The sequence below is a fragment of the Panthera leo genome, chromosome A1 (genome assembly GCF_018350215.1).
Source record: "Panthera leo isolate Ple1 chromosome A1, P.leo_Ple1_pat1.1, whole genome shotgun sequence".
NCBI lineage: Eukaryota > Metazoa > Chordata > Mammalia > Carnivora > Felidae > Panthera > Panthera leo.
This window is the reverse complement of record NC_056679.1, coordinates 155,311,020-155,599,377: the sequence shown is the minus strand read 5'-3', so window position 1 is coordinate 155,599,377 and position 288,358 is coordinate 155,311,020. Positions and strand designations below refer to the sequence as shown.

General features: G+C 38.0%; 2 protein-coding genes, 2 long non-coding RNA genes and 1 pseudogene across 4 annotated transcripts in view; 3 read left to right on the top strand and 2 right to left on the bottom strand.

Moving 5' to 3' along the window:
• The window catches only part of FAM172A (family with sequence similarity 172 member A), a 389,831-nt gene extending 303,232 nt beyond the window's left edge, over positions 1–86,599 (top strand). The window contains exon 11 of the mRNA XM_042943485.1: positions 80,479–86,599. Within this exon, the coding sequence (XP_042799419.1) occupies positions 80,479–80,621 (143 nt within the window). The 3' untranslated portion in view covers positions 80,622–86,599. The remainder of the gene's footprint in view (positions 1–80,478) is intronic.
• Positions 28,109–37,626, bottom strand: LOC122222828. Its single transcript, XR_006203896.1, has 3 exons — positions 37,216–37,626; positions 30,272–30,361; positions 28,109–28,795 (listed from the first exon to the last, which is right to left on the bottom strand). It is a non-coding gene; the product is annotated as an uncharacterized LOC122222828 (long non-coding RNA).
• Positions 86,600–107,341: 20,742 nt separating the features above from the next.
• On the bottom strand, positions 107,342–116,642 carry NR2F1 (nuclear receptor subfamily 2 group F member 1). Its single transcript, XM_042906903.1, has 3 exons — positions 116,144–116,642; positions 113,183–113,710; positions 107,342–108,100 (listed from the first exon to the last, which is right to left on the bottom strand). The coding sequence occupies exons 1-3, from the start codon at positions 116,604–116,606 to the stop codon at positions 107,820–107,822; spliced, it is 1,272 nt and encodes a 423-aa protein (XP_042762837.1). The 5' UTR covers positions 116,607–116,642; the 3' UTR covers positions 107,342–107,819.
• Positions 116,643–131,644: 15,002 nt separating this feature from the next.
• Positions 131,645–272,919, top strand: LOC122222753. The gene is made up of 6 exons (XR_006203852.1): positions 131,645–131,751; positions 147,354–147,475; positions 148,454–148,556; positions 209,041–209,172; positions 218,588–218,723; positions 271,259–272,919. It is a non-coding gene; the product is annotated as an uncharacterized LOC122222753 (long non-coding RNA).
• On the top strand, positions 157,576–158,118 carry LOC122222746 (annotated as a pseudogene).
• Positions 272,920–288,358: the final 15,439 nt, after the last annotated feature.

Genomic DNA, 288,358 nt, shown 5'->3' with positions numbered 1-288,358 from the left:
GTGAGATCATGACCTGAGCGGAAGTCGTGGGCTTAACCGACTGAGCCACCCAGGCGCCCCTGGACATTTCATATAAGTAGAACCATACAGTAAGTAGCTTCTCATGTCTGGATTTGTGCATTTAGCATAATGTTTTCAAGGTTCACCCATGTTGTAGCATGTATCACTTCTTCATTCCTTCTTATTGCCCATTAATACTCTGTTGTATAAGTATACCACATTTTGTCTATCCGTTTGTTGATTAATGGACATTTGATTTGTTTCTACTTTTTAGTCATTATGAATAATGCTGAAATGAATATTCATGTACAAGTTTTTGTTTGAACACCTGTTTTCAATCCTCTTGACTATATACCTAGGAGAACTGCTGGGTCATGTAGTAATTGTATGTTTTTAACTTTTTGAAGAATTACCAAACTGTTTTTCTGGCCATATTTTTTTAACATAGACTTTTAAGGCCAGTCTGTGAGGAAGAGAACCTTATAAAGTGAGAATTTCCAAAATCCCCCCCCCCCAAAATTGAGCAATAATGTCAATTACAGAGTAATTTGGGTTGAGGTCTCTCTTTTGACATTAGTAAGCATTCCTCTACCAGCTTACTTGAGTATTCACTGGAGGGCTTTTATTCTGTGCTCTCTGACCAATAGTTGTGTAATTGAAAAATGTGTGGATGGCAGTAGGGGTGTAACTAGAGTTGGAGCTTTTGAAATATTTTTTTCCCTAAAGTTTGTCTTCAGTTAAAGAGGACAGATGCTTTACCTTTCAGTTTAGAAGCATTACTTATATCTGGAAGTTTCAGACCTTAATCAGATATACTTTAAAATAGTTTTAAATTAAAAAAAAAAAAGTTTTAAATTAGGGTAGTGTCTTCTTAGTGCTCAGTAACTGTTTTAAATTTCCTAGTGTGTCCCAGAAAAAAAAAAATCAACACATCTCCATTAGAATCCATGCCAGAATATTTCTCAGCAACTGCTAGCCTTCTATATTTCAAATGGTTGCATTACTGAAATTTCTGAGAAGTTTGAGAATTTCTTGAGAAACTAAAATATTGGACCTTTTAAAAAACTAAACGGTTCACATATATGTTTTGAGGTTTTGGCCTAGGGTTAGCTTCCCCATGGAGCTGGAATATTTTATACTTGGTATTAAGCCAAATCTCTGGCTTGCACGCATTCAGCTTATGTTGCATTCATCCAAGTCCTGGCATTTGAATGGTCTTTTTCCTTCATCTGAATATTTTCTAACTTGAAGAAAAACAACACTTTCTATTTAAGACTTGACTGCCTCCTCTCCTTGCCCTCTTCACCCACAAGCAAATGTCTTCATACTATGTACCTGCAATGCTGTGAGGAGAGAGAGCATCTTGGTATTTTCCGACTCAGAAGGATTACCCTGAAATACCTCTGACTTGGGGATCCATGGAAGAGCTGCAGGGAATTCCATAACCCTTTGAAGTTCTGTGCTGAATCGGAGTTATGGAGAGGAGAATCCTAGCTTTTGTCATATTTCCAAAGTGATATGTGAGCCCCAAAATGTGAAGATCCAGTAGCCCTAGCAGTGCCTGAAAGCAAAGGGACACACTTCCTGGGGCACCATGACACATTGGATGGTGTGTGACTGAATCAGGAGTATTTTTCTGTCGGGCTTTCGACTGCAGAGTCAACGTAATAGCAGTGCTAAGTGGCAAAGAATCGGTAATGCTCGGTTTGTTAGGTCGCACTGCAAGTCACACTGCTTACTTGGGCAGAAATAATCCCTTTTGCATACTGGCTTTTCCCATCATCTCATACTTACAGAACTTGTCATTTTTTAGCAAAAAAAACAGACCTTTGAGAAAACTCATCCTTCTCTTTAATACTTTGTTAATCTTCAACTATATGCATGTTCCTTAGCAGGGGTCCTGCACCTTCCTTAAAGCTATTTTGTGGGCGTCAGTATAATCAGATGCTCCTGAAAGTGGAGGAATAGCTCAGTTTATTGCTTCTGGGCCTTGGATAGCCCTAGGAGATCTCATCCAAAGCTCACCAGCATTATAACCTTAAAGCTACTGATAGACCTCAGGGGTTTCGACAGATAATCCACTGCAGTGCTGATAGCTGTTTTCAAGGATGTATCAAGGGCAAATGCTTATGCTGCAGAAGGTGATTTCTAGGAATGGATGGAGGCAGGTGGGAATAGTAGGGCACTGACTACTTACAGAGATGGCATAGCCAGAGGTAAGGGCAAGTGGAAGAGTGTAATGCTATTACCCTGCTCAGAATGTGACATCAGCTTCTACCCTGAGGCTTCTAGTACTTGTACAGAGTATCTTCTCCAGCCAGCAAAGTATTTCTTTTGACTATTTGATCCCCTTGGTCAGTTCCTTGAAATGGTTTTACCTTCCACCTACCCCTTATTGGTATCCAAAAACCAACTTGTGGTCCCACATAAATATCACTTTTTCAGATTTAGTTTCTGCACTGTGGTCCTTATACACAAATTCCAGTCCTGTGAACCAATGTACAGAAGTGAGAGTCTTAAAGAAAAAAAAAGTAGTAAGATATAGGAAGGACTGTTAGCTGGTTTTTGTTTAACTGATGTGTGAAGAGAAGAAGAAAACTAACCTTGTTTGCATACCTGCTGTGTGCCACTCACTTTCTGTGTATCGTCTCGTTTACCCCTCGTGGTACATCTTTGTAGTGAGTGTTAGATATTTCTTACAGATGAAGAAACCAAAGTTCACACAGTTTATAAGTTGAGAAAGTTGGAATTCTAGCCCAGATCTGATAGTTGTGACCCGCACTGTTTCCCCTACACCCACCAGAGAACAGCAGCTGCAAAGGAGGTTCCTGAGGACTTGTGGGGGCAGCAGCCTCAGGGAAGAGGGCCAGTGGACTTGTTCCTGAGCGGCATTGTGTATTTACAAACCTATTGTGTATATTTCGGATAATTTGGAGGGTGGAAGCTAATCAAATTTGTAAGGATGCTTAAGTCCTTGCACATTTGCAAGCTTGTCCTTGGTGCTTCCCCTGAAGAACTCTATGGGAGTGATTAGAATGGAAATGAAACAAGCAGCTAATAAATGGGTAATTTTTAATTTCTAGTTTTTGCTTAAATTATTAATATTTTTCTTTATTCCAGTGAAATGTTGCAAATAAAAATTCAGGGAATTTATTCCAATTTTAACATAGTGGAAGGTAGAGTAAACAAATGGTGAAAAAAATTCAGGGGAAGGATTAATAATTAAATAATGAAAAGGTTAAAATAAACTTGAAAATATCCTTGAACTTTGACAAAAACATGTATAATAGATATGGATCCAGATACCCTTTGATGCTTACATCTGGGAATCCCAAGAAATAAAAGAAGCATATTAAGAAGGAAACCTTAGAGTGCCACTGGATTGAAAGTTAATAGAATGAAGTCTTCCCCCTACTCCACTCCTACCCAACCCAACTTCATTCCACTAGCAGTTCTGACTCATTCCTTCCCTCATTCAGAAAATATTTACTGAGACCTCCTATATGCCCTACTATTCTAGATGCTAGAGATTTGGCAGTGATAAGGGTAAACAATATTCCTATTGCATCAAGCTTAACTTTTAGAAGAGAAAATAGATAATAGGTAGCAGATTATGTGTGTGTGTGTGTGTGTGTGTGTGTGTGTGTGTGTGTGTATGTGTGTATTTATATACATATACTCTGCTATATTCTATAGAATGTTATACATAATGTGTGTGTGTGTGTGTGTGTGTGTTGTAATGCATTTAAAATGTTTTAGGTAGTGGTGTCAGGATAAAAATAAAGTAGGTTAAAGGGTGAGAGAGTGCAGATGGGGGTGCACAGGTATACTTTAAATGGGGTGGTCAGGAATGGCCTTATCACTGAACTTTTTGGGGCCTAAGTATCTTTGTATATAAAATGAGAGCATTGCTAGGTTATCACTAAATGGCTGCAAACTCCTGTGCTTTCTGCAAAGGATGCATCTTTGGGTCAAATAATCTTTTATATGTATAAATTATGGTCTTTGTTGTCCATTGATCTAAAAAATAATAAGAATGTTCATTGATTCACAAGGTTAATTCCATTTTACATTTGGGGAATTTAAACTGAGAGTTAAATGCCTTCCCAAAGGTTGCATAATGGTAAAAGAAGGATTAGAGCTCTCAATTCCTGCCATTCTCAGTCTGAAATTCCACCATAGTATACGATATAATAAGAAGTGGAATTGAAATGTCAGGGAAGTTCAAAGTACATAAAGATGTGTAAGCTATGATAGACTAAAATATTTACAAATAAGGAATTGGATAAGTATATCCCACCACATTCATTTATAGCAGGCAAGTAAGCCATGTGGTATGCTTTGAACCAGTAAAATAGCAAATCCCCCCCCAAGAAAATCTATAATTTTAATCAAAAGTTTGTTTCAGTCATTGAAATTCTGTTATTGCTGCTTACAAACATTAAAGTCAATCAAAACATCAGTAGCTTTGCAAGATCAATATTTTTAATATGTTTGCATTGCAGTACTGCAGATTTTTGGCTAATAGATCGCACCCATATTGATTTCCATGGGAAATGTTAGTCTGATACTGAAATAATTAAAAAAAACACACACACAGGGATTATTGGTTTGGAATTTTGAAGGAGATAGAAGTATAAAAATTGGTTATTGACTAAATTGCTTGGGGTGAGTGAACCTTGGGCACTTGCAATAAACTTGTAGCACTCCGTCATTACTGAATACTACCTTAGTCCCTTAAACTGAAAATCAATCAATAACTTATTATAACGATGCAAATTGTGGTGAAATAACAGACTAGGCATGTAAGAATCACATTTTATCAAAACAGATAATGCATAAACATATGTATGGGTATATTGAAAACGTCTACTGAAACTTAGTGACTGTTTATGACTTTCAGATTCCAGCAGATGATAGTTTGGGTAGCATTTTTAAAGAGATAAACTGCCACAAAACAACAGTAAAAAGAAGTATACAATTATTCTATGAGCAATAATGAAAGTGCAAACACTACAACATGTCAACTGACAGATTCTGTTATTTTGATTCAGAGCAACATTACAATTGTTACTCTGTTCTCACAGCATTGGAATAATGTATGCAAGCATTAGATTAGATATAAACACATTCTGCACAATAAGAATGTAATGCACATTACATTTCCCTTGTTTTTTAGCCTTTAGTTAGGAAAGTCATATTTTCATCTAGAAAGTTTACTCTATTTTTTTCATTTGGTTACCATTATAAATTTATGAATTCTTAATCTCTCAGAGGCAATCTAGTGTTTTAAAAAGAACATTTCTTTAATGTTTCAATATAGGTTCAGACAGGAATAATAGTACTTAAAAGTAGCATTTACATATTTTATTGCATATTTTTATTTAATATTTTTAATTGTGTTATTTCTATCTTATAGAACCATTTATTTGCCTTGAGAAGATTATAGGATTAAAAGATAAAACTGAAAATTAGTTATCACAACTGTTGATCTTCACTGTAAGCCTAGTCAATATTTTTCTTTGAGAATAAGTTTAGCTCTCTTTATAAATAGAAGATTGATCATGATTCCTTTCACTGCATGACATGGTAACAATTGTATAATGTGATGGTCAGTCCATTTCATTTTAGCGTTAATCTTTGATGACTATTTTTGCCAAATTTCTTTCATCCTATTCTGACTTCTGTTTATCTTTTATCATTGTAAGTAGCATTATACCCAAAGTCTGTGATAAAATCTATTTTCTTCCTATTCTGTTTGAAATTTCTACCTGACTGTGACTTTTCTTAATCTGTGTCTCTCTCATCAGTTAGCTATTATTAGGATATTGTGTTATGATGGATCCAGCCTTCAGAATGATTTAAGAGACATAAAGCTTCACTATTATCTAATGTCGTATATATCATACCTGAAAATAATCAAGTTATCAAAAGATATTTACATATAAGCTGTATACATATTCATACAGTTTTCCCTAAATCATTGAATGGCTTTCTGCTATGCCATAACTGGAAAATTATCATATCCATGGTCTTTAAAATAATACAATTCCATTTCCCTAGCCTGCCATTTCCTTATTTTCATATACAATTGCTCTTTCTATTGTTTATGCCTTTCTAAGAATTCCAGTCGGAATTTGTATCACTTATCATTATCAGAGAATGTTATTTCTTCAACAGATAGAATTTGTGCAATCCCCAGTTAGACTCTCCAGTTGTCTAACTAGTCAGGGAGCTGGGCATGATGAAAGTGGGAAATCAGCTGTTAGAAATCAAGCAGAGCAAATAGTATTTCTGCAAGGTTCCACAGCCCACTCTCACATCCACATGGATGTCTGCCCAGAGCCCTTCTGGATTTTTCATTTAGGTCACTAGTGCAACCTCTGCTCAGGATGGTTACTATCTGACAGCTCTCTGCTAACCTGGAATAAGTCATGTAATTTGTGATTTGGTCCAGAATGTCTGATTTCTCTCTGTGAAGGTAGTATCTAAGAGCAGGGCTGTGTCTGTAGAGGGCAGATATTTAACGTGTATTTGTGGACCCTCATCATTTGACAAAATCTGTTGCACCCAGTAGACAATACTCAGAGTAAAAGAGGTTATCCTCCCTTTATTTAGAATGTCAAAAGACAGGAGGAAAAAGGATTCCCAAGAGCTGCTCCTAACGCAAACTTTTTATACTAATGGGCTAGTGAATACCAGTGTCAGAAGTTCATACCACAGTATGAACAAGATGTTTTGATTTTAATCTTTAGACAAAGCAGAATTTCTTCATTCTAGATCATGCTGATAAAAACTCATTCTATAATCAAACTATAGACAGTCCATACCACGCCATACCTATAGCTGGAAAATACCCAAAGGTCTTTATTCATGAACTATTTTACAGGCATGCTGCTCAGAGAATGTGCAAGATAGAGTAGTTAAGAGCACAGACTCTGGAGCCATCCTGCCAAAGTCCTTTCTCTGCCACTTTCTATCTCTGTGACCTTGGACAAGTTGCCTAACCTCTGGTTTAAAAAAAATTTTTTAACGTTTATTTATTTTTGAGACAGAGAGAGACAGAGCATGAACAGGGGAGGGGCAGAGAGAGAGGGAGACACAGAATCTGAAACGGGCTCCAGGCTCTGAGCTGTCAGCACAGAGCCCGACGCAGGGCTTGAACTCATGAACCGTGAGATCATGCACCGTTCAAGTGAAGGATTTTCATTCCTTCACTTATAAAATGACAATGATAGGGCATCCTCATACAGTGTTGTGAGGATTAAATACATGTGAAGCATTTATTACTTGATTCTATATACAATGTGTTCTGATGTCTGTGCTGTTGGGACAGAAATGAAAGACTTTAATCTCTGATAGCTTTCTCTCTAAAGTCCCATTCCTGTAGTCTGAGAGAGGCACTCCTATCTTCTGTCCCCATGGCTCCCTGTACCACCCCTACCATATGTATATTACCTGTATAGTATCTATTAACTTGTCTCTCCAACCTCCATTAAAGTGTAAGCTTCATGAAGGGCACCTGGGTGGCTTAGTCGGTTAAGCGTCCGACTTTTACTCAGGTCATGATCTCACAGCTCGTGGGTTTGAGCACCGCATCCGGCTCTGTGCTGACAGCTCAGAGCCCGGAGCCTGCTTCCGATTCTGTGTCGCCTCTCTCTGCCCCTCTTCCATTTGCACTGTGTCTCTCTCTTTCTCTCAAAAATAAATAAAACATTAAAAAAAAATTAAAGTGTACACTTCATGAGGACAAAAACCATGTCTGTCTTTTCATCGTTATTGCTTCGATGCCCAGCACATAGTTTGTAGTCTGTAAATAATTATGAGATTAATGTTTAATAGAATATAATAAAAGAAGTTTGACAAATATTATTCATCCACAGAGTTTTGCTTTAACAATGTTATCATCCTGGTTTCAGCAGAGACTGAAAGGCAATGAATGATTGATTTCAACTTCTTTGTATTGGCCTCTGCCTAGAATGTTCCACCCTTATATATCCACAGAGCTCACCCCATCATCTCCTTCAGGTCTTTATGATGTTACTTCAATTCCTGTCCTGACTATATCATTTAAAATTGCATCCCTGTCGCTTCTCTGTTCTGTGTTTCTGTACCATTTATGACAGTCCAACCCTCTATGTATTGAATGATTTGTTATGTTGATAATTTGTTATTGGCCTCCCCTGCACCTCCCCCCCACCGCCCCCCACTGGAATGTAAGCTTTGTTGGTTCTGTTCAGATATATATCAAAGCATCTGGAATGGTGCCTGGCACAAAGTAGGCAGGCACTTTTAAAATACCTGTTTAATTTATTAACAACTTCAGTGCATTGGTGCTACCAACTTAGAAATAAGTGAAAGCAAATTTACTATTGAAGGATAATGAACAAATAATTAATGGGGCACCTGGGTGGCTCAGTCGGTTAAACATCCGACTTCGGCTTAGGTCATGATCTCACAGTTCAGGAGTTCAAGCCCCATGTTGGGCTCTGTGCAGACAGTGCAGAATCTGCTTAGAATTCTCTTTCTCCCTCTCTCTCTGCCCCTCCCCCACTGGAGCGCACATGCGCTCGCTCGCTCTCTCTGTCTCACACACACACACACACACAAAATGAATAAACTTAAAAAAAAAAAACCCAAAGAATTTGAAATAAGAAACCTTGAGTTCCATTTTGAGCTCAATCATATGTGCTTTTGAGTGTGCTAAATGTATATACTTCACCTCCTTGAGCCCTTTAACCCATCTTCCAAATTCTGAAAATCATCCTTACCCAACTATTCCTCCAAGGGCCATTCTGAGGAATGTATTTCAGGTTATTTCATAAAATAATATTCATCTGAGATTATGTCTTTAAATTAATATGGGATTATAGTGTCAGAGGCATTCTTTTTTTTTTTTTTTTTTTTTTTTTTTTTTTTAGTTCATTTACTTATTTTGAGAGAGACTGAGAGAGAAAGGGTGTGCACATGCCCGCAGGGAAAGGGGCAGAAAGAGTCTGTTAGTGCAGAGCCTGACATGAGCCTCAAACCCATGACCAGAGCCAACGTCCAGAGTCAGAGGCTGTCAGCTGGGCCACCCAGGCACCCCTAGAGGCATTGTTTTAAGTGATTAAGCCCTAAAGGCAACTGCTTCTTTAAATATGTGAATATGAACATTCTATAGAACATGAATGAGAATCTCTGCAAGATTTTAATTAAGAGTAATTAAAATATCTATATTAAAATATGTTTCATTCTACCAGCTTAGTAGGGGTTTTATTTTCATAAAAAGTTTATTTTTTACATGTTACAGCATAAAATGGTACATTGCACCAGTATCAGCAGGGAAAAGGTAGTGTGCTGAAGGAATATGAAATAATATGAATTACAAATTAAGTCCTTGCATTATTTTTGTTAATTTTTTTTTTCATTAAGATTAAACTTTCACTTGGATGTTTAATTGAATTCATTATGAAGATATCACAAGAACACAAACTGAGCAAGAAAATTATGTAGGAAGCAGAAAGGACTTGTGTATGAAACACATATTAAAAGATATAAAGGCTCTGGGACACCTGGGTGGCTCATTTGGTGAAGTGTCCAACTTCAACTCAGGTCATGATCTTGCAGTTTGTGAATTTGAGCCTGCATCAAGCTCTACACTGACAGCATGGAGCCTACTTGGGATTTTCTCTCTCCTGCTCTCTCTGCCCCTCTCCCCCCTCAAAATAAATAAACAAACCTTAAAAAATGTATAAAGAAAAAGCTAGAGAGGGAGGGAGGCAAACCATAAGAGACTCTTAAAAACTGAGAATAAACTGAGGGTTGATGGGGGTGGGAGGGAGGGGAGGGTGGGTGATAGTCATTGAGGAGGGCACCTGTTGGGATGAGTACTGGGTGTTGTATGGAATCCAATTTGACAATAAATTTCATATTTAAAAGTGTATATATATATATATATATATATATATATATATATATATATAAAGGCTCTCTGTGTCATGCATGAGGTAAGATTTTCATTCGGCTTGCTGTTTATAGGATTATTTGCCTACTTGAATAATCTTATTGATATTATAAGTGATTTAGGTAAGCTTACATTAATAAGAAGGAAAGTTTTGGGGTGCCTGGGTGGCTCAGTCGGTTAGGCATCCAGCTTCAGCTCAGGTCATGATCTCACAGTTTGTGAGTTCGAGCCCCACATCGGGCTCTGTGCTGACAGCTCAGAGCCTGGAGCCTGCTTTGGATTCTGTGTCTCCCTCTCTCTCTGCCCCTCCCCTGCTCATGCTGTGTGTGTCTCTCTCTCAAAAATAAATAAACATTAATAAGAAGGAAAGTTTTGAAATATTTTAAAACAACAAGTGATTGGTTCCTTGCATGGGCAGGAAAGCCAGGTACTATATACCAAAACAAGGCAATTCCCAAGTGTTTATAAAGGGGAGAGATACACAGAAAATATTAAAACCCAAAAGCAAGAGCAAACAAATGAGAGAACCAGCAGCTATTAGGATAGATGAGATGAAGCTATCTCAGAGTATAAGATTTGAAAGAGAATGCATATAAATAAATATAAATACATATAAATAAATGAACAAAAACTAAATGTGAAAATAAAGAGATGGATGATCCTTTTCCTCAACATTGACAGGAATATCTAACCAAACTTGTCTTTTTAAATGAGTGACATGTGGGACACCTGGGTGGCTCAATTGGTTAGGTGTCCAACTTTGACTCTGGTTGTGATCTCGTGGTTCATGGGTTCGGGCCCTGCATCAGGCTCCGTGCTGACAACTCAGAGCCTGGAGCCTTCTTCGGAATCTGTGTCTCTGTCTCTCTCTCTGCCCCTCCCCTGCTCAGGCTCTGTCTCTCTCTGTCTCTCAAAAATGAATAAACGTTAAAAAAAAAATGAAGAGAGGAGAGCCATGGGTGTGGCAGGCATTGTAGTATTTTTTATTCAGATTTTTCCATCAAAAGAAAAAAAAAAAAAAAAACTTCTCCCTTCTCTCACCACTGCTTTCCCCATATTAGTCTCTCTGTGGCCAGTGGTAAGATGTAAATATCATCTAGAATGAGTAACATATTGAAATAATAACACCCTCATCCATGCAACAGTATTTATTGAGCACTATTACATATGCAATGTATTCTGTTAATAGGATAAAAGACAGTAGGTGGGAGATAAAAATTCATAAATGTAATAACTGAAGGAGAAAGGAATAAGATCACAAGGGAGATACTGGTAAAAGTAATGGAGAAATTTGGAAGATGGTGTGATTCTATCTGGTCACAAGGTCCAACAGGACATTCAAGGATGGAGGACGGGAAATTCATTAAGTTGTACCTTGAGAGAGGGGTAGGGTTTAAAGAGTTCTAGAAGGGAAGAATATTTCAACTAGGATTGCCAACTTGAGCAAGGGAGTAGAAGTACAGAATATGTTGCATAAGCATTGTCAGTGGCAAGAAGGGAGTTTCATAGGTGCATGATGGGTGGAAATGAAGAATAAGAAAAATAAAGTTATAGGTAGTAATGAGATGACAGAGAACATTAAAAGATAGGCTAAGGAGGGGTTTTGTGAGTATGCATATATGTATATGTGTGTGTCTTTAAGCCCTGGAGATTAAAGGGGTTTGGGGGAGGAAATAAACTATCAGCACAATAGTTCAGAAAGATGCATCTAGCAGCTAGAGTAAAATATATTAAGAAGGAAAGGCTGAAGATAGGGAAAATACAGTTCAAAGTCCATTATTATAGTCCTGCAAAAGGATATTAGGCCTAAATGCCAGTGATGAGAGTGAAAGGAAAGAGAGGGGATAGGATCCAAAGACATACAGACATAGAATCCATATGACTTGGCCACGAGAGTCATCTTCAAGATTTTTCTTCAAATGGGTCAATTAGTTGTGTAATAGAATCATGGAAAGAATGGGACACAGGACAGGGAGGTTTTAATGGAAGCTCAGGAAAGACTTCATGCATGGAGATGCTTACAAGTCAAGATATTGCAGTTGGTAGACCAAGAGCCGCTTTGAGACACAGGGCATTGGAGAGGTTGATAAAGAATGAATGGAAATTGAGACTTGAAATTAAGCTACTTGAATTCAAACTTTATATGTTTTTAAGTGATTTCAGAATTCAGATGATCTTGTTCTCCTCTAAGATTACTAAACCTTTAGGATACTTTCCTGTGGAAGCAAATTATTGGTTCTACAGGTCAAAGGAAGTGACCCAGACTGAGTGAAGGTCAAATGGGAATAATCTAATTTTGATGGGGAATGTGTGGAGTAGGTATAAATCTAGGTCTTGACACCTTCTTCTGATTAGATACCACAATGAATACATTCCAACTGTGTCCATTTAGTAATAAGTATTGCCAGTTGCAATCTATGCATTAATATACAATAATCAGTCTGATATGTTTGTACTTACTTTCTGACTCTATGTTCAGTTCCAACTTATCCTTTCTTAGAAGGTTAAGCATAACTTAGTCTATTTGTTGTTTACATAGTACTTTTATGTCTTCTTCTACCCAGAAGTAAGCACATTTGAAAGAAGAATAGGCTTTTGAAAAGCCCCCTCAAGCATTCAACTTTTTTTTTTATGATGATTTTGAAACTTAAAAGAAAAAAAGAAAGCATTAAATTGAGAACAAAGTTAAGACTATTTCTTTGGCTTGTGAGAGGCATTGTTTTTTAGTAGCCCAAACCACTTCCAAGTAATGCTCATAAAATCCTCACAACATTATGCATACTTGGATTTGTATCAGTTTTAGTGTTTCTGATGATCTATCTCTGCATAACAAACCATCCAAAAACTTAGTGGCCTAAAACAGCCATGTATTATCTTTCATTGTTCCATAGGTTGACTGAGCTTAGCTGGGAGGTTCTCACCCGGGGTCTCTCATATGGTTACAATCAGATTCAAAGTGGGGCTGGTCTCATCTGAAAGGTCACTGAGCTGACACCTCAAGTGGCTCATTCACATGGCTGGCAGTCGATGCTAGCTATAGGCTGGAAATTCAACTTGGGCTGAGCACTACACATGACCTCTCCGTATATTGGGCTTTCTCCAGCATGTGCTGAGCTCTAAGAGGGAGCATCTGAAGAACAAGTAAATACGTCAAGAATCCCAGACAGTAACTGCAAAACTTATGCCTTAGCCTCAAAAGACAGGTAGCATCAGTTCCACCATATTCTGTGTTCAAAAAAAACCTCATGAAGCCAACCCACATTCAGGTGGAAGAGGCTATTCAAGAGTATTAATACCATGAAGCATGGCCTAAGATGGGGATGAACAGGTGAAGGCGAGAGAAAGATGCTCTAACCAAAAGACCGCAGGTACATAGAGGATATAGAAGTTTATTTCTCTCACACATAACAGTCCAAGGTGGGCACTCCAGTGGGCACATGGCTCTGCCCCACACAGCCATGTTCACGGACCAGGTCCCTTCCATTCTGTTTCTCTGCCATCACCTAGGGAGTAAGGTTACCTGCATGGTCACAGCTTGGCTGCAGGTTCATCAGTATTCTGGATCACAGAAAGAGGGGGATAAGAATGGACCCATTTCCTTAAGGAACTGGCCAGAAATGACACCAATGACAGTGATTGGTCTTTGCTTTTGTCTTTGTTTTACTTTATTTTGTTAAAGACTCAGTCAATAGACCACACCTAACTGCAAGGAAAGGTGGTAAATGCAATGTATTGAGAATTTATGTGCTTGGTTACAATTGTGTAAGCAATGGTTTTCATGAACAGTTAGCAGTCTCCCCAAAAACATGTTAATAAATTATTACAGAACAATGTGAGAAGTGTTACACTAGAAAAACATACAAAGTGCTATGAATGCGCAACAGGGAGTTACCAGCTTACCTGGAGTGTTTAGAGATGGTTTTCACAGGAAGTAAAATCTGAACTGTTTCCAGAAGTAATGACTTGAGAGAGTCATTTTTTGTATTCTGTGCAGAAAAATAAGATCATATACCCAGGTACAGAATATAGAACAGTGTGACAGGTTCAGGGAATGGCAGAGATTTACTGTGGCTGAGCACAAGAGCCAATGAGATGAGGAGTTCTAGCAAATGAGGTCCTCAAAATAGAGGGCTTTATGCTAAGGAGTAGCTTGGATTTTATCCTCTTAGGATATGGGGAGCCATCAGAAGTTTGTAAGTTTGGGACAGCATAGTCAGATTGATGGTGATGGTGTGAGGATATACTGGAGGAGAGAAGATTGAACAAGAGGAGACCAGTTAGGAGTAAATTCAGGGGTATGTGTGGAGAATGAAATCAAAGTGGTTATTATGGAGACGAAGGAGGAAGGAATAAATTGCTAGGCAACAGAGACCATCACTTCCTTGCTGCTTGGATAGGAGGGTTGAGAAAGAGAAATGAGTGCTTTCTACTTCTTTAAGGTGGAGGATTGGTGATGCCATTAACCAGTTAACAAGTCCGAGAGGTGAAAAGTTCCCTAGGGAAAGATTTTTCCTTAATTTTTAGACATAAGGAATTTTGGGTATCTACCAGATATCTACACTTCTGACCTATTTTTGCTGGGTTTAACAGTAAGGGAAAGAACAGACAGACATCTGGGAGAATACTATGTCTTAGCAATATGGGGAACCATTTTGGTCTAGACTAGTCTGTGATAGTAAGACTTTTAATCATCACCCCTTTCACAGTGCTACTGCAAAGCACCCAGTGCTGTGGCTTTTGACACAGTATTCATTCACTTATATGCAGCCACTCTGCACCCCCCATGTGCCAGATTCTGTACTAAGGGCTAAGGATACAACTCAAAAAGAACAAATACAATCTCTATTCTCAGAAGGCTAAGGCCTGAAAAATGTAAGAGTTAGCCATTTCTGGTTGGGGAGGGTAGAATTACATGTAAGGGGAAAGGGTGGAGGGCACGTAAAATAGTTTTCCGGGTTCTAGACAGAGATGCAAAGAGATACAAAGGCAAGAGATATATGGTACATTTGAAGACTGAAGAAAGTCCAGTGTTGCTGGAGAGTAGAGTAGTAAATAAAAAGTCATCAGGCTGAAAAGATAAGCAAGAGCCAGATTATGGAGAGCTTTCTCAACCTCATAAAAGAGCTTGGAAAGAAGGGTTCTAAAAAAGAGAATACAATATTATTCAATTTGCATTTTCAGTGAATATTCTAGCTGTGTGATGCGGACAATATATTAGAAATGACAAGACTAAAGCAAGACTAGTTAGTTTATGATGACCTGAGTGAGGCAGTGGAAATGGAAGAAATATTTTGATGTGAGAAGAGTCAGCAGGACCTGAATTGATGGGTGATAGGATAGAAAGCATCAAGGTTGACGGCCAGGTTTTTGGTTTGGGTAATTGTATGGATGTTCTATCATCAACAGAGAAAATGAAGACAGGAGAGGAGCACGTCTGCTGTGGGGATGATAAGTTCAGTTTTGACATGCTGAGTTTGTGGTGTCTGTAAGACTTCCAAGTAGAAATGAACAATAAGCTATTAGATATATTGACCAAAGCTCAAAAGGAAGAGATTTGCAAGTAATAGGGCTGATGAAGTCACCTCAGGAGAACACGTTCAGTGAAAAGCACAGCAAGATCCCTGAGGAGCTGCAAAGACGGAGGCACCAGAGAACTAAGGGAAAAATCAGAGAAATGAAAGCCAAGGGAAGAGAATGCTCTGGGTCAGAGGGATGGTCAACAGTGTCAAATGCTCCTAAAAGTCTAAAGGATAATAAAAAGGAAAAGTGTGATTCATTATTTTGATCATTGCTAATCTACAAAAAAAAAAAAAAACAATTAAATTTGTGTTTATTTGATAAGCAGGAAAGTTGCACATATTTTTATATAAAATTGGCCATTTACATTTATCTTATAAATTACCAGATATTTTTTCTATTGAGTCTTTGTCATTTCCCTATTAATTTGTAGTTCTTTACAAATGACGGATAATAATCCTTGTTATATGTGATTTATTTTTGCCCAGTTTGCCTTCTGTCTGTTCATTTTGCTTATGGAGTGGGTTTTGGTTTGTGTGTGTGTGTGTGTGTGTGTGTGTGTGTGTGTGTGTGTGTGTGTGTTTTGTTTTTATCCATACAGAAGTTTTTAATCCTTTTGGAGGCAAAAATGTCAATCATTTTTTTCTGTAGTGTCTGGTCTTATTGTTGTGCCTCAAGTCCGACTCCACAATTATACACAAATTCTCTTTCATTTTCTTTTAGTGCCTTTATGATTTTTTTAACCTTTAAATCGTAACATCTGGAAAGTTGTCTAGGATTACATAGTACGTGGCTGAATGTTGTGAAGGGCCCAGTTGTGGCTGATGATGATTTGTTTATAGGGGTAACAATCTGTTAGAGAGAAGCCAGTCATCTGGGTTCACCCAACATTGGAGTTTTCCAGGCAACTGCATTAAATGGACAATGAGTCAGGGCAGTTTAGAAAAAATACATTGAAATGGACTGTGGACTATAAGCCATTAAGGAGACAAGTCAAAATAGAAAAAGGCTAGTAAGGAAAAAAGGAGAATCAATGGACTAGAAGCCCTATAAGATATTTTTTGCAGTTGGAAAAAGGGGTTATTTGAGTAAGATGGTTTAAAAAGATAGGAGGTTGTGGTCAAACTAGGGGAATATCTAAATTACTATTTCGAAGAATGCCGTAATGACCAGAGTTAAATATTAAGAATGGTTCGTCAAACTGAGGGTTGATGGGGGGTGGGAGGGAGGGGAGGGTGGGTGATGGGTATTGAGGAGGGCACCTTTTGGGATGAGCACTGGGTGTTGTATGGAAACCAATCTGACAATAAATTTCATATATTGGAAAAAAAACCAAAAGAGTGGTTCGTCGAAGTGGAGTAGAAGAGGTCATTGAAGACCAAGAAATAGAGAGGTCAGAGTATTGGATAGGTTTTTCATGTCAGTGTTGGAGTCTCCCCTCTTGAGTGAAGTTGGGTGAGAGTAGCGTGCAGAAAATCATCCTTTGAACATCAGGGTCTTGTCTCACCAGCACCTTTGGCAGTCTTCATTTACCTTTGAGAGTCCTGAAGTTGCTAAAGAAATAAAAACTCAGATTTTATTGAAAGTCAGTATCAAAGTCAGAATCAGAACTATCTGTATTCATGTTTGGAGGTTTTTTGGTATGGAGAAGCAAGTGATAATGTATGTAAAGCACTTAGCTCAGTGCCTAACATATATTAGTACTCAATTTGTTACAGCAATTATAATGATATTAGAGGGAGATGATTTACATGTGTTTTAAAATTGGTGTTTGTTTGGTATTCCTTTCAGGTTTAAGGTCTGGAATTTCAGCAACCCTGATCTAGTGTAAAAAAGACTAAGTAGCTTCAGCATGAGCTTGTTTTCGGAATCCCAAGAGGGTTGGGAATGTATCTGCGAACCCTCTAGAGCTCCATATTTGAGCCCAGGGAATGTAAAAAGAGGCAAAGAAGGAAAAGAAGCAACTAGAGGGAAGTTTTTAGATTTTTAGATAGAAAAACAAGTATTGGTTAGTATTCTTTGCTTTCACCTTCGCACCTTTGCTCTGATTCCTGAGCCGCACCCTGAGAGAGCAGAAGTAAATTCCAGGTGAGGCTCAAGAATCTACATTTTTAACAAGTACTCCTGGTTTGTCTGCAGTTCTTGTTTCAGTACATTTGTGGGAGATAGTGTGATGAAGAGGATAAAGGCTTTTGGGTATTTTATAAGTGTTTTAAATTTTATTTTCAATCTGGAAAATAGAGTGGAAATAAAATAATTGCACAAAGAATGCACACAAAGGGAAGAATTCAAGGGCAACTGTTGCGTAGGTCTGCTATCCTTCTTTTCTTCACCCACTTAAAATACTCACTATTGATCTTGCCTTAATAAAAAATAAATAAATAAACTCTTTGCTGCTGAAGTTTATATTCATTTTTATATATTAAAACATACTAATAATAGCCTTACATATAACAAGGCTGCTCTGTAATCTGTTATAGCACCTTTCCATAGTGAAGCTCAAAATAAATTAGAAAACTTTTCAATACTATTTAGTGTATTTCTGGTGAGAAATATTATGAATATAAGATCTAAAATGATTTAAGTCAACGACAAAATAAATATTTCAAAGCCACAGAACCTGAGACTGACTTTGTTGTCCACTCACAATGAGGTAGTTCACAGAAATATAACTCTAGTTGCTATTTATACAATTTTTACTTTAGGTTTAGGTTAGAGAGTGTAGAAGTAATGATTTTCACTATGACACTTAAGTATGTAGCAACATTGCAAGAAATATAAATGCTGCAAACTGGATTTGTTAAGGTAATGTAGTTAAATATTATGAGAATTCTAGCATCTACCCATTCTATAATCTGTGTTCATTTGTTTTCAAATTTTACCTTATGTGACTTTGTTGCTAAATAGGATCTGGGGGTTCCTTTTAGTATAAATGAAACAAACCTCTGTGCTAGGCACTAAAAGAAGTTCCAAAAGGAAATAAAAGAACACCTATTCTATAAAGACTGCAGAATGATGAGGACTTTGGGACTAGATCTCCAAACACCTGGTTCAAATAAGAGTAATTCAGTCATACAAACTCATAGAGTCATTTTTGTTTAATTGCTGTCTCGTTCTTGCCTAAAAGGATACTAAGGGTAGTCAAGCCTATTTGTATATACAGATACAGCTGCATTTCACGGATTCATTTCTTCACTTAACAAATATTTACTGAGCATAGACTACATGCTTGGGACAGGAGGTAAGTGGAGAGTGAGACAAATGAAGAAGGTAATGATGATGTTGATGATGATAATAACAGCTAACAGGTATAGAGTGTTCCCAATGTGCAAATATTTGTGTGAATTAATCCTCACAATAACTGTATGAGGCAGATTCTATTACTATTCCATTTTGCAGGTGAGGAAGGAAGTTTAGGGAGATCTCAGATTTCTGTGCAACCAGAATTCACACACTACATATCTGAATACAAGAGCCAGATTTCTAACAAATAAACCATCAAATATCTATTCCTTTTTCTCATGGAGCATATATTCTTGCAATTCATTTACTTAACAAATATTTGTCATCTGTTATGTGCCAGGTGCCATCCTAGTCCCGAGGCACAGTGATGAAGAGACAATGGGATCATTGCTGTCATGGCTTGAATCTTCTAAATCCTCTAATAAGTGTTTAAAAAGGAAGAAAGTAGATACATCCTAACACAATAGACATAACTAATGAATTACATTTATAAGAATTACAAAACTATTCAATATAATGCAGTATGTTAATAAATGCTGTACATTCGGGGCGCCTGGGTGGCTCAGTCAGTTAAGCGTCCAACTTTGGCTCAGGTCATGATCTCGCAGTCTGTGAGTTCGAGCCCTGTGTCAGGCTCTGTGCTGACAGCTCAGAGCCTAGAGCCTGTTTCAGATTCTGTGTCTCCGTCTCTCTCTGACCCTCCCCCGTTCATGCTCTGTCTCTGTCTGTCTCAAAAATACATAAACATTAAAAAAAAATTTTTTTTAATGCTGTACATTCATACATTCAGTAAGGGCAATGTTATTTTCATACTTTAATAGTTCATTTTAAGCCTGCTTATCTTACTTAAAAAGAAAAAAAAACTCTGTTTAATCAAAACTTATTCAAGAGATGTTCCTTTCAGTTACTAAAAGGGGAAATTTTTTATCTAAAAATACAAATGTTTCATGAGGTGAGAAGTCACTAAGTTCACTTGAGGTTAAATTTTATCCAAATTTCAGAATAATTTATAATTGCAATACCAAATATTACTGTACAACATTAATTTTTTCAATGGGCAAGACCAAATGAATTGTGAAGAATGTTTGTAAAAAAAGTTTCAATATAGTCCAAAACTAAAAACTGGTAATTAGTTTGTAGTTGTTTCTAATTTATTAGTTACAATTGATGACCTTTTAAAATACTTGTTACTGGAGCACACTTCTTATTTAAAATGACTTCATTGGGGTAGAAATATTTTTTGGAAATAAAGCTATTCCTTCTAAAGCTATTTAAGAGTATTTAACTTAAGAAAGTTAAGAAACTTAAGAAAACTAAGAAAGTAAGACCAGGGGCACCTGGGTGGCTCAGTTGGTTAAGCATCCAACTCTTGATTTCGGCAAAGGTCATAATCTTACAGTTCCCGGGATCCAGAGCTCTACGCTAACAGTGTGGAGCCTGCTTGGGATCCTCCCTCTCTCTTTCTCTCTGCCCTTCCCCCCCCCAAAAAAAAATAAATAAATAAGAAAGACTAGTGTTGTAATATTAGGCAGGAATTTAATATTTAATAAATATTTCAATTATATCATACATTTAGGATATGTCAACAAAGTTGAAAACTCTTGCCTGAGCAGTCATGAGTTGACATTTGGAAAACGTGGTTAATATTTGTGTAAAACACTATATATGTAGTTTGTAAGTGAACATTCAAGCCCCGGGTTTATTTTTAGGTCCTTCTCTTACTTATTACTACTTTTAATAATCCCACCATTACCATCATTTTAAATGCTATTAGGTACAAGAGAATGTGCTAAAATCTGGCATGCAAAGCCTTTACCTGGCCTCAATGAGCTTACCCAATGTAGCCAAAACAGGCATAGAATATACACATAAATGATAAATATCAATAAAAAGAGAAGATAATGACAGTTTTATATAAAGCAATTCCAATAACAAGGTCAGAGGTGGCATACTTTCTTCACTGATGGAGACAACAGAGCCTGAACTGGATTTTGTCAGAGAAGTTGTTGGTAATTTTGTGAAGAGGAAAAGGCATTCTAGGCAAAGGAAAGTGGTGGGATCCAAGACAGAAAGAGCTTGGTAAATTCCGTGATATTTTGCCTGGAGTTTGTTCAAAGAAATTGTGAGAGAATAAGTCGAAGCAGAATGTACAAGCGGCATCTAGAAGATCTGAAGAGTTTGAACTTAAATTTATAGACCACAAAGAGTCACTGCAAGTTTTTGAACAGGGAAATATGACGAAAGCAGCATTTTAGGAGGATTAACTAGCCAGTGCACATGTAAGATGGGTTGGTAGAGAAAACCAGTTAAGATGATATCACCAGAATCCAGGGGCAGTGTTACCCAAACTTTGCTTCTTGGAATACTAATTTTGAGATATAGAGATAGTAATAAAAGCCTCTGTTGGAGGGATTTTTTTCTTAATGAAATAAAGGAAACATTGCATATTAAATTTTCCTCTTAGAATTACAATGGCCATTAATACATTAAAGGCCTATAAAAAAGAAAGCCATAATTTCACAAACTTTTTTGCACATAAAAGGCTTGTTATCTAGGGGCGCCTGAATGGCTCAGTTAGTTAAGCATCCGACTTCCGCACAGGTCATGATCTCATGGTCTGTGAGTTTGAGTCTTGCGTTTAGCTCTATGCTGACAGCTCAGATTCTGGAGCCTGGTTCGGATTCTGTGTCTCCCTCTCTCTTTGCCCCTCCCTTGTGCACGCTCTCTCTCTCTCTTTCTCTCTCTCTCTCTCAAAATTAAATATTTAAAAAAAATTTTTAGAGGCTTGTTATCTATTCATAAACATATCACTGTCTTCCACTGAAATCACTTTCAATATTTAGAAATTTTGGTCTTATCAAATACCTACTTTTTAAGAAGTCCACCTAAGAAATAAGAGTTGAGGGAAAAAATGAAATTTAGCTATTTTTTAGAATGGAACTTTGACATCAGTTATTCCAGACCCTGTCTTTAATCTTGGCAATCAGAAACTAAAGTTCACCTTTGATTTTGATGCCTTTCTAGTCAAATCAAGTATTCCCTTAATGATATTTGTATGCCACTCCTCTCTCCCTGCATAAGTCATAAGATGTCAAAGAATAAGATTAACCTGTGTCTTATCATCTTTGTAATCTCTACATCTGACTCATAGTAGGTGGTGGAAAAATACCTGTTGACAGTTGAAAGTGATGAGAAAGCCAGAGAGTAGGTGATTTGCCTGTGGTCACACAAGTGGTAGCTGGATACATTGAAAATAATGAATTTCAAGAATTATAAAATGTTAGCTGTAAAGAGTAGGAAAGAAACTTGGAAATGAGAGACCTAGTAGATCTCAAATAAAACTCTAATACTAACTAGCAGTATGATCTTGATCAAGTCACTCAACCTCTCTGGGCCTCTATTTCCTCGTCTAAGATCCAGCTCCAAAATATTGAGAGATCTCCATTTTTTAATACTATAAATAGCCAAAAATTAACTGGATGTTGTGATTTCTTCTACAGTGGAAATATATTCTTATGAGGGACCATGTTTAAATGCAGAAGACCTTTTAAGTATTTACTTCTTTATATTTATACTTCTGTAATATTCCTGAATTCATAACTTTCTGTTTTCTTATTTTCCTCTTCTTTCAAACTTTACCAAAGATCATGGAATCTCTAAAAGTGTACCAGTGTGTGTGCTTATGTAATATTAGGACTGAAAATTTTAAATCTTAAAATGTGAAAGCTCCAGTTGTCAGAAGATCATAAAGTCTCTACTTTTAAGGACTGTTAAAAATCACCTTCTGTGAGATCTCAGCTTTGGGATTTTTTCTGACATTTCAAGACTTAAATTTGAAAGTGTAGAATCTCTATAAATACAACATTACCACAAGCCCAAAAAAGTCAAGAAATGCAAAAGGTTAGATTCTTACTAACTCCTCTCCCACATTATGCTCTAAATTGAGTTATGCATCTTAGAGTTAAATACGTAATCAGGAATACTTGATGTGAAATACAATTTAAATTATGACATATTAAGCTTTTCTCTTTGAATTTGGGGGAATAAAATTGCATATGTAAATCATACAATATCACATTTTTTGTATGTGCCCTTAAGGCTTTTTTATGTTTTCTTCACATAGTCCCCTCATTTACAACTTTATCTTGCTGTGGACTAACCATATGGGAAATCCACTATTTTAAACTTATGCTATTTTTGTGGTGTTACTGCATAAGAAAATGCCTTTAGAGTAGAAAAATTATATTTTTTTACCAGATTATATAAATAAAAATTAATTTTTTTCTAGTGGTCATTTTTTGGTTCAATTCAAAGTATATAATTTTTAAGCCCTAAAAATCTCTAGTAAGTCCCCGTTGCCATGGCCAAGTGAAATGGAAGATAATAAAGGAGAAGTGTCATGAGACCTGGCCATTTTCAACGTGTTGAAGATTTAAAATTATGTGTAATTTACATGAGACATATAAATGAAAGGATAGACTTCACTACGATTTTTTTTTTTTTGCTTTAAAAATAGGGTATTTCTCTCTTGCAGCAGCATCTCACATCTCATACATATGTGCATATTTAGTTTTCTGTGTAGCTTTCGGTCCCAAGAACACTAATTATAATTTTAAATTATCAATAAGATATAGGCTTAAAGTACAGTAGATGTTAAATTTCATATATCTTATAAGATTCCCTATGTAAAAGCAACTACTTTTTGCCTTTATTTTCATTTTTAAGATATTCTTGTGAACTTTCAGTCACTTATATTTTGCCTTTTAAAAGTTAAGAACACTCTGAATTTGTGGCATGTAAATACTATATCGCTTTTACGGCTAGAAAGATATTACTGATGATAATTCGTCTGTGCAGCAGGGATACAAGTGAAAAACCAACACATGGCCCTCAGTTCACATTAGACCACCTAAAAGTGTTTCTTTGAAGCCTCTGTTGGAAATATTTACAAAATGGTTTACCATTGATTTGTTGGTATGCCTGTTACTATTGTTTACCAAAGAGCCTTGATTACAGTGCACTTAGGTTTTTGGTGGTTTGTTTGTTGTCTTTGAAGCAGTTCTGCCCACCGTAATTATGGTTGCCCCAAAGTGTGCCAAACGGTAGTTCCCTAGAAGTCCTGCTATTGTCCCCTGAAACCTCCATCCTCATTTTTATATTTTTCTTCTTTTCAAAGGTTAACTGCATTCTGCAATTTTGTTGTCTTTCTTAAATATGAAAACACCATCAAACCCAGACAATCATGTTGAACCTTCTCAGGAACTAAAATGTTATTTCTATAGCAGGTTCAGTTGTGGGAACCATATACAAAAGTTAACACTTCCCTGTAAAATGTCATTGTCTGGGGTTTAGGGCCATATTAGAGCCACCTATAGCAGCCAGCTTCCCAAAGAATATTCTGCTCTTTTGGCATAATGGGATTATTTTTGGAAATGTCTCTCTTGGCCCAAGACGTGCTACCATCTCAAATAATATTTGGGCCCTTTAAGCATCTTCAGTGTGCTTTGCAATCATTTTCATCCATTATGCACGCAGTTGTTTCATCGTTATTCTCTGATACACATTGACATTCGGCTACACAGTAGGTAAGAGGTAGAGGTAGGACTGAAAACCCCAGGACAGGGAACAAGGCCCAGTTTGGTCTCTTCTTGGCTAAATTCCATTTTGGACAGCTCTTTGTTTTTCTTTGATGTGTGGTGTTTAATTGCTTATCTCTAAACATAAGGCTCAATTGGTGGGAGCTTGTGTGAGGAGAGCCATTTGCCCTTTCCTGAATTAAAAAACTGAACATCATTAACAGTTTATTTTCCACAGAGAACCATGCTGTAAGCATGTACCAAAAAAATGTTATTTCTGACTGCCCAGTTTTGCCCAGGCTAGTCCCTGATTTATGTCATGACCTCACAATAGCCTCTCGTGCCGCCTGGCCACAAAGCTTGATTATTTTGTAATTTGATCTTCGTGGGGATTCCAGCCGTGCTTCCCCGCTTGCTCGTGGGCAGCAGAATGTGGCAGCATGCCTGCTCACTTGCCTGAACTGCTATGATCAGATTACGCCTTCTCAGCGTTTCTTGCATTGGCTGCCTGTGAAGTTCAGAGAAGCCTAGAGTGGAGATAGAATAGCAACTATTAAAGAGCTCATGGCATCTTGGTAGCACATGTGTCTACTGTTAACAGAATCAGAGAGTCACTCCACGCTGAGTATCTCTATTTGTAAAAAATTTTTAAGTGAACTTTTTTTGCTGTGCAATTTCCAAAAACCATTCTTCCAACTTTAATGTTATTTTTAGAGCTTTCAGTTGGGTTTTAGCTTTCAGCTTTTAGAAATTTCCATAACATGTTAAGGATCTTCATAAAAGGCAGAAAAAATCTTTTTGTTATTTGTTGTTAACAACAAATCATGATAGGACATCGTAATTAGCAAAGCACTCTTCTCTCTGTATTATTCTTTCATCCAAATATTTATAGAATGATGGTATTTGTCAACATCTTTATGAGATAGCGTGACTGCATCCTGTTGAGGTTATAGGAGAACAGAGTGTACAACCTGGCACTGTAACATGACATGGAAAATTCAGAACTGATTCTCCTTCCATTTTTAATCAAGCACCAAGGATGTGCAGTCTCTCCCCGATGCACCGAGATGCAGTGGTGATCTAGATACATAGTCCCTGCCCTCCTGAGCTTACGATTTAGTCTTAGAAATAAAAGCTCAGATGTAGTAGACACATTTGGATGCTTTTCAAAATTATATCGGAATAATTTTAAATTTTGTAAAATGTGAAGCAAGCACAGAAACTGAGAGTTGGAAAGGACATTGGAGTTCATTTGTTAGAGCCTCCTTCCTCACGCAGTGCGGATTCCTCTCCATGGTATTTGCTCATAGGAGTGAACAAAATGTGCAATTCATGTTTCATTGTTCAGAAATGAAGAAGTCATGATTATAGGTTAAGATATAATCTAAACTCCACTCAAAGCTCGATTAAAACAGTTTTGTTTTCTGACACTATCATTCATACGTTCAGTGGACCAGCAAGAAAGCTTGGAAAATGAAGCATAAACAATGTGATGCCCGTTTGCTTTAAAATCCCTAATATATGTTTTGTAAACAAAGCTTATAAAACTTAGGACTCTACTAATTAAATAACAAGAAAGATTTTATGAATACATGAAAAGCCAGAATCTGAAATGCCTTCAGGGGAACAGGTGCTGCAATGACATCACTGTGTGTCACACAGCTTTTTTTTTTTTTTTGATACTTACATTTGGTCATAATGGAAAGAAATTGATTCCAAATGTGTTTTCTTGACCTCCTTCTCCATTCATGTTAGTGCCTAACCTTAAATGATGTTTCTACAATCTCGGTTGTATTTACAGTAATTATATGCATAATGTAGCATATTATTGTCCGGACTTCCTGTTTAATCAGTACAGAGCTTCTCACAAGTGCAGCTGAAAAGGGCAAACAAAATTAAAGCTTTATATACCAAAACAAGTTTGATTTGCTAAGCTCCCAGCATTCCAAAGTACACAAATTTGTTCCACTAAGTTTTCCGATGGCTTGCAGATGGGCAATGATTAATCAGAGAGCTAACTGTGAAGTAGTTTGCAATTAAACTGGAAAGCTCTGAAGCATGCTAATTGAATCAGAAAATTAGAGACACTGAACAGTAATTGGCTATTTCTCATGCAGCAGGTGCCAGGCCACTCATCTGTGGAACAAGGTATTTAAGGCACATTAGCACTAGTAAAAATACTTCTTGATATGGAACAGTTAGATTTTCTGCTCATTTTCACCATGGATGTCAAAACATACAGCTGTGCTATCTGGTACTTGTAATTCATGTTTGAAGAATTTAAGTTAGGTAAACATATGGGAGAGGAGTGCTGGGCAACCTCTAAGTGCACAGGAAACAGTTTAGAAGTGAAACCTAAAATGAGGGGCTGAGGTTTTGTTTTTTCAACTCAATCACTTTTGCTCTCTTATGGTACAAATTTAGAAGTTGAATTTTCTGTTTAGTGTTAGTTTAAAGCAACAACAATATAAATCTAGTACTGCTGTGAGCTTACTAGATACATAAAGCCGATTCATATCATGTCTCAGCATGAGTTTATATCTTCTAATTAGTACCACCATTTTATAGAGTGAGCACATGCTATGAAAGTTTGTTTGCCGTGCCAACAGGGACTGGGACATGTAGTTTTTCTTCAGTGGAACGATCTGCCGTAGGATCGTGAACAACTGTAACCTAACCAGTGGGTAACCAGGCAAGAATGGGATTTAATAAGTTCGGTTGTAGAGATTTTTTTAATAGTAATCATTTTCATATTATCAAGGATGGGGCATATGACTTCTGTTTCCCTTTGCTTTAATTAGAGTTTAGTGTTATTATTAAAAGTGAAAAATATAAAGGAAAACAAAAATAGACTAATTTATACTGTGTTGGGAAGCAGAATAGTACAATATTCACATGCTAATCATATTACTTAGCAGATGACTGCAGAAAATAGTGAGTTTGAACCAAGAGACATAAATTATAAATTGCAAATAGTGCATAGGGGATATGTTATAACTGTGTCTCATTTAAATTGAGACAGGGAGTTTTCTCTGCACAAATAATGTTCCTTCATTAAGTTTTAAAGTCTGTTTCATAATGTTTTGTTAAGAACATTTGGCAACATGTTACCAAAAAAAGGTTTTTAAGCGGAATACACAGGTTTTTTAAAAGTACAACACACTACATACAAACATACGTTCTATGTCTTTAAGTTACAGATTTTTTTTTTTTTAAGTTAAAGCAAAAGCTCCTCTTTGGTAGGCCTCCTTCCCCACCCCCAATAAGCCATGTACATTTTACATTCTTCAGTTGGAAAGCAGTTCTGAAACATTTACATGATCAATGTCTTTTGCTTGAGGGATAAAGTTTGCTCTTCCATGGACAAGTGAGAACATATTGATCATTTTATTCTATTTGCTATTTCTAAATTCAATATACCTCTTGAGTCGATAAGCGAGATCGAGAGCATATTCTTTTTTGTGTGTGCCTGGTTGTAGCTTGTTCTCAAGATCCAAGATACATTTTTGATTAATCACGAATGCTCTGAGGTCATGGAGAGCAAATGTGTTTGTGGAGTGTCAGCTGATGCTGTCAGATAAATGTCTTAAGCTTAGCCAGGGTTCATGCCCCAGCTTTAGGCTGTGCCAAATGTCTCCCCTTGTTGAGGCAGATAACAGCTACACTGGAGGCGACTGAGCTGTTTGTTCACTGAAAGGGCTGACCTTGCCATATGGGGCTACAATCAGGTGGAAGAAAGAGTGTAGATGTTTTAATTGAAACTTTACAAATTTAAACTTTTCATTTGATCAGAAGATCTTGGTATCCACTAATTTACATTCTAGCCCTTAAATCTTGTCTGATTATAACTACGTTTCTTCAGTATTTCCGATTAGTTTCCCTAGGATGAATAATTTCTCCAATATTGTTCTTAGTGTATTCTGTGACTATTTTGGCATTATCAGTGTATTATTAAAATACTGCAAAAGCATGAAAATGCTTATTAGGATAAAAGGATATATTTTTCCTTGGCTATATGTAGTAGAAATTATTCTTGCTCTGTAGTGGTTTTTTTTCTTTTTTTTTCCAATCTACAAAATAAAAATATGGTCTGGGCAAAGGGAGGTCACTTGTGTTAATGACCCTTGTCCATGTACCCTCTTATCTTCAGAGGACTCATTTAATCACATTTACCCCCACTTACAGTAATTTGTCTTCTTTTACTAGACAGAGTCTATAAATAGGAAATAATGACAAACCTAAACTAACACCTGGAGAATGCTTTGTACTGAGGCTTTCTCTGTTTGAGACTAAAGGCAATCAGATTGATCATATGGTGATGCATAAATAAATGAACTCTCTGTGGGCTGTTAGTGGGCATTTGCTGCAAAATACCTTTAAAAAAAAAAAAGTGCCTTTCTTCCATCTTACCCAGTCTGTTTTTTTCTCCAAAGAAGCTGGTCTACTTTTCTTTCCTCTCAATAAGTTCATACTGCCATGGGTAAATCATCAGTGCTAATTAGACAAAATAATGCTGTTTAAAAAAAAGAGAGATAGAAATAACACATCTGTCATGAACTCCCACCAGATCTCTTGGAAATGAGACATTTTAAATATTTTATGCTGAACACAAAATATCTTGGGGAAATGGTTTTATAATCTGTATCCCAAAACAAAACCATCAGTGTCAGAGACTAGTGCTACTTAAAAACATCCCATTTTAAATTATTTTCTTTAAAGTTCCCTCACACTTAAAATGTGATTCCTACTGGCTGTGTATACCCAGATGGTAAAGTAGAAAAACTTAATGGAACTAGAAGAAAATGAAAGATACTCTTTTAATTTTGGAAACCTTCTCTTTATCAGATAATACTAGAAAAGTATTACATTTCAGTATCTGGAGACAAATACGTTTCATGTGTATTGATATTAGTGAACAAAATGAATTTTGATTTGATTTGGTTTGGTTTCTGCAGTGGCTAAAATGACAGATAGACTGAGTAGAAATGAAAAAGACTGAGGATAACTTCTATAGTCACACATTAAGCTTCTGGTAATGTGATTAAAAGAGTCAAATCAGATTGTGATTTTCTAGAGTTTTCTTAATTGTTTAAAGATTAATAACAGCTACTGCCCAGATCATACTTGCAATTCCTAGTTTAGGCACAAATAAGGAGATTTTTTAAATTCTCTTTTCTTCAAATTTAAGCGCAGTTTAATTCTGCACTAAATTTTGTGGTCATTATGTTTTTTAAAGTATTCCTTACCCATTATCCTTGCTTTTTCTTCTTTTCCTCATTATCTTAAGAAATGCTTTACATGCACTAGAATATCATTGATGCATACAACAATGTTTTTGTCACTGCTTTTTCTGAAACCACTGCCTAAAAATGCAGTTAACCCTTTGTTGGTTCATATTGCTCTAGTCGCATCATTTTAAAAATAGTCAACGTTGTCATGCCCAAGCCCGATCCAGGAAGGGACGTGGAATGGTTTGGTTTTTCATATATAAATAGATTGTGTTATTTAGAAGACCAACAATTGATAATGACATAATAAAATATTTATTTAAGATTTAGAGGTAATTCTCATTATGACTTAGACCCATCTGTGGAATAGTAAAATAAACTGATTCTGAGCAAGACTCACTTGGCTCTCTCAAAATTGTTGTCTCTATAGCCATTGTTTGCTACTGTGCCTATGTACTTACCAGATCTTTCCACTGAAATAATGAGCTTATTATATCTCTAACATTTCTTTTTTTTTAATAATTTTTTTAACATTTATTTATTTCTGAGAGACAGAAAACAAGCAGGGGAGGGACAGAGAGAAAGGAAACACAGAATCTGAAGAGCTCCAGGCTCTAAGCTGTTCAGCACAGAGCCGACGCGGGGCTTGAACCCACGAACCGTGAGATCATGACCTAAGGCGAAGTCAGTTGCTTAACCGACTGAACCACCCAGGCACCCCTATCTCTAACATTTCTATTTTTCTTTATACTACCTCATACCTTGATTCTTTTCCAAGCTAGTTCTTCTCTTTCCTCTCATTTAAAATTGCAGTTTAAATGATCACTTATTTCAGCTACCAACCGGTAAGTCTGAAAATTTAAAAAGAGTTCATACATATTAAAGAGGTATTTTTCCTCAGCTTTAGTCTCTTCTTCTGTATAGGCTTGTTTGAAAAATTGCAAAGTCACCTCAAAACTTATGGAAAGAAACACCTGCTGTTTCCAAAAATTGTTTCTGTAAACGAAAATTTGCTTTACTTTTTAATACTATATAAAGTCTGATTGTATTTTCAGTTTCTGATTAGTTACAAATCCTACTTTTTATTAATCATATTCAAGGATGGTTTCCATTACACAAATGTTTTGGGTTTTTTTTTTAATGTTTGTTTATTTTGAAAGAGAGAGAGAAAGAGAGCATGAGCAGGGGAGGGACAGAGAGGGAGGGAGGGAAGGAGGGAGGGAGGGAGGGAGGGAGAGAGAGAGAGAGAGAGAGAGAGAGAGAGAGAGAGAGAGAGAATCCCAAGCAGGTTCCATGCTCACTATGAGATCATGACCTGAGCTAAAATCACGAGTCAGATGCTTAACCGACTGAGCCACCCAGAAGCCCGTATACATAAAGGTTTTTATGGAGATGAGTCCTTTTAAGGAGAAGAGCTCTTATTATTTGCCATTCAGAACAGTTTCTCAATTAACATTGTAATTCTCCTTTAGTTTACTTTATCATCCAAAATTACTTTTTTGCATTTGAATTTTTATCTTTATTCTTTACTTAACAAAACACTAATGCTAGGGTTTCTATTTCTCTATTATGATTCTTTATATTCTGTGCTTTTTAGTTGAATACAAAACTAATAGTAAAATCATTATTGACAATTATTACCCAGTAACAACTGACATAACAGTAATAATGACAGTCCATATTTATTTCCTTAGACTCATTTGGCTTCTTCAAGATTCTGGAGGGTTTGAAATTACTAATGTCCTGTCAGATAAAATCTATGCAAAATGCCTTGTTTTAAGGGTTTATAATGCTTCCCATACTAACGAGTAAAACAATTCATCATTTTCAAATGTATAATCAGTGTCAGCATTTTGTGTATCACAATGAAAGTCTTCAAGCAGTGGCATTCCGGATGTTCCTGTGAGGAGCCAAAGAAAATTACTTTCCTCTTGTAAAGCACTTTTACAAAACGCCAAGGAAGAAAAAAAAAATAGTACAATTTTTAGTACAGTTATTTTATTTTATTTTTTAAAAAATTTTTTTAAGGTTTGTTTATTTCTGAGACAGAGAGAGATACAGCATGAACGGGGGAGGGTCAGAGAGAGAGGGAGACACAGAATCTGAAGCAGGCTTCAGGCTCTGAGCTGTCAGCACAGAGCCTGACGCGGGGCCTGAACTCACGGACCATGAGATCATGACCTGAGCCGAAGTCGGACGCTTAACCGACTGAGCCACCCAGGCGCCCCTAGTATAGTTATTTTAAATAGTACAACTGTAAATGAAAGTAATGTGGAACTTCTCAGCATTGTAAAGTGTATAATCATAATTTCATTCTTATATATAAACAGAAGACTGTAGTCCTTGAGGAAGTCTGTCCCTTGCAAAACTCATAATTTTTACACATGTAGAAATGTATGTAAGACATCTTATGTTTATAATCTTGTATCACTCATTATACATAACTAATTACAACAAATAAAGAATGAAATGGTACTTTAAGTTATTCCTGTGTGGATACTCATTTTGTGGGGTTCAAAATCATCTGTTTTTTTCCCTATACTTAATGACACTGAGGGCATTTCTAAGTACAACTAACAGACGTGGTGTGTGGCCCTGAATTATGCTAAGTATATTTCCTTGACCCTCAGGAAATTCATGTAAATGTATCGTGATGTAAATTTATCAGCCTTGAAATCCACAGATTTACTCTACACAGACCACGGGAACAGAAAGGAACAGAAAAGAAGGCGAGTGTTCCTGAAGCATGTAGAACAAGGAGGGGATAAAGGCAAGGGCCATTTGTTCAGGAACTTGTAGACCTGGAGTCTGAATTTCTTTCTTATTCAGAGTATAGCAGAATGCCATCCAAGGTTCTCGAGTTGGAGAGCGATAGGATCTAGCTTATAGAGGGAAAATGGATTGTTAGGGGAGCAAGAATGTAAGCAGCTGATTACTTAGGAAGCTATTGCGGTAGCCTAGGCAGGAGATTATGGTAGCTTGAATGATGGTAGTAGTAGAGATAGGAAGACGTGTCCAGCACGTCTTAATCCTTTAGATATGGGAAGTGAAGCGATAGAAAGGATGAAGGATGATTCCTAGATTTTTGGCTTGAACATCTGGGCAGTGTCATTTACTGAGAGTAGGAAGTTCTAGGAGAGGAATAAGTTTGGGAAGAAAAATTGCAAGTAAAATTTTGGCATTTAACCATGCTCTGTTTTTATCTTTAAACATTTATTTAAGGAAGTATTCTAGAAGTCAGAGAGAGGTTTCATGACAGGAAAGAAAAACAGCAAATGCTTGTGACTTTAAAATTTTTCTTTCACCAGCACATGAGATTCATAATATGAACTAGAAGTTATTTGACTAGAATGTAAGGATCTATAAAACTCATCACTGACTAACATAGGTTGCTGTATACCCTCAAACTTAGCTGCTTCTAAACAATGCAGATTTCATGGGATGGGTGGAGATCCACTGTTGGCCACTGTGATGGGCACTTTTTCAATAGCCCCAACGTAAACGTGTAACTCCAAAACCAAGTTCTCTTTTCCTTGACTTCCCTATTAAGGGATTGTAATGACATTTTATTAAGAACATACAGTTCAGGGGCACCTGGGTGGCTGAGTCGGTTGAGCATCCAACTTTTGATCTCAGCTCAGGTCATGATTCCAGGGTTGTGGGGTCGAGCCCCACATCAGGCTTTGCACTGAGCATGAGGCCTGCTTAAGATCCTCTCTCTCTCTCCCATTGCCCCTCTCTCCCATTTGTGCACGCTCTCTCTCTTTCTCTCTCTCTAATGAATGGACGGATGGATAGATAGATACATACATAGATAGATAGATACATACATACATACATACATACATACATAGATACATACATACATACATACATACATACATACATACATACATAGAGATAGATAGATAGAATTCACAGCTTAATGTTGCCTGACAAATGCAGAACGCCTGTTTCATACCTTCTTTTCCCAGTGTCTAAGTAACCCTTTGCAAAAAGTTTTTTTTTTCTACTCACCCCATTCAGACTTTGAAAAAAGAGCCTCTCATATGATTTGGCAGTCAAATATGAAGAAGAGATGTTCCCGGATCCTAACTAGTTCTTCCCACTTCCACAACTGTCATTTCACCACTTTAATATTATGGTACAGTTGTCCGGAAACCATATCATCCTTCACTTAGGAGTTTTATCACCTTTTGATAGGTAACTTTTGTGTGTGCTTGGTATTTTGTTCATGTGTTCACATTCTAAGCAGCAAGGTTATTTGCTTTGAGGGAGTCGATTTTAGTTTCATTGTTTACATTCGTAGCGCAGCAATAAGGAAAACCAGAATGGGAAAGGACAAATTTGGTGCTTTACTTCAAACATGCAAATTAGGATGACTTTTAAAGTTACAGTCCCATCAAGTTAATTTAGATACTTCAGAAAGTACTGATGTTATCCAAAATCATTATTGAAACATTTGAGGATCACAAATTTCTCTGCAATTATCAGCTCACTTTTGCGAACATCAAATTATAGACCAATCCAGTTTCCCCCATGGCAGATCGACAGACCTGGTAGATTGAGTAGATGCTATGTCTGCTTTATATATTGACCCTAGTAAAGCTAACCATTGTCTCTTTCATCGTCTGACAATCAATAAGGAGAGAACAAGATGAATGATAAGACAAGGAGAGAAGACTTTGATAAGAAGCTGGTCTTACCAAATGTAATGATACTGAAGAACAAAATACATAATGAGATGCAGTTAGGGGATATTCCTAGGCTTACACACATGCTGTCTCCTGTTACTAAACCTAAAACAACAACAACAACAAACTATTAAATAGCACCTTAAATGCATTGAATTAAGTTGATTCAAATTTACACTTTCTTTTCTGTCCGGCTTTGTTTTGTACTTTGGAAAGTTCCTGATTTCTTCCCCCGTGTTGCTTTTGAAAAGTTTCTGCCAGCCAGCATCCTATTCTTGTTCTCTTGTCATCTTTATATATGGGGAGATGTATTTGCTTTGCATTTACAGATCATAGTCCTTTATGCCTTACAAATAAAAGAACATCAAGTCAACACAATATTTTTGTATCACTTTTTAAATTAGGGTAACTTTTTCATAACAAAAAAAAAAAGCAAAAATAAACCTACTTGTGAAAAAACATTAATAGAAAGAGAAATTTAGTAATTGAGGTTATTCCCCAAAGGTTTCATAAAATTGAGGAAACAATCATGACCATTCTGATTTAGTCTTTCTTTGCTCCTCCTTTATCATCCAAACTTTATGTCTTTGAAGTCACTAAATGTGACATTTCAGGCTGTCATATCTAATGGTCATGAAATATACCTTTAAGTATGCCAGAACTGTTTTATGAATTTACCTGTGACTTGGCTTAATATAGGAATAACTATCACTAGGTAAATTGTGGCTTTACTTTCAAAAATATATCCTGAAGAGTCCTCAACAGTAGGCATCTCTCAAGAGATTTTTGTTTTTGTTTTTTATGTAATAATTTTATCAGCCTCTCCCTGTGTCTCCTACCCCGTAGCCCCTGGCAACTCAACCACTTTTTTTCTTTCTTTCTTTTTTTTTTTTTCCTTTTTTTTTTTTTTAAGATTCCAAATATAAGTGACACCATGCAGTATTTATCTTTCTCTAGCTTATTTGTTTTTTGGGTTTTTTTTTTAATGTTTATTTATTTTTGAGACAGAGAGAGACAGAGCATGAACGGGGGAGGGTCAGAGAGAGGGAGACACAGAATCCGAAACAGGCTCCAGGCTTGAGCTGTCAGCACAGAGCCCGACGTGGGGCTCGAACTCACAAACCGCGAGATCATGACCTGAGCCAAAGTTGGCCGCTCAACCGACTGAGCCACCCAGGCGCCCCTCTAACTAGCTTATTTGACTTAGCATAATACCCTCCAGGTTCATCCATGTTGTCACAAATAGCATGATTTTCTTCTTTTTCAGGGCCAAATATTATTATATTGTATATATATGTGACCACATTTTCTTGATGTAAATTTATCTGTTTGTGGACACCTAAGTTGTTTCTATGCCTTGGCTATTGTGAATAATGTTGCAATGAACATGGGAGTACAGATAAGTTTTCAAGATAATGGTTTCCAGTCTTCCTACCACCATTTGTTGAAGAGACTATCCTTTCACCACTGTATATTCATGGCTCCTTTGTCAAAAATCAGTTGACATATTGTATGAGCTTATGTGTGGACTTTCTGTTCTGTTCCATTGATCTATGTGCCTTTTTTTAATGCCAGTGCCATACTATTCATAGGTTGATACAATAGGTTTATAATATACTTTGAAATCAGAAAATGGATGCCTCCAGCTTTCTTCTTTTTCAAGTTTGCTTGGGCTATTCAGTCTTTTTGGTTCCATACAAAATTTAGGATTGTTTCTTCTATTTCTGTGAAAAATGCCATTGAAATTTTTTTAATGTTTATTTGTTTATTTTGTAAGAGAGATGGGGCGGGGGGGGGGGGTGGAAGGGAGGGGGCAGAAAGAGAGGGAGACAGAGAATGAGACAGAGAATCCCAAGCAAGCTCTGCACTGTCAGCACAGAGCCTGATGCAAGGCTCAAACTCATGAATTGTGAGATCATGACCTGAGCTGAAATCAAGAGTCCTACACTTAACCAACTAAGCCACCCAGGCACACCATGCCATTGAAATTTGATAGGGATTGTATTAAATCTGTAGATTGCTTTGAGTAGTATGGACATTTTTACAATAGAAATTTTTCTAATTCGTGAACACAGTATTTTTTTCATTTATTTGTGTCGTCTTTGATTTCTTTCATCAGTGTCTCACAGTTTTTACTGTATAGATCCTGGTTAAGTTTATTCCTAAGTATTTTATTCCTTTTGATGCTATTGTAAATGAGGTTATATATTTTTTAATTTCTCTTTCTGATAGTATGTTGTTAGTGTGTAGAAACACAACTGATTTTTACATATTGATGTTGTATCCTGCAACTGTACTGAATTTACTGTTTAGTTCATTGTTTTGTTTGTTTGTTTTTTGGTGGAGTCTTTAGAATTTTCTGTGTATACTATCATGTCGTCTGAAAATAGAAACAGATTTACTTTCCAATTTGGGTGCCTTTTATGTCTTTTTCTTGCCTAATTACCCTGGCACTTCCAGTACTATGTTGATTGATTAAAGTGGCAAGAATGGGCATCCTTGTCTTGTTCTTGATCTTACAGGAAAAGGTTTCAGCATTTCACCATTGAGTATGCTATTAGCTGTGGGCTTGTCCTATATGGCCTTTGTTATGTTGAAAAACATTCTTTCTATACCCATTTTTTTTAGTTCTCTAGAATATTCTGATGGCTAACACTATCTGAGGCACTATAAGGGGTTGTAGTTATGTAAAAATTGTAGGTATGATTCTTACCAATTAGGAGTTTTCACTGTAAGGAAAATGCTAATTTTGACTTCAAAAACAACTAAACAGCCAGACTGTAGGGAAATGAATAGGTAATTGAGAAGAGAGGTGGGGCAAAAGAGGGTTTCAAACTCAAGGACAAAAGAGGTAAGGAAAGCAGTTGAAAGGATTTTTAAAAACTCATACTATAAAAGTGGAGAGAAACAATTAAGGTAATATTAAAAAAAAAAACCTGCTCACTGCCAAGATTTTTGACATACGCAACTCATCACCAAGAACTGATATGACTTAATCCCGTAACACTAACTATTTTTGGCATTGTCTCAGAGTATGGATTGTGGCATGGAGTTTACAGATCCATTTCTGCACCCTACAGGAATAAAAATTCAGAATTTCATTTTATGAACCACAAATTAGACCACATTTCTTATACTTACAGCTCATAAATAAAATTGATTTTTAAGATTTTGGCCTACTACCTACCACACATTGAGAGTCCATGTATATATATCACAGCATTTACTAATGGCCTTCTATGTCTAAGCACTGCACTAAAACTGGAGCTTTAAGCTAAAGTTTTCTGAACAGTGAATTGTAAACCAAGTCTGCAGAAAATCAGGGATATACATTGTTGGGTGGGAAGGTGGGCATTGCAAGGGGCAAACCGAAATAGATGGAATGTGGCAAACCGAAAGCTGCAGAAGTGGTAATAAGGGAATAAAAATGAATTGTTAGTACCTATCATTTGTTAGAAGATTATATAATTGTCTTTGCAATGGCCTATTAACACAAGTTTAATAATAAATCTCCATTCCCCTGTTAAATGAGCCAGGACAAGTATTGTTCATTACTACATTCCTATAAGAAAGGCTATAGCAATATTTTGATAATTTAATGAATTTGTAAAATGTTGACCTAAGCACCAGGGGGTCTGGGTTGAAGAAAAATACCCTTTTTTTTTTTTCCTTTACACGTTCCAAGGTGTAGAATGTGTACCCATTGTTCATGAACAAGCCTTTTTTTAATCATCCTGATTGATTTATCTCTCATTATCGAAGTGGGCAATATACCATCTACATGTCATTCATGTGAAATAACTATCTGTACTCTGAATAAGATACAGATGCAGGAGATCCATGAGTGTACATTTATTCAAATGAAGGTTGAAGTCTTTAAAGATTCCCACCCAGGTATCTTATGTAATCTTCTATCAGGATTGTATCTCCATTTCAGTTTGTATGACATTACCTGTTCTGAATAGGATAAAGACTCATTGTTACTGTCAGGCCTGTTTTCAAACTAAATATTCATCTAGTCCTTTGTGGCTGCCATTTTTATCACACATTTAGAACAGCTTCCCTTTACTGATCTGCCATTTTCCTGCAAATCACTGTTTCACTTGTATGATTTCTAGTGAGACAAGCTTAGACCTCGCTGCCTTTCTCTCAGTAACAGAGAAAAGAAACGTCTCTGGTGCCTATAGAGCAAAGAAAGTTGATTCATGTGTAAATTATCATTTGGCCTTTATTTGCTTGGCCTGTGGAGAGTACACAGGCAGATAAAAGGTTCGGTGGGTCAGGGCTCAGTATGTGCAGGTTTCTCCGGTGGCTACAATGACAGCGTTAGAATTGTTGTCACAGATTATCAGACACGCTCTGATGTCTTATCATTATTTATTTGCAGTTTTCGTTGTAAAATAAACTCTAACATGGAAGATACTTCTGTAATAACAGGATACCATGTACCTGTCCCATGTTTGTTCTGTCATCTCACATTCTAATAAGAAAAACTGATTTGTGTTTTCTTGAAGTTGGAACTGGTGTTTTTATGTTTCTGCCATCCATGTTTCTGGCTCCGGTCTATCTCCTTTTACTTCTACCTCGTGTTTTCATTTCTTCAAACCTGGATGTTGTCCAAGTTTGTTGTGAACCATGGGTAGATAATGTCTTAGTAACATGTCCTATTAATCTAGGTAGATGTAAAATGCTGTTGGGGTATATATAGCCGCTTCTAGGCACTATGCAGAAATTGGATAGTTATAGAAACCACAAAATCTGTTATCTGTGACTCAGTTGGTTTTCTTTAAAATAAAATTGCTTGCAATGCTTTCATTATTATCTTTTTACTATTAAAGGAGGTAAACAAAGGTTTAGCTTTTTTTTCTTTAACCACATTATATCAACCCTCTGGGTGTGTAGCTGACATGAATTTATAAGGTAAATCCCTGTGTGTGTGTGTGTGTGTGTGTGTGTGTGTGTGTGTGTGTAAAAAAACACTAAGAAATGCATTAATAAATCTCAAAATGATACGATGCTTTCAGTCTACTTTTATTGTGAAGGTCTTATAATATGTGTCAGAAGGGTAGAGCTGATACATCTACTTCTGCAGCTTTTTTTAATTTTTGTAATTCATGTTATGTATGTATATTGTCACATTATGATCCATGTTTTTTTTAAAGTATGTTAGAAACCAAGAGGATATATTTTATAACACCTACCTTACTAAATTGATGTTTATCAGAACATTACTGACTCATGGCCCCTCTGGTAAGCTTTCCTCTATTATAGTAAAATTAAATGAGTTTTAAATAATGCAGTTAGTATTATAAAATACTGCCTTCGTTTTTTTCAAAAAGTTCTCTTCACTGTTGAAGAAATTATATCTGAAAACAAATTCCTTTCACTTGGACAAAAAGGTATAATTTTTCATTGCAACTTTCACTATTCCATTAGGAAAACAACCCACTGTTTTTAGTATACTTATAATTAACCATATGCAAATTACTTTTATTTCCTTGTCACCAAGGCCTGAACAGGAGGAGGGTGATCTCTCCTTCCTTCTCCTTTCTCTATCTGCTCCACTTGACACCACTGAAGCCCAGCTGAGATTTGGAAGGAGGACGGTCCCTCTCCTTTGTTATAAATGCTCTTAGACAGATTTCTCTGTGCACAGTCCGTTCCACAGCCTCCTTTGCATGGAACAGGGGAGAGATAGGTATATGTTAAACCCACTTATCCCTTTCCCTTGCCCAGTTAAACATCACTTCTTATTTCCTCCTGATTTTCTTTCCCATCTCCTCTTAAAATCAAGTTATCCACTGAGTTTAGGCCAAGTGGAAAATGAGAAACCAAGAGGTAACTTCTAGCTTTCCTTTCAGGGTAAGGGGAATGCTAGTTCAGCTACCTTACCCATGTCCCAAATGGTAACTTTATAGAAAAGTTCATACTTTTAGCCCATAAAAACTGCTTGGCACAGGTAACCTAATGGTTTTATCACTTATTTGGCTACAGTTGTTTATAGCTTTGTTTTAACAAGAGAGAGAATAGAGAAAGTACAGTTGAGGAAAATAGAGGAGATTGGCTGACAGAATAAGAGAGTATGGGTAAAACTCAAAAGATGATGTTACCAAGCATAGACTTGCTTAATCTCATCTGTCCACCCGGTGCTATACAATGTGGCATTGAGGAAAGAGACAATAATTACATCAGGACCATCATCTCAGTGTTCCTGGCATGCATACAGAGTTGCAAGGAAGTCATATAATTGTGTTTGTACATTTGTATAATTGATGTCTTACTACAGATATTTAGCTAGGTGTATGAATACATTTCGTGTATATGTGTATGGTATACAGCATACAAATATATCACTTGAGTGTAAGTATGAACAGTTGTGACAATTTTCCTAAGAATATATCGTATGCATCTGTGTTGAGATAGGCATGCTATAATTATGACAATTAAAGACATTTAAAGGTAGCAAACAGATTTGTTTTTATATATAATAATTTATTTACCCTGGTAGCTGAACTCAACACAGTATCTCCTTTTCAGCTTACTTTTATCCATGAGGGGATAATGTGTTTTAATTAAGCCCTCTTGTCTATGAGCAATAGAAATCCACTCAGCTAGCTTGGATTGAATTTATAGTTTGTCTCCTAAAGAAGATTCGTACAGGGGCACCTACGTGGCTCATTTGGTTGAGCATCAACTCTTGATTTCAGCTCAGGTCATGATCCCAGGGTTGTGGGATCGAGCCCCTCATCAGGCTCCACACTGAGCATGGAGCCTGCTTGAGATTCTCTCTCTCTCTCCCTCTGCTTTTCTCCCCAACTCTCTCTCTCCCTAAAAAATAAAACATAAATAAATACGATTTGTACAGAGACTATAAGAACTAAACTCTATACTGAAATTGTAAGTTAAGCCAGTTAGACTTTTGAATGTTGTTCTAAAATGAAATGAACCCAGTATGAGTTATTGTGAGGATACTCATTGTCTTGTCATTGGAAAGTCACTGACAATTAATATTGCTATACAAAGCACCTCCTGTTGCCACTTGTCTCTCATGAGACGTATATTTCCTTAGAGGCATCTCTGTTTCTCTGTGTAATTCCTCTATTCAATGTATATGGACCAGCTTCTTCCTTTCTTACTCTTTCTGTCCCCTCAGAACTTTGGCAAATGGGTAGCCTTTCCACCTGTCCACTTCTGACTTTACTGCAGTTCCCATCCCTCACTAATATCTTCATTTCCTCCATTCAGATTCTTAAGAAAATTATTTTTTTCTTCTCATCTCTTTGCTTCATATCATAGATGATGATCCTATGAATTGGCCGCACTTAGATCAGTATCCATCCCAGGTTCAGTCAGCTGTGGATGGAAGGTGCAGGGTTATGTGGTGAAAAAGATGGCCCCTGCTGCTCTCCTTTAAAACAGGTCTGTAATAAATGTCGTTTCACTACAAGGGGTGGTTGGTGAGCAGATACTATGATTGGCACCTCTAGTATATATATAACCTGTGCTATATAACACAGGTTAACTCTCTGATATGGGGACTATTAACCAAACTATTAACATGGTCCACTGCTTAAATGTCACTCCTCAAGGAAGTCTCAGACCACACTGTATGTATGCTCCTACCATATGGTCCCATAATACTCTGTATTTCATCACCATCGTAAAACTCATCAGTGTTATTATAATTACCCAATGCCTCTCTTCTGTCATAAACTCAAAGGTCTGTGAAAAGAGACCATATCTTTCCTGCTCACCATTCTGTCACCGGTACCTGGCCCAGTTCCTGGCTTATAACGGTATCCAAATGTTTAAGTTATTTGATTAATAGATGCCTTAAACCTCTAGGAATCAAGAGTTTTAAATTTAGTAATCTGCCAAAAAGCAGCTCTTCTTTTTAAATGTCCCCATTTCTGACAGTGACGGTATCAATATTCGTCACATTGGTACTGATTCTTCCCTCTCTCCATCATAAAGGCAATCACGTTTGCTTGATTCTTTCTTTCTCTTTTATTTGTAATTTCTTCTCCATCGCCACTGCCAGCCCTCTTAGTCCAGGTCTTCTTCACCTCCACCTGACTGGCCTCCTGGTCTCCATAGCTGTTACTGTCTTTATATCCTACATGTCTTCCTAAAAAGTCACTTTTCGCACCTCTTTCTCTGTTTAAACAACAACAACAACAACAACTTTGTTAGCTCCACTTCTGCCTGAAGAATGAAATCCAAATTCTTAAGTCCTTCATTCTCTTGTTCCTGCCAAATCTCTAATTAGTAATGCTTTCTACTACTGTCCTACGTGGACTCTTTCATTCTCTCCAAACAAGTCTACCTCTTATCTCTGAGTATATTATGGGCATCTCCATCCACCCCTTTGTTCACTTATCTTCTTCCTCCATCAGCACTTAACTGTTCCTCTTCTTCTTTCAAAACCTACCCCAAGTTCTACTTTCTTCATCAAGTTGTTCCTACTGCCCAGTCGTCAGTAATCTCTTCTTAGTCTAAAGTCTAAAGTTAGTCTAAAGTCTAACAAGAGGACTTGTTATGTCTGCCATTCACCAGGGCCATACACATGCTGCCTTACAGTAGTGTTTATTTTTGTATACGTATAGTATGACAATGAGAGATGTGAGCTGCAATAATGCAGTCACACTGCCCAGCTTCAGATCCTACCTCCTCAAGTCAGTATCTGGGTAACTGAACAAGTTGCCCAACCCCTTGTAAATGTTAGCTAGGTCACCTCTAAAACGGGGACTATAACAGCACTTTCCCATTGTGAGACTTCAGTGTAGTAAATCATCGAAAGCATAGTGATCACTCAATAATTTTTTACAAAATTATTTGCACATTACTGATTAGCTGGCTATTTTTAGATCCCTATTATGTGCTAGACACTGTCCTAGGTAGAAACAGTGTAAAGGGGTTAAGATAACAACCTCTGCTAGCAAGAAGCCACTCCTATCCTATATCCCAGTTACAGTCCAGACCCCTTGCAGTCACATTCATACGGTCCACACATCTTTACTGAATATTTGCTATCTTCAGAAACCCTGTTCCAGGCACAAGGAATTATAAGGAGGTGTAATATAAAGTCCATAACATGTTAACTACACTAGAATTAAATTAAAAAATAAAAAGTCCATGACCTTCAAGACTATTATAACTAAAGTCCCTATCATTGTGCTTTGCACATGGCGAGAGCCCAGTGAATGTGTATTGGCACCAAAGAGCATGGCAGTGATGACGAAGACTCTAGAGCACCACAATTTCTAGCCTCTTTTTAGAGCTGTTAACTTTATTTGGCTTCTTCATGTCTTCATTTTCCACTGAATGAATGCCAGGAAGTCATTTTCAATTTTTTTCTGTCTGATCAAGACTTAGATAATGTCTGCTTCTTTTGGTAGCTAAATATCCCCAAACTCAGTTTCTTGCTTCAGTGAGAAGATATTATGGTATTGCCAATGGAAACCACTTCACATTTGGGCAACATCATGATGTCTAAGTGGCTCAGATTCAAGTTTCAGTATAGATTCTGGTTCCTGCACATTTGCTGTCAAAAACCACTTTATAGGAGCCAAACCGTGGAATCCTTCCAAGTGTTAGGCACTATTAGAAGTACCATTAAAGTACTGCAGAGCTTCAAAAGATTATGAAATTCTGATTTCTTAACATAATATATTCTATGGTACTTTCTTGAAATTTTAATGAGTCCCTTGTTTCTGTCATGGGGCTAAAGGCAATTAATATCACTCATTTTTTGTACCATTACAAGATTTAGAGACAATTCTGAGTTGGAACTTCTAAAATAATTTTATACTGTTTTATACAACACTGGATAGATAGAACAATTCTGGTTCAAACGCAACTGTGAAATAAGACTTCAAGAAAACGTAATTGTTTTTCTCTGTGCTTTATAGCTTAGTCCACTCCCCAACCCTGTCCCTCTTTACTTTCTTGGTCAGCCTGCAGGAAATAAGACATATACAAGACATAATAATTAAAGTACAGATTTTTATAATATCAAAAACTACTTAGATATAAAGATAATTGTCCATCAGCCTATGGTTTGTTATTATATTAATTTAGCATGAGATTTATCTCTAGCTTCCTTACAGTCAAGGCAGAAAGGGAACTAATAACTGACAATATCTTCCCTTGAAAAGCAAAAGCATATAGCAGAGAAAGAGGATCTCTTTTGCGTTGTTGGTGGGAATGCAAGCTGGTGCAGCCACTCTGGAAAAAAGTCTGGAGGTTCCTCAAAAAACTAAAAATAGAGCTACCCTACACCCAGCAATTGTACTACTAGGCATTTATCTAAGGGATACAGGTGTACTGTTTCGAAGGGACACATGCACCCCAATGTTTATAGCAGCACTATCAACAATAGCCAAAGTATGGAAACAGCCCAAATGTCCACCGATGGATGAATGGATAAAGAAGATGTGGTATATATATACAATGGAATATTACTCGGTGATCAAAAAGAATGAAATCTTGCCGTTTGCAACAACATGGATGGAACTGGAGGGTATTATGCTAAGTGAAATTAGTCAGAGAAAGACAAATATCATATGACTTCATCATATGAAGGCTTTAAGAGACAAAACAGATGAACATAAGGGAAGGGAAACAAAAATAATATAAAAACAGGAAGGGGGACAAAACAGAAGAGACTCATAAATATGGAGAACAAACGAGGGTTGTGGGAGGGGGAATGGGCTACATGGGTAAGGGGCATTAAGGAATCTACTCCTGAAATCATTGTTCCACTATATGCCAACTAATTTGCCTGTAAATTAAAAAAAAATAAAAAATAAAATTAAAAAAATACAAATTAAAAAATTAAATTAAATTTTTTAAAAAGCAAAAGCATATATACTTTTCTGAAAAGATCATTTCCTTGCAATTAATAACAAAGCAATCACATATTTACTTGTAAACAAGCGGTTATTTATGAAATTATTTTAGTGTCTTCTTCCCCCACTAGATTGTAAACTCCTTGAAGTCAGTGACTACATCTGTCTTGTTAATCACCATTTCCCCAGCTCCTAGAAAAAAATATTGGTTGAAATTAAAATGAAATGAAACTACGTGGATTCTTATCCAAGAAACACTGACTAACATAATGGGCCAAATCTTCCATGAACATGTTTATAGAAAATCGAGTTAGTACTATACTGTTGATTTTTTTAATATTTTAGTTTTATTTTTTTCAGCTTTATTGAGCTTTATTTATAGTTGACAGAATTCTAAGACATTTAAAGTGTACATCATGGGGGTGCTTGAGTAGCTCAGTTGGTTAAGCCTCCGACTCTTGATTTTGGCTCAGGTCATGATAACACGTGTTCGTGAGATCGAGCCCCTTGTCAGGCTCAATGCTGATAGCGCGAGCCTCCTTAGGATTCTCTTTCCCTCTCTCTCTGCCCCTCCCCTACTTGTGTGCACACACATGTGCTCTCTCTCTCTCTCAAAATAAATGAATAAACTTTTTAAAAAGTAATAAATTGTACATCATGATGATTTGATACACATAGTAAAAAGGATTCCTTTCATCCAGTTAATTAACATATCCATCACCTTGAATATTTATCTTTTTCTGGTAAAAGTATTTAAGTTCTACTCTCAGCAAATTTCATTTACATAATACATTCATACCAACTATACTCACCATGTTATACATTAGATCCTCAGACCTTATTCATCCCATTGTTTTTTGAAAGTTTGTATCCTTTTACCAGCCTCTTCCTATTTCCCCCAACCCTAGTCCCTGGCAACCATTTTTCTTCTCTCTGTTTCTATGAGCTTGACTTTTTATAGATTTCACTTATAAGTGATACCAGTACTTGTCTTTCTCTGCCTGGCTTGTTTCACTTAGCATAATGCCCTCAAAGTCCATTCATGTTGTTGCTAATGGCTAGATTTCCTTCTTTCTCATGGCTGAATGAATGATGGTCCCCTGTACATATATATATATATATCTTTATCCACTAATCTATAGATGGACACCTAGGTTATTTTCATATTTTGGCTATTGTGAACAATGTTTCAGTGATCATGAGAGTCCAGATATCTCTTCAATATCCTGTTCTCATTTTCCTTGGATGTATACCCAGAATTGGGATTACTGGATTACTTGGTAGTTCTACTTTTAATTTGTTGAGGACCTTCCATACTGTATTCCATAGTTTATATTTATATTCCTCCCAATAGTACACAAGCGTTCCCTTTTCTCTACATCCTGGCCGACACTTTTATCTCTTGTCTTTTTGATGATAGTCATTCTAACAGGTGTGACCTATTGCCTCATTGTGGTTTTGATTTGCATTTCCCTGTTGATTAGTGTATTCAGACCTTTTCATAACCCCTAATTATCACATATGTAATTTGCAAATATTTTCTCCCATTTTGTAGGTTGCCTTTTCATTTTGCTAATGGTTTATTTGTTTGGCCTTTGTTTTTTGGGTGGTTGTTGTTGTGCACATGCTTTTCAGTTTGATATAGTTGCACTTGTTTATTTTTGTTTTTGATACCCTTGCTTTGGTAAAGTAAAAAATCATTGCCAAAACCAATGTCAAAGAGCTCACCCCCTATGTTTTCTTCCAGAAGGTTTACTGTTTCAGGTCTTATGTTCAGGTTTTTAATCCATTTTGTGTACGGCATAAGATAGGGATCCAGTTTCATTATTTTGTTTGTGGCTGTCCATTTTTCCCAACACCATTTATTGAAGAGCCTGTCTTTTCCCCACTGTATATTCTTGACCCCTTGGTCAAAAAGTTTTGACCATATATGCATGGATTTATTTCTGGGTTCTCTGTTCTGCTCTAATGATCTATATATCTGTCATTATGCCAATACCATAATGACTTTTGACTACTACAAATTTGTAATATAGTTTGAAATCAGGAAGTATGATGCCCCCTGCTTTGTTTATCTTTCTCAAGATTGCTTTGGCTTTTTGGAATCTTTTATGGTTCCATACAAATTTTAGGACTGTTTGTTCTAGTTCTGTGAAAAATTCTGTGGAATTTTGATAGGGATTGCATTGAATATGTAGATTGTTTTCAAAATTATGGACATTTTAACAATGTCAATGCTTTGAATTTATGATCATGAAATACCTTTCCATTTACTTATGTCTTCAATTTCTTTCATCAATGTTTTATTATCAGTGTATAGTTCTTTTACCTCCTTGGTTACATTTAGTATTAAGTATTTTATTCTTTTTGATGGGATTGAAAATAGGATTGTTTCCTTAATTTGTCTTCCTGATATTGTTAACTTTTTACTGATGACCAGTAAAAGCCTGTGAGGAGAGAATGGAAAAAAAAATAGAATAAAATTAATGCCTGTAATATAATATTAAATCATGACTCAGTGATGAGGTTCTTACAGGAGACTGCATTAGTTTTTACCACAACTTAATATGACTTTACTGTAACCAAAGATGGCCATTCAGTCTTTACGGAGAAAAAGTTATACAGATCCTCATACTTATCTAATGTAGATAATAGCCATTTATTTAGTAAAAATCTATTAAGAAATAAGCATCGTTTTTAAAGAAAACAGTATACATTGTATAGCAAATGTAGTTACTATTGTTTTTAGCAGAGGGTCTCTCTATATTATTTTACTTTGCTGAAGTTACAGTATGGTAGAAATAGTCTCTCAGTCTAATTAGAAAGTTTGTAATGTCAGTTTCATTTTAGGCAGAATTTATGCATCCAAATACAACTTTTCACATGACATTTGGAGTTCATTTTAATGAAATTTACCATAAAGTATGGTTTGGAACAAGGCAGGTATATCTTGGATACCTCCAAAGGGGTATTAGTACTGTAATCTCAAGGATGAGCCCTGTGTCTTGTTTTTCTTTATATGCTACCATCCATCAATGTCTGGCACATAGGCACTTAGAAAATTTTTGGACTAAATGATGGTAAAAATTTTTGTTGTTTTGTTTTTCTTGTGCCATGTAAGTTATTATTCAAGGGCTTAAAGCTGCCATATAGTGGCATATAGTGTTCAAATTTCAAAAAAATCTGCCATATAGTGTTATAGATAGTGTTGGTTTTTCTTTTTTGGGGGGAAACAAAAGAAAAATGTGTAGGCTGTTACATTTGTGTTTTTCTTCAAAATCTATTTAAATGTAAAAATATGTTAAAGATTAAAATGATGAACAGTGTCATCTGTTTTCTTTTTACCATACTTTTCCAAGATAAATGTGAATAGTACATGACTCCTTAAAATTATTTCTATGGCATAGAAATAATTCCTTTAGTGAGAGTCCTATTAATACAAAAGCCATGAAGCAGCAGAAAATTCAGTTTTTAACCAAATACACAGTTAAAGTTATGTTTCTTGTATTTCAAGAAGCTTTTAGCAATCATTTTTTATGATCATTTTACTCAAAGGATTGAGTTACTGAGAATAGTAGGCCTATCAGCAGATTAGAAGAAAAACCTGCATTATCTTATCATTTTTAGTATTTGGACCCTAGCACCTATATTTTTTCGAAAAACACTTAAATAATTTTTGAATGTTTTCATCATAGTATATTCTTTGAGTGTAAGAAAATGTCTTTATTTCATTTTTAATTCAATTCAGCATTTACTGACGTCCTAATTATTTCAAAAGACTTTACCAATCAGTCCATCAGTCAGCACGTGTTTATTGCACACTGGATATGTGCCAGGCACTGTTCTAGTCACTGTGGTGTTACACAGCAGCAGACATAGCAGAGTTCCTGACCTGAGGGAGCTTTCATTTTGGTCAGAACGTACAGACAATTAACAAGCAAGCCAAAAAAAAAGCTAGTAAATAAAAAAACGCATGATTTCAGTTGCTAAGTGTTGTGTTGGGTTATGACAAACATTTAAGAAGATAATGGGTTGAAGAGTGGCTGGGCAGAAAGTGAGGGGGCCCTGTGACTCTCCTTTAGCTAATTGCTTTCTGCTTTTGAGGCTGCTTGGTCCTACTGCTCCTGCCTACCATTGAACTGTTTGAAAACAGCTTGCCTTTCTTTGTACCGCAGAGCAATGTGACATCCCCACAGAGTCATTTTCTCTAGGAGAAGTGATGGAAATAGACTAGTCCAACCACATTTGCTGCCCCTTCCCTTGTGCATTGGTCACTAAATGTAAAAGGTGAAACTTCCCACCTGTTCATCACCGCCACTTACATACCGTGGTATTTCCTGAGGTATGCAAGGAGAATCAAGTGCTGGTCAGAAAGAAAACAAAAATCACATGTCGACTCTAGGCTTAAATAGAGATATTTGAAGGTGACACCATGTTTAAATGGATAAGAGAGAAAGCATTAAGTTTTCTATTACTGGTAGATCATAACTATAAAGCTGTCCTATAAATTGGTTCAAGTCACTTTCCACTTTATATATTTTATATATCTATATATATATAAATGTATATTATATATAATCATTTATAATATATGCACATGACAATATTAAAAAAACAAGCTCTTGGAATGTATCTGGAGAGTAAAGAACATAAAAATCTTATACATCTGGTGTGGAGGTTCCTCAAAAAGTTAAAAATAGGGGCACATGGTTGGCTGACTCATTAAGCCACCAACTCTTGATTTCATCTCAGGTCATGGCCTCACGGTCCATAAGATCGAGCCCCATGTCGGTACCCTGCACTGACAGTGTGGAGCCTGCTTGGGATTCTCTCTCTCACTTTCTCTTTCTGCCCCTTCCATGCTCATGCACATGCTCGCTCTCTCTCAAAATAAATAAAGTATTTTTTTTAATTAAAAATAGAACTACCTCATGATCCAGCAATTGTGCTACTAGGTATTTACCCAAAGAGTACAAGAACACTAATTCAAAGGGATGCATAAACCCCTATGTTTATAGCAACAGTATCTACAGTAGCCAAGATATGGAAACAGCCCATGTGTCCATCAGTTGATGAATGCATAAAGAAGATGTGACATACAAACATGTATGTATATGTGTATATATATGTATATGTATGTATGTGTATCAATGTATGTGTATATATGTATAATGGAAAATTAATCAGCCATAAAAAAGAATGAAATCTTGCCTTTTGCAACAGTATGGATGGAGCTAGAAAGTATAATACTAAGTGAAATAAGTCAGAGAAAGACAAATACTATATGATTTCACTCATATGTGGAATTTAAGAAACAAAACAAACAAGCAAAGGAAAAAAATAAGAGAGAGATAAAGCAAGAAACAGACTCTTAATTAGAGAGAATAAACTGATGGTTACCAGAGGGGAGGTGAATGGGGGGATGGGTTAAATAAGTGATGCACTTGTTGTGATGAGCACAGGGTGATATATGGAAGTGTTGAATTAGTATATTGTACACCTGAAACTAATATAACACTGTACGTTAACTAACTGGAATTAAAATTAAAACGTTTTTAAAACCCTCATATATCTGAATGTTAATTATTCAGGTTAATATTTCCATTTAATATTAATGGCAATTATTATTTCCATTTGGATGACTCTTGAGAATGAATAAAATACTTTCACATATATCATCTCCTGGAGTTCTCAAGAACAATGATGTGAAATAGGTACTATTATTAACTTCATTTTGTATGTGAAGAAACTGAGGCTCAGCCTGGTGATTTGCACAGAATTGTAAAGTTCGGGAGTAATCCATCCAGGTGCCCAGGGGTTATGTCTGCAAGGCCGAAGTACTTTCTACTATACTGATAGCTACAAATAAATACTTTCAGGAGGAAGTAGTTAAAAAGAAGTAGTCAGAAAGTTGATAGGATTATAAATCTGATGCTGTGACTAACACATCAGTGAGAAAGTAACCAACAGTGTCTTTTAGCAACAGAGGGCTACAGGAGTAAGAACAGAAAAATGGGTCTCAAATTCAGTCAGAAAACTAATCAATGATTTTTAAAATGAAAGTTTCTAAACAGCAAAGTGGTGATGATAAAAGTTTTGCAGTTATCAAGGTGGGACTTATTTTTTTTTTTAATTGAGGGTTCTCATGCCAAGAGCATGTTCAAGTAATTCTGTGGACAAACAGGCATTAACCATTGAACAGGTTGTCAAGATAAGTAATAAATTTGGGAAAACATGAGGGTGCTAAAAGGAATAAAGACAATACCATAGAAACATAATGATACCAAATAAAGGAAAGATATATTTTTCAGGTGATGTTCCAACAGCTAAGCATTCTAAAGTAGAAAGTACGTTTCTGTGATCTGTTGAGGTAGGAAATACAGACACAAAGAAGGGAAGGTATTTCAAACTAAGTGTTACAGAAACCATAGCAAATCCTTCCACAGTCCTCGCCATTACTGGATGGCATACTATTGGTGACTGAATGAACACCGAAAGGATTCCCTTCACCACAGGAGGATTTCTTCAGATTTTCACTCTTAACACAAAGTCCTTGCCATGGTCACCATCAACTCTCCTCTGGTGAACTTCTGGGAAACTAAATACCAAAAAGCATATCAAGGAGGTCACAACCCTAGAAAACTATTTAGAATCACTAGTTTTCTTTTTTTTCTTTTCTGTTTTCTGATTTTCTGAATACCACTAGTTATTCAAGAACAAAAATAGAAATGTCTCATTCACACCTAGCACGCTGCCTAGCATATAGGAGCAACTCAATAAATGTTTATTAAACTGAACTAAATTATCCTAAAATGCAAAATCAGAGGCCCCTGAGTCACTCATTCATTCATATCCTCAACATACTGACACGAAAGCCAAAAACATGAGTTTGAGTCTAACCACTGCCACTTGCCAATCCTGTGACTTTAGGCAGTTCACAATTTAACTCCTCTAGGCCTCAGTTTCCATGTCCATAATTTAGAGATAACAGCTTCTGCCCTGCTAACCTCACTGGTTTATTATAAGGATAGAATCTGATAGTACATGTGAAGATAAACCAGAAGTTACCAAGTGCTATACAAAAAAAACTGGATTTTTCTGTGGAAACTGTAGTGCCAAAATGCTCCAGTGGTCAGCAGGTTCCTTTGGTCAAACCTAAATGCTGGGCTCAGTAAAGATAATAAGCAGGCTTCTTATGAGCAGGTCTTCTCAGAACCTTTCACTTGGTAATTAGTATTGTGAAAGTAGGAGAATGGGCTAAAATGGGAATGAATGTCTTTTTTTTTTCCTATGTAATCAAAAGAAAGCCTCTAGTTCATGTAGGTTGTACCAAAATACTCCAATAATACTAGTTGCTGTCATTTTTCAAGCAGGACTATGTGGCAGGCACTGTACTTGTACTTGGCATACATCATACTCAGTTCTCATCACAAATTGCAAAGTAGGTATTCTTGCTATTAGTCCCATTCTTACAGATGAGAGAGAGAGAGAGAGAAAGAGAAAGAGAGAGATTAAAGAACTTGCCCAAGGTTACAGCTAGTAAATAGCATTTTACATTTAAGAAAATGAGTACTTAGAAATATGTGGCTTAAACCAGTATTTGCTCTCTCACTTTTCTCTCCTGTTTTTTCAACCTGCTATACAACTCTACTTCATACCTATATTGCCTCTAGACCTAAATTTTCCAAAGTGTGTTTTTTGAAGTAAAAGTCCACAAAACTGTCCCAAGAAAACTCATTGTTCACACATGTTTGGAAGATAGTGCACACAGAAATCCTCCCTTCTGGGGCATCTGGCTGGCTCATTTAGTGGAGCATACAACTCTTAATCTTGGGGTTGTGAGTTCGAGCCCCGCGTTGAGTGCAGAGATTACTTAAAATCTTTAAAAAAAAAAAATGAAAAAGAAAAGGAAATCCTCCCTCTGTCTGTCACAGTGCACATTAGCACACTGATGCCTTTGAGAAAGACTGCAGTAAGGAGCTTCCCTAAACTTTGAACAGAACCTTGAATCAACAGCTGTTGGCATCCCACAAAATCAGAGGTCCAGAGAAAAAACTTAAGAAAAGTTAAATGTTTAATAAATGCAGCAATCATTATGCCAGTCATTATGCCATTACACCAACAGATATAGAGCACAGTCCTCTCCATAAAATATATACAAAACTATTTGAAATTACAGTTAATCTGTTATTTTCCTAAATGTGTTCAACCAATTTCCTAAAGATTCTTCAATATAATTTTTTTTCTAACTCTGACAGCAACCAATATTGTACTGAAAGAAGACAGAAACTCGGGTCGTTTTTTCATGTAAGAAATTGTTCTGTAATAAATGGTTGGATTTATTTTATGGTACTGAAAATTATCATCCTGATTATTAAATATTAGTTTAAATCAAGTGATTTTAAACCAATGTAATAAGCATTTCTACTTGGAGGAGAAGCCAATGATAGTCAAAACTACTTCTTCCCATTTCCTCTTCTAAAACCAGGACAAAAATGAAGAACATTAATTTACTAAATCCTGTCAGACTAGGATTCTCCAGTTACTTAAGAGTCATTTAAAACATCTCTTGAGTGAGGCCAGTTGGTAGCAGACTATATTTGAACTTCAAATACTTTTTGAATCAACTCAAAAAACACTACATTTTCTCCTTTTATCCTTGGAAAACATTAGGTCCGTTGCCTGTTTTTGTTACTTAATTGTCATATATTTTGTTAAAATGTCAGAGCTTAAATTATTATTATATGCCCATTAGTTCTGCTGCCTTGGGATGTAATGACTCATATTAGTAGTCTATGTAATAAAAAGGGTTGGTGAATTTTTACTGAACTGTCCTTTTGGGACTATAATTTGTAACATTCTCTGGAAGCTTTGCAAATCCTGTAGTGATACAGTGCTCTTATAGTACTGTCTTTATCATTGACAAGTTGTTAAGAACCAGAACTGTCTATTACCTGTAAATGCTGAACATAACACCATGTTGATCTGATAAGTTCTCTACTTGGAGAGTCACCAAGAATACATAATGAGAATGTCACCATCTTGTAAACAGATGAGGTGATTTTGCAATCTTCTTAACCGTAATTTTAGACTTTTCTTCAATTTAGTAGATGAGTTCATCTTTTTGAGATAGAGTTACCAAACACCATCTAATTAACATAGACATATTCTTTTGCTAAATTTTATTTTTTTTAATTTTTTTTAACGTTTATTTATTTTTGAGACAGAGAGAGACAGAGCATGAACGGGGGAGGGTCAGAGAGAGGGAGATACAGAATCCGAAACAGGCTTCAGGCTCTGAGCGGTCAGCACAGAGCCCGACGCGGGGCTCGAACTCACGGACCGCGAGATCGTGACCTGAGTGGAAGTCGGCCGCCTAACCGACTGAGCCACCCAGGCACCCCTCTTTTGCTAAATTTTAAATCATTAAGGACTATAGAAGAAGACAAAGGACTGGTGTAGACCAATGAGCCAGTACTTTCAGAACGGTTTAATCCCTAGGTACGCCATTGATTTTGCCCATAGATGGAAAATATGTCCTAAGCAAAAAACTATATTCAATGATATAAATGAAATATTTGTATATGAAGTATGGTGCCTTTATTTTTACATTTATATGTGAATTATATTTTGAAGTATATTAAATTTTATTTTTATTTCTTTTTTAATTATAAATGTTGCATATAGTGAAATGGTCAGATCTTCAGTATACAAACTGTTGGGTTTTGAAAGATGTGTATACCAATTGTAACCACTACCCTGATAAAGATACAGAACATTTCCATCACCTCCAATTTTTTTTTTCTTCTTTCCAGCCTGTTCTCCTTTCCCTCCCCACCTTACCACTGAAACCTGTTATAATCTATCTCCATAGATCGTTTTGCCTATTCTTAAACTTCACATGAAGGCCATTTAGAGCATATACTTTTTCGTGTTTGGCTTCTTTCACCTAACAGAATGTTACCGAGATTCATCCAAGTTGTTATATGTATCAGTAGTTCATTCTTTTTAAATTACTAAGTAGTATCTATTTTATGAATATATCACAATTTGCATATCCATTCTCCTATTGATGAACATCTGGGCTGTGTCTAATTTTTGGCTATTGTGAATAAAGCTTCTATGAACATTTTCTTACATGCCTTTTTGTAGACATTTGTTGTCGATTGGATCAATAGCTAATTGTAGGAGTGCTAATGCTAATAATTAAAATCTGCCAAATATTTTTACCAAAGTGATTATACCATTTTACATTCCTACGAATAATATATGAAAGTTCTAGTTGAGTTCCTGCACATCCTCACCAACATTTGTGTTGTAGTCTTTTTAATTTTAGTTTCACTTGGAGTAACTAGCCCATTTAAATTTTATATAATTATTAATATCATTGTTTGTGTCTCCCTTTGTGCTATTTGCTTTCTGTTTGTCCAGTTTTTTTGTTCTTTTTTTGTATTTTAATTGCTCTGGAGGTCATTTTAATATGCCTTTTTATATTATTTTTTAATGGTTGCTCTAGGGGTTAAGGGTTGATCTATACATCTTTATCATAAGACTATGAAGTGATATTGTACAATTTCATATAAAATGTAAGGGCCTTACAGCATTGTAATTCCATTTATTCTCCTGTCCTTTATATTATAGTTGTCATATATTTTAAATCCATGCACACTAAAACCGCATAATACAGCGTTATAATTTTTGCATTAAAGATTCAGTACTATTATTTTAATTAATAGAAGAAGAACTTGTCTTTATTTTTGCCCTTATGCTACCATTTCCAGTGCTGGACATATCTTATAAATTGAAGTTTTATCTGATGTTATTTCCCTCCAGCCTAAAGAACTTACTCTGGCATGTCTTCTAGTGCAAGTCTGCTGACAGCAAATTCTTCCTTTTATTGTTTACCTGAAACTGCCTTTAATTCACCTTTTTTTCCTTTTTATATCAATTCCAGTATAGTTAACATTATTTCACCTTAGTTTTTAAAAGGCCCTTTTTTTTTTTCTTGTTTGGAAATAGAGTTCTAGGTTGATGAGGGTTTTTTTTTCTTTCAGTTTTTTCAAGTTGTTATTTCCTTGTCTTCTGACCTCCATTATTTCTGGTGAGAAGTCAACAGCCATCTCTATCATTATTTTTCTGCCTGTCCTTTTTACCCCTCCTGCTTTCAAGATTTTTTCTTTTTTTTTTTTTAATGTTTATTTATTTATGAGAATGAGAAACAGAGTGTGAGCAGGGGAGGGTCAGAGAGGGAGAGGGAGACACAGAATCTGAAGCAGGCTCCAGGCTCTGAGCTGTCAGCACAGAGCCTGACATGGGGCTTGAACCCACAAACTGTGAGATCATGACATGAGCCAAAGTCAGCCCCTTAACTGACTGAGCCACCTGGGTACCCCAAGATTTTTTTCTTTATCTTTGGGTTATAGTACTCCTACTATGATGTGTCTGTGTGCTTTTCTTTATATCTGTCCTGTTCAACATTTGCCGGACTTCTTAGATTCTTAAATTAATGTTTTTCACCTAATGTAGGATTCATGGATTTTTTTTTTGATTCATGCATATTATTAATTGAAATGTTTTTGCTTCCTTATTCATTTTTTCTTCTTCTCTGGGACTCCAGTTATACCACAATTAAGTGGTTTTATGTTGTCTCACAGGTCATTCAGGCTTTGTTTTCTTTTTTGTTACCAATCTTTTTTCCTCTGTTCTTTGGCTTGGATAATTCCTGTTGATAGGTTTTCAAGTTCACTGAAACTTTCTTCTGCTTTCTCCAGTTGGGTATTAAGTCCAACCAGTAGGGGGGCCGGCAGGGGGGTAGGCGCCTGGCTGTCTCAGTTGTTACAGCGCGTGACTCTTGACCTCAGGGTCGTGAGTTTAAAATCCATGTTCACTGTGGAGCCTACTTAAAAAAAAAAAAAAGTCCATCCAGCCAATTTTCCTTTCAGATATTGTACTTTACAGTTCTAGTATTTTTTTTAAGTTTATTTTATTTTGAGAGAGAGAGAGACAACACATGCACGCAAGCAAGTGTGCAAGTGGGGGAGGGACAGAGAGAGAGAGAAAATCCCACGCAGGCTCTGCACTATCAGCATGGAGCCCAGAACCCAACTCGGGGCTCAAACTCACAAATCTTGAGACCTGAGTGGAAATCAAGAGTTGAACGCTTAACTGACTGAGCCACCAAGACACCCCTTGGCTTTTTTTAAGGTTTTGATTTGTCTGTTAAAATACCTTTCACTCATTTTAGCCATTTCTTTTAAGTCCTTGAACATATTTATAATAGTTGTTTTAAAGTTTTGGCTTGCTAATTCCAATATTCCAATATCTGGCTCATCTTTGAGTCTCTTTCTTCTTTTGTTCACCCCTTCACTCTGGATTACATTTTTCTCCATTTTTTGTTTGGTTTTTGTTTTTGTTTTTTGCATATCTGGTAAGTTTTTATCATGTGTGCACATTGTGGTGATGAGTCGTTGAGTTTGGGATTCTGTCATATTCTTCTGAGAATCTCAGTGTTGGTGTTTCTTTTAGTGGGCATTTAAATTATTGGCAGATGACCTTGAATGTGTTCAGATGGGATTTTAAACTTTGTTATGGTGAGTTTTCCCTTAGTTTTAGGGTAAACTCTTAGACCTGGCACATTATCTTTACTTTTCCTGGGTTTCATTGGAAAGACCAAGGTGTTTATCCAGCCTCTCTAATTTGACAGGACTCAGGTTCTAAACTTTGTCTCTTTCTTGGTGTGCAGCAACTTAAATCTCTGTTCATCATCTTCAGCTTTCCAGTTGTAGCCTTCTACCAGCTCCTTGGAATCTTTTCTCTGCAAAGATAGTTCAGAATTCAACTAAAAACTGAAAGCAATTTGTATACAGATTTGGAACATCCCCCTCTGTGGTTGGCTCCTGTTTGTTTTTGTTTGTTTTCAGGAATTTCCCTTCCTAGTTTCCAGCTGCTTTAGCCTCCCCCAACCCCATCTCTGGACATTTCAAGCCATTGCTTGGTTTCTAACCACACTGTACCTTGCAGAAAGAATTCTTTCAGATGAAGAGCTGTCCAGTGCACAACCCTTATTTGAAAGTTTTCATCTCCTTCAGTTTCTACTTGGTTTTGATTGTTCTCCAATGCCATCAAATAACTGTATGTTATATTGTGTCCACAGTTTATCATTGTTACCAGTGGGAGGGTTAACTGATTACTAGAACAAGCACCCCCAGTATATTATGTTTTTAATGTATTTGTATTGAAATATGGTTTTTATATTAAAGTAATGCATTTTGTAAACAAACATATATGTTTATGTGTAGAAAAAGGTCTGAAATAAGATATTCTATGTTGTTATTTCTGATTGGTAGAGTTACTAGTGATTTCCATTTTTTTCTTCTTATTTGTGTTTTCTACTTTTTCCTACTTTTTCCTACCACAAACATAGATTAAGTAGTAAAATCCTTTCTTTGCTCTTCTAGGCAAATGGTTTACTTATCATTAGTCTTTATAATATTTATCATGACTCTTTGTAATCTTTGATGCATTTCATACTATGATGTCACTAGATTAACTATCTAAAATCCTAGTAATATATCTGTATGATAAATAATACTTTTTCTGCTTTTAGAAATAGACAAATTGGGACAAATCAAAGTTAAATGGCTTATCTAGAATTTCATGCATATTGATAGAGTAACCAGAAATAGATCTTAAATTTTAAGTCCCTCAGTTCAGCTGTGTAGAGTATTTCTAGGCCATCAGCAACAATATATGCAGTTATTTCTATATTTTCTAATGCACGTGGAATGAAATTGTCATAGTTGAATATAAGCCTCAAATTTTTGAGAAACTTGACTTAGTCACTAATTTCAGTCTCCTCTCATTCAAATAAATATTTTACTAGAATTTCTATCAAATAGAATACTTGACTTATTTTAAATTTTAATTCAGTAACCTTCCAAGAGCTAACAAGAAAATGCCAGGAAGGCATGCAATGAAATAGTCAGGAATTTTCTTCTTTCTGAATTGCAGGCTTCTTTATCAAATAGAGTCAAATGGATATTTGTTATTCACTGGTAGACATATAAACTTAACCAGGAATATTTTAATCATATTCTTATGTTTTTATGCAGATAATTGACTAAAACTGTCATAGAACTGAGATAGAATTAGTGTTGTCATTCTCAAGTTTCAGGTTGAAGCCAAATGAAACTATCTTTTTAAACATCCATAAATATGGATGGAAATAAAAATAATAAAAAATAAAAATGGATAAAAATTAAAGGAAATATTTATCGAATCTTCATAGTCTTCACTATGTGATCTGGGACTGGACTCTGTACTTGACAGAAAAAAATGCCTAATGGACACCTGGCAAAATTGGCATCCACATGGCAGAGGAAAAGTATCTGTCAATGTGAAATCCGAATTTGGTAAGTGTGGTTACATAACAGAATTTCATTGTTGGTAGGAAATACATACTAAAGGGCATGATATTTGCAAATAGCTTAAATTAAAGTTAAGAAAAAAATGGTATTTGTATACATGCATATATATGTATGCACACAAAATGAAAGAGTAAATAACAAAACAAATGTGACAAATATTTTTAAAAACTGGGAATCTGGGTTAGAGATATATAGGAGTCAGCTGTATTATTTTTGCAACTTTCTGTGAGTTTGAAATTATTTTGAAAATAAAATTTATTTTTAAATTTAATACTTCTGGGTTTATTTTCTTAAGATACATTCGACTGAGTGCTTTTCATTTCTCAATCTGAAACATGAGAATCGCATCACTATACATAATTTATCACTAAATTTTATGATATTTTTCTTTTATAAAAAGAAAATTTGGAACTTGAAATGCTAACCAAAAGAAAATCTTCATGCTTGAATTTACTTGCAAAAATTGTGATGAACTTAAGTAGAAATTATAGAAAAAATACTGACTGAACAGAACGATTTTTATTAAGAATGACATAGTTACAAATGATTTTTATTTCCAAAGTTATTTTAAATGGTAATTGTTCATAAAAATATCCTCTCAAATTGTATATGTTTTCCACCATATGTAAGACTATAATTAAGCATCTGTCAACATTTCTAGCTGTTTTAAATTTGTATAGTCTTGCTCTGGGGCCTAAAACTTCACCATTTAAATGGTTTAACCAGAGACTTCATTAAAAAACAAGACTTTTTCTTTTTTTCTTCTTTTCTTTCTTTTTTTTTTTTTTGATAGGTTATTGAATAATACAAGAATAACTATGGCTGTGTAGATTAAAAAGTATGAAGATTCTCATTTTTCCTCTTGTGAAGATCTAAAGTAGTTTTAATCCAAAAGTTTTAACTTGCCTTGTAAGATTATTCCAGTCACTTTAGGGGTAATTTTTTAAAGTGAAGAGTTATTAGTACTTCATAATGGTACATCTTATTTGTCTTATTATAAAATTTGATAAGTTTTAAGTACATAATACTCTTTTTAAATTTGTAATTAGGGACTAACATTAGTGTCCACAAGGCTATCTGAACTATGAGAAAAGAATTTTTTAAGTCCAGAGTTATGAATACCAACATATTTTCATGAAATTTTTTTTTCTAGAACTGCTTTCTTTAATTATAATTTTAATTTGTAAGATAATTCACTTTTTCAAGTAAGTTGGATATTTTCTCTGTGGTCATAAAACTTGAAACTCTTATATATAGGTCCAATGTAAATCTGAAATAAAGCATGAAGTATTGTCAATTATAAAGTAAATACAGTATGTTGACTTACAACTACAAAATACAAGTTTAAAATTAAAGCAAATATCACTCCCAAAATTTCACACACTCTTCGCAGACTCATAAGGTTTTAGCTGGAATTTATAATCGGCAAATGGATGGAACAAATCACTAAAATGTACCAAATTCCTTATTCGTTCTGGACTAAGATTAGCTAAACTTTTAGCTTTGAATGTATTGCCTTTGCTCTCTGAAAAATACGTATATTTTTTGGATATCACAACTGGGTGATAATCCAAAAACTTCACACTTATTTTCTTCATAAAGATAATTTTAAAATAGTTTTAATAGGATATTAAATCTGATATCACTTAGTTTTTGGTTTCTCTTTTTTTTATACAACAGATGTCTTATATATGTGTGTGTATATGTATATACACACACATACATACATACACGCACATATATATTATAAAACAAGGTGGTTGGGGCACCTGGGTGGCTTAGTTGGTTAAGAGCCTGACTTCAGCTCAGGTCATGATCTCACAGTTTGTAAGTTCGAGCCCATGTCAGGCTCTGTCTCCCTCTCTCTCTGCCCCTCCCTGTTCACACACACTCTCTCCCTCAAAATTAAATAAACATTAAAGAAATTTTCAAAAAATATTCTCTAGTAATTATTATAGATACTACATTTCAGTGTCTTGCAGATCGTATCATCCCAGATTTTTACATTTTCACTATTTCCCCTTTAAAGATGACAGTCAAGATTTTTACAGTTCAGCATATTTCACTGAAGCCATAGTGCCCTTCATCCTTTTGACTGTTCTTTCATGTGAGGAAGACACATGAATTATATAAAAGAGAAAATGTTGCTTTCTATTATAAGATTTCTTTTACAACATTCCGAAAAATTTGTAAGCCTATCACAAGTTTTTTGCGTTATGTTGGGGAAAAATTGTTCTTTTTGAAAATACTGATACAGAAACCTCATGTTTGGGAAGTGACCTATTGATTTGGCTACCTAAAGTTAGAAGCATTGACCTTGAGGCTTTTTTTCCAATAAGTTTGCATTCATGGTTTTTGAAAGATTGCTATCCATAGTAGCTGAGAGCATATGCTCACCTTGCCTCAGTCAAGACATGTTCAAGGTGCTTTTTTAACAAAAAAAAAGAAAAAAGATAATGACATGGATATAAAAAGAGAATGGATACACAGATTTCTTAAAAGTATCAGGCTAACCTATGACATTAGTAGTGATTTTTTGTACTTAATTAACTGCTTCCATACCCTATCATTGTGGCATGTGTCATCATTTTATTTGTTGACATGGCTACTATGCTAACTTTGGTGTTTAATGCCCACCTTTAAAAACCTAACCAGGTGGGGAGCCTGGGTGGCTCAGTCGGTTGAGCGTCTGACTTCGGCTCAGGTCATGATCTCACGGCTCCTGAGTTTGAGCCCCGCGTCAGGCTCTGTGCTGACAGCTCAGAGCCTGGAGCCTGCTTCCGATTCTTTGTCTCCCTCTCTCTCTGCCCCTAACCCACTCGCATTCTGTCTCTATCTCTCTCAAAAATAAATAAACATTAAAAAAAAAATTAAAAACCTAACCAGGAAAACTCAGTCTTACAGCAGGTTTTCATCTGACTTTAAAAGATTAAATTAATGAGGAAATAAAACAAGGAAAGGAAAGTTGATGAAAATTAAACAGGAGAATGCAATAAATGTTTGTATTCTTTTTTGACTATGGTATGCTGGTTACCTACCAGTAAGAAAAGAGCTTTCCAGTGTGGGCTATTATTTTGCTGGAGCATCCATATGTTTCAATCTTACTCCCCTTTGATCAACAAAGGCTAATTGGGAACTTTCCTGAACCCTGTATTCAGTCTGTATTGTGAGTATATAGAGAATATTTATCCTATAAAATTAAGTGAATCATCTAGTATTTAAAACCATTATTTGAGGGGCACCTGGGTGGCTCAGTCAGTTAAGCGTCCACCGTCAGCTCAGGTCATGATCTCACAGTTTGTGAGTATGAGCCTCTGTGCTGACAGCTCAGAGCCTGCAACCTGCTTCGGATTCTGTGTCTCCCTCTCTCTCTCTGCCCCTCCCCTGCTGGCACTCTGTCTCTCTCTCTCTGTCTCTCTCTTAAAAATAAATAAACATTTATTTCACTTAGCATAATACCCTCCAGTTCCGTCCACTTTGCTGCAAATGGCCAGATTTCATGCTTTCTCATTGCCAAGTAGTATTCCATTGTATATATAAACCACATCTTCTTTATCCATTCGTCAATTAATGGACATTTAGGCTCTTTCCATAATTTGGCTATTGTTGAGAGTGCTGCTATAAACATTGGGGTTCATGTGCCCGTATGCATCAGCACTCCTGTATCCTTTGGGTAGATTCCTAGCAGTGCTATTGCTGGGTCATAGGGTAGATCTATTTTTAATTTTTTGAGGAACCTCCACACTGTTTTCCAGAGCAGCTGCACTAGTTTGCATTCCCACCAGCAGTGCAGAGGGTTCCCGTTTCTCCACATCCTCTCCAGCATCTGTAGTCTCCTGATTTGTTCATTTTAGCCACTCTGACCGGCGTGAGATGACATTTCATTGTAGTTTTGAATTGTATTTCCCTGATGATGAGTGACGTTGGGCATCTTTTCATGTGTCTGTTGGCCATCTGGATGGGGGATGGGGGAGAGGGGAAAGTGGGTGATGGGCAGGGAGGAGGACACTTGTTGGGATGAGCACTGGGTGTTGTATGGAAACCAATTTGACAATAAATTATATTTTAAAAAAATAAAAATTAAATTTAAAAAAAAATTAAAAATTTAAAAAATAAAAATCATGTAAAAATTTTTAAAAAATAAAAAAATAAAAATAAACATTTAAAAAAACTTTTTATAAGTTTAAAACCATTCTTTGATCTAGTTAAGCTTACCAGCTCTGGAAAAGAATATGAAAATGGGAAAAAGAATCTTGAATGCACCAAAATGTCTTCTAAAAGTCTACATTGGCATGCCAAAGACAGCTATCATTTTCCAACTTGACTTACCAAAACAAGAAGTCAACACAGTAGGTCTCTTTACTTTAAGAAAGAAGTAAGCAATCGACTACCTTAAACTGAAACCATATATGGGCTTATATCCTAGTAGCCCTGTATTGTAGAGTTTAATAGTCTGGCATTTGGACTCTGCTATTTCAACAAATATTTATCAGAAAGGAGGCTTTATGTGTCAGGCACTGCCCTACGCAACAGGAATAAAGGGTGAGCAAAACAAAGTCCCTGCTTTCACAGAGCTTATGTTCGTATTTCCTAGCACTCTGACCTTTACAAAGTTCCGTAACCTCTTCAGACTTCAGTTTGGTTTTTTTTAATGTTTATTTATTTTTGAGAGAGAGAGGGAGACAGAGCATGAGTAGGGGAGGGGCAAAGAGAGAGGGAGACACAGGATCTGAAGCAGGGTCTAGGCTCTGAGCTTGTCAGCACAGAGCCAGACACAGGACTGAAACCCACACACTGTGAGATCATGACCTGAGCCAAAGTTGGACGCTTAACCGACTGAGCCCCCCAGGTGCCCCCAGACTTCAGTTTTTTCATCAGCGAAATGAGGACAATACTACCTCGTCTGTAAAATTATTCAGGTTTACATGAATTATCAGTGTGATAAGGTGTTTCGTGCCCTGCCAGGAACACAGGAGATACTCAGTTAATTTTAATGTTTATTTCTTCATGATGATAATAATTACCGGGAGCACACATTACAACCATATCACAACTTTAAATCTACTAGCTCAAAATTGAATTTTTAAAATTCTCCACATTCTGTGGGCTATTTTTTTTTTTTTAAGTAAATGCTAGGGCCAACATGGGGCTTGAACTCATGACCCTGAAATCAGGACTCACATGTTCCACTGACTGAGCCAGCTAGAGTACATCTCTATGGGCTACTTATTAGTAATGATTAGTGGCGAGAGTAATACCTAGGCTGAAAGTTTTACAGACATGCTGTCCAATATAGGACCTCTATAACTATTTATTCATCTATTGAAGTGAAGTCAAAACTATTTTTTTTGAGCAAATCTTGGCTCTTCCTCCCCACCAGCGCTTCCTTAACACCCCCTTTTTATAGGTAGAGGAATCATCTATTCATGCACATATCCTTGTTGGGCTTCATAAACTCTGGAGTAGATATTAAAGCATGTTGATGGCCCGAGAATACTAAAAATAATGTCATTCATGTTCTTGCCAGAGACTGTAACCTCAGACTTTCTGTTATGGGAAAAAATAAAAATAATTCAGCTATCTAAAAAAATAAATAAAGTTGTGTGAATGAGATACAGTCCATCCATTCCTTTAGACGTGCTTAATTTTTCTCAAACAAGCCACACTACTTACAGACTATCAGGTCACCTGAAACACATTATTTTAATGCCCTCAGAGCTAACTCTCCCAAATTGCTCTTTGGTGTTGTATCATAAGACCACACTAAGGATACAAGTATGAAAAACAGCTGTTCTCCATGGCTAGTTTTCTTTTACCACCCAGATACAGTACATCATAATCAGTTGTATAATCATCTTTGTATTTGTTAATAGAAAGCTCAAATTTTGGCCATCATCCAGAAATTGGGCAATTGTACAGGTCTTGTATTAGTCAAGTTTATGTATTAATCTTACTTTATCCCTGCCATTGTCCTATTTCTTCTCTTTTTTTTCTTCACCCCTTTTTCTTTTATCCTACTATAATATATATACAAGTCATCTCAGATGCTTTTTTCAAAAACAGATATGAATAAATAACTATTAAACAAGCAAAAGTAATTTACTACTGTTTTCTTACTTAATATATTATTTTTTTCACTATTAAATCACCATAAAGGTGTATAACTTTGAGCCCCTCTTTTCACAATTTGTAAATGTGTAAATAATGTTTTTTCTAGTATATGGGTTATAACATTCTTTATTATTATTGGGACTCCTAAAGTACTTTTGTCTTGATAATGTAGGTTTTCCTTCATTTGCAATTTCTTTGAGGAAAGTTTTCAAAGAAATTTTTCTACTAATGGGTATAAATTTTTGACCCAAAAGCATTGAAATTGACTAAAAACATCTTATTTTCAATAATCAACATCTTCCTTTTTTCCTGTGCAGGTTCTCCACCTTAATTAACCTTGTAAGTGGATTCAGAGCTTTCCCATTAGTATGACTTTTTAAATTTTGTCTATGGAATAGAAATAAAATAATAGAATCTATCCATCTATCAGTGATACCCAAAGGATATATTTGAGATTCTTTGGGAAATAATTCCTATCCATTGCTACTTTAACAAGATCCAAGTAATAATTCTCACCGATTTTAAAATCCTTGGGAGGGGGGAGGAACTTTATGGTTTTATAATTAAACATATAAGGTTACCTAGAGCCAGTATACAAAACAAAGAAGTGGGAATAATATGTACTTGCCAAATTTTGTAATACATATAAAATATACTTTTCCATCCATTACAACATCTCAAACCTGAACTGAAAATTTTTACAAACCCAGAAGTAATCCCAGAAAAAAAAATTCCTTAACCAATAATGAAAGATTTTAGCCTAAAAGTCTTCTGGACAGTTGCAGAAAAATCTATATGGAACACCCAGTTAGAGTTTTGAAATTTTTGTGTGGGTTTTTTGGAGTGTGTGTGTGTGTTTAAGATGTTCAGATAGGAAATGCTTTGGGGGAGAGAACTGGTAAGGAAATTAAAGTTTCAGTATAAATGCAGTAAGGATTACAACTGTAAATAATTTTCATAACTGTTTCTAGTAATTTAGCCATATCTGGTTCTGTTCAGTCTTTATTGTCAATTAGTCCCTAGTGGAACTTAATTTAGTGCTCATGAATTTTCCCTATCCTGATAATCTGAAATATTATGTGGTATTTGAAGTAATCAGTCCTCTCTAATATGTTTTCATGTCATTTTCTAAACTAGTCCATAGTAGGAATTTACTGTGTTTGCATGACATATTTGTGAATATATGTATTTAGTTAAAAATCAGTGCATCTTTATCTTAATGAAAGATGTTAATTTTTGCAAAGTTTATTTATTTAGTTAGAGAGAGAGAGAGAGAGAGCAAGTGGGGAAGGGGCAGAGAGAGCAAAAGACTGAATCCCAAGCAGGCCCGTGCTCTCAGCACAGAGCTGGATGCAGGGCTCAAACTCACAAACCGTGACTTCATGACTTGAGCCAAGATCAAGAGTTGGACGCTTAACCAATTGAGCCACCCAGACACCCAAGATGCTATTCTTTATGCATTAATGCTGTTGTGTAAATAAGTTCAGAATCCTTTAAAGATTCTTGCCATGTAAAAAGCAGTTGCATCCTGGGTTTTTGTGGGGTTTTTGGTGTGTGTGTGTGTGTGTGTGTGTGTGTGTGTGTGTGTGTGTGTGTGTTTAAGATATTCAGAGAGGAAATGCTTTGGGGGAGAGAAGTGGTAAGGAAATTAAAGTGTATTACCAGGCAGCATGAGGGTGACTCTAGACTTAAAGGCTGAAGGTAACAAAAATAGTCTATTTCTATATTACTAACTAGAATGAAAAGAAATTACAGTGTTAGGAGCATCACTGACACTCCAGAAGCCGTCAGTGTCCGTTGTAAGGTAACAGGGAGCTTTCATGACCAACATCAGCAACTAGATGACATTACCTAACAGAGCCAGATCCTTTTTAAATATAACGTCAAGAAATCCATCAAAATTGAAAATGTAGTCACTTCGTGCCAGTTTTGTTATTTACAATAATTTGCTTTATATGATATTTTATTCATCTCAATAATTAGTAGCATAAATATATTTGAAGCTATTTTGATTATAGTTAAGAGTTTTCCTTAATTTATAACTGGAGAAAATAAAAACCATAACAATTAGGAAAAAAAGCCCTGAAAATATTCACATATGATATGATTGTTTATGTAGTAAATTCAGTATCCGTAGTTAAATCTTTTGGATGAAAGGGATAATTTAGCAAAGTTGCTGGATACAAAATCATTATACAAAATTCAATTGTATTTCTGTATACTAACAGTAAGCAGTTAAAGATCCATTTATAATAGTGTCAACAAACTTGCAGTAGTAAAAAATAAAGCTAAGGAGTATATCGTGTTTGAATATTCAATTACTCAGCATAATAAAGATGTTATTTCTCTCCAAATTGATATACAGGTTTAACATAATTCCTGTCAAAATCCCAGCAAGATTTTTTTGGATATATAAACTTCTGGAATCCCTAAGACTACTGTCACTTCTGATACCAATTGCAAGTGGGTGTCCCTAAGACTGCCTTCAGGTTTGATCATTAGCCAGAAGTCCTCACAGAACTGACTGAAAGCTGTTATATTCACAGTGACAGTTTAGTACAGCAAAAGGGTACATAGTAAAATCAGTCAAGGAAGAGGCATATAAGGCACAGTGTCAGAAATTTCCAAAGATGAGTTTCTAGCTGTCTTCTTCAAGTCAAGTAATAGACAGTGTTTTCTTCTTTCAGCAACATAGTGTGAGAATATACATGGAGTATTGCAAACCAGGGAAGCTCACCTAAGCCTTGGTGTCCAAGTTTTTCCTGGAACTCTGTGACGTTGACATGGTTGACCATCTAGTGGTGCAATGAAATAGAAAATATGTGGCAGTTTCTTAAAAAACTAAGCATGTAACTAATATATAGCTCAGCAATTGCACTCTTGAGCATTTTATCCCAGAAAAATGAAGATTATCTCATGCAAAATTTTGTACATGAATACTTATAGCAGCTTTATTCATAATAGCCAAAAAACTGGAAACAACCCAGATGTCCTTCCACAGGTGAATGGTTAAACAAACTATAGTACATCAATACCATGGAATACTACTCAGCAGTAAAAAGGAACAAGCTATTGAGACATACAACAATCTGGATAAATCTCCAAAGAACTAAAATGAATGAAAAAAACAATTCCAAAAGGCTGCATACTGTATAATTCCATTTATATAACATCCTTGAAATGACAAAACTATAGAAATGGAGAACAGATTAGTTGTTGCCGGGGTGAAGGGCTGGAAGAGAAGTGAGCATGGCTATAAAAAGGCTACATGAGTTATATTTGTGGTGATGGAAATGTGCTGTGTCTTAACTGTAGTACTTTCATATAATAATACAGTTTTACAAGATGCTACTATTGAGGAAAAGCATAAAAGGGACACAGAATGAATCTGTTATTTCTTACAACTACATGAGTCTAAAATTATCTCAAAAAGTGTAATAATTATAGCTTAATTAATCTAAAAATGAAGTTCAAATTCTCTATGGAAAAAATGATAAAACTTCACTAAGAAGCATTAAAGATGATCTAAATAAGTGGCAAAGGGCACCTGGGTGGCTCAGCTGTTAAGCATCTGACTTCGGCTCAGGTCATGATCTCACAGTTTGTGAGTTGCAGTCCCACAGCAGGTGAACATGAGCCCCACTTCAGGTGAACCCCATTTCTCTTTCTCTCTCCCTCCCTCTCTCTCTCTCTGCCCCTCACTCACTTGCACCCTTTCTCTCTTTGTCTCTCTCAAAAAAATAAGTGGCAAAATATATCATGTTCGTTGGTTGGCAGACTCAGTATTGTAAATATATCCCTTCTTACTAAATTGGCCTATAAGCTGTAGTACAATTCCAAATAATTTAAGTGACATGAGCTACATGTCAATAGCTACTTTACTGTCTCCTCCTTCCTCTCTGCCTCCTTCCTCCTTTCACCGGCTGCAAAGAAAACATGTCTGCTTTTGAAAATTGACAAAGCAATACAAAATAATGGTGTGGTTACAAAAGTTCATATAACGTTTATCTATGTATTCAGAATACCAGTAGCATTTTGCTTTCCAAATTCATAAGTTTTTATGCCATGATCTTCTGTATACCTCCCTTTCCTTAATTTCAAAATGGGAATAATCATCAAGATAGTGCAAAACCCACAGAAAAGGTTTATGATTCTGTGCTTTATTATATTTAACAGTACTTAGTAAGCATCAGTTTTCTGGTGAATTCTGTCCCAGACAGCTGTTTATATAGCAAACATCTATGATGTTTATATAGCAAACAACTATGATTTCTGGAATAAAGTGTTTTGAAGCATTAGCACCCCCACCAAAAGATTTGGAGATAAAGCAAGGTATTTTTCATACATAAAATAACTAGTTAAGCAGAATGGATGTATGATAATACAATATACACTACATACAAAGTGCTGAAACACGAAAGAAAGGGAGTAGTTGGTATGGGGTAAGCAAACCAAAGAAAGCTTATTAAGGGAGGTAAATATTGAATTGGATGTTAAAGCAATCAGACATACATCTTCTGAATTTTTTTTCTATTCCAGTGTTTTACTGAATCATACATATTCACTATATTATGGTAAAATGTCTCTGTACCTTTGGCTTCTCACATCGCTCTATAGATTTCTTACTTGTGAAAGGAAACTGTTGGGGTAAAATTTTATCTAGGGTCCTTTCCATGTCTTTACTATTTTATATTTGGTATGTTTCTATCTGCATCTAAATTTAGACCAAACCAACTGCATCTTGGGAATAGAAGCTCTTGAACAATCACAGTTAAAGTTTTTCTGAGAGTTCTTAGTTCTGACTTCTAAACCTCTTTTGATGCTAGAAAATTGTATTTACTAGATAAGTACAACATTTTAGCTAAAGAGATTTGGAAGATACTTTGAGTATTTGTCATTGCTTATCAACTAGTTGCTTAATGGACTGTGGATCATCACCTCACCAGTTTTTTGGAGAGAGCAAGAAAAACATTCTACTCCCTTCAGCTTTAGTTATAGAGTCTCCAACTGTCATTATATTCCAATTTTAGAGGAATTTACTTCTTAACTCCAAAAGCTAACATATTCTTCAACATAAGGTGTATTTATCAGTCTGCATTTAAAATGAGTAAAGTTTGACCATTGACTCATCAAAAACTTTACAATGCTAATTTCTTCTCTGGCCAGACTTCGAAATCACAGACATGATAGGGGATACTAATAGAAGAACTGAGAAACAAACTCAGAAAAGAAGACTAAAGCCAGAGAATGGAGGGCTTTAAAGCATATTAAAGAATTTCTACTTGATTTCTTAGGTTACGGAGAGCTATCAGATAAGTGAGAAGTAAGGGAGAGAGGATTCATTTTCAGAAATTCCAAACAGGGACACCTGGGTGGCTCAGTCGGTTAAGTGTCCAACTCTTGGTTTCAGCTCAGGTCACGATCTCATGATTTTGTGGGCTGAAGCCCTGAGTCTTGGGATTCTGTCTCTTGCTCTCTGCCCCTCCTTCACTGGCACTGTCTCTGTCTCTCTTAAAATAAATGAATAAACTTTAAAAAAAGAAAAAGAAAAAACAAATACCAAATGAAAGCTGTGCTGTGTAGTTAACAGTAGGTTTACAACCTATTGGAAATTTGTACAACACCACATACACACAATGGAGTCCCAAACCTTTAGACACTTCATTTCCCGGTTCTTCTTCCTCTCTCTGTTTCTCGGGCTTATTTTCGCGAGCTTTGCAATGAGCAAGCACCAAAGAAAGGGAGGACAAACTGAAAGTCTCTGCGTCACCTTGGAGAATGTACATTTGTTCCAGTCAGACTACTTTTTGCCTTACATGGGCATGGGTGATGTCCAGTTAAGGCTGTAACCTCTGTCGTACTCAGCCAATAAGGAATCAGGGAAGGGACTTGCACACTAGGAGATAAATTGCCTGCTGTAACTACCATCAGACACCTGCTCTTGCAAGAACATTGATTAAAGCCTCTGGGTAGGTGGACTTATTTCTCACAGGTATTTTTGAACAGAGAAAGAAGCATATGACGCAAATGATACTTTAGAATTTTTCATCTGGTAGTAAGAGGGGTACAAGGTAAAGGAGGAGAGGCTGCAAGCAATGAAATGAGTTAGGAGGAAGTTGCTGGATTCTAAATGATAGGTTATTAAATCTAGAATGATAACAGAGGGATTAGAAAGGGAGAAAGAGATTGCAAAAACTTTTTGCCTAGGTGTAATTTTCAAGATTTGGTAACTGATTGGTTCAGGAGGCCACAAACAAGGGAGGAGAAAAATCAAAGATGGCTGAGAGGCATTCAGTTGGAGTAGTTAAGAGAATGTTGTGTCCATTCATAGAAATGAAGAACTCAGTGGAAAAACCCGCCTGGAGAGTAAGCCCAACAGTTTCCTCTGGACTGCTTGCAGAAATGGAATGCTGTGACAGCATATTCCCCATCCCAGTACCTTGCCATCACACACTGCAGTGCTTCCAGGACTGAGAAATCAGAAGTATCAGCGTAACTCACAAAAGTAAATTGTTAGGAAAATGCTTTGCCTAGTTCAACTCCATTTTTTATTCACTACTTGGAAATATTATTTTATTAGTCTCTCAACTCTTACTGCATATTACTTTTACTGTATCATTAATGTATTTATGTGAACTAGCAGTAAACAGATTTTATACTCTGAAGTGTATAGAATAGTGAGCCCCAGAGAATGCTCTAGACATGGGTGGAGTCCATAAATATAATCAGGAAGGGTTAAATCCTTCATTCTAACTTCCCATAATCCACTCACCATTCACCAGATACCATCCTGTATTGTTTTTTAAATACAAGTCAGATTTTATTTCTCCTCTGCTCACAACTCTGCCAACAGCTCTTTCACTGCACTTGGTATAAAATCCAAACCTTTCATTACGGCCTTCCATACCTCATATAGCTTGGAGGCTGCCCACCTCCAAGTCATCTTCTGCTGCTTCCTCCTCACCCACAGTGCTCCAGCGTTTCCATTCCTCAATTGTGACAAGTTCTTTTCTCCTCAGAGAGCCCTTGAGTTCCTCCACAACTCTGCCTGCTGCATTCTGCCCCCAGACATTCATCTGGCTCCTTCTTGCCATTCAGGTCTCAGGTCAGAAGTCTTCACCGAGTCTAAATTGATGACCATCTCTCTTTGTCCTGCCACATCTTCCTCCCTCATTGTCTTCACATCCCGGTGCTGTTTTCTTCACAGTCTGAAGTTTTCTAACTGTCTGAAGTTAACATGTTCAAAATTAGCATGTTCGCTGGTTTCCTTGTTTATTGCGTGTCATCCACTCTAGCATGTATGCAACAAGAGTGGAGCCTGTATATATCTTGCTCACCAATGCACCCTCAGCCCCAAGCAATAGTGCCTGGCATACAATAAATACATGTATGAATGTATAAATTAATCATAGAACCTCTGGAAAAACTATCTGCCCACAAAACATACCATTTAGAGTAGAGTCTACAATGGAGAAAGGAAGATCACAAAAGATCTGGATATTTGAACTAGTAAATGTTTGCGTTTGATTTGGTTTTGAAATAAGGATAGTATGTTGCAGTTCATCTCTCTCTCCCTCCCTTCCTCCTCTCTCCCCAGCTCCTCTCCTTCTCTTAATACACAGAGTCAAACTAGCATCCCTAAGTTATGGACACCTATCTCTAGTAACAGAGAAGCCAGGAGAAAGAGAAGCCTGACAAGATAGATACCTGTCACGTTGTACCAGTCTTCTCAGGCAACACTATTTTAGAATGGAGCCTAGTAAAGCTCTTCCTGATGATTGTGTTGGGAATAGGATTAGGAACCTAGATTTACGGAAATAACTATTTTTTAGTTCTTTAAATTCCCTTATTCAGGGCTCTGTCCTCTCGCTATCCTTTGGTAAAGTTACTGCGGAAAATGACAAAGGGAAACTGGAAAAAGGGAGCATTTGCCCATCTTGGCTCAAATTTTAAAGGGAAACAGTATCCCTGGAGGCCAGGCTTTGTGGCAACATTAGGAGTAGTATGTGACACAAGAATTAAAACCGAAGAAAGCACTTCTAAACCAGTTGTTGGAATTTGATAGGCAATGGAAGCAATAAAAATGCATCCATTTTTCATTGATTAGGAGGTCGATTAGAGAGGTCTTCCAGGTTCAATGTCAGAGACCCACACCTACTATAGGCTGTCTACTCTGCCTAAGAATAAGTTTACTTCCCAGAGTTGTCTCCCTGGGTCTTAAGATGCCTTATGCCCTGCATACCCACCCCCAATCCCCCTTCTGTAGATGAGAGATGTAGAAAAGAAGCTGGAGGAAAGGACAGGATGCCAAAAGATTCAAATGGCCCAAAGATTTCTACCCCTGAGTTTACATCTTTGTTTCTGCCTGTCTCTTATTTCTGGTCAAGCTTGACAACCGGCCTTCGGGTCTCAACAATTTCAGCCTTAACCAGCATTGCATTTTTCATGCAATGGAAAGAGATTTGCCTATTTCTTACACAAGTAATTTAACAAGGCAATGCAGCATGTCTACTAAGCTGCTCTTGGCATTTCTGGTACACAGTCCCAGTGAATAGCCCACCCCACTCCACTTACCACCCCCCACAGTGACTGAGTCTCACACTTGTGCCTTCTAACTTGGAGAGTCTCTGTTAGGAGCCCTTCTCTGTTCAAATATTGGTAAGTTGTACTTTTTTTTTTTTTTTTTAATGATGTTCTCCTTAGAAGCTCTAGAATTCATTTTAAAATGAATTTTAGTAGTTATATTTTATTTCTTTTTAGAAGGCACATTATTTTTCAGTGCTCTAGTATTTCTCTAATTCTTTATAACTGTCTAAAAATAACTGCTGGTAAGCTCATAAGTTCATTAGTTAATCCCAGTGGGACTCAATAATGCATATTACAGACCTCTTGATTTTTATAAATTAGATTTGCTCAAGAATTCCCTTACCTGTTATTATCAACATAGCTATATTGACAGGGTCCTCATTACTTCCTAATTGCCCATATTTCTTTTTTCTTGTTAAAGATCAATTTTTAAAATCAAACCTTGTCATTTTGAAAGTATCATAGACACGTTATCCTGTTAATATTAATGTTTCATATCTTTCTAGGTTTTTCCCCCTTTATTATAGGAAACAAAATTTATTCATTACCTTTTGCTTTAAAAATAAAGTATATTTTTGTCGTGGGAAGGGTGATTGGAGAATATCAGTGAGAAGGTAGGAGGGTAGGTAGGGGCACGTGCTAGTTTCCCTCACCCTAAAACAAAGACATAAAAATTATATTTTGTATTCAGAAGTCACTCTGTCAACAGTTATATTCCCTATTCTAAACCAGACCAGAAAATGTAAATAATGCATAGATTGTTGAAGTTATTCCATGACCTTTTGGTCTAGGGCCATGTAAAATAAGGTGACTAGCAATAATTAGAATAGCGAGTAGCTGACCAAGAAATTCTTCTAAATTATCTCTTTGGTGAGAACTTAGACTGTCCATCATTATACTAGTAAACCTCATCTCTGGCTCACAAATTTGATGTGTGTGTTATGTGTGTCTGCACACGCATGCATCTCTGTGTGTGTGTGTGTGTGTGTGTAATATCACTTGAAGAGTGATTATTTGCTTTCCCAGACATTTCTTCACTTTATTAAAAGATTTGTTGAGGAGGTAAATAACCCACTTCTTCCTTTAAAGAAATTCTATTTACAGAAATTATATTTACATATAAGTTTTTAAGACATCTACTGCATGAAATGAGGTACAGCTTCAGACTAGTCTACATCTGCCAAAGTAAACATCAGGATTTTGGCTGCTAACTCACTAGCATATTTTGGCATGGTTTTTGCCCAAAAAATATAAGCACCAAGATCAAGTGAAGAGGAGTGTGGACAAGGCAGACTTGTAAGAAACACTTGGATTGAAGTCATCACAGGAAGAAGTAAAGGGAATAGACAAGACAGAAGAAACAGCAATGTTTTCTTCTCTCTTACCCTATTCTTTGAGCATTCCACTCTCAGTGCTATTTCCAACCATTTTTTTTTTGTTTAATTTCTAAATGCTATTATATAAATGTAGCCTTCCTCTTTCTCAGTTCCATTACAAGATACCTTTTTAAAATACATAGTCTTTGGGGAAAACAAATGACACATTTTAGCAATTTGATCTTTCTCATATGATTTACAGTCTCGTACTTCATACTTAAAGTTTCTAATCCTTTTGACCATTTGTGCTATCATTACCACTTTGAAATTTGCTACAGTTTATTTTTTAAAACAAGTGATAAGTAAAGGATAAATAATCAGTCTAGTATTTTATGGGTGATCCCCTGCCCCCTGCCTTTTGGTTCTTTACCAGTGAATAAGATCATTGACAAACAGTATTTATGGAAGACACATTAAGAGAAATAACAGGCATTTTCTACTCTGTATAGGATAAAAGAGATAGCTAGAGTAGGGCTCAGATTATAGGGAAAATTATTCTCTAATATAATAAAAAAAAGAATTAACTGTTCATTTTTATTTAAGCTGACACTTGATCATTTAAATACCTCCTATTAAAACAAATCTTATGCAGTGCTTTTACTGTCTTGATATGAATTCTAAAGATAACACGATCCACCTACTTCTAAGATTGCTAAATTATTATAATGCTTTAGTTAACATATAGAAGGAATAAAAGAAAAGTAACTCATAATAAAAATAATATCCACATCAATATTTAAAGTGCCCTAGAAAATATACATAAGAAGGCATAATATAGTAGTCAGATACTTAGTCCTGTACATAAAATCACCATGGATTCAACAGCTACAAACGCAGGCTGATGCAGGTGTGTTTATTGACAGCTCAACTTTCATGGGCAGTGATGCCATCAGGGATGAGATTTTTCTCATATGGTAAACCACTCTTGGTAATTGTATAAACCACTCTTGGTTATTAATATTCTGAACAACATAAAGTATAAAATCCCTTCAATTTACATGGTAGTTGGATTCCTGGAAAATTCTGTATATGTTAAAATGATGCCAAAAGTACTTTGAGATTATTTGTTAAACACATCTAAATTCTGAGCCCATATAATTATAAACAGGGTTTTTAACTACATGAATAGCTGGCGGAACATTCGAAAACCATGTGGGATACAAAACAATCCTTCATCGTGCTCTACTGCCCTGCAAATTGTAGGATTTCCACCATCTCTGGCCTTCTTCTGCTAAATGCCAATAGTTCTTTCCAATCATCTTGACCACCAAAATACCCCTACACATTTCCAAAATGCCCCAGAGACCATTGCCATGGCCACTAAGAATCACTTATTGAGACTGAACAAAGGCCCATTTTTGTCATGAAGCACTGGGAACCAGTACGTTTTATTTTGATACTGAATTGATTCTATGGATTAGAAAACTGAATTTTCCCCAAAGGTGAATTATCCAGAAAGAACAAGCCTGCCAATCCAAAAACATACAAAAATCACTCCCTGAGAACGTGGCAGGCATTTAACATGGAAACCCTTTATTCTCTACATTGTGGGAACCCCTCTAGATTATGTAAAGGGGGTCTGAAAAATGGAAAGTAGTTCATACATAGTCCCTAAAAAGATGAGGTTTTGATTAGGGTAAAGTTGTGATAGAGAAGAGACCATGGTTATACATAATGTTGTCACTGCAAAATGGAATAATTTTCCATATTACCCACACATCACTGCAGCTTATCAATAAGTGGCTCCTTTTTTGATTGGCCTAAAATTTCCACTTTTATATCCTTTTATGAATAGATAATGTAATGGCCCAGTGTTTCTGTCCTCATGTAGTTTGCCTAAAGTAGTGTATTTTTTAGCTACTAGAAAGCTGCTCTCAAAAGTTTCCGTTTTCTAAGCATTCTATGGGTAGATATTCATATTAATTTATAAATATTTTCATTGAACTTTGGCTCCGACCTTTCGAAAATGGTCTCCAAACATGTTCGTGAAATGTGTATATGCAGCCCCAGATGGATATGCAATTACTAACTTGCAAATGTTATTTTAAAAAAATTATTAAAAACCTCCTTTGATAATTTTTGAAAAGAAAGCCATTTTTATATAAAATATTCATGTTACTACTCCTTATTTTAGGGAGAATTCTCCCTCCCCCACTCCATTGTCTGTAATTCAGTTTCTACCCCACTTCTCTTATTACCTTCACTCCTAGCAATTTCCCTTCCACTGACAGAGCACATACTCTCATAATTTATACTCTTAAATTGCAAGGGTGAATGTTGAGAGCCAGTGCAGGTACTCAGTTAACTCAGGGATTTTTGGTCTTTTCAGCCCAGGACTAGTCAAGCAGATAGTCATCATAAGCTAAAACTAAAAAGCCTTTGTAGTCATTTTATCACCAGGGAAATTTGTTCATCCTTCAGAAAGATTGTCACCAGGAAAGAAAAAATAAAGGAGTTAAATTGCTTCAGACCATTGACTCCTTAGGTCCCTCTAGATTCATAGATTGAATTGGTTTTCATGGGGTGGGAAGAATTATGAGAAGAATTCCCTGAGAAAGCTCACAAATTGATCATAGCCTTGGTAACACTACTAAGTGTAAGTGTGATCACTATGGAGGAAATGCCAAATGAGGCTGGAAGCATGGGAAATGAGAAGGAAAAGAAGACAATTAACACCTCTTTTTTTTTTTTTCTTTCTTTCTTTCTTATTGTGTTTGGAAATGGGTGTTGCCATGTAGTGTGCATCTTCAAAAGACAGGAATACAATTGATTTTAAAGTATTTTATCATTGTAAGTGCAATGAGTTATTATTGAAGTGAAACTAGATCCGCAAGCACTGTAGAAATAGGAACAGGTATTGCATGAACCTATCCAGAAACTAGGCCCTCTCTCGATAGACCCACAAAATATTACTTCAAGTAGGTATGTCTGAGCATATCTAGAATGACTTACTACTTGGGTTTAGAGAATATAAATGCCTTCCAAATTCAAAAGAATTCTTTAAGATTGTCATAAGAATAAATCAGAATTACAATGATAAATATCTGGATGTTATGTATGTTTTAAGGAACTTGAAAGTTTATATATCTTTGATGCAGGCAGGCATATTTACATACATATACACACATACATACATATATATACACATACATTTTCCCCCCAAGAATTCTATTAAGACTTGTCAAATTCAAGTCAGGCACTTTAGGTTATGCCAAAATAACCTATACTCATTTCTCTCTCCCATTGAATAACACTGAATTTTGCCAAAAATGCGTAAGCAAACAAGAAATGACCTCATTTTTTTTATCTGAATACAGTAGTGTTGGAGGATATTTTTCAAGGATATGACTTAAATAGTGGATCTAAGTTCCCAGTGCCAGTTCATAAAGCCAAATTGCAGAGGATAAGAGGATAGAGACCATCCTTGTGAGGGCACCTCTAAAGACAGGGGTTCTCTAGTAGGGCCAGTTCCCGTATCTAAGTCCCATGCACAGACTGTAGCTTTCTGCTCTCTGGTCGACTGCAGCCATAGCATCCTTATTGTTGTAACTCCCAGATTGTGATACTGTCACAAAACTGTTGCTAGGCAACAAATGTGGTTACCAGGTCTCAGCGAATAGCTGAAGGGGAAAGCAAAGTGTTGCACCATTGTAGAGTAACCATAGCAATGACCTACTATTACAGACTAAAGAATTATCATTAACAATGTTAAAGTATCAGACAGAGGCCCTGAATCCCAAGAGTTCCAGGCAGTGTCTCTCTGCATAATTGAGTGATCTAGGAAGAGATTTCAACTGTTTCAAAGCTGTTCACTCATTTCTATGCTAGGAGTCTTTGCTGTTATTATTTTTATTTTTGTAATTAAACAAATGGTTGTTATGAAGAGGCTGGTGAAATGAAACGTTATCACAAGGAGTCGAAACAGATTTATATCCTCATTTGTTCTTATGTCTACATCATGTTAGTTTTTGCCTGTGTTAAACTGAAGGTAGGTTTGATTTGAAAAACACATTAGTATCAAATTGAAGCCACAAAAAAAGCTGTAGTAAAATAACCCAGTAAAGTGACAAACTTGTATTTTCTAAGTCGAATTCCTCCCGACAAAATAGAAGGCCTAGATGCTCTTTTTGTAGTCACTGCTTTTGAAACACTTTTTTTTAGCTTTTCTAAAACTGTCCCCTAAAGTCTGTAAAAATGTAGCCTCCCAGGGCACTTCTAGGGATAGTCTCCTTTTAATCTGAACCTTCATGAAGCATCCCATGTAATTTGGTCGCAGTGACCTCCCTGAGACAAATTATGTCTAACGGCACAGCTTCCAAGAGAGGCAAGAAAATTCCGATTTATTTTATTCTCTTGGGTAGCAGAGAAACGTGGGTGCTCCGGGGTGGGCGAAGAAGCCGGGTCCCGCGCGCAGGAGAAACCAATCCCCGCGCGCGCCCGCGCGCGCGCGCAGCCTGGGGAAGTGGGTGGTTTCGAGGCGGGAGAGGGAGTGGCCCTTCCCTCCGAGCGCCTCGATTGGCCCGGAGGGGCTGAGGCCCCGGGGCCGCCCGGCCGCGCCTCGGGCAACCCGCGGGGGGTGGCCCAGCCGCGTCCTCGCGTCGGGGGCGGGACGGGGCCTCGGGCCGGAGGCTGCGGAGGTCTCCGAGGGCCGCCCCGGGCGCCAGCTGCAGAGCAGCGGAGGAAGCAGACGTGGACAGTCCCGAGCCCTGGGGGCAAAGAGAACTCTCGCGTACAGGTGTGGCCTGGAGAGGCCGCGTCCGGGCCTGGAGACGCGCTCCGGCTGGGGAGCGGGCGCTGGAGCTCGGGCCAGACGCGGGGGACGCGGGCTCCGAGGGCGGGGCTCGGGCTCCGGGAACGGCAGCCGGGCGGCCTGTGCCTTGTTACCGAGCGAGGCCGCCTCGTAACCGAATCTGTGTTTTTTGCAGGCACCGACCGTCACGAGCTAACTTCCTGGAAGAGCTTCCCGTCTATTTTCAAATTCTTTACCGAAGCCTCTGAGGCAAAGACCAGTTCCCTCAAGCCGGCTCTGACGCGGCGCTCCCACAGAATAAAGCACGAAGAGCTGTAAGAGGAGAACGAGCGAGACGGGGGAGGGGAAGCAAAGGCACCACACTCGAGCATGCATCCACACGTCTCCTAACTGCTTGTTGTCGGCGAGCAGACTCCCAGCCCCTCATTAGATTGTTTTCTTCCTAGAGCACAGGGTCGTGATATATACATCTAAATAGCGTTTTGCATTATTTCTAGATGAGTGCAACTGTCAAAGCAATATGGGTTCACTGGTCGCGCTTCCTGCGGGCTGAGCTCGGGCTACGCGCTGCCCGTCAGCGCGCAGATTAAGGCTGACAGCGCCCTGCCCGGCGCGGCCGGCGCGCTTCTAATTGCCCTGACGGAGCCCGCCCGGCACTGCGGGGCGAGCGGCGTCTGCGCGGTCCTACCGCCCGCTGCAGCGCAGCCGCTGCTTGCCCTGGCCCCCGGCCCCCCTCAATCATGTCCTTTTTTTTTTTTTTTTTTTTTTTTTTTTTTTTTTTTTTTCCGCCGAGCAGAAGCAAACTTTTATTCTAGATTTCAAACTTCCATTTTAAGTAGGTCTCTCCTAAGGGCCTCTTGAGCCTCTTTTTTTTTTTTTTTTTTTAAAGCAAGTTTCCCCCACCTCATCCCCTCAGAAAAGCCAAATTTAAATTCAAAACGTGAATGCAGTGATGTGCTGTGTAGTCTTGGGAGTGCAAATTGTTCTCTAACAATCTATTTTCATTTCGAGACCAGAAGAAAAACTTTGCATAAGAATCTATGAAGTACCGATTACACGTTACCGCTGAAAGATCCTTGCCAGTTGAATAGGAGATTTTTACACCAGTCTCTAATTTCAGAAGACGTTGTTTAAACCGAAACATAAATGATGAGCAAATCTTTTAAGTGTGAAAGGTCCCATTTTCAGTGGAATCCCTAACTTTATCATTAGAATTGACTTTACTTTTTAAATGTGTAATGTGTATTGAGTGGCATTGTAATTTAGATCGCACACTTGTTTTGCTTTTTAAATCTTAATGTGGACAAAGTTTGCTGTTGTGGATAATCCTAACTAGAATGATCTATTCTGATTCATGGAGTTCGATCCTTTTAGGTTTAGTATTTTATGGTCATCAGGTGAATGAATCTTGTCCTCTTTCGCCTTTTCCTTCAGAGAGGCTGAGTGGGGCTAAGATTATTTTTTTTTAGTTTTCTGCTCCAACAGAAGGGGAAAGACCTAGTGTGAAAGATTTTTTCCTCTCAATCCAACGACATAATTTTTAGTAGTCCACTTCCTCTGCAGGGTTTTGCCCTACAGTTTCAACAATTACTGTAATCCAGCTAATATCTGGCCAACACTGTGAAATATAGGAGGTAAAATGAGTTAAGATTTTGCTGACTTTTACATTCAAATATTAAATCTTAACATCAATTTTTAATTACTTGAATTTAATTACCTAGTGAAGATTCTGTTTCTAGCAGATGAGGGTCTGAATTTAATATCTTTCATCCTTTTTTAAAGCGTATGCAACAATATGCCTGCCTATTTAAGGACATGACAAAATGTACCCAAAACGACTTAGAACTGTCTGACTTCTCAGAAAAAAGAACTTAAAATAACCACCTCATGGATAAAATGTTTTTATATTATGAACCGATTTCAGCAAGTTTTAAAACTGAAAATATCTGTGTTTGGTATGCATTAATTCGTTCTTATACTTTTAATGATGGCAAATCAAAATGATCTTCTTTCAGTGGTCATATATGCATATCTTTTGATATTATTTTAGCAGAAACATTGTAGGAGAAAACATCAAAACGTCATTTTATCCAACTCCTGGATAACTTAAAATGTATCACCTCAACAGTGTCCATCCACCGTGTTGGTCTGCAGTCTTTTCTGTTTTAAAAGTAATGGTGAACTGTGTACAATAATGGTACCTTCCTTTGAGAGGATATGAGAAGTGACGTGGATTGAATAATTATTCAAAGTGTTATAAACTGTGTGGTGTTTTCACTGTATGAAAGTATTCACAGGAGAGCTAGTCTTATTGCTTTTTTAAAAATCAACACTTGTACATTGCTAAATTTATGAAGCTTATGCACCTGAATTAGAGCAAAGTAAATATGCTCAGCTTATAAACTAAATCACTCCTGTTCCTTCTCTTCAGTTTTCTCACTTCTCTTTCTGAAAACTTTTACTTGCAACTAGAGTGAATCACTGTTTAATTGCCTTTAATACTTTAAAACTACTGGGTTGTTAGCCTTGTTTAACTGTCTATGCAGATCTATTTGCAAACTTAAGTTGTGCAAATGTAATTTCTCCTTTTGGATCTGTGCTGTAGCAACCCGGAGAGAGCTAGGCACACCAGCCGAGACCTCCGACTGATGAGTGATAAGATTCCTTGTAATGGAAGATTTTTTTAACCTGTTGATTATGTGTCTGTTGGTATAAATGTAGTAATATAATCCACCTCAATTTTCCTGGAGTAACAACAGTCAGTTGGTAGTAACACGCCTGCTTGGAGGCGACAAGTGTTAACAGTATTTCTGCTCTGAGCTTCCCATTTTGGTTTCTTTAGACAGGTTTTTAGCAGAGTAGAGGTTGAAAGTTAGGATGTAGGCTTTTTTAAAAATTATATACTCGGTTCTTAGAGCAAATGGAATGGGAAGCAAGGAGTTGTTGATAAATCTGAGATTCAAAATAGTCCTATTAAAACTTCGAAGCCAGATACTGGCTTTAGAACTTTATAAAGGTATCTGACCACGTAGCCGGTAAAAGTTTTCATGGATATTTGAAGGGGGTGGGGGAATCTATTTGTAATAATAATTGTTCTTTTCTCAAGTTTCTGCCTTGTGCTTCGACCTGGATTGCATTATTGTTTATACAAAAAAAAAAAAAAAAAAAGGAAAGCACAGGAGTTTCATATATATTATATATTTCTGTTTACCATTTTAAAATAAAAACAATTTTCCCAACAAGCCTCAGCGTATTCTTGCTCAGAAGTTCATCTATTCATGTATAGAGGTTAATAAAAGCAGAAACATAAAAAGAATGGTGGGACAGCATTCATCAATATTTTAAACTGCATCGCTGCTTTTATTACTATTACTGTTGCTGTAAGGTAATATCCTAACTTAACTTGATCACTCACTATTTGGCTTGGACCTTTCACAAAGCTAACAGTTTTTAAGATGTTTGTTTTTAATATCTAAAATATCTCCTGAGCTACAAGGAAATCTGAAGCCATTGTTAAGCTATCATTTTATAAAATATACTTTAATATACTGTAAACAAATGTTTTCCAAAAACAGTCTAGTGACATTAAATTGCTCCCAAGTCCCTATATAGGTCCTTGATGTATTATGTCTAATCTGAAAATATCCTGTTTACACATATTTTACAGCCTTCCCTTCTTTAAAACCTGTAACTCCTTTGAGAAAGTGTGAGTGACAAAATATGTTAACTGTATTATCAGGGCTAATTTAAAAAAATTTTACACATTTCTCTGGGTTACCTGGAGTCCCAATCCAAACACATGTGTCTCCGGTTACAATCATAGTTTTATAACTGTAAACTGACAGGTTTCTATAATCCTGGTTCACTTAAGAAAGATTACTATTACAGAAAGTCTAAAAATTTCTCAAAAACTTTCCCCATGCCATTATAGGGAAAAAATGTCTTTAAATAAATGTGAGACATTCTCATCTTTGAAATATGGGTGGCAAAAAAACCGATAATAATGGTGGTTATTTTATGATTACTTATTAGGGGCTGTAATAATATAAAATAAAAGACTCCAGGAGGTACTCCCTTTCAAAAATTGAATACTTTCCTTCCTTCCTTCCTTGTATAGAGTGACTGAGTGGGAGTCTCTTGAATTGTTCGTCTTCCTTTTATCTAATATTCTATTAATCTCCAAAAAGATCAGTTTGAGTCTGGGAAAGGGTTTTTAATCAACACTTCACAGAGTTTAAAGCTACCCTACCTAAAGCGTCAGCTTTGTTAGGCGGTTTTAGATTTAAAGCATTGCAACTGTCATGCACTGTACTAAAAGTAAAGAATGTACACCAAGTGGAAGATGTTGAAAAGAGGGAAATAGCACAAAGTCGATTAACGGAGATTCGAGAATAGAAGTAGCCATCAAAGCATTCCAACGTTTATCTTGAAATCTATGTAGAGTTAAAAAAAAAAAAAGCAACAATGATAGTTTTAAACCTCACACTTAGGAGGGATGAATGTTGATTTAATTGATTCATTTGGATCAATGTTTTTAAAGTTTCACACCACTGATCTTTCATGTAGTGATGTCTTTAGCAGTCAGTGGTCTGACATGAGCCTTCTCAGATTTCATCAGTGGGACTCTCCATGACATCTAAAATTATGCAACAGCCTGTGCAGTGATAACTTTGGAATTGGGAGACCTCGATGCCAGAGAGCATGGTCATATTTAAGAACTCTTGTTAATGCTTAGCACAAAGGTTTTAGGGAGTGGTAATTGTAAATGAACCATAAAGGTTAAAGTGACCAAATATTATATAGTGGGCTTGAATTGCTAGATAGGAGAAAATCATCCTGAAAGTTTGACCATTAAGTGGATATCGTGCAGTGCCCAGTATTTTCCCCTTTAATGGAAAAACTGGAAAATGGAAATTTGACTTAACCCATGAGGCCTTCCAGGCAACTTTTCCCAGCCCTTTGCCTTGAGATTTGTGGAAAACGTTTCACTATATTCTTTGTATTGTTGGGTTGAGTTCTGTTTGAAACATACATGAAACATGTTTCTAGAAAAATCTAGAGAGGCCCTTCATCTTTCTTTCTAGAGCATTCAGCTTTTCTTCCTTGGCTATTACATAGGGTAATATGGGAGACTGTCATAGGTAAAATAATGTTGAACTGTACTTTGTAACCAGCTTGCAGTACCAATACAAAGAATCTGAAATGAAAAGACAACCAACACCCCAAGAATGATATGTCTCTTTTTAAAGTTTACAATTTGAATAATGAACTTGGATAGAAACTTGGCAGGAAAACAAACCATGGCACCATCACATCACCAACCATTTTCACTTTTCTGTCCAATTTCAGAGTGCATGTGTTTGTGAGTATTTCACTAGATCAGTGACAGCTCTTTATTTGCATAATTATATGCTCTGGTCTGAAGAGAAAACTAACCCCCAAATTTCATGGGTCACCAAACTGCAACAATCAATGTTTTATCACGTATGCTAAGCAAAATCTAAGAAGCTATATGAAGTTTCTTGGGGAGTTTTTACTCCTCAGAAAATTAAAGAGTTTTCCTCTTCTGAATAGATTCAAAATCTTTCCAAGTTCTTTGTAACTGAATTCTGTTTGAAGGCAAAACTAGAGATTAACATGTAGATCTGGATCTTAGACTCACTAGCATTACTTCAAAGTGGCTTAAGAAGAGCAGCATTTTTGGAACACTAAACTTTTAAATTCTAAGTACTGTCCATGCTATGAGGAAAAAAATTATTGGTCAAATTATGATTGGTCAAAATGAAGTCTGAATTAACTACAATTGACTGTAAAGTGGATTTCCTTCTTTGAGGTAACTCAGGGTTGTTTTTTTTTTTTAATAAAAGACCTAATAGAAAAATATGTATGTATGCATATATGTGTGTGTGTGCACATACACACATGTGGACATCCATACCCATCCATGGGGTATATATACCCTTCCCACCAGAAACAAACAATACATACAGTATGTGTTTGTCTTTGCAGTGCCTGTTACATAGTAGGTACTCAGTATATGTTGGGATTGTTTGTAAACATATTTTCTTCTAAATAAATTTTCATGTTCAAATGCTTTAAGGCATTGTAATAAATATTTTTAAATGCCCCAACTTCATTTGCATCTGTAAATTCTGTCTGTATGTAATGTGTATTTGTGTGTAAGGTTGGCTTTATTCCATTAAAGAAAAATTGATTTAAACTGTTGGTGTCTATTTTATAGGCAATCTGCCAGACATGAAATACAATAGAGCATAGAGACACATGGAGAGAATGACTTTGTTATGGAGTTATTAAAATCCTGGAAAATATGTCTTTACCTAGGCACTTTAGAAATATACTAGGTACTCTAATTCTACTGCAAAAGGACTTAGGTATGAATTTCACTTAAAAGCATATAAGGCATTGCCTTTTATAGGAAGTGATCTGTTTGTAATAATATATTAACAGTTTTATTATTAGGCAATTCACTGCCATCAAAAACATTAAGGAAAAAAGAGGGGAAAAATTCAGAATTGCATCGTTTTGAAGTATTTTATTATTTATCTTGAACAAGGATGAGATCTTTAGGTCAGGCATCAGAAATTTCCTAAAATGTTCCTATCATTTCAACTGAAAAACTAACTTCTTCCAAGTTTTTAATCAGAGTTGAGTTACAAATGAAAGACATTTTGTTTCTCCTTTAGCCTGAAAACGTAAACATCTTATCAGGAACACTATCCACAATCACCACATCTCACCTTCTCCCTGCCTTACTGAAATGTTCACCTACTTCTGCTCCCTCTGCACCACCCCCATCATCTACCTCCCCAGAAACTGCTGTTGGGGCTGAAGATCTTGGAGTCCTCTAGGTGAACATTCCTCAAAATTGAATCTGTAAAAACAAATACAGAAAGTTTAGCATTTTTACCAAACAAAAGGAGCTGGTAGGCAAATGAGTTACTGCTAAGCAGGAAAGTCTGAAAAATAAAGCATAGAACCCTCCTAGATTACTGTTTAAAGATAGGTTGAGGACCTACATGCCTCTGAGTTAGATTAATTTGCATTTCATTTTTTAAGGTATAAACTCTTCAAAGGAAAATAAAAGACTATACTATATACCTAATTACCTTTTTTTCCCCTCTATTTGACTTTTGTAGGAACCTTGCTGTGTATGAGTTTCAGATAGGGCTGTCAGTTTTCTACTCTGCCTGGGACACAGAAAAACCTCTAATTTCACACTGAATTCCACAGATGAAGGGATGAACTCTTTAGGTGAAAATCCTAGGTGTTTTCTTTTTATCATTTTCATTTCTTTTTGCTCAACTACCACCTAATCTTATTGTGTTTGAAAAAAGTATTTCTGATCTAGTTCATCTGGCTTACTTTCTTCTTTGTTTTTTTTTAAACCATAATTAAATAAATGGCTTTTTTCCAATAAATGTTCACACCTTCTCTAGGTACTTAGATAATCAGGATTTACCAACTGAAGAAATATTGATGGTTTGTTGTGGTGGTTTTGTTTTTGTTTTTTTCTTTTTGGGTTTTTTTTTTTTTTGGGGGGGGGGGTTAGTTGCTTTTTTTTCCCCCTGTTCCTTTCCGTCAGTAAATTACTTAATATCATCCCCTGGAATAACCAGCTCTAAAAATAACGCTAGCACAGAGTCACAATTTGGCTTTCATACAGTTTCGAAAGAAAACCATTAAAATTGCATTGATCTCACAAATATTGATCTAGTGCTTGATATCAAATATCAAATGAGATGCTGTCAGTTGCTGCTGATCATTGTGTCAGCTGTTTGAATTTTTGTCCTTTTCCTTCATTATCACATGGATTCAAGTAGTTGAGGCAAAGTAAGATTTTCATGGTTAACACAATTAAGATAAATTATTTTCCTGTGTTTCACATTTCTGGTTTGACCAAACGTGGTTAATAGTTTACCTGAAATTTTGTTACCCAATTTCAAATATTTATAGATAGATAGATATACACACTTCTGTGTTTGAAGACATGTATTTTATACACGTGTGTAACAGTATATATATTTAAAGGTGTACATGTGAATGTGTGTGACTGTGTATTTACAAAAGTGTGAGTCACCTACTAGGTAGTCATGTTTCCGTTTAGTTCTTCATCCCCATTTTGAAATAATTTCTATCTGCGTCCTATTTTCTTTCTGGCCACCTGTCTTTTAAGAAATCAAATTTGTTTTAAGAGCATGCGGTTGTTAGAGTGCCATTTTAGAACTCAGAATGAAATCTTAGCCATTTCAAATGTACACACATACACACTACAATAGGTAAATCGCTCTTGTTATTCTTGTTGGCAAAAATATAACTGCAGCGTTGGGCCAGCGTAGAGTTCAGAGGATATTTAAATGAAATTAGATCAATACAGCTTTAATACTTTCTCAATAAATCCATGTTATCTAACAGGCTAAGTCATGCTCTGCTTTTATATACTACCAAATCTGGAAATAGCTAGGTGCCTTTGGATACGTTTAAAGTTTCAAATCACCCTTTGTCTTTCCGCCTTCCTCTTTACATTGTACATCAAAAATTGATGATTACATTACTTTGAAATATGGAACATTTTAAGGAGAAAACCTTCCTATAATGACCAGTTAACGCTGTTGTCTGACTAAACACCAAAGACTGGGAGATAGAGCAGAGCACTCCTAGAGTACTGTTTAAACTGCAGCCCCATGCGTATTTTTCACATTCGCCGGAATTAAAAAATCCCCTGCCGCAAGAGTTGGTTTATCGTCCCCCTTTTACACCTGATCTTGGTTTGGGTACAGCGAAGTGAAGCCGCTTTCTTCCCAGCACCATGGACAGCGCCCAGCGCGCCCCCTTCCCTTTCCCCTCCGCCAGAACCCCGAAGTTCCGGCCCTCGCCTGATGCTTCTCTCCGACCACTCCCTCACCATAGGAAACTGGCTCTTGAAATCTTAGGATCTGAGCCCAAAGCGACAATGAGTTTGAAAAGTATACAGTTTGTGGGTGGAGAATCTTGCTTGCTCCATGCCCGGTGTTAATCAGTTAGAGTGCCCCAGAGTTGATACACCATTTTGCCTGCTCCCCGAATTTGCATCTACTTTACGATGAAAGCAGCGCCACTCTCAGTCATTTTGGTGGTAGAAGCCTTACCCCCACAACTATTCTCTGCCTAACTTTTCACCACCACCCCTAAGCGGGCCAGATCCAAAGCGGCTCCAGTTCAAGAGCTCTGTAGTATGAGCACATTCTCCCTAGGCTGGTGATCTCAGACACGAGAGATCGGGAAAATGTGCATCCAGACCCACCGGCCGTTGTCCGCACGGCTCTGCCTGTGGCTGATGCTGTCGGATCGTCGCGTGCGCCCAGGTACTGGTTAATTACCGCCCCGGGGGAGGTGGCTGTGCCGCGGGGCGCCCGGCCCGCGGCGCGCTAAAGAGCCTGACAGCAACTTACTTGACAGCACTAAAAAGGGGGCGCGCCTGCCTCAGTACCCATCACTACCTCTTCTCCAACTTGCAGACCTCAACTCCAAGTTCCAAATTTCTGCATGTCTTCTTGTCTGGCTTTTTTTTCCTGTCGCGTTAAGCAAAGTACAAGAACTGAAGAGCACTTCCGTGTGGTGTCTTTTCATTTCATGGTCTCCCTAGCAACACTTAAGTCACCACTCCTAAGAAAAAACTAGTTTTTGAAGATTTCAAATTGCACCTTGTTTTACTGAAACTCGCCTCACTTGTTGGGCTTTGAGTAAAATCTCTTCCCTTCCCCTGGAACCCCATTTTAGTCATCTACTCTATTGAACCGACTTTGAGGATGAAAATAATACATTTGGAGCAGGTGAGACAACCAAAAGCAAACTTCTATTAAATATTGATTGTACAAACCAAGTTGGTTTCAAACCAAGTTAATCCATACTTTACCAGAAAGGGCCAACAAAGAAAAAAGGAGAGGACCCTTATATTTTAAGTGGGTTTCCCCCCCCCTATAAAACTAGCCTCAATAAACCGCTTTCATAATTGCTTTTGTAGAGTAGCACGATTACAATACATTTCAGGAGACAATTATTCTCTTTTGGCATGCTATTACATTGAAAAACTTCCTTGAACTCCTCAGTTTAGTAGCAATTTAGCTTCAAAACACTCTATTTTTATATCCCTTAAAACATATAAATATTTTATTAAATTCTTCACAGGTTAACAATTCAGACTGTTTTCTCAAAGGGCGCTGCTTTTCCCCCCCACTTTTTAGTGTGCAAAATCACTGCTGAGTTCTCCTCCAAGATAATTTCCCCTCAAAGTTTGGTTATTCTTGCAATCTCAAGAGTCGTTTTGCCTAAATGCTAAGACAAGTCTGCGCTACTTGTCTCAGAGAAACTCGGCCATGCCGAGAGCTATTTAAATGACCCTCCTACGAAAACTGGGGAGAATTTTGGTTGGTGAAGTTTGTCAGCTGAAGTGTGCAGGGTAGCAAAGGGGACCTGTTGAATAACAGTGACCCTGAGACTCGCAAATTCTAGATCTGAACCTGCAAATGAAATATCTCCATAATATTTGCATGCCTTTGCCTGTATGCTTTTGGGGAGCTCATCCCATAAACTGAGCTTCCATCTTTGAATACATGAAATATTTCATTCTCAGCTTCCTAAGTTTCAGGAGCAAGAACGGAGAACAAGATGCAGGGAAGGACATGGGGCTTTCCTTTGTTAGTACAAGGGACTTGTGGAGATTTGGGGTGGAATATATAATACTGAACTCCTGGGTGCCTACATTTGTTCCCTCAATCTGGCTTTTTGGGAATCTCCTTCCTTCACTGGGTATTTCCCTTATGACTTGGGGGATGGGAAACTAAGATCTCTGTTTATCAGGTATTTACCACTTTAAAAAAAAAATGTATTCTTGACACAGCTTCAGAATGGCTTTTCAGGGTTATTCTAGGTTAATCAGAAACTCCCAAACCTGGGTAATTGTTTCAGTACCACATTTCCAGAGAAAAATGTGGAGGAAAGAAGTGCAGGAAGTCCATTTTAAAAATAAATAAATAAAAACTGCTACTGATTAGGTCCCCCTAAAAGGAGCTTCCCCAACGATGTTTGCTTACCACCTGTGTGTGTTCGGGGAAACTTGAAACTATTTTACAGCACAGACAGCCATCCCCCCACTTTTATCCAAGCTTTCCCCTTAATTCCAATCCTCCTTTTCTGTAGGACTGCTGCTGTCCTGTCCATTTTATCCCTTTCAAAATATTTCAAAATAAGTTTTCTTGTTTCTTGTCCATTTGTCAATGTCAAATATACACTGCCTATTTAGTTAAAGAAAAGTGTGTATTTCATATGTTATAAAAGAACAGCCTTCTTTATTTGGTTTCTTGGAAATCAATAATCTCTTAAACACTTGCCAAGACCCCGTGGGGAAGGGAGAAATGTAAACAGTAAGTACCAAACTTCAACATGACAATATCGGTTAAAATCTGCAGGACAATCATTTGAATGCGGGGAGGTAGTAGGGAACGATTTTGGGCCCCCGGGATTATTTAGGAAGGTGCCCGAGGCATCTGATGCCTGTCTTCATCCTGTCCAACTCACCCAAGGAACTAGACCCCTTGAAGAGTCGGGAGTTAATTCTAAATTTCCTTACAAGACACCTTAGTAGCCAGACCGGTCTTCAAATAATTTAGCTAGGAGATGACTGGATGACCACAGGGAGGTTCCAAAATACAGTTACCCCCCATTAAAAGAAACACCATTATTTCAGTCTTTCCTGACATAATTAAAGGCTTTGATAACACTCCTTCATTTTGTCCCATGCTGTTAAAAAAAAAAAAAAATCACCTACTCCTCTGGCGAATGAAACTTTCAAGGAACTTTAAAATAAACTGACCGTTTAATTTCTGCTTATTAAAGTTAGTATGTATGCAAGGAAATCGAGCATTAAAAACAACTGAGTTACACATTTGCTATCTGGCAGTTTAACATTAGAAGGAAGAATACACCTAGTTTTCAACTCAGCCAACTTTTAAAACTATAAGTGTTCCAGGAAAGTAATACCTGATTGGATTAAATTTGCAGGAGATTCTAAATTAAGCTCTCAAGAAGATAAGAGAGTATATGAAATCTCTTGAGTAAACAGTTGGGAGGGATTTATAAGCATCTGAAGATCCGGTGATCCACTGGAAGCACAACTCACTCAAATTTGAATTTTCATGATCAACTTTCAACCCTGAGAAACAAGAGCCATTTGCTTAACTTAATCTGGAACATATGTTTGCAGCAGTAGCAGGTTTTTGGTGTGTGGCTGGGGCTGATCAAGTTGTAAATTTTCCGCTTTAGGTTTTCAGCGCCTGCTAGTTTCAGCCTAACACCTAGAGAGAGACTTTGCGGGGTTCTTCACCAAAGCAGCCAAGGGTTGATAAAAGGTTTCCAAACCACACAGCTCTGAGTGTTATTGATTTTCCCAAAGGTGGAACATTTCCATATAAGTTAGTTCTCTAAATCCTAAAAGCAAGTAACAAGTTTAACTCTCTTTTGTCAAAGTGTTTGCAAAATGTCTATATAGAGGTGTGGGCTTTTTTTTCCCCATTACCCTTCCTCACCTGCATCCTTGTCTAAAAGGGACACACAATTGTAGGAGAGCGGTGGTTGCTGTGAAAGTGACATCTTCATTCGAGAAAACAATATACAATTCTTTCTGGCTCATCTTAATTTTTTTTTTCCATCAGAAACTTAGAACTATTGATTTTCTGTCTCTTTGTGCTTCAACACAAAGGAGTTTTAAGAAGTGTTTTGAATATCTGAGAAGAATCATGAGTGTTTGAAATAAATATACATTAGAATCCACAAACCACCCTTCCCCTGAAACAAGCTTTGTGTAGGCTTTTACCACCAATATTAAAACACATCTTCTGTGGGTATGAATTTCAGTATTTGGGTTGTAAACAAATTATGATACCTGTAAAATCAATTAATGGCATACCACAAATGATAAATGAAAGTAATAAGTTCCCTAAGATCAGTTTAATTCACCTTAAAATGGGAATGGGTTAGCAATGGTAAAGTGGGAGGTGCACTCTGGTGGTAAACCTCAAGGATTGTAAATATCCATCCGGACCTGCTGATTTATCTTCTTCCTGAAAACCTCAATCCGATTACTGGAGGAAAAGTTACTAAAGTGCTTTTTGAAATGCATCACAAAGAGTAATTGAGCCGTAAATGTGCCCTAAATTCAGGTGCAGAGTTTCACTGAATTTTATTATTACCCAGATTAAGATGAGTAACTCCCACCTGAGCGCTACTTTAATCAAAAAGTGAACAAGGGTGACAAAAGCAAGGGCAATAATAACATTGCTAGCACTGTGCTAATCAAATATCCACAACTAGTTGAGAACAACGGTGCTAAAAAGCCGCTTTAATTCTGAAATGGAAGGTCCTGAGACACCGAGCGCCATCTAGCAAGCAAAGTTAGAATCAAAGTGCTCCTGAGTCCAGCACAGAGCACAGATACCAGAGGACTGGGAGGCAGAGAGGGACTTCAAGACGTACTTGCTGTGACTTAACCACCAGCCCTGTGTCACCTGAGCCCGGCTCTACCTGCAGTTTTCTACTCTTCACCCCACCAGCCAGTTCAAACAAACTTGACCACTGAGGTGAGACAGACCCTTTCCGCCTCAAGCTAAGGCTAAAGGACAGCTCCTCACAGGGTTGCTTATTGTCTTTAATTAGAACAAGCGGCCTTTCCATTCCCACCTCCCCCCCGCCAAAACCAGCCCAGCGTCTAGCTAATTCTGCACCTTCCTATCCAGATGGGGACAAAGAGCAGCTCCTGAAAGGCTCACCTTGGGCTGACTTGACTCCCAGGGCTTCAGCGCAGAGGAAAGCACATCGCTGGGAAAACCTAGCAGGATTTGAGAAGTCATTCTGAGTTTACAGGGCTGCCCAGACGTCTCCTGTCAGGCAATCCGAGCTATCTCTGAGTGGCATAAGACACAGATTTACTTAACATGCCACGGATGGTCAGGGAAACTGAATGCTGCCTTCGAAATATAAATAGTATAACTTCAGTCTTCTCCAGGCAACCGGGTCTTTGATAGCTCCTTTGGCTGGAGAAAAGTCAAAGGTAGCTAGGACGCTGCCAAACAATGCCTGTTAGTTTGTAGCTTGAGGGGAAACACAGCACCTATCCCATTTTTTAGGTTTAAATGATGTTACCTAATTATATGAATATTCTGTGCAACTGGGCTAACAAAAGAAAGCTTCTGAGATTGTGATATGAAGAAAAGTAAAGAATAATCTACTAGTTTCTGTATAGGCAACAACCCCATAGTTTTCTTTTAAACCAGTCGATCTGAATTTAAAAAACCAAGAGGGCTCATCTCAATATGTCTGCTTTCTAAAGTACTTATCTGTTCAGCCTTTCCAGAATTTCACTTTAAGGTTGGGAGGGGTGGGGGCAGAAACCCAATGTACATATATACCAGCCTTAAACTATCCTAATTTCTTGCTATTGATGATTGCCTTTGTAATAACTCATTGATTCACATTGTTCTTAGAATACAAAGCCAGAGCTTTGTATTTCTATTGTTCTGGCCCCTGCCCAACCCCACACATACAGTTTTTCCTGTGAAGTATTTTGTAAAAAACAACAACCATAACAACAACCAACCAAGCACGTGCACACACACACACACACACACACACACCCTTAGAAAATTACTATTACAATATTCCAGTTGAGTTTTAAATACTACTCCACTCCCAGGTTTTGCTTCTCAATCAAAACAGGCATAATAGATATGAAATAACAGATCTCTTTATTTTCTACTATGCTATTTACTGTGCAAAATAGCCACAGTGAGAATAAAAGAACCATTTGATAAGAATATGTTCAATGTGCTCATTAAAATATCTCCACAGGTTATAGTATTCACAGAAAAAAAATCACACAAAAACCATAACCCCTCCTCCAACAAACCTAAGCCAATAAAGACAGGATCTCAGAGCTTAATCGACAATTTCCAAAACATCTAAAGCATTTCCACGAACCCTCATTGCTTCCTGATGCCTGAAAACATATGTAAAGATCTCAGGATGGCAAATAGATACAATTCACACTGCCTTTTCTTCCTCTATGAAGTTCAGAGAAGTTCCCAGGCCAGTCTTGCCTCAGATCACAATAAAAATTTAACTTTTTTTTTTGGTGTCTTGTTAAATAGCACATTTCTCCATCAAGGTCTTCTTACACACTGAACCTTCTCTTAGACAGGGTACCCAGCTGTTTAATTTAACATTGATTTATTGCTTTTAAAAGTAAATTTACACACATGCCAGCAGCGCTCCGTTTTGTTTCCCCAGACTCTGAGATTTATTTTCTACTTAGCGCTTGTCTGACAAAACAATGTCCTTTAACTTTATTACACATCGATGAGGAAATCTGTCTTATTTTTGCTTGGATTTATTGCTGTGTTGCTTGTGGGGACTTTTGTGATCCAGAAAGGCTGAGGTCCAAAAATAAATAGAAAATTAAACAGAGTTGATCACAAAATAATAGTCAAAACCTAGAATATGGCCCAGCATATACCAACCTGCTGGGGGTTGGGGGGTGCAGAAGGTTGAAGCTCCCTTAGTGAGTACAGTTACTCAGGAAGAAAACAAATTACTTTAATGGGCAGGTAGCATTTGAAAGTGAAGTAGTCAAATCTGAGTTCTGTAAAATCTCCAAGTTCTTGGTTAAAATGTATTAGGAATTATCGGGCAGGGGGGTACATCCGCATGACTTCCCACCCATGGCCGCCTTACCTCCGTGAAGAACTCCCAATTACCACAAGTTCGTGATGGCTGAGCCCAAGGGAATTAAGATGGACTTTGAAGCAGCTTTTACGGTACACTTCATCTACATTTGGGTTTTCTTTAGTTCTCATTAAAAGGGCCACTTTCTTCTTTTCATTGATATACTGTCTTTGTGTCCTTCATTTCACACTCTTTTAAAAAGTTCTCTCATCAGATCAAGTGCAAAAAGGAGGGATGACATAATAACCATCATAATCATGATAACAACAACAAACACCTGGTCCTGTGGGTTGAAGTCTTTTTTGAAAAGAAAGTTTTCTCCTCTATAAGCCATGGTCCTTCAACAATTAAAAAAAAAAAAAAAAGCTAGGGTTGACAATGGAGATAATAAAAGTGTTTCTAAGATTAAATTATAAATACAGGCAGGCTTTAAAATCCGTGCGTGCGTGTGTGTGTGTGTGTGTGTGTGATGAGCTGTCCTCTCCCAACCTGATTTTTCACAGAGGCATCTAATAATCAACTCAGAAGTGTTCAAATAAGGAAACTATCTCTTTTCTAGTAGAAAGTAAAGATGTGGCAGGTTTTGCTACTAGGGTGAGGGAGAACTTTGTAAGATACTCCCTTTCTCTGCCTCACAAATACACCATCTGTAACTGAAGACCTCGTCTGAGAGCGTGCCTCATCGACCGCCTTATCCAGCCTGGTCAGTGAGTCCACAAAAACATGGGGAAATGTTTCAGTAATTTTTACCAGTCCGAAAAGATGTCTAAAAGTTCAGAGAGCATTCTTCCTCCTGAAACACACCCACACACGTTTGCACACTCACTTGCCACCTAAGAAGAGAAAGAAAGGAATGGGAAAGGGAAGAAAAAGAAAAATAGAAAGATCTCCGGTTTAAAAAGGGGAGGAGTGAGAGTAACTGCGAAACCTTGAAAATTCTCCTATTCATATTAGGAGGTTTTTTTTTTTTCCCCCTTTCCCTGTTTGCCCTTTGAAAAGGAGTCCTGTCACTCAGAAAGGAGCTGTTTCTTCCACCTCCTCCCCATCCACCCACAAGTCGGCCCCCCTCAGCCTCACAGCCTGGCCCCGGCCCACCCCGCGGCCCTCCCCGCACACACAGTTTCTTCCAAGTGCTTTTCAAGTGAGAGCTGGAGAGGAGAGGTGCGGCTTCTCCAACGCAGAGCCAGACAAGTACTTCTGTCCCCGGCAGAGCGCGGCCCGGCGCGGCCGGCCCGAGGCGGGCACCGCTTTTTATGTCAAGAAGCCACCAGGCACCCTGGGCTGACCGCCCCTCCCCGCGGCGGCCCCGCGTCGCGGCGCTCGAGCCGTCACGTGCCCGCGCCCCGCGCCCCACAGAGCCCTTTGTTAGCCCCTCGGTCCCCACGCGCGGCCGCAGCGGCTGGGCGGTGCCGCCGCACGGATGCTCCGGGATGACCGCGGGGCAACGGCCCGGCTCCGCCGCCGCCCTTTCGGACAGCACTGAAACACCTAGGGCGGACGCCCGCCCCCCGCCCCCGCCCCCGCCAGCACTTGGCGCAACAAGATCCCCCGCACTTTGGGGGAAACGGATCCGGGCCACCCCCTATGTTTCAAACCAAAGGCACAAAGGGGGGTGAGAGGCCCGAGGAGGGCGCGCCTCCGCACAGGGGAGTAACCACTGGGCTGACTTCCCTCCTCCTTTCCATTCCGCCTCACCAGTTTCTCCTTTTTTTTTTTTTTTTCCCTCTTCTCTTATCCTCTGCCACGCTCAGAGGCTCGGTGGGTGGGAGTGTGTGTGTGTGTAAATGTGTGTGTGCGTGTGCGTGTGTGCACTTAGGTGGAAATTTCATAAGAATATGCTCTCCACTTATAAACTTGCCAGGATGGGGGAGTATGCTCTCGAGTAAATGCACTGGTGGGAGAGTTTAAGCGACTTATTTGGGAGGAAATAGGGGGTCAGATTTGGACTAAGTGGAACATCTGCAAAACATTCAAGCAGCTTATTCAACAAAGAATCTAGCCATTTATTGTAGAAATAATAAAAAGCCACTAATGATTATGGTTCCCACCCCTTCCCCCAAAAGGCCAAATCCTAATGAAATAATTCAAAGGTAGGCCTCATTTCCTAATAGTGGAATTAAACAACAACAAAAAAGAGCCCAACTAAACTTTCCAGCTCTGCTTTCTTAAGGGCCTGGGAACCTTGCTGAGAAATTAGGTAAATAAAAGGCGGGCTGGAATTTCTGTTGAGCTCGCTCAGGCTGCAGTGCCCCGACTTGCACATAGTTCTGCTTTGGTACACAATTAAATTACAGTAAATTCCTCTCTAAATAATAAAATTGAGAAGACTCTTCAGGATTCGAAGATGTCTGGGGTTAAGTAGCTTTTAAACCGTCAGTTTTTAAATGGTTTGTGCAATGAATAGCTACCTTTAAATCCTAAAACCATTATAAATATGCTATACATCTGCGTGCCAGTTTATCTCTCCATATTTCTTTTTAAAATGAGGGAAGCATTCATAAAAAGCTACTTGGCACACTTTATTTTAGGAAAGCAGATGTTAATTTTTTCACGTATCATTTTATGACCAAGTACATGTGTAACGTTGGAAAGCATCCAGAACGCCTCTATTATTTGCTAAATGACTGTTAGTTGAAGCATATTATTCTCAGCCTAACCATGGTATAGGTTATATCAATAAAGTAAACATCTGTGGGTTTTGTTTTTTTTTTTTTTAAACCAGGGAAGGGGGTATAAAGAGTTACTATAAATGAGGGGGAAAAAGAGTTTGGGTAGGAAGGGCACACCTGCGTTGTAGCAAACAGGGTATTTATATTGTTCGGTGCAAAACAAAGTCCCTCAGTCGGGCACTCGGGGATATTTACATGGCGGGAGATAAAGTTGAAAGCCTTTCCTGGCGTGCCAAATGGGATTCTCCCTGTGGCCTTCTGCGTCGCTAGATAACAGGTACTGAGCGCTCCTGGCGGCGTCGGGCCTTTGCCCGCCGCACCCCCCTCCCCCGCGAGCCAGCCCCAGGCCCAGCCCGAGTTGAGCCAGGCGCTCAGGCTCTAGGAATTCCCAGGCACGGCGGAAATTTCAGCGGGGTTCCCAGCCTAGAAATATGCTCAGGAAGCGTCCTCATTTGCCCTGCGTCGCTCGAGGACGCCGGCGCCCAGGATAAGCCAGTGGCGTGATAATTAATGGAATACAATATTTATGGTCCGATGTATTGACTCTGAGGCAAGCGCGCCGTGTAGACAGTCCGTGGGGGTCTGACAAACAGGAGGTGAGTGAACAAACGTAATGACCAGAGTATTTATGTCTATCCGGTTTACTCGCTTAAACCTGAGGTATGTAACATCATGATAAATATTAATATCCACCTAGACAGCTCCACCGTCCTCCTAAGCTCTCCCTTCCCGAGCGCTGCCCTTTACAAAAAGGCCAGGGAGGAGGTTTTTAACATAAAATGCTGCAAATATGAAAAATAGGTCACCAATAAAATTGGTCTCAGCATGGAGCGTAATTGCAACAAAGTGCCGCCGAGTAAAATCGAGGAGTGAGCTGGCTGAGGCGGCACAGTCGCGAACCATCTGGTGTGTATTAAAAGTGGTGCTGTAAATATTGCTGAGAGCTAATGCATTATCGGCTTCTATAAGTGCACAGGGCCTGTAAGCTTTCCATATGTTAGAATATGTAGATCGGGGGAGAGCAGAGAAAGGTGTCCCATCAATTGCGGGCTTCTGAAGCATTGTTTTGCCCACTCTTTGTGGAATTTTGGTCAAAAAGTGTAGAATATTCATTCTCAATTTTTCCCTCCCACCCCCTCCCTTTCCCCTCTTCTCTCAGCTCGCTCTTTCTCTTTTTCTCTAGCTCTTTCTCCCAGCTCCCTCCTTCCATCCCCTCCTCCTCCCTCCCTTCTCTCCAAGGGGATAGGACAGGCATTGCTGACGTCACTTCACATCAGTAAAAGAGTAACTGTTTCAGAGAGAGGGAGAAAAAATTCATCTGTTTTTCATCAGTGCTAAAGTTTTGCCTTTTTAATAGAAATGAGCTGCCCAGCCTGAGTACTCCTTCTGTTCTGAAGCTTTTTTGGGGGGGGAGGGGGGGCAGTTGGAGAGGTGGTCAAAGAGATTGGGAGGTGTTCTTCATCCCTGGAGCTGAATCATCCTATAAGTGGTTCTAATGCCAGAATCAGTTCAAATGGATGAAACTAATTAAAGTAAAGATGATGTCTTCTAGAGACTTCACATCCACACCTACTAGGCAACTTTTGCCAAGGAGGGTGGAGGGCTTCTGGCTCCTTGGTACTTCTGCTGTGAGTCCTGGAACTTCTTCTCTACTCTCCCGTTCCTGTCTTCATAATTCCACCCCCCACATACCGAAACCGCCACACACAGCACAGCTAATAATTTTCCTGCTGTCACATTACTTTTCTAGGGAAATCAGAGTCCTCCTTTTCCTGCCGATACCCCACATTTAAGAGTTTACTCTAATTACCCCCTCATCTCCTCTGAGGTCCCCCCCTCCCATATCCCTCAGCTACAGGTTTTTACACAAACCCAGTGCTAGGAAATTTCCTCACATTGTCCCACAGAGATCATTTTCTGTCTCCCAAAGTTGTCCTCGCCTCATTCATTCTCCCTATTCCATGTCATCCTCCCCTTCCGTCCCCTTCCCCTTCTTCTCTGCCCACCTCTCCCTCTTGTGCGCACACAGGACAAACCTCCGGCACTTCCAGTGTGGATAAACCTGCTGGTCGTGACAACCCAAGTTCAATCAGCAAATAAATAAAACTCTTACTTTTTTTTTTTGGCTGCCGGCTGCATTCCCCCTCTGGCCGTTGCCTCCTTTAATTATAGGAGCTATATTTCTTCCCTGGGAGACATTCGAGGGGATTTTTAGTTGGAAACTCGTTTCTGCTGAGTTATTTTGGAGCCAGGACCAGTGAGTGAGTGGTCCGTACCCACAGGCTTTGAGTGAAGTGCAGATTGAGACATATCGAGTTCCCTCTAAAAGGATCATTTCATGTGGGAGGTTGGACACAAAGTTTGCACTCGTGACTGGCATTCCAGTGAGAGACATGCATATTTTAAAACAACAAAGCAAGCAAGAAAGAAGGCTTAGGGGAGGGGGGAAAACTTGGAAAGAAGTTACTAAGTGACAAACATCTGTCAACATGGGATAATTTGTACACTCCGATGTAAAACTATCTGCCTCATTTGATGGAGTTCAAGGCACAGGATCTAGGAGAGCAGTACATATGTATTTATCCCTGTGACATGTAGTTAACTAAGACACTTTTCCCAAAATAGGTGTAAGGTGATTAAAACTGTATGAATCAGTATAGTTTTAAAATGCTTCTTAGAATAGTGGAGGCCTCTAAAATTGCACATTTCTGATAGTTAATACAAAATCAGACCCTATTTAATTTTGAAAGATGTGCTTTATTCAAACAACGGACTGATAAAGTAATAAGCAGAACATTTATTATAGAAAATCAGAAGAATTTTATCATAACAAAAACAAAGCCAAGCAGAAGAAAGAAGAGAAACAAAAATCTCAAACAACCCCTGGTTGCTATGTTCTAGAAATCTTTACCAGCTTTATATGTGCATGTGAGCCAAACATATAAACATCCACCTCTCTGCATGTCAACAAGGAGAAATGGCAAAATATTTTCAGAGAATTTTCTCTCTCGTTTAAGCCTGGAGTTTCAACAAACATATTACACTTTAAGAGAGAAAAGCAAAAAAAAGTTCCTTCTTTAGGAGGGAAGTTTTAAAAAGCAGAGTGAACGATCAGGCAAGATCCCGAAACGTCTCTTTATACCCTGAATCTCCATCAACCACATGGAAGTTCAGGCTCCAGCTTCCACCGAGAAATCTTTTTCTCCTCCAGATCTGAAGACAAAAGGAGAGGAGGCCTGGTGGTGAGCGGGATATCTCTGTTAGTTGTCAGCGCAGGTCCATGGGTTAGGAATGCTAATGAGCCTCTTGGCCAGCTGAAGACTAGGTTCTCTCTCGCACACCCTGACGCTCACACACACACTCGGGCTCCTGCATGCCGACTGACAAGCACACAGACAGAGCCTCGTGCTCGATCCTGTCTCTCTCCTTTTTCCTCTGAGCCCAGAGATCGATCGCTGACCCCACTGTTGGGCCAATGCTTTATTTATCTGGCTGCACAATGATATTATCAGCCTTAAACGTTATATACAGCAAATGTCCTCCTAAATCAACACAATAGGATAGCTTGCAGAGACCAGCCTGGTCTGTCTTAAAGAAATCCCTCGCTATCTTTCTTTCTCGTTCTCCCTCTCCCCTCCCTTACAGACACCCCTTCTCCTTTCTACCTTTACAACTAGGGATATTTTATACTCTGGACTTGGGGATTTGATCCCTCCCTTTCAGCTTGGTTGGAGGAGGCCTCAGCAGACTAAGAGATGGATAGACACCATTATCCACCCATCACTGTGATCTCCATCAGGGGTTCCCTTGTGAGCCGGATCCAAGTGCCTAGACCCACTCTATTCACAAGACCCGGATTTCTCAAAATTGGGGTAGAAGAGAAGGCGAGGGGTGGAGAATCGAGTGTGCAACCTTGCACCGTGTTAATTGTTTTCTTTCCTCTCAATTACATTCATAAACCTATTTTCTGCATTGCATGTTATTTCTTTGTGCTTCAAAATTGAAACCACGTGCAGCCTTCTTCCCTCCGCACACACAATAAATGCTCTGCCCCCTCCCCCAACCCATCACACAACTATTTACATCTTGGTTACTCACTCTGCGCTTCGGCCCAGCCCGGGAGAAGAAATTGGCCCCATGGGATTAGGTGAGGCTTTGTAAAAGCATCTCTCAAATCCGTATCTCGGGCCTCCATCTGGGGGAGAGGCTCCTGGACTCCCCTCCGGGGCCTCCTCCCACCCCCTCCTCGCACAGGTGGTTGCGGCTCACTCTGGGAGAGCTAGCAGGAAGGACATCCTGGGAGAAAGGCAGCTTCGCAGTGTCCCGCCCGGCCTACCCGCTGCCGGCCCCTCACCCAGGCCCTTCTGCCAGCCCGCGGGGGGTCAGCGGTGGCGGCGAGCTCGCCTCGGCTGCGCCCTGGTCCACGCGCCCTGGGCGCGGCAGGAACCCCGCAGGGAGCGGCTGCTCCCTGGGGAGCATTCCAGAACCAGGCCCTCCCAGGCAAAGAAGTCCCACCAAAAATAAATAAATAAATAAACTCCAAAGGGGGGAGGGGGAGCTGGAAAATGGATTCGCTGACAAGGAGAGATAATAAATGAGAGGCGCTTTCAGATAGATATCTCAGACGTGAAATTGCGCCCAGCTGGTTGTGTAAGCAAACAAATAGTTTCATGTTAGGAACTCTCAACTTGTGGCTTGATGAATAGAACACGACAGAGGTAAATGGGTCTTTAACTCATTTAGGAATACAACTCTTTGGCTTTCCAAGTAAAAGGCCCAGTGACGCCACGAATCCTGAGCAGGCCCTCTAACAAGAGTTTTATTAGTTTCCACTTGTGTCTCCCAGCCTACCCTCCCTGCTCTCCATGGTTTTCCATTTGTAGAGACATTCAGGTGATTTGTTCTGAAGAATCGAGTAGCTTACAGGAGGTGATTCTGGCACTGTAGGAGATACAAGGACTGCCTATACGCTGAAGAGGAGGATTTTTTTTTTTTTTCAAGAAAACTTTTTGCACTCACCAAGCAGCCGAGCTCAGGTGGGTTTGGATCGAGAGAGCTCCATATCCCTAGTGCCCCTGAGCTCAAAGCTGGTCGGTGGGCCTCCGGGAGCCCTGTGAGACCCTTTCCGACAGCCAGAGACCGAGGGCCTGAACCAACGTAAGGGGCCGAGTCCCGGAAGCCCAAGGTTGCTCCGGTGGCCAGAAGGGAGGCCCATTCCCACCCCTGGACTTCCCCCAGGCCTGGTCGCAGGGTGGGATGTGCCTGTGGGGGCAGAGGTCGCATCTTAACTCCCTTGCGCCATTCTTTGTCCCCAGGCGGGGGATGAGCCGCAGCCTGGTACCCTAGAGAGTCCTAGAGGATAGCGCGTCCTAAGATGGCTTTTTTTTTTTTTTTTGATGCTTTCAGAAAAGCTTGTGGCTAAAGTAGTTTAAACCGACTTCAAAGCCCCTAAATTTCTCAGTCGCCCAGCAAGTGTTTGGGTTAGAAGAGGGAGTGTTTGACTTTCATGTGTCACAGGTAATTTTGAGAGGGAAGTCACCTTGTGTGGGCCGCTCTCCAACTGTTAAGCTGTATTTCCTCTGGTCCTGGGGACCCAGTCAGTCGTATCCCGCCCGGTTAGCCCAATCCTATTCTCCCAACTCCTTAGGGCTGCTAAGCCTCCGTAGGCCGAGGCATGACTGCGAGCCCCAAGGTGACCGTCGGACCTACACCTGCCTGTGGCCTCACACCCAAGTTCCACTGCTCCCCCTGGCGCTCGTTTCGAAAGCGGGCTCATCGCTCAGGGGCCTCCCGGCGGCCACCCAGGCAGAGGAGACTCCCACCTGCTCCATGTCTCCTTTTGCCCACTGGCTTCCAGGATCTGAGGGGGCACAGGACACTGAACGGAAGCGGCCCGACCCCTACTGGGGCTGCCCTTCGCACAGCAAGGAGGCCCCGGGGCCACTAGAGCCCCCCAGCTCTTGGGCCACGGACACTGGTCAGCCCCGCCAAGGAGCTTTTAAAACGCCCTGGGAGCAGAGAGGACGCTTTCTCGTGGTCGGAAGGTTTAACCCATGGCTTAAATGCTGCAGTCTCGGCTCCAAAACGTGCCTTAGCAGGATCAGATTTGTGGGTCCCGACTGCGCGCTCTGAGAGTGAAAAATCAGGGAACGCAGGCAGCCGGTCTTGTAGCGCGGGTTCGCCCACAGGGCCACTGAATCTCTGGGGAATCTCTGTCTCTCTGGCTGGGACACACAGAGACCTCTGAAGACAACTGCCTTTCCGTATGTACCAGGGAGACAGCACAGGAGAAACCCTCTGCCTGCGGGTCCCCAGACCGGCCCCGCCAAGAATGGGAGCCGACCACCTTTTCCCTCTCTCTTCCGCTCGGCCCCAAGTCTCCTGGTTCCTGGACCGAGTCTGCGAAGGGGTCTGTGAAGCCATACGTAGGAAGGCCTGCTCTGCTTCCTACACCGTGCTTGGCCAGCCCGGGTCTTGGACCCAGGCTGAGGAGGGTCGCCGGATCCCTCAGGCCATGGGCAGTGCTTCCAGCCGCGTCAGGCAAGAGGCAGGTTACCGCTGTCACCTCTGGACCCCACAGCAAGTGCCTCGTAAACCCCGGGCCTCGGCTTGCGGGCCAGTCCCCACACTGGGCACTTTGTGCTTGGGCCTCCATATTGAAATTAATTGAAAAATACGTTTCCGACCTACAAAAATGTTTATCTGTTTTCATCAGAGGGATCACACTGTAATGAATATATTTACATCTCATTTCAAGAAAGGCAGCAAAGATCCGTGAGCGTTTGGAGGCAGCTCGATTCCCCTCCCCCTCCGCGCCCTGCTGCTGCCTACCCCACCCCAATTCCCACATTCCCTGATCCCGCAGCCCGGGAGGGCTCTCGGAGACTTTCTGGGAGGCGGTCAGGGGTTAAATAGGAGCTCTTCCCTCGCCCCTCCTGCCTTGGGTGCTCACTGTGCAGGGAAGTCAGCCTAGGCCCAAAGACACTAACCCTGGGTGTAGTGCAAAGGCTGAGGCCCAAGGCAGGTGGGGACCCATGGGACGGTGGGACGGCCTCTGGCGGCCCCACACACCACACGCGGTACCCGCCCAGTCTCCCAAAGTCTCAGGCCGGGAGGCGGGCGACCTGCGGGGGTTTCTCCACACAGAGCCCGGCATTGCCCAGGCTGCACTGCACCTAGAACAGGGAAGACTTCGGGCGGCTTAGAGATTAATACATTTTTTAAAGAGTGGGGGAACCTGGAGATTCCCAGGCAGCAAAGGAAAGCAAAACTTTTGTCAATGACTTCTGAAAGTGAAGCACTTGCCTCATCCAAGGCCTGTTTGGGGTGAGGGGCGGGAGAGGAGGTGAGAGGTGTTATTTCAAAAGATCGGGCTTTATTAATGCGTTAGGAAAAAGCTCCCTTGGTAGTATGTGTTCTCACAACACCGACTAGAATCCTATAAAACATTCATGCTCCAAAAGCTGTAACAGAGAGCAGCACTCCCCACCCCCCACCTTCGCCCCCTGCACACCCAAAGTGAGGCCTCAGCGTTAGGTTTCTGCCCTGAATGCTCCACTAGGGCCCAAACGCTGCTTCTGTAAATAGTGTAGTCTAGCCTACCTAGCTCACCAACTCCCAGGTTCCAGGTCCATGTCCCTAAGTGCCACAGGAGGGCCTTTCCGTTCGCTCAACTGAGCTTGAGAGCCCTCCAGGGAACCCCTGTCACAGGGTCTGGAGTGAAGGGTAAACCCTAGCCTGCTGTGCTCCGGACCAAAGGGGGAGCAAAGCTAGGTTTGGCAGCGCTGAGGCCCTAACTCTGTCTCCCAGAGCTGAGGAGAGGCCAATGGTCTTCTAAGTGGCTTCTGAGCGGCCCTCTCCTCCCTAGACCCCCCCAGTCAGCTCTCCATGCCTCTCTTCACAGCCTCTCCAGCCAGGCACGTTCCCACCTGCAGTCACTGAAGCTGGTGACTACAGAGACTAGGCCTCCACTTGGGGCTGAGCCGAGCCTACCCCAGCTGCCTGCTTAGCTCCATGCAGAGCACCAGCCACCCGAGAGGTGACATGAGCTGCTGGGGGCAACCAAGGTGCCCTGCCCTCTCCCTGCCCACCCCAGCCCATGCAGAGCCTGATCCCCTGCATTTACAAAACCAAGGCAGCGTCTTGGGTTTAGGAAATAAATCTAGACAACTTTGTAATGGACCTTAAAAGTTTCCACCTCACCTCCCCATTCTAATAATAATTGCAGTGAAAATTAATTGGAGGGTTCTCTTGCACTTATGACATCTGTCAAGTAACCAGACACATGGGTTTTGCTAAATTCTTTTATTTTTGTTTAAATTTTCACTTCAATTTTAATTCTTGAAGAACAGCCTCGACAACATATATCGCACTCATTATAAGAAGCAAAGGGTTATATCAAAAATTATTAGTATAGAATCACAGGAAATCTGGTTTGGAACCAGAAAAAAATACAAAACAGATATAGATACATAGACACAGGACAATTTTTTATAATTATTTGGAAAATGTTATTTTCCCCTAATTCTTGTTTCCTTTTTTTATGTGCATACGATGTTTAAATTTTACAAAAAAATGAAAATAAAGACTAGTATTTTACAAAATGAATAACAATGTTTGGGGTGTGTATGTGTGTTTGTGTGTGCGTGTGTGTGTGTGTGTGTTTCTACATAGAATTCAGTCCACTTCCATGTGTGTTGTTTTTCTGTACAGAATATATCCACATCCGTCCACAATAAATCCTGGAAGGTCCATTAGTCTCCTTCTGTTTTATTAAAATTCTCATGGTCCTCTCTTCAAATTTTTTTTTCCTTTTCTCACCAGACACAAGGTCCTTTTTCTTTCCTTTCCAACTTGTTCACAGATCTGATCCTAAAGAGAGTCTCTTTTTCTCCTGGTTTGCAGCTCGGGTTGCATTCCTGCAGGGTGGGCTGCTCCTGTTGGCCCAGCCCACCTCCCCCCTGCCTGGCTGCACCCTGCAACAGCCACCTGATGTCCCCGACGCTTTGGAGTCCATGGCCCCCGCCGGTCCTCTGAGTCTCTAGGGGGGTGGGGGCAGGTGGGAAGCGCCCAAGGTCTAGGAGCACTGGATGGACATGTAAGGCCAGTTGAAGCTGCTCCCAGACAGTAACATATCCCGGATGAGAGTTTCGATGGGGGTTTTACCTACCAAACGGACGAAGAAGAGCTGCTCGATGACCGAGGAGGACACGGTACGCAGGGAGGGCAGTCGCAGTAGGAGTTTGCCGAAGCGGCTGGGCTGGTTAGGGTACTGGCTCCTCACATACTCCTCCAGTGCACACTGCGACTTCTCTTGCAGGCTCTCGATATGGGCGGCATCCGACAGGCCACAGGCATCTGCCCGAGCAGCCACAAGAAGGAGACACAAGGGGAGAGGATACACAGGTTAGTGAACAGCAAAGGTACAAACAAGCCATTAAATTTTTTTTAAGTTGGTAAAAGAGGGAAAAAGAAAGAGAAGGGAAAAGAAAAAAAAAATCTTCCTCTCCATACCTCCCCAATCCTTCCTCACCATTCCCCCCACTCAGACCCCAGTACAAATAAAAATAAATCAAACCCCCACCAAGCCTAGGGGAGCTGGAGACAGAAGCACACACATGCAGAGGCAGCAACCTCTCTAGTCTCTTTGTTTTTCCTCTTTCACCTTTGGATTAAATAATGTACGATGCTGGAGCCATGTTTGCTGTGCGTAGCAACCTGTCCTCCGCCTGCAGGGGTGCATCTTTCCGCTGTGCTCATTAAAGTGAGGACTTTTGCCCCTTTTGCCCCTGATTTCAGGGTGTTCAGAAGCCCTGAAGAAATATGTAGCCTGGAGGTAGTTCTTACAGGCTTCTTGGAGTCCTCCCTCTCAAACCCAAATGACCCCAACCAAAATCTTCAAGGAGAACCTAGATTGTATAGTGAACAAATGCATGGGGGGGGGAAGGAGTCATAGGCTGGCATTGCATGGAATCAGATCAAGCCCATGCTTTAGCACTATTGGATTTGAGATCCACTATCTATGCAAGCAAGAACTCTGCAGCAAATCCTTGGTGAGGGTGTATACTTCTATCTGTGCTTTAGATCAAGTAATTGAAAATTGGTCACATCTCTGTAAGCTGTGTAATAATCAGGAGGAATATGGCTCAGTTACTCCAGGCTGCAGGAAGGAGACATCTTCAGCGATCAGACACAAAGCTGGGCTAGAGGCAGCTGCTGTTGCTGTTTCCAAACTGGGAGCTTGGGAGTTTAGGGGGGATTTGGGGAGATAGGCTTCCTGTTGCAGGACCAAGGGGAAAAAGGCACTTGCACACAATGACAGCATCTTAAAACCTGTGTGTTTATCTCATATCAACCAAGGCTCCTCACGGTCTCCTAAAAATATTTCAAGACAGCAGTTTATATCAACTAACTAACTAAAGGCGAAGAAACGGAAGAGAAGGGGGAATTAGAGGAATGAAGTGAAAGCTTCCTCTCTGAGTTCAAACACCCATGTTATTTCTTGTATTAATAATAAATATTTTAAAAACAGGAAGATCACAGAGGAGCCCTTAGCCAGTCAGGAGGTTGACTAGAGATCAAAGGCAGAGTTTGCTAATATATAGATCTGGGAAGAAACTCATGCATGGCAATGCCCCCAAAAGGACGTTATATAATTGTGAATGGGTAAGTGTGACCCTAAGAAGTCACACCAAATGATTCAAAGTGAAACCCGTGTCTGCTGAGTTCCTCAGCTTTATGTCTTTATATTTCAAGAATTGGGATGTACAAAGCATTCTAACACCTTCATCTACAAGGCAATGGCCTTGAGCAAAAATACAAATAAAACCAGTGCTAATTCAAGAACTTCTAAGGCAGGTCCCCTCTGACCCCAGATCCAGAATGGGTTCCTCTCAGATGTCTAATTACTCCAGCCAGCCACTTGGGTGCATCCACACTGGCCTGACTGGGGAAGCCAGTGAGATTTTTATGGCTAGAAGGGCGAGGGCAGAAGCACTTTGGGGCTTCACTGCTTAGAGAGGGGACCCTGACGTCTGCCCTTGGTCCTGATTGCTAACCTGGCCCTGCTGAATGGCCACTATGCAGACTCATATTTACATATATCTTGCTTTACATGCATTATCTGCCCATTATGCCACAGGATCCCTTTCAGCCTTAGACAATGCAGGATGAAAAAGGCCCACTGATACCCCAGCAGATTTTTTTTCTTTTAATCACCCATATGGCATTCCCTCAGGTCTGTAAAATATTTATCTGATATTTACAATTAGAGCCCCCAGAGTGCAAGGACACTACTCTTCTCCCAGCTATGCCACTCCAAAAGAGAGAAGCCCAGGAAAGGCTTACTTGGGCCCTGTGCTGGCTGCTTGGATTTCTTTCCTCCTCTGAAGGCAGAATGCCTGTAGCTGGGCCTAGCTGCCAGGTGCCAGCCGGCCAGCTCTGTGGCCTCTCTCCAGCAGGAGTCCTACTTCAGGCCTGGATTCCCACTCTAGATATTCATTCCCTCTCTGGATATTCCTGCAACAGGATCTCCCCCCCCCCCCCAACTATGGATAGATAGTGTGAGCTCTCAGATCGATTGGGTGGTTGTGGTAGCAAAGCTAGGTGAGCAGGGGGTGTAACGCAGTACATACTTAGACCCCAGGAGAAATACCCAAGATAAGAAAAGGGGGTAGAAACGTACAAAATCAATGTCTCACTTTTTATATGGTAGTGTCAATATTTCTCCTAAAGTATATGGGAAAGAAATTATGTAAATAAATAACCATTACTGCTCAGGCCCTCCCGGCTTAGCCTTTGTAGTGCAGAGAATGTATTTCATGTTGTGCATTCAGAAGAGTTTAGTGTTCAGGAAATATAGATGTAATCAGCTGCCATAACTAGAAATCAAAGTTATTATTGTGGTGAAAATGGATTTATTGTATTTATGTTAACTAGATGGCTCCTTTCAGAGGAGGTCCCATTTATTTGAAGGAACATTTAGGTGTATGAATTAATGAATTTTTTAAAAAAGTAAGTTCAGGTCATGACCTAGTCCTTGGATGCTGTCCAGAATATTAAGGATTAAGCATACCATCCGGAGGCCAAATGTGAAAACCACCACAGGGAACCCCCGTGCCAGCTTCAAATACTTAGCCGGAGCAAACCTCGTTGGACAATATGTCTAAAACTGTCTTTTCCATCATTCAAAGTTTGCTTAAAAGTTGGATGACTTTGAGAAGGCTTCCCATGAATTCCCTTCTGGCTAGCAATCAAAACAAGTTTAGTCAAAAGTGGAAATGTGTTGTATGGAGGAGGGGGGTGAATTACTACTGACAGCTCCATTTCCATTTTCAGATATTCTGCTTGCAATTTCCAACAAAATAATGTTATTGTTCGCTTCTCAGCCTCCTTTGCACCTTGAAGACTTTGTCCAAGTAACTTCCTCGGGAAAACTTTTTAAAAAGGAACACTTTTCACGGGGATGTTGTAGGATGGCAAGTTGAAAGAAAAGCATGAATAATTCCACAATCCTCCCTGCAGCCAGCACGGTCCTTGCCTCTCTCTGGGAAAGGGCAGGAGATCAGAAAAGTCAAGGGAGTTCAAAGAACCTTAGTAGGGGACAAGGGAAAGGGAGGAAAGATCTTTCCTGAGAAGACCTCTGTCCAGCTCCAAGTCACATTTCTGCTTCAAGACACCTCACTGGATGAGATTTTTAAAACCCCAGCTTCCCCGACACTGGCTTGCTTCCTGATTAATTTGGCTAAAGAGCTGGGTAGTAGAGAGCCAGCCAGGCCCCAGGCCTGCCAGAGCTCAAGCAGCCCGGTTGCTGCTTCCCAGGCTCTTTGTCACTTTTGAAAAACACGTTTCCATCAAGAAGACTTATTAAGATAAAATGCATTCAAACACTGAGGAGGCTATTCAATAAATCTTCCATTTGTTTTAAGGTTTGCACTTTATCCTCTTGCAAAGAACAACTCCCTCTCCCACTAGCAGACCTGCATTTGCACTGAAAGTAAAAGGGGGGCAGTCCAAGTCCATGGCTCTGGCCACCCTGCATACAAATGAGATGCTCTTGTCTAAATAAATTATCTGCTGTTCAGATCGATATTAATACTACATTTGCTACATTACAATATTGTGCAAATTTAAGAGTCATTTTAATACAATGTAAATACGATTCTTCACGCATGAAAGCCAGGAAATATTGATAGATTATACCATTGCTTACTGTTCAACAAGGCCTTGGGAAAGGGGTTTCGCCATCTCTGCTCAGGAATGGTTTTAATTTGGCCTTTGGAGGTCCTGGCTCTAGGATAGATTTATTAGGATGGTTTATTTGTTCTCTGAATGGAGAAATTAAAAACAATAGTGCCAATAATGGGGGTAAAGCTGCAGCTAACCCTACTCGCAGTGGGCAAGGCCGGAGACCCAATCTGAGCAGCTCTGTTCCCCACCAGCCTCCTTTCTGGCTTTGTTTATATTTCCCCCCATTACCTGCTGTCCCGGGTGTTTATATGTTTCCCTCTTGCAGGTTACAATAATAAAAAGCGGGCAGTGTTCTCAGAGGCTCAGACTAGAGCCTTCAAAGGCAACGTTAATGCACTTTCCTGGAAGTTAATTTGAACCATCTATCATAAGAGAAATTGTTAACATGCATGTTACCACCACCTACATTTAATTTGATATTTTTAAGGCACTCTGTTAAATTTCCAATGTTCATGTGTTTTGCATGGCTATGAGATTTATCTCTGGGGCGGGAATCCTCCCATACTTGCGGGATCTACAGTGTTCCTTTTGTTTTTTATCTTTCTTGTTTAGATTGAAACCGTTTTTTACGACCCTCAATAACCTCAGCAACTGCAAACATGAATGGTTTCCGATAAGGGAAAATCAGGCAGCAATAAAGCGGGATTATTTATGATTTATTTGCGCGTATTCTTCTCTTTCCACCTCTGTGTGTGTCTCTCTGTGTCGGGAAACTCATCCAGGGAGCTTGCCACACAGAGGAGAAAGCCACATTCCCACGTTCTCTTCCTTCCCTCTCCTCCCCCAGAAACACTAAGCGCTGGCGCACACACACGCACACGCTCATCGCACACACATACACACCGCACACTCGCGCAGCCAGACAGATCCAACACCCCCCACGCACACACGAGACGCGCACCCGCCGCCGCCGCCGCCGCCGCAGCCCCGCGTGGGGGTCCAGGCCCCCAGGCCAGGCCGCCCGCCGCCCGCATCCCAGCCGCCTCGGCTCCCGCACCGCCGCGTTCCCAAGATGGCAGCGGCGCCGCGGGCCGCGTCCGGGCGCGGGGGCCGCAAGTCCCGGCCAGGCCCAAGGTCGGGCGAGGGCCGGCCAGGCCCGCGCGGCGACGCGGCGTAGGAGGCCGGGCCCCGCGGAGCGCGGCCTACTGTCGCTCCCGGCGCGACCTGCCCTCCCAGCGGCCACAGCCTCACCTGACGTGAACAGCACGATGGCTTTGAGGCAGCTGTACTCGGCTGAGTCGACGTGCAGCGCCTTGAGCTTCTCCACCTGCTCCTGGAAGATGCGGATGTGGTCCATGAAGGCCACGACGCGGTCGGCGGACATGGGCGAGGCGTGCAGGCCGGCGGCGGCCAGCAGCGGCGCCACGTGCAGCGGCATGGAGCACTGGGCCGCGTTGAGCACGAACAGCTCGCTCCAGGTGAGGCGCAGCAGGGACACTTGGTCGGTGATCTGCAGATCCGGGAAGAAGGGGATGTTTCGGGCCCACTCGACGGCGCTGAAGAGCAGGCGCGCGGCCAGCTCGCAGATGTTCTCGATGCCCATGATGTTGTTGGGCTGCATGCATTGGCTGCCGTAGCGCGACGTGGGGTAGGGTTCCGCGCGCAGCAGCAGCGAGATGTAGCCGGACAGGTAGCAGTGGCCGTTGAGGGGGTCCCCGTTGGTGAGTGCGTACTGGCCTGGATTGGGTTGGGTTGGAGGCATTCTTCCTCGCTGAACCGCTGACAAAAAGAAAGAGAGAAAAGAGGCAATGTGCATCCAGGGGGCTTGCGAACATCGGCGTGCCGCAGCGCACCCGACACAATGCGGAGGCTCTTTCTGCAGCCACAGGCGCCCGGTGCATCTTCTCTCGCGCTCGCTCTCACTCACAGCCCACACCCGGAGGAAATCTGGGGTGAGGGCCTCCAGCTCCGCGGCTCAATTTGCCCAGCCATCGCCTGCGCCCCTGGCCACCCCAACCCTGCCAGAACTAGGCCTGACCTCAGGGCCCCCAGCCCGGCATGGTCAAGAAAGCGCACCCAACCCCTTCACCACCAAGGTGTAACACTCAGGTTAATGAAATACCACTCACCCCTCCAGAATGAAACAAATCAAAGTAAAGCAAAAACAAACAAAAAAGAACAGGCGAACACCAGAGAAAGGTTGTGGTTCTAGGCAAACGCCTAGCCGCCTCTTCATTTGCAAGCAAGCAGTGTTTTGCTCAAAATGTTTCCATATTCTCCCAAAATGCTATAGAATTATCCTTAAAATAGATACAAGTTACATAACCACTTACAACTTTTGAATAGAAAACAAGTATCCTGCACCCCTTCCCTGTCCCCTCCTCCCCTTCGCCCCACACAAAGTTCACTCTTAAAAGCAACAGAAAATTGAAAAATTTCAAGAAAAAAGTTGAACTTACAGTAGCCAAACATTATTGAAAAAAGTGGGAAATAGAATTAATGTCTGTCCTGTGAGGTGCCACTGCAACCTGCAGCCAGCTTTTGCCCAGTGAATGCACGAGCTTGCAACTGCAAAAACACTGGATTCATTAACCATCTGAATGCAAAACGTAAGCATGCTTTGAGTTCTTAAAGCTGACCAAAGTTTTTTTTTTTTTTTTTTTTTTTTTAATGTGTATGTTTTACTTCAACAGTGCCAGCGCTTTAAATTGCCATGTAAACAAAGACAACTTTAGGAAAAGTTAGGGCTACTGAACTCTCCCCCCAACAAATTAATATAGATATGTCCATGTACACATAGCTGTCTTATTTCAAGTTGTGCACTATTTTCTTAAGTTTGCTTTGATTCTAATTTTAATGCAAGCCCCAATGCAATTTAAGCTCTTGAAACATAACAGCTAGAATACTTTTTTCTAATTATAGTTTTGAACTTGGCAGTTATTTTTCAATTAAATGAGAGCACAATTCAGTTTTTTTTTTTTCAGATGCCTACAAAATCTCCCTGGAGCTGGAAATGAAGTCGTCATATTTGCCTGCTCCTTGAGATCTGAAGGAATTCAATTTCTTTTCTTGTGGCATATAAAATATAATTTTAAAGTCAATTACAAGAAGGAGTAATCTGCATTCTGCAAAATTGACTGGTTCGCTAATTTGACTATAAGACATCTTTAATGATTGTCAGGAGATAAACTTTAACTGTAAACGGCTAAGTATATTTATAAGAAAAGTGCTGCATCTCCTGCCACATGAACATGAAGCATATCTAAATACAACATCAAAAGTTGTGTTAAAAGAAACCAAACCCATACAACACAGGGATTAAATGAAGGGGAAGCTCATGCCAGCTGCAGTCTATGCATTATAGCCAAATCAGAAGGATCGGTAAATGCCGTTGTAAATTGTAATTTGTATGCAGTATTTAAGCAGAGGGTGGAGTTTGATGAAGAAATAAAACGAGTATCATGCTTTAAAAAAAATGACACAACTATGAAAGGACGGTTCAGTCACAAACTTTCCTTTCAAAGTAGAGGGGTGAAAACAAGGCCACAGCTCTGGAGGAGGCGGCCCCAGCTCGGTGAAGAGGAGAGGGAACCAGTGAACAGGCCAGAAGCCCCCCTTCCCCCCTAATTAGACCTACAAGTGCAATAAATCTCACTCCTCTTTTTCCAAGCTAAGCTTCCAAAAGGATGATGCAGCAGTGAATCTATGGTTGTGGGTACTCCAGTCCTCAGCCCTCCCCAATTTTAAATAAAGGGTAAGAAGAGGTGGAGGGGAAAGTGGAATGAAAAACACAGAAAAGAGTTTTCTGGGGGAAATAAGCACCCCCTCCCCAAGTTCATGCCAGCACAGCCCCCAAGCACCCTCACGCACACGCGGGAAAGGGACACACACCGAGCACATCCAAGACAGAGGAAGGAAGGGGATTTTCAGCCACAGCTCACGATCCCAGGGACACAATCCTGAGCAGGCAGCGGGAGGGGTGGAGGAGCCGGGGAGAGGAGCGCAGGCCGGGAGGGGGAGGCAGCGGCAGCGAGCTTGGTTGGGGGGGGGGGGTGACGCCGGGGGTGGAAGGCAGCGGGGACAGGGGAAGCTGGGACGGGGCAGGGACCGCAGGAGCTCCAGTCCCATACAGCAGCCACCCCCGCGAGAGAAAGAAAGAGGGCCGGGGAGGCGGGCGAAGCTCAGGGAAAGAAGCAGAGAAGAAATATTCACCTTCCCGCCTCATGCCCACTTTGAGGCACTTCTTGAGGCGGCAGTATTGGCACTGGTTGCGGTGGTGCTGGTCGATGGGACAGTTCCTGTTGGCACGGCATGTGTAAGTTAAGTTCCTGCGGACGCTCCTCTTGAAGAAACTTTTGCAGCCCTCGCAGGTGAATTGGCCGTAGTGCTTGCCGCTCGACTTGTCCCCGCACACCACGCACTCGATGTGCTGCTGGCTCTGGCCCGAGCCGGGCGGGCCCTGGCCCTTGTCCCCTGCCGTGCCGGGGGTGGCGGGCGCTCCGGGCTGGCCCGGGGTCTGCGGCGTGTGCGGCGCGCCCGAGCCCGCCTGCTGCTGCTGCTCGCCACCGCCGCCGCCGCCGCCGCGGGCCGCTTGCGCTGCGGGGTTGGGGCCGCCGGGGTTGCCCCCGGCCACGTCGTCCTGCGGATCTCGCCAGCTGCTAACTACCATTGCCATATCTTTGGGCCCGGGGAGCGCTGGGGGGAGCCGAGCTGCTCGCCGAGGGCCGCGGGGCGCGCGGGCGCGCTGGGAGGGGAAGGGGAAGGGGAAGGGGGGAGGGGGAGGGGGCGGGGGGCCCGCCGGGCGCCCCGGGGTCGCGGGAGCCGAGCCCGAGCCGGGCACCGGCCGCTGCCTCCGCCGCCGCCGCCGCTGCCGCCGCTACTGCCTCGGCCGCCCCGCTGCTGCTGCGCGCCCGCCCGCCCTGCTGGCGTTTTGTTGTGGTTCCTGCTGTTTTCTTTCTCTCTTTTTGCAGCCCCCCCAGGCTCTCAGGCTCCCCCCCCCAACACCCCTGCTCCCCTCGCCCGCTCCCCCCGCGCTCCGATCCTGGGGGGGCCACGCTCTCCTTTCCCCCCCCTCCCCACCCCCCCCCACGGAGCAAGCTCCCTTCTCTCGCTTTTTTCTTCTTCCCCAAGTTGCAAAATCAGAAATGGCACAGGCGGCAGCCGGGAGCGGCGCGGGGCGCAGCGCCGGGGGCGGCGGGCATGGGCCACGGCGCGCGCACACACTCGCCCTCCGCCTCGCCCGCACCCCCGCGCACACACACACTCTCACACACACTCGCTCACCCGCGCCGGGCGCCCGCCCGCCCGCCGGCCGCTCGGGCTACACGCTGCGCGCCGGCTGAGGCGACATAGAGGAAGCCGGCGAGGGCGGCGGCGGCGGCGGCGGAGGAGGAGGAGGAGGCGGAGGAGGAGGAGGAGGAGGAGGTCGCGGCTGCAGGCGCCGCTGGAGTCGCCGCCTCAGCTGCAGCGGCGAGCGCCGCTGGAGGAGCCGGGGCCCGGGCCGGAGTCCGAGCTGGAGTCGGGGCCGCAGCCGGAGCGCGAGCCCGGGTCGGGGCCGCCCGCGCCGCCGCGGCTGTCCCGGCGGGAGCCCTCGCTGGGCTCAGGATTGAGGGGAGCGCGGTGAGCCGAGCAGGGCGCGGGGCGAGGCTGCAGGCGGCGATCAGGGCGCGTTGGTGTCGGGGGGCCAGGTCCAGGGCTGGACGCAGCCAGCCATTCAGGAAGGCAGCGCTGGAGAGAGGGAGGCAGCCGGCGAGGAGGATCACACACTTTGCTCTTTTTGTTGTGCCGGTGGCGCCGGGTTCTCGCTGCCTTCTTCTTTCGGGAGGTGACGGAGAGGGAGAAAAATACGAGATAATTCACGCCGGCGACGAATTCACAGCAAAATCGAAAAAATAAAAATCAGAAGAAAAAGAATTTCAATTAAAAAAAAAGCGAGAGACATCCAAAGTAGGTCGAATAAATAATCCTCTTCTTTTCCTCTTTCTTGCTCCTTCTTCTGCTTCTTCTGCTATAACACACAGAGCTAGTTAAAAAAACCCTGGAGATCGCCCAAAAATGTTCTTTTTTTAGTATTTTAAATAAGTGCTCTTCAGCCGGGAACCAACACCCTCCCTCCAAAAAAAAATCATATATGTATAAAATAACGATAAGAAGAATACGAAGGGGGTGCCTCCTCCTCCTTTTTTTTTTTTTTTTTTAAAGTTTAGCCCTCTCTCTTCTGCAGGAATGGAGTAAAAGACAAGGAGGAGGGAGAAAAAGAGAAAGAAGAAGAATACAAGGGAAACAACTAATAGAATATGTAAGAAAAGAAAAGGGAGAGAGGAGAGGGAAGAAAAGAGAGAAAGAGATTGAGAGAGATTGAGAGAGAGGCGGAGGAGGAGGAGAAGAGAGAGAGAAGAGAGAGAGGAGAGAGAGAGAGAGAGGAGAGAGAGAGAGAGAGAGAGACCCCAAAATTGAATGCGTTTAAACGGGAGGACTCGCAGAGCAATGTTTCCGAAAGGGGGATCTGCGCGAATGTCTGTATATAGTGAACTTTGACACTACTATTGAAACTGACACGTTTCTATGGAGATCGCTGCCTTATATGGAGCTCGTGTCAAGGAGCCAAGAGAAGGGCTGCTGGCAACTGATAATCAAAGGCGACTGACTGGTCAGAGCCCTGAATCGGGGGGGAGAGAAAATGGGAGTCTAAGGTTAGCCAAGCCTCCCGCACGCCATTGGTTGGAGAGCCCCTCCCCCCCTCCTCTTTTTCTTTCTTTCTTTTTTTTTCCCCCCCCTCCCTCTTAGCTACCTACTGACGGGGACGGTGAGGGGAGGAGGAGGGAAAGTGGGGGGGGGGGTGCTTCTGACAAGCGCAATTTACATTGAGATCGCCCTGCGCTGCTATTTACTCTGAGACCTGATTAGTATGGGTCGTCTATGGTCACACACACACACACACACACACACACACACACACACACGCACACGAACACTAGAGGGGGAAGGGATGGCGAGGGGGAGAATGCCTTGTAATGGGTAAAAGAGAATTAGAAGGAAATTATTTTGATTTCTTCTGAAAAGTTTTTAAAATTAGGTTTTATGAGCGTGAAGACAGTGTCGTTGAATATGTTAGGGAAATTTTTAATGGGAATTAAACTCTCACCATTTTAATGATTCATGAAATATACTGGGTTTGAATTGTTTTCTTCGTTCGCATATATAAGCATAATCCAAGTGTGGATTCTGCTCATTTTATATCGTTTTAAGAAACAAAGTAAGGACTTCCTATTTTTTGGCCCAAAGTATATAATGGTTCTAAAGGTTTAATTATGACAAAACACACTCCTGGAATATGCAGCTATTGCCACAAAATCAATCTGAATCAACGGTTCCTATTCATCCCATGATGATTTTAAAAATAAACTTTACAATCAGTCTGGTTTTTCCTTTCTTTTCTCCTCTTTGGTATTCTCAGGCAGTTCCAAACTTCAAACAACGCTTAAATAATTATTAATAAAACAGTAGTAAGTCCTCATGGGGGGGGGGGCGGTTAGTGCGGTTAAGTCAGAGTCCTAGGAAAAGAGGAAAGGGGAGAACGACCGACAAGGGAAAATGGGAGATGGGGAGAGGTGGGGGAGAGGGGAGTGGGGACTGGACGAGGGGGGAGCTGCAGGGTAGAGGGAGGAGAGCGGGAGAGCGGGAGGGAGAGCGAGAGGGAGGGAAGGCGAGGGAAAGAGAGACAGAGAGAGACAGAGCGCGCGAGAGGACAGAGGGGAGAGGGGGAAGGAGGGGGAGAGAGTGAGAGAGAAAGAGAGAGACCGAGGAGGGAGGGATGGGGAGAGAGAAGAGAGAGAGCTAGAGAGCGAGGAGAGGGAGAGGGAGAGGGAGAGAGAGGGAGAGAGAGGGAGAGAGAGGGAGAGAGAGGGGGAGAGAGAGAGAGAGAGAGAGAGAGAGAGAGAGAGAGAGAGAGAGAGAGAGAGAGAGAGAGAGAGAGAGACCCCGATTCCCGAAGGCGATTGGTCGTGGGAGGAGGGGCGGGAGGGAGGAGCGGGTCCCGCCGCGGGGCCTGCAGGAATCGCTGGCTCTGGCTGCCACCTAGCGGACGGGAGCCGCGCCCGGGAGGCGCACAGCCGGCTCTCTCCTCCCCTCCCCGCAGGCAGCCTGCGCCTTTTCTCCAAACGGAGACAGCACTTTGAAAATTCTTTCAATGGATTTTTTTCCTTGAAAGATCGTACTGGGGAAAATGATACTTCTATTAGTTACATATTCTCCAATAGCACACTCGCACCCCCCTCGTTTTGAGATCGCTCCCTAGGCAGGCTCAGGCGGGTGCGGAGCTGTGCGGAGTGACAAAGCCGCCGCGGCAGCCGCTGGGGGTGGGAGCCGCGCTCGCCTGCCCGCCCTTCGACTCGGGAGAGCGTAAAAGTTTGTCTCAGCTCCAGCATCCCGATCCTCAACACGCCCTCAGGTAAAGGTGGGAGCAAATGGCCACGCTGTATTGACAGAGGTAGGGTTTGTTTTTTAATACTCGTTCTCACTTTAAATTTCACCAGGGAGGGGTTTGGGAAACGCTGCGTGTTCGCGGTGCGTTTTGCGCTTCCCGGTCACTCCAGCCTCCAAGTCGGGAGTCAGCGACCGCTTAGTGACTAGCGATGATTTTAAAGAGCAGAATAAAGCCTTTTCCGTGCCTGCCCCACAGCCCCTCCAGCTCGAATAATGGAGAGACAGTCAATGCACTCTGCAAGCGGCGGCCCATTGTACGCAGCTGACGGAGAGGAGGCGAATGGGGCAGGCAGGAGCTCCTTGTTCTCGGCCTTCTCCCCCAAATAAACGCTCTCACGTCTCCTGGTCAATTAAAAGGTGAAACGAACACGATTAAAAGACAAAAAAAGAAAAAAGGAAAGAAAGAAAAAAAAAGGAAAAGGAAGAAAGAAAAGACGAGAAGATTAAAAAGAGAAAAAAAGAAAGGACAAGCTTTTTATATCCAAATTCTAAATTTTACTCCCCATCTAGTACAGAGAAAGGCAGTCGAGAGTAGAGGAAGCAGGCAGAGAGAGGGAGACAAGGAGAAGGAAAGAGAATGTGGAGAGAGAGCGAGTGGAAGAGGCGGCGAAAGCGAGCTCCAGGGAACCGGAGGCCCGCTGGACGCCGGGTCTGCGGGCCCAGCCACCCTCGGACCCTGGACCGTGAGTCGTGGGCACCAGAAGCGAGACTTCGCCAAGTCCTTCTCCACCAGGCAAGTAACGCAATGATAATTGTTTCTTTTGAACTCGGGGCTGGCAACGCGGACAGGCCGGGAGGAGGCGTTGACTCTCTTGGCCTCCGCAGGCCGGGGCCGGAGTCCAGGCAGCCAGGGCGGGATGAGGAGAACTTTCCGCGGGGCCTGCTCAGGAGCCACCCTCACCCGGCCTCTGTCCCGCCAAAGCGCGAGGACAGGGACCGCGGCTGTCGCGCCCTCCTGCAGCTGAGGATCCTGCCAGCCGAGCGTCAGTCCAAATTCAAAACAGGTCTCCCCACCCCCATCATCCTGCCCCCCACCCCCGCTCCCCCCCCCCCCCCCACCAGTGGGCAACTGCTGCCGGGCCTCCAGCGCGGTGGCTGAGGAGGGGGATGGCGTTTAGCATCCGTGCCGCCAGTGCAGAGCCGGAGCTGCGGTGGAACCGGCTGCGGGGTCCGGCTGGGCTGGCCCGGTTGCCCGCGCCTTGCCTGGCTATGGCTAGAGCCTGACAAGCTCTGCTCCCGCCGCCCACCTGCGGGCGCCGTTTGTAATGGGATCCCCTAACGTAACGCGATCGATGGCTGCCTCTTTGATGTGGGCGATAGTGTCAGCGGATTAAAAGGGACACCAAGCCGCTCTCCCGAGTGGAGAACCCGCGGCGGCGGCGGCGACCGAGCATCAGATCCCTAGCCCCGCAGCCCAGCCTGGCTCCTCGCGCGGCAGCACGAGGGCTGGGGGCGGGGAGGGGTCACCTCCCAGGGGTGGGGACTGAGGGGGTGTGCGTGAAAGGAAGAGCCTCAATTAAAACCTACAAGAGCGCTTTCCTCTGCGCTGGGCAGGGGCGCGCGTTTGCGTCAGAGGGCGCGCAGGGCGGGCGCAGGGGGCGGGGGGAGTCGACGCCGCGGGCCGCGCCCCGGGGCTGCATGGGCTAGAGGTTCAGCCAGCCGGACTGGGTTGGCCTCGGTCCCGCCACGCAGGCTAGGGACAAGGAGTGGCGCTAAGACGAGCTGAGACTTCCTGAGAGCGGTGGCGCCCGTTCACCCTCACTGTGGGCTCTTTCCGCTAGCCCCCACCCTGAGCTTCCAAACATGAAAGAGGCCCCTGGGATCCGGCATGACCCTGGGAATGGGGAGAATTGGGGCCCTCGAAGCTTCAGGCGAAGCCACCCCCTCCTCCAGAAGGAAGGGGAAAAGGGATGTAGTAACCGGCCATAATCCAAAAGATGGGGGCTGTTGGCGGTGGTGACCGTAGCTGTGGAAAATCTCGGCTTTTCAGAGCAGTGGAGAGATCGCTCTTCTGCCGGCCCTATGTGCCAAATTTCTGTCTTGCCAGGGGGCAGGAAGAAACCTGAGCTTTTTGGAAGAAAGGTGCTGTCCCCCTCTGGGACTTGTACAGCCCGAGCGACACTCAGGGCTCAATTCTTCTTACGGACCTTGTGTTCCGTATCGCGTTTGCACACTGTGTGGGTGTGCCTCCTCTTGTGCTCACAGCCTCAGCCCCAGCAAAATGGCTTCCATGGAGGGACTGAGGGGTCAGCTCAGGTCCTCGGCAGCTCTGCTTTCTCTCTGCGAAGCTCTCCTTTGTTCTTGGTTCAACTTGGCACACTGGTCCTGGGGCCTTATGCGCCCCATGAGGACATAAAAATAATCATATTTTGTGGGAGTAGGTAGGTCCACAAACTGAAATTCCCCGCAAGTGTCCAGGCCTACTCAACTGCAGGATAAGAAAACACAATTGCAATTTCCACCTTTATTTTAGGCCTCTTCTCCAGATCTCTCTCTCTCCTTTTTCAACTAAGTCCTCCACCTTGGTTGCCTTTAAGTCTAAGCATATAGAGGTAGCTCTTGGACCTAGACCCACTGTGGCCCTTGCCAAAGTACCCTACTTGAGACTGCCAGCCCAGCGACCATATATACTCGGTCCTTTCCAAGGTCTCTCTCACCTGATGAGGCTGGTCTAGGGATGGGGAAAAGCTCACCAGGGTCTGGGATCCCCAGTCTCCCTTTTCAAGTCTTTCTCTGGCCATGTGGTTCCCACAGGCCCATTCAATGCGCATAAAGTCTCCAGTGTGGTTCCCCCAAGAGATGATGAGAAGTTACCCCTCTGCTTGGGAAAGAGGAATCAGGTTGTAAGCTTGCAATTTCCCTTGTGGGTTGCTAGCATTATGGCTCAGCCTGAATCACTTTTTAAAATATCTTCCACCCAACACTTGATCTCTCCCAGCCAGATCGCTGGTAAACAGTTATGACCTGCTGGGGAGAAGGAGAGAAGCAGAGATTGGTGGTGGCATACACTGTGCTGACTTGCATTCCAGGCCCCAGAGTCTGGATCTAAGCAGACTTTCTAGTTGATTAACACCCTGCTATCCCAAATCTTTCTTTCCTTGAAGGCTGAATTATTCTTCATCAATCCCATGACCTCTTTGATATTGGCATTTTGCTCTCCCCAAACTCACTAGATCATTCATTTTGGCTTTTTGGTAAATCACACTGAACAAGGTGGCCTTGCAAAAAATTTTCTACATCTAATTCAAAAGTGGTTGAGACCCTGCAAATGACCAGATATGTGTAGGAAATTTTCTCTCATACGTTTTTCCTACCTCCTAAATTGTTAAAATGGCACTTTTCAGTTTAGAGAGACCACAGAACAGAAATAACCCTGTTTTATCAAGCCCATCTGGAGAAATGAGTATGCCTGCAATTGTTGGGAGAAAGGTCAGTTCTACTGTTCTTACTGCAGACCTTTCCCAAAGAGCTTGTTTTAAAGGGGCAAATCAATTAGTCTCCCTTGGCATGAGATTAAGGTTGGGAGGAACACAGTTGAAGAAGATATATTTAAAATTGTCTTCAGAATGATACTTTGAAGGATAGAGAGAGGCACAGGAATGCCTGCCTAATGTTTTGTGATTATTAAAAAGCCAAAACCAAAACCCAAACAAATAAGCAAAAGCTGCTGCCTAAGTCAGGAAAACCCCCTCACAAGACTGAACTCAGTCTGTATTGTGGCTGCCCAGTTGTAAAAACTTCTGCCTTTGTCAAAGTGAAAACAAAGATGGGAAGGCCAAACTGGGAGCTGAACTTCTGTTGGACTGGCTGCTCTTAGCCTGCCCTTGTGGTTGAACCACGGATGAGCAGGCTTGCATATTCACTATCACTCTGGTAGTCTGAGCATTTCTTCTTTGTCACCTTTGGGTCAGAATGTCCAGAGATAAGTGCTTTACCTTAGAAAACGGTTTAGTTTTCTATCACAAACCAGCCATTTAAAGCATGTGTTTTGGAAAGAGAGATAAAGGAAGCACTTCCGCTTTCTGCTTGGGCCTCCCGTTAGAGGGCCAGGAGTAGCCATGGGAGGGTGGCAGGAGAGCAAGTGCTGACCTTTGGATGCAAATCAAGCCTTTTATCGGAGGAAAAGTGACAATCATTCCTAGTACACTAGAGAAGCCAGGGACAAATATTTACTTTTTGTAGAAATCAAGCCTTCGCTATCTAAATGCATTTATGCAAAAAGAAAGAAAGAACTAGAGACTTCTATGTTACAGAATGTATTTTTAAATTTTAAATGGAGACTAGAGTGAAGAATAACCGCGTGGTTCTTTTTCCTGAGGTAAATGATTTGGGTCTGGATGAAAAGTTGGAATTTTGAAATGAGTTTGAAGCTTGTTAAAGTACCCTGATAATAAATCAACTGCACCATATAATAATTTATTTTAATAGTTACCTGTCAGAACACCTATTTTTTTTTTTTTTTTTTTTTTTTTTTTTACTGCAGGATTAGCCCATCAGAGTAGATCTGAGTTGGACATTCACTGATTAAATTCTGCTCAAATATGTTTAATTCTTTAATGTCACTTTCTTAACTGCCTATAAAAGAAACTGGTGAAAAAGTATTGACTCACAAAGCCAGCAGATCTATTGGTAACTATGGTCATATTACAATAGTATTTACCTATCAGAAGGTTGATCTAAATAATAAAGCTGACATTTCCTTCTAAACTGTCAGTGGAAAGATATGTTTATCACAGTGTCCTCCATCACCAAGGAGAGAGGGGGATTAGGTAAAGTTTAAATGAAAAAGAATGAGCATGCTATACCACTGATATAAACCACATGGAGCAATAAATAATTATGCCTTCTGTTATGCTATGTATATTTTATTTACTCGTTTCAGAGGTGAATAATAAACCTAGCTCAACTATGGGAGGAGTTAATAAAGTATTCCAAAAGCATGATCTAACAAAACTTGAGGATAGTTCTGTTTTATTGTTTAACCCTTTGCATGAAATCTTCTGAAGCTGAAAAGCAAAAGGAAAGGGCTTTTGTGTTAGTTGATCCTTGGCTATTCTAGGGCTCAGGTTGGTGTGAAAGGGACGAGGAGGTCACTTGAAATCTCCTTTTATCTACTCTTATTTTCTCTCTGGATCAGCAACTTTGAATGGACATTATCTAATCGCTCTTAATGGAAAGAAACTATGGGAGCAATGAAATGCCTTTAGTCCAGAAGTGAATACATGTGTGTGGAGCTTGTGTGTGCAAGCTGAGCTTGCGTAGGACTACATTTCTGCACACATGTGCTTAGAGATTTTTCGGAGTAGATGGATATGTATGTAAATGTTTCCTATACACTCTGGGGGCAGGGTCGGATTGGGTTGCTTATTTTGCCTTTACACATGAATATGCACACACCCACATGAAGATTCTCTACCAAGTCTAGGTGATACTTGGAGCCGACTCTTCCTTGAGTTCTTTCTTGTCCTCACTCTGCGGGATGTCATATTAGTTAAAAAAAACAACAACAAATAATTGAGAGCACGATGGACAGCCTTTTAGTGAAAACATCTCATTTCTTTTCCATTTTCAACTGGAAGTCACACTGACAGGAGGATTTCTTTTCAGAGGGTGGAGATTGTGTGACAGGTGAGAGAGAGGTGATAGGGTAACACGAGACCATTGCTTTCAATTTCTCCCCAATATTTTTTCTTTTCGGTCTTTCTTGGAATTAAATTGGTTAAAACACAATAAATAAGTGGAAAACAAGAGCCTGACATTAGGCAATTAAAAAGTTTTTCTTGCTATAGATACATAACTCCAAACCTTTGAAGGTGAGAAATTGATTACAATTTGTTTTGAAACTTGAAATTAGAATTATTCTAGTAAGTCTCATATGCTAACTAAAATACCACCTAAGTGGTCTTCCTTAAGCATCACATTTACTTTAAAAAGGAGAAACAGCCCTCAGGTGAAGTATAAATGACTATCCAGAAAAGGACATTTGATTTCTAGGACTGAAAAGCACTGGGCTTTACCTCCTAAGAAATGCTTCCCCTCCCCCGCAATGTTCTTTTAAATAAGATTCGCATTGCTCCCAAAGCCTGGGACACTTTGCTGTAAATTCCTTTAGAAGAATACTTGGTTACCAGGGCTACAAGTTCCCATCTCAACCTGCCAGCCTCCCTGCCCCCCTGCTCCAGATTGCAGAGACCCTTGGCTGTCAGGGCTGGGACCTTGAACCCCTCCCCCGTCCCCCAGCCTACTGGAGATCGAAGTTCCAAAGTTCGAGGTTGGATGGGAGAGGATTAATCCTTCTTTAACTCCTCTCCTTGCTGTCCTCAATTCTGAACCCCAACAGATCTGTTTCCCGGGGTTTCCTGGTGAATAGGAGGGTAGGAGCCGCCCTTTCTAATAAAGATTAAATTAAGTAGAAGAATCCCAGACGCTGGATATTTGGAAGCTCCGGTGGGGTGTCAAACTGACGTTTAACACTTTTTTTCCACTCACTGTGCACAAATATTGGATTCATTGGGCTTAACTTTAGAAAGGAAAGAGGAAAAAAGATAAGAAGGAAGGAAAATAGGAAGAAAAAAAAGGAAAAAAAGTCAAGGAGAACCCCCAGTTTCAAGGATAAAGTGACTTTGAGTTCAGAAAGGCTGAAGGCAGAAGCAGGGCTTCCTGACTTTTCTAGTCTTTTCTTCCCCTGAACTACTCCAAGAATTGAACGCTGTCTTTCCCCAATGAGGGCACAGAGTTTTGCTGTTTTGTGTGGGTCTGAGTCCACGATTATTCTTTAGGGGGCAGTTTGGTGGCAGGGTCAGGACTGGGTATGAGAGAGGAAAGGTGAACTCAGAACCCTGTCACCTCTACTATGCTTACGTTCCCCCCTCTTTTATGCTTATTTTTAACCAAGGTTTTGTAGCACAAACTGAGCAGTTTCCTTCAGTTACTGCCCAGTAGGAGAAACAATAGCTTTTTCTGTTTGCTGTGTTCAGCGAGTTGGACACTGACCTTGAAGCTGAGGAGGCCAGGCACTACCTCCCCTGAGAATCATACCAACCCCCAAAATATTGGCCTCTCACACCCACCTGCTCCTCTAGTTGCAGGGCGCAGTCTGGAGGGGCAAAAGGCAAGTCCCTTCGTGCCGGTGTCTCGTTCCTGCAAATACAACACTGAATAAATTAACCTCAAACCAGCTAGTTGGGGTGTAGTAGTTTAGCAGGACTAATTGCAGACAATGGAGCTGAAATGACTTTTCCAATTAGCTGCTGGTTGGAGTTTAGTTGGAGGAACTGTCAGCTCCAACGATGGGTAATTGCTTTATTGCTCACAAAACTATCATCTATTTAGAACATATGTGCTAATTACTCTGGATGGGCGTCGAAAAAGAGACCATAAATCTAATAGCACTTAAAAAAGTCTATGGTGCTTGTAAGCAACCCTAGCCCAGGTTGGCGTGATGGATGGCTGTCTTTCAGAAAGGCGAGGGTTTCGACTGGAGGCACCGACGGGATGCTTTGGTCAAATCGCGTGCATGAGAGCGAGGGACCAGCGCAGCTGTGCGGAGGTTATAAATCACTGTCATCAAAACCAGTCCCCTCTTTCGCTGCGCACTTTTTTTTTTTTCATTTTCGCAAAAGATTACTTTAGAAATCTTTTAATTGGATTATGCTAAGAAATTAATCTCCTTTAGTCTTGGCTAAATTTATTGTGGTCACTGTCGGGAGGAAAGCCCTGTAACTGCAGCGAGGGCCACGTCCCCTATTCCCTCTTTACCTTAGCCTCTGGGGCCTCCCAGTTTCGTGGGACAGCCTTGCCCCAAGACCTAGGGAGTGATTGGGGGTGAGGAAGAGTAAAAAGACACACCCGTATAGAAGTCCGCGGCGGTTCCTAGGGAACCCCTTTGTCCTAAATGCCACCTTTCTGTCCCAGATTCCCTAGTTCCATGTATAGCTAGCATCCCTGTACAACACTGCGCCTTCTTCCACCAGGGGGTCTGAGGTTCTGGGGGCCTGCTACCAGGGAAAAAGGAGGCTAAAGGTGGCGGGAAGAGGAGGTGAGGTTTGCTGGGGTAAGGCTGCCAACCAAACTCATTACTTTGCCCTCTTCTCTTCCACGCCCCTCTTCTGGAGGGGAGCTCCGGCTTTGCGAACATTCTCCACTCTACTTCTCTGCGCAAAAACGCACGGCTCGTTTTTGGCGTTTTCCCTGGCACAACTCTGGAGACTCTTGCCTCTGACATGCACGACGCTTGAAGTCCGGGAGCTAGGGCCCTCCCCGCTCTACCAGGCTCCTGGCACACCAGCACAACGGAGGACGGGGACCGCCTTTCTGGTCCCGCACTTCCTAGTCCTTAACCTGGTCCAGCGCTGCCCGGGCAGCTGCTGAAGCTGCGGGTCTGGCCCCGCCGGCTGCTTAGCTCTGCGGGAGATGACAACATCTGCCTGAAACGGGATACCTACTTTTGCAGCTCAATTTAGCTCTTAATAGCAGCCCTCTGAGGTGTGGTTAATTGATGGGGATAAAGGCGTAATGACTTGACGGGGAGACGCCAATGATCCTTTAATATACTTTTAAAAGAACAACCACCACCCCAAACCTCGGCGAGTCATTGATAGGTGGGAGGATACGACGCGGATCTGGAGGCAGGAAAAGCAGCGCTTGTGCCGTTTGTATCTAGAGGCTTCAGTAAGGGGTGAGCCCTGGCTGTCAGGGCTGGGGCACCTGGGGGCCACCAGGGCGCGCAACTCGGGCTGTCGGGGGTTGTCGCGTGGTCGCGGAGAGCGGGGGCCTGACGAGGACCCGGGAGAGCTCAGGATGACAAGTGACCGCACTGAATGGCGGCGGGGAGGAGCCCCGAGCCAGGGTGGATGCCGCCCCATCCCGGACTCTGCCTCTGCATTAGCCCTTCCCCTGCACGGGGCTGGATCCCCACACAGCTAGCGTTTCTCTCTGCCCTCGCTAGAGCTACTCTTCATCCAGCATGAGCGAAGTGGTCAAGTGGCCGAGCTCGGCGGGAACTCGCGGGGTTACGCTGTCTCAACACCCTCAGCACCAGGAGAGAAAGACACGTGCCGCAGTGTGTGTGTGTGTGTGTGTGTGTGTGGCCCTGAAACGCAAAACCAAAGCACGTGGCCGTATTTTTGCCAGGTTTGCCCAGAGCCCCAGGGCCGGGAGTCCTGAGGTTTACCGGCGCTAGGTCCCGTCGCCGGCTCAGAGTGTCTCCGGCCCACCATCTCCCCAGACTTCTGCCCAACATTCTCTCCTCAGCACCTTCCCTATCCCTCGCCTGATTTCTCTTTGCGCAGTTCTAGTGTAGTCGTCAGTGTCAAAGGAGTGTACCGCACTGAGCAAGCCCCCAACGTAGGGCCACTCAAGTGCTGAAATGAAAAAACCAAAACAAAAAATCCAGATCGTCTTTCCCGTTTGCAAGGGGGAACCCCCTTTAGGTGCGAGCGGTTGTGTCTCTAGCAGATTTTGCGAGTATCCTGTTTTACTCTTTGGAGAGGGATAACCTTGATGCTTCAGGTTTGAGCTCCCTCTGGAAGCGTAAGGAGAAACAACTCCAATTACTGTCCAGATTTTATTATATTGAGAGATCGCAGGTGCTTCGGCGGCTGCTATTGTCTGCCTTCCTCTGTGAGCCCACATACCAGGGATCAAAGAGTCCCAGGAAACTTAATTTCCCCAAACCCTCTTGCGGAGAAGGCATACATTGTCACGGGCGAAGCTTTGGGGTCAAAGATTTGAAGAAATGTAATTAAGAGTTCCAACTCCCAGAGTGTGCCTGTCTCGGTATGGTTCTGTCCTTCCACCGTCACTGTCTAACCTCATCTAGTCTGTTTCTGCCCTCACTGATGTCTAGGAATTCAAGTCTCACTGTTGCCTTGCCGTCCACCGCCCCCCCACCCCCACCCCGTCGCCCCTCCGCCTTCCCTGGCAGGGGAGAACTCCATGGCCGCGGTCTTCAAGGTTCTTGGGCGCCGCAGTCAGGGGCAGGGTCCCAGGTGCAGGTGCACGCCCTGGTCAGCGACTCTCGCTCAGGAGCTCCCTGCCCAGATGAGGTCCGTGACCTGGCGGCAGGTCCCTGAGTCTTTCCTAACGACGAGCCGCCTTTGGGCTGCCAAGGTCCTAAGCTGCCTGTGGCGGCCTCTTGTCCGCCTAAGTCCTCGGATCAGCGTTGGGCTGAGCGGTGTGGGCCCTGAGGACGGCCGGGAGGCACCTGGCGCGATTCCTCGTCATCCCCGGCTCAGTCGAGGGCCTTTACTCCCGTGTGTCTCCTCACATTTCTCACCCCACAAGGGCGCTCCCTTGCGAACGATTCTGCACTCTGCGAACCAGGCTCCGGTGTCGGGGCTCCAGGCCGGCCCCCACACCTTCCCTCGAAGCCCGGGAACTCAGTCCTGGGCACCGCCAGGGCGGGAGCAGTTCCCGGAAGCTAGGCCCACATCCGGGCACGAAGCCTCGCTCGCGGAGTTGGCTTCCGGGCGCTCGACGCAAGTGTGTCGCTGCGCGCGGTGAGGGGCCCTGGCCGAGGGATCCGCGCGCCGGGGCCTCGTCGGAGGGCAAGGGTCGCGCTCCCGCGGGCGCTGAGGGTCCCCAGCCCGCGAGCTGGGCCTGTGCGGGCTTAAGGTTTAAGGAAGACGGGCTCGACCGGCGAGTGGCGCACGCTGCGAGAACCCCAGGCCCACGCTGTCGGTCAGCGCTGGCGGTTTGTGTCCCGGGGTCGGCTCAGCAAGCTTCCTGGGAATGGGCCCGAAGCGGGTGAGAGCCGACTTCTCCGCAACTTGGTCAAGTTCAGAGACTCACCGTCGAAAGAGACCGCCTTTGCAGTCTTCCCCTCCCTGGCGAGAGCGCTCTGAGCCTTTGCGGTGCTCCGGGGCTGACTAACGCTGGGCCCTGCCTTACGCTGGGCCCTGCCTTGAGCACCTAGTCCCCTTCAGGTTTTGGGCTGAGAGGGGTAGGCAGCAAGGCCTGGGGCGCGGCCAGGAAACCTCAAACCCGATTTTCTAGTTTTGGCCTGAAGAAGCCGCAAAGTCAGTGGGAGTTAACTTTGTGGCCTTTGGCGTTTTTGAAAACCTCTGCAAGGCGGGAACAGCACAGAGAAACCGCCGTGCAGTTCATCAAAAAATGTTTTGGGGGACCGTATCTGGAGAGTTTTCTGAGAGTGTTGTATAATCTTGCAAATTAGCGAGCTGGTATGTATCTCGCCACCGGTGCACTGAATAGTATCTTCCTCCAGACAGGGATTGAGAAACGGAAATACCACCACCCTCCAGCCAAACTTGTGAGGACTGATTGCAGGGAAACTGGTGCTCCAGATGTTGCACTAGAGGCGCTGCAAGTGTGAGCAGGTAACGTGGAGAAGAGTGACATTGTTAACAGAAAGTATCTAATTAACAGTGACTTCATTTGATTGGAAGGATGAAAAAGCCTTTTTAAATCAATCCAGATTCACTGGCCTAAGCTCAGCCAATTTATGAATATGGAGCCTGACTGGGCTCTGCTTTCTTTCAAAGATGTCATCTTAGGGGTAATAGCATAGGTGAAGTCATTTGGTTACACTGTGGAAACTTTTATAGTGCCTTCCTTGGGAATTTAATTCAGTGCTTCTTCATTTTATTAGGAACAGACTGACTCCATCAACTGTGCTCTCCCTGTTTAGAGGCAGGACTGCTTGAAGCAATTAGGTTCACCAATTAGCATAGTTTTACTGACCCCAGCAGCAGCACCACTCCTTAGATTATCCATTTCTTCAAAGTCAGAGAAAAGCTGGAGCACAACATGCTTCCCAGGTGTCTAGGTTGGGAAAATAAGCCCACAAGCAGGGTAGCACAGCAGTGCAAAAAGCTTTCTTAATAGTCCCCAAGTGTTTCAGCAACTTTGGTGGATTTCTCTCCCCTTTTCTGATGCTGGATCCTGTGGTACCTCCTTATTTCACAGAGCCTTTAAAGCCTCTCTCCTTGGGTTGCATTTTGGCAGAACTGTTTTCGAGAAAGTGAATTTTCTCCCTTCTTTTATGTCTGCCTACATGCTAACGAAGCAGTGGACGATGTTAGGGTCCAGAGAGAGAAGTCACTGAAGGCTCCTTTAAACTCTGTTAGGTGACAAGGTAAGGGCTCAGGTCTTTGGGTGTGTCCGCGCATGTGTAATGTCCTTGCGTGTGTATGTGCTTCACGACCTATGAGGAGAGGCCAGAGGGTGGAGATGGGGATGTAAATCACTGCTTTCCCTCATTTTGAAGGTGTACCTGGAAGGCTTTGCTGCAGTCTCTACACGGTCACCTCGGTCAGTTGGCAGCCAACATCTTCAGTCGTAGAAGATGTGTGGAGCTCTAAGCAGTCTAGGAAAGAAGGGACCTTACTCTTGCCACTGTCAGGTAGTGAAGGGGTTACATTTACATAGCTGTTCTCTCTCTCTCCCCTAAAATAGATACTCCTCTGTAAGATTTTACTAGATAGAACTGCTGACAGTTCATCAGTAGCAGCCACAATGTAATACCCTAACCTTATTAAATCAATAAATACTAGATCCATGTATTGAATTAAAAATGTATCAGCATGGCCAGGAATTGCAATCATATGGCCATGGACCACAGAATCGAAGATGCCACTCAAAAATTGACTAGTTAGCATTTATTTAACCTTTTTCTATTTTGCATCTATGATTAGATGCTCTGGGTTTTAACATTTCAGAGACCATCGTGACAGGTTTTTGTTGTTTTTGTTTATTTCTTGGAAATTCTTTTCTTTCACTTCTCACGTTCAGCCACAAAAATGATGCATTTGTATTTAGGAATAGTAATATTCCTGTGACTGCATTGTTCTTGTCATTAGTTTTCATCTAGGAAATATAATCCCACTTAGTACATCTTACTAGAGTAAGATGTACTCAGGTGCATAAGTTTCTACATAAGCATGAATAAATTTAGATGCATATGTTCTTGTATATGTGTAAATAAATATACTCAATATGAATGTACTGCCATACATTGATATGTTTATTTTTAAAAAAGAAACCATGTTTAATTTTATCTTTCAGCATTGCCAATGACATTAAAAGCTAAAGAACTATTTATTATTGTGAAAGAAGTTATTTATAATCTGATTTGCTGTTGAATCTTAAATGGCAAGAGATGAAATTAAAATTTTCAAGTCTTTAAACTGGACACAGTACTTAGAAAATTACCCATATTGTAAATGGCTACATTTTATGTGTGAAAAAAATACTTCAATGTGGTTTACCAGAAATTGGTCAGTTAAGTTGGAGATTAGTAGGTGAATTTAGAATTAGTCTGTACTGAAAACAAGGAATGTGTTTAACACCTGGAATTTTAATGGAAAAAGTAATATTACTTTAGCCAGATATTTGTTTATACTGATTAATGATGCTAATTATTTAAAAACATTCATCCCCTATTGATGTCAGCCAGCGTATTTGGTAGTGAATTCTGAAGATAAAGTCATTGGGCCTTGGGTTCACTACACTGTGAAAGAAAAAATCTTTATTTGACGAAATAGGCAATCAACTGAAATCTATCCTCTTTAAATAAACTGATTCCTCAGTATTTTCCCAGTGTTGGTGTAAGTTGTTGTCTGTGATGTCCCCCAGGGCTCTTTCCTCTGCTCTCTGATTTGGTATATAAAAGCAGCTCTGAATGATGGATTACTGTGTCATTGCAGCCTGCGAAGGATTAATTTGTTTCATTGATTTCTCTTTAGGCAGATTGCCAGAATTTGCTGCTTCCCACCTTTCCTCAAGACTTCTAGAAGTAATAGACAGTAATAGCCTAAGACAAATCAGCTCCTTTTTGTAAAAATAGAATCATGAAACCAGGAATCCTAATGAAAGCTATGGCAAACTTTTTATTGGCATATTGGAGAGAACAATTAATAGGCTACTTTATCTGGCTTAGAAATAGTTTTATTTGAAAAATGTCTTTGACTTGGTGACTTAAAACACATCATATTGGTAGTTTGTAAGTAAGCATTTATAATATTTGTCTCATAAAATTTTTCTCTAATTTGTAAGCATCCTATTTAACTCAGGAAAAAAATGTGTTGTCTATGTGATTGACAAACACTTTTCTTTATATGTCAAATTTTAGGATCAAATAACTTGTCAACATAAATTTAGGTAAATTTACTTATAAATACTTATAGGGCTATTTGGTGCAAAGAATTTTTAGAAACTTTGGACAAGGACACAGTATTAGAGCATAGATATAGAATTAATTATTTAAAGAAAATATAACTTTTTGTGATTAAAAAGCTAGTATTTGCTCATAATAATTTGCAAAAGTTAAAAATGACATTTTGTATATTTCTCTAAGCCTTTCTCCAAGCATTTATATGTTTTATTTATATATAGATAGACACCACTTTGTATCTTGCTTTTTTCAGTTGGCATTAAATAGTAGAAAATTTCCTGTGTAATTAAAATTATTAAAGTCATTTATGTTGACTGTTTAATGTTTTAGCATGTATAATTATTCATTGTTCTATTGGAGAGTTAGATTTTTAATTTTCCATAATTATAAATAAAGTTATGATAAATGGCTTTTTAAATAAATCTTATTCATCCCTCTGGCTATTTCCTTACAATATATTATTACAAAAGAATTTACTTGGATGAGGGTATAGACTTTTTTTAAGGTTCTTGATATTGATGGCCAAATTGTTTTCCAGAAAAGTTCTTCCAGTTTATACTGGTACTATTGAAAAAAATTTCTCTGTAGAGGCAGCATTGTAATCTATGTTACATGAGCAAAGAAAATAGAACAACATTCTTTCCTTGTCTTCTGAAAGCACTGGTAGCATTTTGCATACACTTAGTCTCTCAGAAGTATTTTCTCAACTGCAGATGTGAAATAGGCTGGTTATACAAATCTATTTGTTTCCCTTCTGTAGATCATTGATTTAATGATCTCAAGTTATACTTTTTATGCAATTAGTTGTGTAGTAAAAACTAATATTGTCATGTGCTAATGTTTTTTCCCCCTCTATTGTGCTATGATAGTAGTCCGTGCAATATCAGCAAGTTTATGCTTTTCCTGTGCTTTGCTGAAAGGAAAAAGGAACATCTGTTTCCATTATATATCTGCATCATAATGATAACAATTAAATAGCTATTATGGTAGTATACAGTAAATATATTTTGCTGAATGACCTGTACTTTCTTGTTGGAAAATTTCGGAAATTGCAGAGGCATTTAGTTTTTACAGGTAGGTTCCATGTAGAGGTTTAGACAGGCCTTTGATTAGTTTAGGTGAATCATTGCAATCTTGGTAAAAACAACCCTGAAGATTAAACACGAGGCTATCGGATGTGACTCTTGAATGTATTTTTCTTAGGCAGATGTTTAGAGTAAAAGTTATTAGCTATCTGAGTATTCTTAAGTGATTCAATCATGGTGCTAATAATACAGTTCGTTTTGTGTTTTGCGCTGTGTGTGTTCTTTTAATATTTTACTAAGCTGGAAATTGGAAATAGTTTTATGTACATATTTTTGAAATATATTTTAAAATGTTTATTTAGAGAGAGAGTGTGTGCACGCTGCACACAGTGCACACACATGTGAGTGGGGGAGGGCAGAAGAGAGGAGAGAGAATCCGTAGCAGCGTCCTAGCTATCTGCCCAGAGCCTGAAGTGGCGCTTGGTACAGCGAATTATGAGATCATGACCTGAGCTAAAATCAAGAGTCACGTGGTCCCTTAATCATCTGAGACACCCAGGCAACGCCCCCTCCTTTTTTTTTTTTTTTTTTCAGCCCAGCACTCTTTTCCCCCACATATTAGGGGATCATAGTGATACTTGCCTTTTAAGCTCATGAGGAGAATGTTTGAAACTGACACGCTATTTCCATTGACCTTTAATATTCCAGGGAAGTGTTTTCATTTATTTCATTCAGCTTTTGGTTAAAGATGTTTTGGTGGTTACTTAAAAAAAATGGTTAGTGGGGCGCCTGGGTGGCTCAGTCGGTTAAGCATCCGACTTCGGCTCAGGTCGTGATCTCACGGTCCGTGGGTTCGAGCCCCGCGTCGGGCTCTGTGCTGACAGCTCAGCCTGGAGCCTGCTTCAGATTCTGTGTCTCCCTCTCTCTCTGACCCTCCCCCGTTCATGCTCTGTCTCTCTCTGTCTCAAAAATAAATAAAACATTAAAAAATTTAAAAAAAATGGTTAGAAAGTATTTCAGACAAAATGTGGCATATCAAGAAAAACAGACATGTGCTCCAAACTGTTTGAGAAGTAAAGTGTTACCTGTACAATTGAAGCTCTTCCTGATCTTACTCCCTGATGGCTTCTTGAAGAGATAATCATCATCCTAAATTTTATCATTATCTTTTTTGCCTCTTAAGTATTTTTCTTGACATGTCTAAAGATTTGTTGTAAGTGACTTGTCCTTTTAAATGAATTAATTTTAAGATGTTGAAGCTGTGAAAGCTGTTGGAACCTTTTTTGTCTAATCATCTGTGAGTGATCATGTTTCATCTGTGAAGTTGTGGACAGATCCACATGTTCTTTGATGTCCTCCTAGGCATAATTAAAGTTTTTTGATTACCTCTTATTTTCCATATGAAATAAAATAAAACAAAAGGAAAAGGCTCAGAGAAATTTAAGTAACTTACTGAAGACCATATAGTAAATCCAGAGCCAGGAATGAAACTTAGTTCTCCTGACTTCCATTCAAAGCACTCTTCTCTTCAGTTCACATTGTCTGCTTTGGGTACTGGCTATCTGACCACTGTGGTATCCTGTGGTTAAAGACTGTCTGTAGGCTTTTATAATTTTGTGATTGTGTATGCAGAAAAGGTTTTTCTCTAAGAGTATTTTTCCTGTAGGGGAAAACATTGAAGCCATTATCAGCCTGTAAGCTACCTATAGAAGGAGAAGACTGAATCTGTAGCCTCCTGTAGAGGCTGCGGTTTTCTTCTTTATTTTCTGGACTTTCCTGGAAAAAATGGTAGTTTGGGTACAATGAAGCTTTCGATAGTTGTCTTACTGTGTGGTCTGTTTTCTGATCTCTTCATGGTAACTGGACCAGGAAAATAGGAATGGGCACAAATATAAGTGTCTCTTTACGTGTACATATATCTATTTTTCAATATATTTTGGCAGTCAGGACTGACAAATTGCTTCTTTCTTTCTTTTTTTTTTTTGGTAGCTTATGTTGTGGTCAAATCACAAATGACTTTCTATTTGAAAATGAGTTTGTTTCTTGTTTCTATTTAGCAACCAACTTATCAGAGCACTAAAGTGAGAGTAGCACAAATAGAATAATTTTGAAACACATTTTTAAAATCTCTTTGGAGAAAAACCCTATTCTAAAAATGGCAACCTAGAATTCCATGCATGTACGTTCTTTCAGGTTTTTACTCTATCGAATTTAATTCATTCTTAGTTGAGATGAGTAAGCTTGAGTCATAATATTCACAGTGCCGTGCCTTTCCTATGAAAAAAATTCAATATAACTAGAGATGGAGTTAATGTATCCTATTATAAGACTATCTGTTCCCAAATCTGTTGCTTTAAGACCAAAAACTTGGTTTAATAAATTATTTGGTTCTATAAATACATACTAGGAAACTTGTAATCGTAGCAATCATTCTTTTTAGGGAAGATGAAGCTACTAATCGTAGCTTTGTCAGTGCTATAAATATTCTCAAGGTAGTTGTGTTTTAACAAGCAAGGCAGGTAACACATTTTTCTCTATTTTAGATCAATTATCTTATGTGTTCAGCAGCTGCTAGTAGGAAATTTTCCCTAGCATATTAGTTTGGGGAGGAGAGATCCAATGTAATCAGATATCAACATTCAGTACTCCTTTTATTTAGCATTTATAAATGCATATTGCTTTTTATGACGCATATTGCTTTATTTGCTCATACTAAATATTATTTCTTTCATATCTGTAACATTTCTGTCTGGAGAGAACGCTGTGTGTGTGTGTGTGTGTGTGTGTCTGTGTGTGTCTGTGTGTGTATGTCTGTCTATAAATATTTGCAAGGCATTTGTCTAGTTGAAAGTTCTGGTGAACGTCTGTAATGGGTAATATAAAGACTTTTCTACACTCATTAAATTTCTCCATTGTTGCTCTATCAGGTAGGTGAAACTCAGCAGAAAAAATGTGAGTAGAGGAAACTAGCCCCTTGCTAACTTGTTTCTCCTTGACCATAATATGAATCTGGACAGTAGTGGTGAGAATATGGAATCTTAATCACCAAGCCAGCAGTGCTAACACTAGAGAAACCACGGTGAGACACAACAATGTATAGTCATTTATATTATTTTATTATTTTAGTTATATAGCTCTTTGAAGAAAGGTGATGCATTGTTTACAGAAACCTCTGAATTTGGAAAAAAATGTATGTATTTTTATGTATGTATGTATATATTTATATGATTATATATTATGTATATTTTTTGCCATATATACTATCAGGATTATAGGTGCTTAAATATCTGTGCTTTTTGTACTCAGTTCTTTTTTTTTTTTTTTTTAATTTTTTTTTTTCAACGTTTTTTATTTATTTTTGGGACAGAGAGAGACAGAGCATGAACGGGGGAGGGTCAGAGAGAGAGGGAGACACAGAATCGGAAACAGGCTCCAGGCTCCGAGCCATCAGCCCAGAGCCTGACGCGGGGCTCGAACTCACGGACCGCGAGATCGTGACCTGGCTGAAGTCGGACGCTTAACCGACTGCGCCACCCAGGCGCCCCTGTACTCAGTTCTTAATGACTGTACTTTAGACCAAGTTGAGATTATTTCAAAACTAGCATTGGCTGTGTATTTTCTATTGACACAGCCAACACACAATTTTCAGATGTGATCTCAGAATTTTTCGTGGGTAAAGGGTAGAGTTTTCTTCTACTAACGTTAGATTTGCCTGTTGTAAAATTTTGTTCATGGCCTGTTTCGAAATCCCAGATCTTTAGGATTTTCTCACTATTTGATTCTTAGGAGAATTATGCTGCTGTTGTGCTTATTGTTCTTGAGATATAGACAGTTAACACCTATTTATTGAATTCTTGTCATGCTTACTGCATGTGAGATAGATAAAAGCAAAGTCATTGCTCTTCAGGGGATAATTATTGATATGGTCTTTTGCCAGTAATTTAACAGATTATATTTTCTTAATATAATGTATTTGTGATTTTATTAATATTACTACATGAAGACTTTAAGAGAAAAAGAAAATACATTTAGGTTTCCATTGCTGTTCTTTGCCTTTTGAAAAATTGTTAGAGTTATAATTTGGGATCAGCCAAAATGATATTAATATAGTATCTTGAACAAATAGGATGTGGCATTTGCTAACTTTAAATCAGTTTTTTTAAAGAATATAAGATCTAAGAATTTTTCCTGATACCCTATTTTGTTTAAATTAAGTCTACCAGTCTAATTATCTCTCTGTAAATAAAAAATAATTGCCTAACAATATCTCTCTGTAAATAAAAAACAATTGCCTAACAATGTTTCTGAAAAGCACCCTTTGTGCTGCTGCTTTAGCAAGAAGCAGGTTCATTTTTTTCAAAGCTCAAAAAAAAAAGGAAAATCTTGCCATTTGTAACTACGTGGATGGAAGTAGAGGATATTATGCTAAGCGAAATTAGTCAGAGAAAGACAAATATCATGTGACTTCACTCATATGAGGACTTTAAGACACAGAACAGATGAACGCAAGGGAAGGGAAGCAAAAATAATATAAAAACAGGGAGGGGGACAAAACATAAGAGATTCTTAAATATGGAGAACAGAGGGTTACTGGAGGGGTTGTAGGAGGAGGGATGGGCTAAATGGGTAAGGGGCATTAAGGAATCTTATTCTGAAATCGTTGTTACTATATGCTAACTAACTTCAATGTAAATTAAAAAAAAACCTCAACTAACAGTATATTTAAATTAAAGTGCTACACTAAGTATGAAGGCAAAACATATTTTCATAGATATTTAGAAAAATACCTGTGTTTGGTTTTGACTTCCCATTAGCTTCGATGGAAATATTGAATTTTCGCATTGAACATGTTTCTGTTTTCTTTTTTAGAGAGAGAGAGAGAGAGAGAGAGAGAGAGCGAGAGAGAGCAAGGGACTGTGAGCAGGGCAGAGGGGCAGAGGGAGAGGGAGAGAATCCCAAGCAGGCTCCATTCTTAGTGTGGAGCCCTATGTGCGTCTCAGTCCATGACCTGAGCCGAAATCAAGAGTCAGACGCTCAAACTACTGAGCCACCTAGGTGCCCCTGCACATGTTTTTATAGCATTACAAATGAACATGTTTTTATAGTTCATCAAAGTTTATTAAAGGATGCTAAGAACAGTTACTATTTGGCTGTCACACAAAAAATGAGTTGTTGATATATTTGCCAATAGATCTGACCTAGGTAGATAGCTGTTTTTGATAAAAAAGTTTAACAAAAATACCCCTACCCCTATAATAAAGTCTTTTTGGATTTAATCTTGTAGTTTTTCTATCTGTTTATATGTGGATGTAGGTGTAAGTTTCAATTTACAAGTATTACAATAAACACTCAAAGTATAATTTATATTTTGTGTAGAGTGAGAAAATACGGTCCTTTTGAATTTTAGTGATTGATAAGGTTTTGCCTTATTTATACATTTCTCAAAACAAATATACACATTCCTGGGGCACCTGCGTGGCTCAGTCGGTTTTGTCAGACTTCAGCTCAGGTCATGATCTTGCACTTTGTGGGTTCTAGCTCTGTGTCGCTCTATGCTGACAGTTTGGTGCCTGGAGCCTGCTTTGGATTCTGCATCTCCCCCTCTCTGCCCCTCCCTCACCTGTGCTTTGTCTCTCTCTCATTCAGAAATAAATAAACATTAAAAAAAACCCCTACAACAGATATACACATTCCAAAATAAGTCCCTTTTCATTTAGCTACAGTTTTGAGATGTGTATTTTATAAGATATTTTTAAAAAGGCAAAAAAACCAGTAATATTTGGTAGAAGGTTCCAGTGGATTGTACTATACTATTAGGCTCAGGCTCATGTCAGTCTAGTTTGACAACTTATGGGTTGTTGTTTGGACTGGCTAGAGCTTAGTGATCTGAAGGAATAAAGGAGTGGTATTACAGAGCTTCGAAAGCAGCATACCAACTGATGTCTGTGACAGAGCCAAAAGTCACCAAGATCCTGTTTGTATTTCAGTTCCAATATTAATCAGTTTAAATGTGTTTTGAGTTTTGACCAATAGGTTTAAAATAGGTTTGAAACTTATGCATTTTATAGTAGGGAACTAGCCAAAGACTATATTTTTATATACAGTGTGTATGATGAAGAGTTTTGTTCTTATGTAAACTTGCTTAATAGTTGTCCTACCCAAGAGAAGTATAAAAAAATCCTTAATTATGAATTTTCCTTTTTATATACATTGTAAAACCTTCTTATCATTATATGCTAAGCATATTTCATATATTGTTTAATCTGTTTATATAAACTGTAAAATTCCCATTTTACTGGTGAAGAATTTGAGGCTCAACCGTGGTTAAGTAATTTGCTCAAGTCACATAGCTGATGAGTAACATTGCAAGGATTTGAAGTATGTGTCCCTCTAGAGCCCATTCCTGATCTATGCTGATTTCCCTGCTTCTCATCAAGTAACTCATTGTATTATCTTTGGATTATAGGTCAAATTGTATTCTCACAGGCACATAAAAGTGCATAGAGGAACTCTTTTATAAAACAAAGGAAAATCTATATAATTTCATGTTATTTTTATGTCCCAATAGCTATAGGATAATATTCTCTCTGTTTGATTATGTGCTTTATAAATGGTACTTTATAGATGAAACTCTTTCCTTAGAGTCATTTGGTACTAGGTTGACTTAGCTATTAAATACCACCTTTGCTAGAGGTTGAAAAATGAATATCAAGAAAATTTATTATTACTGATTTGCAATCTTCAGAATGTTTTTGTCTTTAGTGACTTCCAGGGGGACAAATCAGTTTCACTTATTAGGTATATTATTTTGCTTGGGCTGTGTAGCATTGTACCACAAAAGGGATAGCTTAAGCAACAGAAATTTATTGTTGCCTGGTTCTTGAGGCTAGAAGTCCAAGATCAAGGTGTTGTCAAGGTAATTCCTTCCAATGGCTGTGAGAAAGATAATCGATTAGATGCCTCTCTCCTAGCTTGTGGTGGTTTGTTGGTAATCTTTGGTATACTTTGGTTTATAGACGGCGTCATCCTGATCCCTGTCGTCATCTTCATGTGGTGACCTCCCTGTGTATGTTTCTGTCTTTATGTCCAAAGTTTCCTTATTTATAAAGACACCAGTCATATTGGATTAGAGCCTATCCTAATGACCTCATTTAACTTGATAATCTGCAAAGACCTTATTTCCAAATAAGGTCACATTCACAGGTACTGAGGGTTAGGACTTCAACATATTTTTGGGGGGACACCATTCAACTCATAACAGTAGGCAACTTTTTCTGAGATAATAGATTTGAAAACTCTTTAATAGTGATCAATGTTTGCAGTTTATCAATTCACTGGTACAATTATACGCATGTCTGCCCATAAGTGAGTCAGGTCTGAATATTCTTTTGGATAGGACTGATTTTACCATAGTATTCTTAAAACACTGTAGGAAGAACAGCCTGGAGAAGTATTTAGGAAGGATTTCAATAAATGATACGATGGAGTGTCACAGTGTATGGAGCAGATAATGAGCTTTTGGAAATTCAAGTACAAAATCAGTATAGCTGTGGTATGATGAAGTTGGGATTTAGACAGATATTCAGAGCAAGAGGATGCTATAGAAACAGAGAGGTTATGGGTTGAGGTTCTGTTGTAGGAATGTGTATTTTATGTAGAGTGGGCCATGGTGATAAAGGGAGGCTTTGGGCCAGTTATATTGTGAAGGAATCCTGGCTCTGGCCCTTTAGAGTTAAGGCCAATTTTAATTTTTAAGTTTCAAGAAATTCCTGTAGGATTTATTTTTAATTTTACTCTGTAGACAATTTGAAATATATCATTAACAAGAAAAACATGACCTGTATCCCTACTACCCAGTGCTAGTTGTTATTAACATTTTGGCATCTTGATACAATTCTTATGAAATTCCTGCCATGCTTTTTGATTGAGATTATACCACCTAAATAGTTTACTAAAATAAATCAACACCTGTTTCTAAATATGTATCTGAATTTGAGACCCGTTGGGGAAGAGACCTAATGACCACTGATGATGAATCGGGTCACCATAATTCCATAAACCATTAGGTCAAGACAGTTTTGTCTCATGTGATTTAGTCCTTTGCCTTGTCCTGTTGTCCTTCCTCCTGTCTTTCACACTACTGCCAAGATCTTTTTAATGATTACATCACTCCTCTGGCTTACCTCCTTTAGTCAGACCGAGGTCCAGCTATTTAGCATAATAGGCATCTCTGTGATCTTTTTCATGCCTTTTTCTTCTCATTTTATACTTTCCAAAAAGCTTTTAGAATTTCTCAGAATATTGTGTGCCCTTTTGCACCACTATAATTTTTCACCTCTCCCCTGCACTAAGAATGTCTTCTTTCTTTTTGTCCCTCTGTTCAATGGCTGTTATTTTTTAAATACTCATTTCACATGACATTTCTTCTCTAAAGCCTTTATTCTAAGCCAGTTTTCTTTTAGTATCTGTAGCACTTTCTAGAAAACTGGCTATAAACTGATGACAGGGTTCATAGTGACTAATTTCCTTCTTTATCCTTCTTATTTTTTTCTTTTTAAAGAAAGTTTAATTTAAATTCTAGTTGTTAACAGAGTGTAATATTAGTTTCGGGTGTACAGTATAGTGATTCAGCACTTCCATACAATACCTGGTGTTCATCAAAACTTGTGCACTCCTTAATCCCCATCACCTATTTCACCTATCCCCCCTCCCATCTCCCCTCTGGTAACCATCAACTTATTTTCTGTAGCTAAGGGTATGTTTCTTGGTTTGCTTTTCTCTCATTTTCTCCTTTGCTTGCTTGTTTTTTTAATTAAATTCCACATATGAGTGAAATCATATGATATTTGTCTTTTGCTGACTGACTTATTTTGCTTAGCATAATCCTCTATTCTATCCATGTTGTTGTAAATGGCAAGATTTCATTTATTTTTCATGACTAAGTAATATTCCATTTGTGTGTGTGTGTGTGTGTGTGTGTGTGTGTGTGTGTGTGTGTGTATACCACATCTTTTTTCTTTTTTTAGTTTCAAGCCTTAAATACTAGTTACAGTGTTATAGGCTTTAAGTTCCAGTGTTCGTTTCAGGAAAAGGATTTAGTGATTCATCACTTACATATGACACCCAGCACTCATCACAAGTGACTTCCTTAATATTCATCGCCCTTTTAACCCATTCCATCACCCACTTAACCTTCAGCAACCCTCAGTTTGTTTTCTATGGCTAGGAGTCTGTTTTATGGTTTGCCTCTCACACTACGTCCCTGACCCATGTTCATCTGTTTGGTTTCATAAATTCCACATATGAGTGAAATCATATAGTATTTGTCTTTCTCTGACATATTTCATTTAGCATAATACATTCTAGCTTCATCCACATCATTGCAAATGGCAAGATGTCATCCTTTTTGATGGTGAGTAATATTCTATTGTATATATGCACCACAACTTCTTTATCCATTCATCAGTCAATGGACATTTGGGCTGTTTCCATAATTTGGCTGTTGTCGATGATGCTGCTTTAAACATCGAGTTGGGTGTATTCCTTCAAATCAGTATTTTTGTATCCTTTGGGTAAATACCTAGTAGTGCAACTGCTGGATCATAGTGTAGTTCTATTTTTACTTTTTTGAGGAACCTCCACACTGTTTTCCAGAGTGGCTACACCAGTTTGCATTCCCACCAACCATGTAAGAGGGTTCCCCTTTCTCTGCATCCTTGCCAACATCTGTAGTTTCCTTTGTTATTAATTTTAGCCACTTTACAGGTGTGAAGTGATATCTCATTGTAGTTTTGATTTCCATTTCTCTGATGATGAGTGATGTTGAGCATCTTTTCATGTGTCCGTTAACCATCTGAATGTCTTCTTTGGAAAATGTCCATTCATGTCTTCTGCCCATTTCTTCATTGAATTATTTGTTTTTTTGGGTGTTGAGTTTACTAATAAGTTCTTTGTAGATTTTGGATCTATTAGATGTGTCGTTTGCAATTATCTTCTGCCTTTCTGAACGTTGTCTTTCAGTTTTGTTGATTGTTTCCCTTGCTGTGCAGAAGCTTTTTATCTTTATGAAGTCCCTTTAGTTCATGTTTGCTTTTGTTTCTTTTGCCTCAGGAGACATATCTAGTAAGAAGTTGCTGTGGCCAATGTCAAAGAAGTTGCCACCTGTGTTCTCCTCTATGATTTTTATAGTTTCCTGTCTCACATTTAGGTCTTTCATCCCTTTTGAATTTATTTTTGTGTAGGGTGTGAGAAAGTGGTCCAGTTTCATTCTTTTGCATGTCGCTGTCCAGTTTTCTCAACACCATTTGTTGAAGAGACTTTTTTCCTTTGGATATTCTTTCCTGCTTTGTCAAAGATTAGTTGAGAATATAGTCATGGGTCCATTTCTGGGTTTTCTATTCTGTTGATCTATGTGTCTGTTTTTATGCCAGTACCCTACAGTCTTGATGATTACAGCTTTGTAATATACCTTGAAGTCTGGAATTGTGATGGTTCCAACTTTGCTTTTTCTTTTTCAAGATTGCTTTGGCTATTTGGGTCTTTTGTGGTTCCATACAAATTTCCGGATTGTTTGTTCTAGCTCTGTGAAAAATGCTGTTGGTATTTTGGTGGCTGCATTAAATGTGTAGATTGCTTTGGGTAGTATAGACTTTTTTTTTTTTTTTTTTTTTTGCTTTTTTAACATTTATTTATTTATTTATTTTTTCAATATATGAAATTTAGTATAGACATTTTAACAATATTTGTTCTTCCAACCCGTGAGCATGGATTGTCTTTCCATTTCTTGTGTCATCTCCAATTTCTTTTTTTTTTAAATTTTTTAAAAGTTTATTTATTTTGAGAGAGAGCAAGCGGGTTGGGGGCAGAGAGAGAGAGGGGAGAGAGAGAATCCCAAGCAAGCTCTGCACTGTCAGCGCAGAGCCCGACTCAGGGCTTGAACTTACGAACCATGAGATCATGACCCTGAACTGAAATCAAGAGTCAGGCACTTAACCAACTGAGCCACCCCATCATCTTTAATTTCTTTAATCAGTGTTTTTATAGTTTTCAGAGTCTGCCATCTTTATCTTTTTTACTAGACTGAATTACTTAAGAGGAAGGGTCATGTGTTAGTTATGTTAGTATATATAGCACTTGGCATTGTACCTAGTAGGTGTTTGAGCAAAATGTTTGCTGAATAAGTAAACAATCTTGTGTTTTCATCTAATATTGTCTTGCCAGGAATAGAACTATAGCAAGAATAAGTGGTATTTTGATAAGAGAATAAGATGACTAGTTCATTTCAAGTTATCAAGCAATTATTAGGCATTTACAGTTTGTGAGGTATTCTGCTGGGCATTGTGGAAATGGGAAACTAAAGTGAAGGAGAACTTTAGGGGCACCTGGGTGGCTCATTGAGTTGGGTGTCCGACCTCGGCTCAGGTCATGATTTCACAGTTCATGAGTTTGAGCCCTGCATCGGGCTCTGTGTTGATAGCTCAGAGCCTGGAACCTGCTTCAGATCTGTGTCTCCCTCTCTTTCTGCCCCTCCCCCACTGACGCTCTGTTTCTCTCCATCTCTCAAAAATGAATACATGTTAAAAAAAATTGAAAAAAAATATAATGAAGGAGAACTTTAAGAGTTTGCAGCCTAGTGGAGAACTTCCAGTTTTGGTGAGTTGGTGGGGAATCACGGTAAGAAATACAGTGAAGACTGGTTAAGGGGACCGACCCACTGAAATAGAATTGTGAGTGGAAACGGTTGTATAGTGACTTTAAATTAACAAAGTTTATTTGGTTACAGGTGGCATTGGGCCTGCATCACAGGTTGTAGCAGATGTTCTCAACATTTCTATCGAGACTTCCTTATATGCACTTGCAAGAGGAGCCCAAGAGCCTCATCCCTGTGGTAGCTACCATTCTCTGGTATGATGCTGTGCTTTCTATTTCACCCTTCATATTCTCGCTGTTTGTTATTGCAAACAGTTATATAGAACTGGAAGTGGAATGTTTTAATAATACTGATATTGTGATTTCTTTGAGGTTGTGTATTATGCTTTGTTATTCTTACACCTGTTCACAGAAACCCCAAATAGTGAGTGCCTTGCTCATTGTAGATGCTTAGCATTGTGTTTTTGTTTGAATTGTATCTAGTTGTAAGTAGCTCCTTATTGATTATTAACAGATGCTAATCTAATTTTTATTCCTTTCAATAATAAAGAAGCACATAACATCAACTTTACTTAAACACTATGTCTTCAGGTAATGTTGAACCAACTTCTTAACTCTTATGAAGGAGATTCATCTGGTAACTAATAAAATTCCATATCAGGAATATTTAATTACAAACTTCTGTTTTAACATGAATAAACACTATAGCTAGTAATGAAAGTATTTTTTCTTCATAAAAAATGGAAGTATTTTTCAGGATTTTAGGAAATGTCACAGTAATTTTGGCTGTAGTCATACTGAATTTAATGCTATTGAAAATGTTGCTAACATTAACAAAAATATTCTGTAATTTCCTCAGTTATTGCTACTGGTGATGAGGGATGTAAAGTTGGCATGCTTTCATGTTTTGAGCATTTTCATTATACACTTTTGATTTTACATGTCAGAAGCAATCTTTGTTTTAGGTAAGACAGCTGAGAACATTTTTACTCAGGAATAGAGGTCAGCCTTTGACTGTTTGTATTTTTAGGTCAGGGAAAGATCAAATAAAATGAATGAGAGTAAATACATGTACAATTTTGTATGTAAGTATTATAAAATATATATATTTCTCTGACTTTGTTTTTAGTTCATTAAAACATAGTGGCTTGGGACCAAGGCATAGGTTTCATTTCTATGTTAATAATTTTATTTTGTTATTTTCTGTGACCACTGGTAACACTCATCTTGCAGATATAAGCTGTTGTTCACCAGGGAGCTTTGGCAAGAGAATTGGCCAGATCAGCGAGTTCATCTCCCTTGGGGAAAAACAACTTGAAGCTCATCTCTGTTGAAGGTGAGTCAGTGTCATCTTCACACAGGAAAGATCACACTAGTGTTATTTGATGTTTTCAGCATTATCAAGCAATAGTTTGGCTTAAACTTTGTTTTATGGGATGTTAAACCATCATGCTTTATTACTAGAGTGTAGTGAAGATTCACACAGAAATCAACCTGACAATGAAAAGGGGTGGAAGTGACAGTTTGGTGTTTATGAATATACCTAAAAGTAGTAGGGGTACTCTTTCTTTTCTTTCTTTTATTTTTTTAAAGTTTATTTATTTTTAAGGATAATCTCTATATCCAGTGTGGGGCTCGAGCTTGACCTCAAGATCAAGAGTCACATGCTCTTCCAAGTGAGCCAGCCAGGTGCCCCAGTTTGAGTACTCTTTCTCACCTCCATTCTTATTTCCATATAACACATGCTAGCTAACTTATAATTCTTGACTTTTATTTGAATGAATATTGGCTAGAACAGAATCACATGTTACTTATTTATTTTAAAGTATATTACTGATTTCAGGGGCGCCTGGGTGGCTCAGTTGGTTAAGCATCCAACTTCGGCTCAGGTCATGATCTTGTGGTTTGTGGGTTTGAGCCCCGCATTGGGCTCTGTGCTGACAGCGTGGAGCCTGGAGGCTGCTTTGGATTTTGTGTCTTCCTCTCTCTCTGGCCCTCCCCCAACTCATGCTCTGTCTCTTTCTGCTCTCAAGAATAAATAAACATTAAAAAATTTATATAAAACATAAAATATATTACTAATTTCAGGAAATTTCAGATAACTGCAGTATCAATGTCTCGTCTGTTTTCAAATACATTATTTGGTCTTTCAACTGGTAGCCATTGTTGATGCTTGCCACAGGCTTTCTTTCCTAGATATATAGTGGATGACCATATATGTTTCATATTATTACAAGGGGTAGTAGTGTATCTAATAGCAATCTGTAATTCAGGTCATTATTATTTAATGCATATTCATTAATCGTTACTTCACTTTACGAATTACATTTGTGATTTGACCTAACCCTTCCTAACCATGATGTTTGTGTGTGTGTCTGCATGTGTGTAACACTGTATGTAAGTAACTTGATAACAGTTACCGATGTTGCTTTGGCCCTCTTTACTCAAGTTGTTTTCACTTGAATCATCACCAATGTCAGGTTGTCAAAGTAAATTTTCTTTTACAGTTCTGCTTTAGTACTATTCTATCTTTTTTGTTGTCACTGTTCCCTTTTAATTTTTCTTCTTTTGGGATATAAACAAATCCCAAATCAAAGACTGGTAGGACTGATGCTCACTGACTTCAAAAAACAGGTCTCTCTGTAGGGAGAGGATCTTTACAGGTACATGATGTTCCATGATTATAACCAGCCTTACCATCTATACTAAATGGCTTGTGAAAGGCCACAAAATATAAAAAGGAATAACATGGCACTATATTTGGAGAAAAGATTTGATTGCATAGTTTTCTTTTCCTCAAAAAGGCACTCAGTGTTTTTGTAGGAAGATTGGACTTTCCCTTCCCATGCCTTATAAGTAGTTATTAAGTATAACTCATTGTGTTTTCAAAAGTCTCATTTCTTGAAAGCATTGTTTTAAGATGATTGTCTCAGTATTATTTTTTTCTCATTAGGCCTAGCTCAAACATTTTCAGTTGGACTAGACTTTGGAAATTTCTTTAACATTATAGTGGAAGTTAAACTTATTTAGTGTATAAACTTGAGTTTGTCTTTACTAGAATAATTTCTATTGTAGGTGTAGTGATGTGATACTACTTTTTGAATAATTAATAATTATGATTATATAATTGTTATTAAAACTGATGTAATTTGTTCCACTCTAAGTGCTTTTTATATTTTATTATATTTTTACAACAGTTATGTGGGGTAGGAATAATTATCTCAGGTTTATAGATGAGAAAACTTAGAGCCAGAGTTCAATAATTTGCGTAAGGTCAGTGAATGACCAAGGATTTCAGTCCTGAACTATGTGGCCTCAGAACTTCTGCCCAGAGCTCCTATTTATAAGTGCTGTGTTAAGCTGCTTGAAAGGTTTACTTACGCAACTTGAGAATGCGCTGTTTCACTTTTGAGGCACAGTCTGGCCAGTTCACAGTGATTTTGTACAACTGACTGAGGTACACCAAAATGTATCTGGCTGAAACATTTGCTTTTGTGACTTTATGTAGACACAACGTTGGACAGTCTGCCAGTATATTGTGTATACTTCATGTTGTGTGTATGCTGCGTGCATGTTATCACGTGTATGGATTCTTGATAATGCTTTCTTGGAAAACTTGCTATAACTTTAGTGTCTGCCCCGCTCTTCAAGTAGTAAAATTGTTGTTTAATTTGCAAGTTTGCTAGAGCTGGAGATCCTTGTTCTGGGAGATTATTTACATGTTGATATAAAGCAGATAGGCTAAAATGGTGATATTAGTTCTCTAACAGGTGTATAATGCAATATGAAATGTTAGTGTGACCATTGTTGAGGAAAGCCATATTACATAAATTGAATAGACATTCTGGAAACCTATGATCCCATGATTTTTCCCTCCACAAACAAGAGAAACCGTTGAAGGATTTTAAGGTACAGATTGTGTTCTCTTTAGCATACATACAAGGTTTTCTGTTAGTGGTCCATTCCATGTTGTCTCAAGCTTGCCTCCGACAGCCCTCTTCCTTACTCCCCCATGTCATGTATACTCCTTACATGTCTACCTCAGTTAAACTGAGAGCCTTATATTTTATATTTATGTACCTTTATATTTTATTGCACTTATTATATCTCTCTAGACTATAGATTTCTTTCTTTTTTAAGGATTATTTATTGATTTATTTATCTATTTTGAGAGAGAGAGACACACACAGACAGAGAGCATAAGCAGGGGAAGGGCAGAGAGAGGGAGATAGAGAGAGAGAATCCCAAGCAGGCTGTGCACTGTCAGCACAGAGCTCCAAACTCCAGAACCATGAGATCATGACCTCAGCCAAAATCAAGCGTCAGAAGCTTAATCAACTGAACTACTCAGGCGCCCCTAGACTGTTACATATCTTAATGGCAAGCGCAAAGGCTATGTGTTTAATTCATTTTTATATCCCCAGGGTTTAGTACAATTCCTGGTACATATAGATGCTTAATAAGCATTTGTTAAGTGAATGAATTAAACAGATGGGTAACCTACAAGGAAAGAAAAGATTTTCCTCACAGTTGGTGTGATAATGGTGATAAAATGAATTCCAAGGTGGAGTGCTGCTACACTTTTCTGGGATATTCAGTGTTATAAACAGTATTGTTCCTGAAGTCTCACCATAGTCATACTAGCTTCTTAGAGGCAGTATAGTGTATGTCTGCAATTTTGTTATCTTGAACAACTAACCACTTATTGGAAATTTACCCATAAAATTTCAATAGTTGAATTTTTTCTGAAATAATATATTTTAATAATAAGTGTAATACATCTTGACTTAAGGACTCTATTAATTCCCTTAAGGAGAGCCACATGTGCTTTGGTATAATGATCAGTCTAAAGTTGGAAAAGGATCCTTCTGTTTGAAAATGATGAAAAATAAGTGAAAGAATGAACCTATTTCTTATCACATTTAAAGTTTCATGGGATGCCTGGGTGGCTCAGTCGATTAAGTGTCTGACTTCGGCTCAGGTCATGATCTCACCATTTGTGAGTTTGAGCCCCTTGTCGGGCTGTGTGCTGACAGCTCAGAGCCTGGAGCCTGCTTCAGATTCTGTGTCTCCCTCTCTGTACCTCTCCCATGCTCACATTCTGTGTGTCTCTCTCAAAAAATAAATAAACATTAAAAAAATAAAGTTTCATTTGCTTCAGAGGTTTTTTTTTTTAAATGTTTATTTATTTTGAGAGAGAGAGAGCGAGCGAGCGCACAAGTGGGGGAATGGCAGAGAGAGGGGGAGAGAGAGAGAGAGAGAGAGAGAGAGACAGAGAATCCCAAGTGGTCTTAGTGCTCTCAGTACAGAGCTCCGTCTCACCAACTGTGAGATCATGACCTGAACCAGAATCAAGAGTTGGACACTTAACCGACTGAGCCATTGTCTAGGCACCCCTAAAGTTCTATGTGCTTTAAAACTGTAATTCTTATGTCATGCAATCCTGATTAAAATGGTTATGATGGCCAGTATTATCAGAATGACAGATTCTAACATAGGTTAGTAGTTTTACATTTAGAAAAACACTAATTTATCATATTACCTTTTTAGTTATATGCCGAACTTTGGGTTGATTTATATTTTGTTTATTTATAATTTAATAAGATTATATTAGTTAGAGGTCAAATGTTCTTTGGCCATCAGCTTACATTAGTTTTAACTAAGGAAATGTTATACAATGAAGATAGTAAAAGGAAGCTTATGGCTTCTGATATTAACTATATTATGTTAAGTGATTTTATTTGTTTTAGGCTATATAGAAACAACTTATGAAAATGTACTGAATTAAAATTTGCTATGCTGAAACAGCATATTCACTAAATAAATAAAATGAGGTGTGTGTGAAGGGAGTTGGATGGAATGTGATTTTCTTTGCTCAAGCTATAAACAGTAAGACTTTTTAAAAAACGTTTATTTATTTAGTGAGAGAGAGTGTGTGGGGGAGGGACAGAGAGAGTAGGAGAGAGAGAATCTGAAGCAGGCTCCATGCTGACAGTGAAGAGCCTGAAACAAAGCTCGATCCCATGAGCCGTGAGATCATGACCTGAGCTGAAACCAAGAGTCGGACACTTAACTGACTGAGCCACCCAGACACCCCAAACAGTAAGACTTTTAATTTTGTGGGAAGACATTAAATACTCTGGTCATTCAACTTGTATATCCTTTAACCTATTTAATAGTCAAAAACTTGTAATTAAATATGTGTGCTGCTGAGAAACAGTGGTAAAAAATGGCAACAAAAGTCACATAATGAAAAAGAATACTAAAAAAAATCCAGGGATTTTACTCTAGCTCATTATTCACTACATTTCTGGCAGTCTTCATGATTACAAATCACTTGATTGACTAACTAGACATTTCAAAGTGAATTATGAATCAGGTTCATTTTTTCTGGTTGATAGTTGGCACATGCTGTAACTCTTAAACCTTGTGATATATCAAATTCTTGTAACAGTAATAAGAGATACAATCAACTCTTTATTTTAGGAAAATTATATAGCCTTTTCAAAGAATGAAATGCAGTTGTTAACATTTTAACAACACAGTGTAATCCTTGCTTTTGTATTCCAAAGTGGAATTCACAATGATGACATTATTTTTCAGATTAAAAAAATCTGTAGACTGGTTTTCCATCAGGCATAAAACTCCTATTGATATCAATTCTATAGGCTTCTTGGGCAGTTGCCTGAGCCTTGGTTGTGAAAACAGTTGCATAACTTTCCTTAGTATTTAAAAATGCATGATGAAGGAATTGTATGTTGTTAACATTTTCCTTTGAAGGAAATGCGGTTTTCCCTAAATACCTAATTTGTAATGAGGCCATGATGTTGCATACTTTAAAATGTGGAGCATTTTAATGGTTATTAATAAAAAGGGTCTCTTTTTGAGTTGGGAAAAGGGTCCATAGTGCCTTGAATCTTGAATCTTTCCATTCGTAAAACTTAATCAAGGGGGTAAATTATGCTTTCAAATGCATTCTCTTCTCTTTTGACTTAATAAGAATTCTTCATGCATTACTTCACTGGCAGTTGAGTGGCAGAAAATTCCTATAGTACAACTGCATTTGCTTTAATCCCATCCACTCAAGCAATTGAAAATAAAATGGGTGTTCCTTAATGTGATATATTTAGAATTTGAGAATCTTGCACAAAATTCAGTCATTGCCTTAGTGAGGTTTGTTCATTGAAAATTGTCAGGCATGGGAATGTAGGGCCCCAATTATGTAACGGTGTTGTTATGGATCCCCTTACTAATAAAAAAAAATTACATATGGTAAGGTAGTTGTGTATTTCTTATGAAGACGACATCATCAACGTTCGTGGAAGCTTTGCATATATAACAATCACCGAATTGTGCTGCCATATTTTCCCTTATATAAAAACAGAGTAATTAGTGTTGCAGCATTCCATTGCCTTTAACTTACTTTCTTTGCTCTCTTTTATATGTAAGATTTCTTTATAACTAAAAATGGTTTTATTGCTATTCAGTTATTAAAAAAATGTTTTATTGCTATTCCACTGTCTTTAAAAATATTTTACAAAATTTTTTTGGTGAATAATATCTATCTACTATTAATTTATATGAAAATGTAGAATAGCAACGTATTATTACACATACTTTTAGAAACACAATTATGAAATTTTTATTTTAATGTTTTGTTTTCTTTGAAATTGTCTAAAGTTTTTAAATTTATGCTTTAGCCACCTTGAAGTTTAATTTTTAATACCCTAACCATTAATTATGTGCCTAGTAGTTAAAATTGCTATTAAACATCTTTTATGAGATTACAGTTTTATTTCTGATTAGGCAGTGAATTATATATATAATCAATTATTGCATCCATTTAAAAATTATGACCAAAAGATTAATCCTCCATAGATGTTTTTAACAATATAAGCCATCTGGGTATTGGAATTAAGGAATTAGAAATGGAGAGACAGAGGATCAATTTATTAATTATAGAAAAAACTTTAAGTGTTTTATAACTTCAGTAGATTTTGTAGAATGACCATAAGCTCCACTGAGGTAATAGAATACTGCCATTTTCAAGCCTGGTTTGATGGTTTTTACTTCGACATAGCTGTACATTTGGAATCTAGCAGCATCATTGTACTTCTTCATGTAGATTGAGGTAAGCAATATATGATAAAGTGGGCTTTTGGTGCTGTGACCTGGCCATAGGACTTGGGAATAGAAGAAGAGTGGGGTGGAAAGGAGGAGACAAAAAGTATGTTTTCAGGCCCCAGAAATGGACTGAATTATTTTGATCATTTGTTTATGTTGATTAAATAAAAGAGATTGCTAGATTGTTTCCATTTTGTGATGTACAACCTGATTGCTTTTCAATTAATTGCTTCCTTTGAACAATTTAACATTAGGACAATCATTGGGAGAGAGAATGGGAGTATCTGGAGATTATAGGGAAACTGAAAGAAAATATTCAAGAAGGAATTTCTGGTATTTGTCTTTCTTGGTAAGTGTATAAAGGGGGTCAGGATGTCCAGTATAAAGAAAATCTGCCAAAGACTTGTGTTCCAGTTTATACTTTAATCCTTGATATTTATTCTGCTTTCCTTATCCCACAAAATGTACAAGACAATAAAATGTGCACTTTTGTAACATGGTCCAGTGTCTCAGATTATGTAATTAAATATGTTGCATTTCTCGAGATCAACATTATGTTGGTGTACCTATTCTAGTTTTTATGTTAAAAGTGACATTTTCTGTTTTGGTGATATAAACTGACTTGTTAAATAGCATTGGGTGGGGCGTACCTCGCAGGCTGAGTCAGTGGAGCATGTGACTCTTGATCTTGAGGTTGTGTGTTTGAGCCCCATGTTGGGTGTAGAGATTACTTAAAAATAAAATCTTTATAAATAAACAAACAAACAAATAAATAAATAAATAAATAGTACTAGGTATTTTTGGTTAATCCTTCATGGGCCTAGATTTGATAAGGTCTTTATCTTCCTTAGGTGTATGCTAAAGGGTAGAACTACAGATTAATAGGTATGGGGTACACAATTATGGTATCTTTTTTATTACATGAATACTGATATAGTATAAGTGTATTCTGTATGATTTCAGTTGTCTGTGTTGTTGATGTGTTGGATAATCTTTAAAAGAATTGTTTTAGAATCTCCTTTCAATTGGATTTAATGATGTATGGTTTGATTCTGAGAAATCACTTATTATGCAAGAAGACTCAAGGGACATGAATATTAAAGGTGATAGATGCTGGTTGGTATCTGTAATCTAGATTGATATCAAAGAAAAAACATTTTGTTTTAATTAAAACAAAAGGTTGAAGCCAATATATAGTATCATTTGGTGTGTTCTACTTTTGATGTTTATGTAGTACTTTACAGCCTAAAAAAACATCATTCACTTTTATTGGTGTATTACTTAGGGTTCCCCAGAGAAATAGAACTGATAAGATACATATAACATATACATATACACATATATGTTTGTGATTTATTTTAAGAAAGTGGCTCACAGACTTGTACAGGCTGCAAGTCTAAAATCTGCAGGGCAGGCTGGCAGGCTGGAAACTGTGGAGATAATGCTGCAGTCTGGAGGCAAAATACCTTCTTGTCCAGGATCATCAATTTTTCTTCTTAAAGTCTTCAACTTATCAGATGAGGCCCACCCACATTATTGAGGATAATGCCTGTTCTTTAAAGTCAACTGATTATAGATACTAGCGACATCTACAGAATACTTTCAGAGCAACACATAGATTAGTGTTTTGTTAAATAATTGGGCACTATATAAATTATAACCAAGTTGACGAATAAAATTAATCATCACAGTTGGCCTTTTTAAAAAGTATTTATGTCACAAGTCACAAAAATGCCTGGGGTCAAGCTATCAAACTGTCACCACAGAACATATTAGGCAACTGCCTTGAAGTGAAAACTATTAATTCCAGAGATAATAGCCAATAGCCATTTGCTCATTAAGAGTTATTAATTGAGTGCTCTCTATGTGTTAGTATTGCAAAAGAATGGCATTCAAAACCACAAATGGACTCTACTTTCACGTATAATGATTATTGTTGATGCTTAGGAAAGAGACAAAGTGGTTGTTAACTCAAAGACAAACCCATTTAACAAAAGCCCAAGTTTACTAATTTGCCTTATGCAAATTTTTAGTACATAAACCTTATATCTCAAGATCTAAAATTGTCAATTATCTCTTTAGTTAAATAGTTTATATTTGATACTGTTTTTTTTAGACATTTCTAAGAACACTTTTGGAAATTTTTCATATTTTAGTTCACTGGTTCTGTGGAACTGTTTTTAAAGCATTGTGTCTTGATGGGCCAATGGGGTTCAGTGAAGGATCTCAAGATGGCTGGGAAAAAACTTGCTTTAAAAGCCATATACTGAGTAGGTTTTGGGGAGATCATACCCTGACACGAAGGCCATTGTTAACTCCCTGACATCCTGGAATGAGACCCTCACCTCCAGGTGGGCTCTTCTCCCTGAGAATCTACCTGCTCTCAACGGGGCTTACTATAAGACCAGTGTGGTGAAGGCTGGGTAGGTAGATGATTTTAAGAAGTTTAATGCTCTGAAGATTCCTGTGCCAGAGGATAAATATACCATTTAGGTGGATGCTGAAGAAGAAGAAGATGTGAAAAGTTGTGCTGAGTTTTTGTCTCTCTCAAAGGCCAGGATTGAGGAATATGAAAAAGAGCTGGAGAAGATGAAGAACACAATTCCATTTGATCAGATGACCATTGAGGACCTGAATGAAGTCTTCCCAGAAAGCAGATTAGACAAGAAGAAGTATCCCTATTGGCCTCACAAGTCAATCGAAGATTTATAAACTTGAGTTGCGAAGAAAACTCTGGCCCTTATATTATAAATGCTGGACATTAAAAATAATTATATGGTAACAAAAAAATAAAGCACCATGTCTTATAATCTAGAAGCAAAAACTCTAGTCTGTATCAGTTTATATTGCTGTTATGTTTATTGATTATGTGCCATAGTAATAACAAAAATTCTTTTAAAATTACTTTATGAAACTTCATGATACTTTATGAAACTTCTCTCTAACTCCATCAATCATAGATCTGTTTTAGAGATGAGGAAACCCATGTTCAGAGAGGTTAAGGAACTTGCCCGTGGTTGTACAAACAGTAAGTGATGGAACAGGATTCAGACTTAATTTAGATTCTGTTTGAATCTGCTTGTCTTTGTAGGAAACTTAGCAAGGCTACTGGATCTTTTGGGACAACCTATATATTTAGGTATCCCCTAATATAGAAGGATCCATGTTAGTTTTCATTGTAATTTAGGGCTAATAAAGGTTTCTGTCTTCCATAGAGTATGAAGCTTTTGCCAAATAATTAAAAGTATGTAACTTTTGCCCTTTTTGTTTTGGCTGCCCATAAGCTCATAATACTTTCAGTAATTTCCTTGTCTGTGGTACCTCATGTAATCATGCCCTATGGTTTGTTCGTTTAATTACTGAGCTCTTCCTTTACTTTTAAGTTAACCTGTTATATACAAATATCTTAAGTTCTAAATCACCACAGTCTTTTAAATATTCTAGATAGACAAAAACAAATGTAAGACATTTATTTATTATTACTGTGTAATCTGATTGTTTTGTTCTGTTCATTGATGTGTCCAAGTACCTAAAACATAGATAACACAGAGTAGATGCTGGTGAAGGAGTGGATTGAATTAATATATTTTCTCTTAGACATGTAGCAGATTCTAAGTAGAATTTAAATTTATTTACATTTATTGTATTTACTGACATGGTAGACTTTGCTGTCTTTACATCTTCTATTTGACATGTCTTTTCTGTTTTTCTCTCCGTTCTTGCTGTCTTTGGATCGACATGATGATTAATTTTGTCTCCTTCACTGGGCCAGAATGGTAATCAGAGACTTGGTCAAATATTTTTTCGTAAAAAATTCTGGGTGTGTTCATGAGGGTGTTTCTGGATGAGATTAATATTTGACTTGGTAGATGAGTAAAGATGATTGCCCTTCCAGTATGGATGAGCCTCATCTAATCTGTTGAAGGTTTGTATAGAACTGAAACATTTAGCTTTTCTTGGGTTTCAAGCCAGCTGGCTTTCAGACAGGAACTATACTATTGGTTCACCTAGTTCTCAGGCCTTTGGGCTTGGATTGGAACTACACCATCAGCTGTCCTGGGCCTCCAGCTTGTTTACTGCAGCTCTCTTCATGAACCAATATGTATATATCCATCCTACCTATTTGTTTTAGTTCTGTTTCTCTGGATATCCCTGAAGAATACAATTGATAATTTAAAAATTTTCCATTTTCCATGTAATTTAGAAGTTATACACTCTATTTCTGTTCATTTATTGGTTACTCTAGAATGAATAATAAACATAATTTTCATAGTCTAAAGTTAATCAGTACCTTTTACCTCCTTTTGGATAATACAAAAACTTTACAACACTTTAACCCCATTTATCCCCCAACCTGACACATTGTTATTGTGCTTTGTATATTTTTTAACCCTTGAGACTTGTTACTATTTTTTATATGTTATATTTATGTACAAATATTCACATATTTAGCACTTTATTTGCTGTTAATTCTTCCATGTTAGATCTTCTATCTGGAATATGTTTCTGCTACTAGTAGTTTATTCTTGGGCATTTCTTCTAGAAAGTGTTGATGACAAACTCTGTTTTTATTGTTCTGACAAAGTCTTTTTATTTTATTCTTTAACCATATTTTGCTGGGTGTAAAATTCAGGATTAGCAGTAATTTTTGTCATCATATTTAAGATCTCATTCCACTGTTTTCTGGTTTTTGCTGTTGTTTTTGTTATGTCAATTATTGATCTGACCTTCACATATGTATATATGTATGTATATATGGATATATATGTGTGTGTGTGTGTGTGTGTGTGTGTGTATAGCTTTGAAGATATATTTTGTATATTATAAATTCACCTATTTCAAGTATATAATTCAGTGATTTTTAAAAATAAATTCAGCGGGGCGCCTGGGTGGCTCGGTCGGTTGGGCAGCCGACTTCAGCTCAGGTCAAGATCTCGCGCTCCGTGAGTTCGAGCCCCGCGTCGGGCTCTGGGCTGATGGCTCGGAGCCTGGAGCCTGCTTCCGATTCTATGTCTCCCTCTCTCTCTCTGCCCCTGCCCCGTTCATGCTCTGTCTCTCTCTGTCTCAAAAATAAATAAACGTTAAAAAAAAAAAAAATAAAAAAAAAAAATAAATTCAGCAATTTTGTGCAGCCATCATTGATTAGTTTTAGAACATTTCTGTCACCCTAATAAGAAACCTCATGTCCATTACCTGTTAATCCCCATTCCCTCTCCCTGACCCCAAACGGCACTAATCTATTTTCTGTCTCTGTAGATTTGCCTTTTCTTGAAATTTTGTATAAATCAAGTCACACAATATGTGATCTCTTGTGTTGGCATTCTTTCACTTAGCATATTTTTGAGTTCCATGTGTGTTGAAGCATGTATTAGTATTTGTTCTTTCTATTGATGAATAGTATTCCACTATATAGATATACCACATTTTGTCTCTCTTATCATCAGTTGATGGACATTTAAGTTTTTTTCAGATTTTGACTGTGAATATGAATAATGCTGCTAAAAGAATTCATGTGTAAATCTTTGTCTATGTTTTCATTTCTTTTGGGTAAATACCTAAGAGTAGAATTACCCAGTCATTTGGCAAATTTCTTTCTTTATTTCTTTTTTAAGTTTATTTGTTTTTGAGAAAGAGAGACAGAGTGTGAACAGGGGAGGGGCAGAGAGAGGGAGACACAGAATCCGAAGGCGGCTCCAGGCTCTGAGCTGTCAGCACAGAGCCTGATGCGGGGTTCGAACTCTCGAACTGTAAGATCATGACCTGAGCCGAAGTCGAATGCTTAACCAGCTGAGCCACACAGGCATCCCTTGGCAAATTTATTTCCAACTTTTTATATGAGACTGTCAAACTATTGCCTAAAGTGTTTGCATTCCCACCTGCAAAGTATAAGGATTCTTGTTTCCCCACATTATCATCTATTATTTAAAGTAATCTCTACACCTAACATGGGGCTTGAACTCATGACCCCAAGATCAAGAGTCTCTACTGACTGAGCCCGCCAGGTGCCCCTATTATCATCTATTAAAAAAAAATATTATAACCATCCTAGTGGGTGTGAAATTGCTTCTTGTTGTAGTTTTAATTTGCATTTCCTACACTAATGGTATTGAATATCTTTTCATATGCTTATTATTCATTCATATATATTCTTTGGTGAAATGCTTTTTTTTAAAAAATTTTACTCAGTTTTTAGATTGGTTTTTTTCTTATATACAAAGAATTCTTTGACTATTTTGTATACAAGTCTCTTATAAGATATAAATTTTGCAATATTTTCTCCCACTCTGTTGCTTGTCTTTTAATTTTCTTAATGGCGTCTTTTGAAGTACAAAAGACTTGAATTTTGTGAGGTCTTTTTTATCAAAAATCTTTTTGTTATATCTAAGAAATTTTTGCCTAGCCCAGGGTCTTAAAGATAATCACATGTGTCTTCTTTTAAAAATTTGTTTTAGCTCTAACAATCAAATTTCTGATTTATTTTCTGTTAATTTTTATATGAATATTCAGTTTTCCTAGTACCATTCATTAAAAAGGCTATCCTTTCCCTTTGTGACTTTCTTTTATACCTTTGTTGAAAGTCAGTTGACTATAAATGCAAGTGTTTATTTCTGTACTCAGTTCTATTCTACTGATCTACATGTCTTTTTTTAAGTTTATTTATTTATTTTGAGAGAGAAAGAGTGTGTGTGTATACATGCACAAGTGTGGGAGGGGCAGAGAGAGAGAGGGAGAGAGAGAGAATCCCAAGCAGTCTCTACACTGTCAGTGCAGAGCCTGATTCAGGGCTTGATCTCATGACCATGAGATCATGACATGAACTGAAATCAAGAGTTGGACGTTTAACGGACTGAACCACCCAGGTGCCTCTACATGTCTGTCCTTTGCCAGTACAACATCATGTTGATAACAACTGAAGTAGCTTTATATTAAGTTTTGAAATTGGGAAGTATAAGTTGTCCAGCTTTGCTTGTCTTTCTTTTTTTAAATTTAATTTAATTTTAGAGAGGGAGTGTGAGTAGGGGAGAGGGGCAGACAGAGAGGGAGAGAGAGAGAATCTCAAGCAGGCTCCCCACTCAGGGTGGAGCCCAACGTGGGGCTTGATCCCACGACCCTGGGGTCACGACCTGAGCCAAAATCAAGAGTTGCATGCTCAACTGACCGAGCCACCCAGGTGCCCCAGCTTTGTTTTCCTTTGTCAGAATTGTTTTGGTATTCTGTATAAATTCTATGTAAATTTTGCAATTTTACGTAATTTGTAATTCTATATAAATCTTAGGATTATCTTTACCAATTTTTTACAGAAGGCTGCCAAAGTTCTGGTAGGAATTGTGTTGAATATATGAATCAACCTGGGGAGAATTGCCATTGTAACAATATTTAACTTTGTGCTTCATAAACCTGGCATCTGACCTTCTTTTGAAGGTAACCTTCCTTTTTTTTCTCCCACTGTGGTTGTTTTTAAGGTCCTGTTCTTTTCTTTTAGACTTAAATAGTTTTTTTGTGATGTCTTTAAGTGTGGATTTACTTTTATTTATATTGCCTGGGAACTTTTGGTTTCTTGATTATGTGGATTGGTGTCTTTGATCAGTTCTGGAAAATTTTTGATTTCTTCAAGTATTGTTTTCATAAATCTAAAATACCATCAATTGAAAGATGTACCATTTATTTATGCACCACTAAAAGAGACAAAAATGTTACTAATGCATTAATAGTATTATGTGATGCATGAATGGTCATACTGACCCTCGTTGCTTAGAAATTTGTCATTTTCCCAAAGGATTTGGCAAACATTTCTTCATTTGCATTACTTTATGCATGATCTTTTACCTGTATCTCTGTAAGAAAGCATAGCACAATTTCATATTCTTGTATTTTTCTTTCTTAGGTCCTATAAGTAATTAGTTGCTGCTTTTTCAATATGTTCAGGTCAGTTCAGACTGCTATAACAAATCCCGTAAACTGGTTGGGTGACTTAAATGACAAACATTTATTCCTCACAGTTCTGAAGTCTGGGAAGTGCAAGATCAAGGTACTGACAGATTCAGTGTCTGGTGAGGCTCTTGTTCCTGATTTGCAGATGGCTACCTACTTGCTGTATCCTCACATGGTGGGGAGAGAGATCATCTCTCTCATGTCTTGTAAGGGCACTAATCCCATTCATGAGTTTCACTCCCAAGACCTAATTACCTCCCAAAGGTACCTCTACCTCTAAATACCATTAAATTGGGATTAGGATTTAAACGCATGAATTTTGAGGGGACACAATTATTTAGCTCATAGTACAAGAATATAATGACTAATCATTTCTGGCCGTTGTTTCAGTTATGAATATTTGTTTCACTAATGTCAGGCTTTGTGTTTGTGTATACACTTTAGCTTCTAAACAACTTTTCTGAAGTATATCACAGTAACTTCTTAATGGCAGATCATAGTTTTGTTTGTTTTTGCTTTTTGGGTTTTTTTGGTGCCAAAACCAGGAAAAAGCATAGTTTAAAAAAATTTATTCTTATATAGTGTACAACATGATAATTTAATGTACCTATACATTGTGAAATGATTACCACAGTAAAGTTAATTAACATATCTATCACTCCACATAGTTACCTTTGTGTGTGTGTGTGTGTGTGTGTGTGTGTGTGGTTGAGAACACCTAAGGTCTACTCTCTTAACAAATCTCATGTATACAATGCAGTATAATTAACTATTATGCTGTATAATTAGATCTTCAGAATTTATAACCGAAAGTTCATACCCTATAATTAACATCTTCCCATTCCCGCCCGCCCCCCAACCATGACAACCACTGTTCTACTTTCTAGCCTCTGAGTTTGACTTTTTTAGATTCTGCATAAAAATGAGATCATATAGTATTTGTCTTTCTCTGCCTGACTTAATTCACTTAGCACAATGTCCTCCAAGTTTATCCACATTATTGCAAATGGCAGGGTTTCCTTCCTTTTTTTCTTTTTTTAAATGTTTATGTACTCATTTTTGAGAGAGGGGGAGAGAACACGAACAGAAGAGGGGTAGAGAGAAAGGAGACAGAGAATCCCAAGCAGGTCCTGTGCTGTCGGCACAGAACCCCCCTCAGGGCTCTTGAACTCACGAACCATGAGACTATGAGCTGAAATCAAGAGTTGGATGCTCAACTGACTGAGCCACCCCAGTGCTCCTCCTTCCTTTTTTGTTGGCTAAATAATATTCCTTTTTAAAAACCCATGATGGACACTTAGGTTGTTGCCATATCTTAGCTATTGTGAATAATGCTGTAGTGAACATGGGGATGCAGATAGCTCTTTGAGATGATTTTATTTTCTTTGAATATGTACACAGATGTAGGATTGCTGGATCATAAGGTAGTTCTGTTTTCTTTCTTCCTTCCTCCCTTTCTTTCTTTCTATCTTTCCTTCCTTCCTTCCTTTTTTTTTTTTTTTTTTTTTGGATAAACTCTACCCCCAATATCCAGAGTCACATGCTTTACTGACTGAGCCAGCCAGACATCCCACAGTTTGTAGTTCCAATTTTGATTCTTGAGAAACCTGCATACTTTTTCCATACCTGTATCAATTTATATTTCAACGTATATTCCCTTTTCTCATCTTTTTGATAATAGCCATCCTAACAGGTATGAGATGATATCTCCTTATGGTTTTGATTTGCTTTTCCCAATTAGTGATGTTGAGTATTTTTATATAACTGTTGGCCATTTGTAAGTCTTCTTTGAAAAAATGTCTATTCAGATCCTTTACCCATTTTTAAACCAAGTTATTTGTTTTTATGCTGTTGAGTTGTATTATTTATATTTTCTGGGTGTTAATATTTTGTCAGAGAGGTGATTTGCAAATAATTGAATTATAAATACAGTCATTTTAATTTCTAGAAATTCCATTTGATTCTTTTCCTAATTTGCTTTTCCACTTCTTGTAGTTTCTTACACCTGCAGATATTTTTAAGCATGCCATTCATTTTTTAATGTAGTAAATTGTCTCTGATAATTCTAATATTTAAAGTCTTTTTTTTTTAAATTTTTTTTTTAACGTTTATTTATTTTTGAGACAGAGAGAGACAGAGCATGAACGGGGGAGGGACAGAGAGAGAGGGAGACACAGAATCTGAAACAGGCTCCAGGCTCTGAGCAGTCAGCACAGAGCCCGACGCGGGGCTCGAACTCACATACCGCGAGATCGTGACCTGAGCCGAAGTCGGACGCTTAACCGACTGAGCCACCCAGGCGCCCCTCTAATATTTAAAGTCTTAATGGGTCTCTTGCAGTTGTTTTTTATTTGTGTAGGCTTTTGTCTTCTTGTGTTTTGTGTCCTTGTATTATCTTTCTCATTGCCCTTGAAATATTATTTGGAGAATCCTGGAGGCTTAGAATAAAGCTACTTTTCTATAGAGAGGATTTGCATTTACTTTTGCCAAAGAACCTAGGACCATTTTAACCAAAAATCACAGCTTGAGTTTTCCTATCATTTAAGGTAATGAGAACCTGGTGAGCAAATCCCCATAAAGGCTAACCTTTGGCCAAAGATTTTTAGTAATGGTAGGCTGGGAGTTTTATGGTTTCAGGCCTTACATTTAAGTCTTTAATCCATTTCATCTTCATTTTTGTTAGTGATGTAAGGTAGCAGTCTAGTTTCATTTTTTTTGCATGTGGCTATCCGGTTTTCCCGGCACTGTTTACTGAAGAGCCTATTCTTTCCCCTTTGTATATTCTTGGCTTCTTTGTTGCAGAGTAATTGACCATATATACGTGTGGGTTTATTTCTGGGTTCTTATTCTGTTCTGTTCATCTATATGTCTGTTTTAATGCTTTTACCACACTGTTTTGGTTACTACCATAACTTTGTAATATAGTTTGGAATCAGGTTGCAAATGCCTGCAGCTTTGTTCTTTCTCAAGATTGCTTTAATTATTTGAGGTCTTTTGTAGTTTCATATAAATTCTAGCATTGTTCATTGATTGATTGCCATTGGGATTCAAGGTCTTTCATGGTTTCATACAAATTTTAGGATTGTTTGTTGATTGATTGTTTACTGTTCGGATTTTGATAGGGGTTGCATTGAATCTGTAGATTGTTTTGGGATAATATGAACATTTTAACAGTATTAACTCTTCCAGGGCATGAGCTTGAATATCTTTCCATTTATTTGTGTCTTCTTTAATTTCTCTCATCTGTGTCTTAAAGTTTTCAGTGTATAGGTCTTTCACCTCCTTGGTTAAATTTATTTCTAGGTATTTTATTCTTTTTACTGTAATTTTAAAGTGATTGTTTTCTTAATTTCTTTTTCTGATTGTTGTTAAGTGTATGCAACAGATTTTTGTATGTTGATTTTGACCCTGTAACTTTACTGAACTTGCTGATTAGTTCTAACAGATTTTGGCGGAGTACTTAGGGTTTTCATATAATATCATGTTGTCTATGAATAGGGAAAGTTTTACTTCTTCCCTTTCAATTTGGATGCTTTTTATTTGTTGTTCTTGCCTTATTACTGTGGCTAGGGTTGCAAATACTATCTTGAATAAAAGTGGGGAGAGTGTATATCCTTCTCTTGTTCTTGATCTTGTAGGAAAAGTTTATGATGTGTGCTTTAAGTATGGCCTTTATTATGTTGAGGTACATTTACTCTATAGTCACTTTTTTTAAAGTTTATTTAAGTTTTTTTTAAGTTATTTTTTTTAAGTTATTTTGAGAGAGTGTGCATGCAAGTAGGGGAGGAGCAGAGAGAGAGGAAGAGAGAGAATCTTAAGCAGGCTACATGCTGTCAGTGCAGAGCCCAGCATGGGGCTTGATCCCAGGGACCACGAGATCATGACCTCAGCTGAAGTCAAGAGTTGAATGCTCAAAAGACTGAGCCACCCAGATGCCCCTCTATACTCACTTTGTTGAGAGTTTTTTAAAATCATAAATGGGTGTTAACTTTTATCAAATGTTTTTCTGCATCTGTTGAGATGATAGGGTGATTTTCATCCTTTAATTTGTTAATGTGTATCATGCTGATTTATTTGCAGATGTTGAACTATCTTTGCATCCTTGGAGTAAATCCCACTCGATCACAATGTTTTATTCTTTTGATGTGTTTTTGAATTTGGTTTGTTAATATTTCATTGCATCTGTGTCCATCAGAGATATTAACCTACAGTTTTTTTTGTGGTGGTTTTGTTATCAGAGTATTGCTGGCTTTGTGTGAAATGAGTTTGGAAATGTTCTCTCCTCTTTAATTCTTTGGAAGAGTTTGAAAAGGCTAGGTATTAAATATTCTTTAAATGTTTCCTAGAATTCAGTGGTGAAGCTGCCTGGTTCTGGACTGTTGTTTGTTAGGAAGCTTTGATTATTGATTCAATCTCATTTGTAGTGATTGGTCTGTTCACATTTTCTGATTATAAATCATTCAATCTTGGAAGATTGTGTTTTTAGAAATATATATATTCTCAGTTGTCCAGTTTGTTGGCATATAACCATTCATAGTATCTCTTATGATCTTTTGTAATTCTGTGATATCATTGTAACTTCTCTTTCATTTATGATTTTGAGTAATCTGTTTTTTTTTTTCTGGCTTAGTCTCCTAAAGGTGAGTCATTTTGTTTGTCATTTCAAAGAAACATCTTTTAATTTCACTGATCTTTTCTATTGTCTTTTTGGTTTCTATTTCATTTATTTCATCTCTGATGCTTGTTATTTCCTTTCTTCTAACTTTGGTCTTCATTTCTTCTTTTTTTAGTTTCTTTAGGTAAAAGATTGTTTATTTGAGATTTTTCTTGTTTCTTGAAGTAGGTTTGTATTGCTATGAACTTCCCTCTTAGAACTGCTTTTGCTGCTTTTCAAAGATTTTTGTTGACTTGTATTGGCTTTTTTATTTGTCTCAAGGTATTTAAAAAAAATGTTTTAAATGTTTATTTATTTTGAGAGAGTGACAGAGTATGAGCAGGGGAGGGGCAGAGAAAGAGGGAGACACAGAATTCGAAGCAGGCTCCAGGCTCTGAGCTGTCAGTATAGAACGCAATGCGGGTCTTAAACTCAGGAACCATGAGTTTAATGACCTGAGCCAAAGTCAGACGGTCAACTGACTGAGCCACCCAGGCGCCCCTGAAAGAATAAAATCTTGAAACTTATGACAACATGGATGGAGCCAGATGTTATTATAATAAGTCAGATGCTTAACTGCCTGAGCCACCCAGGTGCCTCTGTCTCAAGGTATTTTTAAATACCCTCTTTGATTTCTTTGTTGACCCATGGGTTGTTTAATAGCATGTTGTTTACTGTTCATGTGTTTTTGTTTTTTCCAGTTTTCTTCTTGTAATTAGTTTCTAGTTTCATACTATTTTGTTCAGAGGAGATGCATATTATGATTTCAGTCTTCTTAAATGTATTGAGTCTTATTTTTTGGCCTAGCATATGATCTATCCTACAGAATAATTTATGTGCACTTGAAGAGAATGTGTATTCTGTTTTTCGGTGGAATATTCTCTATATATTAAGTCCATTTGGTCTAATGTGCTGATTCCTTATTAATTTTCTCTCTGGATGAGCAATCAATTGTTGTAAGTGGAGTATTAAAGTCCCCTACAACCATTGTATTGCTGTCGATATGTCCCTTTAGGTCTGTTCACTTTTGCTTCATATATTTAGGTGCTCTTATTTTAGGTGCATCGGTATTTACAAATGTTATATCCTCTTGTTGGATTGACCCTTTTGTCATTGTGTAATATCTTTTTCTTTTTTTTTATAGTCTTTGTTTTAAAGTCTATTTTGTCTGATATAGCTACTCCAGCTTGTTTTTTTCATTTCTGTTTGTTTGGAACTTCTTTTTCCATCCTTCACTTTCAGTCTGTGTGTGCCCTTACATTTGTAGGCAGCGTATAGATTGGTCTTGTTTTTTAATCCAGTCTGCCACTCTGTGTCTTTTGATTTAAGAATTTAGTCCATTTATATTTAAAATAATTATTTATAGGTATGTGTTTACTGCCATTTCATTAATTATTTTTTGGTTGTTTTTAGTTCCTTTATATTCCTTTCTTATTCTCTTGCTGTCTTAGCTTGTGGTTTGATGACTTTCTTTAGTGTTTTGCTTAGACTCCTTTCGTATCATCTTTTGTGTATATATGATAGGTTTTGATTTTTGGTTATCATGAGGCTCACATGTAACAGCCTATATATTTATATAAATCCATTTTAAACTGATAGCAGCTTCAGTTTAAATGCATTTTAAAGTCTGCATTTACCTCCTCCCACATTTTATGTTTTTGATGTCACATTTTACATCTTTTTGTTTTGTATATCCCTTAACTGATAATTGTAGTCACACTTATTTTTACTACTTTTGTCTTTTAACCTTCATACTAGCTTTATCAGTGATTAATCTACTACCTTTATTATATATTTATACTAGTGAGGTTTATACTTTCATCTTCTTAATACTAGTTCCCTTTCTTTCCAGCTTTAAGAAGGATTTCTTGTAAGATTGGTTTAGTTGTGATAAACAATTTTTAGCTTTTTTTTTTTTTTTGTCTGGAATACTCATCTCTTTTTGTATTCTGAATGAAAACCTTGCTGGTTAAAGTATTCTTGGTTGCACTTTTTTTCCTTTTAGCACTTTGAATACATCATGCCATTCCTTTCTGGCCTTCATAGTTTCTCTCAATAATTTGCTGATAGTCTTATGAGGATTTCCTTATATGTGACAAGTTGTTTTCTCATGCTGCTTTCAAGATTCTCTCTTTCTCTTTAATTGTTGACAATTTAATTATGATATGTCTTGGTGTGGATTTTTTTGGGTTCCTCTCATTTGGAACTTTCTGGGCTCCCTAGATCTCAATATTGGTTTCTTTTTCAGGTTAGGGAAATTTTCAGCCATTATTTCCTCAAATAAGTTTTCTGCCCTTGTCTCTCTCTCCCCTCCTGGGACTCCTGTAATGTGAATGTTGTTTCTTGGGATGTTTTCCTATTGGTCTCTTAAAGTACATTCACTTTTTAAAATTCTTTTTTCTTTCTGTTGCTTTATGTGGGTGAGTTCTACTGCCTTGTCTATGAGCTCAGTGTTCATTTCTTCTGCTCTGATTTAGTCTGCTATTGAACCTTCTAGTGTATTCTTCAGTTCAGTTGTTATATTCTTCATCTCTATGACTTCTTTTTGGTATTTTCATATATTTTGTATTGAAGTTCTGTGTTCATTCATTCTTCTCCCCAGCTAGTTGAGCATCTTTGTGACTATTAACTTTGAATTCTTTATCAGGTATATTACTTATTTATCTCCGTTTCATTGAGGTTTCTTTTTTTTCTGTTTCTTTTTTTTAATGAGGTTTTATCTTGGTCTTTCATTTGGTAGATATTCCTTTGTTTCCTCTGGGAAATACTCTGGTTTTGTTTCTGTGTATTATGCAGAATAGTACTTCTCTCAGTCTGGAAGGTAAACCTGGTTGTCTTTCAAACCTTTGTGATTGTCTAAGCAGCCTGATTTATACTTGATAGGTCAAGGTGTGCCAAGACCTGTCAATGTTCCAAAGGGAGAGATCTCAGTCAGCACCTATTTTCCGGCTGATTGAAAACGAGACCCTCAGGCAGCAGCTTTTAAGTATTCAGATATATACAGCCTTGTGGAACTTAAACCTTGCTGGCTTCCAGATAAGGTGATCTGGAGGTGACCCCTGGGTGACAGGTGGAAATAGCAGGGCTTCAGATGAATATGTAAGTCCTTTTTGGGAGGTTACTGCAGAACTATATTGAGGCTGAGGGAGAGTATGAAGATGGCATTCCCCTGCATACATTGATTGCTTAAGTGGTTCTGTAGCCTCTGAGTATGTGGCAAACCTGAAATTGGCCCCTCAGGCTGAAGCTCCAGGGAAAGTAAATAGGTCTTTTCACAGGAGGACTGGGGTGTGTTTCATTTTGTGTCTGTGCAGTACCCTTGGGGTGGCAGCCTGCCAAGAACTGTCTCTGATTCTTTCAGTCCCATGGAGCCTAGAAATGTAACCCACCCCCTTTCCCCGCAGAAGCCAGATCACCCACCAGAGCCAGGTGATCACAGAGTGTCTCCTGTGTGTACTGCTTATGCCTGCTGGCTTTAGTGAGGCATCAGGAGAATGCAGGGCCAGCATGCACCCGCTGGCTTTTGCAGAGCAGCAAGAAAGCACTGGGCTGGGATTTGCTCCCTGGCATTAGCAAGTTAGAAGAACACAAAAATGGTGACTTGTAGCACCTTTGTCCCTGGAGATAGTCTCAGCAGGCGTCTGCCCCTCTGGCAACACTTTAAGATTAGCAAATGAATCTCCTTTACATAGAATCTAGACACTTTTCAAACTGCTGCTTTTGTACTGGTCTCTACAGGGAGTAAGTCTGTCCATAAGCCCTCTTATTTTATTTATTTATTTATTTATTTATTTATTTATTTATTTATTTAACGTTTATTTATTTTTGAGACAGAGAGACAGAGCATGAACAGGGGAGGGGCAGAGAGAGAGGGAGACACAGAATCTGAAACAGGCTCCAGGTTCTGAGCTGTCAGCACAGAGCCCGACATGGGGCTTGAACTCACGGAGCGTGAGATCATGACCTGAGCCGAAGTTGGATGCTTAACCGACTGAGCCACCCAGGTGCCCCTCCATAAGCCCTTTTAGAGCAGAATCTCAGTTCCTTACAGCTCTTTGGGTCTCCTAGATGTGAACCCTATTGGTTTTCAAAGCCACACATTTTGGGGGTTTGTCTCTTTTTTGTAGGTCTCAAGGATTGGGGTGCCTTACATGAAGAATGACGAACCCCTTACTTCTCGGGGAGAAGCTTGGGATTTTTGAGATCTGACCCAATTGTGGGCTACCAACTTGGTGGTGGGGTTTTTGGTGAGACTCTTTCTACCTTTCTTAACCATCTCGATGTGGCCCTTTTACCATTTGTTGTGAAGGAGCTGTACAGCTACTTTTTGGATCTTTTTCAGAGGGAATCGTTCCAAATGTATCTGTAAATTTGGTCTGTGGAGGAGGTGAGTTCAGGATCTTCTGTGCTGCCATCTTGGATTGCCTCTGGAGATAATTAATTTAATCAAGTAATTTCTTCAGGCAAATGCTTAATATAAGGCAAAGCCTGACTAAGACAGACTGGTTTTGAAAACACATAAATAACTAAAAGATTGTGTGATTTTCGTTGTGTGCTTACAAATTTTGCAGTGTAATAGTTGAGAATAGCTTGTAATATTCCAGTTAAAAATTTCTGCTTTTCCTCTTTTCCATGTAGGCCTCATTTATACTACTTCTAGTTTACGTATGATTGCTTTCACATTTTGTATGTTAATACTTTGAAGTATACAACATGAAAGTGAACTGAATAATTAATGATTGCTACACAGTCCAGCCCTGATTTCAGCTGGTCACAATGTTGCAGTTTGGCTTAATTATAAGAGGAGTCTGAGGCCTAGCGTTTCTGTGACAACTCAAGGTCAGTTGACCTGGATATGTCCTGCCAAACTGTTCCTGTGGAATAAATAGGCTGTGTTTGTAAACAGGATGGCTAAGCATTCTCTCACAAGATTTTAAGTTCACAAAGTATGAGGCAACTAGGTAGAAGGTCAAATGTGAAAGGTAATAAGCCATTTTGGACCTATTCTTTTCGGAAACCTTTGGCTGCCTTAGACTGAGGTCTTGGATATAGTTCACACAAGGCCTTTTGCCAAAAGACTACTGAGAGTTGGCTCAGGCAGGATTCTATTACAAAATCCTCTTCTCTTTTTCTCACTCTTCTGTGTGTGTCCTGCTGTCTGAAGTTTATGAAAATGCAAGGAATTTTATAGAAGCTAAGTATATAAATGAGACAACCAAATAAATTCATATTTTATATAAAATAAATTTAGAATTTTCTTTTTAGGGACAGAGGTCCACACATTGAATGTGTTATGACAAATACTTGCAAAATTAATTACAAATTATATTTTAGAAAAAGAGTTAAGTTTATCAAACTAACAAAGAAGATTGAAAATACTTGCAGAAAACTTTGGGGCTATTATAGCCTTTTTAAAAAGGTACTATATATCTGTTTCACCTAAGCCACCAGAGGCAGTCTTTAAATACTAGTGAGATATTTTAATTAATGAGATCTTTTTCCGTTATATGTTACACCGTTGAGTGTTAAGATTTGCTCTGTATTATGAAGAAAAAAGATATAATTAGTTGTCCTCAAAATTTTTTTTGTCTTGATTTAGGTTTATTACTGTTTTTATTCTTCCTCAGAGGAGGAATGCATTCCAGGAATACAAAAACCAAAGTGAATGTTACATTTACTTTCTCTGGCAATAAAGCTTGGCTTCAAGAACCTTCCTCAATTTTTTTGGCTATCATACTTGTCTTCATTACTAGTTTGTTTTCTCATACTTATACACTACTTCAGGATTACAAGTTCTGACTTGGTCAGTTCTAGTATATTTTCATTTTTGGGTCTGTTGATAAAGTTAATGAAGATGTAGTCAGTGGATATTCTTTTTTAAAATTTAATTTATTTATTTTAAGTAATTTCTACACCCAACATGGGGCTTGAACTCATGACCTGGAGATCGAGAGTAGCATGCTCTTCTGCCTGAGCCATCCAGGCACCCTGGCACTGGATATTCTTAATGTATAAAAAAAAGTGGGGCAAGGGACAATGAAAAGACGGCAAAACAATGATCTCAAACACAAAGTATAAGCCACAGACCATTTTAACTGTCAATAAACATGTGCAATAGTAGCAGTTACAAAGAAATCACCCCAATAAATGGAAATACAAAAACATTTTATTAGGAAATTTAGAGTAACTCCTAGTGGAAACCAAAGCATGCAGTTTGGATCATAAACAGTGATACCCTGGCTTTCATTATCTTGTACTAATGAGGATAGGCATGGGAAGGATGGGACTTTCCACTGTGTTTCATAAAGTCTGATTTCTTTTCTCCTTGTAGAAAAATAGAACAAAACCATTTATCTTTTAAACAATTTTCTGAGAATATCATAATTCACAGGTGGACTTGTCTTTATCTACTTTCTCCAGAAAGCTCTAAAAAAAATTCTGTGAAGTTTGGAATGCATTTGCCATTATTTTATTTTCCTTAAATTTCTTGGTTTTAGGAACACTGCTGAAACATAAAGTATTATATGTGTTGATAAATAGATTTCTCCTCTCTGTTCTTTTTTTATTAAACAGAAGGGCAAGTTCATCTTCCTTTATTTTAATGTCTTTCAATCAGACTGTATTGGACAAATTTGAAAATGGCAACTTTTAAAAGAATGTATTTAAAACTTTGGGCAGATTTTTACTTCTTTTTCCCATAAAAAGTTTTCAGAGAAAACTTGAAAAATGTTTACTTCTTTAAAAAAAAAATTAAACTTAAGAAAAGTAACCCTGGACAAGTCACTGAGCCTTTTTGAATCTTTTTTTTTAATAAATAAAATGAAGGCTAGAAAATCTTTAAGGTTTCCCCCAGTTCCAAACTAAAGTTGCAACAGACCAATACTGTTTTTAGGACTCAAGAACTCTGACTTTCTGATGAGGCCAGCAAGTAGGACCTTACAGGGCCTAAAGGAGAGGAGTCAGCTGATCCCTGGTAGAACCAGAGATTGATATTCCTGGTATAACATCTCTACTAAGAGCCGGGTATGAAAGGACCATTTAAATTTCTCCAAATCAGGCAGGTCCTCTGATCTGAATTAAAAGTATAGATATTAGGGGTGCCAGGGTGGCTTAGTCGGTTAAGCATCTGAATCTTGGTCTTGGCTCAGGTCATGATCTCATGGTCTGTGGGATTGAGCCCCACGTTGGGCTCTGTGCTGGCAGCGTGCAGCCTGCTTGGGATTCTTTCTCCCTCTCTCTCTGCCCCTTCCCTGCTCAAGCTCTCTCTTTCTCTCAAAATAAATAAATATTTTAAAAAGTTTAGACATTACTTCATTTTCATACCTTGGCTCTTATGAATACTGTTGCAAAGAACATGGGAGTGTAGATATCTCTTCAAAATCCTGTTTTAATTTCCTGTGGATGTATACCCAGAAGTGTGATTGCTAGATCATATGGTAGTTCTATTTTTAATTTTTTGAGGAACCTCCATACTGTTCTTCATAGTGGCTGTACCAATTTACATTCCCACCAACAGTGCACAGGGGTTTCCTTTATTCCACATCCTTGCCAATGCTTGTTATCTCTTTTCTTTTTGATGACAGCCTCTCTAACAGGTGTGAAGTGATATCCCATTGTGGTTTTGATTTCTATTTTCCTGATGACTAGAGATGTTGAATACCTTTCAGGTACCTGCTGGACATTTGTCTGTCTCTGGAAAAATGCCTGTTCAGTTCTCTGCCATTTTTTTTTCTTCCAAGATTTTATTTAAATTCAAGTTAGTTAACATATAGTTTGTATCCATTAGTAGAATTTAGTGATATAACACCCAGTGCTCATCCCAACACATGCCCTCCTTAATGCCCATCACCCATTTATCACATAACCTCACCCATCTTCCCTCCAGCAACCCTCAGTTTATGAGACAGAGACAATCTTTTTTTATTTACTTTTTAAATTTTTTTTATGTTTATTTATTTCTGAGACAGAGAGAGACAGAGCATGAGTGGGGGAGGGGCAGAGAGAGAGGGAGACGCAGAATCAGAAGCATGCTCCAGGCTCTGAGCTGTCAGCACAGAGCCCGATGAGGGGCTTGAATTCACAAGCTGTGAGATCATGACCTGAGCCGAAGTCGGACACTCAACCGACTGAGACACCCAGGCTGAGATAGAGACAATCTTAAGCAGACTCATGGTCAGCACAACTCAATCTCACAACCATGAGACCAAGACCTAAGTCGAAATCAAGAGTTGGATGCTTAGCTGACCTAGCCATCTGGGAGTTCCATTCTTTCTCAAGATTGTTATGGCTATTCAGGGTCTTTTGTGATTCTATACAAATTTTAGGATTCTTCATTGTATCTATGAAAGATGACCTTGGGATTTTGAAAGTGATTGCATTGAATCTGTAGATTGCTTTCAGTAATATGGATATTTTAACAATAGTAATTCTTCTAATCCATGAACACAGAATATCTTTCCATTTATTTGTGTTTTCTTCACTTTCTTTCATTAGTGTCTTAGAATTTACAGAGTATAATTCTTTCACCTCCTTGGTTAAATTTATTCCTAGGTATTTTATTCTTTTTGATGTAGTTGTAAAGGTGGCTGTTTTCTTAATTTATCTTTCTAATATAAAAAGTTAGTTTATAGAAACTCAACTGAGTTTTGTATATCGATTTTGTGTCCTATGACTTTATGAAATTTGTTGATTAATTCTAACAGGTTTTTGGTGGAGTCTTGAGGGCTTTCGACATGTAATATCATGTCATCTGCAAATAGAAACAGTTTTACTTCTTCCTTCCCAATATGAATGCCTTTCCCCACTCCCTTGATCTTGCCTAATTGCTCTGGTTAGGACTTCCAGTACAATGTGAATAAAAGTGGTATAGTAGGCATCCTTATCTTTTTCCTGATCTTAGAGGAAAAGCTTCTTGTTTTTCACCATTGAATATAGTGTTATCTGTGGCTTGTCATATATGGCTTTTATTGTGTTGAGGTATGTACCCTCTATATGTAGTTTATGAAAATTTTTATCATGAATGGATGTTGAATTTTACAGATGCTTTTTTGCATATATTGAGATGATCATATGATTTTTATTCTTCATTTTGCCAGTGTGTATCACATTGATTGCTTTACACGTGTTGAATCATCCTTGCATCCCTGGAATAAATCACAGTTGATCATGGTATCTGATACTTTTAGTGTACTGTTAAATTTAATTTACTGGTATTTGGGGTGCTTGGGTGGCTCAGTCACTTGAGCATCTGACTCTTAATTTTGGCTTGCATTGTGGTATTGAGACTCATGTTTGACTCCGTGCTGAGTGTTGAGTGTGGAGCCTGCTTAAGATTCTCTTCCTCTTCCTCTGCTCCTCTCCCCTGTCATGCTCTCTCTCTTTCTAAAATAAAAAATCAAAATTAAAAAAAATCGATTTACTAGCATTTTGTTGAGGATTTTTGCATGTGTATTCATCAAAGATGGTGGCTATAATTTTATTTTTTTGTAACGTTTTTTCTTATAATGTCTTTGTATAGGTTTTCTTATCAGGGCAATAATGACCTTATAAAATAAGTTTGGAAACGTTCTCTCTTCTAGTTTTTGGAAGTTTTTGACTAGAACTGTATTAATTCCTGTTTGAATTTTTTTAAAAATAGAATTCACCAGTGATGGTGTCTGGTTCTGGACTTTTATTTGTTGTTGTTTTTGATTACTGAATCATTCTCCTAACTAGTAATCGGTCTGTTCAGATTTTCTGTTCCTTTGAGATTCATTCTTGGTCAGCTTCATGTTTTTAGGAGTTTATTCATTTCTTCTAGGTTTTCCAGTTTGTTGGCATATAATTATTTATAGTAGTCTTATATGATCTTTTGTATTTGTGTGGTATGAGTTATAATGTCTCTTCTTTCATTCCAGTTTTATTTGTTTGAGCTCTCACTCTTTTTTCTAGGTAAATCTTGCTAACAGTTTATTTTGTACATCTTTTCAAGAAATTAGCTCTTGGTTTCACTGATCTTTTCTCTTTTAGTCTCTATTTCATTTAGTTCCTCTCTTTTTGTTGTTTCCTTCCTTCTACTAACTTTGGACTTAGTTTTTTGTTCTTTTTCTAATTTCTTGAGGTGTAAAGTTAGTTTGTGTATTTGGTCTGCTTGATGGTGTCAAGTCCCTTAAGCTATCTTAATCTTTTTCATTCTTTTTTCCTTTTGTTCCTCTTTTTTTCTTTGGATGAATTTGAATGCCCCATCTTTGAGTTCATGGATTCTTTTTTTTTTTTTTTAACGTTTATTTATTTATCTTGAGAGGAGAGAGAGTGAGAGAGCGAGCTAGCTCGCACACGTCTGTGGGGGAGGGGGAGAGAAAGAGAGAGAAAGAGAAGCCCAAGCAGGCTTTGCACTCAGCACAGAGCCCCACGTGGGGCCCAGTCTCAGAGTCAGATTATGACCTGAGCTGAGATCAAGAGTAGGGTTCTTAACTGACTGAACCACCCAGGTGCCCCTTGAGTTGATGGATTCTTTCTTCCACTTCATCTAGTTTGATGTTGAGCCCAGTATTGAATTTTCAGTTTAGTTATTGTATTTTTCAGCTTTGTGATAATGTGTTTAATACTTTTTTATATTTTTCTTTTTGCTAAAATTCCCATTTTGTTCATGCATCGTTCCCAGGACCTTGGTGAAGATCTTTATGACTATTATTTTCAAATCTTTCTTGGATAGCTCACTTATCTCTGTTATGGGAAACCTTTTTGGGGGAGTTTTATCTTATTCCTTTGTTTGGAACATATTCCTTTTTCTTCAGTTTCCTTGACTTTCTGTATTGGTTTGCAAGATTTAATAAAACAACCTTCTCCTAGTCTTGACAGAGTGGTCTTGTGTAGGAAATGAACCTTACCATTCATCCTGGCCCAAACTTATGATTGTCAAATCTTTATGGTTGTTCATTTCACCTTATTCTTTATTGTTCAAAATAGTTGAGAGTGTGCCAAGACCTGTTCCCATGTGGGTATTTTCTTATTTGCTAAATGTGTACCTGTCACTCAGCTAGTTTTTGGATTTCGTATGGAGTGAATTGCCTTGTATATAGTTGTACGTTAGCTGAGTCCTAGGAGTTGATGAGTCCATGATCCTCCTATCTTGCCCTCTTGGACCAGAAGCAAATTTCAGTACAGAATTTAAAGTAAAGACATCATCTACATGATACACACTGGTATTCCAGCTTGCTTTTAGCTCTATCTTGGTCATTTCTTCTATAGCCCAGCTTTTTGTGTGTGTATGTGTGTGTTACAAAGAATATTCCATTTTATTTTATTAATTTTATTAATTTTATTTTTGTTAAATTTACATCCAAATTAGTTAGCATATAGTGCAACAATGATTTCAGGAGTAGATTCCTTAATGCCCCTTATCCATTTAGCCCACCCCCCCTCCCCAAACCCTTCTAGTAACCCTCTGTTTGTTCTCCATATTTAAAAGTCTCTTATGTTTTGTTCCCCTCCCTGTTTTTATATTATTTTTGCTTCCCTTCCCTTATGTTCATTTTTTCTGTGTCTTAAAATCCTCATATGAGTGAAGTTATATGATATTTGTCTTTCTTTGACTGATTTCCCCTAGCATAATACACTTTAGGTCCATCCACATAGTTGCAAATGGCAAGATTTCATTCTTTTTGATTGCCAAGTAATACTCCATAGCACAGCGGGGTTTTTTTTTTTTTTTTTTTTTTTTTTTGCATGTGTGTGTACATCAGTGGACATATACACACAAATGGAATACTATTCAGTCATGATAAATAAAGAAATCCTGCCATTTGCAACAACATGGACCTTCATGGCATTATGCTATGTGAAATAAGCCAAAGAAAGACCAATACTGCATAGTACCACTTATACGTGGAATTAAAAACAAAACAAAACACCCAACTTCAGACTCATATAATGAATGGCAAAGTGGTTACCAGAGGCTTGAAGTGGAGGAAGTAGAGGTTGGTAAAAGGGCCTGAACTTTCAGATATAAGGTGTATAATGCATAAGAGCTAACATAAAACATAATGAGCATGGTTAGTAACATTTAAAAAAAGGTATAGAGATTGGAATCTGTCAGAATTCCATTTTGTCAGTTTTGAGTTCTGTGACTTATTTTTGGGTAAATCATTTAATATATTTGAGGCACAGTTTTTAATTTGTGAACTGGATATTAAGGCTAATGTAAGGACATAATAAGTCAATTTATGTAAAAGAACTTCGTAAACTTCAAAGCTTACTACAAAGTTTACCTACTGCTTTTGGTAGATATGAAATTTGTGAATATTGGTACAAAATAACAAAAGCAAATAATTTTCCCCTCTTTCTACAACATCACAATTTATTGTTTATATTAATTTTTTTTAATGTTTATTTATTTTTGACAGAGAGACAGAGTGCAAGTGGGCAAGGGGCAGAGAGAGAGGGAGACACAGATTCCAAAGCAGGCTCCAGGCTCTGAACTGTCAGCACATGGGCCGATGTGGGGCTCGAACTCATGAACCACAAGATCATGACCCGAGCCAAAGTCGGACACTCAACCGACTGAGCCACCCAGGCGCCCCTATTGTTTATATTTTAAATTAACAGATCTATATGAATAAAAGCAAAGTTAGAGTTTTAATGTAATGTAGTATTTTTAAATTCAGAGCCAGGATTCCTGGATCCTCAAAATTTCTATAACATGAATTAATTTCTTATTGAAAATGAGTCATCATTTGATTACATAATTCACCTGTGATCACTTTGGTCTTGATTCCCCAGGAAAAGGGAAGTGGATAGTTGTAGGTGCTTTGAAGTAAATAAACTATTAAGGGAATAACAAGAAGATTTTAAGTATTTTTTGGTACAATATTTGTGTCAATTAAGATAATTGCCAAATTCTTCACTTTTTCTATAAGCTAAGTGTTAGAGTCAGTGAGAAGTATTGATCTTTTAAAAAAATTTTTTTTTTCAATGTTTATTTTTGAGAGAGCATGACTGGGGGAAAGGCAGAGAGAGAGGGAGACACAGAATCCTAAGCAGGCTCCAGGCTCTCAGCTGTCAGCACAGAGCCTGACGTGGGGCTCAAACCCACAACCATGAGATCATGACCTGAGCCGGCGGAGTCAGACGCTTAACTGACTGAGCCACTCAGGTGCCCCAAGTGTTAATCTTTTTTAAACTTCTTGATGTCTTCATCTTTCTTCTAGTGTATATGTATTGGTATATGGTCCCTTTCAGCATCACTTAGTTACCAGTAAGTTTGGTGAGCCTCCTACCTATAATATAGGATTGCTTTAGGAAATTTTATTTCTTTCTTATTTCTCCAGCAGTAATAACAGTACTTTTATCAACTGTTATTTGTATTATGTGATAAAGAATTTTAATTATCACTAATATAGGCTAACCAGCATACATTGAAGACTATACATAGTATATATACACATTCATATACACATATACACATACACATGAATACATACATATAATTTTATTTATTACTCATATTCTATTTTGAATTGCACAAAGCCAAAAATAATTGTCCTTCTTGCTGTTCATTTTTGTAAAGAGATAGAATTAGTTATATCTTCACTCTTTAAATTCAAAAATAAAGTACAGAACATCAAAAATTCATACTACTGAAGTATTCCTCTTGGGTATTTAGAGGATATAATTGTAAAACATTTATAATATTAATATTTCATCTGTTCATTGATGAAGTATTGTCACATTTCCAGATGCTTGGTTTTAGATTTTCATTCTTATTTTGGCCAAAGAATTACAAAAATCACAACTGTTTTTTTCTTTTAGACTAGGAACATGTAGAAGCTTTATTTTACCACAGAAGAAGAGCCCTATATTAATCTGGTGTTTTGGTTATGACCATCATTTACATTTTGCTCATTTAAACAATTTCCTTTGTTTTTTAAAGAATATGAGAACTTATTTGTGTTTATCAAAGTCTCCATAACATTTGGTGGAAATTCACTTAAGAATGGACTGCGTTACTCTTAAAAATTTTTGGGCGCCTGGGTGGCTCAGTCAGTTAAGCGTCAGACTTCAGCTCAGGTCATGATCTCACAGTCCGTGAGTTCGAGCCCTGAGTCGGGCTCTGTGCTGACAGCTCAGAGCCTGGAGCCTGCTTCGGATTCTGTGACTCCTTCTCTCTCTGCCCCTCCACATCTCACTCTCTGTCTCTCTCTCAAAAATAAATAAACATTAAAAAAACATTTAAAAAAGAAGAAAATTTTCTTGAAGTTCGTAGGATGAGAATCTGGTCCTAGATTAAATAGTTTCTAATTTAGATTAAGGCATTCTTAGTAGAATAAACCTATACATTTCTTCTTGTTGGATAAAAAGGGAGAATGTAAATAAATAAAATTATTTTTTTGTTTGGAATGAAATTTCAGTGGTGAGTCTACTTGTTTAGAACTTTCCTTTGGATATTATTGAACATGGTAAATATGTGAAAATGACGCTGTGGGGATTTGACAACTTTTTTGAGTGGATTTGGCATTTCTTTAGAAAAAAGGAAAATATGGAAGTGGTCATTAACAAAGTGGAGACTAACCAAAACAAATCTGTATCCAATTTTAAACTATGCAGAAATGAACAACTAAAAACTAAAAATTTAAACAACCTGTGGTTTCTAAGGATGTACAAAATTTTATAATAATTTACGTATATGTAGTTCAGTTTTGAACAGGGAAACCCCATTATTTCCTATGTGATTCACACGAGTTTTATAGGATCTATCTTTTACTGTAAATAATGGTGCATGTGAATTTGTCTCTTAAAAACCCTATGATTTTTAACATTGAGACTTTAGATACAGTAATGCTCAATTTTTCTTTCTATAAATAGGGTTTTTTAAAACCTTATCTAGGAGAAATGTCAATTTGTATGTAGTCATTGCTGATGAATAATCTTGAAATTCTTAGTCTAGACTTCTTAAATGTTATTTATTCTAATTTTTCAAACAGTATATTGTATTTTAAGTGATCTATTGAACAAAGTGGTAGTAGCAGTTGTTGTAGAATACCTTTCTATAAAAGATCACACATTTCTTGTAATCAAGTTGGATATTTTCCTTTATGTCAATCTTTAAGAATTATTGGGCAATAGCAACAGGAATGGGGCTCTAAGTTGCATGTCTAAACAGAAAGCATTGTTTTAGAGGGTCTTCCTTTGAAAATGTTAATATACATTTATGTATGCTTTCATATTGTTAATGGGTATGATAAATAGGCTAACAAGTAAGTTATTACCAAAATATACAGTGTCAAATAGAAATTAAGGGTCCTCTTGGCATTATAAAATGTGGGCAGTTTGAGTATATTTTTGTTTGCACACATGTGAATATTAGTGTGGGTATATGTATTCAAATTTCTATTTTAATGACCTACATTGTGGACTCACATTGTGCATATACCTTACCTAAATACATATGCACATATGTGGCCAAAGAGAGAAATTAAAGTATTCCATTCAATGAATCTGTGCTAGAAGTGAATGTGAGAGGTAAATTTTCTGTTCCTGTTGATTTCAACTCCTTTATATGTGCTAGGCTGAGTGTGTTTCTAGGGTTTAAAGACATATAATATGTGTGTGTGTGTACGTGAGTACACTTGTATTAATGAATACATATGTATATATACACACACATACATATACATATACAGGTATATATATGTACATATGTATGTATTTTAATACACTATAAAATGCAGGCCAGCTAAATCATCTGGTATTCAACTAAGGAAAAAAGATAACTGTCTATGAGAGGAAGTATGTTGGTCTTCAGTGTGCATTGTACAAAAGGATTTTGACTATATGCAAATTTTTGCGTGCTCACTTTGGATCCTAATCCCTGAGAAAGAGGTCACTTAACTAGTGTATTTTGTTTGTTTAATTTAAAAATTATAATAGTCTGCTAGACAGTTTTAATCTACTTTAAATCTATTTTAATAGATTCCTGCACCAGCCTGTACTATGATGATTTCCCAGATGCATATTGTAGGAGGCCCGAAGAAGCATAATACTGTGGGTTAAATTGTCAGCTTTGACATTGATCCCCATTAGGCCCAGGCCAGTTTCTTTACTGCTAGTACCCTATATTTTTGTGTGGATGTTTTGTTTTTGTTTTTATAGAGTGTCCAAAGTACTTTCAACATGCGTATCATTTAATCTTGCCTGTCATGTACTCACTAAATATCTGAGGAGTGAATGAAAAACCGTGTCATAGATATAATGGTTCCCATTTTAAGGATGAAGAAACTCAAGCACAGATGAAGGCAAATGTATTATCTTAGAATGAAAAGAGCTGGTTTCATGTTCCATTTCTGGAATTATGTGATCTCTGGAAAATCCTTATCTTTTTAGTCTCTTTTGTCTCATTTGTAAAATGGGTTTTGAGGGTTATTGGGAGGGCTGAATGAGATAATCTAAGTGAAAATGTTTGGAACTATAAGTTTCCATACAAATGAAAAGCCAAAATTACAGTAATAATTACATTATCAATTGCATAGTCATCAGTTTAGTAACATTGGAAAAGAACAGTTCAGTGCTCTTTCTGCTGTTTCCACACAATCTCAGGTCTAGAGACACTAGGTCTATTTATTACTAATTCTGTACCCCATTACTAATATTTATCATAAATGAAATTTTGCAGAACTCTTGTTATCATGAGCCCAATTTTTAGAGGTCATTTTATGCCTGTAACATATTGCAAAAGTCCTTTGAATCTCTTCTGGAAAGAAGAATATAAGCCTGATTAGATATGACATTTAAGTTTCGTGGCATGAGTATATGAAATAAGTTATCTAATTATTGTTGCCCAGCAACATTCTAAATCTATAAGAAAAATACCTAGTTCATATTTCATATTTCTTAAATTTATTTCCCTTTCTGATGAGATTTTTGAGGATATCTTGGAGTTACCTAGCTTTTTTTCCCCATGTACTTTGAAACAATGGGATTACACTCTGAAACCTACAATAAACAAATAAGCTAACAAAAATTAAACCATTAGAGGAGAAAATGTGAAATGGAAGTATGTAATCAAGTAAATGGGAAAAAAAACCTTTATTTTATTAAATGAAGGATTGTAGAAAAGACTAACAGGAGATATCACTAGTGTATTTCTTACTTGGTAGTTGTTTTCTTTCAGGAAATATCTTATCAGCTGGAGAGAGTTGCTCTTTTCTTTGAAGTAAGCTCTGGTTTCTCTGAAATCAGATTTTGTATTCCCCAGGCTCCATTCTGCAATGCCAGCGCAAACATACATTAGCAGCTGTACAACTTTTAAAGAGTTTGCAAGGAGGTATCAAGCAATTACTTATTCCATTTTCGACCTTTAGAAGTTTTTAAAAAAATTCTAGAGTGGTAGGGAGAGGAAAAATAAGACAGTTTAAATACACTTCATGAAAAAAATAATCATGTAAATTAATTGAAAGATTGCATTCTGTCAGTGAGAGATTCAGGGAAATATTCCTATTATATATATATTTTATAAACAAACTACATACTGGTTTGTATTAACTCTGTAATTGAGTAAATCTGTTACCAGGTTTTTTTGTTTGTTTGCTTTTTTTTTTTTTTCTAGTTTGGTAGATAGGTGTTATTCTAGTGAATCTTTTGTTAACTAGTGCATTGTATAGTGAAACAATTCTAAATAAAATAGTGAGATCTCTTTGATGATTTGAAGGGCTCAGATTATTCTGTTCTAGTCTCTAAACTTCACAGAGGTATACTGCTGGTTTAATACTTGGCCATGCTGCTATGCATTTCAAGTATCTCTAACTTTGTATATCTGTTTGTGGTGCCCTGAAAAGATGGTGTCAAAACATCTGGGCTATAGTCCTGGCTTTTCTACTTACTAGTTTTGTGTCTTTGACAATCCATTTAACTTCTTTTGCCCTTAGCATCTTGATTTGTAAAACAGGGCTAATAATACTTGCCCATATAACTCATAGAGTTGCTATGTAGCTTAAGTGAAAATGCCTTGTAAATCATAAAGTGCTGTTAGATATACCTTTAAAATACCTTGTTCAGAATGAGAAAAAGTATAAAGGAAAAAGTAAAAATTAACTGTATTTGTTATTTCTGTTTACTAATGTTCATATGAGAGATGACAATCATAATCTTTATTCAGTAGGGTGGGAATACTTCAGAAAGGCCAAATACTCTGTCTATTGTCAATAGAGGATTAGAAAGTTTAACATAGGACATAGATTTTATTTTAGGTCATGTATATTCTTATATTTGACATTGATTTCAGCTCTAGAATCTTGTAATCTTACTTTTTGATCTTGTTGTTTACCTGTATACTATGTATGAAAATAATTTGAGTGTCTGTGTATTTGTGCGCAGTATATTTGCATGTAATGTATATATACATTGTGTCTGGGCAAATCAAAGTACTGCAAAGGTATATGAATAGATGACTTCTTTAGAGTAATTCACTCATTCATTCATTTTTGTGCCATTATTTGTGCCAGGTTACAAATTAATTGTCCTGGCTCCCGTATTTGACTACACTAATTATGAAAACTTGGCTGTCAGTTTGTTGACTGTATGATTATTGGTTTCTGTTCATATTATATACGCTTTCATCAGATCATCGAAATCTTCACTGGATATAGATATTGTTAAGGATCCATTCTCTTTTCAGTCTATTATTTTAAATTTAAATATTAAAGGTTCAAAATTGATTCACAAAAGAGATAAAAATGGTGTATTTCTTAGATGCACAGCTGCAATTTGAGGAAGTTCTTCCGGTGTTATGTCTCCATTGAGTCACCTATTTATTGAGGCCCAATTTATATATAGCAAACAGGAGAGATTTTCTAAAAGTGAAAGGAATAGTTGGTATTTTGTTTTTACTATCGTCCACTTATTAACACGTATTTATTGATCATTTTCTCTAAGTCAGACACTATGGTAGATGCTGGGAATAAATTAGGAGGAAATTACAATCTAGTGGAGAACATGGAATTAAATAATTTCAGAATTAAATTAAAACAGTTATAAATACTAAGGAGAAGTATGTGGTTTTAGGAGAACAGACATTTGAGAGAAATAGAAAAAGTAATAAAATATATATATATGAATGATAAAAAGAAGTGAGAAATTTCCCTATCTAATCAATAACAACATTATTTCATGTATCTTATATATCACAGACTTCTAGTGGTAAGAGTTTTGATAAAATTATATAGTTGGAAGTAATTTTCTACTGGCTAGATACACTTAATTTTGAGGTAATAAGGAATTCTATAAAATAGTTTATAAAAGTTATGTTAAATTTAAAACCTGAACCAAAAGAGAAAAACCCCATGATTTTATTTTATATGCTTGAAATTGGAGGAATAAATCCATATGCTAAATTATTATCTCTTTACACATATCCCTTTCTTGTACACAGTGTTCCTTTGCCTTAAAGTGTAGGAAAATACAACTTTGGAAACTATGAAGATAGCCAAAAATTCTTTCCTAAGATATTAATGCAAGCATTAAGAATTTATATTATTTTTTCATTGATGATTTTACTCTTTTGAAGTTTAACTTTATAAAGGGAACCCATTAGTTTCACTCTAAATTTGTCAATTTTGCTTTGTTACATGAACTATTCATACTGTTGTTTGAATTCATAAATTACAAGAAATTTAAGAAATCAAAAGATTTTTAGTTTTATAAAATATTTCCCTTCTCTTAAAATTTTTTTAAAGTTTATTTATTTATTCTGAGAGGAGAGAGGGAGCTCATGTGGGAGGGGCAGGGAGAGAGGCAGAATCCCAAGCAGGCTCCACACTGTCAGCACAGAGCCTGATGTGGGGCTCTATCCCATGAATTGTGAGGTCATGACCCGAGCAGGAACCAGGAGTCCAATGCTGAGCCACCCATGCACCCTGACCCTTCTCTTTATTTTTTTAATCACAGCTTAAATCTAAGTCTTTGAGTTGTATATTTTAATCATGAGGACAGTAACCTTACATTCATTCCCACCCACCCCACCCATTCTTTTTTGGTAATTTTCAATTTAGATTTATCAAAAAGTAAAAATTTTTTGCATGTTCAGTATTTGGTATAGAATATTCAGTATTAGATGTTACTAGAAATACCAAACTGATAATACTTTTTCTCTCTTCTCTTTTAATCCTTGGACTTAAAAAAAGGTGTTCCTTTAAGGAGCCCTGTATTTTACAACCAGCAGTGTTATCTTGGCTCTGAATAGATGAGAATATAAAGGAAATTTGAGTGTTTCAAACTACATTGTAATTTTGTCCTCAAATACATTGTAATCTTATCTGTTAACTCCTGGTTTATGGTGGGCTCTAGGAGGGTCAACTTTATAATTAAGGTTAAGGAAGCTTAAAATGCTTTTTCCCCCCTTTGAGTAGGGGGCATGCTCTTCCCTAATTTTCAGCCCTTGTACTGCAAGCTTGAATTTGTCCATATGTTAAAAAATACTTATGTCTAGTAAGAATACTGCCTCCCCCTCCCCGCCATCAAGTTTGAGAAGTTAATTTCAGAGCATTGTTAAGTTGTATATATATTTTATGATAGATGATAGAAACCAGAAATGTGTCAATAATTATGCTACAGAATAAACTAAAAAGTAAGAGTTAATTGCCATCATTTCCTGCCTTTTGTACTACCTTCCAAAATAACCCCAAAGCCTCACCATTCAATAATAGTCATGTACATCTTACAAGATCATAAGCAGTTAAACTTAATCTCCTTTGCTCTGAACATTCTTGTTATACACTTTGTGATGTAAGTAAAAGTTGTGTGTGTGAACAGCAGAGATCTAATTCTTCCACATTCTTTGGATGCATGATAACATGGGTAGAGCACTGAATGAATTGAGATCTCTGGTTAATGTTACACATGTGAGTAGTTGTATTTGCCTTTCTTTCTTCATAGGATCTTCAATATTTCTATAAAATGGGGCATAAATATGCATTAGAATTATGCATATGTTAAAAATTTTTGTGGGGTGCCTGGGTGGCTCAGTCTGTTAAGCATTCAACTCTTGGTTTCGGCTCAGGTCATGATCCCACCATTAGTGGGATCAGGCTTCCTGCTGTCAGCACGGAGTCCGCTTGGGCTTCTCTCTCTCCCCACCTCTCTCTCTGTCCCCGCCCCTGCTAGCATATGCACTCTAAGAATATGTACTCTAAGAATGCAGTATATATGGAGAATCACATATTCCATTCAGGATCTCGGGATATCCACATGAAAATCAACCTATTAGAAGAGTTTCCAGCTTTGCAAAATGAGTTTGAGAGCCGTGGATCCCTGACCAGCTGATCATTTATTTTACTCTTCTATTTTTTTGTCTGTTGTATGGACAGTTAGACAGCAGTAAGGGAACTTGGATTTCAGGTATGTAGATTTTTCACACTTTGATACGAAGGGATGATTATTCTAAACAACTTATAGTACATATTTAAAAGAAGAAATGAAACTGGATTAAAAGTTCCCATCTTATAAAAATTGACAGTGAATGCAGAGACTCTCTAGGTCATCCTGTACAAATGAGCAAATGTGGTGAATAGAATACAGAAAGTTAATACAAACTGGTATTAGAAAGTTAGTATGAACTGCCTGGATCCCTGGTTCAGTGCTACCTTGACTATTTTATTTAATATATTTTTAATACTTCTAATTATAAGATAAACACATGGTTATTCCATTTGGTATATTTAGAATCTAAGTAAAATAACACGTTTTTGAAATTTCTTTGTTGGACCTTTGAAAATTAATTGTAAAAATCAAGTTAGTAACTATGCAAGTGTATTGTGTCATAGCTTTTGCTCCATTGTTTGCTTTTCTCAATGTTACATATGTATTCATTGAGACTATATATAGGAGAGTTGATCACCTGGCTTTAGATCTCCAAGTATGATAAATATTTAAACACTGTTTACTTTCAAAAAGTTATTTAAAAATTTAAATAGGTAAATATTTCAAAGAAGTGAAAAGGAAACATTTAAAGTAGGAAATATTAGAAAAAGTAAATGGGAAATATTTCAAACATACTAAAAACCAGATTCATCAGTTTTAACAAATACTAGTATTCTGGCATATTTGCTTTATATGTTTTTGTTGTTTTAAAGAAATGAAAGGTCACAGAGACTGTCAAATCGCTTCACATTCCATTCCCACCCACTTCACTTCCCCAGGAGTAACTGCTATCCTGAAGTTGATGTGTATTCTTCCTGTAAGTTTTTATATTTCTGTGTATGTATGTACCCATAAATTATATAGCCCTGCTCTGCCAAATAGGGTAGACACATTAATATCTGACTCTTTAAACTTAAATTAATTAAAATAAAATACATTCAGTTCCTCAGGAACGTTAGCCACATTACAACTGTTTAATAGCCACATGTAGCTTAGGCTACTGTATTGGGTGTGCAGATACAGAACATTTTTATCATTGCGAGAAGTTCTCATATAAACCATTGTTTGCATGTTTTTAAGTTTATTTATTTTAATGTTTTTTAAAATTTTATTTTTGAAAAAGAGAGAGACAGAGCATGAATGGGGAAGGGGCAGAGAGAGAGGGAGACAGAGAATCCAAAGCAGGCTCCAGGCTCCGAACTGTCAGCACAGAGCCCCAAGTGGGGCTTGAACCTACAAACCATGAGATCATGACCTGAGCTGAAGTCAGATGCTTAACCAACTAAGCCACCCAGGTGCCCCCATTTTTTGCATGTTTTAAACTTCATACAAATGGTATTATACTTTTAATATTCTGGAGATTAGTTTTAACTCAGCATTATGTTTTTGAGATTTATCTGCAATGACACACTGAATTATGGACATTTAGGCTATTTTCAGTTTTTAATTGTTAAAATAATGCTGCAGTGAGCACTTTTATGCATGTTTCCTTACACATACGTGTGAAGGCTTTCTTTTTTTTTCTTTTTTTTTTTTTAGGGTATGCATTTCTTTGTTGTAATCATTATCAACTTCACACACTGAGGCCAAATCATTCCTTAAAGTAGCTATTTCAGCTTATGACTCAACCAGCACTCTGTAAGATTTCCTTTTTTTCATATAGTTGCTGAAGCTTAATGTAATTGGACTATAGTATCAAATGTTATTTTGTTTTAATTTGCATTTCCCTAACATTTAGTGAAGTTGAGCAACCTTTTATATGTTTCTTGACCATTTGGATTTCCTTTTCTGTGAAATACCTATTTACATTTCTTTTTTTTTAAATTGTTTTTTTTTTCTTTTTGATTTAGAAGTTCTTTATAATAATTCATTTTTGGTTGCATGCTTTATAAATTTGTCCTATTTGTGTCTTTTTACTTTGTTTATGGTGTTTGGTATATTATATAGGAGTTTTAAAATTTACTATGTAAGAAGTTTTAGCTTTTCACTTTAATGCTTATAATTTTTTGTATCTTGTTGAAGCAAGTTTTCCTTATTTGATGTCATATGGTTAATTTCCTGCTTTTTTCCTTAGAAATGTTATAATTTTGCTTTCTAGATTTAGCATTTTAAAATTACCTGGGATTTATTTTGTGAGACAGTGATCTAATTTTTTGCCCATATATGTACCTAATTTTCTTCGGATTAATTTTTTAAATACTTTTTCCTTTTCCTAGTGATTTGTATTGCCAACTTTTTCATTTACCAAATTGCCATATGTAGATGAATCTATTTCTGGGTTCTCTATTCTGTGTTGTTGATTTGTTTATCTTTGTGCCAGTATCATGCCATCTAAATTATCAGAGCTTTATAATAAGATGATGGCTGTTCAAGGTAAGTCTTGCCACCTTGTCCGTCTTCTTGAAAATTGTTCTGTTTTCAGTGTCTTCTCTCACGTGTGAATTATGGGGTCCTGTTGTCAAGTACTGTTAACAACTCTCATGGGATTTCTACTGGAATTGAATTAATAAAGTAATTTAGTGAGAATAGACATTTTCATGAAACTTACGTCTTCCCATCTAGTATTATGGTATATCTTCCCATTCATTTATGTTTCCATTTATACCTGACAATAAAGTTTAATAATTTCCTTATAAATTATAAGAGGTCTTACTCTGATTTTGTTAGGTATACTCAGGTACATTATGATTTTATTTCTATTGCTAATGAGACCTTCTATTACATTTCTACTTGGTTATTGCCTTGTACATAGGAGTACTATTAGTTATTTGTATTTTGATCTGGTATCCAGTAACCTTGTTGAACTCTATTATTAGTTTTGACACTTTGTAGATTCTCTGGGATATTGTATGTAATAATATTACCTGAAAATAATAACTACTGTTGAAATTGGTTAGGATTTCCTGTACTTAAGAAAAGTTGAATGTAGGCAGTATGTAGTAATAAACATTCCCATCTTGTTTCTGACATTAAAGTAAATGCTTTAAAAATTTTCCCATTAAATGTCAGGTTAAGGAAATTTCCTTGCATTCTTAACTTGCTAAGAGGATCTTAATAAAAGGTAATGAATAGATGTTGAATTTTTTCTTATATCCTTTTAAAAGTTTCTTGTATCTTTCCTGTTTTACATATTGATGTGGCAAAGCACATTGATTAATCATTGGCTTCTTGGGATAAAACTTGATCATGATGTAGTCTGTGTAGATACATGTATGTAGATAGGTAGATATGTAGATGATGTATATAGATGCACTCTGCATGATTAAATTCATTAAATTTGCTAATATTTTGTGTAGAATTTCTTTAATCTATGTTAGTAAATTTGAATATCCTATTGTTTTTTAAATACAGTTTTGTCATTTTGAGCATTAAGATCATACTAGCTTTATATAATGGGCTGAACAGCTTTCTCTCTTATTCTGTTCTCTGGAATATTTTATTTAAAATAAAGGTTATCTGTTTTTTATAAGATTTGGTAACACTTGCCTAAAAACAACAGCCTTGGCCTGGTGCTTTCTTGTGGATAGATATTTGGCTGCTGATTTAATTCTTTGATGTTTATAAACATATTCAGGTTTTCGGTACTCTTCTTGAGTCAAATTTAGTTTATTTATATAGGTTGGCCCAAAAGTCTTACTGCAGTTTTAAATTTGAATGACCTGAAGAGTAGAAATTCCACAGACTTGTAGAATTATTTGGATGTTTATTTAAATTTCTTTTAGGTTTTATGTTTCTGAATCATAGAATAAATTTTCAGTCTGTGTTTGCCATATTTAGTCATAGGAACTGAAACAAAACACTATAATTAAACATTTGTTATTAAATTTCTTTATAGATTTTCCCACCTTGTTTTTTGTGCAATTTATTTATTGAACAGATAAATTTATTAATTTGTAAAGTTTCCCATTGTGTTGGCGATTCCAAAGACCACCCCAGGTTTATTGATGGACTAGGGGGACTCAAAGGATTCAGCATATAGTTGTACTCCTGGCTATGATTTATTATAGCAAAAGGATACAGAGCAATATCAGTAAAGGGAAAAGGTGAACGGGGCAAAGTCTGAAGAAAACCAGGCACGAGTGTCTAAGAGTATTTTCTTAGTGCAGTTACACAGGTTGTATTTAATTCCCTCAGGAATGAGTTGTGACAACATGTGTGAAATGTTTAAAAGGGAAGCTTACTAGAGACTCAGTGCCCGGGTTTTTATTGGAGGCTGGTTATGTAGGCATCTTCTGCCTGGCATATACCAAAATTCTGGACTCGTAGAAGGAGAACAGATGTCCAGCATAAACCACATTGTACAAACAGGCACATTGAGCACTCTTATCAGTTCTGGGAATGGTGGGAACTCTACTGAAATACAAATTCTCAGACACCAGCTAAAGGCCAGTCTTGCAAACAGACTTTTCTAAGGATAGCAGTTTCAATCCTGCTGTATTAACTCTTTCCTGTACACCACATTCAGGATTTGCTAATTGCATCTGAAGTGTTGTTAAATGTGTTTCTCTCTATTCTCTGTCAACCAGTATTCATATCTACAGGCTTACACAGGCTTGATTTTTATTTGGCAAGAATATTTCATACATGGTGTTGTATACTTTCTTTTGCATCACATCAGGAGGCATAAGAGGTTGCTCTTTTTGTGTGTGTGATGTTAAGATTGATCAGTAGTTTCAGGTATTGTCAGCGTGATCTGTAGATTATAAAGTTCCCTATCTGCTATTTACCTAATGATTTTCTTAGCACCTGTTGATGATCATTGCCCAGATTCATCCTGCCATTCAGAGTTGTAAAATCTAACTTTCTTTTTCATCTATTAGCTGGAATATTCTATAAAGAAGAACTTGCCCTCATCAACTATTCAGTTTTTCTGAGATACAGTTAGTAAGAAAAGACAGGAAAAAATGCATGGTTTTTACCTTTTACTTACTAGTTTTCAAAATAGTAAGTTGGTTCTCTGGCATCCTCCAAAAGAAATTGTGAATATTCATTTTTTATTATTGCTATGAACATATGGATTTTTAACACATTTAATATTTTAACCTATTGACATTATTATCTTTTTCCTAACATTGTCACATCTTTTGCAATCTCCTCAAGTTAGCTACTGAGCCCTTTTGACACACCACCATCACCTTTTGATAACTTACTTGTTCTCTGGTGCAGTCAGGTATTTCAGGCTCATCTTGTCTGTTTTCTACCCCAGATCTGGGATCATTTGTTTTAAGTAACTCTATTTCCTTTTAGTGTAAAAGTTCCATTTGGAGACCACAGTTTAGATGTTGGGGGTGCTCAATGCTCTGGACTTGTCATTATTTCTAGACCTTTAAAGTGGAAATATGATCAGTTAGGAAATAAACATTTTTAAAAGAAAAATACTTCATGAATTTATCCTGATATTTCTAATTCAAATTTGGGATTACAAGGATTTTTAACTTTTTTTGGTTTTGTGTTTGTGAGTTTTTCTTTTAAGCTGAAAATGTTGGTTCCTAGTGACCTTAATACAAATAATTGCTGTTTATATATTGATATCAGTTTGTCAACATCAATGCCATTATTAATAATATGGCTACTGAAATAGTTTAAGTCTTCTTGCCATTATTTTGGTCCTTGTTGTACATCCCACTGACAATCTGTAATCAATCTGTCTCTTGATAGAATTGTGTGTTTAAGCCATTGACTTGATACATGGATTAGTTTGTTTCAGTTTACTTTCAAATTTTGGGGAGTACTTTTTAAGTTCTGGATTCAACTTTGTTTCATAATCATATCAGATATTTTCGGTTTCATAGTAAAATAAGATAAATTTAGAAAAGTCTGGCTTCTCTCCTTCTTTCCACCCGCTTTTTTTCTTTCTTACAGATGAATAATTTAGTTAGCTTTTGATTGATATCTACCTTTTAAAATAAATGGAATCAAATATGTGTGTCTATGTATTTGTATTTTCTTTCTTATATAAACATATGCTTACTATTTACACTGTTCATCACAGCTTTTTTCATTTACTATTTCCTGGAGATCATACCATAATAGTATGTAAAAATTCCTTACTAGATCTGTTGTTTTTTTTAAAAAAATTTTTTAACGTTTATTTATTTTTGAAACAGAGAGAGACAGAGCATGAACGGGGGAGGGTCAGAGAGAAAGGGAGACATAGAGTCTGAAACAGGCTCCAGGCTCTGAGCTGTCAGCACAGAGCCCGACGCAGGGCTCAAACTCACGGACCGAGAGATCATGACCTGAGCTGAAGTCAGACGCCTAACCGACTGAGCCACCCAGGCACCCCTAGGATCTGTTTTTTATCTTACTTGGGATTACCATACCATGCATGTAACATAAATTCAGACCTCAAACCTATCTTCAGGTTTTGCTCTTTCGTAGGAAACTGTTTTCCTATGTAGAGCTTTTGGCAGAGAACCCTCTTCCTTTCTTCTCTTCTGGGATTGTGAGAAGAGATTTTGTTTTTATTTTTGACACTTTTTTTTAATAGGGCAAACAGCCCTGTGATTATCTGAACTTTTTACTCAGGTATCCCAGTTACTTCAGTTTAACTTCCCTATTGTGTGGGCTCCAAACCATGTATTATGTCCCTACTTATGGACCTTAAAACTTCAGCTACTGGCTCTTACACCTGTTTCTACTCTGTACTTCTCTAAGTTGTCAGGCTGTTAGCTTTGGCTCTTGTAACTCTGGCTAGGGTTCTCTCTTTGCTTTTGGAGCCTGGGTATTTCTAAGCTATATATTACTTTTTTGGTTGTATTTTATCTACCATTTCTTTGTGTTTGGAGCAGGAAAAATTCACTTTGTCGTGTTCCTATAAGTAGATCCACAGCATTTATTCTCTCACTCGTGTCTGTCATCCTTTTTTCTGTAATTAATGGGCTGAAGGAATACATGCACACATTCACAAATATGAGACAAGTTTTAAAGAAATATCTTATGACTAAAATTATGGCATTTCCTACAAAACAGTCCCCTCTTTCTTCTGCTTGAAAAGATTATTGATCTTCCGTAATAGTTATTTTACGTATTTTCAGTATATTCTCTTCCTTTTTCTCTTCTCTGCCTTACTTATTGTCCTTTTTTTTTTTCATCTACCTCTAAATCAAAGAAAAATCTGTGTTGAGAATCCAGGTCAACTAATGTTAGTGCTTTTTTCAAAAGGGCAATAAATAAAGTTACAAGGCTTTTACACATTATAGTGAATATAAATTCTTTTTAGTAAAACAGAAAAAAAAATGACCAAAGTATGATTTGTGGATACAAGTGCAGATTCTTGGTTCAGGGTATTTTTAAAGTCATTGAAGAGCCTTTATCCAATGACATTCACTGCTGTTTCATTTTATGTCTTTGTTTCACTTGTGCTGCCCTCTAACTTGGGTCTTCCTTTTCTTTCTTTTATACTCCTCTATTTGCAGTGCAGGTGTTTCATTAAAACTGTATCTGGTATTGGCATGCCACAGATGAACTTTGATATTTCATACATTTCACCTAGATCTTTTGCTGTGCATTTTTGCAAGTTAAAATATGGAGGCAATATTAATACACAGTAAATAGCCTGGAAATGTGCAAATCATAGTTAAATCTTAGATCCCTTAAAGAGGTTTGTAGCTTTCAGAGAGATTCTTCTTTGGGGATGATATATTTACTTGGAACTTTGACCAGAGGTAAGAATTTTGGGAAAGTATTGGGAAAATTGTTTCAACTGTTTTTGAGTTTCTTGAGTGATAAAAATAATAGTAATTTTATTATTACTTATTTTTGTTAGCTTTTAACTCATACAATGTATAATGTTTTAACCATTGAAAAGCAATGGGAAAAGACTATGTTCTTTAGACTGCTTTAAGCGGCTCCAAGGAAAGTTAACTTTCAGCATACCCCAAAAGTTATTGTCATTATGGTTCTTTTTTTGTTATAAGACCTGCTTGTATAGAAACTTTGAAGCATAATACTTCTTTAGTTTTTAAAAAAAAAAACGCTTAAAAAATCCAGTGCAAAAATGGCACACATTATTTAAATCTGTGCATTGATCAGCAAACTGAAAAGTGAAATGTTTTCTAACTGACCTTTGATTCATGTTATAGGAAATTATGCAGTGTATACATTTGCTGACATGTTTAGCAAAAACATAAATGTGAGAGAGCTAATGAGAATTTTAACTTTTTTTTTTTAATATTTCAGGCTATGGCATTTGCTTTCATTTTCTTCATACATTCGTGATATCTGTGTCAAAGTTTTATCAACTTAGATTTATAAATATGTATTACATTAAATGCACTTGAGTATAGTGTATACATTTGAATATGAATTTGTGCATGGATACAATAAGACACACATCATTTAATAAGTAGAAAGGGTTCAACAAGGTAACAGTCCAAGGTCCTGTAGTTGTCACTGTTTCACAGTGATGTGGAATTAAGAAAAAAAGCTCCATTTTTTATCTAATTGAATTTGCCAAGGGAATATATTTCATCCACATGTTTAAAACAGGGGCATGTATTCTCTCAGAATCTGTAAACCAACTAGTTGAAAGATTGACAGCTCAGTGAGGAGAACACAACCTTATATTTGGTTTCAGGCAGCCAAAGTTTTTTTTTTTTTTTTTTAATTTTTTTTTTTTTTAACGTTTATTTATTTTTGAGACAGAGAGAGACAGAGCATGAACGGGGGAGGGTCAGAGAGAGGGAGACACAGAATCTGAAACAGGCTCCAGGCTCTGAGCTGTCAGCACAGAGCCCGACGCGGGGCTCGAACTCATGGACCGAGAGATCATGACCTGAGCCGAAGTCGGCCGCCCAACCGACTGAGCCACCCAGGTGCCCCAGGCAGCCAAAGTTTTAATTACAGCTCTGAAGAGGAGGAGAATGGGAACGTTTCACACAGCAACCTTAACAAACAGCATAATACCTCCATTGTTATCTATGTTATTTACTATTTCGGCATCTTTTATGTATGTCCTACATATTGCATTAATAGAAACTCAACTAGAAACCTGGTCTTTGAGATACTTGGTGTCTGTCACAGTCTGTGGTAATGACTACTGAGAATCAGTGACACATGTGGAAGAATTAGAGCTTTAAAAAAGTACTCTACTGAGGGCCTCCTAGGTGGCTCAGTCTGTTAAGCATCCAACTTCGGCTCAGGTCATGATCTCATGGCTTGTGAGTTTGAGCCCTGCATTGGCCTCTGTGCTGACAGGACAGCTCAGAGCCTGGAGCCTGCTTCAGATTTTGGGTCTCCCTCTCTCTTTGCCCTTCCTCTACTCTCTCTCTCTCTCTCTCTCTCTCTCAAAAATAAATAAAACATTAAAATATTTTAAAAAAGTATTCTACTGAATATTATAAAATTTTAAGAAGGGCTACATTTTAGAAGTACATACATTTGGACAGAATATTTCAGAGTCATTGGGTTTCTTCTCATGTAATTTTTTTCTGTATGTAAGCTGTCTTACTGAAAATTGGCACGGTTTAATGAAGCTGTGTGTGTTCACAGTAAAGAGGAAGCTAACTAAAGGAAACACTTAGAAAGTGACCTATGTACTTGCATATATATCCTTCTTTTTTCTGGCAAGAAAGTGACTGTCTCTTTATCACGCATCTAGGGATTTTGAATCCTAGAAAGGGATCAGAATCAGGAGAAAAGTTGTTGTGCTTTGAGAGACCTAAGATGAATATTCACTTAATACAAAAAGAGAGAAATGTCACAAAAGTCATGGTATGTAAATTAAGAGTGCCTGGGAGCAATTATTTTATATGGCAAAGCCAGAAAGACATTAAAAACACCTTATATTTCTGTTTTCAACTCATGAACAAATAAATGTAGGAAACATGTCTATTTGTTTAACAGTGCAAACAGTTTCCTTAATGCATAAATTAGGAGGATGTCTTACTATTTCTGAATACTCAAGGTAGAGAGACATCGTAGAGAAAGAAGGGAATAATAGCCGAAGTGCTTGAATAACAATTCTGGCAAAAAGGGGAGTTCTTCCAATAAGGACCAAGACATCCCATATTCCCAATTCTGATTATTGATTGGATAGATTTCTTGCAAAAAATTTATTTTCCCCAGACTCTAGACTTTATAGGATGGGTTTAGCTAGCGTTAGCAACATAGCAATTTCTTTTTTTCATAGATAAGCCTGCTTGATCAAAGCAAGATATAAACAGCTAGAATGCTTTGCTTAATATTTACATAAACACAAAATGAAATGTGGGTTTTGTGTTTATTTCATATTACTGTGAATGAATAAAGGAATTCAGAGTTTCTTTTTGTGTGTTTCACTTTGATTATATTGACTTTTAGGGAAACCTACTGATATTTGAAAAAGAGATACTTAGTCTTGGAGAAGTAATTCATTTTTTTCATGATGGGGGTACTGGATTTCTTCTTTATGTTCAGATCATAGTCATGTTAGCAATAAAACCATTTATCTTCTATAAGAATTTTGAGAAATGTATACTGTATTTGATTTACACTACCCAAAAACATTCTTTATTTGTTTTTTTAAGTTTTATTTAAATTCCAGTTGGTGAATATACAGTATAATATTAGTTTCAGGTGTACAATATAGTGATTCAACACTTCTATACATCACCCTGTGTTCATCTCAGTAAGTTCACGTCTTAATTCCCATCGCCCATTTAACCCATTCCCCTACCCACCTCCCTTCTCGCAACCATCAGTTCTCTACAATTAAGAGTCTGTTTCTTGGTTTGCTTGTCTTTCTCTCTCTTTCTTTTTTTTCCTTCTTGTTTTGTTTTTTAAATTCCACATATGGGTGAAATCATAGGACATTTGTCTTTCTCTGACTTATTTCACTCAGCGTAATACACTCTAGCTCCAACCACGTCGTTGCAAATGGCAAGATTTCTTTCTTTTTTATGGCCGAATAATATTCCACTGAGTGTGTGTGTGTGTGTGTGTGTGTGTGTGTGTGCATGCGCATGTATGTATGTGTATGTATATATTACATACATATACATACATACAGCATATATTCTTTATTCATTCATCATTTGATGGACATTTGGGGCTACTTCCATAATTTGGCTATTATAGATAATGCTGCTGTAAACATTGGTGTGCATGTATTCCTTTGCATTAGTGGTTTTACATTCTTTAGGTAAATACCTACTAGTGCAATTGCCGGATCACAGGGTAATTCTATTTTTAACTTTCTGGGGAATCTCCATACTGTTTTCCAGAGTGGCTGCACCCATTTGCATTCCCACCAACAGTGCAAGAGGGTTCCCCTTTCTCCACATCCTCACCAACACCTGTTGTTTCTTGTGTTGTTGATTTTAGCCATTCTGAAAGGTATGAGATGGTATCTCATTGTAGTTCTTTACTTGGTTTTAAACTTGTAAAATAAACTCAGCAAATTTGTTTCAGGAGAGCATTTCCAAAATAATTCATAGCTAATAGAGTTAAGTAGTGCTTTGAAATAAACTTATTTTCTCTTAAAAATTAGATGTCCAGTAATAGCCATATTTATATATACAAATATACCTTATTATAAGATTTTATATAGTACAAACATTTATATATTAAAGATTAAAAACTTTGGGAATACAGTTTTTCCCCCAAGTAGAATACAAAGGTAAGTAATAGGATTCTGAAATTACTTGTTACCTTACATGGCCTTGACCAAGCCTAGGTTCTCCTGTTTCTTGGTGAAAAGTCTGTAAACATTTACATTTCATTACAGAAACTGTGTACTTTTAAGAATGACATCTTAGAATTTTGGAGATGCCCTCAGTCTGTGCATTTTCCTTATGCACTTGGCTTTATTTTATCACTTTAAAATAATTGTAGTTTAATGGTAGATTTAGATGTATAATTGTACTTTTTATTAATGAGAAAAGACAAAAATGAAGCATTAGGGATTAAAATAGGAGAGACTAATACAGAGAAGATGGGCATCATATATGAAACTCTGTGGAGACTGTAGATTAAATCAATGTAAATAACAATATCACTACTTGAAAAATGCATAGTGTTTGAAAGAATCAAAGAAAATCACAGCAAACCTTACAAGCAGTTATTTAAGTAGACCATACAATATGTGATCTTTTGTGTCTGCTTTCTTTCACTTAGTGTCGTGTTTTTGAGATTCATCCAAGTTGTAGAATATATCAGTTCTCTTTTCCTTTTTATGGCTGAATGCACACACACACACACACACACACACACACACACACACACACACATATGCAATACATACATACCTCAATTTGTTTATCCGTGTATCCACTTAAGGGCACGTGGGCTGTTTCTATCCTTTGGCTATTATAAATAATGCTACTATAAACATTCATGTACAAGTTTCTGTGTGGATATGTGTTTTCATTTCTCTTAGGTGTATACCTAGGAGCAGAATTTCTGAAGCGTATGGTTATTCTGTGTTTGCCTTTTTGAAGAATAGCCAAATTGTTTTCCATAGCAGCTGTACTATTTTGTATTCCCACCAGGTATGTATAAGGGTTCCTGTTTCTCTACATCCTTGCCAACACTTGTTATTTTTATTAATTTATTCTTTGATTAAAGCTATCTTAGTGGATATGAAGAGTTTTTTCATTATGCATTTCTTCAGTGACTAGAGATATTGAAAATATTTTATGTGCTTTTTCTTCTTTGGAGAAACTATGTACGTTTCTTGCCCATTTTTTATTTGGGTTTGTTTGTCTATGTGTTGAGTTGTAAGGGTTCTTTGTATATTCTCATTTTTAATCCTTTATCATATCTATGATTTGTAAACTTTTTCTCCATTATTTAGGTTGTTCCTTGGCATTCTTGATAATGTTGTTTAATGTACAACAGATTTTAATTTTTATGAAGTCCAATTTGTCTTTCACTTTTATTGCTCATGCTTTTGGTGTCAAATCTTAGAATCTTTTGCCAAATCTGAGGTTATAAAGATTACCCCTGTTTTTTCTTCGATAATTGTATAGTTTTAGCTCTTAGATTTAGGTCATTTATTTGAGTTAATTTTTATATAAGAAGTGAGGTATGGGTCCAACTTCATTATTTGTATGTTGTTATCCATTTATCCCTGAACCATTTGTTGGAGACTGTTCTTACCCTGTTGAACGATCTTGTCAAAAATCAGTTGGTTATGAATGATTGGGTTTATTTCTAGACTCATTCAGTTCTATTCTGTTGGTCTCTATACCTATGCTTCTGTCACTGCCACACTCTTGCTTAGTGTAGCTTTGTAGTAAATTTTGAAATTGGGAAGTGTAAGTCTTTCAACTGCATTTTACTTTTTGGATATTATTTTGGCTATTCAGAATCCCTTGTAGTTCCATATAAATTTGAGAAACTTAGTTCACTTTGAGGAGTAGTGTCATCTTAACCATATTAAGTCTTCCAATTCATGAGCATGGAATGTATTTCCATTTATTTAGGGTGTTTTAATTTCTTTCAGCAATGTTTTATAGTTTTCAGTGTATAAGTCTTTCACCTTCTTTGTTAAATTTGTTCCTCAGCATTTTGTTCTTTTGAATGCGATTGTAAATGGAATTATTTTCTTAATTTCCACATTGTTCATTGCTGACATATAGAAACACAACTAGTTGTTGTGTGTTGCTCTTGTACTCTGCAACTTTACTGAATTCATTTATTAGCTCTAGTAGGTGTGTGTGTGTGTGTGTGTGTGTGTGTGTGTATGGATTCTATGGGATTTTGTATAAGTAGAATCATGCCATTTGCAAGTAGAAATACTTCTACTTCTTTCTACTTCTAAAAGGCATTATCAATTTGGATGCATCTTATTTCCTTTTCTTGGGTAATTGCTCTGACTACAACTTCCACTACAAAGTCGAATAGCAGTGATCAAAACATGCATTTTAGTCTTGTTCTTGATCTTGAGGTTAGGCTTTCATTCTTTCACTACTATGATATTAACTATGGGTTTTCCATAAATTCCCCTTATCATGTTGAGGGAATTTCCTTGTATCCTAGTTTCTGGGCATTTTTATCATGAGAGGGCATAGAATTTTGTCAAATGCTTCTGTTTTTGTTTTGTTTTTTTCTTTTTTTGGCATATATAGAGATTATAATGTAGTTTTGTTTTTTAATTTCTATTAGTGTGGTGTGCATTACATTGATTGATTTTCATATGTTGAACCACCATTGCATACCTGAGTTATATCCTGCTTGGTGATGATGTGTAATTTTTTAAATGTGCTCTTGGACTTGGTTTGCTGGTATTTTGTTGAGGAATTTTGTATATATTCATAAGAGATACTGGTCTGTAGTTTTCTTATGTTATTTTTATTTGGCTTTGGTATCAGTTTAATGCAGACCTCATGAAATGTGTTAGAGTTCTCTATCTTTTTGGAAGAGTTTGAGAAGGAATGTTGTTAATTCTTCTTTCAGTGATGGATAGATTTCACTAATGAAGGCTTATGGTCCTGACTTTCCTTTTGTTGGCATATTTTTATTAACTGATTCAATCTATTTGTTACTGGTCTGTTAAGACTTTTTACTTTTTGAGTTAGGCTTGGTAATTTGTGTTTTCCTGGGAATTCATCCATTTCATCTAGATTGCCCAATTTGTTGGTATAAAGTTGTTCATGGTATTTTCTTATAGCCCTTTTAGTTTTGTAAAACTGAACCACTGTTCCTCAAATTTATGTGCAACTTCAAGAGACTCCAAGTAGTCAAAATAGTATTGAAAAAGTGAATGTAGTAATGTCCCTGCTTTCATCTATTATTTCAGTTATTTGCATTTTCTTTTTTTTTTCTTAGTCAGTCTAGCTGAAGGGTTCTCATTTTTGTTGATTTTTTTCAAAGAACCAATCTTTGGTTTTATTGATTTTCTTTATTGCTTTTCTCTATTTTGTTTCTCTTGGCTATAATCTTTATTATTTCTTTCCTTCTCCTGGCTTTGGGTTTAGTTTGTTCTTTTTCTGGTTCCTTAAGGTGTGAAGTTGGTTTGTTGACTTGAGATCTTCTTTTTTAAATGTAAGTGTTTGCAGCCATGAATTTCCCTCAGAACACTTCTTGTGCTACCCCTTGTATGTTTTGGTATGCTGTGTTTTATTTGTATTTATTTCAAAGTGTTTTTTTTGTGCCTAGTGAGTCTTTACTTGTTCTACTGGTTGCTTGCTTAAGAGTATGTTGTTTAATTTCCATGTGTTTGAGTTTTCCAGTTTTTCTTCCAGTATTGATTTCTAGCTTCATACTATTGTGCTCAGGGAAGATACTTTGAATGATTTAGATATTTTTTTTTAATTTGAAAATTGTTTTATGGCTTAACATATGGTTTATTCTAGAGAATGCTCCAGTGCAGTAGAGAATAATAGATATTCTGCCATTCTTGGGTGGAGTATTCTATATATGTCTCTTGGTCTAATTGGTTTATAGTATTGTTCAAGTCCTTTATTTTCTTATTGATTTTCTTTGTACATATTCTGTCCATTATTGAAAGGGGCTGTTTAAGTTTCCAACTATTACTGTAGACTATTTCTTCAGTTCTGTCACTGTTTGCCTCATATATTTTGAGGCTTTGTTGTTTGATGTGTATATGTTTATAATTTTTTTGAAAAATTTATTTTTATTAAAGTATAATTAACATAGTGTTATATTAGTTCAAATGTACAGTATAATGATTCAACAATTCTGTACATTACTCAGTGTTTATCATGATAAACATACTCTTAATACTCGTTACCTCTTTTACCAATCCCCCATCTACCTTCTGGCAACCACCAGTTTGTTTTCCTTATTTAAGGGTATTTTTTGTCTCTTTTTTTCTTTGTTTTGTTATTTAAATTGCACTGTGAGTGAAATTATATGATATTTGTGTTTATCTATCTGACTTATTTCACTTAGCATTATACCCTTAGATCCATCCATGTTGTTGGAAATGGCAAGATCTCCTTCTTTTACATGGCTGAATATGTATGTGTATACATACATACATACATACATACACATACATACACACCACATCATCTTTATCCATTCACTTATCTTTGGACACTTGGGTTGCTTCCATATCTTGGCTATTGTAAATAATGCTGCAATAAACACAGGGGTGCATATATCTTTTTGAATTAGTGTTTTTGCATCCTTTGGGTAAATACCCAGTAGTGGGAATTACTAGATCATATGTTAATTTTACTTTTAATTTTTTCAGGAACCTCCATACTGTTTTCCATAGTAGCTGCATCAGATTGCATTCTCAAGAACAGTGAATGAGAGTTCCTTTTTCTCCACACCCTTGCCATTTATGCCTATAATTCTTATATCTTTGTGATGAATTGATCCTTTAATCACTATAAAATGTTTTTCTCTGTCTCTTGCAACAGTTTTTTTTTTTAATGTTTACACATTTCTGAGAGAGAGAAAGAGACATTGGGAGAGGGGGAGAGGCCAAGGGAGAGTGAGAGACAGAATCCGAAGCAGGCTCCACCCTCTGAGCTGTCAGTGTAGAGCCTGACGCAGGGCTTGAACTCACGAACTGTGAGATCATGACCTGAGCCAAAGTCGGACTCTTAACTGACTGAGCCACCCAGGTGCCCTCTTGCAACAGTTTTTGATGTAAAATGCATTTTGTCTCATGGTAATACTGCCAGCTGGGCTCCCTTTTGGTTACTATTGGTATGTAATACCTTTTTCTATCCTTTCACTTTCAGCTTATGTGTTTGGGTGTAAAATGAGTCTCTTATAAGCAGTTTATTGTTGTATCATTTTTTAAATTCCTTCTGCCAGTAGCAGTTTTTTAATTGGTGAGTTTAACCTGTTTGCTTTTATAATGATTATTGATTATAATTATGTGATTATAAAAGTGATTATTTCTGCCATTGTTCTATTTGTTTTCTCTGTGTCCTGTTTTTTGTTGTTGTTCCTCACTTCCTTACGTGCTGCCTTCTTTTGTGTTTGATTTTTTTCTAGTATACCTTTTGATTCTGTCTTCATTAAATTTTTTTGTTTTATTTGAATATAGTGGACAATGTTACACTGGTTTCAGGTGTATTCATTTCTTTTTATGTTTATTTTTTAGTTATTTTCCTAGAGGTTACAATGGGGATTACAGTTAACATCCTAAATTGATAATAATTTTGTTTAAGGCTGCCTGGGTGGTTCAGTTAGTTAAGCATCTGAGTATTGACTTTGGCTCACGTTATGATCTCACAGCTCATGGGTACAAGTCCCATGTTGGGCTCTGCACGGACAGAGTGGAGCCTGCTTGGGATTCTCTCTCTCCCTCTCTCTCTGCCCCTCCTCCACTCAAGTGCACACTCTCTCTCTCAAAATAAATAAATAAACATTTAAAAAAAACTTATTTGAATTGATACCAGTTTAGCTTCAGTTGAAAAATTAAGTCTACTCCTTTCTAGCTTTATCCTCTCCTTTATATTGTTAGTGTCACACATTGCATCTTTATGCATTGTGTGCCTATTAACATAGACCTATAATTATTTTTTGTGCATGTCTTTTAAATGATATGAAAATTAAAAAAAGATACCAAAAATTCAATAATACTAGCTTTTATATTTACCTATGTAGTTACCTTTACCAGTGATCTTTATTTCTTTGTATGACTTTGAGTTACTCTGTAGTATCCTTTCATTTCAACCTGAAGGACTTCCTTTAGCATTACTTATAGAGAAGATCTACTTAGTAGTGAATTCCCTTAGCTTTGCTTTTCTGGTAATGTTGTAATTTCTTTTTCATTTTTGAAGCATTGTTTTGCTGAGTACAGAATTCCTGATTGACATTTTTTTCCTTTCAATTTCTAAAAATATGTTGTCCTCCTGTCATTTGGCCTTCCGAGTCTCTGATAAGAAATAGGCTGTTAATCTTTTTTTCTTTTTTTAATTTTCTTTTTAAAAATTTAATCGAAATTGGTTAGCATGTAGTGAAACAATGATTTCATGAGTAGATTCCTTAATGCCTCTTACCCATTTAGCCCATCCCCTGTCCTGGCTGTTAATCTTTTTTGAGAATGCTTTGTGTATTATGAGTTGCTTCTCTCTCTCTTTTTAAAAAATTTTAAATTATTTATTTATTTTGAGAGAGAGAGTACAAGTAGGGGAGGGGCAGAGAGAGAGAATCCCAAGCAGGATCTGTGCAGTGAGTGCATGGAGCCCAATGCAGGGCTCAAACCCATGAAACCGTCATGACCTGAGCTGACGTCAGATGCTTAAATCACTGAGCCACCTAGCCACCCTTGAATTGCTTCTTTCTTTCTGCTTTCAAGATTTTTTTGTCTTTCAACAGTTTGTTAATAATGTGGTGTGGATTTCTTTGTCCTCCGTAGAGTTTGTTGAGATTCTTGGGTGTGTATATTCATGTCTTTCATCAAAATTGGGAAGCAGTATTTCTTCAAAAATTTTTTTCTGCTTTTTCTTCTCCTGGGGCTCCCATAATGTGCACATTGAGATGTTTGATGGTGTCCCATAGGTCTCTTAGGCCCCTGTTTATTTTGCTTTATTTGTGTTTATTCTTTTCCTCAGAATGTGCAGTTATAATTGCCCTGTTTTCAGATGTGATGGTTATTGCTTTTGCTTGCTCATATTTGCTGTTGAATCCCTTTCATGAATTTTTTATCTTTTGTATTGTCTAGCTCCATAATTTCTACTTTTACCTGTTTAATAATTTCTCTTTGTTGATATTCATTATTTGTTCATATGTCGTTTTCCTAATTTCCCTTGGTTCTTTGTCCATGGTTTTCTTCAGTTCATCAAACTATCTAAGGTAGTAAATTAACGTTTTTGCCTACTAAGTTCAGTGTCTAGGCTTTTAAAGGATGGTTTCTGTCAGTTTCCTTTTTTCCTATGAAAGTAATATTTTCCTATTTGTGTGCTTTATAATTTTCTTGTTGAGATCTGGACATTTTGAATATTGTAATGCAATTTAGGAAATCAAATTCTTCCCGCTACACCAAGTAGTGCTGTTGTTACTTGATGAAGGTTGCAGTAGCTCATTTGTTTAGTGACCTTTCCACAGTGGATTTTGCAAAGACTGTATTTCTTGTCATGTATGATCACTGAAGTCTATATTCTGTTATATCTTTGGTCAGCCAGTGACCTGACAGAGATTTCCTTAAATACCTGGATCCAATGAGAGAACAAAAAAAAATTAAAAAAAAAATTTTTTTTTAATGTTTATTTATCTTTGAGACAGAGACAGACAGAGCATTAACGGGGAGGGTCAGAGAGAGAGGGAGACACAGAATCGGAAGCAGGCTCCAGGCTCTGAGCTGCCAGCACAGAGCCCAACGCGGGGCTCGAACTCACGAACCATGAGATCATCACCTGAGCCGAAGTCGGAGGCTCAACCGACTGAGCCACCCAGGCGCCCCGAGAACAAAAAAATTTTTAAGGGTATTATGTCTCTGTGACTTCCTCCATTGATGGTAATGAAGCAACCTGATGGGTTGAACCACTGGCTGTCTCTGTCCTGGCCTCTCAGTGAACTGCTGTATAGATCAAGACACAGAACTTTGGTTTTTGGAGGAGAAAGTCTCTACTGCCCACCCTGATGCCAAAAAGCTGCATCAGGAATTTAGGCCATTGTCCCCATGGTTACTTTCAGCAAGGTTGTGGATTATAGCTGTCATATGTAATGCGGAAATTCACCAAAACTTACCAGTCTTTTTCTTTATCAAGTGTTCCCTTGGATGCTACCAGTGTTCAGCTAGACTCCAGAGTTCTGAAATAGTTGATTCTAACAGGTTTTTTGTTTGTTTGTTTGTTTGTTTGTTTGCCAGAATGATAGTTGTTTTGGTGGAGGGACTGATTCTAGAGCTTCCTACTCTGCCATCTTCCATGACACTGCTCCCTGCCATGTCCACTCTTAAAAGTGTTCCAGTTTGGAAAATAATTTTTTTGGTCACCCATTGGTAAGTAAATGACAAGAGCAAGAGAGAGAGATGAAAAGAAAATATAAACCATGAGGATCATCAATAAATATTTACTGACTGCTTAAGGAAGATAAGCTGTTAGATGAATGCTATAGAGTTTTCCTAGTTTTAGTTCCATTTAGTTTGTATCTGTTGGGAGGTTTTTATACTAGGTTAGCATGGGTGCAGTGAATGCCTTTGTTGGCAGGGTTGACAAAGCACGTTGATTTGTATCCTGAGTTTAGATAAGGGGTATTATAACATGTAAACTAAGAGATGGAGTGAATCTGTGGGACAGCTATATCGCTTGTTGCTGACATGGGTGCCATGTTGTCTGTCTTTCTACTTGTTCTACTTTCTCAATTCTGTAGGTGGGTCATGAACAATTGCTTCATGGCTGTATGCAGTCTGCAGGCCTTATGTTGTGTAGGCCTGCTATAGACACTACTCTTTAATTGGGCAGAAAAGTTGCTGCATTGGCTTCCCTCCCATTTCAGAAAGCTGAATACATGCTGTTACTGCAGCAGTTTGTCTATGCCAGCTCGAGGAACAAGAACCTGAGATTGGAAATCAGACTAGGGGCTCCACAGGGCGATAAGGACCATTGCATTTTGACTATTGAGTCTGATTATATTTATAATCATAGGGAGGTGCTTTTTTGAACATGGGTTAATGTGCATTTGCCCATTTTGGAAAATCACTAGACTTTTACAGTTCCCGATTAAAGTTTTTGGTAACTACTTGGAAAAGACTAATAGAGTACATTTGGGGAAAATGCTTTCAATGAGTGATCTTGTATTGACTGGCTGGCTAACTGTCTCTCCATCACTCTCATACATACTCAGAATGCTACAAGTGATAGAAATTTAATGTTTTCAAAATATAAATGAATAAAAGTAGAAAAGTGAAAATGTTTACTTTTTTTGTTCTGCATTAAATGTTCATTAAATTAATTTTGGTAAAATTAAGTAAAATAATTTCCTATTGCTATAAGTAGCCACATTTTATGGTTGAATTTAAACTGTAGAAAGGGGGTTGTGATGGAACATCCATCAGAATATCTGCTGTCTCATATGAAAGGACTGCATATAGTGTCTTGATAGTATAAAAACTTTTTTAACATACTTTTAATTTTAATTAAAATGTCTAAATTATAATATACCAAAGAAAATAGTTTTAATTTTTTCCATAGGTCTCTGTGTGATTTTAATGTTGTGCACATTATTATTGGTGCTTGAGTTTAATATTACCTTCTGTAGCATTAAAATTGTTAACACCGTAGCTTTGGTAATGCACGTTTGAATATTATGTTGCTGTAAACAGCTTCACTAATGCTATATTTTCAGTGAACATTATGGGCCTTCTGTTAGTGCTAGCATTTGAGCAATTTTGCTTTCTATTTTTCTGTTGTGTATACAATGCAAAGTATTCCCACCTGAGATTTCCCCAAAATTTCACTTGGGAAACAGAACAAATTTGAAGGATGTTTTCTGTATGTTGCTCAAATCATGCTTTGCTTTGAATCAAGCCAAATGATGAAAACATAGTCTAGCCTTCTTTCCAGCAAATTGCAATTACCTCTAAGGCCTATAGTAAAATGACCAACTAATTGAGAACACTTGTCTTTGTTTTCAGTTAGCAAAACTTACTAAGAATGTCCATTTTCTGAATTCAAAAAGGTGTGTTTATTTTTAATGAGTTAAAAGTTGGGAGCTCTGAAAATTAAAGCATATGCAGGTTACTCTCTTCCTCAAGGGGACATATACTACTGCTGTGCTCGTGTGAAGTAATAATGAGATACCATAAGCAAACAGTAGATGATTCATGTCAGATGGTTCTTCAATAACATTAGGGGGGAAAAAGCAGCTGATGTATGGGATATTGAAGGCAGATTAAGTTGTTAATGTATATTAGTATATTCTTAATTTCCTTTTAATTGAAAAAGACATATTGACTTTAATTAGAACCATTTCACAGGAACTGTCAATTAGCACATGTCAAACTAGTTAATTCAGAACAGAATTCTTTTAATTAGGGTCTGCTTTCCTTTAACTATGGGGCCAATGAAATCAGCCCTTCCTTATCTAGATTTTAAATGTCTCTAAGACATATAATACAAATGTAGACTCTTATCTATTATTAGAAGCCCATATGGATAACATTAAAATGATGATGCTGGCATTGTTCATGCAGCACAAATCAGAGTCCCTTTATGACTGTTAGAAAAAAAATGGCTTTGAACAAAGACTATTTTAAATACCAGATTTATCCTACTTTAAAGAGACTACAAAATTTATGACATGCATGTTCACATTTAAAGTATTATTTAATACGTCTGCTCAAATAAATGGGCCTATTCAAACGTTTTGTGTGTTCTATCAGCCGAAGACACATAAAACATTGTCAAGCCATACAGCAACATTTTTTCCTTAAATGAACTGTAATCAAAAAGGGAAAACAGACTGAATGATTTTTTTTTTGCACAACATAAAAATAGCATTGTTAACTTTCATTGCATCCAAAGATTTAATACGAATAGTTGATACGGTGACTAAACCACTGGTATGAGCTAATGTAATCTTAGTAATCAAACTGTAAAATCTGGAACTTGGCTTTTTCTTGATGTAATGTTGTGGAATTGCAGCATGTTAGTTACAGTTGGCATGAGGATGAGCACGTAGAGTCAGTTTGCTGGGGCAGGACTCTATGGTGTTCACCTATGAAATAGGTATACTCAGTATTAAAAGAAGATTTAAAGTGGCATGTAAAAGAAAATTAATTGGAAGTCTAGCTTACTTTATCATGTAAGATTTAGCCGCTATTTTACTGAGTTAAAGTAAGCAAGGATTACAGAAATCAATAAAAAAGAATATTTAATAAGCCAGTCTGGATTCCAAAGAGAATTATCTAGTATGTATCCTCATATTTGTCCATTTGTGGTAGGTACATTTAATGATAACTGTACTGTTCCTTACTAAAGTATGATGTAGTGTAGATGTCTCAGTAGCTGAATTTGTGACAGTCGAATTAAATGAATAATTGTTGTAATCTTCTAATTTTGATTAACAGGCAAAACAGAGTATACAAAAATATGAAAAAACAACCAGAAAAACCCTTTTCCTTCTAGAGTTGACCTCTTTTTCTGAACTGTTCTTAGAGGGACCTCAGCTCTCTACTGTGTGTTTGAGAGACACAACTTACAGTTAGCATGCCCATATTTGTTTCAATCTGTAGCTTTTAATTATTTTTGGTGCCATATAGTCACTTGAGTCTGGAATAAAAGATATTAATCCTCTTCCCAGAAAATATACATAAGCAGACATGCACTAAATGTTCAGGGTGGGAAAACGTTATGAAAAATAATTTGGTACAGGCTGCTGAAAGATGGAACCTCAGTTTGATATAATTGACTACTTGTAGTGTTGCAGACACTGTGCTTGGTCTGGGAAAATAACAATGAGCAAGATGAGCAACCTTAACATCTGAGTAACTGTGGCAAATTATTAACACATTTTCAGAAATTACTGTGTGATTATTATTTAAAAAAATTTTTTTTACTTTCTGAACTGGTTAAAAATTGACCTATATTTACAAATCTTGGACAAATTTTATATGTGACAAGATTGACAATTTTACATAAAAATTGAAAAATACAAGTATTGAAACAGTAGATGAGACTAATTTTATAAGTTTAATTCAACAGATTTTATTAATCATTTCCATCCTAATTATAATTCCATTTTGGTTAATAATATTAGGTGATATTAATTAATGCTATAACTTTGATCCATCTTTTTGTTCTGTTTATTCACTTAAATTATATAATTTATAATAATTTATGAAGAAGGCATAAGGCATACTAATACAGTTTTACGAATTAGTCTTAAACTCTAAACTGTGTAAAGGATCTTGGGTGGGGTGCTAATTAATTTCTTGATTATCTTTGAGTTACTTATCTGTGCTATGCCAGGGTTTAAATTCAAACAAACTTTTGAGTAATATCAACACGTGCAGAATCTGTTATTCCACTAGATAGTATTAATTCCTTTGTAACTTCAGAGGGGTCATTTGGGTGTGTGTGTGTGTGCATATACGTGCACATGTTTAATCTTTGGGTATACTGTAGCACTGTTATGTATGTATAAAACTTGTTATGTATGTATAAAACTTGCATACTTAATGTGCTTTTAGTCCCATTTTTATCCTTGGTTGTCTATAGCAGTTTAAATTGCCTTGTCTGTTTCAGGGGCACCTGGGTGGCTTAGTTGGTTAAGCAGCTGACTTTGGCTCATGTCATGATCTAATGGTTCATGAGTTCGAGCCCCGCTTGAGGCTCTGTGCTGACAACTCAGCACCTGAAGCCTGCTTCAGATTGTGTCTCCCTGTCTGTCTGCCCCTCCTCTCCCCTGCCCTCTCTTTGTCTCTCTCTGTCTCTCTCTCTCTTTCTCAAAAATAAACAAATAAATTAATTAAAAATTGCCTTGTCTATTTTACCTTTTGTAAAGTTGACCATTGGTGTATTTGTCAGCAACAAAAATTTTGGCCTTTGGAAATTTACAGGACACATGAGCCTTAACTTGGTTTAATCATCTTAATGGTATAGATGGTATAGGTTATATATATATTGATAAGAATAGGCAAAAATTACTCAGAGCATATGTTTTTGAATCAAAACCATAGCCATTTTATTTATTTATTTACTTATTTTTAGAGAGAGGGAGAGAGAGAGGATGCACGTGAGCGGGGTGGGGAGAGAGATAGAGAGAGAGAGAGAGAGAGAACCCCATGAGGGGCAGAGAGAGAGAGAAGTGAGGCTCACTTGGGGCTCGTGTTTTTACTTGAAACAGGGTTTGTGCTCACCTGAAGTGGAGCTCGAGCTCAGCTGAAATGGGGCTAATGCTCACCTGATGGGGGTTCAAGCTCACCCCAACTGGAATTTGTGCTTCCCCGATATGGGACTTGAACTCACCAACTGTGAGATCATGACCTGAACTGAAGTTAAATGCTTAATGACTGAGCCGCTCAGGTGCCCAAAACCATACCCATTTAACTCTGACTTGGTTAGCTGCATTTTAACAGATTATTTAAATTATTAGGAGCTGTGATTTCAAATAGCTTTATCCAAAGAGGAAAATTATTGAAATCACTGGAATGTTTTATGTAAAGGGATGTAACTTTCAGATGAAAAATTTGAATTGTTGGATTTTAAGAGTTAATTGGAAATTTTCTTAATTATTTCATCTACTTTTTGATCCTTAATCAACATCATATTGATTTTAATAGGGACTAAATGCACCACCGTGAATGTGGGATTTCTATACTCCATATGTGTGTAACTAGCCCCACCTCTGCAACCTCTGACATACACTTTTTTTCTGCCTATTGATAAACAGTTGTCTAACATATTAACTACATAATTTAGTAGATTTAATTTTTTATATCTTGAGAGTGTGTTCATGTTATCTTTTGGAAAGTGACAGGGAGTTGTGTGTGTGTGTGTGTGTGTGTGTGTGTGTGTGTGTGTGTGTGTATGTATATATATGTAGGCAGCCAGTCTCAGGTTAGTTTGGTTCAGTACCACAAGTATTTATTAGGGACACCTGGTTAGCTCAGTCGGTTAAGCGTCCGACTCTTGATTTTGGCTCAGATCTTGATCTCATGGTTTGAGTTGGAGCCTGCACTGGAAGCACAGAGGCTGCTTGGGACTCTCTCTCTCTCCCTCTCTCTCTGCCCCTCCCTTGCTCATGCTATCTCTCTCTCAAAATAAGTAAACAAACTTTTTTTTTTAATTTTTTTTTAACGTTTATTTATTTTTGAGACAGAGAGAGACACAGCATGAACGGGGGAGGGGCAGAGAGAGAGGGAGACACAGAATCGGAAGCAGGCTCCAGGCTCTGAGCCATCAGCCCAGAGACCAATGCGGGGCTCGAACTCGCGGACCGCGAGATCGTGACCTGAGCTGAAGTCGGACGCTTAACCGACTGAGCCACCCAGGCGCCTCTGAACTTTTAAAAAATTAAAAAAAAAAAAACCAAAAAACCAAGTATGTATTAACCACCTCTTATTCAGAAACAGTTAATGTTAGCTACTATCTTGTTGAACATTAGTTAAAATGTTTATTTGCCTTTTCCTTGACTATGTAGAATCTTGTTAAAAACTAATAATGTTCAGTAAATTATTAGTTGCCTTTTCAAAATTATTTAATACTTTATAGTTGAAATAGTTTTTTAATTTTATATATTTATTTTGAGAGAAAGCAAGTGAGTGAGAGTGGGGGAGGGATAGAGGGAGAGGGAGAGAGAGAATACCAAGCAGGCTCTGCACTGTCACCACGGGTCTCAATCCCACGACCCTGAAATCATGACGTGAGCTGAAATCTGGAGTCAGACACTTAACCGACTGAGCCATTCAGGCACTCCTATAGTTGAAATATTTTCAATACTATTATCTAGTGCAAGATGAATAATTCCATCGTTACAGTTAATAGTTTAATTTCATTCACTGGTATCATTAGGTGTTCTGGCATATGGAAAAGCTGGGTTCAAATTACAGTATCGCTATTTACTAGCTTTATAAACTTAGATAAATTGCTGACTTCTGAGGTTCATTTCCCTCCCCTGAAAAATGGGAATAATAACACTACTTGGTAGTGTTGTATGGATTAAATGGAATATGTAAAGGGTTTAGCATCTTGTGTCTTTTACATACTCAGTAAATACTTGTTCCCAACCCCTTTTCAGTTTTGTTGTACTAACTGCCTCTACTGAGAAATTTATTGTTAAATAGATTTACTCCTATATGGAAATACAGATTGTTAACATGAATGCTCTACTAATTTGATAGTTAATAGATATTAACAGGGGAAGTTACTACTATCTTTGTTGCTTCAGGAGAATCCAGCTGATGACAATCACCTACTTATGACCAGCAGTCCTTTCTTCACTGTTTGTGTGAAATATATTTTATGACTATCACTAAGTGAAATGGCTTTTAACAAAAACCGTTCGTTTATAATAGTTCAATGTAGAATATTCAATTTTTTTTGTAAGCTGTCTGCTCAGTGTGGGACTTTAGCTCATGACCCCAAGTTAAGAGTCGCATCTCTACCAAATGAGCCAGTCAGGCACTCCAAAATATTCTTGAATAGCAATATTAGCTCCTAAATATGTGAAAAAGATGTATAAAAATAACCTGTAATTGTACCAACTAAAGGAAACCATTGTAAATATTTTGGTGTGTTTTATATGTATATGCTGAAAAATTTATTAGGCCATTACATTTTATTCATAATTGTGATTTAAATGGCTACACAGTATTCATTTTTTAAACCAAGTTCTTTTTGAAGTTTGCATTTTTTTCCTGCTCCACTAAGTTAGAATGAACATCTTTATATATATAAACTTTATATGCACTTCTTATTATTTCCTTAGGATAATTCTTAGGAATAGAATTACTGATCAAAGAGAATTAACATTAACATTTGATATATATTAACCCAAGTTGCTTTCCAGAAAAGTGTCAATTAATACTCCCACTAGCCCCAAATATGACCTTCTGACAAAAGAATGAATTGCTTTTTGAATATACAGTTTGGCTAGTTGTTAAGTCAGTTGATTAATATATAGTTTTTGGCTAATTGATTCTTTCCTAATTGATTCAGTTTGGCACTAATTTAGGAAGAGTTTGAATAACATTATAATGACCCATGTGATCTTTCCTGGGATTTTCTAAAGATAGCTTTTAATTTAAAAGTAATGTTTAAAGTAACATTTGGTGTAAGTGGTAGCTGGTATGCCAATTTGACTTAGTCACATCTTGATTTTTATATGTGTTATGAGGTCTCTTTGGGGCTAATATAGCAATTTTTAGAGGAAAATGAGATTCTTCTAATGTGCAATTAAAGTATTTGCATTATTGGCAATATATAGGGAGAAACTTAAGGGTAAAAATCAGCTCATTTTATTTTGTAGAAAAATCGGAAATAGGAAAAATATGCTAACATGATTATATCTAATGAGGGAAATGTTCCAAGCAGATGTCTTTTTTCTATTAATCCCTAAAATGACTGTATGCTTTTATTTATATGGGTAACATCAAATACAAACATGTTACTAGAATATATTGACACTTACAAAAAAGATACACAATATGAGTTTAGAATTTTAATAAATTCTCTTTTAAAGGTGATTTAAATCTTCAGATAATGTAAGATTTGAGATTTCAACAAAGATGTAATGTCTGTATATGCTACTTCTGAGAGTTATTTAGATATTTTTTTTCTTGCTTAGCTGTGTTTACTGCAGCTTCTAACATAGGGGATTGAGAACTGGGTCCTGTATGATGGATCTTTTATGGGACACAGAGAAATATAATTTTATTTAGTTATGTTTGAAGCCTCTATCTAGGCACACTGCAAGCAATATTATTCTTACTATCACATATAGATAACAAAGTCACAAGCTCAAGCTAACAAAAAGGGCATGTGAAAGGAAAAGAGACATTATTCTTGTTTTTGCTGTTGTCAGTAGGAATTTTTACATTTTCTTTGTACATGGGCACCTTTTCATGTTTATTATACTACATTGATAGCACTGTCACATTTCATTAAGTTAACTCCAACTTAGTGAAAATGAGAAAAAGAATATTTTGCTGCTACTATTATTCTAGACTTTTTTCCTATACTTACCTTTTATATAAGTTATGAGTTATTTGAGAATAAGAATGCTTTAAGAACATGTATTTTGTTTTAAGCTAGATTAGGCTGCTAAATAAGCTAAATTTGGACCTCTCCCTTCATGCTTGGTAAATATGTTGTGGTATTAATACAGACAAATACAAACATTTCTTATATTCCGCACTTGTCATTTTTTTTTTCTACTGAATATATGTCAGTGAAGGCACAGCTTTGGTAAGGGGTGGGGAGACACATATACACAAATGATCCATCCTCTTGCACTGGTATTAGCATCCTTGGTCTTGAAACTAAGGAAAGCAGATAATAAAGTCACACTGGTAGCTACACATAGTTTATACAAACCCTATCAGATTTGATAGTATTCTACACCTGAATGTACAATGACAGAGACAGGGAGTGTGGGTGTGGGGAATTGAAAAGAAACAGAGAAAGGTGTAGAGAATAATGTTCTTGTCTTTTGATTTTTAATTTGTAGAATTAACTTCTTTTCTCTTAAGTCTTGAACTTATGATTGTAATTGGAGTTAATTTAAGCATAGTTACCAAAATAATGGAATAAATCATTTCAGACTTGGTATCTTTTTGGTCGCTGAGTATATTCATTAGCTGTAAGTAGGGCATTATGTCGTTTATAAATTTTAATGCCTTGTCATTTGTAAATATACCTGATATTTTAAAAAAAAGTCCATTTCTCCTTATTTGGATTTTCTTTGCTCTCTAGGATTAATGGGCAAAACATGAACTTCACTCTGAATTTCTCCTGAAATTTTAATTTAAAGTTTACTTTTGCAAGACTCATTTTGAATTACAGAGATCATCTTCTACCTGTAGCCTCTTTTGGGAGGATTTCCAAAAGAGTAAGTTGACTTTCCGGGATATGATACTTTGGGAAACATTTGGCTTAAATAATGGATACTTTTATGTTGGCTCCTGCTAATGTGTTAGAGATTATTCTTCAAAGAGTCCAGTTGAATACCAGTGTCTTTTGGTGAGGGGTGGGAATACAGAAACATTTATAAGCCTGATGGTACTATTTGTCAGTTTTCTTTTTCTTTTTTAAACTTTAATAGGCATCAGGATCAACTTCATAAAAAAAGGTAATGTCAGGCTTAGGATTTTAGCAAATACATTTTGGTGGATATTCCATGAGTTTTTTAATGGAATGTGAGGATAAAAGTCAAAGATGTTGATTGTTTTTGTATAACCTGGTGGCTATAGTTAACAGTATGACACTTCTACTTTAAAATATGTTAAGAGGATAGATCTCTTGTTAAGTGTTCTTAGGACATAACAAAAAAAAAAAAAAGACACAAGAGAAAACTAGGGAAGTTTTGGAGATAATAGATATGTTTATAGTATGTTGATAGTGGTGATAGTATCAGAGGTGTATGCATAAGTCCAAACTTATCACAATGTATACATTAAATATGTGCCATTTTTATATGTCACTTATAATTCAATAAAGATTAAAATGCATGTTGATTGTATTTTAAAGATATACTCTGGAGAAGGAGGAGAAAAATACTAAACAGATGACGTCACAAAGCATTCAGTTCTTGATGTAGGAGTTTGTGAAAAGGAATGGCTTCATGATTCTTTGTTTCATTCTGTTGCCTTCATGATGAGTACTTGATACTGCTAATAATGATATTGGTGTATTCCTTGGCATTTAAAGGAATATCAAATATATTCTTTACATTAGAAAGCTTTTCTTCTGCTGAGGCTACTGATTCACAGGAAAAAAAAAAACTCTTGGGTATAATCTACAAATGAAAAACAGTTGATGACAGGAAGCAAACGTGGAGGAGGTAAAGAGATGGTGAAGAGATGGCAAAAGTGGGTAGACACTGAGAGAGGAAATATTAGAGGAAGGAAGATGAGGGAGAATGGGTGGGATTAAAACAAAAGAGAGTGATTTTTCTCCTTTTGGCTTAGGCCTCAACCAACCGTGTCCTGGCTTTCTTCCTCTTACATCTACCCTGATGATCACCCTCCAGCTATTAAAATCACTCTAATTCTGGTGCTAATCCAGTTCCTCCTGACTTTTTACCTTTGCATCCACAGGTATCCTAAGTTCACATGGCCACCATAACTGTCACTGGGCTTTGTTTTCCTCATTCCGTTGTCATTTATTAGGAAGCCTTCTTTCTTTCTTTCTTTTTAAATTTTTTAATGTTAATTTATTTTTGAGGGAGAGAAAGAGTACAAACAGAGGAGGGGCAGAGACAGAGGGAGACACAGAATCTGAAGCAGGCTCTAGGCTTTGAGTTGTCAGCACAGAGCCTGATGTGGGGCTTGAACCCATGAACTGTCAGGTCATGACCTAAGCTGAAGTTGGAGGATTAACCAATTGAGCCAGTCAGGTGCTGCTAGGAAGCTTTCTTGAATATTCAAATATTTCCACTTAGTTAATGAACAGATTCACTGTGAATAATAATGCAGTGTCACTTTATGTATGCCAGGTAGTGTTCTAGGCTCTGGATATAAAGAACTTAATGAGTTGAAGTCTCAATTCCCATTGAGCTTATGTTACAACACATGAATAAGTATATATTTGAATTGCTTTGGGGAGAAAAAAATGCAAATGAAGGGGGTAGAGAATCACAGAGTATGCTACTTTAGAAAGGGTAGTTAAGGAAGTTTTGTCTGTGGAGGTGATATTTAAGCAGAAATCTGAATGATGTGAGGGAACAAGCCATATGAGTTTCAGGGCAGTATGTGCTTGGTGAGACAAGTGCATAGGCTTACATTTGATGTCTTCAAGGGTCAGCAAGGAGTGCAGTGGATGGATGGGGAGAATGGTAGGAAATGAGGTTAAGAGTTAGGCAGAGGCTGGTCATAAGCCTGATAGACCACAGTAAAGTTCTTGGATTTTATTTTAAGAATGATGAGGTGGATTCACTCCATGCTAGGGGTATCTTCTCAGATGAGAGCAGAGCTGCAAGGTATCAGAATTCTTACGCACTTACCCAGTTGCATTTATTAATATAAATACTGTAGTAGAAATGGGAAATGGTTGTTCAGGACAGCTTACACTGAGTCACATTACTGAAGGTCTGTTTTACCTTCAGAAGAGGACTACAGTACCGTAATGAGATAGGTGACTGTTCTCCTGGGAAGGTTTCAGTGATAAATTCTTCTAGAGGCCAGTAGAAGTGAAGTCAGTGGTAGCCAATCCAGCAAATATTTTTGCAGGCTTATTAAATATCAGACACTGTGCTGGTTGCTTTTGCACATGTTAGGCTGTGCAGCAATTTGTCCCCATTTTACGGATCAGAATACGAAAGCTCAGAGGTCCTATTGTGCCACAACTGCTGTAATTATTCGGTTGAGTATCTGAATATTCATACTAAAGTAAGGTCCTTGCCTGAATTGCTGGGATTAATTGCAACAATGTAGATCTGGGTATTATAGTTTTAATCAGACAATGTGCGGTTAAATTTCTAAGACTATATTAAAGAGGTAATTAAAAGTCTTTTACTTTAAAACACATACTTTATAATTTTCTGGAAATTAAAGGACTATGTATGTGGTCATTTTGGAAAAATTAGAAATATTTGTTTTTTACTATGAATAATAGCCAAATTATGGAAAGAGCCCAAATGTCCATCAACTGATGAATGGATAAAGAAAATGTGTAATGGAAGATTACTCAGCAATCAAAAAGAATGAAATCTTGCCTTTTGCAACTAGAGTGTATTATGCTAAGCAAAATAAGTCAATCAGAGAAAGACAAATATATGATTTCACTCATGTGAAATTTAAGAAAAAAATCAGATGAACATAGGGGAAGGGAAGGAAAACTAAAATAAGATAAAAACAGAGAGGCAAACCATGAGACTCTTAACTATCGACAACAAACTGAGGGTTGATGGAAGGGAGGTGGGTGGGGGGATGGGCTTGTTGGGATGAGCAATGTGTGTTATACGTAAGTGATGAATCACTAACTTCTATACTTGAAACCAATACTACAGTATATGGTGACTAAACTGAATCTAAAAAAAAAAGAAATAAAATTTTTAAAATGCACATACCCATATACACATGCTGTGACCGCCTCTCTGCTTCCACCTTGTAAATACCTCAGATTAACACTTTTCCCAATGTAGAAAGTGGATTCTGGCGGTACTGTTATTGTATTTATTTAAATAGTTGCAGAATGAGTGATTTTACTCATTTTGTTTAGTGTTACCAATTGTTTGGGCTTGCCCTAAGGTAGTTTATTACTTTCAAATGAGTTTGAGAAACTTAATGAATGTGTTTGATAATTCAGTGTATCTAGTGAAATTGTTACAGAAGTCATCCGAAGAGCTTGGTTCTGTAGTCTCTTTAGTAGTGATTTGAAGCCTTATACTCTGGTAGCCTATCTATAGGGCATGTTACCCAATCTAATATTTATTTGGTATAATTCATGTAAAGAAAGAACATAAAATGCGTCCCCCTTCCTGTCATAACCTCCCTGCTTACAGCCGACTGTGGAAGTATATCTCAGTCTACAATGTCACATGTTCAAGGGATACACTTTTTGTTCTTTGTTTGAAACTCAGTTTCTATTTTGAGCTTCCATTTTGTCCAGGTGACTGAAGTTTTAATCTTGATGAGGAGTGTCTTTTTCCTTTTCTCTTACCTCTGCTAATTCTTGGATGGGGGTGGTGGGTCCTACTACACATCTTCATCTTTCCACAATAGTGGCATTTGTAGAAATGTTAGTCCTTCATTTTGTTTTTGAAGTTACTTGGCCATCATAGGTTGCTGCTCATTCCTCATTCACATCCACAAGGTATTAGCTAGTAAAACAACTGTTCTTACAATTTCCATGCTAATGACAACACTGTAATCTTTCTGTGGTCTCCAGACTTTAATAAGATATGGAGAATTCTGTGAGACTGCCCCTTGTCTCAGCTTTGCTGGGCCTGAGTGGGGCCTGGGAAATTCTGAGGATAATATCTCATTTGCCCCTTACAATTATCCAACCAGTTCTGTGGGATCTTCCTGCCTCCCTGAATCTGTACCTCGGAAGTGGGATGCAGATTGCCTCTGTTCTCTTGTAAGAACAATGTCTAAATCCATTATTCATTTTACTCTTCTTTTCCCCATTCAAGGATTTTCATCAAGTCTAGAGGGTGAGGAAATCTTTTGTCTTTGCTCATTTTGTTTTTAAGGTGTTCTAGATCTGTTTTCTGTCCTAGATGTTGCACATACGTGGGCTGAATTTGACCCACAGAAGTTCATTTTACTTGGGTAATATTTTAAAAATGGGAAAATTCACATAAAAATCTGAATTTCCAGATTTTTTTTGATGGGGTGGGGTGGGGGGGGGAGAATGATTTGGCAACATTGGACCCACATTTCTATATGATAAAAATCGGTTGGAGCTGAATAGTGGCTCTTTACGGGGTTTGCTCATTCCAGTCCCACTTCCTTGTTTGTTTTGTGTTACTCACCTGCCTGACTTGGTTAGCATATGTTTTGAATCCTTCCCATTATTCTCAAGGCCCAGGATTTTGGAATCCAAATGTTTGGAAAAAGACTCCTTATTTCTGCTTTCTGTTGTCATTGCTTTCCCTTAGGCAAGGTGAGCCTATCTACTACTTGAATGGAGGAAGAATCTAAGAATAAGGGAAAAAATTGGCTAGTATATAAAAAATGTTAAACTACTAACATAAAGGGTAAATACTAAATAAAGGATATTATAAGAATTTTATTTTACTTATTTTAAAAAAATAGTTATTTTGAGAGAGAGAGAGAGAGGGCGCGCACATGTGAGCAGGGGAGGGACAGAGAGAGGGAGAGAGAAAACCCCAAGTAGGCTGCACACTGTCAGCATAGACAATGCTGGGCTCGAACTCACGAGCCATGAGATCGTGACCTGACCCAAAATCAAGAGTCAGTGCTTAGGGGTGCCTGGGTGACTGAGTCAGTTAACCATAATAGTTCAGCTCAGGTCATGATCTCTCAGTTTGTGAGTTCAAGCCTCACAGCGGGCTCTCTGCTGTCAGTGGTGGAGCCTGCTTCAGATCTCTGTCTCCCTCTTTCTGCCCCTCTCCTGTCTGGGTTCTCTCACTCTCTCTCTCAAAAATAAATCAACATTAAAAAAAAAAAAGAGTTGGGGCTCCTGGGTGGCTCAGTCGGTTAAGCGGCGGACTTCGGCTCAGGTCACGATCTCGCGGTCCGTGAGTTCGAGCCCCGCGTCGGGCTCTGGGCTGATGGCTTGGAGCCTGGAGCCTGCTTCCGATTCTGTGTCTCCCGCTCTCTCTGACCCTCCCCCGTTCATGCTCTGTCTCTCTCTGTCTCAAAAATAAATAAACGTTAAAAAAAAAAAATTAAAAAAAAGAGTTGATGCTTAACTGACTGAGCCACTCAGGTGCCCCTTACTTTACTTATTTAAAAATGTTTTGGGGCACCTGAGTGGCTCAGTTGGTTAAGCGTGGGACTATTGATTTCATCTCCTATCAGGATCTTGCAGTTCATGAGATTGAGCCCTGACAGCGCAGAGCCTGCTTGGAATTCTCTCTCTCTCCCTTTCTCTCTGCCCCTTCCCCTGTTCTCTGGAAATAAATAAATAAACTTAAAAAAAAGTTTTTTTCAAGTTGATTTTTAAAATTCAGCTTTATTCAGGTATAAGTTATATAAAGTTCACCACTTGTAGAGATAAAATTCAAACCGGTTTCCAAAGTGATTGTATCATTTTACATTCCCACTAGTGATGTATGAAGGTTCACCTTCTCCACAGTCTTGTTCTCATTTGGTGTTATCAATGTTTTAATTTTAGTAACTCCAGCAGATATGTTGTATCTAGTTACATACATCTCATCATGGTTTTATTTGCATTTTCCTGGTAATTAATGATGTTGAGCATCTTTTCATATGCTTATTTTCTATTTGCATACATATTTTTGATAAGTGTCTGTTTAAATCTTCTATTTTAAAAAATATTGAGTTGTGATTCTTGAGTAAAAAGAACTCTTAAGTATTATGGATTAAAATCCTTTATCACATTAATCTTTTAAGTATTTTCTCTCATTTTCTGAATGGTCTTTTGAAAAGCAAAAGTTTTACTTCTGATAAAAGCCAATTTGCTGATTTTCTTTTTTTACGGTTCATGTCTTTTATGTCCTATCATAAAGGACTGAGGGGCCCTTAACTGAGGGTCACAAGATATGTTTTCTTCAAGAAATTTTATAGTTTTTGCTATAACTTTTATGTCTACAGTCCATTTGGGGTTAATTTTGTAGATAGTGTGAGGTAAGGGTAGAGTTGCATTTTTTTTACATGTGACTATGTGGCTCTCTTTGTTAGAGACCACTCTTTACTTATTGCATTAATTTGATGCATTGATAATTAGTTTATCATAGATATATGCTTTTTTTTATTAAAATTTTTTTTAATGTTTATTTATTTTTGAGAGAGAGACAGAGCATGAGCAGGGGAGGGGCAGAGAGAGAAGGACACACAGAATCCGAAGCAGGCTCCAGGCTTCACACTGTCACCACAATGTGGGGCTTGAACTCATGAACTGCGAGATCAGGACCTGAGCTGAAGTCAGATGCTCAACTGACTGAGCCACTCAGGCGCCCCATCATAGATATATTCTGATTTATATTCTGTATCATTGACATGTCTTTCTTTTAGTTGGTATTAGTTAGACCATCTTGGTTCTCATACCTTTAATGTAAGTGTTGAAATAAAATAGTGTAAGACCTCTAACTTTGTAGGTTTGTTTTTCCTTTGTCAAAATTCCTTTAGTTATACTATATAAATTTTCATACAAATTTAATTAAAATATTATTTAGTAATGTCTGTCCTCAACCTGAGGCTTGAATGCCCAACCCCAAGATCAAGAGTGGCATGCGCTACTGAGTCAACCATATATATGAAATATAAATGTCATATGAATTTTAGAATAAGCATGCCAATTATTATAAAAAGGTTTACTAGGATTTTTTTTTAATGTAATTTATTGTCAAGTTAGCTAACATACGGTGTATACAGTGTACTCTTGGCTTTGGGAATAGATTCCCATGATTCATTTTTTACATACAACACCCATTGTTCATCCCAACAAGTGACTTCCTCAATGCCCATTACCCATTTTACCCTCCGCCCTCACCATCAACCCTCAGTTTGTTCTCTGTATTTAAGAGTCTCTTATGGTTTGCCTCCCTCTCTGTTTGTAACTATATTTTTCCCCTTCCCCCATTGTCTTCTGTTAAGTTTCTCAGATTCCACACATGAATGAAAACACATGATATTTGTCTTTCTCTGGCTGACTTATTTCACTTAGCATAATACCCTCCAGTTCCATCCGTATTGTTGCAAATGACATGATTTCATTCTTTCTTATTGCCGAGTAGTATTCCGTTGTATATATATATACCACATCTTCTTTATCCATCAGTTGATGGACATTTGGGCTCTTTCCACAATTTGCTCTTGTTGATAGCACTGCTATAAACATTGGGGTACAAGTGCCCCTATGCATCAGCACTCCTGTATCCTTTGGATAAATTCTAGTAGTGCTATTGCTGGGTCATAGGGTAATTCTATTTTTAATCTTTGAGGAAGCTCCATACTGTTTTCCAGAGTGGCTGTACCAGTTAGCATTTCCACCAACAGTGCAAGAGGGTTGCCGTTTCTCCACATCCTCGCCAACATCTGTAGTTTCCTAAGTCGTTCATTGTAGCCACTCTGGTGTGAGGTGGTATCTCAGTGTGGTTTTGATTTGTATTTCCCTGATGCTGAGTGATGTTGAGCATCATTTCATGTGTCTGTTAGCCATGTGGATGTCTTCTTTGGAAAAGTGTATATTCAAGTCTCCTGCCCATTACTTCACTGGATTATTTGTTTTTCAGGTGTTGAGTTTGGTAAGTTCATTATAGATTTTGAATACTAATCCTTTATCTGGTATGTCATTTGCAGATATCTTCTCCCATTCCATGAGTTGCCTTAAATTTTTTTTAATGTTTATTTATTTTTGAGAAAGAGAAAGAGAGAGAGAGAGAGAGAGAGAGAGAGAGAAAGCAGGGGAGGGGCAGAGAGAGAAGGAGACACAGAATCTGAAGCAGGCCCAGGCTCTGAGCTGTCAGCACAGAGCTCGGTGTGGGAGCTGGAACTCATGAACTGGGAGATCATGATCTGAGCCAAACTTGGATGCTTAGCCAACTGAGCCACCCACGTGCCCTCTGTTAGTTGCCTTTTAATTTTGTCGATTTTTTCCTTTGCAGTGCAGAAGCTTTTTATCTTGATGACTTCATTTTTGCTTCTATTTCCCTTGCCTTCAGAGATGTGTTGAGTAAGAAGTTGCTGTGGCTGAGGTCAAAGAGGTTGTTGCCTGTTTTCTAGGGTTTTAATGGTTTCCTGTCTCACATTTAGGTCTTTCATCCATTTTGAGTTTATTTTTTGCGTAGGGTCTAAGAAAGTGGTCCAGTTTTTCTTCTGCATGTTGCTGTCCAGTTCTCCCAGCACCATTTGCTAAAAAGACTGTCTTTTTTCAGTTGAATATTCTTTCTTGCTTTGTCAAACATTAGTTGGCCATACATTTGTGGCTCCAATTCTGGATTCTCTATTCCATTGGTCTATGTGTCTGTTTTTGTGCCACTACGATACTATTGTGTGATTACAGCTTTTTAATGTCTGGGATTGTGATGCCTAGAGCTTTGGTTTTCTTTTTCAACATTACTTGGCTATTGGGGTCTTTTGTAGTTCCATACAAATTTTGGGATTGTTTGTTCTAGCTCTGAGAAGAATGCCAGTGCAATTTTGATTTGGATTGCACTGAATGTGTAGATTTCTTTGGGTAATACCGACATTTTAACATTTGTTCTTCCAATCCATGAGCATGGAATGTTTTTCCATTTCTTTGTGTCTTCTTCAGTTTCTTTCATAAGTTTTCTATGGTTTTCAGCCTACATATCTTTTACCTCTTTGGTGCAGTTGTAAGTGGGACAAATTCCTTGATTTCTCTTTCTGTTGCTTAATTATTGATGTATACAAATGCAACTAATTTCTGTACATTGATTTTTTATCCTGCGACTTTGCTGAATTCATGTATCAGTTCTAGCACTTTTTTGGTGGAGTCTTTTGTGGTCTCCATGTAAAGTATCTTGCCATCTGTGAAAAGTGAAAGTTTTACTTCTTTGCCAATTTGGATGCCTTTTATTTCATTTTGTTGTCTGATTGCTGATGCTAGGAATTCCAACAGTATGTTAAACAATAGTGGTGAGAGTGGACATCCCTGTTGTGTTTCTGATCTCATGGGGAAAGCTCTCAGTTTTTTCCCATTGAGGATGATATTAGCTGTGGGCCTTTCATATATGGCTTTTATGATGTTAAAGTATGTTCCTCCTATCCCAACTTTCTGGAGGGTTTTTATTAAGAAGGATGCTGTATTTTGTCAACTGCTTTTTCTGCATCTATTGACAAGATCATATGTTCTCATTCTTCTATTAATGTGATGTATCACATTGAGTGATTTGTGAATACTGAACCAGACCTTCAGCCCAGGAATGAATCCCATTTGATCATGGTGAATAATTCTTTTAATATACTATTGAATTCGATTTGCTAGTATCTTGTTGAGAACTTTTGCATCCATGTTTATCAGGGATATTGGCCTGTAATTCCCCTTTTTAGTGGGGTCTCTGTCTGGTTTGGGATCAAGGTAATGCTGGCTTTGTAGAGTAAGTCCAGAAGTTTTCCTTCCATTTCTATTTTTTGGAACAATTTGGGAAGATTAGGTATTAATTCTTCTTTAAGTGTCTGGTAGAATTCCCTGGAAGCCATCTGGCCCAGGACACTTATTTGTTGGGAGATTTTTGATAACTGATTCAATTTCTTTGCTGGTTATGGGTCTGTTCAAATTTTCTTTTTCTTCCTGTTTGAGTTTTGGTAGTATTTGGGTGTCTAGAAGTTGTCCATTTCTTCCAGAGTGTCCAGTTTGTTGGCATGCAATTTTTCATACAATTCTCTAATAATTATTTGTATTTCTGTGGTGTTTGTTGTGATCTGTCCCCTTTAATTTGTGATTTTTCTCTCTTTTTGAGAAATCTGGCTAAGGTTTTATCAGTTTCATTTATTCTTTCAAAAAACCAGCTGTTAGATTCATTGATCTGTTATACTGTTTATTTTTTATTTTGGATTCTATATTGTTTTTTTCTGCTCTAATGTTTATTATTTCTCTACTTCTGCTAGCATTGGGGTTTCTTTGCTGCTCTGCTTCTAGTTCCTTTAGGTGTGAGGTTAGGTTTTGTATTTGGGATTTTTCTTACTTCTTGAGATAGGCCTGGATTGCAATGTATTTTCCTTTTAGGACTGCCTTTGCTGCATCCTAAAGGTTTGGACTTTCCTGTTTTCATTTTCATTTGCTTCCGTATATTTTTAAATTTCTTCTTTAATTACGTGGTTGACCCATTCATTCTTTAGTAGGATGTTCTTTAACATTCATGTATTTGGAGGCTTTCCAATTTTTTTTTTTGTGGTGATTTCAAGTTTCATAGCATTGTGATCTGAAATATACATGGTATAATCTCAATCCCTTTATATTTATTGAGAACTTTTTTGTGACCCAGTATGTGATCTTTTCGGGGGAATGTTCCATGTGCACTCAAGAAGAATGTGTATTCTGCTGCTTTGGAATGAAAAGTCCTGAATATATCTGTCAAGTCCATCTGGTCCAGTGTATCATTCAAGGCCATTGTTTCTTTATTGATTTTCTGTCTAGATGATATGTTCGTTGTTGTAAGTGGAGTATTAAAGTCACCTACAATTACAGTGTTATTATCAATAATATTGCTTACGTTTGTAATTAAGATGTATAAATATATATATGCGTGTTGTGTGCACACACACATATATTCTTTCAAATTAGAGGCGTAAACATTTATAATTGTTAGCTCTTCTTGATGGACAGACCCCTTAATTATGATATAATGCCCTTCATCTCTTGTTACAGTCTTTAGTTTTTTTTTTTTGAGTATATATTTTTATTTTTATTTTTTTATGAATGCAAATATAACATACTTTTTATTTTTTTTATTTTTTATTTACTTATTTATTTTTTTAGATTTTATTTTTTTCAATATATGAAATTTATTGTCAAATTGGTTTCCATACAACACCCAGTGCTCATCCCAAAAGGTGCCCTCCTCAATACCCATCACCCACCCTCCCCTCCCTCCCACCCCCCATCAACCCTTAGTTCTCAGTTTTTTTTTTTAAATTTTTTTTAATGTTTATTTATTTTTGAGACAGAGAGAGACAGAGCATGAACGGGGGAGGGTCAGAGAGAGGGAGACACAGAATCCGAAACAGGCTCCAGGCTCTGAGCTATCAGCACAGAGCCCGACGCGGGGCTCGAACTCACGGACCGCGAGATCATGACCTGAGCTGAAGTCGGTCGCTCAACCGACTGAGCCACCCAGGAGCCCCTGTTCTCGGTTTTTAAGAGTCTCTTATGCTTTGGCTCTCTCCCACTCTAACCTCTTTTTTTTTTTTTCCTTCCCCTCCCCCATGGGTTTCTGTTACGTTTCTCAGGATCCACATAAGAGTGAAAACATATGGTATCTGTCTTTCTCTGTATGGCTTATTTCACTTAGCATCACACTCTCCAGTTCCATCCACGTTGCTACAAAGGGCCATATTTCGTTCTTTCTCATTGCCATGTAGTACTCCATTGTGTATATAAACCACAATTTCTTTATCCATTCATCAGTTGATGGACATTTAGGCTCTTTCCATAATTTGGCTATTGTTGAGAGTGCTGCTATAAACATTGGGGTCCAAGTGCCCCTATGCATCAGTACTCCTGTATCCCTTGGGTAAATTCCTAGCAGTGCTATTGCTGGGTCATAGGGTAGGTCTATTTTTAATTTTCTGAGGAACCTCCACACTGTTTTCCAGAGTGGCTGCACCAATTTGCATTCCCACCAACAGTGCAAGAGGGTTCCCGTTTCTCCACATCCTCTCCAGCATCTATAGTCTCCTGATTGGTTCATTTTGGCCACTCTGACTGGCATGAGGTGATATCTGAGTGTGGTTTTGATTTGTATTTCCCTGATGAGGAGCAATGTTGAGCATCTTTTCATGTGCCTGTTGGCCATCCGGATGTCTTCTTTAGAGAAGTGTCTATTTATGTTTTCTGCCCATTTCTTCACTGGATTGTTTGTTTTTCGGGTGTGGAGTTTGGTGAACTCTTTATAGATTTTGGATACTAGCCCTTTGTCCGATATGTCATTTGCAAATATCTTTTCCCATTCCGTTGGTTGCCTTTTAGTTTTGTTGGTTGTTTCCTTTGCTGTGCAGAAGCTTTTTATCTTCATAAGGTCCCAGTAATTCATTTTTGCTTTTAATTCCCTTGCCTTTGGGGATGTGTTGAGTAAGAGATTGCTACGGCTGAGGTCAGAGAGGTCTTTTCCTGCTTTCTCCTCTAGGGTTTTGATGGTTTCCTATCTCACATTCAGGTCCTTTATCCATTTTGAGTTTATTTTTGTGAACGGTATGAGAAAGTGGTCTAGTTTCAGCCTTCTGCATGTTGCTGTCCAGTTCTCTCAGCACCATTTGTTAAAGAGACTGTCTTTTCCATTGGATGTTCTTTCCTGCTTTGTCAAAGACTAGTTGGCCATACGTTTGTGGGTCTAGTTCTGGTGTTTCTATTCTATTCCATTGGTCTATGTGTCTGTTTTTGTGCCAACAGTCTTTAGTTTAAAATATAGTTTGTCTGATATAAGTATGGCTGCTCCAGTTTTCTTTTGACTTCCAGTAACATGATAGATGGTTCTGCATCCCCTCACTTTCAATCTGTAGGTGTCGTCAGGTCTAAAATGAGTCTCTTGTAGACAGCATATGGATGGATCTTGTTTTTTCATCCATCCTAATGCCCTGTGTATTTTGTTTGGGGCATTTAGTCCATTACAGTCAGAGTGATTATTGAAAGGTATGGATTTAGTGTCATTGTGTTATCTGTAGATTTTGTGCTTATGGTGATGTCTCTGGTCCTTTGCAGTCTTTGCTGCTTTCCACTCACGGATTCCCCCTTAGGATATCTGGCAGGACTGGTTTAGTGGTCATGGACTCCTTCAGTTTTTGTTTGTCTGTGAAAGCCTTTATCTCTCCTATTATAAAGGATTCTTGGCTGCATATTTTTCCTATTCAGCACAGTGAATATTTCTTGTCACTCTCTCTGTCCTCCCAAGTTTCAGTGCACAGTTCTGCTATTACCCTTATGTGTCTACCCCTGTAGGTTAAGGACTGTTTGTCTCTAGTGCTTTCAGAATTCTCTCTTCATCTTTGTATCTTGCCAGTTTCACTATGATATGTTGTGGTGAAGACCTATTCTTTTTGAATCTAAAGGGAGTTCTCTGTGCCTCCTGGACTTGAATGTGTGCTTCCTTCCCAGATTAGGGAAGTTCTCAGATATAATTTGTTCAAATAAACCTTCTGCCCCCCGCCTCTTTTTCTTCTGGAACTCCTGTGATATGGATATTATTATGTTTCATTAAATCACTTAGGTCTCTAATTCTCTCCTTGTGGTCTAGTATTGTCCTATCTCTCTTTTTCTCAGCTTCATCATTTTCCATAATTTTATCTTCTCTTTCACTTATTTTCCCCTCTGCTTCCTCTGTCCTTGCTGTTGTTACTTGTAGTTTACTTTGCACCTCTTTTACAACATTTCTTAATTCATCGTGATTATTTGGTAGGTCCTTGATCTCTGCAGCAATAGATTCTCTGCTGTCTTCTATGCTTTTTTCAAGCCCAGCTATTAGTCTTGTGTCCATTATTCTAAATTCTTGTTCAGATATGCTGTTTATATCTGTTGTGAGCAATTCTGTGGCTGCCATTTTGTCCTGGAATTTCTTTTGCAGAAAATTCTTTTGTTTTGCCATTTTAGCTAGTTTCCTGTTTTTTTACATGTTTTAATAGCATGTTATGTGTCCTGCACCTGTGAGTAGTACTATATTAAAAAGTACTGCTTTTTAATACTGGCCCTTCAGAAGGTGTTTTTAGAGTGTGTTACATGCTCACTGTTGTTGTATCTCTGGTTGCTTTATCTCCCTAGTGGTGGTTTGGACCTTCCACCAAGTGCGCTTTGATTTGTTCATTGAAGTAACTCTCTGTTCCTCTAAGTTGTCTCCGTGGGCCCCTGGATATGTTTCTGTCACTCTGTAGTCCAAATTCCTGGAATTTCAAGTGTTCTGGCCTCAATACTGCTGTGTTTGAGGAGCGAGGGAACTCTGCCCCCCCCCCCCCCCCCCCCTTCTCCATCATGTTGACTTCTCCTACTAGGATTTTCATTAGGGAGTTGTATCAAATCTATAGATTAGTTTGGGGGAAATTGGATCTTCTCCATAAATATGGTATATCTCTTAATGTATGTAGATTTTTAATTTTTATCAGCAGTTGTTTTGTAGTTTTCAGTGTACAGATCTTTCACACATTTTGTTAAATTTATTCCCAATTATTTCCAATTTTTGTTGCTATTAAACAGTATTGCTTTGTGAATTTCAGTTTCCAATTGTTTGTGGTATGTAGAAATACAGTAGATTTTTGCATGTTGACTTTTAATTCCATGACCTTATTAAATTCATTTATTAGCTCTAGTAGTTTTTGCTGTTATTATTTGTTTTTTTGTAGGTCCCTTACATAGGTATAATAATACATAATCACATGCCATTTATCACAAAGGCAGTATTACTTTTACTTTCTAATTTATCTGCCTCCTATTATTATTTTTCCCTGGGAACTCTAGCACAATGTTGACTAGAAGTGGTTAAAACATGCATTCTTGCTTTGTTCCCAATCTTGGGAATAAAAAATTCAGTCTTTTTCTCATTTGTATGACTTTTTCCCCTAGATTTCCATTATCAGTTTGAGGAAACTCTTTTATTTCTAGTTTGCTGAGAATTTATTATAAATGGGTGTTGTATTTTTGCCAAATGTTTTTTCTTTATCTTTTGAGATGATCATATGTATATTGTCAACATGGTGAATTACACTGCTTTTTCAAAAGTTGAATATTACACTTCTGAAATAAATGCTTTTTTCTGTATCTTTTAAGATTATTTGTTTTTTCATGTATGTGTTTTTTTGGTTAATATAATTGATGAATTACATTGACTGATTTTGAATGTTAAACCAACCTTGCTTTTGTGTGGGATAAATTCCACTTGATCATTATGTATTATCCTTTTTATATATTGTGGAAATCACTTTGCTAAAATTGTGTTAAGGAGTTTTACATTTCTTATTCACGATGGATAATGGTTTGTGGTTTTCATGCAATATCATTGGTTGGCTTTTTAGAATGAGTTGGGAAGTGTTTCCTTTGCTTCACTTTTCTGGAAGAGTTTATAGAGAATTGATAATATTTCTGCCTTAAATGTTTGATAGAACTCATCATTGAAGTCACATGGATGCAGGATATTCTTTGTAGTAAGGTTTTAAAAGATATGGGACTACTGAGCTTTGGTAATATGTATCTTTCAGGAAATATGTCCATTTAATCTAAGATGTCAAACTTACTGCCATAAAATATTTCATGAATTTCTTTTACTATTGTTTTAATGTCTATAATATCGGTGGTGCTTCACCTTTTTCTATTTCTGTTATTGGTAATGTGTATTTTCCCTTTTTTCTTGACTAGTCTAGACCCAGCTTTTTATTTTGTGTTTTCTTTATTGTTAGCTCTTCTTTTATTTTACTGCTTTCTGCTCTTTATTATTTTCTTCCTTCTGCTAATTTTGGATTTAATTTGCTCTTTTTTTCCCTTTTCTTAAAGGGGAGGATGTTTCAAACATTTCATTGTTATTGATTTGTATTTTTAATTCTGTTGAGGGCAGAGAACTTACTTTGCATAATAATTCTTCTAAATTTATTGAAACCTTTTTTTATGGCCCAATGTGTAAGTTGTTTTGGTAGTTCATATTTACTTCAAAAGAATGTATATTTTGCTGTTGTTAGTTGTAGTGTTGTTGGTTCTATACATTGTCATTTAAGTCAAGTTGGTTGATAGTATTGATATACTTAGTGATTTTGTGTATTCTATCCAGTTACTGTGAGAGGAGCATTGAAATCTCTTGCTAAAATTTCAAAGTTGTCTAATTTTTTCAAATCTATTGATTTTGTTTTATGTATTTAAATGGTTACTTATTAGGTACAAACACATTTAATGTTGTTTTGTGTTCTTGATGTAGTAATCCTTTATCATTATGAAGTGTTTATTTTTATCCCTGGTCATACTTTTAATCTGAAGTCTCCCATCTCTGATATCAATACAGATTCTCCAGATTTCTTTTGATTAGTGATTATATATCTATTGCACCTTTTACTTAAGAACTATGTGTGTCTTTATATTTAAAGTAGATTTTCTTTTTTTCCCTTCCTTTAAACCATGCTATCAAACTGTAATTTAATTATTGATATGGTTAGTGTAAACAGATCATCTTTCTATTATTTTTCCTGTTTGTATCATCCTCTCTTATGTTGATTTATTAGCTATATACCTCTTTGGTTTAAATTACAGTGATTACTGTGGGTTTAAATTATATGTCTTTAACTCATCACAGTCTATCTTTAAATAATATTATACCACCTCACATATAGGGTAAGAACCTCACAACTGTCATATTTTCATATATTTTACTTCTTGGTATTTTATAAATCCTATAATACATTGTAATTGTTTTGACTTAAATAATCAGTTATCTTTGAAGGGGATTAAAAACATGAAAAAAACGTCTATTAATTTTACTTAAATATTTACATTTCTGATATTTTCCATCCCTTTGTGTAAAATTACATTCCCTCTGGTATCATTTCTTCAGGATGAAGAGCTTCCTTTAGCATTTCTTATAGAGCCAGTTTTCTAGCATTGATTACAAGCATTATTTACCTGTCTAGAAAGGGTCTTTATTTTGCCCTCATTTTTTAGAAGATATTTTTTCTGGGTATAGAACATTTTTGGGTTTGTTATATTTTCAGTACTTTAAAGTTGTCACTCCATTGCCTTGCGGCTTGACTAGTTTTCGATGAGAAGTTTTCTGTCATTCTTTATTCTCTTGAACAAAATGTCTTTTTTCTCTCTGTCCTTCCTTCTCTCTCTCTCTGTCTCTCTCTCTGGCTGCTTTTAAGATTTTCTCTTTATTTCTTGTTTCTGACAGCTTGATTATGTTGTGGTTTGTGATGATCACTTGTGGTTTTCTTTACGTTTATTCTGTTCAGGATTTCTTGAGCTCTCTGTATCTGTGGATCGATATTTTTCACTAAATTTAGAAAATTTATGGTGATTATTAAAAAAAATATTTTTCTCTTCTCTCATTTTCTTCTGAGACTCCAATTACATGTATATTAGTCAGCATGATATTTTCCTACAGGTATCTGAAGCTGCATTCATGTTTTAGGGTCTTTTTCTATTTGTGCTTCATTTGGGATAGTTTTGCTGTTGTCAAGTTCACTGGGGTGTTTTTGTTTTGTTTTTTGTTTTTTGGTGATCTCTGTTTTGTGATTTATCCCACCTAGTGTCATTTTCATTTCAGATTTTATAACTATCAGTTCTAGACTTTTAACTTTTTAAAAAGTATGTTATATCTCTTTTCTTCAACATGTTCATGTTTTCCACTACATTCTTTATATATGGAGCATATGATAGTTGTTTTAATCTCCTCTGCTAATTCTACCATCTCTGTCACTCTGTTGATTTTTTTCTCTAGGTTTCGATGGATTGCTTTTTATCTGGTTATGGGCCATATTTTCCTACTTCTTTACTATCTGATTGATCAGATGCCAGACATAATGCATTTTATATTTCTGGGTGCTGGGTTTTGTTATATTCCTTTAAAGAATATTGGACTTTGTTCTGGCTGTAATTGAATTACTTAGGATCAGTTTTACACTTTTGTGGTTTGGTTTTGAGTTTTGTTAGGGCCTCCAGAGAAGCCTTATTCTAGCTGTTAGTCTTACTAACTTAGACTCACTAAGTTAGTCTCATTGCAGACTCTACTGATATTTCATGTTTTAAATTATCTCTCTACTCTGACCTGTATGAACTATTCTTAGCTCAGTGAGACTATGAGAATTGTTTGATGTGATGTTTTTTTTTCCCTTAGCTTTGAGGAGTTTCACTTCATCCATATGTGGATAAATATTCAGCCAAAGATTTGAGGAGACCCTCTGCATATTTTCAGAGCTATCTTTCTGTTTAGTTACCCCCTGCCCCCAAAATTCTAGATGTGTCAGATTACCCAGATGCCTCTCTTTATCTCTTAAGCTAACTGCCTTAGGTCTTATTTGGATTTACTGTCTCTGCTCCTAAGCCTGGAGAATGCTTTCAGGTAGTAAGGGCAATTGGAGGGCTCATCTAGTTTGTTTGCCTTCTTTCAGGGTTTATAGTTCTATGCTGTCTGTTACCCAGAGTCAGAAAGCTTTTGTTTTATGTATTTTATCAAGTTTTCTAATATTTACAATTATAGGGCAATCTTCATAGAAGTTAATCTTTCTTGGATGGAAGTTAAAGTCTTGTCAAATTGTTTTAAGAGTTTTGTTAATATTCTTCAAGAGTAACTGTGTTATTATCATTTTTGTACTTTTGATAAAAATATATTTGAATTTTAGGGGTGCCTAGGTGGCTCAGTTGGTTAAGCGTCCAACTTTGGCTCAGGTCATGATCTCAGGGTTCATGAGTTCGTGCTGACAACTCAGAGCCTGGAACCTGTTTTAGATTCTGTGTCTCCCTCTTTCTGTGCCCCTCCCCTGCTCACACTCTGTCTCTCTCTCTGTCAAAAATAAATAAACATTAAAAAATTTTTAAAAAAATCTTTGAATTTTAGCAGTTATAATGCCTTCCATGCTATAGTATAGTTAATTGCTTTAAACCAGTATATTTTAAAAATAGAAACAGTTTTTAGTTATCGTTATAATTGAAGACAAATGGTATGCATTACATAAAACACTAGGTAATTTAAAATTAATTTACAGGGATCTTCGGAATGCATTATGTGATTTTTGAGGCACAGTAAAATTACCTTACAGTTGTGTAAATAAGTGTCAATAAAGTCTTTCCCTTCAGAAACTTCAGCCATGAGCAAAGTAGAGAGCTCATTGCCCTCAAGTGTACTTAATTATGTCAAAATTATGTGTTGGTTAAGTTAATATTTAAATTACTTTGTATTGGCTGAGTATATACCATGTGCTTGTAGGGAAAAGGAAAGTATGATTCTGAAATGTGTTCAGTGGCAGGGAGAAGCCAATTTAGAATTAAAATTTGTTGTAGTCATAATCAAGAAATGACTATATATTACACATTTAATTTACCAAGAATTCTATAGCTGTCAGTTTTCTTCAAAAACCTTCGAGGGGTGCCTGGGTGGCTCAGTCAGTTAAACGTCTGACTCTTGATCTCAACTCAAGTCTTGATCTCAGGTTTGTGTGTTCAAGCCCCATGCTAGTCTCCACACTGGGTGTGAAGCCTACTTAAAAACAAAAAACAAAAGAAAACCCTTCTTAAAACCTTTTGTAAATTAAATTTAGATAGTTTTTTTAAATATGGTTGCCAGGTTCTCATCATGTTGTTAATCAATTCAGATTTTCAATTTGTTCCTATTTTCTAATGTTTATTTATTTTTGAGAGAGAGAAGGGGGAGAGAGAGAAGGAGACAGAGAATCTCAAGCAGACTCCACACTGTCATCACAGAGCCTGATGCAGGGATTTAACTCACAAATTGTGAGATCACAACCTGAGCCAAAACCAAGAGTCGGATGCTTAACTAACTGAGCCACCCAGACACCCCTGTTTCTATTTTTTAAAAAAGGAGTTATTGGTGATTCTGCCTTAACTAGGAATATTTTTTTCTTATTTGTACTTGTATCTTTTTAAAAAATATTTTAAGGTTTTATTTTAAGTCCAGTTAGTTAACAAAGTGTTATATTAGCTTCAGGAGTACAATATAGTGATTCATTACTTCCATACATCTCCCTGTGCTCATCTTGACAAGTGCATCACCTATTTAACCCATTCTTCCACCCACTTTTCCTCTGGTAACATCAGTGCTCCATAATTAAGTCTTTTTCTTGATCTCTCCCTCCCTCCTTCTCTCTCTCTCTCTCTCTCTCTCTCTCTCCCTTCCTCCCTGCTGCCCCTCCCTCTCTCCCTTCCTTCCTCCCTCTCTCCCTTTCCTCTCCTCTCTATTTTTTCTCTGTGCTTGTTTTGTTTCTTAAAGTCCACACATGAGTGAAATCATATGGTATTTGCCTTTCTCTGACTTACTTATTTCACTTAGCGTTATACTCTCTAGCTCCATCCATGTCATTGCAAATGTCAAGATTACATTCTTTTTTATGGCTGAATAATATTCCACTGTGTGTGTGTGTGTGTGTGTGTGTGTGTGTGTGTGTGTGTCTGTGTGTATACACATATACATACCACATCTTCTTTATTCATCTATCATTGGAAGCTTGGGCTGCTTCCCTAATTTGGCTGTTGTGTATAATGCTGCAATAAACATAGGGATGCATGTATACCCCTTTAAATCAGTGTTCTTGTACTGTTTGGGTAAATACACAGTAAAGCAATTGCTGGATCATAAGGTAGTTCTATTTTTATTTTTTTGAGGAACTTCCATACTGTTTTCCACAGTGGCTGCCCCAGTTTTCAGGCTTACCAACAGTGCACAGTTGTTCCTTTTTCTCCACAGCCTCGCCCAACACGTGTTGTTTCTTGTGTTGATGAGTTTAGCCATTCTGACAGTTGGGAGGTGATAACTTATTGTGTTTTTGACTTACATTTTCCTAGTGGTGATGAGCATCTTTTCACGTGTCTTTTGGACATCTAGGAGTATTTTTTAAACTACTTGACTATCCTCTTACTTAAAATATTTGCTAGGTTATTGCATTGACTTGTGACTGATACAGGTAGAAAATGAAAAATGCAGTCACTTCATTAGTATTGGAGAACACAAAGATCAGATTTACAAATTGTTTTACAAAACACTAATGTCCTAAAACATGTTAAGAAGTTTGTTAAAAAAGAGTTCCATTGTTAAATAAGTTTGGAAAACATTGCTTCCTACATTTATCTCTTAAATATTCATTATATACATAAAGGTTTTGGAAAATCTTATAGTAAAGAAACCTTTTTGATTTTGTTTAAGTAAACATTTCCACAGTTATTTGACTGCCATTCCTAATCACTTTCTATCCATGAACACCTCTTTATATCTCGAGACATTAGTGTTCCAGAGAGCACAGTTTTGGAAATGCTGCCTACATGATGATGATACATCTCATTTAGTTATGTTGTATTTGTATCTGGACCTGTAGAGTTATAAAAAAATGTTTAAAAAAAGTTGGTTGAGAGTTTAGAACTATTTTGCCAACTGTGGACTTTGTTTATTTTGATTAGTAATTAGTAATCAGTAATTTTGAATATAAGTTTTCAAATTAGTAATTACTAATTTTGAAATACAAGTTTTCCGAGCAACTTTCTCCCTTCAAAATAAGAATGTTTCAAGGTGTTATAAAACCAAACCTCATAAAGCATTGTAGAGAAGAACTCTTATAAAAAATAAACTTTGGATGGGCAAAGGGTACATGAGTTAGAAACACATGAAATAAATTGATTTTGAAGTATACCTAGAGCATACATATTTTGAGAAATGGCTTTAAATAAACTTTGACCAAATGTGTTTTGGGTTTTTCTAAATTCCTACATTAAAAACTTCAGGATATGCATGATCCTCATGCAGAGTCATCCATTCCTAACTTAAATTCCAAAAAAGAGTTATAAAATGAACATTTGTATTTCGAATGTGCTTTGCAGATCTTGATAGACTGCAAAGCAAGTTTTTTGAGGTTACTACTCTACTCACAACACTTTTAATGATCTATCAGAACTATCTGTTGATATTTCAGGTTGGACCACCAATCACCCAGAAATATAGACACAATATTTTGTCTTTTATTTATTTTTGGTGATGAACAGACGTAAGGCAAAGGGTCTTTAAAAAGTTGTTTCCTTTAGATGCCTCCCACTCCAGCAATTTGATATTTGGTTTTAGTACACAGCTCTAATAGGTATCTCCTTGTTTATGCAAAACAATAATCAGTGATGCCAACAGGCCTCTGGAAATAGAATTTCTTAGTTTGTGTTTACTCTGCTGTTTTCAAAGCAGTAGAGCAGAAAACACTGTAATTCTGTAGAAGCACTTACTCTTGATTTTTATAATGTGTAAGATTTACAATAAAATTATTTTATAAAGAGGTGAGATTTACAATAAATTGTCTGTAATTGATTAGTTTCACTAATCATAATACCTTATCATTATTTCTTAAGTAAAGGTGAAGAAATTTTAGGTTTAATAAACACATTAGGAGGTGAACTTTAGGAAAATATGGTTAATGAATGGTTTTGTGTTAGTATTTTACAAGGTTAAAGCACATTTTCCTACTGAGTTATTATAGCAAAGAAGGAGAAAGCTAAAGTGATCTGCATTGTAACTGTATCTAGGTCTTTACAGCTCTCAAGGTATTTGGAGTGTTAGTTGAAAGAAAGAATATTTTGGTTAAAGATAGACTCTTTTTGTATCTGATGAGAGTGTTTGGTATGGTCTACTTTGTGATGCTTACAAGAAATGAAGGTTGTCTAGCTTTACAATAACCCATTATTTTCAAGAAGTCCTGGATAAATTTTACCTTCTGTCGTAAATATGCTTATTTACATAATGTAGTTTCAGGAACTAATTCTCACATTGAATCCTAGTTTTCCAGTGTGTAAAATTGCTCCCTTAGATATTTCATGTAAGTAATTTTTAAAATCCTAATTGTGGAAAGAGCCTAAATGTCCATCAACTGATGAATGGATAAAGAAATTGTGGTTTATATACACAATGGAATACTACGTGGCAATGAGAAAAAATGAAATATGGCCTTTTGTAGCAACGTGGATGGAACTGGAGAGTGTGATGCTAAGTGAAATAAGCCATACAGAGAAAGACAGATACCATATGGTTTCACTCTTATGTGGATCCTGAGAAACGTAACAGAAACCCATGGGGGAGGGGAAGGAAAAAAAAAAAAAAAAAGGTTAGAGTGGGAGAGAGCCAAAGCATAAGAGACTGTTAAAAACTGAGAACAAACTGAGGGTTGAGGGGGGTGGGAGGGAGGGCAGGGTGGGTGAGGGGTATTGAGGAGGGCACCTTTTGGGATGAGCACTGGGTGTTGTATGGAAACCAATTTGACAGTAAATTTCATATATTAAAAAATAAAAAAAATCAGGAAAAAAAAAGAAAAATAAACTGACACTCTTAAAAAAAAATAAAAAAAATAAAATCCTAATTGTGTATTCATTTATGTAGCAGCAACAAAAATGTTTTTACAGAATATATTGTGTATATGAAAGTTCTATATTTTCTACTTGATAGAAGTATTAGTTCTCAGCTGCTTGCCTTCTGTAATGGTTAATTTTATGTGTCAACTTGACTGGTCACGAGATTCCCAGATATTTGGTTGAACATTCTGGGTGTATGTGAGGGCTCTTTATGATTGAGATTAACATTTGAATTGATAGACTGGGTAAAAAAGATAGCTGTCTGGTTTTTCTTAAAAGATCAACAAAATTGATAAACCTTTAGCCAGACTCATCAAAAAAAGAAGAGAGGACTCAAGTAAATGAAATCAGAAATAAAAGAAGAAACGTAACAACTGACACCACAGAAAAATACAAAGGATTATAAGAGAATATTGTGAAAAATTATTTGCTGACAAATTGGACAATCTAGAAGTGAATGAATTCCTAGAAACATTACCTTCCAAAACTGAATCAGGAAGAAATAGAAAATTTGAACACATGGATTGCTAGCAGTGAAATTTTATCAGTAATCCAAAAACTGCCAGCAAACAAAAGTCCACTATCAGATGGCTACATGGGTGGATTCATTCAAACATTTAGTATATGTGCTGCCAAAGCGAGCACATCATTCAAACATTTAAAGGAGAGTTAATACCTGTTCTTCTCAAGCTACTGCCAAAAGTAAAAGAAGAAGGAAAGCTTCCAAATTTCTTCTACAAGACCAGCATTACCCTGATACCAAAACCAGATAAAGAGACTACAAAAACCAAAACAAAACTACAGGCTAATATCTTTGATGAACATAGATGCAAAACTCCTTAGCAAAATATTAGCAAACCAAATGTAACAATGCATTAAAACATCATTCACTACAATCAAGGGGAGTTTATTCCAGAGGTACAGGCATGATTCAATATTCACAAATCAAACAATGTGATAAATTACATTAATAAGAGAAAGAATAAAAATCCTATGATCATATCAACAGATGCAGAAAAAGCACTTGACAAAGTACAACATTAATTCATGATAATTATTCTTAAAGTAGGTTTAGAGGGAAAATACATCAACAGAATAAAGGCTATATATGTAAAGGCTATATGTAACATAATAAAGGCTATATGTAAAACCCATAGTTAACGTCCAACTCAATGGTGAAAAACCAAGAGCTTTTCCTCTAAGGTCAGGAACAAGATAAGCATGTGTACTCTCATTGCTTTTATTCAACAAAGTACTGGAAGTCCTAACCACAGCAATCAGACAAGAAAAAGAAATCAAAAGCATATAGATTGGTAAGAAGTACCACTATTTGCAGATGACATGATATATATAAGAAAACCCTAAAGACTCCACCAAAAAACCACTAAAAGAAAATGAATTGAGCCAAGTAGTAGAATACAAATTAACATATATAAATCTTTTGCATTTCTATACACTAATAATGAATTAGCAGAAAGAGAAATTAAGAAAATAATCCCACTTGGGACGCCTGGGTGGCTCAATTGGTTAAGGGTCCAACTTCAGCTCAGGTCATGACCTTGTGGTTCGTGGGTTTGGGCCCTGGATTGGGCTCTGTGCTGACAGCTCAGAAGCTGGAACCTGCTTCAAATTCCGTGTCTTCCTCTCTCTTTGCCCCTCCCCTGCTCATGCTCTGTCTCTCTCTCAAAAATAAAATAAATATTAAAAAAATAAAAGAATCTCAGTTATAATTACACCAAAAATAGTAAAATATCTAGGAATAAACTTAACCAAGGAAATGAAAGATATGGACTCTGAAAACTGTAAAATATTGATGAAAGGAATTGAAGATGACACAAACAAATGGAAAGATATTCCATTCTCATGGGTTGGAAGAACCAATATTTTTTAAATGTCCATATTACCCAAAGCAACCTATAGAGTTAATGCAATCCTTATAAAAATGCCAACAGCATTTTTTCACAGAACTAGATCAAATAATCCTAAAATTTGTGTAGAACTACAAAAGACCCCAAATAGCTAAAGCAGTCTTGAGAAAGAAGAACAAAGCTGGAGGGACCACAATTCCAGATTTCAAGATATATTACAAAGTTTTAGTAATTGAAACAGTATGGTACTGACACAAAAATAAACTTGTGGATCAGTGGAACAGAATTGAGTCCAGAAACAAACTCATGGTTGTATGATCAATTAATCTATGATAAAGGAGGCAAGAATATGCAGTGGAAAAAAGATAGTCTCTTCAACAAATGGTGTTGAGAAAACTAGACAGCTAGATGCAAAAGAAACTGGGCCACTTTCTTACACCACACACAAAGATAAACTCTAAAGAGATTAAAAACCTAAATATAAGCCCTGAAACCATAAAATCTTAGAAGAGAGCACAGGCAGTAATTTCTCTGACATTGGTCTTAACAACATTTTTCTAGATATGTTTCCCGAGGTAAGAGAAACATAAGTAAAAATAAACTATTGAGACTATGTCAAAAGCTTCTGCACAGCAGAGGAAACAATCAACAAAACTAAAAGACAACTACTGAATGGGAAAAGATATTTGTAAATGACATATCCAGTAAAAGATTAGTATCCAAAATATTTAAAGAGCTTATACAACTCAGAAACCCAAAAAAAACCAAATAATCCAATTAAAAATAGGCAGAAAATATGAACATTTCTCCAAAGAAGACATGTAGGTGGCCAACAGATGTGTGAAAAGATGCTCAACATCACTAATCATCAGGGAAATTTAAGTCACACCAGAATGAGGAATCTTACACGTGTTGGAAAGGCTAAAATCAGAAACACAAAAGACAACAAGTGTTGATGAGGATGCAGAGAAAAAGGAATCCTTGTGCACTGTTGGTAGGAATGTAAACTGGTATAGCTACTGTGGAAAACAGTATAGAGATTCCTCCAAAAAATGAAAAATAGAATCACCATATGATCCAGTAATTCCACTGCTGATATTTACCCAAGGAATATAAAAACACTAACTTGAAAAGACATATACACCTGTATTTTTATTGCAGCGTTGTTCACAATAACTGATATGGAGAAGCAACCCAAGTATTCATTGATAGATGAATGTATAAAGAAGGTGATATGTGTATATAAAGTGGAATTTTAGCCATAAAAAAGTGAAATCTTGTCATTTGCGGCAACATGGATGGATCTAGATAATGCTAAGTAAAGTAATTCAGAGAAAGACAAATACTATATGACTTCACTCATGTGGAACTTAAGAAACAAAACAAAGGAATAAACAAGCAAAAAGAGACACAAAAGAAAACAAAGAAAAAAAAAACACAGCAAAAACACCCCAGACTCCTAAATATAGAGGACAAACATGGTTGTCAGAGGGGAGATGGGTGGGAATATGGATGAAATGGAGGAAGGGGATTAAGAATACACTTACCTTCATGAGCACTGAGAAATGTATAGAATTGTTGAATCGCTATAATATACACCTGAACCTAGTATAATACTGTATGTTATTTATACTTGGATAAGAAAGACTGTGCTCCCTAGTTTGGGTGGTCCTCACCTAATCAGTTGAAGATATGAATGGAACGAAAAAGATGAGTAAGAAGGGGCTCATTCTGCCTGACTGCTTAAGCTGGCACATAGATCTTTTCCTTTTGAGACTGAATATGAGAAATTGGCTCTCTCTTCTTGGGTCTCAAACCTGTTGGCTTTCAGACTAGAACTTATACCATTGGCTCTCCTGGTTCTTAGGCCTTCGGACTTGGACCGGAACACTGTCGGCTCTCCTGAGTCGATGCTTGCTGACTACAGATCTTGGGACCTTTCAGGTCAATTCATTATATTAAATCTTTTCTCTTTCATTTATTCGTTCTGGTTTTTTTTGAAAACCTAGACTAATACATCTGCCTTCCTGTCTTGGTTAAGCCTAAAATAGAGCTATACAAGGAGCACACTTAAGCTCTCAGGTTGTTATGAAGAGTTGAATTTTGCATATTATTTTGCTTAGCCATCCCTATCATTATTTTTAGCTATGTCTAGTCACTATGGAGGATAGATGAAGAGAAAGAGCCATGAGATTAGCCATTTTGTTTATGAAACTTAATATGCTGCATTTATTTATTTTTTTAATTTTTTTTAATGTTTATTTTATTATTTTTGAGACAGAGAGAGACAGAGCATGAACGGGGGAGGGGCAGAGAGAGAGGGAGACACAGAATCGGAAGCAGGCTCCAGGCTCTGAGCCGTCAGCACAGAGCCCGACGCGGGGCTCGAACTCACAGACTGTGAGATCATGACCTGAGCCGAAGTCAGACGCTCAACCGACCGAGTCACCCAGGCGCCCCAATATGCTGCATTTAGTAACAGTTTTAAGTATATTGAAAATCATCCAAATGATATTAACTTTTTTTCACCCTATGAAAACAATTTTGGTCTATCTTGTTGGCTGATTTTGACCCCATGAACAGAAAGCCAAGGAAGCTTATCTGGTTCTAAAAAGAGATAATGTTTTATTTTAGAAGTTGTAGTGAAATCTGTGTTATAGGTTTTCTGTAAAGGCCCAGATAGTAAATATTTTAGGTTTTGTGCAATATATGGTCTCTGTTGTAACTTTGTCATTTTCCTCTCTGGTACTTAACTCTGTTGTTATAGCACAGAAGTAGTCATAGACAATATGTAAACAGGACTGTGGCTGTGTTCCAGTAAAGCTTTATTTATAAAAATAGGTGGTGAGCACATTTGGCCTGCAGGCTCTAGCTTGCTAACCCCTGTTATAAAGAACCTTAAAAAAATTATCACCACTGGAATGCCTGGGTACCTCAGTCGTTTGAGTGTCCAACTCTTGGTTTCAGCTCAGGTCATGATCCCAGGGTCATGGGATCAAGCCCAGCTTTGGGCTGTGTGCTGAGTGTGGAACCTGCTTGGGATTCTCTTTCTCCCTTTGCCCCTTTCCCCCACTTGTGTGTGTGCGCGCGCTCTTTCTCTCTCTCTCTCTCAAAATTAAAAAAAATAAATATTATCACTGCTATTTATTGAGCACTAACAGCATAGTGGGTAATATTAAAGGCACATTGTGTTGTTATTTATTTAATCCTCACAACAAAGGGTAAGCTGAGGTTCAGACGGTTTTAAATTATTACTCCAGATTCATGTAGCAAGTTGCATAGTCATTACTTGAACCCAGATTTATCTCTATATGTGATGCTTTTCTTTATACAAAGGAAAATATTCTCTGGTTTAAGAATTTTGTTTTCTATACTCTAAAAGAACCAGGTTGTAAATTATGAAGCTCAGTGACAGTGATCTTATTGGAAATCATTTTATATGATGGTTCAGATATTGGCCAAGGAAACTCTGAAAATTTAAATTGGGATGACCAATTTCCAGGTCACCAGTTTCTCCCTTAGCTATTCATACTGCTGGGATCAGAGGTATTCTTGAAATCTGCAGTGGTGTGCCAGTTGCCTTAAAGGCCTCTTCTTTTTACTTTGTTGGAGGGCTACACTGGCTGTTCTGGGTTAGGTCTTGGAAGAAATTTTAGCAGCATTCTGAGTTTCTCTTCTTAGAATTCAGAACCAGAGGCAAGAAATACTTCAACTCTTTGGAGAGGATAGTGGGCAAAGATGATGATATTTGATCCTAAAAAGTTGGTGAAGAAATTGTCCAGGTCAGAGACTTGTAATGATAGGGAACAAACTGAGGGTTGATGGATGGTGGTGTGTGGAAGATGGGTTAGATGGGTGATAAGTATTAAGGTGGACACTTGTGATGAGCACTGGGTGCTGTATGTAAGTGATGAATCACTAAATTATACCTGAAACCAGTATTGCACATTATGTTAACTAACTAGAATGTAAATAAAAATTTGAGGGGTGCCTGGGTGGCTCAGTCGGTTAAGCATCTGACTTTGGCTCAGGTCATGATCTCACAGTTGGTGTGTTCAAGCCGTGTGTCAGGCTCTGTGCTGACAGCTCGGAACCTGGAGCCTGCTTCGGATTCTATGTCCCCCTCTCTCTCTCTGCCTCTCCCGCTCACACTGTCTCTCTCTCTCTCTCTCTCAAAAATAAATAAACATTAAAAAAATAAAAAACACAAAAACAAAACTTCTGATCACCCTTAAAATGAAAACCTAGGAGTGGGAGGACTGTTGAAATTATAGAAAACATCAGTGACATGGCATGTCAGTGTGTATGAGTATGTGATAGGAGATAAGAAAAGCTCTACAATCTAAATTACTCTCCTTTTTTTAAAAAGACTATAGTTCTCTTTCTGATTTTTAAGAGCCTGATCTGATTATTCACGTATGCCAAACAAATTATGTGGTACTTACTATGTTCCAGCCATGATGCCACCATTGAGTGTACAATGATGGTTTGACACACCATCTTCAAGGAGATTGCCATCTAGTTGAGAGATAAATATACAGATGATTATAATACTGTGTATTAAATGCTGAAACATGAGTAAGCACACAGGAAAAACATCTAACCCTACTTTGGGGGTAGAGAAGGCTTCCTGGAAGAGAGAATAATCTAAGTCATGAAGAAGAGGAGTTTTAAACCAGACAAAAAGCCAGGATGAAGCTCATCTGACTTTTCAGCCCAATCAGCATAATTTACCTGAACTAAGTGTGTTTAATATCCGGCATTTAAAAAGAAAAGAGACCTGTTTATTGAGTGCCATGAATCAAAAAGAAAAGATAGATGTGAGACCAATCACCCATCCCAAGCCTAGTCACAAGAAGGCAATGTTTGCTTGCAGCCTGAACATTGTCTTCATCAGAATAAATGTGGCTGGCAACCAATAATAATGAGAAATAACACAAGTGGGGAAGTTTGTATACAAGACATGAAAGAACATTGTTTCAAAACTTCCACAGTCCATTAGAAATTATAAGGGGTAGTTATAGCATAGAGAGCAGGTAAAGAATGAAAATGAACTTCATTAAAAGTTTAATAATGGGTATATCAAAATGAATAAGAACAACAGTAATGCTTACAATATACAGATGATTGTATGTACAGGAGCTGTGGCTTTTGGGCAATTTGGAAAATAATGAAATGAAAAATGACTTCTTATGAACAAAGGTGATGCAGGGGTAAAAAACACAATTGTTATAAAAATGGCCCTTTTTTAGAAATTCGGAAAAACGTAAGTAAAAAAAAAAAGATGTTAAATGGAAAACAATCTATAATTTTAATCTCTGTGGACCTGGTATGAGAATAGGTGCAGCTAACTTGAGGAGGAAAGCTTGTTGACAAAAGGAACAATTTAGGCGGCATATACACAGGTTCTGTCCCAGAAAAAGAGTGAAACATCAGTGGTGGTGGGACTAAAGCCAGAGAAGAATATAATTGAATGACCACTTATAATAGTCGTTACTCTCTGAGATGGGATGAGAAGAGCAGCCAGGTCTGCTCCACAACACGAGGTGGTTGGCTGAGTCAGGAAGAAGTGTTAATGTAGTTGGTGTAGCCTTGCTTAGCTGTGCAGGGAGCTGTGTAGCTCTCTGTTCCAGGTATTATCTATTGCTGTCTGCAGAATTCACATGGAAGGGCCAGTGGTGTGCTGGCCTTTAGAACATTCTGTATTTTACTTACCATTATAAATGCTTGGAAAGTATGCAGCAAATACAGACATGTTGGTATTTCAGTAGAGTAATGGTCACGTCTGTCTTTTGATTGGTGTTTTCATTTAAATCCTGAGGCCTAGTGATGATTTCCCAGTCACATATTTTATTAAAAGGATTGACTGTATCTGACATTTTTGATTCTCTTAATGGACTGGGTTTTAAACACTGGAACCACAATTCTGCCCAGTGAAAAGCACAGGTGTTCTGACAAGTAATAACAAATAAGGTATATAATTTTATTTTGTAAAGTAGTGTGCATACATATAGTACCTGCAAGGATCTGGAATATAAGGCTGATTTAACAGCAATCAAATTTTAGTAGAATTTACTTGATTGTTATATCTTCCTTTTCAGCTGGAATATGGTATGTTAAAGATCAGACAAATTACTCATTCTGAGAACAAAGACTTTTGAAAGCTGTCAGCTAACTGACAGTTATGATGAGCATTTATTTCAAGCTTATAAAACATATTAATCAAACTTGTTCACAGCATGGTGGTCTAAAGAGGGTTATTTTCTTTTTGAGAGATACTTTGAATAGCTGGAGAGCACTGGTAACATGAATACAAAGCTACAGTGTTGTCGTTGTTGTTTTTTCTTCAAAGTGAGTTAATACTTTTCTCAGGCTTAAAGAAGGAAACATACTGCAGGAATATGTTTATTACAAGACTATTTGCAAAAGACCTATGCACCATTCATTGAACCTTGAAAAACACTTGAAAATATGGGTTGCATTTGCAAACTTCAGTGTATGACATGGAAAGCTGGCAAGCTGCCTGGCTTCTACTTAAAGGATTGTCATTCTGGGAAAAATAAATTTCTCTAACTAGACAAAAGTCAATGTTTTCATGTTTTACTGCAATCAAACTGATAGAGCTGACAATTTAATGTCTCAACACTTAAAATATCTGTGGATAATCAGTTACCTCAATCAATCATAAACACAAATCCTTCTATTTTCGAAGCTTGTGTCTGTGACTGAGATGTAAAACAGTTTGGTGAGCCCCTTCCCCCACAACACCTCATCATCTATCCCCCCCCACCTTCCCAATATTCCTGATTTGTCTTTAGCTATGCAGATATTTATACATGTTATGCATCTGGAAATAACTTTTAACAACTCAAGTGTGATCAAATTTAGAAACTTTTCTTTCACTGTCCTGTTTTATTTAATTTTTATGGGTAGTTTATAGACTGTATGCCTGTCAGAAAAATGTGGAAGTGTGCTGGCATTCCAGTTGAAGACATCATTACGAGTGAAAAAAGTGCTCAAGGCTTTTTCAAAGTGGGTGCTGAAACATACATTTCCTTTTTCTGACTCCAGGGGATGCTGGTAGCTGCCCCAAGCAGACAGGTATCTTGGGGTCAAATGGTGGTGTGCTGGCCCCTTAGGATTTCCTGGCAAGCACACTGAATGGCTCACTTCTGGGAAACTAATCATAATGATGATGATGATAAAGCAAGGGAGGCACTGACAACAACATAAAAAGCTGCCTGAGGAATTGGATTCCAGGTTGCTCTACACTTGGCAGAGCTGACAGGTTCAGTTCACTAAGCTTTGGTATTGATAATGACGGGAAACTTCAGACAGTTTTAGAAATCTGTTTCTATTAAGACATGTCATGGTGTTTCTGCAACTCAAGAACAAGTTTACTGGGGCACACCATTCTTTCAACATTGATGTGAGTGGTTTTACATCCCTACCAGATAATTACTCGGAGCACTTAATAAGCCAAATTCCTTGCTTAAAGTATTCTATAAATTTTTTTGTATATGGTGTATATGTGGCTATATGTATATATAGACATATGCATTCACTACCACTGCCTCCTTTTTGTTTCTTTGATTATCTGGGGCTTTGCAATCAAACTGAGTAGAATTTTAGGACCCTTGGGGCAGCATCCTTTGGTTCTGTGTCAGGCTAGGTTGGAAAACAATCAATCTTGCTCTTGCACTCACTTGGCGGAAGTGCCACGACACGGATTGTGCAGTGCTTTGCTCTTGCCATGAAGCCTGGGTGACAAAAGTTTTTACAAGAAGCTGACTGTATTTGGGGTTATGAATATGCAATGACTCTCATTAGTATTGAAGCGCCAGAGCAGGGGCTGACATCCCCCGCCACTTTGAGCTGCTGCAGAATCGGCTAATGAATTGTCTTGCTCCTTCACGCACACAGTCTGCTGTTGTGGCTCCTAAGTTCCAAGGGGAGTTGCCCAGTTTGTGAAGACCATTGACTATAGAAATCAATTGTCAAGAACTACTCTTGATTTTGTGAAATCATGTTTAGACAGCGCTTAGACTGTCAAAACAGGAAAGTGCTGAACTTTGCATAAGGTGATACCACGAGTAGGAAAATTTAGAAAGGGACATGAGAAGGTATATATGTTCTCATATACACCACTGTGTACAGATATGCTTCCATTCTGGATCATTGTACAGGAAGTGTATCTATATATAGGTGAAATCAAATCCATAGAAATCTGACATTCTTTTGGTTTGTCTATTATCCTTCCAAATAGAACAAACAGATGATAGAAAATTTCCAAAATGAATAGGGTTGAAATACAAAGCTATTCCATCAACTCTTTACCATATTCTTTCTTTCTTTTTTATTCCTGGGCCTCTGCCAAACATTTTGCAGCTCATACACATACCATCTTTCATGAATAAGTTACTGATAAGGATATGTTTCTAGCCACTGATTAAGATATCTGAGCTGATTTGTAGTGTGTAAGAAGATGCAAAAGTGCGCAGAAACCATTTAGAACAGGCCCTTTTCAATAGCATAAATTAAATGTGTTTTTCCACACCCCTCCTCCCTTGAAATTTCCTTTCAACTAACTAGGGAACTTCTGTGGCTTGCTGCAGATTGTAAAGAATGGATTGAATTGAAACGGATAATATATGCTAAAAGGTAAGGGATATGTTGTAAGCTGTGCAAATAAGGCAACGAACAAAGAATAAGTCCTTACATTAGGTACTTGCTCTACAGTCATTTATTTTATCTGCAATGTAAAGGCATCCTTTGCAAGAAAGCAGGTACGTTACTTTGGTAGAGTTTTTAGAAGGTAGTGTTATTATAATATTTGTTTGACGCATTGCTGGAAACAAGAAAAAACTAAAGCCCAAGAACATACACGTAGAAGAGTACCAAGTATGAGTGTAGCTTAAAATAAATGCAGTCTGACAAAAGTGGCTCAAGTATCATACATCAAACACTTGTTACCTCTGCTGGCCTTAGTGACTGCACATGACTAAGAACAAATCAGTGATAAAATCTCAAGAAAGATGAAACCAGTCTGGACCTTTGCAAAGACCATCAGTCATTCTACAAAGCTGTAATATTATTTCTTCAAGTAATCCTTGGCTTCCTATTTACTGGACGTAATATACCCTTTACTTCTAGATCAAAGCCACCAAGGGACATTTTTTTCTTGTTTTAATTGGATACATCTTAGAACCAATGAGATCTGATCACATAACAATGAACTGAATTATTCAGTTGCATTCGTAAATGTGCATTCTTGTACTTCACTATCAGCATAAGTCTTAAAAACTTCGTGTTTAAAATTTTTTTAATGTTTATTTATTTTTGAGAGAGAGAGCGTGGGCGCATGTGCGCGCGCACGAGGTGGGGAGGGGTAGAGAGAGCACAGAGCTGTCTCTGTCAGTACAGAGCTTGATGCGGGGCTCGAACTCAGGAACCGTAAGATCATGACCTGAGCTAAAGTTGGGTGCTTAACTCACTGAGCCACCCAGGCACCCCAAAAACTGTGTTTTAAAGTGACTGTATAATCAGAAGTAAAAGACCTTTATAATTACAAGCACTTTCTTATTTAGGCCTTTTTCCTAGGTATCCAAGCATTTTTCATCACAAGGCAAGGTTTACCTGGGTACGTCAAAATAAGCAAATTCCACGTTCAACTCATACAGAATACACTAAATTTTTAAAATATAAAAGTGGAGGGGCGCCTGGGTGGCTCAGTCGGTTGAGCACTGGCTTCAGCTCAGGTCACGATCTCACGGTCTGTGAGTTCGAGCCCCGCGTCGGGCTCTGTGCTGACAGCTCAGAGCCTGGAGCCTGTTTCGGATTCTGTGTCTCCCTCTCTCTCTGACCCTCCCCCATTCATGCTCTGTCTCTCTCTGTCTCAAAAATAAATAAACGTTAAAATTAAAATTAAATAAATAAATAAATAAATAAAATATAAAAGTGGAAACAGATTAGCTGAAATAATTATATCTAAGCATAAAGTATTCAAATTTATTGGAAATATTAACCAATATCTGTTCCTATGAATATGAGAATCATAGTGAAATATTTTAGTTTTAATTGCAACTACGGTGGTTTTGATTTGACTCTGTAATTAACATCTGCATTCTAGACTTTGTGATACTTTGAAAACATTATTTATGGAAGGTTTGTCCAAATATAATTTGGTGCTTATTGCTTTTATCAAATGTTGAATGAAATAAAATGCAAAAACTTGTGCTTCTGAGAGTTGTGCTGATAATCATTTATTGTATCTCCTTTTCTAAACACAACCACAATACAGTAGTAACAGCAGGCAAGGCAATGTTAGGTTGTTTCTATTCATACCTGCAATAGAATTTGAGCCATCAAAAAGAATGAAATTATGCCATTTGCAATGACATGGATGGAGCTAGAGTGTATTATGCTAATTGAAATAAGTCAGTCAGAGAAAGACAAATACCATATGATTTCACTTATACATGGAATTTAAGAAACAAAACAGATGAACATAGGGGAAGGGGAAAAAAAGAGGGAAGCAAACCATAAGACACTCAACTATAGAGAACAAACTGAGGGTTGATGGAGGTGGGTGTGGGATGGGCTAAATGGGTGATGGTGGGCATTAAGGAGGGCACTTGTGGTGAACACTGGGTGTTACATATGTAAGTGATGAATTGAAATATGTAAGTGATGAATCACTAAATTCTACTTCTAAAACCAATTATTACCCTATGTGTTAACTAGAATTTAAGTGAAAACTTGAAACAAACCCATAAGGGAACAGCAAATATACATAAGAATTTAGGCAATCATTTGATTCATAGTTTTGTGAATTGGACCAAGAATTGGAGTATTTTATAACAGACCAAGCACCAGGAAATTAGTGACACATGCTTCCTCCAGCTTATCTCCACCCCCCCCCCCCCATTCCTTCTTCCCTCCCATACATATACTCACCTCACAGTGGGGAGGGAGGAGAATGAGAGAGGTGTTCAGCTTTTGATGAGCTTACCTAAAATTTTGCCTGAAGAAGCTATTTTAATTTGAACATTTATGTAACTTTGAACATATATGTAAGTTTTGTGCTTTGTGGCTTGATATTATTTTCATTTTGATTTACATGTGGATGAAGGCACCATATTTTTCCAGTCTTGAATGTCTCTAGAGGTCTTGATCTGAACTTGAATGTACCAGTGAATTTACCCTAAGCAAACGCTTATACATTTTCTTGCCAGTTATAAATGAACATTTGTTGAGTACAGTCAGGGTGCTGGGAGTGGGGAGAAGTGACTTAGGAAAATACAGAAAGTACAATCCTGGGTACCAGGAAGTTTACGGTATAGCTGATATGAAAGATTGCAGGGGAAAGATGGAGATTCTTTTACAGGGCTAGGTATCAACAAATATAGATTGATTTAGTGAACAATAAGTATATAAGTGTTTCAGAGCTGCCATTGAGATGTGAGAACATCCTCAGGAGGGCTAACTATAGAGACATCTTACAAGAGTCAAGTTTCTACTTGGATTTTGGAAGTTTAAAGATTTTATTAAAATGTATTAAATTTGTCTTTACTTTGAAACAGGACTTCAGTGTTTCTAAAACTCACTTTATATTGGTTTCACTGGTACCATTTCCTTTAGAAGTGATATAATTTGAAGTTTAGAATCATGTGTTTGTAATTTGCCTTTCATTTTTCTCACTTAAAAAATTGTATCCATAGGGATAAAAAAACTTGTTTACCGTAACTACTCCTTTTAAATGTAAAAACTAAAAGAGTGAAGGAATATGCATTAAAATATTAGGATAACATCATTTTGAACAACCTCTTTTCTTCCTTAGCTTTTCCCTCAGTAATATTACCTAAGTAAATGTATAAATGTTGATTCCATATTGATGCCCAGCAAAATAGAGATTCCTAAGTCCAGTATCATCAGAGATAGCTCTGCATTCCTTGGGGAGGGGGAACTTTTATTCCCTGATTGGGTACCCTGCAACGTGACGTAACTAATTACCAGCTGCAGTTCTGACTCTCAGTAACATTGTGAAATTATTTACTTACCCTTTACTTACTTTCACACTCTTCTTACCCCTCTCCCACTCTACTCAGATGTCCATGAAGTCTGGAGGTTACCCCCTCCCAGGTGACTTGCTTTTCTTACAGGAGACCCTCGGGTTTGATGAGTGTTAGGTGTATGACAGGCACTGTGCTAGTTGCTTCACATAATTTATTGCAATACAGATAACTATGGATGTAAAAAAAAGTGCTGCAGAGAAATGCAAGAAATAAATAGCATCACACAAGTAGCTAGGTTTTCAATCCGTTTCAGACTCCAAAGCCTATGTTGTTTGTACTACAGCAAAACATTTTAAAACCTAGAATAATCTATGCTGCAAGTTCAGGTTTTGTGCTGGTCACAAAGGAAAATTGCTTCTGGCTGGGAACATTGCCCTGGTGCCCTTCAAATTAGATGAGGTGGATCTAATTAGTCCTACTAACTTATAAGGCCAGTTTTATATAGTTGCACCTTAAGTTGTTTAAATGTAGGCTTGAGGAAGATCTTAATCTTTGTTTTGAATTTATTCAGTTCAATTCAATTTAGTGAACACTTACGAATGCCTGTTCTTTGCTAGTCACTGTGCTAGATGCTGGTGGTACAAAGACCGTCTATTTAGGGAGACATTATAACATTATAATACAATTTATTGAATGCTATAATAGAGGCATATGCAAGGGATCATGGGAGCATAGGAGGGAATAATTAATTTGAGGAAAGATGTCATTAAATGCTGTATTTGATCAGAGCCTTGAACGTCAAGAAATAAAAATTTGCCAAAAGGACAGAAAGAGGTTGATAATTTATTTCAGGTGATGGGACCAGCCTGTGCACATGTGTGAATATGCCTGGTATGTTTAGGATACGACAAGAGTGGTAGATTGAACGATGGTCAAAAATTCTTCCTTTTCCTGCATCTGACTCCTGGCAAAATGGTATTGAAGATTCTGCCATTAAGAAGTGGAATCTGTTTCCTCATCACTGAATTTGGTTGACCATGTGACTTGCCTTGGCCAATGGATGTTAGCAAACGTGAAACCAGCAGAGACTTAAAAAGTGCTTGTGCACTAGGGATTCTGTGCTTGGAATTCCAAAGACTATACTGTGATTGAACCCAGGTTATCTTGCTGGAGGATAAAGTAGCCACCTGCAGGAAACAGAGTCTCTGGCTGACAGTCCGCTAACCACTGGAGATGTGAGTGAGATCATCTTGGACTATCTCGCTGATCCACCATTTGCCCATAGCCACATGCGAGAGTCCAGGAAAAATCTGTTGTCAGCCCAGACAGAATGATCCAGCTTATTTGCACAGTTATGAACTAAATAAAATGTTGTGTTAGCCACTAGGTTTGGAGTGCTTTGCTGTGCAGCGAAGCTGATACACAGAGGGTCTGAATAGAGTGCAGAGAATGTGGGAAGAGGCAGTAACTGATGATGAAGAGGAATGTAACATCTGCAACATCATGTTGAGAAGTTTAGATCTATTTTACAGGACCAAACTTCCCAAACTTCACTGATTAATGTACCACTTTGATGTCTTTAAAAATGTCTAATTACTACATGAACTAGATTTTTATTTAAGTTTTCTGATTTTTTTAAAGTTTATTTATTTTGAGAGAGAGAGAACACTCTTGCAGGTGGGGAGGGGCAGAGAGCAAGGGAGACAGAGAATCCCAAGCAGTCTCCACTGCTGTCCCCGTAGTCCTGTAGTCCCTCCTTCACATATGGTAATAAGATCATGACCCGAGCCAAAATCAAGAGTCAGATGCTTAACCAACTGAGCCACCAAGGTGCACCAAATTGTCTGATTTGTATATCAAAATTTATTTTAAAAACAAACCTAATATTAAAACCCCAATTTGATGTGTTATTTCTGAAACTTAAAATATAAATATGTAAAATGTTGTCTGTGTGCTATCAAAAATCATCTTGTATATTGTGAGTGCTGCATTCTAGTATTTCCTGCTTTAATCAGTATGAATCAGCAGCATGTGGAGAAAAAATGGAAGTAGGGAGGGGCTGCAGTTGGGAGGAGTGAGGAGGCTATTGCAGAGGTCCAGGTAGGATATGGCATATGGTAGACAGACTTAAGATGTGTTCTGGAAGTGACAGGACCTGGTGACAGATTTGATGTATGTGGGATGAGAATGGGGACTGTAAAATATCCACTGAATGGATACTATTAAGAAAGGGAAGAGAAAAAAAAAAAGAAATAGACATGATGTTGCACCAAGTTTGAGTTAGTAAATCATTTGAAAATAGAGGTCCATGAGGCATTTATATATGTGAGTCTAAACTTAAAATGTTATTTTTGAAGTCATCAGCATGTAGGTGATAGGTAGTTGAAGTCACAGAAGTAAATGAGATAAAGAGGAAGAGTTTAGTATAGAAATCTTTGGCTTTTTTTTTTTATCCCCAAATTCTTAAGGCATACGATTTATCCCAGAAATAGTTCACTAGAAACCATTCACTAGAAGTAGTGAGTGGTTCATATAGGTAAAGATTCTCAGATAGGGGTAGAAGGTATCATGTAGTTTGAAAAAAATGAAGAACAACCCTTAGGTAATTTTGATACATTACCCTTCACCCCTTGTTGATTTAGAGTAAAATGAGGACACTGCTGAGGAAGAGGACAGAATGGTCTGAGAGGTATACCTCTTCAAGAGGGACAGGACTTTTATAGAGGCGAAGAAACTTTAAGATGAAGGGCTAAGCCCTGATACTAAATTCAGCAGAGAAATCCAGTAGTTTGTGGATTATTTTTTAATCAGATCTGGCTCATCAAAGTATAGTACTTGGGACATAATAGGAGCATAGTAAATGTTTAGGTGGATGATTTATGTAGAACCGCTTTATGTTTGAAACATTCCATGAGCCTTAAATAATCAAGTCAGATGGGATTTGTAATTATAGTGTTTTGGGCTCTAAAATCAATGTGTATTTAAATTTTGTTTTTCTGTCCATGGTTGTCGTCTTCGAAGAGTTCTCACTTGGGCACCATTGTCCTGATCTTAGTGCAAAGGAATATCTGAGCTTGTTTTCAGGAGATAATGAGAGTCAACATTTTTGTTATGGTCACTTCACACATGGGCCTCCTAACCTTTGCCACCCATGGTTCCCAGAAGTAAGTTATTTGCCTTATGATGATTTGGGTTGACAGGGTGAAGATCTGTGACGGGCAGAATTGGAACGTCATCTGCCTGTGTGGTTCTCAGGTAGTGCTCAGAGTCATATCAGGTTTTAAAATGATCGTTATTATTTTTTGAATGACATAAATTTCTGCCAGGCTTTCCCTGAATCTCAGGAAAGGCCCCAGATCAGGGCAGTTTCCTCAGACCATGATTTGGTGCCTGTGCATCTTGCTTAGAGCTTGCTCAGCAGCACACACTGGTTTGACATCTGGCAGTCACGACTCCTGTGAGATTGGCTTCCCCACAAATGTGCCCTGAAAGCATCCCTGCTGTGCCCCTTCTGTCCAAGTGTAAACACATCACAGGAAATGAACAAATAAAGGCCCAACTTTTCTGGAAGGAATCAGGATCCCCTTACCCAGCTGGAACCCTGGGGTTTGGTGTCCAGCTTCAGGAAATTTGACCAGCCATTTGGGTAGAGGCCGTTGTCTTGTGGCACCTTTGTCCCTTTCTCCTTCTGATTTCCCATGTGCTATCCATACCCTCTGTTCTAAGTCATTCAGCTGAGGAAGATTGCTTCAGGACCTTTAAAATGTGAAATAAGGGTTGTCTTTCATTGTAGATTCATTAGTGCAGCTGGATTTAGTTATTTACAGTTGTAGATTTGGCATTGCATTTGGTGGGGTAGGGGACTCATTTAAAAACAATTGAAGCAGTCTAAAGCTGAATCTGCAAATAAGTGAATGTTCACTTCCACTTATTTTCATATGAAGATAAAAATATGAAAATGATTAAAATAGGTACATGACAAGGAAGTTAAGGTATCTGTGTAAAGGAAGAAGGCCTTTTCACTTTTCCCTTGCTGTCTTCCCGGTTTCGTTTTTTTTTTTTTTTTTTTTTTTTTGCTCCAGCCTAATGAATGCGTTTTAAGTAAAAATACACACACTCTCTGTGCTTTCTATCTGCCTCCTACCACAAATATCAGCTCAGCTCCTCTTTCAGATCCACTTCAAGGAAACACAGACTTGAAAACTCTCCTCCATGGTTTTGTCTGAACTGGCTGCCATTCTGTAGCACACACTGGATCCAGTTGCTGAAGTGGGGGAACCTGAGAGGTGCGTGAGCTGGCAAGAGTGACCATTTAGGCGCGTGAGTCAAGTGGGCCTGCGTGAAAGGATGTAGGTAAGCCAGAAGCTAATGGGAAAAATAGGGGGTCGTCACTAATTTTGATGTGGGGAAATCTTCTGCGTGCCAGGGTATTTGAATATTTGGCAAACAGCTGGCTGGGCTCTGGGAGAGTGCCTCTTGATTCGCCTCGTCAGATGTTCAAAGATAAAATGAGGCAGCCGGCACGCCAGCACATAGCTCATAGCCCCGCAGTCAGTTTTGAATTTAGATTTGAATTGTGATAGCAATGTCATGGTGGCACATGCTTTGAGAAAGTACTTATATAGAATAATTGAAAGATTCAGTGTGAAGCTTCTGAAAGCCATAATTTAAAGTCCCAGAAGCCTCCATATTACTTTCACCATTAAAATTTAAAGTGACAGAAGCCCAATTATGTATGGTTATTTTCTTAAATAAAATCATATTTCTAACCCAACTGAAAGATTCATTGCTGCCCACTAATCTCTGTCAGGAGAACCAATCTCAGTTGCATTCAGTGTCGGCAGCAAAGATGGTTCCCTTTATCCTAGGGACCGTGAAGTGACACTGAGGAAGCAGAACTGGAAGCCCTCTGTGGAGGAGCTGGACTTGAGGCGGCTGCTTTGCACTATGATCACCCTTATGGATCCTTTCTGGTGCCAGCTTCCACACTTAATGAAGTATAACTTTAATAGCAGTCGACAAACCCAAGTAAGGGCTGTAGCACACAGTTTGCAAAACCTGAATGACGTCAAAAACTGTTAAGAGGGGGCAGCTGGTTGTAAAGCTAAATCTCACAGCGGAATGGAGACTGGAATATAACTTTAAAACCTGGTAAAGAGTATAACTTTGGAGACTATTGAAAGATATGAAGCTTTTCCCTCTATTACGAATTCACAGAAATCGATCTACCAGAAGCCTCTTTACCTGAAGACTCAGTTTGCCAGAAAGGCATATATGGCCACTGACACCGTGGCATAAAAATAGATCCGTGGGAATATAGCACCATGTCCCGTGCAGAAATTTTAGTTTCTATCAGTCAAAAGTATGGAGCCAGACTTTTAGACTATGCATCTTTCCACCAATTTCTTTGGTCTGTTTGATTTTACTTTATAGTGTGTTGTGATTTGGAAATAAGGTTGTGATGGTAGCCAGAATTGTGATGAAAAATTGCACAAGGCTAGTCAAGCTTAAACCATTGTTATTTATGAGAAACTTTATTCCTCAGGGTTCCCAGGGACAAAGGAGCATGTGAATCAACTAATATTATGATGCACAATGTTGAAGGATATCAACAGTATATGTACATCAATACTAATCTAAGCAATGTCTTATAAATTATACATCACAATTTCTCAAAAGTTTCACAGTATGATAAAACATTTACAAGTACATCTTGGTTCTGCTAAGTGTTGTTATGACTTTAGCACAACCAGCCCTGTGGCAGTTTGCAAGTTCAATTTTTGTTGCCTGGCGTTGGCCACAGATTCTTTCTACCCTTGTACAGAACTGGTATCATGCTGTGAATTCAACTTCCCTTCCTTCATCTCTGCCTCAAAATCACTGTGGCTTTTCCTGTTCTTTCCCTTTTATTCATGTCTCAGTAAGAGGCATTCACCTTCACTTGTGTCCATGATTCTGTCACTGTGCTTAGACTCTTCCGCTTTCCACATTTGACATTTTGTTGGCCTCTTCCTTAAAAATAAAAAATTCCTTCCCTATATTCCCTACTCTGTTTTCTGTCTTTATTCTTGACTTGTTTCTTGCCTTTGCTTTTGCACCATTCACTCTTTCACCTGTTGTAGTCTACGTTTAGCCACTATAGGTGCTACTCTCTCAAGGACTACTGTCCCTGTAGGGCACAATGACTTACCTAATTGGTAAATTTGGGGTGGATAAGTAGTCCAGCTTAGCCTCCTGCCACTCTCCTTCTACTTGAGAAGGGCCTGCCTACCAGGAACCTACATTCTCCCAGAGGAAGGAAGCCCACCCCAGACCAGCACTGTGGAGATGGACTAATTCTGTAGTTAAGAAAACTAGGCTTGTCTGGCTTTTATCTCCTCTATGCTGGTTGCAGTCTGTAACAATGGTTATATTCTCATCTGTTTTATTTTTGTATTTTTTCTTGTTCACAACCCACGAGAAGAAGGAAGTCTCAGTTTGGGAGAATTGCTTAGAAACCTAAATAAATGAAATAGTATGTACAAGTAGAAAGTTAGTTTTCCTTCCCAATCTCATTTTCCAGGGGCTTGGCTTCTCTCTCTTTCTCTCTCTGCACTTTTGAGGATAGCAAAAAAGTTGCCGTCTGTAAGCCAAGAAGCTGGCCCTTACCAAGAGCTAAATCTGTTGGCACCTTGATCTTGGACTTCCCAGCTTCCACAGCTGTGGGAATGTATGTCTGTTGTTTCAGTCACCCAGTCTGTGGTAGTTTGTTATAGCAGCCCAAGCTGAGTAATTCTTCCTGATTTTTCTACGCATATGCAAATGTATGTATAAGTTTATAATAGAAAAATTTTACCTGAATGTCACATAACAGAAATATACATAGCTATATATTTATACTTGTATCTCTCTAAAATGGGTATTTCTATTTCATATAATCTCTTTACATATACATTTATTTGTATACATACACACTTGTATTTTTTCCACAAATAGTAGCACACTATCTATACATTTTGTTCTGCACCTTCCTCTTTTCACTAACACATTTTTATATCAGTAAATAGAGACCTGTATTATTATTTTTAGTGGCTGCACAGTGTTCTCCAGTTTAAATGGTCTTTAATAAACCATTCTTCAACTGCTGGCCATTTAGATCCTTTTACACTTTTGAGGTTATAAACAATGCTTCAGTGAACATGATACTGTTTTTATTTTTGTGAATTCATGTTAGTATTTCTGTAGGAAAGATTTCTAGAGCTGGTATTGCTGGGTATCTCATAAGATTTAATTGATTAGTAATGATCAGACACTCAGGTTGGAAGGATTCTGAGAGAGCTCAGAGTTTATCCCACACTTCTAGGAAGGATGTTTTTTCTCGCCCTGACTTTGAAAAGTACAGAGAATGAGACTCCATAGTCTTTCCAGTAATGCCTTCCAGTGACTTGAAATTGAAATAGACTGTCAAAGAAATAATGGTCCGGCCAAGAGAGTTGAAAGTGGAAGACTAAATCCTAAGGGAGTACTTTGGTGGGGCTGTTTTGCAAAGCAACCAAGCAATGCCAGATAGAGGATTGTAAGAGCTACGGCAGTCTGATATTTGGATACGTGGACCTCTTGAGTCCAGCCAGACTACAAGTGATCTTAAAAATCTGGTTCCACTACCTACCTCACAGTGCATCAGGCCTGAAAGAATAGTTGGGCTGTCTTTCACCCGGATTGTTTTGCTTCTGTCCCAAGGCTATTTCTGTTGCACAGAGGCATTTGATAGCTCATTTACAAGCTGACCCAAAGAAAAGAAAACAAACAAAACAAAACCGATGCAACTGGAGAGAGCTGTGGCATCCTTCCTGCTTCAGGTAGCCCCCTCCAAAGCAGGTAGATTTGTTTGGAATCTTTGCAATACTGTGATGACTCTAAGTGGGAAAATACTGTGTATTAGGATTTGGCTGTCAGAGCAGACATATGCTTGACTGTCACAACTTGTACATTTTTCCCATTCAGGGTGTACATGGTTGCATGTCTTTGTTAGAAACACGTGCAGTGTGGGTAGCAAAGATGACCATGTTAAACATCCAGGAATTTTCATTTAATGTGCATATTTATACAACACTACAGAAAGGACTAGGGCGGCCTGGCTATGTTACATCATTTCCCTGCTAATCAAAGAGATTTGAAATGGACTTTTAATTATTATTACCGATTTGTTATGGCTGTATTCCTTAATATGAACATCTGATTAGGATTAATTTTCTTTAATTGATGAATAGAGCACTTAAAATTGTAGAGTTGAATGTGTTGTTACATGTTGGCATATGTGTGTACTGTATGTTGGCATATGAAATACAAATTACAGACACTTAACTGTTTTAGTTTTAAGGTCACTGTTCTTTCTCCGCCTTTGTGTGGCCTTTTACATTTGTTAATGGAGATAGAGCGGGGCTAAGTGACTATTAAACTCTTTTCTATATACAGTAAAACCCATTAACATGGACCTTACTAAATTTGGAATTTATGATAATGAGAGAGGGCTGGGTTAAAGTTTACTTTTGCATTGTCTCTGAACCAAATCTTTGCTGAGCTAATAAATAGTATAATACAATTAAAGGGGAATGGCATTACCGTTTTATAAAGCAAGCTTTTCAGGGAGTCTAGAGAAGTAACGCAGGATGGAATGAGGTAGTGTGGCAAAAAGGCATAGTGCAGAAGGAGCCACTTTCCATCTGCGTGACCTTGGGCAAATTACTTAGGTTCTCTGAGTATCTTTTCCCTCACCTGTAAATGGAGATAGTTTACCTAATTTATGGAGCTGTTTTGAGGGTTAGATTGAATGTATATAGAAAGCGTCTGGTGTGAAGTGCGTACTTCATGAGTTGCAGGTAATTACCACCTACCTAAAATAATTGGTGAGCTAATTTTAAACACTTCTCATTTTTTCACTGAAGCGGTGTTCCACATGTTAGGGTTTTGGAACACTAATCTGAAATACCGCTTTACTTTTATTATTGATTGAAGGAACCCCCCAGCAGTTTGATGTGGTGGTAAAGAACATGAGCTTTGGAGTCAGACAAACTCAGGTTTGAAAGTATTTCTGTAACGCATTAGCTACGTGGCTTTAGGCAAGTTACTTAATATCTCTCAGGTTTTATTTTCTAATTTGTAAAAATGGGATGATAATACCTGCTCCAGGACTTTTATGAGGACTCAATGAGATAGTGCATGTAAAGCGTTCAGCCTACTGATTTTCATGTAGTAACCTCTCAAAACATCACCTGTTGCTATTATCGTGATCTTTTTGACAACCATCCATTCTTTAGACTTTTTAATTAATTCAGACTCGTTTTCTTCAATTAACCTAATTAACTCATTTCACTTTTGATATAATCTCCATTTTAAATGTGGATTTTAAGTACATAAGTAAAAAATTATAGAGAGGCAAAATGGCTATAAATAGGGTGAAAGAGGAAAGAATAATATTTTAAAAGTGGGAGCGCAAGGCCTTAAGTTAGACTTAAGTTACTGAATAGTCAATTTTGTGCATAATATTTGTGTCCTTTATGAGAGGTCTTTATATTAGAAGGAAATCAAATTGTGTGTGTGTGCGCGTCTGTGCGTGGTAGACAGTGTGGACTGGACACCAGCTCCTGCCATTCACTGGAGAGAGAAGCAGTTAAATCCATGTTCAGTTTTATTTTCATCTTGCTTTCCCTGTTTGTTTCATAGGCTGTATGGATGAGAAATGTAAGCACTATAATGTCCTGCATGGAGACAGTAATCTATCCTCCCCTTAATGACAGGCTTACACAGTTTGTCGGAATCCATCACCTCAACAGATCAGACTGAATTACTTCAATGACTGGCAAATGGGTGGCACTCATGGTGAAGTGAAAGCAGCCAGGTGTGTGTGTTTATTAAGTGCTCTTCAATAGAAAAAAGTGGGTTTTACTGAAATCTCTCTCATCCATGCTATTTTTGCAGAGGCAAGAAGTGCCCATCTTCCTTTGGGAAAACAGAAGAATGATTTTTCTTAAGATTCTGAAAGACTGAAATACAAATTCACAACCATAAACGTGTTATAAAAATCAGGTTTTTGGGGCACCTGGGTGGCTCAGTCGGTTAAGCGTCTGACTTCAGCTCAGGTCATGATCTGACCGTCCGTCACTCAGTCCAACCGGACTCAGTCCGTGAGTTCGAGCCCCACATCGGGCTCTGTGCTGACAGCTCAGACCCTGGATCCTGCTTCAGATTCTGTGTCTCCCTCTCTCTGCCTGTCCCCTGCTCATGCTCTGTCTCTCTCTATCTCAAAAAAAAAAAATCAGTTTTTTTCCCCCACATTGTATACATGCACAGTGGAACCTTGTAATAAAAACTAGAACCAATAATGTTGGGGCTATGTGCCTTTGAATTTCCAGGGATGCCCAATTTAGGCAGATAATTTTTGAAAGTGAAGTCAGTTCATTAAGTTGACAACCAGTGGTTTAACATATATGAACTTTCATAATGCTAAGTTCACAAGTCAGAAAAAACCTTCTGTAAGACCAGGTTTATTAAGATTTGGGTAAGGGGGCGCCTGGGTGGCTCAGTCGGTTGAGCGTCCGACTTCAGCTCAGGTCACGATCTCACGGTTCATGAGTTTGAGCCCCGCGTCAGGCTCTGGGCTGATGGCTCAGAGCCTGGATCCTGCTTCCGATTCTGTGTCTCCCTCTCTCTCTGCCCCTCCCCCATTCATGCTCTGTCTCTCTCTGTCTCAAAAATAAATAAACATTAAAAAAATTAAAAAAAAAAAGATTTGGGTCAGAAAAAGCGATCACTCTAGTGTACGCCATGTTGATTAGTTGCATTATTCGTATCTTTATTGGAAGTACCTAATGCTTTGTTGTTAAGGTGTGGCATTATGTGTCTAGATTTGGCATATCAATAGGAACAGCAATAATAATTAATTTTTATTGGATTCTTACTGTGTGCCAACACTGTGATAGAAGCTGGGGCTATAATGGGAAGCAAAAAAAAAAAAAAAAAAAAAAAGGAAAAAGATACAATCTCATGTTGGTAACAACCTGTGAAATAGGTATAGACACAAATAAGGTCATAGAATTTAAATAATTTGTCCCTGGTTTGATAGGTCATAAATGGCAGGGCTAGAAATACAGTGCTGTATTTGCTATAGCAAACTAACTTTTGCTTTGGTTAAGAGACTCCAAACAAGCTAGAAAGAGCTCCCTGACACGGTGGAAGTGCCATACCAGCTTTGGACTGCTTATGCTTATACTGTCAAAGAGGGGAGAAATAAACTTCTGTCTTACTACTCAGCTATCCCTGGGTGTTGGCTTCATTCATATGTCTGAAGATGCATAATCATTCTATAAAATTTTTTAGGTTTATTTATTTATTTTGAGAGAGACAGAGAGTGAGTGGGGAGAGGCAGAGAGAGTGGGAGTGTGAGAGGACCCTAAGCAGGCTCTGCAGTATCACCACAGAGCCCCAACTGGGGCTCAGACTCATGAACCATGAGATCATGACCTGAGCTGAAATCAACGGATGCTTAACCAGCTGAGCCACCCAGGTGCCCCATAATCATTCTTTTTAAAGGCATTTCCTAGATGTTGCACTTCTAACTCATACTCACATCCTACTAGCTATACCTATCTGCCAGGAAAAAATATTTTTGTAGCCATGTACTTCTCAAAATTTAGGGGTTCTAGTAATGAAGGAAAAAGGAAAGAATGGGTATTAGAGGACAGTTGGCAGTCTCCGCGTCATATGCTAATTACGAACATTGTTTCAAAATAAAATTTTGACCACAGGCTTAGACAATGACAGACGAGCTCAAGACTTTGGGATATTCCTATGTCCATTTTCCATTTCTTTCCAAGTAGTATATCAAAGTTATGTATGTATGTGTGTGTATGTATGTATATATATGAATGTATACAGTGCATGTATGATATATTTAAATATAATATGTGAGATATCATAAATATTACATGATTCTACAGTGGACTCTGGTCATCTGCAATTGCTAATTCAAAATTTCACAAGAGAAGAGCCCCCCTGCTCAGCTCTCAAACCTAATGCAGTCTCTGATGAACTCAGTTGCCCATATGGAGCTGCTTGGAAATATTGTGTCTTGCTCACAGTAGACCTCCATGGTCCTTTTTCCTGGGTCCAGCTCTTTAGGTCCTACTTTACTAGTGACTAAGAGAAAAACAAAAAAAGAAAAATAGAAGTTAAGTTAGAGCTGGTCTTATTAGTCTGCCGTAGGCCTTATCTGGAGGAAGTGTTATTGAGGAGCATCTCCCAAGTGAAAGGCAGTTCTATACCTGTTTTGCCTCACTGGCCATGTGAAAATGGAGAGAAGCAATCTAAAGAGAGTGAGAATCACAAGAGATGAACTCCAAAGATGCCACAGCCTACAGAAGTCAAAACTTTAACCTTTTTTCCGCATAGACCAAAAGCTTCGCTGCCTACTAAGAGGCTTGTTTGAATCCAGTAACTTGATTCAGTCCCTTGCCTCTTTTCCTCCATGGGAGTGAGGCTGGGGAGTGGAGTAAGGGTAGAGAGCATGTGGAAGTGGAACTTTGCTGTCCTTCTAGAGATCAACATCAAGTACTTTGAAGGCACCATAACAAATACAGGACATGGCCTTTATCCCACTTTTCTTTTTTTTTTTTTTATTAAAAAATTGTTTTAATGTTTATTTACTTTTGAGAGAGACAGAGACAGAATGCGAGTGGGTTAGGGCAGAGAGAGAGGGAGATGCAGAATCCAAAGCAGGCTCCAGGCTCCGAGCTGTCAGCACAGAGCCCGACGCGGGGCTCGAACTCACAAGCTGTGAGATCATGACCTGAGCCGAAGTCGGTTGCTCAACTGATTGAGCCACCCAGGCACCCCCGTATCCCACTTTTCAAAGAATTAATTGTCTGGGAGCTAATAGATATGAAACATTTGGTGAAGATTAAGTAGTTGAACTGTGTGTTATTGATTATTCCAGAAGAACCCAGGTAAGAGATAAGTCAATGTGGATTTGTTTCTTGGGGAAAGCTTTTTAGATCATGTCACAAGTGAGGTGCCAAAGGATGAAAGGAACTAATTAATAAGGCAGAAAAGAGGGGGTGATGCATAATGAGCTTAGAGGTCAGTGCATCTGTGTGCCTGAAGCAGAGACTTCATTTTGGAGAACAGAGAGTGAAGTAGAATAGGAAAGTAGGGTACTTCAGAATTCAGGCAGGAGTTAACCTGTAGGTAGTCATGTAAGTTTTTTTTTTTTTTTTTAACTAAGTTAATGTTAACCTCTTTTAAGTTTTTATGGAATGAAGGGAGGATAAATTAGGAAATTGAATGAATGAATAAAGACATTGTAGATATTATAAAAACTAGCCTCTTAAGTAGAATTTGTGTAGGCTGAGAAGACAGGGTTTCTATGCAGTATCTCAGTGACATAGGTTGCCAGGGAATAAGAGAAGTCAAGGCTAGGTATATCAGTGACTGGAGTCTGCCTGCACTAGGGTTAGCCCGCAGTGTAGTCCACAGTGAACAAGAGGAAGTGATGATCTTAGGGTTGGGTCAGGAAAGAAACTGAGGAGATCCAATTCAGCAGGAGACTTGGTTAACTAGAATGTAGACAGCAGGTGAGATTGAGTCAGGAATGGTGGTGTCATGGCAGGGAGCAATCTAATCGTAGCTGGATCCCAGCCAGCAGCTGGAGTTCTGGAATAGAATCTGGGGAAGTGTAGTGTCATGGCCCTAGTCAAGTAGGTTTAAGTTCAGGGCAAGGCACATGGTATTGAAGGAAAGAGGGAAACTAGTCAAGGTAAAAGCCAGCTCCAAAGATTGGGCCAACATGTCTAGAGGAAGCAGGGATATGGAGAAATGATGAAGCCGTGTAAACTCAGTGCAACTCAGTGCACTTGTGGCCAAGGAAGGAATACGGTTCCTGCTCTCTGGTGGGCTGAGGTTGCTTCTCTTTTGCCTGCCAGATGAGGATGGGTTGAAGGTCACAGCTGGGCTGAACCTCTTTAGTAGAGACTTCAGGGGACCGAGCTCAGACAGATCTTGGAGTGAATGGCTGCAGTGGAGGCCCAGTGGAGGTAGCATCACCTGGAAGGAATTGAGACTAGAGCAGAGGAGATGTAGGCATAGCTAGGAGCCTGTCATATGCCAGGCAGAGGAGATCAGGTCTTGACAAAGGGGTAGGGAGGATTTAGTAGAAATTCAGAAGTAAAGGGCACTGCAAAAGACATTTCAAATTAAGAAGATGTTTCAGTGACAAGTTTGATATAATGGATAGAGAAGGAAAAACCTAAAATGATTCCAGGCTGATATTAAATGCTCATATAGTATGACATTTTTGTTCATGAGCTGAAGGGTGCTTTAAGCACATTACTTTGCTCCTGCTTTTTTAAAAACCCAAATAAATAAAGTAAATTAGTGAATAAATGTGTTAAGGCTAAGCTTACTTGTGTGTTTGTTGGCTTTACATCTCAACTGCAGTGGGTCTGCAGTGGGACATTTTAGAGAGAAATAGCCCTTGAGCATGTGAATGTTTCTTGCAAAGATGGTTTTCTTTCCTGTTCTAAGATAGTGTTAGTAAGGTGCATCTGCCTGAGTATGACTGAAAAGCCTAAAGGTGGGGCCTACCTGTATCTGTGTTGCTATCAAGGGGCCTTGTCTGCCGGAGGTGACCTTTGAAGTGTTTATGCTTCTTTTACTTACCTGGTTAGTTCAGAGCCTTTGCTGAATAAAGAGTGCTCCTCCCCAGCCTGACTGCTTCACAGCAGGAGGCTGTCTGCAGCTGTGATTTCCTGGCCATCCACTTTGGTGCCACTTGATGGGACACAGGCATGGACCAAAATGTACTATTCATTAAGGGATAGGGCTCGGCACCTCAGGAGGGGTTTATTCCTGTTTATGGAGGCAAGGGAAGAAAATGCAGATTCCTTACCTGGTTAGGGACATTTTGTTTTCAAAATGTATAGATATGTGGTGTTTCTGATTTTATTAGGGCTCGGATCTGCACCTGGGGTGGCATGGGTTTCAAAGTCATTATTTAAGGTAAGGAAAGATAACTTCAAACAGCATCATCACCACCAAAGATCTTGGTTGTATTTTTGAAAGTTTGAGCTAAATAATTGTAGTGATCAGCAAAAGACCAACTGCTGTACTTCTGAAAAGTTGCTCTTAGAAAGGCTTGGATTAATCATTTGTTTCCATTTTGTTCACAGATGTACTGTCTGTAGGACAGGGGTAGACTGAATACCTGCTTCACTGAATACCTGCTTCACATCACCTTTCACATTTTCTTATTGGAAAGACAGCCGTTGGAGAATCATCTTGTTACCATCAGCAAAAATGCAAACAAATCAAGACATTAAGAATGCCACAGTGGCCAGCAGTTAATGATGCCAGTGTTACACAAGCTTCGGCAAAGTTTTCAAGACAGTGTGCCTCACTAGCCATAAATCAGGAAAGATTGAACTTATCCTTTTTTGTCTCAGCTGTTCCTTAAATCAATGCAACCCCTCCAAATTAATGTGAATTGAAACATGCATTGTCTTTTCAGCTTAATTGAGTACTTACTATGTGTGAATCACTGCACAAAATAGGGGAGGGAAAATGAGGGAGACAATTAGGATGTGTTTCCTGCCTTCAATGGATTTACAATTAGTTTCAGGGCACTTTTTTTCTTCTGCTCTTAATTAAGTGTGTCCCTAAGATAGAAAACAAATGAATGGAAAAGTGTATTCTGCAAGTATTTTAAATCCCTTTAATAAAACACAAAACAAAACAAAACAAAACAAAATAATCTAATGTGGGCAACTCAGGACATCTTCCATTTTTTTGGAGTTTCAATAGGTAGGATTTATTTCATTGATTTTATAAATATTCAGTAGATGTTAGAGATATTAACACATTATAGTTGGAGTTAATTGAATTAAATTTTTTTTCCCCTTTAGGTGTAGATTGTCTGTTGGAAAAGTATATTGTGTTTGTACATTTCTTGCAGAGTAGGTAGATGAATTACATCTGTTGTCTCTGTAGGCCTCTACCTTCTGTGCCCTAGGGGCCTGACATTCTGAGTAAGTTATTAGCGTGGGGAAGGGAAGATTTGGATCAAACTTGGGAAAGCTCATGGACCCAAGTTAGGGCAGGGAAGGAGCAAAACAGACCTAGGCAGTTACTCTGTAGGAAAACTTGGCTGTTTTAGTGTTCATTGTGTTGTCTTCTATGTTCCAAAATTACTGTACAGTTTTTTCAAAAATTTATTTCTGATCTGGGAATAAGTCATGATTTTTCCAATGTTAAGGCACTAATATGACTGCAGACACTGGACATTTTATGTAGTGTATGTAACACATTTTAGTATGTACGAACCAACAATAGACATGTCTTTGTCTTCAGTAGTGTCCATCTGAATTGAAAATGTGCCAGCTTTTTTTTTCTTAAAATCATTATCAACAGACTTCTTAATTAAGCTGCCAATACATACTGCCAATAGCACTATGTGCCCTTTGAGAAATGAATCGTGTAAGTGCTGTTTCCCTCTTACTGAATAAACAATGTTGCTCCATAGAAAATGGATTTAAAATGTTCTTTGAATAGGAAATTATATTGCTTCCGAAAGAATTTGATAAGAATTCTCATACCTTCCTTTCTTTACTTAATTTCCAAAAACTTTTATTTGCTCCTCAATAAGGAATAGTTCTAATTTGACTGATAACTTTAGTTGTATGAGTCATCCTTAATAGGATGCCTGCCCCCAAACTCCTGATGGTGATATTGGATATTTGTTAATCAGAGTTACAAAACTATATTGTATGAAACTGTAGCATTTGTTTCCTATTCTGGGAAAATCTGTGAAGGGACCATCTCTGTGTTCCCAGAACCTAGCACAGTACCTGGTGCATAGTAAGTATATGTTGAGTAACATTTGGTGATTAAAATGTGTAAAGTAGCTTTTTTTCTGTGGTTCTTAAAACTCTATAAAAAGACAGAGGGGTCTTGCTAACAGAGTAGCACCTTCATTGGTTTGTAGTTTATAGTCAGTCTCGTTAGAATGAGTCTCAAATCAACTGGATTCTTCATATACGGTCTAGTCCACTGGGCTTCTGAATGAGTATCTTGGATTCATCAGTTCAGCCCTGTGATTTGTACTAACATCCACTCTGCTTCCTCTGGCCCTTGGCCAGCTCAATAGGGGTGGGCCTTTGGAGGGGCTGTTCCGCTTCTCCTCCTCTGGCTTGTCCACCAATAGAAGAGCAATCACTCTATTCACTGGGTATTCACGACATGCCAGGCGCTGAGCTAAGTGTTTTTACACATATTCTCTCACTTAATTATCTCATTTAAACCTTACAGCAACCATCTGAAGTAGGCATTATCTACTGCAGAGATATGTATGTATCTTGCTTAAGTCATGGGGATCTAAATCCAGATCTCTTAGATTCTAAAGCCTGAACTATTAACCTCTCCCCTCTGCTGCATCCCAGGAGAAATTCCCAGTGCCTGGTGGTGTGGGGGCAGATCAAATCTGGACGTAGTCCAGAATCATTTCATTTAGTATTCCCAAACAGCAAACTGTCTAACAGATAAAACCCAGCAAATCACAGTTGTTTTGAGAATGGGGGAGGGCAGAGCAATTGGGAGAAAGCAAAGTTGGAAACAAACCAATTTGAGTCAAGCCTTTAGCCTTTATCTCATAATGCCTTTTTTTTTAACTTTCTTTTTTTAACACAGCCTGACACCATGTGATAAATCAAAGCCTGACGTAATTGACCCAGAATTGATCCCCAAATGTCTTTTAGGGGAACATGCTTTAACTCTGGTTGTTGATTCTGAGGAATAATTGCCACCCTAGTAAGGTAATTACATATGCCATTGTTTATACACATAATAGGCTCAGAATGCATATTCTGCACAGAGGGAAAGAGAGTCCTGCTTACACATTAGGGGTGTGTACCATGTGTTGTGTCAGAATGCCACAAATAGCACTTGAACTGCTCCGTTACCGCTGACTTCCCTGACGTGTGTGTGCACGCGTGTGCGTGTAAGGGTGAGGTTAGGAGTGAGGAAGGAGATGGGCCATGGAAGGCTGTTTGTTGAGCCGGGTGGCAGTGATTTGCTTTTCCTTAATTTTTTAGTTTACTCAAACATCTTCTGGGTCTGATTCACTTAGCTTGGTCTGGTAAAAGGACTGTTTTTTCTTCCTGTTTGGCATGTGCTTATTAATGAGCTCTCATATTTCTTTCCATCAAAGGCTGTTTACTTTGTGGAAATATAAAGTGAGAATCATTCTCCACAACATCCTCCTAAATGCCCTGTTTTTGACCACCCCTTTAAGTACACCAAAGAGTCAGCTAAAATGGTAGCTAGTGCCTTTCCTTTCACTGTGCTTTCTGGTAAAACATAAATGGGATTTAAACCACAAATGACCAATTAAAGCACTTCATGCCTTTTTCCTTTAGCCATAAGACAGTAGTTATCCTAAGTAAATATAACAAATAGGCTATTTTGTGGTAGTCTAACCCTAGCATCATGTGTATATATTTTTAAATCAAAGCCTTAAAAAACCCAAAATGTCATGATTTTTTGTAGTACTGCACATTGAAAGAAATACATATGTATTCCAGTATGGAACTGAGCATTGTTCGAGGCCAAAGCAATTCATCCTGGGCTATTCTCTGCTGCAGTGTCCAGCAAATTGCACGACCTGCTTGTTAGAGTTGACAATAGTGTTTTACCCAACAAAGGCCTCTGCAGCTCTGAGCAGCAGTGGAATGTCAGAATGAGCACATTTCACACACAGATGTGCAGCCATAATAGCCTCTTAAGAAGATGCATGTGGCAGGGAGCTAAGGGTGGGGGTTGGGTGCTTGGAGTAGGTGGTGTGTGAGTGGGTAGGTTGAGGGTCAGTGAGAGAAGGAGGCCAACAGTTAGCAGTAGGGACATGGCCCCACTGACCACATTTAATCAGCCCTCTGTAAACAATTCAACATTTTCATTGTTCTCTAAAAACTAATAAAGAGCAACAAGCACTTTTCATTCATCTTGAAGTAATTTTCTGTCAGGTTGGAGCCCCTCGTGGCCTCCAGCTTGTGCAATGCTAGCTGTGTGATACAACAACTATTGCAATTTATTTTACAAACTCTGGTCATTCACATGTCAGTTAGTGTTCACCAAGCCGGCATCTGAAATTGTGCAGTTAACGAGTTTTACAACATTTCTATCAAGAGAAACTGTTTAGCATAACTGACTCTTAAGGAGTTATTATACCTCTAAAAATCCATTTTAAGGGGCATTATTTAAATAAAATAGAAAAACGGTTCACTGCCTTTTAAAGGGGCTACAAAAAAAGTCCATCAGCTTCAGTGCAGTAATCCTCAGCTTAAAGCACTCTTGAGAGTACTTCTGGGAATTGTCAGCATAATGAAATGTTTTGTGAAATGTCCAGATAGATTCCTCTACTCAACAATTTTACTGCACCATATTTATTTTCCTTCCAGTTTTTAAAGAAGTGAATTACTTTTTGAGAGGATGACTCTATGTTGTGTAGATTAACTGAGCACATTATTACCCAGGTTGTAGCAGAAGTGATGGTTCTCTTTGCAGTGTTATCTACATGCAGCTGCAGACGGGGGCAAAGAAGAGAAAGGCAGCTTTCCCTTCTTAGTGCTTTAGCTCCAGAAGGGTTAAATCACCGTGAGGCTTACAGATTTTTGTATTTTCCTCGGGCTACATTTCCTCAGACTTTAAACAACTTTGGGACAAAATAACACCTGTAAACACTTTATTTAAACTTTAAAAATTGGACTCTGTTTTCTTACCCTAAATACAAATGCAGGAAAACCCATACACTTGTACCTTGGCACACGCATAACGATGCATATCATTTGAATCTGGCCCATTTCAATGGGAGATGCTATTGAACATTTTGCTTAAAGAACAATGGATTCCTCACATTAACTGAGATGGCCAATGACCCCAAACCAATTAATGGCGAAAGTCTATAATAGAGCACTATATAGCATAGCAGCAAGTTCATTTAGCATATTATGTTACCTAACGGGAGTAGAAGCCACCACTTGTAATGTAAATGGCTTAATGGTTCTTTCTACAGTGAGCAAGACCAGGAGAAAAATTATGTTCTGCTGTAACAAGAGATACTCCATATCCTTGGGAAGTGTATCTGTAACAGGGCACATTTTCATTTTGCCACAAATGGTCCCCTAATTTCGTAGACTGATGTTTGTGCACATGACTTTAATTTTCTGAGGGAGACAGGCAGGTGTTCTTGTGCCTGTTAGCTGTATCTGCCCATAAGAAGCACAGTAACATCCATGAGCCAAATACAATTTGACATAATTCATACCTTTATTACCTCCTACAGAATGATATTATTTCATGCTGGCACATTAATGTTTCCAGCACGATACTGTCATTCCTGGAAATTTTACCTTTTGAAGTTCAAATATTGAAGAATGACTTTTAAAATTCTCTAAGTGCCTTAGATTTGGGGGAAAATGCAACTTATCCCAAGGTCAGCTGTTTTACTCTTTTGTGATATTTGATGGCACTGCAGATAATGTTCAGATAATGGAGAAAGATCGTATCTGAAAACTCTTACCTCTTCTTGACCAAAGAACTTTTTCCTCTTCTATTTCCATTTTTGCAAATAATATTTCATCAACTTCTCATGTCAGACTTCACTGTTATGTGTTCCCCTAGTGATGCAAATTCAGGAGATGCTGACCAAAAAATGTTTAAATGATTGCAGCTTGAATCCATTTGGTGTAGTACTTTGATCTGTCCTAATACTCCAGCAGTCAAAATTAGTTAGGGCAGATGGAGTATATAAGTTTCCTGTTCCCGCCTTAGCAAATTACCACAAATTTAGTGGCTTGAAATAATACAAATTTATTAGCTCACATTTCAGTAGTTCAAAGGTCTCATGGGGCTAAAATCACTTGTTGACAAAGCTACATTCTTTCTGGAGGCTCTGGAGGAGTATTCTTTCTCTTGCCTTTTCTAGCTTCTAGATACCACCTGCTTTCCTTGACTTCTGGCCTCTTCCTCAAAACTAGCAGTTTTTTTTTTTTTCAAATCTAGCAGTTTCTTCAAAATAGTGGTGAGTCAAATCCTTCTCACATGGCATCTATCTGACTCTTTTCCACTATCACTTTTCTCTTTCTCTGACTGCAGCTGGAAAATGTTATATACCTTTGAGGAATCATATGATTAGATTGGGCCCACCCAGAGAATCCAGGATAATCGCCCCATCTCAGGGTCCGTATCTTAAAACACGTCTTAAATATCTCTTTTGTCAGGTAATCTATATTTACCGATTCTGGATATTGGGACTTGAACATCTTTGATGGGGAGAGGGAGTTGATGGCGTTAATCTGCCTACCACAGGGAATCTCTGAGAGTTCTTTCTCATACAAGTATTTGGAGAGTTAGTTGCAGTTCCCAAACTTTTAAAATGATGCATGAAAATAGTTTTAAACTTTTGATTATGTAACCCAAAATATGTACATTTCCTTCTAAACCATCCTACTATTATTTTTATTAATAGTATATATACTATTAGAAACGATGGATTTCTTTTTAGTATATAAATAAGTAAAATGGATCTCCTAATGGTTTCTTTGCACCCCAGTGCATCTTGTGTGCCCCTTATTTTGGAGAAGAAGGAAAAAGGATGAAGTTTGGATTAACTCGTGTAAATGTGGCTCTTTATTCTTTCAGAATGTAAGTCTTCAAAGTGAGGAAGGGACTGCAGAGACTTTTGGTTGGTCTCTGGTAGTTTTTGGAAGTGAGGAGGAAATTTATTTATTTGTTTCACTTACACTATTACTGCTGTTTGTTCTTACCGAGTGTAACAGTATAGAATGTAACATACCAGAAAGTTACCTGAAAGTTGAGAGCTACCAATTACAGAATTACAAGACAAGTGCCACTTTATAAAAGGCTGGAAAGAGATTATTCACCAGAAGCACTAGAATAAGGCCATATCTCATCAAACAGCTACTCAGGTCAGCACAGTTGAAAATCCCAAGAAGCCAGGGGCTCAGTGGCCATTTTAAACTTTAGGGGCAAGGTCCATGTGAAACTGGGTTGAGAGAAACAAAGCGTGATTCTGCTAAGTTCATTTTAAATCATAGTTTCTGACTCTGAAATCATCTGCACTATACCAGCATTGATCTCAATGCCATATAGGCTTATTACAATGTAGGAAAACCAGAAATTGTAACACAAGCAGACTCTGTAAGTCCCTTCGTGTTAAAATGTGAGATGTTTTTAGAGCAGTCACCCTCAAAAGTGGAATCTTGCTAAGACATGCTGACACACCTCGGAAATCAAAAAGACCGTCTACTGGCGAATGAAAAGTAGGTTGCCGCAAAAATGTACATCAACTAGGAAACAAGTCAGTAAATGTTTGCCAACTGCCGTAAGTGTCCTGGAGGCAGTCTGGGAAGTATATTTTTATTTAATTTTGTCCAGGCCACTTCCATTCTCTTCCTGAAAGGTGGGTAGGTAGTATCTTTTACTGATAGTTTCCATCAATGATCTCAAAATGTAGCCGATAGCATGTCAATGATTACTATACAAAGAAGTTAAACACTACAGTGAAATTTCCCCATTGAAACCCAATACAGGGATTAGCAACAATGGGGAATCTGTTTTATTTGCATTTAATTTGTACCTTCACACTATTATCTCCCATGTTTTAGTTTCGGGAAATGTGGTCTCAGGCTATTATAACCACATTTCATGCTGCTGTTGCACTGTTATTTGATCTCTATGGTTGGAAATGACTTACTGAAAAAATAAAGCTAGCATACTTTATTTTAATTATACCAGTGCAGTGTCTAAATAAAAAATGTACTTTATATTTAATGTGGAGCACAGATTAACAGTTTTATGGGACATAAAATCTATCTATATCATTTTCTATTTACACATCAGTTATATATCTTTCTCTCAGCAAAACAAATGCCTATGGTGTGAAAACAAGGAAGGAGAGCATCGAAGTTACAATCACATGGGCAGTAAATAACATCCTAATTGGTCTGGAATGCCGGAGTTTGATTTTTTTTTCCTCCTGGCTTTTATTTATTGATCTCTATAGCTTATTTATCTTTCCAGTGATTTGTACAAGTCTATCTCCTTTCCTCAATAAGCCAATCTATGGTGGTTTTATATTGCACATCCCATCTGGGGAAATGGTCTGGTGAGAGAAGTGCAGTTGCTCCTGGAAAAGCCATTATTTAAAAGCTTTTGTGGAGGTAAGGGTGACTTCTTAGTTTTTACACTTTGTCTTCTGGAAAAAAGAAGGAAAGAAGAAGTGCCACTGTTAGGAAGTTGCCACCCAATGAATGTTTCAGCAGTTCTCTTCTCTGCCTTGTTTGGCAGCAGTAAGAAAACAAAGAAGGATTGAATGTACACTGGGAAATGTCTTTTAAATGTTCCTGTCTACGATTTAGCGCCTAGTGACGGTAGCGGACAGGAATGGATTGTATATTCCTCCTACAAGATATGCAAACCTTGGGCTTTCCCCTCTATGCATTTCTACTGTTCCATTCCTAATATCTTTTTAAATAGCTCTTTAGGATAAACTGCACTTCAAATGACACACGATGCCACATAGGGCAGTTGAGAACTGGCAAATGTAACCATTCTCAGGAAAACTAGTTGGCAAAATGCAACACTTTTTCTAGTATATAGCTATCCACGGTTGAAGTGAACCCTGGAAAATTAGTCATTTTTTCCCCTCCAAAATCAATGATCCCCTTGTTCATCAAATCAGCACTTCCAGTGTTTGTCATGATTCTGTTTGGTTGCCTTGATGTCACAGAATATTAGAAAAGTGCTCCGAAAGATTTCTTCTGTTGATAGCTGAGGGAAAAACAAGTTTACAGATGGCAATTCTATACTTACACTATGCAAACGATGCTCTGCAAAGTGATTCTGTAAACATATTCCAAGGAAGAGACTCTGCTGTCCCATCATCACCCTAATATAACCTTAACTGCTTTAAAATGAGCTGATGAAAATTTGGGGCAGGTCTTGTACAGAATGCATTTGCATTTGACATAATTAGTGGTAGGCAGATCTCACTACATCCAGAGGGAATCTCAAGACAACTGCCTGGTCGACTATTAGTGCTTAATTTCTGAATGTCAAACCCTGCACATCTTAATTTCTAGAGAATAAGCTCAATTGAACTTGCTCCCCAGTTATGCAAAAACTGCTCAGATAAAACCAAGTGGACACCAATGTAATGAATGTGGTTATTAAATTGTTTCAATTGAAAGAACCCTATTCTTACACCATCATAATGGGAACAATTTATCCCCACTGATCGGGCTGTCTCTCTCTTTCTCTCTTTCTCGCTCTCTCTTTTTCTGAGCTTTCTTTGATCTTGAAGCATATTGCAGTGGTGTGTCCTATTGAAAAGCGAAACTGGGGCAATTTTAATGCTTTTGTACCTTACCAGTGCTCTATTTTTTCACTGTTTAAAAATAGCTGTTAATTATAAGTGCAGTTTAAATGTCTCAAGTGACCCAGAAATGCAGGTTGGAATGAGACAGATTGTGTGTCTCATATAAAACAGATGTACTCTCACAGAGCATTCTGAATTCAGCCTTTCCTCTGTATCCTCCTCTTGGGTTATTTCAATCAGGTATTGAGCTGGTCTAGCACTGTGCTATAAAATCCCACACATTTGAAGTAGGAAAAAGAAAAGCAAATCTCTCTCTCTCCCTCTCTCTCTCTGTCTCTCTCTCTACCCCCCCCCCCCCCAATCTCTCTCTTTTTTTGTGTGCCACAAAGAGCCTCTTTTTTATATCAGTCCCCACTATGTGTGTGAATGTGGTGTTTTGGTGTTAGATAATGGGACAAGGGCCACCTTCCTGGCCTGGAAGACCATATGATTTTCTAGAGATCCACTTTGCCTGTCTCTTCAGTCAGGGTGGGTGTGGCTTAAAAAGAACACTGCAGTAGTGATAAATGTATTTCTTGAGGTCCTTCTTCAGCTTGATTCAGTAGTGCCTTAGGACAAATCAATCTCCTGCTAGACTTCAAAGATCTTTGATTCTTCACTGGTTTCAGAAACTTGTGTTTTTAGCTCCTTGCTAACACTTAGATGCTGGAGATAGTTACACTGCTGGGGATGTTTCAGGGACCAAGGCTTTAATAAGCAAGGTGCTTACTCAGTGCAATCATGTTATTCATTTATTCTGCTACAGTCTGAACAAATCTGGTACTTACCTAATTATATGCACTTGTATATAGCAGGTTTTAAGATGTTCCTGTTTTGTGAAGTTACCAGAAGTGATTTCAAAAGTGAATTTAAGATAAAGTACATTCTAGTGGTTTGATGAGCTTTTCCAAGTTTCTTAAAATCTTTGGTACACATCCCAAAGCCACATGAATCTGAACATTTAGACAGTGAGGGAATTCAAGACTCATCCCCTCTTCCCCTTGGATTGAAATCCTGTGGTCTAATCTCCCTTGCTGTCAGGATGAAAACATGTCTCAGAAGGAGGAGGGCAGTCTATGTGCATTGGCTACCTATTTGCTTCTAGCTAGAAATGCCCAACAGAAGAGTTCTTCATTGCCATGGTAATCATAATGAATGTAGTCATGGTGTGGGCTTAGGGACTGGTTCTTCAAATTCTTTCTAGAAAACTTGTAGACATTTTAGTCAAGTTCGAAATGAAGGGACTGATGCGAACCTTTTTTTATAGCTAATTTTCCAAATCAGTAATTCTAATTTAATTGACTGATTTGACTCTAATATAATCATTCTAATTCTGATCATTCTAATTTTTCCACTAAGATTTATTCCATTTAATGTTTATTGTCTTGTAAATGACAGTCTAAAACACTTGAGTTATGGTCTCATGCCAAGTTGGTGGTTTATTTTCAGGAAGAGGGGAAGATATGGCCTCAGGTAACTTTAAGAGAATCTATATCACACAGAGTTGGTGCTGAAAATGAATTCAGAAGAAAGCATTCTTTAAATCCATATCTTATAAAAATATTGCACTTATGAGATACATTTATATTGCTATTTGAAGAGGAATGATAACATGTTTATAGATCACACTATTTCTAAGTAGAGTAGCTCTGAGAGTGGGACTGTTGGGAAAGGCAGTTTTTTGTGTGTAGTCTTTAGAATTGCCCTCATCTGCAGGGGAATGGGCTATGGGCCTGGAACTTGACTTACCAAGAGATAAAGAGTCCTCACAGCCTGTGTTGACATGGTCGCCTAATGTGGGCACATCTTTTCCTGTTTCAGACTCAGTATATACTCCTTAGTTCTGCTTAGTGTGTGTGTGTCATATGGCTATATCTTTTCCGTGAGGGGAGGGGACAGGGTCCTTCATTCTATGGCACCAGATGGGTGTTTGCAGGCCAATGGCCTTGCAGCTGTCAGGAGTAACCATGGCCATGAAGGACCAATGAAGCTGAGCTTGCTCTGTCTCTTCTTTATGTGAGTAAAATGTTGTTCCCTCTGGTGCCTGACTGCATTGTGTTTTCCTTGGCACCTCAGATACCAAGATGCAGTGGGAAGCAGTGGTCTGACTTCACCTTTTGGTGATAGGCAACAGATGCCACTTTCCAGTAAGAACAAATTACTGTATAAGCTATATGAGTTTGGAAAGGTCTTCAATCCTTTGTTTCTAATCAGGCTGTTGGTAAAAAATGGGAAAGAGTGGGATCTATCTGGGGACATTAATAGCTGTTGATTACGGGTGTTGAATGGGCATTGGGAATGTGAAATCCAGATCTGGATAAAAGTGTGGATAGATGGTAGGTACCTTCAAGGAAGGGGTAGACTCTGGGTAAAACCTGGTTTTGAGAAATAGCAGGCTGGAATGGGAATGTGCTGGTTCTGAAAGCCAGGTATTAGAATTATCCATGGAAGCAACAAAAGAATGAGAATTAAAGCAAGCAGTGAGCTGGAAGCCAGGTAAACATTTAAGACAAGGGGAGCCTTCAATTCCAGATGTCCAAATCAGGAAGTAGTCCAAAAGTAGGCAATTGCCAGCAACCAGTCATCTGGGGAGATGAGGAGGAATGGCCAAGGAGCAAGAGCACAGGTATGAGGCCTTGGAAACAAAAAGGACTATGATGGATGAGGCAGCTTTCCGACTTCAGGTGCCAGAGGAAGGGAGGGACCTCAGTCAGATATCCAGGTGGAGCAAACACGAGAGGGCATTGGATTCTGGCTTTGCTGAGGTGAGAGCTGACTTCTGGTAGACAGATGTTGAAGACTGGTGTGTCTCAGGAGTCTGTAGGAACTACTTACTAGCTTTATTCTCTTGAGTCCTGAGCCCTGTCACCCTGACAATTCTTATCATCCAACTCCCTCAGAAATTTCCTGGTAATAACCTAGTTCAAGCCTGATCACAGATAGGACATCTAATTTAAAGGCTGGAAAGCTCTCTACCAAAGTATTCACAGAGGGTATGGGTGATTATGGATGTTCTTAATTTTCTTTTTCTTAATTTGTGTGTATTCTTTAAAAAAATTTCTTTTAATGTTATTTTTGAGAGAGTGAGAGACAGAACATGAGTGGGGGAGGGGAAGAGAGAAGAGGGAGACACAGAATCTGAAGCAGGCTGCAGGCCCTGAGCTGTCAGCACAGAGCCTGATGCGGGGCTCGAACTCACGAACTGTGAGATCATGACCTGAACCGAAGTCTGACACTTAACCAACTGAGCCACCCAGGTGCCCCAATTTGTATGTATTCTGTACAGTGATCCTATGTTACTTTTGTAAGAAATAAAAATATAAGTTAATATCCTTTTAAATTTTGATTTTTTCCAGTTTTATTGAGATATAATTGCCATATAACATTGTACAAGTTTAAGGTGTACAACATGATCTATGTGTAAATTGTGAAATGAGTACCACGAGTTTAGTTAAACATCCTTCACTTCATATAGTTATAGACATTTTTTTTCTTGTGATGAGAACTTTTAAGATTTATTCTTTTAGCAACTTTCAAACATATAATACAGTATTTTTAACTGTATCACCATGCATACATTACATCCCCATAATTTATTTTTATTATGACTGGAAGTCGTACATTTTGACCATCTCTATTTAAATCCATACCCTTCATCCCCTGTCTCTGGCAACCACCAATCTGTTCTCTTTTTCCATAGATTCAGTTTTTTAAATTTAAAAAAATTAGAATTTTATTTATTTTTTAAAGTTTATTTATTTTGAGAGAGAGAGAGAGAGAGAGAGTGAACAAACAGGGGAGGGGAAGAGAGAGAGAGGGAGAGAGAGAGAGAATCCTAAGCAGACTTTGTACCATCAGCACAGAGCCCTATGTTTGGCTCAAACTCATGAGCCATGAGATAATGACCTGAGCTGAAATCACAAATTGGACACTTAACTGACTGAGCCACCCAGACACCCCGTTGTTTTAGATTCCCTATAGAAGGGAGATCATAGAGTATTTGTCTTTGACTTAATTCACTTGAAATAAAGCGATATAATGGAATAATGCCCACAAAGCCCATTCACATTGTGAAAAATGGCAGGATTTCCTTCTTTTTTATGGCCAAATGATATTTCATTACATCTATACATGACATTTTCTTTATCCATTCACCTCTTGATAGACACTTAGGTTGTTTCCATGTCTTGGCTACTGTAAGTAAAGCTACAGTGAATGTGAGGGTGCAGATATTTCTTTGGGATACTTACATTTCCTTTGTATGTGTACCCAGAAGTGGAGTTGCTGCATCATGTGGTAGTTGTATTTTTAATTTTTTCAGGAATCTCCATACTGTTTGCCACAGCGGCTGTACCAATTTACATTCCACCAACAATGTATAAGGGATCCCTTTTCTCCACATCCTTGCTAACACTTATTATCTCTTATCTTTTTGGTGATGGTGATAGCCATTCTAAGAGGTGTGAGGTTATATCTTATTGTGGTTTTGAGTTGCATTTCCTTAATGGTTAGTGATGTTGAGCACCTTTTCATGTACCTGTTGGCCATCTGCGTATCTTCTTTGGAAAAATGTCTATTCATATCCGCTGCTCATTTTTAAATTGGATTTTTTGTTTTGTTTTTGCTATTCAGTTATACGAGTTCCTTATATATTTTAGATACTAACCCCTTACCAAGATGTATGGTTTGCAAATATTTTCTTCCATTCTGTAGGTTTCCTGTTCATTTTGTTGATTGTTTCTTTTGCTTTGCAGAAGCTATTTATTCTGATGTACTCCAATGTATTTATTTTTTATTTTGTTGCTTGTGCTGTAGGTGTCATATCCAAAAATCATTGCCGAGATTAATGTCAAGAAGATTTTTTCTTATTTTTTTTTAGGAGTTTTATGGTTTCAGTCTTGCATTTAAGTCTTTAGTCCATATCTAGTTATTCTTTGTGAGTGGTATAAGATAGGGGTCTAGTTTCATTATTTTACATGTGAATATCCAATTTTCCCAGCACCATTATGGAAGAAACCCTTTTCTCTATTGACTATTCTTGGCTCTCCTGTCAAATATTAGTTGAACATATATGTATGAATATTTCTGTACTCTTGATTCGATTCCATTGATCTGTGTCTATTTTTAATGTCAGTACCATACTGTTTTGATCACTAGAGCTTTGTAATATAGTTTGAAGTTGGGACATGTGATGCCTCTAGATTTGTTCTTCTTTCTCGGGATTACTTTTCCTATTCAGGATTTTTGTGGTTCCATACAAATTTTAGGATTTTTTTTTCCTATAAGTTAATTTCTTAAATGATATAGTACAAAAAGTTGGGATTTCTGAGTCAGACTGACCTGAATTCAAATGCTGAATTCTTTTTTCCTCCTAGCTTTATGACCCGGACTAGTTATCTACACTTTAGAACTGTAGTTGGCTAGTCTGTAAAGTATGGATAATAAGACCAAAATTTTTATTATTCCTCACTCTTCCATACAAAGAGGTAATTTGTCCTTCTCTTTTATCCTGTCCCTTTCTCACTTTTCCCATTGAGACAAGGAATCATTTATTAAGTGAATAGTTTATTTGACCTCTTTCTCTTCCTTTCGTGCAGAATGCAGGTATCCATTTTTTCTTTTTCTACTTTGGACCAAGTTGACAGAAATAGATCTTATGTTTGTGGAGGAAGATTCCCTTTGGGGGAGATAAATTAAGAAACTCATTTGACAGCAAATCCAAGTCAAGTTTTCTAATTTTGTTTTTCAAGATTAAAGCGGGCATTTTAGTAAACATTGGTTTGATCCTTGGGTCTTACTTCTTAATTGTATCTACACTCAAAGTTCCAGCAGCCAGCAAAAAACACAAGAATAACACCATCTATCTGTCCTTCTAATACCTCCATGGCTGTGAGGTTTGGAAGGCATATGTGAAGTGCCTAGTACTGTGCCTGGCAAATAATGAAAATTCAGTAAATGGAAGTTAATGATCATTGCCATGGTCACTTTCTTACTATCATTACTAACAATGGTCATGGAACATCATTATTCTTCTGACCTGGCAAGTTTTTTTCTTCCCATTTTCGTCTATTATGGAGCAGCATACTCTTTCCAAAGATCGATCCTTCTTTCTGTATTACTACCACAGCTGTTTCCTTCCCTTGTTACCAAATACCATTGTTCATAAGTGGATGCAGAGCATTTTTCTGATCGTTTTAGCACTCTAAGACTGTTTTAGGACTGTTTAGGTGTGTGGAAGAGTAAAATATTAAGAAACTTGACCCATGAATTCAGAAGTAGGAGGGCCTGTTTGTAATGATCCCACTTCCCGCCTGTCTGGGCCCTTCCCCAGCTGGGAGAACTGATCCCAGCTCTGTTTAGGAGGACAGTAAGTATTCAGCATTAATTTCCCCCAGGTTGCCAGACCTGTTTTGCATGAGACCTCACCTTTGAGCAATGGATTCTTCCTTGTCCTTTAGCCAGGGCTTCACCTTGATTGACAGCTCCATGAGTTGTGTCTGTTCACTCTGTCCCACTGTTCTTCTCAAGACCTGGGCTCTGCCCTCTGCTGCCTGCTCTCCTGCCTTCCTGCATTGCCCCACTGTGCTTGTTTAGAGTTTTGGCACAGCCTTTTGGCAGCATGGCGGCCCCTTGCTGACCTCATTCTCTTCCCTGCCTGACTCATAACTCTTACTCACCGTCATTGTCTGGCTATCTGCCTCCTGTCATCTGTGGTCAATGGTGGCTCTGGTCACCTGTCCCATCCCATCTTTTTTGAATTTTTAGAACCATGCCTACATCCTACGTTTTTCTTCTGACTTCACTTCCCTTGTCTCAGTCCATCAGGCTACTCTACCACACTGGCATCCTCAAACAACACCCTACCCTCTCTCTGCCTTACCTTTGACTTTGCGCTTGCTGTCTCCTCAGCCTGCAATACTCTTCTTGCAGAAAGTCACAAGGCTGGCTCAATTGTGCCTTTCATCTCCATTCAAGTTCTGCCTCCCCAGAAAGGCTTTCCTTGGCCATCCCTCCACCCTCTGTCACTCGTTAGGCCTTTTCTTTGGTTTATTATTATCTTTTTTCATTGCATTTTTAACCACTAGATCTCAGATTGTATTTTCATTTGCTTGTTTGTTTATTATCTGTCCCTACCCCCACCTTCCCCAGAATATAAGCAAGCTCCATGACAGCAGGACTTTGATCTGCTTTGTTCAGCGGATACAGAGCCTAGAATAGTCCTCAGCACCTAGTGGGTGCTCAGTGAATCACCCATCCTTTGCCAACACAATTCAATCATTATTAAACATTTTAGTTGGCTGTTAATAAAATTATATGTGATAGGAATAAAAGAAAAAAATATTAACTTAAAATATAGATTTGTTTCTGAAAACAAAAAGTTCTGTTCCTTTCTGTCAAACCTGTTTGGTCCAAAACCTTCCCTGAGCTTGATTGTCTTACGTATGATATGTATTTATCTCACCAAATATGAATATTCACATTTTTCACTGCCAAATTATTAATGGGTTTGATTTTAGGGTACTCTCCATTCCCTGAATATAATATGCAGTATATGCATTATATGAACCTTAGAATCTGGAAAGTTCGGAGTTCAGAATGTATGTAACCCCAAGGATTTCAGACAAGAAAGCTTAGGACAGTTTTGCAATTTTTCCTTTTTGTTCTCTTCTGAAGAGTATAAAAGAGGGAGAGAGAGGTAAATGCGTGAAGAGAATTAGCACAGGGGTAATATTGGGGAGTAGTGTGGGGGCACTGGTAGAGAGAAAGGAGGGCTGCCTTTGTGAGTAACTTTGGGGAATGTTAATATTTTTAAGGAAGGAGTTCTTGCTGCATATTATGCAAT

What these genes read in the sequence shown, in the direction of transcription:
- NR2F1 (XM_042906903.1), bottom strand. Translation starts at nt 116,606, where the DNA reads ATGGCAATGGTAGTTAGCAGCTGGCGAGATCCGCAGGACGACGTGGCC. An exon ending in AGTGGGCATGAGGCGGGAAG is followed by an intron (nt 113,711 to 116,143) that starts GTGAATATTTCT and finishes TCTTTTTGTCAG; the next exon opens with CGGTTCAGCGAGGAAGAATG. An exon ending in CATCGTGCTGTTCACGTCAG is followed by an intron (nt 108,101 to 113,182) that starts GTGAGGCTGTGG and finishes CTGCTCGGGCAG; the next exon opens with ATGCCTGTGGCCTGTCGGAT.